The sequence below is a fragment of the Pelophylax lessonae genome, assembly GCF_965119305.1.
Source record: "Pelophylax lessonae genome assembly, chromosome: 4".
NCBI lineage: Eukaryota > Metazoa > Chordata > Amphibia > Anura > Ranidae > Pelophylax > Pelophylax lessonae.
Genome location: NC_138771.1, coordinates 614,424,791 through 614,678,649, shown reverse-complemented (window position 1 = coordinate 614,678,649; position 253,859 = coordinate 614,424,791). Strand labels below are relative to the sequence as shown.

The following is a 253,859-nucleotide window of genomic DNA, read 5'->3' as shown; positions in this document are numbered from 1 at the left end:
CCCCAGCTTAAGCATTCAACAACACCACAGTTTCTTGAATAGCATAAGTGACGCTAATCCCTTCCTGTCCAGCACTGGCATCCCTTAACTGGACCATTATGCTCAGGGGTGGGAAGGCCTGCCTGACCATGTGACCACTGTCCACTTGCTCCTGTTAAATACTGAGCAAGCTGTCTTTGATAGATCAGCTATTGTGCTATGAGCACAGAAACTTCCGTTCTATCCTGACTGGGCAACAGAGCGGCAATCGGTGGTGCGGTGTGTCACTCTGACACACCGCATCTCCGATCCCGGTAAAGAGCCTATGATGTAGGCTCTTTACCATGTGACCAGATGTGTCCAATCACAGCTGGTCACATAGTAAATAGGAAGTGCCGTCGATCGGTTTTCCTCAGTTCGTGCCTGATAGGCACGAGTAGAGGAGAGACGATCGGCGGCTCTCCTGACGGGGGGGGGGGGGATCTGTGCTGGTAATGAGAGCATTGATTACCAGTGCAGACCCTTGGGGGATGCCACTAGAGCCACCAGAGATGCCCACCCATGGCCACCAGGGATGCCCACCCATGCCACCAGGAATGCCAATCAGTGCTCAGGGAGCCTGTCAGTGCCCCCCTCATCAGTGCTGCCCATCGTTGCCATCTATCAGTGCCGTCCACCAGTGCCCATCATTGCCATCTATCAGTCTTGCCCACCAGTGCCCATCATTGCCCATCAGTGCCGCCTATCAGTGCCCATCAGTGCCGCCTAGCAGTGCCCACCAGTGCTGCCTATAAGTGCCCATCAGTGCCACCTATGAGTGCCCATCAATGCTGCATATCAGTGCCCATATCAGTGCCACCTACCAGTGCCCATAAGTGCTGCATATTAGTGCCTCATCATCAGTGCCACCCCATCAGTGCCTCCTCATCAGTGCCAATCAGTGTGGCCTCATCAGTGATCATCAGTGCAGGAAAAATGTATTTATTTACAAAATTTTATAACATAAACAAAAAAACTTTTTTTTTTCCATACTTTTCAGTCTTTTTTTTATTTGTTTAGCAAAAAAGAAAAACGCAGTGGTGATCAAATGCCACCAAAAGAAAGCTCTATTTGTGGGAAAAAAATGACATAAATTTGGTGTAGGTACAGTGTTGCATGACCGCGCAATTGTCATTCAAAATGCAACAGCGCTCAAAAAGCTAAAAATTGGCCTGGGCAGAAAGGGGCTGAAAGTGCCCTGTATTGAAGTGGTTAATCACCAATGGGTTTTTATTTTTTGCTAAACAAACAAAAAAGACCAACAATTTTGAAAAAAAAAAATAATAATAATAGTTTGTTATAAGATTTTGCAAACAGGTAATTTTTCTCCTTCATTGATGTGCACTGAGGATGCTGAACTTATGGGCGCTGATAGGCAGCACTGGTGGGCACTGATGAGGCTGCATTGATGGGCACTGATAGGCAGCACTGATTTACACTGATAAGTCGGCACTGATGGGCACTGATAAGGCGGCACTGATGAGGCTTTACTGATAGCTGGCACTGATGTGCACTGATAGGCACTGGTAGGTGACACTGATAGGAAGCACTGATAGGTGGCACTGATGATGAGGCATTGATGGGCACTGATTGGCAACACTGATGGGAACTGATAGGTAGCACTAGTGGGCATTGATAGGTGGCACTGGTGGGCACTGGTAGGTGGCCCTGGTGGGCACTGCTTAGCAGTGCTGATATGCACTGGTAGGTGGCACTGGCAGGCATTTGTAGGTGGCACTGCTTAACAGCAGAGGGTCTGGAGTGTGCAGGACCGTTTACTCCAAACGGCAATCACCTTTTTTTATTCTCCTCATGATGTCAGCCGTCTCTGTGGGCATCACGTGATCAGCGGTCATTGGCTGACCGCTGATCACGTGGTGAGGGTTCAGGATCGGCCCCTTACTCCGATCTGTGATCAGCCGAGTCTCATGGACTCATGGAGAGCGAGCCGCACTCATGGGAGGACGTATTCCTGGCAATTTAGGCCTTCTGTCTTTCAACTAAAGCGTGGGCGGCAAGAGGATAAGGGTGGTTAGGGTTATGAGGAGAGTTAGGGCTCTTTCACACAGTCCGTCCATTTTTTTCAGCGGGGGATCGATCAGCCGATCCCCCGCTGAGCAGGAGGATGACAGCTCTGTCTCCAAGCTGTGTGCAGAGACACAGCTGTCAGGTCCCCATGCATCTCTATGGGGGAATCGGATGGGAATGGACCGTCTGTCCGTTCTCATCCGATCCCATCCGATCCGATCCGCTGGACGGATGAAAAATAGGGTTTCCATCCATCCAGATTTGACGGATCGGATGTCAGCGGACATGTCTCAGCTGACATCCGATGCCCCATAGGGATGCATGGGGTGACCGTTCAGATCCGCCAAAAAAACGGACAGGCGTATCTGAACGGTCCGCCTGTGTGAACGGGACCTTAGGGTGGGGGTTACAAAAAGATTTGGTGCTATAAGGAGATTTACTGTTAAAGCAGAACTTTACTCAAAAACATCAAAGCAAAAATAAATAGCCCATTAACCACTTCTGGCCCAGAAGATTTTCCCCCTTAATGACCAGGCCATATTTTGCGATTCGCAACTGTGATAATTTAACGGACAGTTGCACGGTCGTGCAGCGATATACCCAAATAAAATTGATGTCCTTTTTTTCCCCACAAATAGAGCTTTTATTTGGTGATATTCGATCACCTCTGTGATTTTTATTTTTTGCGCTATAAACAAAAAAAGAGCGACAATTCTGAAAAAAAAACAATATTTTTCACATTCTGCTTTATAACATTCCCAAAAAAAAAAAAAAAATTAAAAATCAAAATTTTTTAACATTTTAGGCCAATTTGTTTTCTGCTACATATTTTTGGTAAAAAAAAAAAATCACAATAAGCGTATTTTGATTAGTTTGCGCAAAAGTTATTGCGTCTACTAACTACGGGGAAAGACTTTTTTTTTTTTTACTAGCAATGGCGGCGATCTGCGATTTTTACCGTGACTGCGACATTGCGGCGGACAGATCGGACCCCTAACTGACATTTTTGACACTTTTGGGGGGACCAGTGACATTACTACAGTAATCAGTGCTAAAAATATGCACTGTTACTGTAATAATGACACTGGCAGGGAAGGATTAAGATTAACATTATGGGTGATCAAGGGGTTAAATGTGAGCCTAGGGGAGTGATTCTAACTGTGGGGGGGGGGGGGCATGGCTTCTGAAATGACATAGAGACCTGTGATGTGTTTACAACAGCCAATCGTTCTTCTTTCTCTCAGCGGGGAGCGATCGCGGGTGTCAGGCGGGAATCGGCTTCCCCGCTGCCGAATGAAGGCGGGAGCGCGCTGCAGGCGGTGTGCGCTTGCCCCCTGGCTCCCTGCTCGCGACCGACGTAGCCCTATGTCGGTTTGCGCAGGAGAGCCACATTGCCACAGTATATAGGTGGCAGCCAGTCGGGAACCGGTTAAGGCTGGGTTCACACCTAAAACAGACATAGCTCGCAGCAGGGGTCCGGTGCGTCCCTGGTCTCTGTTTCCCATTTTTTATGTCTTTAATAAATTTACACGTTTACTCTTTTACATTCGTGCATACACCTTTATTATTATTTTGATGGTCTTTTGCCTAAAAAGTCCCGAACCCAGGGGAATTTTCTCTTTTTCTGTTTCCCATTTCAGGGATGAATCAGGCCCAAATTTGTGCCTAAATATAGACCTGAAATGGAGCCAAAGATGCACAGGACCTCTGTGCAATCTGCTCCGCAGCCGCCCCGAAGATATGGGAACTGGCTCCATTGAGAGCAAAGTAAAAATCTCCTTTCATGCAAATTGGATGCGGAGAATTCCGCATCCAATTCACATTAGTGTGAACCCAGCCTAAAAGATAAAATAACAAAATTAACCTTTACTGCACATTCAGCTTCAATCCCCTACAGTACTTTTTCTCTGCTGTTAGGTGTCCTTAGTCTGAAGTTCAGCATCATTCAAACACTTTCTCTGAGCCCAGATCTTTGTGGACTGGCAGAAGCCGGAAAGGAGAAGCAGCACAGTGATGAGTGCATATCGCTGTCAGACTGCTCTTTCCTCCTATCAGCATGCTTCTTGTTAGTGTAGCACCCTCCTAGATAGGTGCTAGGTAGCGAGTATATCTTGCTCTGCCTGCTTATCAGGGGAGCAGCAGGAAAAACCTAGTTGCTCTTTCTGCTTATCAGGGAGCAGGATTTCTAGTTAGGCCTGTTGCATGTGTCCACTGTGTGATTCATCTGGGCTGAGGGAGTGCCCCCACTGTATCCAATGGTGAGGCACATTGGACAGCGGAAGAAACACAGCCAGTGACACACAGGCTTTGTTACTGCCCCAGGGATTGGCACAGACTGCTGTCTTGGTGCATTATGGGGCAGGGTATATAAAGCCAGAGACACGTGCTCAGGGTCTTTGGGTGGGAAGCCAAGTCCCAGAAGGAGGGTGACTGCTGTCTCCTCTTCTGAAGCTGAGGAAGGTGGTCACAGGCAGTCGGCCTGGTGAACCAGAAAGTGTGGCTGAACCCAGAGGTCCGGTGGAGGCTGACTGGTGGAGTTTGGAGGCAACGGTGACTCTGGAAAAACAGTGTCCGTGAGTACAGAGGAACTTGCCCAGGGATCTGCCAGGAAGGGGACCACTCCAGAGGCTAGAGTCAGTTGACGGGTGTCAGCACACAGGCAGTGAGAGTAAAGGGGGTGCCAAGTTATTAACCCTGAAGAGAATATTCAAGCAGGAACATTTAAAGCATCTTCACTTCAGTGGCAGGGTGAAGCAGCGGTCTTGCCGCATTCTACAGTTAGCTGTCCTCAAGATTGTGAATAGTTAATAGTTGGAGTATCCCACTCATCCCTTCTCCTATCCCAGTTCTCAATAAAAACACAAAACCCAACATTCCCTGGATTGATTATCGACTGAGCCAAGAACTTTCATTGCTGTTTATCTGCTGTCAGTTGCTAAGGGTAACCCAGGGGAATCCAGAAAGTGTAATTCTCAGCAGTCCTCTAGGGGGCAGTGCTACATTAGCATATGAACTGATTGGCTATTTGTGCTGCTGCTTCCTCTCCTCTCACACAGATTGATAGGACTGCAAGAGGATAAGACTGCATATCAGGTTCAGCTTTATGACTGCATGAAGGGCAGTGCTAGAGCTATAGGGAGGACTGGTGTTAGCATTAAAGAAGGGTCAGTATAAGAGTCACCCTAGGAAAGGACGTGACTGGTGTCACAGATCTCCCAGTACTGACAGCTTGAATTGTTGCCAGTAGATTGCACACAGGTTTCTTTGCACTGGCACAGAAAAAGCCATTCTGCAAAGAAACAAAGTATTTCCTCAACAGAACCACTAACATAACAGTGTTTTGCAATCACTGAATTGCTGTATTGTGGGAGACCAAACATATGTAAGGTAAAACTCTTATGAAACACACACTGCGGGAATTTTTTTTTTTTGACAGTACAAAGCACACAAAGATTAACCAATTAAATAAAACAAAACCAGGAAGCTGGATTAAACCACACATTTGTATTGGAGACTTTAAGAAGGGTGACAGGTTCATTTTAAAAAAAGAGTAAAGTGACAGTTGATGATGATGATAGGTGATAAGTGATCACATGAACCATTGTGCAAGCTATACTGCCGATCTGTATTTAAGATTGTCTCCAGTCTCTTTGTTTGACGCAAAACAATAATCTTTGATGGAAAAAGGAAATAACTATAATCTATTCTTTAAATTGATAGTCACAGAATACGCTTTCATTTTAGAACATCAGCATTGTAATAACAATATAAACAACAGACATAGCCAGGGCTGGCCCAAGACATTGTGCTGCCTGGGTCCGAGAATTAAATGCTGACCCCCCCCCCCCCAAAAAAAAAAATTCACGCCCTCCAACAGGCCCCCACATCCTATAGGACTATGAAAGCTGTCTATAGTTCCACAGTGCCCTGCAGGGCTGTGGGCATGGTAATCAGTGCAGCTGCAAGTGATTTATCAGGTCTGCTCGGTGTTTCAGCTGTTGCTAGTTTTTACTTTTTCCCCTACTATCCAGGAAACTGGTGAACTCTCTGTAACATACAGTCGGTGTGGAGCTATGCAGATGGCAGTATGAATATTTATACAGCCCTGGCCAATCCCAGGGAGGATGGCCCTGAAGACTGATGGCAATCTGTATAAATACTCTGAGATACAGAGCTGCTGGGTCTTTGCCTGCAGAGAGGAAGTCCAGCCTGGAGGACTTACTGCCCTCCAAGGCAGTGCTGCCATGGGCTTGCTGTTGGGTGGGAGACCTGAGGGCCTGGATGCTGAAGCTACAAAGAGCTGACTGAGGGAATGTCTGCTGAAGATCTATTCTGGTGTCGCTTGGAAGGAAGCAACCAGCTGTTCCTGGACATTTTGTGAGTACAGACTGCAGTGAGAGACCAATGGCACGGCGTTTGCCATTCGGCCAATCAGGAAGCGGGAGGACCCGCTCCCTGATTGGCCGGAGGAGAATCCATGTGACAATAGTGAATTTTCATTCGCTATTGTCACAGAATGGGCGGGCTCGGCCTCGGGACGCACTGCTCTGCTGCTCCCTGAACCTGGCCGCCAGCTTAGAGGGATCAGCCGGTTCTGCGAACCGGCTGATCCCACCACTGCCTGTGATTCCTCCGCTGCCAGCCATGCACCTGTCCAGGATCAGGGTGGCAACAGGGGTGGCAGGGACTTTTTCTGGGGTGGCAATTGCCACCCCAGCTAACCCTCTGGCTCCGCCACTGGTCATACTTATGCTTTGTGTAATAGTTTTGCACAGGGCTGCCCCGATCCTTTTCTGAGGTCCTTCACTGGCGCTCCTGGCTTCTCCCCACCACCCAGTGCCAACCATTGAATGCCACTTGCTATGGGGGCACTCATGCTTACTCACTCCTGAGCCTCATTTTGTGTGTCCATAAGACACAGAAGCAAAGTATGCCTTTGCTCAAATCCCAATAGTTTGTACATTTATGTAATCTATCAGATACTAAAGGAGTGTGACCACATGTTAACGCTAGAAACACCCCTTTAGCATCTGATAGATTATATACATGTACAAGCTATTGGGATTTGAGCAGAGGTATTTCTGGTCTCTGTTGCATTTGTGTCTGTTTGCCCCATTTAGGCATTGTGTCCACAAGTAGCATCTGCAGAGCAGAGTAGGACTGGCCAGAAAGGGATTTTGATGAAGCTGTATTGCAATATAAGCATTAACAAATGCTATGGTGCAATGGATGATGGTTCAGCTCAGTCCCAGATAAATAAGAACTCTCATACAATGAAATTGCCCATGCGACTTCTAAAAGAGTTACATTCAAAAAAATTAGATCAACACATTCCAGTGGCAGATGGTGCTAAAAATGTTTGGGGAGGAGCGCGAACAAAGTGAAGAAATTAAAATGGTGAACTTACTTATCAGGCTCCCCGCTGCAGGTCTGTACTCACCAGAGGACGCCTTACGTTCCACAGGACGAGAAGCAGGAAACCGGAAGTGACGCAATGACGAATATTGATTCGCTAAAATCAAAAGTGGGAGGATTTGAGGGCGAGGCGCAAGCTGAAACAAGCCAATTAGAACTCAGCCTCAAATCACATGCTTTTCAACAGTTTATAGACCTTATAGACACCAATTAGTCAGGCGCCCCACACAGTGCACACAGATATAAACAAAATACAGTTTTGTTAATTTTTTTTTTAATAAATGATAATGTGAGGAAAAGGGGGATGAGTTTCAAGGCCCCCCTTTTCCATATGGGAACACTGCAGCCAGAAGTTTCAAGGCTCCCCTCAGGTGAGGGTGTGGTCAAAGCACTTACAGCCCTCCGGCGCCGGCCAGAAGAACAGCAGAGCGGGTGAATACAGTGGCATGCGAGAGAAGAAGTGAAGATAGAAGAGACAAGGCGGAACAGAGTAAAGAGGAGTCCCGCCTCAGGCGGGGACGTGGAGGAAGTCATTCAGGCAACAGGTTAAACAAACAGAGCAGAGAGCAGAATGCCTGAAAGCCGTGGGTTCTATCCCAGGCTCAGGTGAAAGAGCTGACAGGAGAATTGAGGTAGATGAAGAGGCAAATATAGGTAAGGAACAAGAAAGTGTAAGTGCTGAGGAGTGTAGCCAATTAAGTGTGCTGTCTTCATTGTCATCTACTTTACTGCAATTAGTCAACAGCCTGTCTGCAGTAGATCCTTGTAATATTGGTAAACAAAGCAGTGATGAATTTGTTTCAGTGTGTGCGGGTAACACTGGGACAGAGCAGGTGAAAAAAGAAGAGAATTTATTAAGGGATTCACCAGTGTTAATGTCTGTGAAACAAGATAATACAGTTATTGATAAGTGTAAAGAATTTATTCCCTGTATACTCTCAGCGCTTGGTTTCCATGTCAATATGAGGCTTAACCACTTTAATACTGGGCACTTCCCTCCCTTCCTGCCCAGGCCAATTTTCCCCTTTTAGCGCTGTTGCATTTTGAATGACAATTGCGCGGTCATGCAACACTGTACCTACACCAAATTTATGTCATTTTCCCCCCACAAATAGAGCTTTCTTTTGGTGGTATTTGATCACCTGTGCGATTTTTACTTTTTGCTAAACAAATAAAAAAAGACCGAAAAGTTTGAAAAAAAAAAAAAGTTTTTTTGTTTATGTTATACAATTTTGTAAATAAATAAGTTTTTTCCTGCACTGATGAGACTGCACTGACAGGCACTGATGGGGTGGCACTGATGGGGTGGCACTGATGAGGTGGCACTGATAGGTGGCACTGATATGCGGCACTGATAGGCACTGATATGTGGTACTGATAGGTAGCACAGATATGCAGCATTGGTGGGCACTGATAGGCGGCACTGCTGGGCACTGATTGGTGGCATTGATGGACACTGATAGGTGGCACTGACGGGCACTGATAGGTGGCACTGACGGGCACTAATGGGCACTGATAGGCGGCACTGGTGGGCAATAATGGGCACTGGTGGGTGACACTAAAGGATGGCAATGATGGGCACTTGTGGGCAGCACTGATAGGGAGGACACTGGTGGGCATCACTGATGGGGAGGGCAATGGGGGGCTCCCTGAGCCCTGATTGCCATCCCTGGTGGCCATAGTGGGCATCCCTGGGGTCATAGTGGGCATCCCTGGGGTCATAGTGGACATCCCTGGTGGATCTAGTGGCATCCCCCCCCCCGAGGGTCTGCACTGGTAATCAATGATCTGATTACCAGTGCCGACCCCCCCCCTGTCAGGGGAGCCGTCGATCGGCGCTCCTTTACTCGTGCCTGTCAGGCACGAACTAAGGAAAGCCGATCAACGGCTGTTCCTATTTACTATGTGACCAGCCGTGATTGGACACGGCTGATCACATTGTAAAGAGCCTCCGTCAGAGGCTCTTTACCGAGATCAGAGATGCAGGGTGTCAGATTGACACCTCGCATCACCGATCGCCGCTCTGCGCGCCCCCGGGGGGCGCCCAGAGCTGTGTTATCCTGCCGCCGTCATATGACATCCGGTCAGGATAACACAACCACATTCCCGCCGTCATTTTGTTATAGGGCGGGCGGGAAGTGGTTAAAGAAAAGATCTGGCAGGGAGAGTATATAGTGATACTCACTTTGCTTCCAAACCAAAGAGAGTATTATTACAGGATGGAAAATAAAAGTGAAAAAAAAAAAAGAAACCTGTGGCCAGATCTTTTAATAACTGGCTTCAAGCATTTGTAGCATTTTCAAGTATTTTGTGCAAGAAATATCCCGAAATTAGTTTGGGATTATGTCAGCATATTGATATAATACTTGAAGCATATAAAAATTTTGGAAGTCTCTCGTGGTATTTTTACGTCAAAGCATTTAGGCAAAAAATGGCGGCTCATTATAACATTAAATGGGGTAATAAGGATGTGGGACTGTGGCAAAATGTATTTGTCCCTCAGAGACCCCCGCCACATCGGTTAAATAATTTAGCGCAAAATAGTCATACAAGTACATATAGGAAAGGAGTGTGTTTCTCATTTAATGATACGCAACGTAGGTGGCCAAATTCATGTAGGTTTCGCCACGAATGTGCCTTTTGCGCTGGTCCTCGCCCAATAAGTAAGTGTTTTAAAAAATCATCTCAACAACCAGGTAAGGACAAATTTCTTATAAGCCAGCATGTCAGTGAGAATAGTAAACATGGAGCCATGGCTACGTCAGTACCCAGACCAAGTGACGGCTCAACTATTTAGAGAGGGCTTGTTGGTAGGTCTCAAATAGCCAATTTTTGATAGTGTAGGTTGCGAATTGGTAAAGAATTTGAAATCTGTCAAAGAACTACCAGATATTGTTAGAGTTAAATTAGTTAAAGTATTGCAGGACAGAAGGATAGCGGGCCCATTTAATAAGCCTCCTTTTGTAAATTTTCATTTTTAGTTTCAATAGATTTTTATTGATTTTAACAGGAACATAAGCATTCATAAAAGGCAGTTAACAGACACTTCCTTCATGCTAGAGAAGATGTTCAGAACAATTGCAAAAATGCATACAAAAGGTATAACACATAGCCATCAATAGTTGTTCTCACGAAACTCATGTGAAAGGTATTGTAACAGTAGCCTGGAACAACGGCGGACTTCCCCCCCCAGGCACCCCAATGGGAACAAACTGTGACACAGGGGGGGATGTCCACCCTGACGAACATGAAATAGTAAACAACTTGCGGGCTTCAATGAGCATGTTACCAAGACTGCCACTGTAGAGGGAAAGAAACTGGTGAGTGTGGGGGGAGGTAGGGGAGGACACATGAGGAGGGTAGGGTAAACATAAAGCGGTTAAGAAGTTAGGAGGGTAGTGGAGAGGGCAATGGCATTAGATCCACCTCACATGAAAGCAGGTAATCAATACTACATCAAACGATAACTGTACATTTAGGGTGCTGGAGCCAAACATCCCATTTCTTGTGAAATGCCTTAGTGTTCAAGGAAACGCGGGAAAGGATACGTTCCATATCACACTGTTGGTTCAGGGTGTCAATAGTGTCCTCTATCGAGGGGGCTGTGGTGGACTTCCACAGTCTAGTGATGGTGAGTTTGGCTGCTAAAAGAGTGTGAAGTATCACCGGTCTAACGGCTAGCCGAAATTCCTGGATACGGATATGTAAGAGGGCCAAGTCAGGTTCGGGGGACACCTGTTGATTACATAATTCAGATATTAGTGAGAAAATTTTATTCCAGAATGACCTGAGAGATAGGCAGGCCCACATAGTGTGGAAGAGGGTGCCACACTCCCCACATTCCCTCCAACAGGAGGGCAGGTGGGAAGGGTAGATCTTGGAAAGTCTATATGGCGTTAGGTACCAATGGTGGGTCAGTTTAACATGTTGTTCCCAATGCGTGACGCATTTAGTGGCCGAGTAGGTGGACGAGAAGGCCTTCAACCAGTGAGAGGAAGGGAATGTTTTTTGTAGGGTCTGTTCCCATTTAAGCATGGTATGCGTTTTAGAGAAGTGACCTAGTTGGGTAATTGTTTTGTAGAAGAGGGTTATACCCTTGGAGGAGCCAGGAAGATCTTGAAGATATTCGTGGATAGGGGAGGGGAGTGTAATAAAGTGTGGGATGGCTTCGGAGCGTAAGAAGGACCGAATTTGGAGATATGTGTGGAAGGCCTTCGGCGGGAGGTTAAATTTCTTCACTAAGTTCGTGTATGTGGAGAGTGAGGTGCCTTGGTAAAGGTCCTTGATGTATCTTGGTGGGGCGCCCCTAGGCAGCCACAACGTGAGATCAAGGTTGGGAATAAAATAAGAGAGGACTTGCAGCGGGAGCATAATATTCTGGCCGCAGTCTGTAGGTGATATAGTGAGAGGAAGTTCTTTCCATATGTGATACGAACATAGGACAGAAGGATTCGTGGACGGAGGGGGTTTGGCCCCCATACGAGTGGCAAGTAGCGACAGTTGAAGGCTCTTGTGTGGTACTAAGGCCGCTTCCATCTGCGACCAGGATTTATTGGAGGAAGGGGACTACCAGTATTTAAGTTGGTCAAGCACACAGGCTTTGTAGTATGAGTAAAGGTTAGGGACTCCCATCCCCCCTAGGGACCTGTGCCTGGACATAATAGTCAGCGAGCATCTCGAGGGTTTTCGGTCCCATATAAATTTGGTAATTGCACCCTGAAGGGCTGTAAAGAAGGAGCGTGGAAGGGGAATTATTAATGTGCGGAGGAAGTAAAGGAGCTTAGGTAGGATTATCATTTTAAATGTGGCTATTCTACCCATGACGGATAGTTCTTGCGTTTTAAGGGAAGTCAAAGTACGTGGTAAAGATTCCAATAGGGGTTTAAAATTATGGGCAAAAAGTCCGGAGGGGTTCGGGGTGAGTTGAATACCCAGGAAGCCTAAAGAGTCAGCGACCCAGGTGAAGGGGAGATTGTGAGAAAGTGATTGACGAAGGGCAGGAGGTATGTGGAGAGCGAGTATTTGGGATTTGCTAGCATTTAATTTATAATAGGAGACTGCACTAAATTCTTGTAATAGATCATAAACTGCAGGTAGAGAATTGGCTGGATTGGTCAATATGAGCAAAACATCGTCCGCGAACAGACTTATCCTGTGCTCAGAATGAGCGATCTTAGGGCCTGAGATAAGAGGGGAGTCACGGATTCTCTGAGCTAGGGGTTCCATAAGCAATGTAAATATGATGGGTGAAAGGGGGCATCCTTGCCTAGTGCCATTGGTAATGTGTAGGGGTTTGGATTTGATTCCCGAGGTAAGGACTACTGCAGATGGGGCGGAATATAGAGATAAAATGGCAGATTGCATCCACTCCTGAATACCAAACTTGTCTAGGACCTGTTGCAGATAGCCCCAATGTACCCTGTCAAACGCCTTCTCCGCATCCAGGGACAGGAGCAGAGAAGGCGTTTGAGGGGCTCCAAGGTGGGAGATTAGGCCAATAAGACGTCTGGTGGCATCAGGGGCCTGACGACCCGGAACAAATCCCACCTGGTCTGGGTGTATCAGGAGAGGAAGCACCCTTTGTAACCGTAGAGCTAAGATCTTGGCATAAATTTTAATATCAACATTTAGTAGTGATATAGGTCTATAATTCGCAGGCAGGGAAGGGTCCTTATTCGGTTTCGGGATAGTGACTATAACAGCACGCAACATATCAGGAGGGAAGGAAGCAGTGGAGGAAGCAAGAGAGAAGACGTCCTGCAATCGAGGGGCAATTTCTGGAGCAAAGCATTTATAATACTCATTGGAGAAGCCATCTTCCCCGGGGGATTTATTGTTAGGTAGTTTAGAAATAACAGAGCAGATTTCGTGTGGAGTAATGGGTTGTGAGATAGATTGGAGCATCTCCGTAGAGAGAGCAGGCAATTTAGTTTTAGAAAGAAAGTTGGCAATACCTTCAGGAGTAGGTTGAGGTGTAGAGCTGTCAGTGCGGAGGTCATAGAGTTTCTGATAATAAGACGCGAAGGCATCTGCTATGTTTTGGGGGTTGGTCAGGAGATCAGCTGCGGTCGGATAGGTCAAGGATAGAGTTTTCTGCTTTAGTCGCTTAGATTTGACCTTCCGAGCCAGCCAAGCGCCCGCCCTGTTGTTCAGTGCATAGAATTGAGCCTTCATGTACTTAATATGATTTTCATATTTATATAAGAGGAGAGACCGTAGGGTCTGTCTTTCAGAAACAATAAGTTGCGTGAGGCTGGGGGAGGGGTTAGTTTTGTTTTCCTGTTCCTTGAGAGCAATGGACTTCAACAGGTCCTCAACCTGTTTCCTCCTCTGCTTCCGTAAATATGAAGACATTTTGATCAGCACTCCTCGCATGTATGCTTTATATGTGCCCCACAAGGTGAATCTGTTAACATCAGGGCCATCATTCCATTCAAAAAAGTTGTTATGTTCCTGCAATATCGCCTGGCGCAACTTCTCATCCGCCAGCAGCGAAGAGTTCAGTCTCCACACCGGGGGAGGGGAGTTGCGCAGCTTGTCGTCAAACTCCAGAACTATCGGTGCGTGGTCAGACCAAGAAATCGCGCCAATGCGAGCATTGGTCACACTCTGCAAGGATCCCTTCGTTGTGAGAAAGAGGTCTATGCGGGAGTATGAGGAATGAGGAGCAGATAGGAACGTATAGTCTCTTTCAGAACCATTAAAACAACGCCAGACATCATATAAATCGTGAGATTGCAGTAAAGACACTATAGATTGTGTAGGCCTCCTGGATTGTGAGGTGGAGTCCATGGCAGGGTCCAGGACAGTATTGAAATCCCCTCCAATCAAGAGGGTACCTTGCAACATTTTCATCGTTACAGAAAGCAATGGGGTCAAGAACTTCCTTTGACGTGTATTCGGGGCATAGAGGTTAAGTAGGGTAAAGACAGAGTTGTTCAGTCGGCATATCAGCACAATAAACCTTCCTTCAGGGTCGGCTATGGAGTCAATATACTGGAATGTTACTGAGTCTCTGATAGCAATAAAAACACCACACGCCTTTTTCGGAGCGTTGGCCATATAAACATGGGGGAAGTGAGGAAGAGTCACTTTGGGGCACTTGTGGGCAGCAAAATGGGATTCTTGGACAAAAAGAACGTCAGCTTTGTGAAGTTTGGCTTCTCTAATCAGTGCCGATCTCTTATAAGGGCTGTTGAGCCCTTTTGTGTTCAACGAGAGTACTTTCAACGGCATGATGACACAGTGGGATATGTGCAAATGGTGAGGGTCCTACTCTGGGTAGGGCTCACTGCGTGTAGAGCATAGTACCTTACTGGAAAGTCATGTAGATAGGAAGGCATCGGGACGGCTTGCAGCACGATGAATGAGGTGCAGAAGGGACATTCGGATCCAGCAGATGTACATGTCGACAGGGATGATTCGGATTCAGGTAGGTGGTGAGTGGTTCTGGAGAGGCTGTAAGAAAAGGGGGAGACGACAAGACAGACAAAACAAACAACACAAAGATAAGAAAGGCCTGACTAAAAAAGCAGGCTCGATGGGCAGCCAAAAAGGTCACTGCGGTCAAGGGGGGTCTACAAACGCTCAGCAACATGCTGAGCTGTCACAGAGAATTTGTAGAGCGCACCAGTGCAAAAAAGGCCTGGTGTAACGCAATGGAAAAAAGAGCTGCAAAAAGGAAAAATAGAGAAAAAAAAAAAAAAGTAAAGCAGCAAAACCGGCAAACATTGGAGCTCACGGCAGTCCTCCAGAAATTTGAAGAGGAATCTGACTAATGCAGAAAGTAGAGGCTTGTAGAGAGTCATGTCCATTCAGAATGCAGGCGTTCCAACGGGGGAACAGTGGGTAAAGGGGTCTCATCGGGTATAAGCTGCCACTGCTTGAAAAGCTGTATCCCCTTCTCCACACTATAGATAGGATAAGTCTTGCCATTCCAGGTGACCAGCAGCTTCGTGGGGAAACCCCACTTGTAGATCACTTTGTTATTGCGGAGCATCTTAGTGAGGGGCGCCAGCTTCTTACGGTTAAGTGCAGTTTGCTGCGAGATATCCGTGTAAAGGGAGATGCCCATGAATTCTTCAGGAACCGCTGGACTCTGCTTCGCCGCTAACATAACCCGTTCCTTCACATGATAATAGTGAATGCGAGCTAGGGTGTCCCTAGGTGTTGTGTCGGGCAGGAACTTGGGTTTTGGAATACGGTGGGCCCTGTCCACACACAGTTCAATGTCGCTCAGGGCTGGGAGGAGAGCCTTCATCAGGCGTTGCACATAGCGGGTCAGCTCGCTATGGGGAACAGTCTCAGGGATCCCCCTGAACTTAATGTTATTCCGACGTGAGCGATCTTCTAGGTCGGCTAGTTTAGTTTGGATGCGTTGCAGCTCAGTCTCCTGGTCAGTATAAGCATCTACAAGGTCATTGTGTGCATTATAAAGATCCGCCATCTTAGTCTCCAGATGATGAATCCTATGGTCATTGGTGTGCACTTTGCCTTTAATTTCATGAAACATGTCATCAAAGTCAGCATGGAGTGTACTTCTGAAGGATATGAGCATCCGCTTCATGGTCGCTTCGGATATAGGTTGGTCTGAGGCAGGGAACATATCAATGGAGAGGTCCGAGGATCTGTTAGGCCTCTGGGCCTTGTCTGAGGCGCGCTGCGTGAAGGGGGAGATGTCTCCGTTGTTGCGGCGCTGCTTAGATTTAGCAGGGCTGGATGTTGTGGGAGAGGAGGGTGGGGAGCTTTCCTCCAGCGTCCCTATGTCAGGCATATCCTCCAAATGAGGGTCATCCCCGCCGCTATGGCGCTGAGGACCGGGAGCCGCGCCGGGTCCGGCGCCATTTTGTGTACCTGGAGCCGGCGCCGCCGGAAAGAAGTCGGTCAGCCGCTGGGGTGGTTTCGTCGCCTTCCTGCGTTTGGACATTGCTGCCGGGAGATGTAAGGAGCCTCCTGAGCCGTTTGCCGTGACCGTAGTGCAGAGATGTCAGCCGCTGTGAGTTGCTGTATTCTGGTGGATGCCGGAGCTCTCACTTCATGCGGCCATCACGCTCGCCGGCCGGACACGCCCCCCGTAAATTTTCATTTTTATATCCGCAGAAATGTTCATCAAACGATCAGTTTGGTGAGGATTTGTGCTCCGTGAATTACGCATCATTCGAGGATGCAATGAATAAATTACAAAGGATAGGTCAGGGTGCTTTAATGGCAAAGGCAGATATAAAGTCGGCCTTTAGGCTTCTACCAATTCACCCAGAATGTTTCAACTCTCTTGATTTTCAATTCGAAGTTAAGTATTTTTTCAGTAAATGCTTGCTGATATGATGCCCTATTTCTTGCTCCTACTTTGAGAGTTTCTCATCATTTGTCTAATGGGTAGTTATGAGGGAAGCTAAGGCTAGTAATATGTTACACTACTTGGATGATTTTTTATTTTTTGGAGAGCATGGGTCTAAGGACTGTGAGAATTTGCTCTACACATTCTTTTATGTATGCAAGAAGTTTGGCATCCCATTGGCACATAAGACAGTTTTTCTTGCAACATGTATTGAATTCCTAGGTATAACAGTAGATTCTATGGCCATGGAATTTAGGCAACCGCAAGAGAAAGTGTGTAGGATTTGTAGTCTTATTCTAAAAACAATTTGTTCTAAAAAAGTTTCTGTCAAAACACTGCAGCAATTGGTTGATATGCTGGCGTTTGTGACCAGAGTACTTCCTATGGGGCGTATATTCTCTCGTAAATTATATTTAGCGATAGCAAGTTTTAAGAACCCTTTTGCTCATGTGAGAGTGACGTTGGATATGAAAGAGGATCTATTAGTATGGTATAAGTTTTTAAATGAGTTTAATGGTAGGTCTGCTTGGCAGGAAGAATTTGTCCTTGACCAAGATTTTCAGCTATACTCGGACGCTGCAGGATCATTGGGTTTTGGTGTGATTTGGAAAACCCACTGGTGTGCAGACCGGTGGCCTGGAATTTGGAAGAGTAATGGTTTGACTAAAAATATAGTACTATTAGAGCTATTTCCCATAGTTGTAGCTATGAAATATGGGGGTCTCAATTTAGGAACAGAAGTATTTTATGCTCTACAGACAACAAAGGAGTATTATATGCATTGAATTGCTTATCATCTAAATCTAGGCCAGTAATTCCTTTATTAAGGTATTTGGTGTATAAATGTCTGCGTTTGAATTTATGAATAAAAGCTTGTTATGTTAAAGGTGAAAACAATACAATTGCGGATGCATTATCCAGATTTCATATGGATCGTTTTTTCCAGCTATTCCCGGAAGCAGGTGAGAGAGGATCTTCATGCCCTCAGCAACCATGGGAAATAGTATGATCATCAAAAGCATTATTAATTCTTTGGCAACATCTACATGGTCGGGTTACAGGGCAGGGTGGCTGATGTGGCTGTCTTTTTTAAATACGCACAACCAAGGTGTTTTTTCTTTTCGGAACATTTAGCGTTATTATTTTTGAGCGTGCTTATGGAGAAAGGTTATTCCTGCTCGCATATTAATAAGGTATTATCGGGAGTATCCTTTTTCTTAAAGTTGCATGCTTTTCCATCACTATTTAATTTGTTCTCAATACGTTAGGCGATGAAGGGGTATAAGAGAAGAAAATTCCCCATAGATAAGAGGAGACCTATTACCATTCCGATTTTGGGTGAGTTATGTTATAGCTTGAACATGGTTTGTTATTCTTTGTATGGGTCGGATATGTTCAGAGCGGCATTTGCAGTCCATTTTTATGCTGCCCTGAGGTTATCTGAATTAGTACCAAAGAATCCGAAAAGAAAAATGGGTTTAAAATTTCAGGGTGTTTTGACTGCATCGGAGAATATTAAGATATTTTTGAGGCAGTCTAAGACCAAATGAGTAGGGGTACTTGGATTTCGCTGGCAGCGTGCTCCAATAGCATAGTTTGCCCAGTAAAATTTGGTAAATGTTTATCTTAGAATCAGGTCACCAGTAGAAGGTTTTTTTTTGTTTGTGCATGAGAATGGTTTACCTTTAACAATTTATCAATTTCAAGCGGTTCTTTGTAAGGCTTTAAAAGTTTCTAATTTAGATGATGTAGCTATATCCTCGCGTTCTTTCTGTATTGGTGCAGCCACGGAGGCTGCCAGTTTGGGTTTAAATGCAGTTAAGATAAAGAAAATAGGTAGATGGAGATCAGATGTATTTAAATAATATGTGAAACCTAACAATATCTTTTGACTCGTCTAGGTGTGCACCGGATAGTATGGATAATCGGCCACTCTTATATATTCTGGGCGCAAAGAGGAGCATCCGCCAGAAGCTATACGGAGTCACTTGGTTTGAATGATAGACTGTTCTCTATTTATTGGCATGGCATAAGGGGTATGGTTTGGGGCAATCTTTTGGCTGAGCTGGGTGTTATGGCATATAGGCATCCCCATCCGAATGTACTGATAGTGCATCTGGGTGGGAATGAAGTCAGGCATCAAAAAACATTAATTGATGTTCCAAGTGAAGCACTGCTTCGGGACACCTAAGGCGCCATACCCCAGCTCGGTCGTGGTTTTCTCCGAAATCATACCCAGGTTACAGTGGTTAGGGCCTGCCACATTTCGCTCTTTTGAAAAAATTAGGAAGAGGATTAATAGAGTCATGGAAAAAATCATGTCTTTGGGTTATGGGTTCACTTTTAGGCATTTAGAGTTGGAAGGTAATATTGAAGGGCTGTATAGGAGGGATGGAATTCATTTGTCCGATATTGGCTTAGATATATTCAATAGCAATCTCCAGTCTTGCATGGAAAAGGCCGTGGTGTGGGGGTAGACAGGCGGTGTGCTGTATGTACATCGCCTGTCTGTTTGGGGGACAGTTGAATGGAAAGGAAATGTGGTAATTCAGCTCAAGCTGTAATAGCTGAGTTGAAAAATGGTGTGAAGTTAAAGTTATAAGTGATATGGTTTTCGTATGAAGCTGAAGTTTTAATAAAGTGTACGTTGAAACCAATTAATAAAGGCCGCGGCCATACTTTTGCCAATAAATAAGTCTATGTAATATTTGTTAGCTTGACTGGAGATTGTTAGGGAATGAATGCTGCGTGTGTTCCCATATGACTGTCAGTTTTTAACATGTTAAAGTAGCTTTCTTCTTTGGCAGACTAACTTTATCTGAAATATATCTGCCATAGCAGAAATGGACTTGCTCAAAAAGGTATTCGCTGAACTGTTTGACAACTGTCTTTGAGCAAGTCCATTTTTATTATGGCAGATATATTTTTTTCTGCCATGAATCCACTTTTTGCATTATGGCATATCAATGACATGGTCTTTCTACAGATATCCTATAAAATATATTTGTCTCCTGAAGAGGCGAATGTTGCTTCACGAAACATGTTGAGTTTTAGGATTCAAATTGACTATTTCCTCAGGTATATATGATATAACTACATATCATTCCTTGATGTATGCTATGTAATTTTAATATGATCTTATTCATGTAATTGAATAAAAGTTTCTACTTTTTTTTTTTAGAATGTGTTGATTTATTTTTGTTGGGTGTAACTCATGTAAAAGTCCAATGGGAAATTTCAGCGCATGAGATGTATTGCAATATGTGTAAACTAAAAATCCCTGTTTTTTTCCCCCCTATTTATTGCAAAGTTTGCTAGAAAAGGTATATAGCAGTGTGGAGAAGGCTCATCCAGAATTTCTAGCATAAGACACACAAAGCATGACTTAGCCTGCTCCCCGCTCCCTCCTTACTGGCTGTGATTGACAGCAGCGGGAGCCAATGGCTGCTGTATCTAAGCCAATGAGGAGGGAGAAAGCAGAGAGAGCCTTGGCTCTCGTGCACATCGCTGGATCGAGATTGGGCTCAGGTAAGTATAAGGAGGTCTGGGGGGGCAGCATGGAGAAGGTTTTATACCTTAATGCAGACAATACATTAAGGTAAAAAACTTTCTGTCTTTAAAAACATTTTAACTATGGAAAATGGTAGATACCAAAGTTTTTTTTGATTCCCCAGGCATTTACAATTTTAGGATTTGACTTGGTATCTATTTACACGACAAAACCCCATGTTTAAATTTTACCAAATTAGGGATAATATTGTGTTTGTTTGCTTTAAAATTTATTTTAATTGTATTTTTTCCTGAAAAAAATGCATTTGATAAATAACTTACTATAAATAACATTCTCTAAATTGCAGGAAGTGGAGGGAGTGACATCAACGCCCTACCTTTGCAACTTGTCCAATCAGAGAAAACCTTGTATTCCGAGAAAAAGTTAAGCTTTATCTGAATGGTGCATGAAAAACGAGCAACCCTCTTTGTGGTTACTATCCAGCAAGGCAGCCATTCTGCATGGGACCTTGGGTTATTTTGTGGCAGAGCTGCCTTTTTACCATGTGATCAGGAAGACAGCAAAGATTCAGTGTAGTAGTGCCGGCTGCTACAGTGATTCTCCAATACCATGGGGACTGGCCAGGTAAGGAATATGCATTCTTATATTGGTCCAAGCTGGACCAATATAACTTTACAAAAATATCCATACTGGAAATCATCTTTAAATGTAGATAAAGCATCGCAAACATTATATTTCCACAGCATCCTCAGGAACCAGTGATACCTACTAGAAGCAGGTTTCCTCTGCTTAGGGGAGAATGGTTACATGTATATTTACCAAAAAATCCTTGCTTAAGGGCTTGCTTAAGCCAGGTCGGTGGTAAAAGCAGGCAGTTGAGCCACAATTTTAAGGTTGTCCCCGCCCCGAACATTAACCTAAACAAGGGCATGCAGTCATTCAAGGCTGTACGCCAGTGGAAATATAAAATGCCTCAGACTTGGTGGTCAGTGGGGTTAAAATAATTATATATGCTTGTGGGAAGTTGGAGGTGATGGTATTATTTGGAAGAATAACTCCTCCTCCTCCTCCTTCTCCACCTTCCTCCCTCCACCTTCTCCTCCTTCCTCCACCCTCCTCCATTCACCCTCCTCCATCCACCCTCCTCCCTCCACAGGCCTCCTCCTCCACAGGCCTCCTCCTCCACAAGCCTCAATGCCCTTTCTCATGTTAGTGTGTGATCCTTTTTCCAAAGGTAGCCATTACCTTTACCAGCACATATACTGTTCCATGCCCCACACTCTGCCCCCCATGCTTTCTGGATCAACTGGTTAACCATTCCTCACAGGCCACAAGTAATATTGGAGTCGAGTCCAGAATGCTTATAAAATTTTATTTCCTAACTTAAAGGTAGACAACCCCAGGGAATACAGTTTCTGTATAGCACAACAATTGAGTTATTCACTTTAAGGTCATCACAGAGGACAAAGGGGGCACTCTTTACGTCTAGAGGAAATGAGATTTTGTCTCCACAGAAAGGATTCCTAGATGGACTTGTGTCTTTTTTCAACCTGACTAACTATGTAACTATGTAACAATTGCAAGGCATCTAATTGCTACTTGTAAGGGATGCATTATGACCACCACTCTAAAGTAGGTATGCTTCCCACTGACCACCAATGTACAGTAAGTGACATTTTTCTCACTGACTCGGGGAACTGGATTTAGCAAGGTTCCCTTGAGAACTGAAAAACTATTTGAAGGGTTCCTCAAGGGTTAAAAGGTTGAGAAAGGCTGCTGTAGTGAGTATGGCATAATGTGCTGCCACTTTCTGCATTGAACCCACTGCTTGTAGTTCAACTCAGGAGTGCACAGGAAAAGGTTATTATCATAGCTGGCAGATCTAATGTGGTAATGCTGGCTTCAAACATCAGGTACGGGTTCACTGATAAATCTCAGGCATGCATGTTTGTAAAGAAAAAGCAACATGTGTGAACAACCACATAAGCAGCACTCTGTGCCACTTGCGTGACCAGGCTGTCTGGTACTAGGAGAGGAGGAGCAGAAGGGTAGGACAAGGTCTGCGGCACTGGAGTAAGGAAGGTATAGACCGGTCAGAGGGAGGAGCGCAAGAAACTGAATAGGGGGCAGGGAAACCAAGAGAACACTATACTCTGGAGGAAGCAAGAGGAATTCACAGAGTGCTTTAAGACATTGCAGAAGATCTATGCTGATTGCAACAAGTCCTGTACTCTGAGCTTTGATTTATATATATGGAATCTCTAATATTTATTTTGAACATGTACTACCATAAAGCTCACTCACACTTCTTACAATCATGCAATACAATATTAGCACAGGCTGTTTACAAGGACAGTCTCTGTCTGGTTACTACTGGTAAAGTGGTTCTAAAGGCAGAACATTTTATTTATCTTAATGCATTACACATTTCACAGTAAATTTGTATCAAATAGCAACTGTAAAGTACACATTTAGTTCTGTATTATTGAATCATTATACATTTTTCCTGGTGCAGTTCTGCCAGCATCTTGAATACTGTACAATTATTCAAGGCTCTGTCACTTGAATATCAGTACCTATAGAAACTGTCTCTTTACATCATTACTAACCTAAATACAATATACAGGATAAGATATAACACCAAGGACTATGTGTGTAATCTCTCTAAGACTGGGTACCCCAGCCCCAGGCCCTTCCTGAATGCTAGAAGTGACAGTATTTTTGGCTTCATGTATAATACAAGTGTATACAGCCACTTGTAGTGTTAAAAGAAGAAACCCAGGTATGGATATTTTTTACATAGATACATTGATCTAGCTCGGACCAATGGAACTATGTATATGACATACCTGGTCGATGCACCTAGGAACTGGAAATCACTGCAGTAGACATCAATACTGCAGTGATCTCCACTTGCTTCTAGGTCACATAGTTACATAGTTACATAGTTAGTGAGGTGGAAAAAAGACATCAGTCCATCCAGTTCAACCTATGATGTGTGTGTGTGTTTGCTGTTAACCGTAGATTGAATACCCCTGTATATTGTGGTCTCTAAGGTGCCCAACTAGTAGTTTTTTGAAACTATCGATGCTCCCTGCTGATACCACTGCTTGTGGAAGAGAATTCCAAATCCTTACTGCTCGGACACTGAAGAACCCCTTACGTAATTTAAGGTCAAACCGTTTTTCCTCTAGTTTTAGTGAGTGGCCACGCATCTTTTTGTATTCCCTTTTTTTAAAAAGTTTGTTCCTTATGCTAGGGTCGCCAGTACAGTATTTGTACATTGATATCTTTTTCCCCCTCAATCGTCTCTTCTCCAGAGAGAATAAGTTCAATGCTAGTAGTCTTTCCTCATAGCTGATGTCCTCCATTCCCCTAATTATTTTTGTTGCCCTTCTCTGGACTCTCTCCAGTTCCAGCACAACCTTCCTGAGGACCAGTGCCCAGAACTGGACAGCATACTCCAGATGTGACCGGACCAGAGTCTTGTAGAGTGGGAGAATAATCTCTTTATTTCTGGAGTGAATCCCCTTTTTTATACATGCCAGTGTTCTGTTGGCTTTGCTTGCAACGGCTTGGCATTGCATGCCACTGCCAAGCCTGTTTTCCACCAGTACCCCCAGGTCCTTTTCCATCCTAGACTCACCCAGAGGATTCCCCCCCAGTGAGTAGCTTGCTTTCATGTTTCTGACACCCAAGTGCATTACTTTACATTTTTCAACATTAAACCTCATCTGCCATGTAGTTGCCCACCCCATTATTTTGTTCAGGTCCGCTTGTAAGGTTTCCACATCCTGCATAGAAGATATTGGCATGCTGAGTTTAGTATCATCCGCAAATACTGAGATTGTACTAGATATCCCCTCCTCTAGATCATTTATGAATAAATTAAACAGGATTGGTCCTAGGACAGAACCTTGGGGGACCCCACTTTCCACACCCGCCCAATCTGAGTACTCCCCATTTATCACCACCCTCTGGACTCTCCCCTGGAGCCAGTTCTCTATCCAGGTACTCACCCTATGGTCCATACCTACGTTCCTTAGTTTGTACAGTAAGCGTTTGTGGGGCACGGTGTCAAAGGCCTTTGCAAAGATCCTTCTTTTTTTTTTTTTAACACAAAAAGGTGCTTTATTGAAGTAATTAAAACATAACAGAAAATATTTCATCATACATTTGTAAACGTATATAATGCAATACAGGGTACTTATAAGTAATCCGGGGATGTACAATAAAATAGGGTGTGAATATGTAGTATAATGGGTGTCCCCGTAACCCAATAGCCCAATAGAGGCAAGTAATTCAAATCCTAACATCATACAGCGGTATATTAGACAATAGTGTCAGAGGATAAAGATAATTCGAGATTCGATACAGATTATTGGGTATTATATATAATAGTCGTTGAGTTACAATGTGGCTTCAGCTCCCTGACGGAGAGAAGAAAGGATAAGACCCTTCAAGGAGGTGAAGTAAGAACAAGAAAAAGAGAGGAGGAAAGAAGAAGCAGTTACACAAACATGAGGGGGGTATGGGCAAGGTGGGGGGAGGGAAGTAGGGGGTGGGTGTAAAGGATTGTGGGAAGGGGGGTAATGATCTACAAAATCCCAAAATAAGCCTTAAGAACTCAGGTGTAATGGTCAAGTAAATGTTATCCAGTGAGAAACAAGGGAGGAGGATATCCTAAAGGGATTACCTTACGTGGTAGATTTTAGAGCGTGGTATTCTTGTGTGATAGTAAATAGTGTCCAATTAGCCCACATTTTGTGAAATGGTTCATTTATTTCAGATTTCATGGCTACTGCCTTTTCCATTTCATAAAGTTGGTCAAGTTTCATGATCCAGTCTCTAACTACGGGAGCATTAGAGGAATTCCAGTGTAGGGGAATTAAGCTCTTTGCACTGTTCAGCATGTGTCTAACTAATGAGAATTTGTATTTCTTGTATAAGAAAGCATTTATATGGAGCAGAAACGTAGAAGCGTCATGAACCAGTTCAAGCCCTGTTATGTGCTTATTCCAATGAGAAATTGACCTCCAAAAGGGCTTGATCTTAGGACAAGACCACCATATTGCAGAAAGCCACCTTGGTCTGTATTGCACCGCCAGCATCTGTCAGAAGCGCTAGGGTACCATTTTTTAAGGGTCACCGGTGTTCTATACCACTGAGTTCTAACTTTGAACGCGTTCTCTTGTAACTTCGTACTAATTGAACATTTATACGAGAAAACACACGACCTCCTCCATTGAGTCTCAGAAATATTTTTGCCAAGATCCCTTTCCCATTTGCGCTTGTAAGGATCAGGTGAGTTTCCACTTGTGGCATTCAGCCATTTGTAGGTCAAGGAGGTGACTCTACTTTGGGGAATTTGAAGTAAACAGTACCTTTCAAACTCAGTGGGTTCCCTATGTAGGAGGGACCTGTTTTTGCAATTTTGGAGGAAGTCGTGTATTTGCACGTAGTTCCAGTATGTCAGTGGATGTTTGGAAGAACACTTCGCCTTTAGCATCTCAAAGCTCAAAATTTTTCCATTGCGGAAGCAATCGGCGGCATATAGTGGTGTTGGTTTCCCACCAGTAATCCTGATCAGAGACTTATTCTACATCCCTGGCGGAAAGTCTGGATTATTAAATAAGCATGTGAGAGGGCTAGGAAAGGATGAGAGATTGTGTTTTAACATGCCTTTACGAAAGATATCAAGAGTAGGGTTTATCAGAGGGTGAGCTTTAATTTCTTTTGGGTAGGACAGATGATTGAACCATAGTAAATGTTGTGTGTGGAAACATGTCCAATGCTTTTCAATGTTGACCCAGCCTTTGGTCCTGTCATGGCAATGCCAGTCAATAACCCTTGTGAGGTGAGTGGCCATATAGTACTTGTAAAAATTGGGTATACCCATCCCACCATCTTCTCTGTTTCGTTGTAAGTAGCTAAAATTAATTCTTGGGTGCTTATTTGCCCAAATGAATTTTCTTTGGATATTAGTAAGTCTCCGGAAGAAGGAGTTAGGCAAATGGATCGGGAGAGCATGGAACAGATACAATAATCTAGGCAAGACCGCCATCTTAATGATTGCCGCTCTCCCGAACCACGAGAACTTGCCCCTATCCCACCTTCTGAGATCATCAGTCAAATTTTTTAAAAGTGGGGAGAAATTAGCATCAAACAGATCCTTTGGATCAGGTGTGAGTTTTATCCCTGGATATTTCAGTGAATGCCGTTCCCATTTATAGGGACAATTGGCTCTGGTAAGGTCTATCATGTGGGCAGGAAGAGTCAAGTTCATTGCTTCCGATTTGGAGTTGTTGACCTTGAAGTTAGATAAGTATCTGAAATGGTTGAATTGCAAGTTCAGGTTGGGTATGGAAATATGTGGTTGTGCAATAAAAAGGAGTAAGTCGTCTGCATATGCAGCTATTTTGAATTCCTTATGAGATATTTTAATTCCTTGAATAGAGGTATCTAGGTTAATGGATCGAATTAGGGGTTCAAGGGTTAGAATAAAAAGGAGAGGGGACATCCCTGTCTAGTGCCATTCTTCAGTTCTATCGGATCAGAGAAAACCCCATTCACTTTTACCTTGGCCTTAGGGGACGAGTAAAGAGCTCGGATCCAAGCCATCGCATTAGCTCTGAGGCCCACATGTTCACATGTAGCGAAAAGATAGTCCCATGCGACACGGTCGAAGGCCTTCTCCGCGTCCGTAGACAGGAGAAGGCCCTCGAATCCCGCTCTGCGTGCCCCGTGTATCAGGTTAATAGCTTTTATAACATTGTCTCTGGCCTCTCTGCCAGGCATAAAGCCTACCTGGTCAGGGCCAATGATTTTTCCAAGCAGGGGTCTTAATCTGTCCGCCAGAATTTTGGCCAGTAGTTTTAAGTCCGTGTTAAGTAGTGAAATTGGCCTATAGTTGGCGCAAATGGTTTAATCTTTGTCTGGTTTAGGGATCACAGTTATGTGGGCCAGCAAAAACTCATTAGAGGGCGTGTGATTATTCTTGATGGAATTCAGAGCATTATCTAGAAAGGGGGCTAAAATGTCAATATAGATCTTATAGTATTGAGAAGTAAAGCCATTAGGGCCTGGGCTCTTCCCGGGTTTCAGAGATTTTATGGCTATTTTAACTTCATCTATGGAGATCTCCTTTTCTAGGTCATTAAGGCTTTACAGGTCTAATGTAGGCAAACCGCTTCCTACTAGATATTCTTTAATGGCTTGTAATCTGTGTGAGGTGATATTCGCAGGTTTATTTTGGGTAGGGATAAAATAGGGTAGTTTGGCATAAAATTCTCCAAAGGTATTTGCTATTTCTTTAGAATCCTGTAGGAGGTGACCTTGGGTATTTTTAATTCCATATATGTTGTTGGCGTATTGTGTCTCTTTGAGTGCCTTAGCTAGAATTTTCCCTGATTTGTCGCCTTGCTCATAATAGAGAGACTTTTTAAAGAACAGGATACGCTTGGCGTTGATATCTAGTAAATCACGTAGTTCTTTCCTCGCATGAAGAAGTTCTTCTTCAGCTTGTCGTGCTAGGGATTGCTTGTGTTTAGTCTCAAGGTTTTTAATTTTAGCTATCAGTTTAGTCTTGATGTCCTCCCTTTTTTTTTTCCTCTGCGCTCCTATACGAATCAGCTCTCCTCTGCTCACTGCTTTATGGGCTTCCCAAACAGTTAGAGCAGGAATCTCGTCTGAGGTATTTTCTGCAAAGTAATTCTTCAATAGTAATTGAATGTGATTTTGGGTGGGAATATCTAGTAACAGTGATGGATTGAGTCGCCAAGAGCGGTCGCATTTCCGCGCAGAGGAAATCTGTAGATGCAGAGAAACAGGTGCATGATCCCTGACAGAAATAACTCCTATCTCGGACCTCACCACTAGTGTTGAGCGAACACGGACTGTATTATTCGTGTTCGTACCGAATAATTGGATTTTTTGTACCCGAACACGGACACGGACACTTTACTGTATGTTCGGGTAAAAATCCGTGTTCGGTCGTTTTATTTCCGGGTTTTGCATGCTTTGGCGCTCTTTTCATGGCGGGCTTTCAACAGCCAATCAACAATCGTTTAACTGGTGTGCCTTAAGCCATCCCAGCCATGCCTGCAAATGTCTCAGTAGCTGTGATTGGCCGTCTGAAGCATGTGACCAAGTCTTTATAAGTTCGAGGCAGCCGCAGCGGCGTCATTATGCTGCTTAGATTCAGGGACAGAGAGCACACATCAACGTGCTGGCTGCTGATTAGGGAAAGATAGGCAGGAAAAAACCATTTGTGTCCGGATAGAATTGAGGGACAGGTCGGAGTGTTTAGGCAGGGCGAGTTGTAGGCATTTTAGGGATAGAGTCTGCTGAATTATATAGGGTCAGTGTCTTCTACAAACTACAATCGATATTGCTGTGTGGGGGGTGGGGTGAATCTGCACTCAATCCTGATCTACGATCTCTTCTCAATCCTGTTAGGGACAGAGTCTGCTGAATTTTAGGGAAACTGTGTTCTACAAACTACAATCGATATTGCTGTGTGGGGGGTGGGGTGAATCTGCACTCAATCCTGATCTACGATCTCTTCTCAATCCTGTTAGGGACAGAGTCTGCTGAATTTTAGGGAAACTGTGTTCTACAAACTACAATCGATATTGCTGTGTGGGGGGTGGGGTGAATCTGCACTCAATCCTGATCTACGATCTCTTCTCAATCCTGTTAGGGACAGAGTCTGCTGAATTTTAGGGAAACTGTGTTCTACAAACTACAATCGATATTGCTGTGTGGTGTGGGATTGGAGATAGGCAGGTGTCAGTGATCCACATCCATTTTTCTGTGTGTGAGCTGCAGTGAACACAATCTTTTTGGGCTGCAGTGAACACAATCTTTTTGGGCTGCAGTGAACACAATCTTTTTGGGCTGCAGTGAACACAATCTTTTTGGGCTGCAGTGAACACAATCTTTTTGGGCTGCAGTGAACACAATCTTTTTGGGGTGCAGTGAACAAAATCTTTTTGGGGTGCAGTGAACACAATCCTTTTTGGTGTGCAGTGAACACAATCTTTGTGGGGTGCAGTGAACAAAATCCTTTGTGGGGTGCAGTGAACACAATCTTTTTGGGGTGCAGTGAACAAAATCCTTTTTGGGGTGCAGTGAACAACATCCTTTTTGGGGTGCAGTGAACACAATCTTTTTGGGGTGCAGTGAACAAAATCCTTTGTGGGGTGCAGTGAACACAATCTTTTTGGGGTGCAGTGAACACAATCTTTTTGGGGTGGAGTGAACAACATCCTTTTTGGGGTGCAGTGAACAAAATCCTTTTTGGGGTGCAGTGAACAAAATCATTTTTGGGGTGCAGTGAACACAATCTTTTTGGGGTGCAGTGAACACAATCTTTGTGGGGTGCAGTGAACACAATCTTTTTGGGGTGGAGTGAACAACATCCTTTTTGGGGTGCAGTGAACAACATCCTTTTTGGGGTGCAGTGAACACAATCTTTTTGGGGTGCAGTGAACACAATCTTTGTGGGGTACAGTGAACAGAATCTTTGTGGGGTGCAGTGAACAAAATCTTTGGGGGGTACAGTGAACACAATCTTTGTGAGGTGCAGTGAACACAATCTTTGTGGGGTGCAGTGAACACAATCATTGTGGGGTGCAGTGAACTCAATCTTTGTGGGGTACAGTGAACACAATCTCATACTGAAGGTTTGAGGGTGCTGCCTGTTCCATACTCCCCCTACTCCTCATCTAGCCTTTTAGGGGTACAAACAATAGTAATTGGGGCCTAGTGTGGTTGTGTACGTGTGATATACATACACTTTTTTGGGATCATATTTTCTATTCCGCTATTTAATCAAAAACCTTTGGGGATCAGTTAAATTGGGGGATAGTCTGTGTTGGTACGTGTGAGAGAGATCCACCTTTCCAAGTTGTTGGGGTTCATCTCATACTTCTGAAGGTTTGAGGGTGCTGCCTGTTCCATACTCCCCCCTACTCCTAGCCTTTTAGGGGTACAAACAATAGTAATTGGGGCCTAGTGTGGTTGTGTACGTGTGATATACATACACTTTTTTGGGATCATATTTTCTATTCCGCTATTTAATCAAAAACCTCTGGGGATCAGTTAAATTGGGGGATAGTCTGTGTTGGTACGTGTGAGAGAGATCCACCTTTCCAAGTTGTTGGGGTTCATCTCATACTTCTGAAGGTTTGAGGGTGCTGCCTGTTCCATACTCCCCCCTACTCCTAGCCTTTTAGGGGTACAAACAATAGTAATTGGGGCCTAGTGTGGTTGTGTACGTGTGATATACATACACTTTTTTGGGATCATATTTTCTATTCCGCTATTTAATCAAAAACCTCTGGGGATCAGTTAAATTGGGGGATAGTCTGTGTTGGTACGTGTGAGAGAGATCCACCTTTCCAAGTTGTTGGGGTTCATCTCATACTTCTGAAGGTTTGAGGGTGCTGCCTGTTCCATACTCCCCCTACTCCTAGCCTTTTAGGGGTACAAACAATAGTAATTGGGGCCTAGTGTGGTTGTGTACGTGTGATATACATACACTTTTTTGGGATCATATTTTCTATTCCGCTATTTAATCAAAAACCTCTGGGGATCAGTTAAATTGGGGGATAGTCTGTGTTGGTACGTGTGAGAGAGATCCACCTTTCCAAGTTGTTGGGGTTCATCTCATACTTCTGAAGGTTTGAGGGTGCTGCCTGTTCCATACTCCCCCTACTCCTAGCCTTTTAGGGGTACAAACAATAGTAATTGGGGCCTAGTGTGGTTGTGTACGTGTGATATACATACACTTTTTTGGGATCATATTTTCTATTCCGCTATTTAATCAAAAACCTCTGGGGATCAGTTAAATTGGGGGATAGTCTGTGTTGGTACGTGTGAGAGAGATCCACCTTTCCAAGTTGTTGGGGTTCATCTCATACTTCTGAAGGTTTGAGGGTGCTGCCTGTTCCATACTCCCCCTACTCCTAGCCTTTTAGGGGTACAAACAATAGTAATTGGGGCCTAGTGTGGTTGTGTACGTGTGATATACATACACTTTTTTGGGATCATATTTTCTATTCCGCTATTTAATCAAAAACCTTTGGGGATCAGTTAAATTGGGGGATAGTCTGTGTTGGTACGTGTGAGAGAGATCCACCTTTCCAAGTTGTTGGGGTTCATCTCATACTTCTGAAGGTTTGAGGGTGCTGCCTGTTCCATACTCCCCCTACTCCTAGCCTTTTAGGGGTACAAACAATAGTAATTGGGGCCTAGTGTGGTTGTGTACGTGTGATATACATACACTTTTTTGGGATCATATTTTCTATTCCGCTATTTAATCAAAAACCTCTGGGGATCAGTTAAATTGGGGGATAGTCTGTGTTGGTACGTGTGAGAGAGATCCACCTTTCCAAGTTGTTGGGGTTCATCTCATACTTCTGAAGGTTTGAGGGTGCTGCCTGTTCCATACTCCCCCTACTCCTAGCCTTTTAGGGGTACAAACAATAGTAATTGGGGCCTAGTGTGGTTGTGTACGTGTGATATACATACACTTTTTTGGGATCATATTTTCTATTCCGCTATTTAATCAAAAACCTTTGGGGATCAGTTAAATTGGGGGATAGTCTGTGTTGGTACGTGTGAGAGAGATCCACCTTTCCAAGTTGTTGGGGTTCATCTCATACTTCTGAAGGTTTGAGGGTGCTGCCTGTTCCATACTCCCCCTACTCCTAGCCTTTTAGGGGTACAAACAATAGTAATTGGGGCCTAGTGTGGTTGTGTACGTGTGATATACATACACTTTTTTGGGATCATATTTTCTATTCCGCTATTTAATCAAAAACCTTTGGGGATCAGTTAAATTGGGGGATAGTCTGTGTTGGTACGTGTGAGAGAGATCCACCTTTCCAAGTTGTTGGGGTTCATCTCATACTTCTGAAGGTTTGAGGGTGCTGCCTGTTCCATACTCCCCCCTACTCCTAGCCTTTTAGGGGTACAAACAATAGTAATTGGGGCCTAGTGTGGTTGTGTACGTGTGATATACATACACTTTTTTGGGATCATATTTTCTATTCCGCTATTTAATCAAAAACCTCTGGGGATCAGTTAAATTGGGGGATAGTCTGTGTTGGTACGTGTGAGAGAGATCCACCTTTCCAAGTTGTTGGGGTTCATCTCATACTTCTGAAGGTTTGAGGGTGCTGCCTGTTCCATACTCCCCCTACTCCTAGCCTTTTAGGGGTACAAACAATAGTAATTGGGGCCTAGTGTGGTTGTGTACGTGTGATATACATACACTTTTTTGGGATCATATTTTCTATTCCGCTATTTAATCAAAAACCTCTGGGGATCAGTTAAATTGGGGGATAGTCTGTGTTGGTACGTGTGAGAGAGATCCACCTTTCCAAGTTGTTGGGGTTCATCTCATACTTCTGAAGGTTTGAGGGTGCTGCCTGTTCCATACTCCCCCTACTCCTAGCCTTTTAGGGGTACAAACAATAGTAATTGGGGCCTAGTGTGGTTGTGTACGTGTGATATACATACACTTTTTTGGGATCATATTTTCTATTCCGCTATTTAATCAAAAACCTCTGGGGATCAGTTAAATTGGGGGATAGTCTGTGTTGGTACGTGTGAGAGAGATCCACCTTTCCAAGTTGTTGGGGTTCATCTCATACTTCTGAAGGTTTGAGGGTGCTGCCTGTTCCATACTCCCCCTACTCCTAGCCTTTTAGGGGTACAAACAATAGTAATTGGGGCCTAGTGTGGTTGTGTACGTGTGATATACATACACTTTTTTGGGATCATATTTTCTATTCCGCTATTTAATCAAAAACCTCTGGGGATCAGTTAAATTGGGGGATAGTCTGTGTTGGTACGTGTGAGAGAGATCCACCTTTCCAAGTTGTTGGGGTTCATCTCATACTTCTGAAGGTTTGAGGGTGCTGCCTGTTCCATACTCCCCCTACTCCTAGCCTTTTAGGGGTACAAACAATAGTAATTGGGGCCTAGTGTGGTTGTGTACGTGTGATATACATACACTTTTTTGGGATCATATTTTCTATTCCGCTATTTAATCAAAAACCTTTGGGGATCAGTTAAATTGGGGGATAGTCTGTGTTGGTACGTGTGAGAGAGATCCACCTTTCCAAGTTGTTGGGGTTCATCTCATACTTCTGAAGGTTTGAGGGTGCTGCCTGTTCCATACTCCCCCCTACTCCTAGCCTTTTAGGGGTACAAACAATAGTAATTGGGGCCTAGTGTGGTTGTGTACGTGTGATATACATACACTTTTTTGGGATCATATTTTCTATTCCGCTATTTAATCAAAAACCTCTGGGGATCAGTTAAATTGGGGGATAGTCTGTGTTGGTACGTGTGAGAGAGATCCACCTTTCCAAGTTGTTGGGGTTCATCTCATACTTCTGAAGGTTTGAGGGTGCTGCCTGTTCCATACTCCCCCTACTCCTAGCCTTTTAGGGGTACAAACAATAGTAATTGGGGCCTAGTGTGGTTGTGTACGTGTGATATACATACACTTTTTTGGGATCATATTTTCTATTCCGCTATTTAATCAAAAACCTCTGGGGATCAGTTAAATTGGGGGATAGTCTGTGTTGGTACGTGTGAGAGAGATCCACCTTTCCAAGTTGTTGGGGTTCATCTCATACTTCTGAAGGTTTGAGGGTGCTGCCTGTTCCATACTCCCCCTACTCCTAGCCTTTTAGGGGTACAAACAATAGTAATTGGGGCCTAGTGTGGTTGTGTACGTGTGATATACATACACTTTTTTGGGATCATATTTTCTATTCCGCTATTTAATCAAAAACCTTTGGGGATCAGTTAAATTGGGGGATAGTCTGTGTTGGTACGTGTGAGAGAGATCCACCTTTCCAAGTTGTTGGGGTTCATCTCATACTTCTGAAGGTTTGAGGGTGCTGCCTGTTCCATACTCCCCCTACTCCTAGCCTTTTAGGGGTACAAACAATAGTAATTGGGGCCTAGTGTGGTTGTGTACGTGTGATATACATACACTTTTTTGGGATCATATTTTCTATTCCGCTATTTAATCAAAAACCTTTGGGGATCAGTTAAATTGGGGGATAGTCTGTGTTGGTACGTGTGAGAGAGATCCACCTTTCCAAGTTGTTGGGGTTCATCTCATACTTCTGAAGGTTTGAGGGTGCTGCCTGTTCCATACCCCCCCTACTCCTCATCTAGCCTTTTAGGGGTACAAACAATAGTAATTGGGGCCTAGTGTGGTTGTGTACGTGCGAGATACATACACTTTTTTTGATCATATTTCCTATTCCGCTATTCAATAAAAACCTTTGAGGATCAATTGAATTGCGGGATAGTCTGTGTCGGTACGTGTGAGAGAGATCCACCTTTCCAAGTTGTTGGGGTTCATCTCATACTTCTGAAGGTTTGAGGGTGCTGCCTGTTCCATACCCCCCCTACTCCTCATCTAGCCTTTTAGGGGTACAAACAATAGTAATTGGGGCCTAGTGTGGTTGTGTACGTGCGAGATACATACACTTTTTTTGATCATATTTCCTATTCCGCTATTCAATAAAAACCTTTGGGGATCAATTAAATTGCGGGATAGTCTGTGTCGGTACGTGTGAGATCCACCTTTCCAAGTTTTTGGGGTTCATCTCATACTTCTGAAGCTTTGAGGGTGCTGCCTGTTCCATACTCCTCCTCCTCCTCATCCATCCTTTTAGGTGTACAAACAATAGTAATTGGGGCCTAGTGTGCTTCTGTACGTGTGAGATACATACACATTTTTTGATCATATTTCCTATTCCGCTATTCAATAAAAACCTTTGGGGATCAATTAAATTGCGGAATAGTCTGTGTCGGTACGTGTGAGATCCACCTTTCCAAGTTTTTGGGGTTCATCTCATACTTCTGAAGCTTTGAGGGTGCTGCCTGTTCCATACTCCTCCTCATCCATCCTTTTAGGTGTACAAACAATAGTAATTGGGGCCTAGTGTGTTTCTGTACGTGCGAGATACATACACTTTTTTTGATCATATTTCCTATTCCGCTATTCAATAAAAACCTTTGGGGATCAATTAAATTGCGGGATAGTCTGTGTCGGTACGTGTGAGATCCACCTTTCCAAGTTTTTGGGGTTCATCTCATACTTCTGAAGCTTTGAGGGTGCTGCCTGTTCCATACTCCTCCTCCTCCTCATCCATCCTTTTAGGTGTACAAACAATAGTAATTGGGGCCTAGTGTGCTTCTGTACGTGTGAGATACATACACATTTTTTGATCATATTTCCTATTCCGCTATTCAATAAAAACCTTTGGGGATCAATTAAATTGCGGGATAGTCTGTGTCGGTACGTGTGAGATCCACCTTTCCAAGTTTTTGGGGTTCATCTCATACTTCTGAAGCTTTGAGGGTGCTGCCTGTTCCATACTCCTCCTCCTCCTCATCCATCCTTTTAGGTGTACAAACAATAGTAATTGGGGCCTAGTGTGCTTCTGTACGTGTGAGATACATACACATTTTTTGATCATATTTCCTATTCCGCTATTCAATAAAAACCTTTGGGGATCAATTAAATTGCGGAATAGTCTGTGTCGGTACGTGTGAGATCCACCTTTCCAAGTTTTTGGGGTTCATCTCATACTTCTGAAGCTTTGAGGGTGCTGCCTGTTCCATACTCCTCCTCCTCCTCATCCATCCTTTTAGGTGTACAAACAATAGTAATTGGGGCCTAGTGTGTTTCTGTACGTGTGAGATACATACACTTTTTTTGATCATATTTCCTATTCCGCTATTCAATAAAAACCTTTGGGGATCAATTGAATTGCGGGATAGTCTGTGTCGGTACGTGTGAGAGAGATCCACCTTTCCAAGTTGTTGGGGTTCATCTCATACTTCTGAAGGTTTGAGGGTGCTGCCTGTTCCATACCCCCCCTACTCCTCATCTAGCCTTTTAGGGGTACAAACAATAGTAATTGGGGCCTAGTGTGGTTGTGTACGTGCGAGATACATACACTTTTTTTGATCATATTTCCTATTCCGCTATTCAATAAAAACCTTTGAGGATCAATTGAATTGCGGGATAGTCTGTGTCGGTACGTGTGAGAGAGATCCACCTTTCCAAGTTGTTGGGGTTCATCTCATACTTCTGAAGGTTTGAGGGTGCTGCCTGTTCCATACTCCCCCTACTCCTCATCTAGCCTTTTAGGGGTACAAACAATAGTAATTGGGGCCTAGTGTGGTTGTGTACGTGTGATATACATACACTTTTTTTGGATCATATTTTCTATTCCGCTATTCAATAAAAACCTTTCTAGGGCAAGATCTTAAATTACAGAAATATGAGGAGACCGTCAAATAAGGGCCGTGGCCTGGGTCGTGGTGCTGCTGGTAGAGCTCCTGTTGCAAGGAGAGGACATGGTCGATCTGTGCCAGCTACACGCACAAGTGAAACACCTTCCTCAAGTGTGAGTAGGCGACAGAACCTGCATCAGTATTTGGTAGGGCATCAAACGCCCCTAGAAGTGATGAGGCCAGAACAAGTTGAGGCGATAGTAGATTGGTTTGCTGCTGACAGTGCCTCCAGTTCCTTCACATTGTCTCCCACCCAGTCTACTGCAGAAAGGTCAGAGTTGGCACCTGCAGCCAATGTCCAACCGTCTTTCACCTCACCCCCTTGCAAATCAGGCCAGCAGTCTGAGCCCCAAGCCATACAGCAGTCTCTTATTCTTTTTGAGGACTCTGTCAGCAGGGTTTCCCAGGGCCATCCACCTAGCCCTGCCCCAGAAGTGGAAGAGATTGAGTGCAGCGATGCCCAACCACTTATTCCTCAAGATGAGTACATGCAAGGATCATCGCAGCACGTCTCCGATGATGACGAAACGCAGGTGCCAACTGCTGCGGCGTTCAGCATTGTGGAGACCGACAAGGAGGGCAGGGGTGAAGACTGGGTGGAAGATGATGTGGAGGACGATGAGGTCCTCGACCCCACATGGAATGAACGTCATGCAGGTGAACTGAGTAGTTTGGAGGAAGAGGCGGTGGTCGCACAGAGCCACCAGCACAGCAGAAGAGGGAGCAGGGTGCAGAAGCGGAGCGGCCGTGCCCTAGACACTACGCCCGCTACTGCCCAACGCAGCAAGGGAACGAGCGCACCAAAGTCAGCTCAAAGGAGTTCTCTAGCGTGGAAGTTCTTTAGAAAATGTGCTGATGACAGGACACGAGTGGTTTGCACCCTGTGCAATCAGAGCTTGAAGCGAGGCATGAACCTTCTCAACCTGAGCACAACCTGCATGATCAGGCATCTAAGTGCAAAGCACGAGCTGCAGTGGAGTACACACCTTCAAAACCAAGAAACGTCTCTGGCTCATCCTGCTTCCTCTTCTGCTGCAGTCTCGGCCGCTCCAGCCACATCTGTAGTGATACCGGCACCTGCCACCCCGCAAACAGACGATCTGTCAGCAACACCACCACCTGGGTCACCAACAACCATCTCCACAATGTCCCGTGGAAGCGTTCAGCTTTCCATCTCCCAAACACTTGAGAGGAAGAGGAAGTACCCCCCTACCCACCCGCGATCCCTGGCCCTGAATGCCAGCATTTCAAAATTATTGGCCTTTGAAATGCTGTCATTCCGTCTGGTGGAGACGCACAGTTTTAAAAACCTTATGTCGGTGGCTGTCCCACAGTACGTCGTGCCCAGCTGCCACTACTTTTCCAGGCAAGCCATCCCTTCCCTGCACAACCAAGTGGGGGAAAAAATCAGGTGTGCACTGCGCAACGCCATCTGTGCCAAGGTCCACCTAACTACGGATACGTGGACCAGTAAGCACGGTCAGGGGCGTTATATCTCCCTAACGGCACACTGGGTAAATGCAGTGGCGGATGGGCCTGAGGCGGATAGCAATTTGGCGCATGTCCTTCCACCACCGAGGATTGCAGGGCGCTTCAGTTTGCCTCCTGTTCCTAACTCCTCCTACTCCGCTTCCTCATCCTCTACCGCCTCCTCATCCGGACAGCGTAACACCTTCACCACCAACTTCAGCACGGCCAGGGGTAAACGACAGCAGGCAGTTTTACAACTTGCCTGTTTGGGGGACAAACCACACACCGCGCAGGAGTTGTGGAGGAGCATGGAACAGCAGACAAATGAGTGGTTGCTGCCAGCGAGCCTCAAGCCCGGCCTGGTGGTGTGCGATAACGGGAGAAATCTCATAGCAGCTCTGGGCCTAGCCGGTTTGACGCACATCCCTTGCCTGGCGCATGTGCTGAATTTGGTGGTGCAGAGGTTCCTTAAAAACTACCCCGATATGTCAGAGCTGCTGCAGAAAGTGCGGGCCGTTTGTGCGCACTTTCGGCGTTCTCACCCTGCTGCTGCTCGCCTGGCAGCGCTGCAGCGTAACTTCGGCCTTCCCGCTCACCGCCTCATATGTGACGTGCCCACAAGGTGGAACTCCACCTTGCACATGCTGGAAAGACTGTGCGAGCAGCAGCAGGCCATAGTGGAGTTTCAGCTGCAGCACGCACGCGTGAGTCGCTCTGCGGAACAGCACCACTTCACCACCAATAACTGGGCCTCCATGCGAGACCTGTGTGCCTTGTTGCGCTGTTTTGAGTACTCCACCAACATGGCCAGTGGCAATGACGCCGTTCTCAGCTTAACTATCCCACTTCTATGCCTCCTTGAAAAAACAATTCGGGCGATGATGGAAGAGGATGTGGCACAGGATGAGGAGGAGGAGGAGGATGAAGAGGTAACATTTCCAAGGCTTTCAGGGCAGTCATTCGCAAGGGGCTCCGAGGGTGGGTTCCTGCACACGCAAACGCCAGGGACGCAATTGTCCAGCAGGGGCACAGTTCTGGAGGATGAGGAGGATGAGGAGGAGGAGGAGCTGGAGGAGGAGATGGAACCATGTTCACAGCAGGGTGGCACCCAGGCCAGCTCATGGCCATCACTGGTGCGTGGCTGGGGGGATACAGAGGACACGGACCATACACCTCCCACAGAGGACAGCCTTTCGTTGCCTCTGGGCAGCCTGGCACACATGAGCGATTACATGCTGCAGTGTCTCCACAACGACCGCCGAGTTGCCCACATTCTAACTTGTGCTGATTACTGGGTGGCCACGCTGCTGGATCCCCGTTACAAGGACAACGTACCGTCCTTAATTCACTCACTGGAGCGCGATCGCAAGATGCGCGAGTACAAGCGCACGCTGGTAGACGCCATGCTGCTGGCATTCCCATCTGACAGCGGGGCCACAGTGGAAGCACAAGGCAGAGGAGGAGGAGGAGGAGGTCGCCAACGCAACCAGGGCACCGCCAGCACCTCAGAAGGCAGGGTTAGCATGGCCGAAATGTGGAAAAGCTTTGTCAGCACGCCACAACAAACAGCAGCACCAGCAGCTCAGATGGAACGTCTTAGCAGGAGGCAGCATTTTACCAACATGGTGGAGCAGTATGTGTGCACACGCCTACATGTAGTGAATGACGGGTCTGCCCCCTTCAACTTCTGGGTCTCCAAATTGGGCACATGGCCTGAGCTTGCCCTTTACGCCTTGGAGGTGCTGGCGTGCCCTGCAGCCAGTGTATTATCTGAACGGGTATTTAGCACGGCTGGGGGCGTTATAACAGACAAGCGCAGCCGCCTGTCCAGAGACAATGTGGACAGGCTCACGTTCATTAAAATGAACCAGGCATGGATCCCACGGGACTTTTCCGTACCTTATGCAGAATAGCAATGGATACCGACCTTACCCACCCATTGTTCCATTTTTGCTCTTTCTCACTCTTTTGGGGTGTACCCTCATTTAAAATTTGTGAAAAGAAGCAGTGTTGGCTACCTCGTCCTCCTCCTCAGGGCCAGATTAATGTAGGGTCTATTGGAGCTGCAGCTCCAGGCCCCTACCTTTTATATAGGCCCCGGGTTGGCCATATTCACTGTTACCGCTCTTCTGTCACTTGTAAACACAGAAGTCTGGCTTCTATGCTCGCTTCCCCAGGCAGCACCCTCAGAACCTCCCCACACAGCGTGAAGGCCGGACAAGGAGGGACAGTTGGCGATGCATGGATGTGTTTATGGGCTTCAGAGACAGCATCCCATGTTGAATTAGGCATGCATGGCTGCACCCTTCCTCCTCTGGGTGCATGGCAAGGCACGGCCCTAAGGCCCTTCAAAATCCTCAGCACCAAGCCCATGATGCTGTTAATCCGGCCCTGGTCCTCCTCCACCGCCGCTTCCACCTACACCGCCCATAGGTGTGCGCAGCCTATTGCATTAAGGTGTGCACCCCAAAGTTGAAATACACATGCATGTGTTTGCCAGCAGGGAGAGTAATGTATCGGGGCCATGTACCTGTAGGCAAGGAGAAATAGAGCAGAGCAGGTCCCAGGGAGATCTTTCCCATCTCCTCACTGGCAATGCTATGTGCCCTAGGTGATTAGGGTGTGCCCAGGCACACCCAGCACACCCTGTGCGCACGCCTATGTCACCGCCACATCCACCACCACCTCAACCTCCCTCCTACTCCATATGGGCCTCGTCCTTCAGAGATGAAGAAGAACATTGTTTTATTTTTCTGTTTTTTTTTGTTGTTTTAAGTTATTTCCCTATCCACATTTGTTTGCAGAGCACTTGTCATGCTCTTAATTACGTTTTGCTGCCATTTGCAGCACTCTAGCCCTTTCCTTTGGTGTTTTAGAGCCATTTTAGTGCCTTAAAGTTCGGGTCCCCATTGACTTCAATGGGGTTCGGTGTCCGGGAAAAGTTCGGTAAAAGTCCGGGACACGGACCCGGACTTTTTTTTAAAGTTCGGCCGAACCCGTCGAACACGGACATCTAGGTGTCCGCTCAACCCTACTCACCACGTCTGCAAGGTCTCTTTGTGTGATAAAAATCGTGTCTATCCTTGTGTACCTTTTGTGCGGTGCGGAATAGTATGTAAAATCTTTTGTAGAGGGGTGCAATGTCCTCCAAACGTCAATAAGGGTAACAGATTGTAACATAAGTTTGATTTTTTTAAGAAGGTTATATGAAATACTAGATTTACCCGAGGAGGTATCATTCAGGGGGTTTAAGGGGATGTTGAAGTCCCCTCCCAGGATCACACATCCTCGAGCGAAGCCTTTAAGTTCTGCAATCAATTGTGTGCAAAACGTTAAATGCGCTTTGTTTGGGAAGTACACGTTCGCTAGAGTTATCGGTTTGTTGTTTAGTGTACCGGAAACAAATATGTATCTCCCGTTTGGGTCTGCAAGGTGTCTTTCATACACAAAAGGTGTGTCCTTGTGTAAAAGGATTGCTACCCCTTTTGTTTTAGCAATTTCATTTGTGGCATAGTAGGCTGTGGGATAATACCTGTTTGTCATTCGTGGATGTTCTGCTCCTTTAAAGTGTGTTTCCTGGAGGAAAACTATCTGCGGTTTACATTTTTTAAGTTCACATAATATTTTTCTCCTTTTCTCGGGTGTATTAAGGCCATTAACGTTATAAGAAATCAAAAACGGGTTCTTACCTAAGTGTGAGTACACCATGATGATCAATCTGAAGGTCCCCTGAGGTGTGAATCTGAACTCAGAGAGACCTAGTATTGGGGATGAATAAAATTCTGGTTAAAACAAGGGAGGGATGGAAGAAAGGTAGGTCTGGAGAAGGGAAGTGACACACCAGGTAAGAAAGTTAGATAGAAAAGTAGAGATAAAAAGAGAAAAGACTCTAGGTAGTGCGATGTCGATCAGGGCCCACTAAGAGTCCCGTCGAGATCACTAATATGTAGGATAAAATACAACAGTTTAACAATGAATTAATCTCTATGTATCCTGGTGGGGCCGTGGAAGGCAGTTCAAGAGAGTAACCAGTTATTTAAAAAGAAAAAGGAAACGTGAAAATATTCAGTAATCGAACTAAGAACGGTCCGCATCTCCGTAGTGAAAAGCGTAGATTAACATCGGTTGTTCTAACAAAAATAAAAGACAGCAGCATTTATCCAGCATCGACTTTCAGCTTAAAATGCTATAACAAAATAAACTCATAAAACTTTTGAGGTTCTTGGTTTTTAGAGTCCCATTTTGCCAAGACCCAGTAAATGACCACCCCAGAGTTCAGCAGAGGTGGGACTCTACTGTATATGGCGCACAATAAGCATATACTTCCTGCGTCTTTGTAATCAATTCTAGAGTGCAATGATCTAGAGTGTCAGTATTAGATACTAAAACGTAAGGTAGCAACTCGACTCAACATCCCTGTCTAGAGGTCCCAGGTCTAAGAGCCGGGCTCTGTGTTGTAATTTTATTAAATTGTACGTATAGTGGCCCTAAATGACCTCTGTCCTCTAGCTAAGAATTCAACTTTAATTTCAAAGATAAGCATATAATTTACTTTCTTTAGTTGTATACAGGGTATAGCCCGTTCAGCGTTTTCGCAGGGGATGCATCAGTCACATCACCAGATTGTCTGTTATGGATCCTCTTGGTAGATGAAGTCCTGTGAAGAGGTAACAAGCATAGAGTTCAAACAGAGAGATGAAAAACTCCAATAACTTCAGTGTTTGAAAATCTGAATGAGAATTATGAGCTGGTAAGTATCTGCTGCCATCTAGTGGTTAAACCGAGAAGTTAAGCTACCTTGTATAAATGGAAATTCTCGGATATGTAAAGGTGATAAAAAAAATCAGTCAGGTCAGACATGGGCAGTCTGCAGCAATATTTGCCCTAAAACATCAGTGAATAACAGTAAAACATTCTGTGGAGGATATGAGATCCAATAAACGTATTCCACAGTGAAGAAAAAAAAAAGAAAAGCAAAATGTTTCAAGGACGATCTCTGGCTTTAGGATTTTTTGGCGTTTTTGGCGTTTTGGGGGAAGCCCCAAATAGCGAATCTAATTCGCACCTCCTCTGATATTTCCCACGCTTCTTATGTGGAGAGCGGGGTGGTGGAGACTCCTTTCCCTCGTGGGATGTACCATGTGAGTGAGGTAGCAAGAACTCGGCGTACCAATCGGGTAATTCCACTTCACTAAGTCTCAAGTTAGAACAGAAGTCAGGCAGGTCTGCAGGAGTACGGAGCAGATGTTGTCTCCCTCCGTGTGTGACTTGTAAGGCAAAAGGGAATTTCCATTTGTACTGTAAATCCTTTTGTCTGAGAGCCTCCAGCAGTGGTCTAAGTGCCCTCCTATTCTTCAATGTAATAGGAGAAAGATCTTGAAATAGCAGAATGTTTTGCTCATTAAATAAAATATTCTCGTTCTGTCTTGCCTTCATTAAAATTTCTTCCTTTAGTGGGTGGCTTGAAAGACAGCATATTATATCCCTCGGTGGGGCATCATCTGGAGCTTTGGGGCGCAGTGCCCTATGTGCCCTCTCAAAATCAATAGGGGATTCCTCGGGTCTTTCCAGCAAGCTGTTAAATATAGATCTTAGGGCAGGTTTGATATGCTCTCTGTCTACTGATTCGGGGATCCCCCTGATGCGCACATTATTCCTACGACCCCTATTATCAAGATCCTCAATTTGCCTATTCATGGCTATGAGGTGCGAGGAGTAGGATAAGGAAACATCTTCAAACTTTTTAATGGCTCTGTCCCTGTGCCTTCCCGCCTTCTCTACAGCAGACATCTGGTCAGAGAGCCTGGTTATGTCTGCTTTTAGATCGATGATTGCAGCAGCAAACAAGTTTTTTATGTCTGCAGCTATTGCAGTCATACTTTTAAAGTTTAGAGGGGAGTCAGAGATTTCAGGGTCTCCTACCGTGTCCTCGGTATCAGCCACAGAGTCAGTGTCATATTCTCTCTCATCATCCTGGGATGCAGCCCGCGCCATCTTGTGTCCCTGAGAGCCCCTTCTGCTTGATCGCTGAGAAGAGAAGAAATCGGGGATTTGTTTTGCCGCACTGCTGGTTCCTGGTCTGGGGGCTTTAGTGCTGTGTCCAGGCTTTGTAATTCTGCCCACATTTGAGTGCCTCGAGGTCCGAGAAAGCAAAGGAGACCAGATCGTTCTCGGAGCTCCTTGTTCAAGCGGCCATCTCCTGCCCGTGCCGAGCCACGCCCCCAGATCCTTCTATGCCAAGCAAGTGAAGAGTGTGATGAGTGTGATGAGTCCGAAGCAGTATGGGTAGAAATGTACATGGGTGTGCGTAATACAAATATTATTATTGGAGTTTGGTATAGACCTCCCAGCATTAATGAAAAGTTGGAGACTCAGCTCCGGGCACAGATAGAAAGGGCTGCAAGGGCTGGGACAGTGATAATAATGGGGGATTTTAACTACCCAGACATTGACTGGAGTAATGGCACGACTGGAACAGTTAAAGGGCAAAAATGTATAAACCTATTACAAGACAATTTTATGGTACAGCCCCACACTAGAAATTATGCAGAGTTTATTAATAATATTCATACAAAAGAACATCTGGGTAGCAGTGACCATAATATGATTTAATTTAATGTTAGCTGTAAGCAACAAACGCATACATGAAATATAAAAGCATTTAACTTTAAGAGAGCAAATTATCCAAGGATGAGGGATGCTCTCCAGGACTTAGACTGGGAGGGAATATTGGCATCGATGAACACAGAACAGAAATGGGAATTTTTCAAAAAGACTTTATGCAAACTCACTGTAAAATATATTCCCATGGGCAATCATTTTAAAAGGCTAAAACTAAAACCTATGTGGCTCACAGCCAAAGTTAAAAAAGCTATAAATAATAAGAAAAGAGCTTTTAAAAAATATAAAAATGAAGGAACACTATCATTGTTTAACTGTTATAAAAAATATAACAGAATATGTAAAAAGGAAATCAAGGACGCAACAATTCAAAATGAACAACAGGTTGCAAAAGCTAGTAGTACAAATCCCAAAACATTCTTCAAATATATTAATAGTAAAAAGGTCAGGTCTGAGCATGTAGGCCCTTTACAAAATAATCTGGAGTGGGTGACTGGGGACAAAGAGAAGGCAAATTTATTTAATACTTTCTTCAGCTCTGTGTATACAAAGGAGCCTGGGGGAGCTCATGGCCACAATGAGGATGGTATTGACACAGCCCCAAATGATCCACAATGGCTCAAAAGTGATATGGTTCAGAAATATTTAGACAGAATAAAGGTGGATAAAGTGCCTGGACCAGATGGGATCCACCCACGCATCCTAAAAGAATTGACCGCTGTAATTTCAAAGCCTTTGTTTCTAATTTTTTAGGGACTCGTTAGGGCTGGAATAGTACCACTGGATTGGCATAGGGCCAATGGGCCAATGTGGTGCTTATATTTAAAAAGGAATCAAAGTCTTTGCCAAGTAACTACTGACCTGTTAGTTTAACTTCTACTGGAGAGTTTAATAAAAGACCACATAGATAAGTTCTTGCTAGAAAAAAAATATTTTAAGCAACAGACAGCATGGATTCATGAAAGACAGAAGTTGTCAAACAAACCTGATTTCTTTTTATGAGGAGGGAAGTAAAACCTTGGACAGAGGGGTGGCTGTGGACGTGGTATGCTTGAATTTTGCAAAAGTGTTTGACACAGTTCCCCCACACATGGCTAATGTGTAAGGTAAAGTCTATAGGCTTGGAAAGATCAGTTTGTAAATGGATAGAAAATTGGCTAAAAGATAGAATTCAGAGAGTTAATGATTCTTACTCTGAATGGTCTAAGGTTATCAGTGGTGTACTCCAAGGTTCAGTGTTGGGACTCTTAATTTTTAATATCTTTATAAATGATATAGGATCTTGGATTAGAAGTACCATTTCAGTCTTTACAGATGACACCAAGCTTTGTAGTGGAATAACTTCCTTACAGGATGTCTCCAACATACAAGCCGACCTCAATGCACTGTTTCATTGGATAACTATGTGGCAAATTAGGTTTAATGTTGATAAATGTAAAGTTATGCACTTGGGGGCTAAGAATATGCATGCATCATACATACTAGGTGGAGTAGAACTGGGGGAATCCATAGTGGAGAAGGATCTGGGTGTTCTGGTAGATCATAAGCTTAATAATAGCATGCAATGCCAAGCTGCTGTTTCCAAAGCAAGCAAAGTCTTTTCTTGTATTAACAGAGGCATGGACTCCAGAGAGAGAGATAGCATTTTGCCCCTGTACAAATCATTAGTAATACCTCATCTGGAATATGCAGTTCAGTTTTGGGCACCAGTTCTCAAAAAGGATATCGGGGAACTGGAGAAAGTGCAGAGAAGGGCAACCAAACTGATAAGAGGCATGGAGGAGCTCAGCTATGAGGAAAGATTAGAGGAACTGAATTTATTCTCTCTTGAGAAGAGGAGATTAAGGGGGGATATGATCAACATGTACAAATACATAAGGGGTCCATATAGTGAACTTGATGTTGAGTTATTCACTTTAAGGTCAACACAGAGGACAAGGGGGAACTCTTTATATCTAGAGGAAAACAGATTTCGTCTCCAAATACAGAAGGGTTTCTTCACCGTAAGAGCTGTGAAAATGTGGAATAGACTCCCTCCAGAGGTGGTTCTGGCTAGCTCACTAGATTGCTTTAAAAAAGGCCTGGATTCTTTCCTAGGTGTACATAGGATTAATGGGTACTAAAATGTATAGGTAATGTTGATCCAGGGAATATCTGATTGCCATCCCGAGGGATCAGGAAGGAATTTGTTTCCCCTGCTGTAGCAAATTGGTTCATATTGTGCTGGAGTTTTTCGCCTTCCTCTGGATCAACTGCAGGTATAGGATTGTGTATATGGGATTGTATGGTTGGGTTTTCTTTACTGATTTTTGTTTTTTGTTGGTTGAGCTGGATGGACTTGTGTCTTTTTTCAACCTGACTAACTATTTAACTGCCCTGCTTCATTCCGCACATAGGAGGTCAGCTGCTCAGCATGGGAGCCAGTCAAAAAAATGCTTTTTTTTCGGAATAAATAATTGGATGAGGTGGAGAGGTGGGGAGGTGACATCACACTCTTTACCTCTCCCAATCAGAGAACTTTTTTGGGTTTAGTATTTTGGGTTAGGTACATTTTAGGGTGTTTGATTTTATATGCTAGTTCATCAATAAATACTGTACCATGAGATGTTCTCTATTTTGTCATTTGGGGACGGTTTTGGATGGCACACACTGAGTTGTTTTTACTATGAAAAAGAAGGCTTTCTGGTCATAACCCATTCACCCTGATGCATTCTAAAATAAGGTCCTATAATTTGGATAAGAGTGGAAAGTGGGAGCTGATGTTGACTACATACTTCTGAGGTCATGGATCTTATCAAATGCGATTTTTGCTGTTCTAATTCTAGACAGGAACCCCATCTGGTGAGTGCGTTTTTCTGGCATTGGTGGAAGTCACACTGGGTGATTGTCACACTAAAGGAGAGGGATTACTTGAAATACATCACCTAATATTTCTTTGTGAGAGTTTATTTGTTTTATTACGTTGATTATTTGAATATATTCTCACTTCATGTATACACAAGTATAACACTTTATGTGTTCTGAGTTTCTTTTGATATTGTTATTTAGCGCAGCAATTTTTCTTTATCCAGTATGGCTGCTTGAGGATTCCACAGAAAAAAACTTTGTGCCCACAATTTTAAGCAGCAAGGCTACCCAAAAGGCTGGATTTATATCACACCGTGGAAACACATACACTAGAGGGGGCTGGGGGCATAGGAGGGTCAAGAAAATCAGTGGCAGAGTCGGGGGCACTGAAGGGGTGAAGGGGTAGGAAGGGTGCTCCCCTGAACCCTCAACTACTGAGGGCTTATTGAGGGCTCAGGGAGGAACAGCAGGAAGCTGTGGATATTAAATGGGGCTGAAAGGCAGTGCTGGGCATGAGGGGGCAGTACAGGGGGCTGAAGGGTATTTTTGGGGTTGTGTGGGTGTATGGGGGGCTTTGGGGCACTGAAGCAGACTGTGTGCTGTTGAGGAGCTGTGAGGAACCCCATACATGCACACTCAATGATGGGGAAAGTGGAAAAAAAGCTCTCTAATCCCCCATGGGTACCTGTTCTGAGAAGAAGCCTATGCAAGGGTGCCCTGTTGTGCATTGTTTCCCAATGCCTGCCAGAATATTTCCCAACGTGGGGCAGCCCCACGGGTTCTTGGACACTTTGCGTAATCAAAACGTTTTTAGAGACAAAATTCACTTAATTGTGGCTCCACATCCCTGCAAAAATTGTGTACCAGTAGAGAAAGAGAAAAAAAATTGGGACTTTGGAGGTAGCCACTCATAAACCCCAGGAGATAATATCAAGTAAAATCAAAATCAAGTATATAAATACTTGAGTTCATCTCTCCTGGGGTTTATAAGTGGCTACCTCCAAAGTCCTATTTTTTTTTTTTCTCTTTCTCTACTGGTACACGGTTCTTGGACACTTACTGACTATGCTGTTGGTGCCACCCCCAGTCACAATGGAGGACTATGCTATTGTGATCTAGTACCAGATCTGGTCCTGGCTACTTGAGGATTTCTCAATGTATGCAATGGTACTCACCAAATGGCTACTTTATACCTACAGTATATGAGACATACAGTATTTGATACACTTACAATTTATTGAAGTGATGTTTCACTTTCTCATAGCTACAAAGCTGTGTAGCAGGTAGACAGATTGACTTTAGTTCAGTTATTACCATGGTGTTCCTTTTGTTTCATGGCAGCCCTGAAGTGACATTGTTCTCCAGTGCAGCAGAAAATCAGGAAGTATAACTAGAAACAAATTAGTTAGATATAGATTTGCATGGAAAATTTACTATCATTTACATTTTTTATGGAAGTTGAGGGAAGCACAGTGACCCTGGGATCCTTGATATGAATCTTGGCCTGGACACTATCTGCATGGAATTTACATGCTCTCCCTGTATTCCTGTTGGTCTCCTCCTGGCACTGTAATGCTCCAAAGACATGTTTGACCCTAGTATGTATGTAAAAATGATTTATATAGACACTAATATAGAAATAAACTCCTTATCCCTCATAAGATTGTTCCTGATTCTAGGACCCAAAATTACTTAAGGGCCACCATTGGGTTAAGATTATGCTAGACTCCCACGCCCTCCGACTGATATTGTGAAATGGAATAGTACTTCTTGGTTGTGGTTGACTGTCCTTATTGAAAGGCATAAAATGAAAATATATGACAACTTTAATTATATGTATGTTATAGGGTGGCTTGTTGCTAACTGTAAGACATGTCAATCTATGATGTTTAAATACGTACCTGAATTACGAACTTTTTTTCAATAAAAATGCTGCATTGCTCTGTGCTGGCAGAGCTGAGTACCAGCCACACCCACAAGTGTACTAAGAAAAAAAAGAATTGTATTGTAAAGAAGGGGAGGGAGCGTGTCTGACCTGGGCTATCACATTACAGAGAGCACTGGCTCTAACCCTGGTATCCTTTGGACTGCCAAGTCATATTTAGGCTTGGGTTGCCACCTCATCCTTTTAAACCAGGACACACATTAGTTACACAGGTTCCTGTGGCTGACTAAGGTGGTAATTAAATGCACTTAGCACCTTATGTGCATTATTTTAGCCTTAGAACCGGTGTCCTGGTTTAAAGTGATGAGGTGGCAATCCAAATTTAGGCACCCTGCAAAACTGCTGTAAAAATACATTTTACATAGAAATATGAAAATGTCAGTACAGAGTCTATATGACTGCATATCTAATTCTAGGACTTAAATTGATCTTTGGGAAAACCTGCATTACTTACAATATTGACCCCTCCTTTGGAAAATGTTAAGTGCCTGACTGTCATGCTGGTCTCTGATCTCAAGTAGCTTACAATGTAAAGGTCCCTATCCCACATAAGTATACTAATGCCAATTTAGACAGAGCCAATTAACCACTTGCTGCCCCCCCTCCAATGGCTTTTAGTGGTTATAGCAGGATGACGCCTGCAGCCGCAGGTATCTTCCCACAGTTGTTTTTTTTTTTTTTTTTGGCAGGTGGAGAACTTTCAAGTAAAAGCAATCCAAGCAGCTAAATTTATTTTACAAGCGGTGGGAGGGGGGTTTGGGGGCCCATACCACCTACTTGGGCTCTCCCGTCCCACAGGGGAACCCAGTACTGCAGCTAGCAGTTCCACCGAATGACCATAGAGCTGATCAGGGACCAGAAGAAGTATTTTGTTACTTTTGTCAAAAAAATGTATGCACCCCAGTCTCCCTCATACTCACTTATAAAGGCAGCCACACACTATAGTTCAGCATTGATATGTAAACAGTGAGGTATCACTGTAAATATCAGATCAAGAGCAATAATTCTAGCTTCAGACCTCCTGTGTAAATCCAATGTGGTAACCTGTAAAGGCTCTTAAAGTGATGCCTATGGATACTATATTGTACATAGTTTGTCGCCGTTCCATGGGTGTGCGCAATTTAAAGCATGACATGTTTAATTCCATTTACTCGGTGTGACGTCATCTTTTATATTTTACCAAACAATTGGGTATTATACTGTGTTTTTGTATATTATAATTCATTAAAGTGTACTTTTTCCCAACAAATTGTGTTTGAAAACACAGTGTGACCTAAAAAATTACAACACCCACCATTTTATTCTCTGGGGCCTTTGCTTTAAAAATATATAATGTTTGAAATTTTAAGTAATTTTCTCGCAAAGAATTCTGAATTTTATATGTAAATAAAGTGTCAGAAAAAGATTTGTTTGGAACCAAAAAAGTGTCAGAAAAAGGCCCGGTCTTTAAGTAGTTAACCTGCCAGCATGTTATAGGGGCATGAAGGATGAACATGCAAACTCCTTGCAGGTGGTGTCCTTGGGATTTGAACTGAGATTCTCAGTGCTGTAAGGCAGGAGTACTAGCTATTAAGCCTTTTATACTGCCCAAGCGTGAGATCGAATAAAATAAAGTAGAGGTACTGGATAGCTTGGCTATCTTGCAAGATTGGTAGTGGTTCTTCTCAAATGGATCTCAGGCGCTCAGAAAACACAAAGTTGGGGAGTTGTCCCACAGGAATGGGACACACCCTGCTTGAAGAGTTTAGCATGAACAGAAGGGACCAAGCACCAAAAGGTCAATTGAAAAGTCCATATATCCTTTATTCTTGACAGTAAAGTCTCACTCAGTGGGAAGAAAGTATCCCAACGCATTTCAGGAGACAAAAAAAGCCTCCTTCATCAGGCTTGTTGTTTGAGTTCCAATACTTGTTGTTAGAGTTCCAATATGGACTACGGTTTACCCTCCTGGACAGATATCTCAAAAAGGTAAAATGAACAGCTGTGTATAAATGAATGACTATATGGTGGTGTTGCCGGTGTCCACTTTTAAAATGATCATTTGGCACTTGGTCCCTTCTGTTCACGCAGTTGGATCAGCAATGCAACATGTTCCTCTCAATGTGGGTTCTGCTATAATGATTTACAGTGATCATATGACACCAAGAAAAAATCTCCCGAACACAAACTGTGGAACAAAGAACACTGTTTATTGTTGTAGTAAATCAGTCTATTTATACAATGGATATAAAAGAACGTTGGTGAAGTGTGGTTTAATTAGGACAGCCTTGAAACTGCAGCTCCTCCGAAAAGTTGGTAAGTTCTTCACACAGTTGTTCATACTCGGCATCTTGACACTGCCTAGCATCTGGCCACATCTCGATCCAAGTATCCTTGGTCACCATGTAGGAGTACCTGAAGGGAGACATTTGAGGTTAAACTTAAAAAATAACTAAAAGCAAAACTTCTTTTTAAAAATAAATTTGGATTGAGTGGAGAGGGATTAGAACACCTGTTAGTTTTTTTTATTACTTCCTTTGTCCATGTGGATTCACCCCCTCTATTTGTCCTGTTTACCCTCATCAAAAGTAAAAAAAAAATCCCAAACTTTGAGTTGTCGCTAGAACAGTGAGAGAGAGAGAGAGCGAGAGCGACACTGGTTTTGTGACCCTGGTGACAACCAGGAATGTCCTCTTACTTTCCTCTCACTGTTTTATTTATGGGAAGTAAAGAGAAATCTACCCAAATATAGATGGCAAAAAAACCTGATAACCATCCCTTACTATATCCATAATGAATACAAAGTATTCACCTCAGTTCTAATATAAGACTAAGACTTTTTTTGGATACCCAAAGAAATCGTTTTTTGTCTTTCAAAAATGACTAATGAGAATCCATTTTCTAATTCATTGGTCTCCAGACTACTGGGTCCAGACTGCTCGCCTTTATCTGGCCCTTGGGGTACTGTTCCTCCCACTGACACCAATATTGGAGCACTATTCCTCCCACTGACACCAATGATGGGGCACTATTCCTCCCACTGACACCAATGATGGGGTACTATTCCTTCCACTGACACCAGTGATGGAGCACTATTCCTTCCACTGACACCAATGATGGAGCACTATTCCTCCCACTGACACCAATGATGGAGCACTATTCCTCCCACTGACACCAATGATGGAGCACTATTTCTCCCACTGACATCAGGGGCACTATTCTTCTCACTGACATCAATGATGGGGTACTATTCCTCTCACTGACATCAATGATAGGGTACTATTCCTCCCACTGACAATGATGGGGTGCTATTCCTTCCACTATACCAGTGATAGGGGCACTATTCCTTCCACTAATACCAATTATGTGGTGCTATTCCTTCCACTGGTTCCAATGATGGGGCACTATTCCTCCAACTAATGCCAATGATGGGGGCACTATTCCTCCCATTGACACCAATGATGGGGTACTATTTCTCCCAGTAATTAAAATGAGGGGGCACTATTGCTTTTAGTAATGCAAATGATGGGGCACTATTCTTCCCACTGACACCAATGATGGAGCACTATTCCTCTCACTGACATCAATGATGGGGTACTATTCCTCTCACTGATGCCAATGATGGGGGTACTATTCCTCCCACTGACACCAATGATGGGGTACTATTTATCTCAGTAATTAAAATGACGGGGCACTATTCCTTTTAGTAATTCAAATGATGTGGCATTATTCTTCCCACTGACACCAGTGATGAGGCACTATTCCTCCCAGTAATACCAATGATGAGGCACTATTCCTTCCACTAATACCAATGATGGGGCACTTATCCTCCCAGCAATACTAATGATGAGGCACTATTCCTCCCAGTAATACCAATGATGGGGCACTATTCCTTCTACTAACACCAATGATGGGGCACTTTTTTCTCCCACTTATGCCAATGATGGGCTACTATTCCATCCCACTAATACCAATGATGGGGCACTATTCCTCCCACTAATACCAACAATGGGGTACTATTCCTCCCACTAATACCAATGATGGGGCACTATTTCCCCCACTAATACCAACAATGGGGCACTATTCCTCTCAGTAATACCAATGATGGGGCACTATTCCTCCCACTTATACCAACAATGGGGCACTATTCCTCCCACTAATACCAATGATGGGACACTATTCCTCCCAGTAATACCAACAATGGGGCACTATTCCTCCCACTAATATCAATGATGGGACACTATTCCTCCCAGTAATACCAACAATGGGCCACTATTCCTCCCACTAATACTAATGATGGGGCACTATTCCTCCCACTAATACCAACAATGGGGTACTATTCCTCCCACTAATACCAATGATGGGGCACTATTTCTCCCACTAATACCAACAATGGGGCACTATTCCTCCCACTAATACCAATGATGGGGCACTATTCCTCCCACTAATACCAACAGTGGGGCACTATTCCTCCCACTAATACCAATGATGGGACACTATTCCTCCCAGTAATACCAACAATGGGGCACTATTCCTCCCACTAATATCAATGATGGGACACTATTCCTCCCAGTAATACCAACAATGAGGTACTATTAATCCCAGTAATACCAACAATGGGGCACTATTCCTCCCACTGAGACCAACAATGGGGCACTATTCCTTCAAATAATATCAATGATGGGGCACTATTCTTCTAACTTATACCAGTGATGGAACCATATTACTAGACCAAAACTCAACTCACTTACATTTTGAGATTATTCCACATTAATCAAGTCCAGCATTTGTTTCTCTCCTTCACCATTTACCAAGCCCTAATAAAGTGGAACCCATTTAACCCTTCCAAAAAAGGTTGCCATAAGAATAACTTCTAGACATAGTGGGTTTTATTTTAAAACAATAACTGGAAAAATGTCACACACACTCATGCAGGCTTAATGAATCCTCCCTGTATGTTCAGTAATAGATTTACTACGATCATCCGCTCCATCTAGTAGCCAAAATGTGTGTTCTGACCCACTTTTTTGTAATTTTTCTGTTACATTGAACTGCAGCAGGTTATAATTGTTCAGTGGTATGCTGACATCAAGTGGAGGTTGTGGGCTACTACAACTTGTTTACTGTGTGATTCTAGTTTATCCCTCTGTTGCCCCCTCCAGTTTGGTGCTAGTTAGTTCAATCCTATCTAGAACCCCCTCATTTCTTCCATACTCCCCCTGTCATTGTCTTTTTACGCTTCAAAGGATTGTACAAAATATCCTCTGTACTTCAATTAGCTGAAGTAAAATTGTGTTGGATTCAACTTCTGTGTCTTATTGAAGATAAGATGGTGCCAGTTCAGTGGGTGACTGCACTGTCCAGACAGACTGGGTCTAAGGAGGTATGTCAATGCATAAAGTGTCATTTGAAACAGAAGAATGCAGTATAGTTTTTTTTTTTTTTTTTTTTTTAATATCCCAAGGATACAATACAGTATACCATATTTTGGTCACTAGATGGAGCTGACAATCAAAGCAATTAATCTTTTATGGAAAATATGGGGAACATTTGTACAGCCTGCAATGTGTATGATATTCGTTCAAGGAATGTTTTTAAATAAGACCCCATTGTGTCTTTTTCTTTGCCCACAAAAAAAAAAAAAAAGAAAAAAAAAAGAAATTGGCAGGGGTATTAGTCTTCTCCAGCCCTGTTAAAAATTGAATTTTTGTTAACAGGGGTTCTCATCCTTCCAAATCAATCCAATACTATAGAAAGAAGTTTTGGCTTGACATAAACTTTAAAAAAGTTATATATGTGATTTGTTATAGCTTTCATGTCACTTACCCAGAGCCCAGGTTCCACAGATCTTTGGCAACTCCCCACACCACATAATCTTTCCCCACCACCAGATTTAGAGCTTTACGGCACTTTGCATGACTGATAAAATTGCGTTTATCATCTTTTTGAACCACATCAGTTCCTGGTGACAGAAAAATACATACATATGAAAAGTAAAGTCCTGGTCTATGGATACAACCATTTAAAGCATAAGCAAACGTGACCACTAAAATCTCATAAAAGCTTTACCATGTTAGTGTAAATTTCAAAGTATTTTCTACATATTCAAATCTGCAGTTTTCATTAAAATAATTACTGGTCATCCTGCCATGCTCAGGCACTTCCTGGTATGAGGTGACAACACGATATGCCTATCTCCCATTTGTGCTCCTGCGTTGTCTCCCAGTCATATAGGCTTCTGACGAAAACTTCAAGTTGTTCGCAGGCATGATCCACTGTTGTCACCATCAGGAAGTTCTCTCTGAGAATTGCCATGCAGCCATTGCTGGAGCGAGTGCATATGGACAAGAAGTTGCTGCAAATAAGCTGCAAGACCAGCAACACTGAGATGCAAGAGTACCAAAACTACTGTAAAGGTTATTCAGTTAGGCCTCTTTCATATGGGTCTAACTTCTGATTCATGATTCATGGTGAATCACATTGTAAGGAGCCGCTGGTCCATGGTTAGCAGACGGTTGGGAGGGAATATGACGCCTCTTGCAGGCTTGTTTGAAGAGAGATTTTTCACAGAAATCTCTATCTACCTCACTAAAACCTGCATCCATTAGACCTGGCAGTGTGGTCCACAGCCCCCTTCAGGTCCACAGGGGGCAGTGGCAAGCAGTATCGCCAGGTGACTGTGACATTGCCTATTTGCTACGCATTGTTCCAATGGCTATGTGCATGGGACTGTCCAGTACCAATTGCCAGGTAGTTGAGATGATTTAAAAGCGTGCCTCCACCTTCTGTTTTGGCTGCCTGATAGTGCCTAAGTGAAAGAGGCCTTACAGTTTACGTTTGCTTTAATGTTTCTTTAAAACCTGTCCTTGGGTCCACCAATATGATTCAACTATGTGGCTAAAGTAGTCTAAGGCCTGAGACTGCTACTACTATTACTTTATGGACAATATTTATGTACAGGAGTTCTTATTCCATTCATTACCTGGTTTAATGACAAGTGTAATGGTCATAACATAGGTGAAGTAGTTTTCTTCCTCCTTGATTTGGCTGAGTGTTGTCTTGTATACTGTTTAACACAAAAAAAAAAAAGAGTTATTTAAAGTATCCTATATCACATTTTGATACATTTGATATGTTAGTGGGTAAAGTTATACTATTCCTTGTATGTGCCCTTTCATCTTACTGGTCATACTTGCATTCTTATCTGTCCAGGATTCTGGTATTGCAGTTCTTATTGCTGTAGTTCAGCTATTTGTACCAACCTATGGAATTCGCCAGGCTCTGCTGGAAAATACCCAGCTACCACTTTTTTTTAGTACAGTCATCTCTCTTCCTTGACTTGTGCAGTTGGATCGATTTATTGGCAACTGACCTGTATCTTCTAAGTGGGCAGTTGCTAACCCCTGTTGAACCTTCATGATTGGCCAGAAGGTGCACAATGGGTAGACCTTTAATTTTCACCCTATACTCCTCCTGGTCGAAATGTTTATACCCCACAACCAGAATAAACCACTGTTCCCTTACACATACTTAATGACATGCCACTTGCCTAATGCCACTTTTTGGAGAATTTGGAAAAAAACATGGCTGGTCAACTCTAGTTGTCAAATTTGGGTAACCACACTAACAATAAAGGATAATAAAAAGCAGCAGCTTTAAGTGAGACAACACCAAGCACGAAAATAAGTAAAATAAGCTGCGCTAATGAGTACCAATGATGGGTATTGTGCAATACACCAATCACAATAATACTAGAGTGAATATAAATTCACCCAAATAATAATAGATTGCAATAAATAAGCACCACGTGCCAAGTGGGCAACAAAAAATAGTAAATGTGTGCACACCTGATGACCACTAAAATCACATATTTATGTTTGTGATTTTAGTGGTCATCAGGTGTGCACACATTTACTATTTTATGTTGCCCACTTGGCACGTGGTGCTTATTTATTGCAATCTATTATTATTTGTGTGAATTTATATTCACTTTAGTATTATTGTGATTGGTGTATTGCACAATACCCATCATTAGTTCTCATTAGCGCAGCTTATTCAACTCTAGTTTTGACTCCAACTGATGATTTTCATCTGATCATGTATAACTGGGCCCTGTGATCAGCACCAATGTGGCTGTTGACATGTGATCAGGGCAAATCACTCACACTCCTGCTTCACACACATTCTAAAATGTTATCATGCAGAGATTCCTTACAAGACATCAAGAGCATCTAGGAACATTGTTCTTTTAGTTAAAACTTGAATGTATTTATTTTACTCGGACATACACTGGTTCATTGGAAACCAAGTAAACACTCAGGGTTTAGTGGCACACAAAGTCCATGGGTCTGTTAAACAAAGTTTTCACAGAACTTTCAGCAATTAGAAAATTAGTAATTCAGAATAGCATCCAATGCCTCATCCTTGTCAATTCAGTGTAAATAACACTGGCTACCATCAGCGAGGGCTTGAGGATCCAGGGAAACGTATGAACTTTAGTCTCTGTTGTTCAAGCAGACCCTCAAACCTTGCTACTACTACTCTGATAACTTCTACAAAATGTGTAAACAAAGCATGGCCAACCGGGCACAACCCCACTTGTCCATGATATGGAAAGTCTTCATGTTCCTGAGACAAAATCACACAAACCAAAACCAGTAGGTCTGTGAAGGTTCTCATTTATCCAGGTCATGGTATAGTTAGTCACAATCAGTTGGACTTGTTCTGCATTTGTTCAATATTACAGAACAAGTTCAATTGAATGTGACTAACTAGTATTTTGAACCAAAACCAGCAGGCACCTCCTTCTCCTCCTCTAAAAGTCAGCTTCTGACTTGTCCAGAAAATCTCCCAGTGGTGATAAAGGGTGCACATTGACAGGCAGACCCCGCTGGCTCTTCTCAACCTTTTAGACTCCGCTACATTCACTGTTTGTACTCCTATTGGGGAGATTTCCTGTTCTGGTGACTCCTGTGTAAACCTCCCAAGGCACAAAGAAGTACTGTAATTTAATGACAATAGCATTTCACAATTGGTCAATAAAGTTGAGCTGGCCATACACCAGTAGAATGTAATTTGGACTTTCATATATAAAGTCTTATAAAACATTCATTAGAGCATTCTTTCATACGATCAAAGTCAACTAATTTCATTCAAAAACCCTGAAAGGTTATGCTGAGAAGGTTGTACTGTCCTGTTGGGTCCCATATCCTACCGCATAGAAGCCATGGTTACCATACACTTCACTGTTGATGGCCATATAGCCTGAAACAGCTGTATGCAGTTTAGGATAAATGGCTCTGTAATAGATTATATTTGCATTGTATACCCGCAATTGTGGATGTGCATCTAGCTAGACGGATGAAAAGAATAATTGTAATGGTTCCGTCCACTGTCCTGAAATTAATTATTCTCCTTTTTTTGGTATATGGAATGGAAGGAGACATGTGAATACTTTCTATTTTAATAAGGCTTTACTATTCAAAAGCCCTTAAAATTTCATCCAGATCTGCTATTTGAATGGAAACTCAGATTTATTAGGAAGGTTTATTTTGTGCCTAAAACATGCACAATGCAATATGTGTGTTTTTTTTTATTTTTTATTTTTCAATAAAAACCACATTCTCATTTAGAATTTTATTTGTTAAAGAAAAATTTTCCATCCTGATGCTTTAAATTTGCTCATCCCTACAGTCAAAATTGAACGTCAGTTTGACACCACTAACCAATCGAAAAATCCAAAAACAGTTATCAAATATACATTTTTGAGTTATATTTTACTGGTGTGTGGGCAGCCTTAGTGTTTGCATTCAGTTTTAAGTTGCTAAATTAAATAATATAACAGTGAGTTACCATAGTCCACACCGACGTCACACGCCTTACTAAATCGTACATTTGCGTCCACCTCCTCTAACTGTTGCTGCAGGAAGCAATTTTCTGCAAAATAAAAGGTCAGTGATATAGTTTGTTAGTATATTTTTAAGATATATATATATGTATAGAACAATGGACACAGTGGGGGAGGTTTACTAAAACTGGAGCACTCAGAATCTAGTGCAGCTGTGTATGGTAGCCAATCAGCTTCTAACTTTAGCTTGATCAATTAAGCTTTGACAGTAAAACCTAGAGGCTGATTGGTTTCTATGCATAGCTGCACCAGATTTTGCAGCATGTAGTTTTAGCAAATCAACCCCAGTGTTACAGAATTGTATGGATATGATGAAGAAGTATCCTGAATTCATATAGGGTTAATCCATATACAAAAAGAACCAGGCACCTTCACCCTGATAAGAAACGATGAAGAAGTAACATTCATAGAAAAAATACAGATATAGCAGATCAAAGCTGAGCTCCCAAAATATTTTTAACCCCAAAATGCAAAACCCAAATGTCATGCCTTCAGCTTGGAAGTAATTAATGTTAGTGGAACTTGCAATACCAATATTGTCCACAAGATGCCACTGTGGCATAGACTGTTGTTGTACAGCACTTTATGGTATATCTTGCTCTCTATTGCTGGATATTAGTTCCACTCCTCTCTGAGAAAATCTCCATTTTAGACTTACCTCATGGGGGAGCAGACAGTATCCTATGTTGCTGTGGAAGATTCCTGAACTCCTCTTGGAGGCATCGCTGGTATGCTATGAACTGTCAGTTATATACTCAGTGCATATCTTGATTATGTTTGTATACTTAATGTATGCCTTTATCTGTTTATTTACAGTTTCACCTGACTATTCACAATCCTATTTGCATATCCATCTGACTTGTAACCCGTTTCATGTGACCACCATTCTTTCACTGGAATAAAGCCTTAAGTTACAAAAGGACTGGTTATTATAGGATTAAAGGTTTAGCTGTATGTTGAGCTGCACATGCCTAGGGCATACGTGTAGTGAGAACAGAACACCAAACTTAACACAGAGGTAAAGGAACACATTAAATATCCTTATTTAGCTACGTTATGTATTAAAAAAATTAAATTAAACACATTCATTTTTTAAATAAACCTTTATTTTTCAAGCCTGTGGTGCCACCAGTGAGCAAAAACTAATTACAAAAGGTGAACAAAAAAAGTGCATGTGAACAAACCCAAAAAAACACTTTTCCCGAAGAGGAAGGACCCTTTCTTAACCCCATGGGGTGAATGCCTCCTGATGGAGATAAGACACACTCAGGTCCACTTAGGTCCACTTAGCCAAAAGGCCAAGACCCCCTCTCCTCATGATCATCTGAATCTGACCAATGAGTACTAGGTGGGGGGCTCTCCCTAAAAAAAGACCCCAAGGCAGGGAAGGGAGGACCGTAATAATCACCCTCCCCCACCTTTATATTTTAATAATACTTCAGTCTGCTTTAATATAAACCATCTAATACCCTCAGTCTGTCTTTATATCAGTTTCTTATAGTTCCCTGCAAAACAGGATTCAAACTGGGAGAGAAAAGGACGACATTGTAAGTCAATCAAATTTTACTGTATTGCACACCGCACATTGAGTTGGTTGATAAGAGGATGGCACACAGGGATGACCTCATAATGTTGCTGTTCCACCATCCAATTACAACTGGTCGAGGCCTCCAACTAGCTGTATTGTTTTATCCTCAGTAGAAAAAAGTGAGGTCAGGACCCAGTTATGCTGTCTGGCATGGGAGGCTGGATAGGAAATTATAAAATTAGCCAATACATATTTGTTTTTTTTTTTTTAGCAGGTAAGCCAGTTTAAGCCCATGTGGTTTTTGGGAATTTTGCTTTTTGCCAACATTTTTGTTCCTTTTTTAAGTGGGGTAATGACTAGTTTACCTAAAAAAATTATATAAATGAGTACTTAAAGTGTAACTATAGGGCACATTTTGTAAAGAAATACTATCATAGCAGTTAATATTTTTCTGAATCTTCCTTATAATATAGTATGATTTGAAAAGGGTTTAAATACCAGCGCTATGGAGTTTCAGTACTTTTTGGACTAAAAAATGGTGGTGTAAGCTGCCCCCAACCTACCACTGAGGTAGTAGAATGGTAAAAAGTGCAAGTGATGTTGGGACCGGCGCTACCACATAAATATTGTGTCTGTGCAATTCCATACACTGTATAATTCATATAAAACATATAAAAGTGCATATAGTGCTTAAACCAAAGTGCTGCGTGCTGTAAACCTTTTATATATTCGCATGGGCTGTGCTCAGTGTACCATATAAACACATGTATACATATAAAGTGCTGAGTGCTATTGATAACCACGTGTGTGATTGCGTGCTAAACAAAGTTTGGCGCCAGTGGGTGTACCACCAATTGCACCGTTGCTTACCGCACTCTTAGGAAGGTGGCTCAGCACTCCCTGGTCACTAGAAAAGAAAACAAGCCTCCATTGCGTAGTATATCCTTGTTAGGGTAAAACAACGTAGCATCCACTCACATTTAGGGAGTTCACTATCAGCTTGAGGTGTTCGCCGGGTCGCTTCCGCGTTCCACCAGCTCAAACCACCGTTCCCGGAAGTGACGTACTGACGTACGCAAACCACGCCCTACGCATTTCGTCATACGCTCCAGATGACGTCGTATGACGAAACGCGTAGGGCGTGGTTTGCGTACGTCAGGACTATTATTTATTAACATTAGTGGGGATCGTGTATTCAGCAGTGATAATCTATCACTGCTTATTAAAGAGCGTCAGTGATTTTCATAGTACGGTAATCTCGCTTTGTCTCACGAGATTACAGGCGCCCCATTCACTTGTATAGAGATCTCGGTCGTTCGCCGAGGAAACACTTCTCCTCTGATCACCCTGCGAGAACTGAAGTTCTCCGCTTCATAAAAAGGGTGCCAGAGGAGATAATTTTCCCCGGAGAATTGCAGAGAAGCAAACAGAGAAAAAAATTCACCCTTTCATAAACGTACACCAAAATCGGGCTAGGAATGGTCTTTCCCTTCAGCCTAACTCAATAATGAGCACAGGACTCTGTACCTCAACTAACGCCCGTACCCCAAAAACACATGACTGACCAATAATCATCATCCTACAATCTTTACCTTCAGCACAGCGGCACACCTCTCCTTGACAGATCCTGCCCAGAAGTTTGCTGTTCTCATCCACATGGTAGAATTTGGTACAACGGTTTTCTGTTGGGAAATAAAGAAAAAAATATAGGTAGTGCACAGCACATACAGTCAAAAGCCAATAATAAAAAAAAAAAAAAAAATATTTATAAATATATATTTATGAATAAAAAAATTATATATACAGTATGTCACAAAAGTGAGTACACCCCTCACATTTTTGTAAATATTTTATTATATCTTTTCATGTGACGACACTGAAGAAATTACACTTTGCTACAATGTAAAGTAGTGAGTGTACAGCTTGTATAACAGTGTAAACTTTCTGTCCACTCAAAATATCTCAACACGCAGCTATTAACGTCTAAACCGCTAGCAACAAAAGTGAGTACACCCCTAAGTGAAAATGTCCAAATTGGGACCAATAAGCCATTTTCCCTCCCCGGTGTCATGTGACTCATTAGTGTTACAAGAGCTCAGGTGTGAATGGGGAGCAGGTGTGTTAAATTTGGTGTTATCACTCTCACTCTCTCATACTGGTCACTGGAAGTTCAACATGGCACCTCATGGCAAAGAACTCTCTGAGGATCTGGAAAAAAGAATTGTTGCTCTACATAAAGACCTGAAACTGAGCTGCAGCACGGTGGCCAAGACCATAAAGTCGTTTAACAGGACAGTTTCCACTTAGAACAGCCTCGCCATAGTCGACCAAATAAGTTGAGTGCACGTGCTCAGCCTCATATCCAGAGGTTATCTTTGGAAAACAGATGTATGAGTGTTGCCAGCATTGTTGCAGAGGTTGAAGGGGTGAGGGGTCAGCCTGTCAGTGCTCAGACCATACGCCGCATACTGCATCAAATTGGTCTGCATGGCTGTCGTCCCAGAAGAAAGCCTCTTCTAAAGATGATGCACAGGAAAGTCTGCAAACAATTTGCTGAAGACAAGCAGACTAAGGACATGGATTACTGGAACCATGTCCTGTGGTCTGATGAGACCAAAATAAACTTATTTGGTTCAGATGGTGTCAAGTGTGTGTGGCAGCAGCAAAGTGAGAAGTACAAAGACAAGTGTGTCTTGCCTACAGTCAAGCATGGTGGTGGGAGTGTCATGGTCTGGGGATGCATGAGTGCTGGGGAGCTACAGTTCATTGAGGGAACCATGAATGCCAACATGTACTGTGACATACTGAAACAGAGCATGATGCCCTCCCTGGGCCTCAGGGCAGTATTCTAACATGATAACGACCCCAAACACACCTCCAAGACGACCACTGCCTTGCTAAAGAAGCTGAGGGTAATGATGATGGACTGGTCAAGCATGTATTCAGACCTAAACCCTATTGAGCATCTGTGGGGCATCCTCAAATGGAAGGTGGAGGAGCGCAAGGTCTCTAACATCCACCAGCTCCGTGATGTCGTCATGGAGGAGTGGAAGAGGACTCCAGTGGCAACCTGTGAAGCTCTGGTGAACTCCATTTCGCCAAGTGCCGAATTTCGACATTTTCATGTACTCACTTTTTTTGCCAGTAGTTTAGACATTAATGGCTGTGTGTTGAGTTATTTTGAGGGGACAGCAAATTTACACTGTTATACAAGCTTTACACTCACTACTTTTTCTCCAAAAAATCAGAAGCAAGGTACAGCTGTAGCGAGATTTGGTAAAGCTCTTACCTGGTGAGTAATAGTCATACACGGTGACAGATGCAGGTTGGATGAGACCCACTTTGAAGTACTGGTGAAGATTAAACTTCAGACACTCATCCTCAGTGTGAGATATCTAAGTACACAATAAAAGAAAAAGTTCAACGCCTGAAATGTTTTTAACATTACCCATTAGAAAGATTGACCCTAAATTCCTGTCCTGCTTATGTTTTACCAGACAGAAATTGGGGGACAATAACAGAGTTAAGTAAGGCTAGAGCCCCTGTGAGCTTTGTATTTCTTAACAAGAAATACTCATAAGATCTAGGAGATGTAGGTGTGGGTTTACTAAAAGCAAATAAACTGTGCCCCTTTGGAAGTGCAGTTGCACTAATTTTTCCCCGAGCTTAATGCAGTTAATGTAATAAGATAAAAAAAAAAAAACGCGTGTCCTTTAGAACTACTTTAGGATCACACTCATAAAAAATAAAAATACAAAGCGTGTATTTTATATTATATTCCTGTGTTTTATTTATTATATATACTTGGATAAACAATAACATATATATATATATATATTAAAAGACACTAGCTACAGCACATATACAGAAAAATGTGAAATACAATCTTACACACGTCCCCGTATGCAGGTGTCCTAAAATGAACATGGTTCCCTTGCATTACAAGGTATTCAAACTCTCTATTCCATCCATTAGCCATATTATACTGTGTGAAAAGAAAGACCCCCTAAACACATTTTGCACAGTTATGGAATTTTTTGGATTCTCATGTTAAGAGAAAAATTATGTTCTCATTGTCAGAGTAGAGATGAAGAAGAACCACTTCCCACAAGTGCAACGATTACATAGTTACATAGTAGGTGAGGTTGAATAAAGACAATAGTCCATCCAGTTCAACCTGTGTAGGTGTGTGTGGCTGTAATCATCTCACATACCCCTTAATGTCTTGATCCTTGAGATGTGCGTCTAAGAGTCTTTTGAAAGCCACCATACTTCCCGCAGAAACCACCTCTTGTGGTAGAGAATTCCACAATCTTGTAGCCCTAACCGTAAAGAACCCCCCACATTGCCTGAGGTTAAAACGCTTCTCCTCTAATCGCATTGTATGCCCTCGAGTCCTCATGCAATCCCTTCGACTGAACAGCTTTTTTTTCTAAGCTGAGATCCCCATTGAGATATTTATAAATTGATATCATGTCCCCCCTCAGGTGTCTCTTCTCCAGGGAGAATAAATCGAGCGATTGCAGATCCTCTTCATAATTAAGGTCCTCCAATCCCCTAATCAGTTTAGTTGCCCTTCTCTGGACTCTCTCCAGCTCCAACACATCCTTCCTGAGGACTGGCAACCAGAACTGGACAGAATACTCCAGATGTGGTCGGACCAGGGTTTTATAAAGTGGAAGGATTATAGTCTTATCTCTGGAATACATCCCTTTCTTTATGCATGCTAATATTCTGCTGGCTTTGGCAGCTGCCGCTTGACATTGCATGCTGTTGCCTAATCTATCATCAACCAAGACTCCCAGATCTTTCTCCATTTTTGATTCCCCTAAGGGTTCCCCTCCTAACGTGTATTGTGTTTTTATGTTTCCAGTCCCCAAGTGCAAAACCTTACACTTCTCCACGTTAAACCTCTTTTGCCATGTCGTTGCCCACGACAGCAAGCAAACAAAGTTTTAGATTTACTAACATTGCTAAATTGATGCCAAACATCAGAATAAAACCTATAATTGTCACAATGGTCTATTTTAGAGTATATTCTCATAAATAGACTCTTACCCTGTCAATGTAAAGGACAAGAGTGCTCTTGTCAAAGGATCCCTTGTTGATTTCAAAGTTCGAGATGTATCTGTCCACTCCTTTTTTAAGCTGCAAGAAATCAGAAGAATTAGAGTCAATTAATAATCATTTTATTATGACAATCAATAGGTAGAAATATGCAAACTGAAAGGATAAGTTCACCTTTTGAAAAAATAAATAAATAAATGCACTTTTTGTTTGCAGGTAAAGAAAAATGTGCATTTTTTTTTCTTCTAAGGAGCCTGTAGAGCATTGCATCCACAATTAGCAGATCGCGGGTGCAATGCCTGGCTCCTGTAGACTCTCAGGATAGTTGTCTACCTCATATGGCATTTAGGATGCTTACCATATCCTAAGACAATACAAGCAAGTGGATCCTGAGGAAGCAACCTGTACAGTGCATTCGAATCGTAAAGTATTCACAGCACTTCACTTTTTGCACATTTTGCTATGTTACAGCCTTATTCCAAAATGGATTACATTCATTATTGTCCTCAAAAATTCTACAAACAATACCCCAAAATGACTACGTGAAAGAAATGTGTTTGAAATCTTTGCAAATATATGAAAAATAAAAAACAAAAAAAAATTACATGTACAAAATTATTCACAGCCTTTGCTCAATACTTTGTTGAAGCACCTTTGGCACCAATTACAGCCTCCAGTCTTTTTGAGTATGATGCTGCAAGCTTTGCACACCTATGTTTTGGTAGTTTTTCTCTTTTTTTTGCAGGTCCTCTCAAGCTACATTGGGTTGTATGGGGAGCGTTGGTGCACAGCCATTTTTAGATCTCTACAGAGATGTTCAATTGTGTTTAAGTCTGGGCTCTGGCTGGGCTACTTCAAGGACATTGACAGAGTTGTCCCGTAGCCACTTTGTTATCTTGGCTGTGTGCTTAGGGTCGTTGTCCTGTTGGAAGATGAACCTTCGCCCCAGTCTGTGCTCCAGAGCGCTTTGGAGCAGGTTTTCATCAAGGATGTCTCTGCACATTGCTGCATTAATCTTTCCCTCGATCATGAGTAGTCTCCTAGATACTGCCACTGAAAAACATCCCCACAGCATAATGCTGACACCACCATGCTCACTGTAGGGATGGTATTGACCAGGTCAGAGCTGTCTTTAATATTGATTGGACCCTGGGCAAACATTTTAATGAGCCCTCCCGAATCCACTCATCAACTATTTGCGGGCAGTGCAGGCTCGAGGGGAAGCTACCTTTGGCCCCAGAACAATGACTGCTCCAGGGCGACTGCCCCTTTTGCCCTGTGTTAAAGACGGCCCTGGCCCAGGGGATGAGCAGTGCCTGGCTGCCTCCAGACATGATGTTTGCCATTCAGGCCAAAGAGTTCAATCTTTGTTTCATCAGACCAGAGAATTATGTTTCTCATGGTCTGAGAGTCCTTCAGGTGCCTTTTGGCAAACTCCAGGCAGGCTGTTATGTACCTTTTACTGGAGAGTGGCTTCCATCTGGCCACTCTACCATACAGGCCTGTTTATTGGAGTGCTACAGAGATGGTTGTTCTTCTGGAAGGTTCTCCTGAAAGGTTCTCCTCTCTCCACAGAGAAACGCTGTCAGAGTGACCACAGGGTTCTTGGTCACCTCCTTGACTAAGACCCTTCTCCCATGATCACTCAGTTTGGCCAGGGGGCCTGCTCTAGGAAGAGTCCTGGTGGTTCCAAACTTCTTCCATTAACGGATGATGGAAGCCACTGTGCTCATTGGGATCTTCAATGCTGCAGACATTTTTCTGTACCCTTCCCCAGATCTGTGCCTCGATACAATCCTGTCTCGGTGGTCTACGGACTTGGCTTGGTTTGTGCTCTGACATGCACTGTTAACTGTGGGACATTTTATACAGACAGGTGTGTTCCTTTCCAAATCAGGTCAAATCAACTGAATTTACCACTGGTGGAATCCAATCTAGTTGTAGAAACATCTCAACATCTCAAGGATGATCAGTGGAAACAGGATGCACCTGAGCTCAATTTTGAGTGTCATGGCAAAGGCTATGAATACTTATGTAATTTTTTCATTTTTTATTTTTAATAAATTTGCAAAAATTTCAACCAAACTTCTTTCACATTGTCATTATGGGGTATTGTTTGTAGAATTTTGAGGAAAATAATGAATGGAATCCATTTTGGAATAAAGCTGTAACATAACAAAATGTGGAAAAAGTGAATGCACTGTATGTGAAATGTGTCGATCCACTATGACTTATGAATAATGTATTCTATAACTGACTTTGTGATTCCTCAGGATATAGCCTTTTAATTGTCTTGTATTTTAATATACACATACAGTTGTATTCTATTTTATTAAGTATGGGTTTTGTGGCACAAATCCCCAGATTCCGGTTCTACTATGTATGGATTGGAAGTTTTTTCTTATATAAATTATTGTCAATTGGGGGATGGTGCCCTATTTTTGCCTACGGAGGGTTTATACTTTCATATTTACAATACACGTGTATGAGACATCCCTCGGCATAGGATCAAGGGGTGAAGTATAAGGCCTCCCTCATCTGCTTGGCTAATCACTGTCGGGACCACTGTGAGCCCTATTACTGCACCACTTGGTTGTAAAGATCGAGGGCACAGGGGTTCTCCACTTTGATCCATTCTACTCACCTCTAAATTACGGCATAGCAGTAAAAAAACAAGACCATAAACCTTCAGAGTGGTACTGATATTTGTAAAATTGGCTTTTAGGTCTGAGAGCTTACCTTATTCAGGTCATCAGTATCTGCAGCAAAGCCAGTCATCATTGATATTTGCATAATGGACATGCCAGAGTCCTGAGACTTCAGGTATCTGCAAAGAAACAACAATGACTTGAGTGAAAGTATGTACTTTTCTTAATGTTGAACTATAAATAAAATAAAAAATACACATATATACTGTGTTATATATATATATATACATATATATATATATATATATATATATATATATATATATATATATATATATATATATATATATATATATATATATATATATATATATATATACATACATACACATGAGCCCTGCAGTTACCTTAGGGGGACCAGTTAAGAGAGCGGACACTTTAGGTGTGCTGAGATCATTAGATGCTCTGCTATCAATGATGAGGGAATGTGTTTATTTGTATTTCTATTTTCTGTATAAGCCTTCTTTAAGCCTTAATGTTCTACATGATCTGTGGCTTTGCTACAATATAGGTGTTTATAGGTTTTTGAAACTTTGGGTTCTACTGCCCATTATGGTATACTGATATCCATCCATAAGCACTTTCTAGACAAATCCTAAGTGTCCTTCACTTGGTTCAGTTTTTTGGGGAAATTTTTGGTATATATATATATATATATACACACATATATATATGTGTGTATATATATATATATATATATATATATATATATATATATATATATATATACACATATATAGCATATAAATATATATATATATATACATATACTGGTTAAATGGGATGTTATGTTCCTTCTGTGGACCTAACAAATCTTACATGAGCAATACCCAGACTAAGCTCCTGAAGAAGCTATGTACGTATCGCGAAACATGTCGAGGAATGACTGGATTGTTTGCGATATTGTTACGTTCAAATTTCTCTTTTAAAGATTTTTTTAGCATTTACACAATAAAAATGGAATGCTTTTACCAACTGTTTTTGGTTTGCTTCTAATGGCACCTTAAAAACCCTACATTTTTGGAATTCTTTATATATATATATATATATATATATATATATATATATATATATATATTTTTTTTTTTAAATCTTTCCCATAACTTAGATTTATTACCTGTTGATCCTTTGTTCTCCAGTTGTCACCTCCATTCTAGTATGTGAGTGTGCAGTGTTGTACATCCTGGTATGTGGATGTGCCTACGTAGTCCTGTGTCTAAAGGTTCATAGCTGTATATCTGCAGTGTGATATCATCTAAGACTTGGAGATGTCTCTATTGTGCGGCTTGCTGTGCTTCTTGCTGGAGAGAAAGCTGCCCCTTAGGACCTGCAGTGCAAGGATCTCCCTGCTGCTTCTTCATTTACTTTGTGTATATGTGCTCCCCACACCTCTCCTGCTGCTTTTTCAATATTCCCCCCACTAATCACCAGATTAGTCATCAGGGGCAGTTTTGACAAAGCAAGCATAGCCCTGTCTCTGCCATGCCCAAATTAAGCAATCAGATTAAAGAGATGTTAGGACTGATTTTCTTTTATCCTTGTATATCTGTTTAATACGTGACTTACCTGGTGCAAATGGTGAGTGAGACAGTAGAAAGGGTGCCCTCTGGTCCCTTAGCTGTACAGGAAAGATAAAAAATAACCCTTGTTAAAAAATAAATGAACTGAGTTAACGTAAACCTGCCACATCAGGATAACCTGGCTGCTATTGCTGACCTTTTCTTTGGAAAACTGCTAAATGACTGATCCAAGTACACAATGAAGGACTTTTCTTTTTCCAAGTCAATGTTTCAGAAATTGCAGAGTAACACATAGGTAACTAGCATTCCACCAGTTCATGGGCTGCCTAAGGGCAGAAGCTCCTCAGGCTTTGGAACCATTCTGGGGAAGAAAGAACCCAACTTTCCAGGTGATTTAGACTATTTATCACTTTTCCACCCCCTACTGGATACTCCTCTCCAGGGATTGGCACGATAAATATTCAGTCTGGCCATTTGCATCTCCCTCCCTATGCTTTGAAAGCATCTCCCAGAGGCACGGGGGAAGCAATAAAACTCCCATCCTGTCAAACTCTAAACAGACCAGGACAAATGATCCTTGATTACAGAAAGAGACAAAAATGAAATGTAAATACCATCCTAGGAGGGTGCTACATTCATCCTAATGCTATTCTATGCTATGCGATATGGAATATACTATCCAGTTATACTGTACATTTCTGTAAAAGAATTGCAGACTACTAACAATAATTAAGCTGGCCAAAGATGGATCAAATGTCAACAAGTTCAACAGGGACCAGTTGAGATTTGATACATCTATGGGCAGGCTAATTGTACACAAGTCGATCCATCTCCCGATTCTTGACTTTTGTACAGTAGAGAAAGGCTTAGAACTCATGTCAGATATATATTTAAATTTGTGTCCCTCTGGAAAATTTTCTTTCACTTTCTGTCTGTCAGCTGGACAGGAAGTGAGGGTAAATCTCTCTAACGTAGTCTCACATAGAAGTAAAAACCCAAAAGGAGTTCTATTCCTTCCCTACTTTATAAAAAACTAGAGAAGAGATTTTTTTGCTTGACATAAATGTTAATATGATACACAAAGAATGTGAGTTACAGCAACAAATACTACTAGATACATATTAGAATCTTAACTGGTCATTAAAAATTATGTTTTATTGTCCCTTTAAGATAAATACATACCTAAAGGTTCGTCTTGGACCGTCAAAGACAGATCAAAATTCTTACATTGTTTCTCTTTCTCCGTTTCAATAGCGTAATACACAGAAAATGCCTGTTCAGAAAAGGGATATAAATAACAATTATCTCATTGTATGGCATATTATAATGGGGTATTACCTAGTTGCAGACTCTGGGTGTGCCCAAAAAAATGTCATCATTGTACACAGGGCATGTCTAGTACCTCCACTTCTTCTGCTCTGCTGCCGGGATTTCTCCTGCCCCAGACCAGTACAATACGATTCAGCTCTGATTAATCACAGCTGTATTGAAAAGTACATAGAGAAAGGAGTCTGGCAATGTTTATCAACAACATTGCTCAGCCGAGAATGAAACATTGTAACCTTCTGTTTATTCATTTACAGATCAAATATAAACAGGCTTATAGCAGAGATTTGAAAATTGTTCTGGTCCATAAGGGGTGAACAGGTGTGAGAGCCGAAGTGGTTACATACGTAACTAACAAATTAAAGCATGGCTCCAACTAACAATTTTGAACACTTACACCATTCGTTTTTTTCAGTAGGAAAAAAGCCTTAAAAAATAAATTAATGTGGCTACTAATATAACTAAAGGCAAAACATTTTTTTTTTTTTCGTTTTGAATAGCAGAGAGAAATTAGAACCCTTGTCAGGTTTCTATTACTGTCTGTGTCCCCATTAGGGAGATTCTCACTCTCTATTTGTCCTGTTTACCTTTATTTTTGGGTTATCCCCAGAAAGAGGGGAAATCTTCCAATGGGGAATCTTTCAATCTGGTTATCTGGGGATCTCCAAGAGATTCCCTTCATTAGCAAGGATTTCCTCTCACTTCCTGTTTGGCTATGGGACAGGAAGTGAAGGTAAATCTCCCCAATGGGACAACAATGGCAAAAATAAACCTTACAGGGGTTATAACCCTCTTCTACTCTATCCAAAATGGGGAAAAAGTTTTGCCTACAGTTCTGCTTTAAGAATTGGTAGGCTGTAATGTATAACATTTCTGTTTGCTTTGTTTTTACGCCTTTAAGTTTTATCTTTACATGGATTAACTGCATACAGGAAAATATGTTTTGTGATTATGAACCCACTAAATGTTACTCAAGTTATTGACCACTTACCGACAATGACCCTTGTCCTTTTCCTGATGCAGTGACCACAAAGTTTCCACCCATCTGAGTCTGTAACAAGATACATTTCCGTCAATTAGAAGAATGCAGAGAAACATGTCTACAAAGCTTGCTACTTTTAACCAAAACTTGTTATATTCATGCATCTACATTTCTACATTGTGGTGTGCTATATATCTACATCTATATATGTATATATATATATATATATATATATATATATATATATGTATATGTATATATATATATATAAATATATATATATATATATATATATATATATATATATATATATATATATATATATACACACATATATATATATATATATATATATATATATATATATATGTATGTGTATATATATATATATACACATACACACATAGGACCATAGATATTGGGGTACCACCAGTCCACCAGCAGGGTGAATCGGATGTGGGCTGGCATTGGTATGGCAGGGAGGCAATTACTGGAACAGATACCCTGTATGGCTCCTGGCAGCAGCTGAAAGCTGGCTTCTTCTTATCCTCTCTCTCTCTCGTTGGCTCAGCCGCTGCAGAGAGAGCCATGCAAGGGATTGGTTCTAGTAATTGCCCCCCGCCACACCGATCACCCACCCTATGCACCCTATGTTTACCCCTGCTGCCCAGGCACCCCTGTGTCCCCTGCCCCCACAGTGCTTCTGGCTTCCCTCCTTTTCTTCCCACTGGCAGCTACAAGCTCACAATAGGATCCTTCAAGATTGGGAGTGAGGGAAGGGTTAGGTAAATATATCATATTTACCAGCCCCTTCCTTTCCTGAATGAACACAAAGAGTGATCAGTATCTCTTCATTCATAACTGAAGCACTAGCTGTATGGGGCCCCGTGTTAGATTTTCTACACCTGTTAGGTTGTCTGTATGGGGCCCATGGTTTCTAAAAGCAGCCCTGTATACAAATATAGAGTATATAATTCTATGTGGGTTGGGACACCATTCACCATGCAAGGCAAAGCACATCTGATACATGTTAGTGTGTGTTTCGGTAACAGGTGTTGAAAACTTTGGTTAGACCCCAAATCTCCCCACTGGCCTCCCATGCAGCCGGTCTGATCGGCTGTTTTCTTGGCCGTTAAGTAAACAAAGAGGCGGAACCAAAGGTGACAACAATGTCAGTTCCTCTATCTCTGTTCCATGCAGCCATTGCAGCTGGTGGCATTGCTCCTGGGCTTTACGATCAGATGGTAGAGCCTGGGAGAGGTGATGACGGTGTCAGCGGCAGGAAGGGGTTGGGACCCCCACCACCTGCCGAAGTGATCAAGTGGCTATATAGCCACTCAAATAACACCTGCTAGAAAGGGAATTGCTGGCTGAAAGTTTTCATACCGGTATGATGCTTGTAGGTGCAGGCTTGACCTCGTTATAACCACTGCATGGACGTCCTATGGGTGGCAAGTAGTTCATGGACTCTCATAAGGTATTATCTTATATTACCTACCAACGTGGGAGCACTTGGGACTGTTTTCTTATTACTGTATAACAACATTCTATTACTGCTCAGCAATCTTAACTTTCCTTCTCCACTGTGAATACACTGTCAATGTAATTCCTATTACCTGTCTGGGCCAGCACTACCCAATATTCAGCACTCACCTGATCTGAGCGGGCATTTAGAGCATTCCTGTTGTTCAGACGGATTTTTGTGCCTGATGATCTACCAGGAAGTTTGAAGAAGACATCCATTTCCAGTTCTTTGCGTGCTGGAGCATCCTGGTAGTATTGAGCGATGGCCTGGAAAATCATGATTGTACTCTACAATGGAAACATAAAAAGTCATTGCACAAAACAATTAGCAATTCATGGGTCAATGGGCTGCTGGTATCAGTATATTGTGTTGTCTCTAAAATTTCCAGTTTTCCAATTTTTCAATAAACAGCCCAATGTTCCTCAAAAGCCTATAAAAATAAAGAGTATGTAAACCCTAAGAATGAACTTCTCCTGTTTGCTCCCTTTTTGACTGTTCAATAAGTATTGATCCTGACAGTAACCCAATGAGCAACTAATTTGTTCCCTGTAGTATTACCTCAGTCGGTGTCACCAGCCTTGCCCGTTCATCTCTGTACACTGTAGAACGCTAACCCCTTTTTTTTATGGGGGATAAGGGGAGGAGGATATGTTCTGTCATCCTAACATGCTTTCTGTCCTAAACTGAGAATGCTGTTCCCCCATAAATACAGCACAGTGAGCGTTGTCACCCTACAACAGGAAGTATGCTACTGGGAGGATCATTGGGTGAAATTAAGGTAAAAAAGACAGAAAAAGAAATGAATGCAGCCATCATATATAATACCTGCATTATATAAATTTTTTTGTTTTTAAGTTTAGATTCACTTTAAACTTTTTGAGACAGCTATTGGTAAAGGCATAAAAAATGGAGTAAAAAAGAAACCAGAGGTCATGTAGGGTTAGGTTCTCCGAACCCTCTTGTATTGAAATGTATTGTTGCTTTATTGAAAAGTGCTGCGCAAACTCTTGGCACTATAATAATCCTGTATAATAATAATAATGTAAGCCTAGATGCCCTGGTCCAATTTTGCATTGTCAGCATGCATCAGATAATCTGACAATAACTCTATGACCACTAATTAGTCTACTGAACCCATTTTTACATTGTTTTTAATGGAAAAGTTTGGGGTATTAAAACAAACAAACAAACAAACAAACATCTATACTCATCTTTATGCTGCAGCTGTCCCCCATTGGCTCTAAGCCCGAGAACTGAGCAATCACATGACCACTCAGTTCTCTGTCTTTTTGGAGTGGAGAACTGTGACTGTCAGTCACCCCTCTCCACTCTGCTCTTCCAGAGCTCAATGAGCTGAAGAGGTGTCAGGTACAGCTGGGTTTTGGCTCTCTATTTTTTTTTTTTTTAAACACTGCACTTGTCTCTTTTAAAAATTGTGTTTATTTCTGTACTCATGAAAGGTGTACACACAGGGTTGCCTTTTCCCATGGGCACTCCTTCCTGTTCCAACATGACTGCGCACCAGTGCACAAAGCAAGGTTTATAAAGACATGGATGAGGGAGTTTGGGTGGAGGAACTTGCCTACCTGCACATAGTCCTGACCTCAACCCAATAGAACACCTTTGTGTGGAATTAGAGTGGAGAGTGCGAGCCAGGCCTTCTGGTCCAAATCAGTGCCTGACCTTACAAATGCACTTCTGGAAGAATGGTTAAACATTCCCATAGACACACTCCTAAACCTTGTGGACAGCCTTCCCAGAAGAGATGAAGCTGTTCTAGCTGCAAAGGGTGGGCCAACTCAATATTTAACTCTACGGACTAAGACTGGGATGCCATTAAAGTTCATGTGTGCGTAAAGACAGGGGTCCCAATTTTTTTGGTAATATAGTGCAGCTTGATGCCTGGAGCCAGGAGAGATTTGTCTACTAATAAAGCTTGTATAAGCATCATGTCATAGCTTTCACAGTGATCACATGATCAGAAAACACACTGATTGGTTACAGAAGTATGTACTGCATGTATATTCCATACCATGCAGATCCCCGTGGAAGCTGGAAATCACTGTAGTAGGCATCACCACTAACTTTGATTGCCGATAGCATTCTCTTTTTGTGCCTGGAAAACTATGGCCATCATCATACTTAATAAAGGCAGTACGCTTAGTTACATTGCTATGTACCGGTATATATCCGCTGGTATAACTGCTTATGTTGTAAGAATTCTAATATTAGCCAGTCTATCCATGGTGTGAAGATGTATCAACCCCAAGAGTTTTTAGTTTTAGTCGGAAAAATGCAATCTCCTCCAGGTGGACTATATACATCACAAGAATTCTTGTTTTAAACCTGTATCCTTTTAATTTCCCTTTCCAATTCATGTACACCTAATTCAGTTGTTAAGGTCCTCTCTTTTTAGCTTCAACATACAGAAATGAGGCAAACAAAGGCAACATTTTATGAATGCTTCTTTAAAAATGTTAAGCCGGCTATAAATGGTTTGAATCTCACTTAGTTCAGCAGAGACTGGCTAAGGTTAGAACATCGACTTGGGTAAAACCAGCAGGTTGGATTTCCGGCATGCGATCATCATTGTGTTCTCCCGGCAGGGATGGCTCCCCGACCCCCACCCCACCAGGAGAACACAATAACTCTGCAGGAGAAATTCCCCCATCAACACTAACTGTGTTGATGGGGGAATCAAGCGATTTTCTTTCCTGCAACCCCATCCTCTATGGCCTGCCTTAGGCTAGATGGGATTACCACCAGAGGCGCATACCTGTGTTGATCCCCACACTTCCCCATGGAATCTCTGCTCTGTGAGCCATCGGACTACTGGTGCAGCCTTGTCAAACTCTTCCATCCTGACAAGAGCGAGGAGTGCATAGGATGTAGCCTCCAGTGATAGGTGGTGGGAGCCAGGTTCCGCCCAGTGATCGTTATCTAGAAGAGAGATTTTGTGGTAATTAGGCATGAGCAAGAATAAGCTAAAATGCATCTCTATCTTCCTTGTACCTTGACCCCCTGGGCTGTTTTCTGCTCATGGGCTCCCCATTGCTTTATTGGTATCATACATAAGAGTCGGTGGCCATTGGCATCTCTGGTTATGATACACTTCACCTCACCAATTAAAATAAAAAGCATTGTCTAGTTCACATGGACTTTCGTCCTGGTGTTATGGTAACCCTGTAGTCGGCTAGGCACACAAATATTTTTACAGAAAAAAAAGCCAGCGATGGCTTCCAAAATTAGCAAGCGTACCGAGCCTCAATAGTTGCCACCTAAATATGAGCACCCCGATGTAATCAACGCACAGGTATCAATGATGGTTTATTCATAGAAAGCAAGTAGGGGGTAAATTCAGTAGTGCCACACCATCCTCAATGCATACCACAATCTACGTTTTCAGTGAGAACCAATGTAATGGATTAATAATAAGCAAGTACAATTTAACTCTTTCCGGTGATCTTGAAATGTGAACATTTTTACAACCAGTAGAAAACTGGACTGCTATTGGAAATATGCTGATTTCAGTTACTACTATGCATGAAGTGCACCTCATATTGCTGTTTAAAAAAAAAAAAAAAAAAAACATTTGATAACTGTGCATTGATTACACCCGGGTGGTCATACACTATATTACCAAAAGTATTGGGACGCCTGGCTTTACACGTACATAAACTTTAATGGCATTCCAGTCTTAGTTTTAGGATTCAATATTGAGTTGGCCCACCCTTTGTGGCTATAACAGCTTCAACTCATCTGGGAAGGTTGTCCACAAGGTTTAGGAGTGTGTCTATGGGAGTGTTTGACCATTCTTCCAGAAGTGCATTTGTGAGGTCAGGCACTGATCCCAGATGAGAAGGCCTGGCTTACAGTCTCAGCTCTAATTCATCCCAAAGGTGTTCTATCGATTTGAGGTCAGGACTGTGTAGGCCAGTCAAATTCCTCCACCCCAAACTCGCTCATCCATGTCTTTATGAACCTTGCTTTGTGCACTGGTTCTAATCATTTGGTGTGGGGTGGATTATGTTGTGGGGTTGTTTTTCAGGGTTTTTTTCCAGTGAAGGAAACTCTTAAGGCATCAGCATACCAAGACATTTTGGACAATTTCATGTTCCGAACTTTGTGGGAACAGTTTGGGATGGCCCCTTCCTCTTCCAACAAGACTGCACACCAGCAATATCCCTATATATATATAGTAGCGCAAACTTGTCAAGAAGCAAGTGCCAAAAAAATACTGTGCCCACTGCACAAAAGTCCGAAATGCAATAGATGTCACATAGGCAGCAGGAAAAAGTTCAGAAATGACTCAAACAGTCCATAATCCTTCACTCTATCTCCTGGGATGATAATGTACGAAGACGTGTTTCTCAAAAGGATCACCACCACCACCGTGCTCCAAGGGGGGAGGAGAATTGCCCACTCACCAGATGCTGTGGCCCAACCCACTTTCGTGTTTGAGCATTCAGGCTTATAATGATGGTCACTGGTCCAGAGTATCCACAACAGGAATCGCACCAGCGCAGTCAAAAAAAGCTCAGCAGCATATGGGGAGGAGAGAACATAATCCCAATAGCTAACTAACTAAACAGACTGTTTAGTGGAAACGCGTCACAGAGGAGCGCCGCATCATCATCGCAAGTTGCCGAGGACCGCACTGCAGGCGGCCACGGCCTCTCCAATATCGGTATCGGTTTCCTGTGTCCATTAGTTAACATCTAACTTTCCTGGCGTGGAGCCTGGACATCATCTCCCGAAGGGCATCCCTCCCCTATTCGTGACTGTTTTTTTGCGTTTGATGACATACAAGACATGTGAGTGTGTTACCTTATGTTTTATTTTTATTTAATAAAACCCTTTTAAACGGTATCACGCTATTGGGATTATGTTCTCTCCTCCCCATATGCTGCTGAGCTTTTTTTGACTGCGCTGGTGCGATTCCTGTTGTGGATACTCTGGACCAGTGACCATCATTATAAGCCTGAATGCTCAAACACGAAAGTGGGTTGGGCCACAGCATCTGGTGAGTGGGCAATTCTCCTCCCCCCTTGGAGCACGGTGGTGGTGGTGATCCTTTTGAGAAACACGTCTTCGTACATTATCATCCCAGGAGATAGAGTGAAGGATTATGGACTGTTTGAGTCATTTCTGAACTTTTTCCTGCTGCCTATGTGACATCTATTGCATTTCGGACTTTTGTGCAGTGGGCACAGTATTTTTTTGGCACTTGCTTCTTGACAAGTTTGCGCTACTATATATATATAGGGATATTGCTGAGTATCTATCTATTATATATCTTTCTCCATATGTTTTAGTTAAGTAGCTGCATAGCCAATTTATTTATTGGTGAGTGGTCCTCATTTGAAGCGCTTGGGATAGCTTATACCTTTATTTGGTTTTCGTTGGGCATTTAAGCTGTCATATTATATAAAGACTGCACACCAGTTCACAAAGCAAGGTCCATAAAGACATGGATGAGCGAGTTTGGGGTGGAGGAACTTGACTTGTCTGCACAGAGTCCTGACCTCAACTCGATAGAACACCTTTGGGATGAATTAGAGCTGAGACTGTGAGCCAGGCCTTCTCGTGCAACATCAGTGCCTGACCTCACAAATGCGAAATAAAGAATGTGAAAGAAAGATCAAACATTCCTATAGACACACTCCTAAACCTTGTAGACAGCCTTCCCAGAAGAGTTGAAGCTGTTATAGCTGCAAAGGGTGGACCAACTCAATATTGAACCCTACGCACTAAGACTGAGATGCCATTAAAGTTAATTTGCGTGTAAAGGCAGGCTTCCAAATACATTTGGTAATATAGTGCATATACAGTAGGTGGCAACTGTTGAGACACGGCAAGCTTGCTAACTTTGGAAGCCAATGTTGGCTTTTTTTTTTTGTATAAATATTTATGTGTGCCTAGCCGACTACAGGGTCACCGTGACAGCAGGACAAAACTCCACGTCAACTAGACAATGCTGTCTATTTTAATAGGTGAGTCAAGTGGTATTGTTTCTATTATTATTATTTTATTATACTGTTAAGCTTTGTTTAGACCTGCAGTTGGATGCAAAAATGCATGGTTGAGCCGCATTTCTGCAGCCGAGTCCACCAACCGCCCCTCCTTTTGCTGCAATAGGCAGCTGACAGGGGTGTTTACATGGCATGGCTGTGATGCTTCGTGTCCATGGAAAACTTCACCCGACATATAGCGAGCAAGCATGCTGAACACTACACAGTCTAGCAAAGCACCTGTAGGTGGGGTGCAGCATGGTGTGGTAGCAATAACACACACAGTCCAGATGCAATGTAAAGAACTTGAATTGAAGTAATGCATAGACAGTTCACAATAAACCCGGTGGGAACACAGCCCATTCCGGAAACACTCACGAGTTCCACAGTGTGTAGACCCGATTCCAGCCAAACTGACAGCGCCACAGGTTTCAGCCAAACTGACAGCACCTTTTAGGTGGGGCAGAATGCAGCATGAGAAGCTGCAAACCTTACACTTTCCTTACCACTAGTTCTGTCTCTAACAGACGGGGTACCTGTCCCTACTCTACCCACACACAAATTTGTGCAAGCCTGCCAGCCAGTGCCCTAAATAGGCTCTGTCTAACCCAAGATGGCTACTAGAGTCACATTGGGTGACAGCATCCAAACAGATAGCTTCCCCAGTGACCCAGGAAACTATAGAGGAGCCATGTTCCTCCTGACTCCAACTGCAGTGCTGCTGCGGAAGAGCACCATCTGCAGTGGAGAAAGTAGACTGCACCTGACTACATGCCAAAAATGCTGCTCAGTTGCAGCGCGATTGTGGGCAAAAATAGGGTTAAAACAGGTGGTGAGGTGGCGTCACATTGCTTCCTCACCACCTGTCAGTAGCCTCTGGAGAGAAATCTGAACACAAAGTGGGGCTTCAGAAGCAAGAAAGATTTAGATATTGGGGGGCACACCCTAAACACACATTTCTAAGGTTGGTGCTGCTATAAAGACTGATATGCAAATTGAACCATAGAGAGAGTAGTTATAGGAGGGGTCCCTTTATATTGCAGTTTTAGCAGAGGAATCTGCAGCTATCAAACTTCTCCCATGTAAGGAGTGAGTATGCCCTATGGTTCTGAGAAGTGGGATTTGTCTTTTCTATGAATAGTGTAGGACCCACTGAAAATGGTGTACTTTGATGTAGTGGTGGGCTTAAGCACAATATGGCCATATGGTGTGACTAAATCCCCATACAGTCAGGTCCATGAATATTGGGACATCAACACAATTCTAATCTTTTGACTCTATACACCACCACAATCGTTTTGAAATGAAACAAAGATGTTCTTTAACTGCAGACTTTCAGCTTTAATTTGAGGGTATTTACATCCAAATCAGATGAAAGGTGTAGGAATTACAGCAGTTTGTATATGTGCCTCCCACTTTTTAAGGGACCAAAAGTAATGGGACAATTGGCTACTTAGCTGTTCCATGGCCAGTTGTGTGTTATTCCCTGATGATCCCATTTACAAGGAGCAGATAATAGGTCCAGAGTTAATTTCAAGTGCATTTGAAATCCGTTGTTGTCAACTCTCAATATGAGATCCAAAGAGCTGTCACTATCAGTGAAGCAAGCCATCATTAGGCTGAAAAAACAAAACAAACCCATCAGAGAGGTAGCAAAAACCTTAGGTGTGGCAAAATCAACTGTTTGGAACATCCTTAAAAAGAAAGAATGCACCGGTGAGCTCAGCAACACCAAAAGACCCGGAAGACCACGGAAAACAACCGTTTTGGATGACCGAAGAATTCTTTCCCTGGTGAAGAAAACACCCTTCACAACAGTTGGCCAGATCAAGAACACTCTCCAGGAGATAGGTGTATGCGTGTCAAAGTCAACAATTAAGAGAAGACTTCACCAGAGTGAATACAGAGGGTTCACCACAAGATGTAAACCACTGGTGAGTCTCAAAAACAGGAAGGCCAGATTAGAGTTTGCCAAACAACATCTAAAAAAGCCTTCACAGTTCTGGAACAACATCCTATGGAAAGATGAGACCAAGATCAACTTGTACCAGAGTGATGAGAAGAGAGAAGAGTATGCAGAAGGAAAGGAACTGCTCATGATCCAAATCATACCACCTCCTCAGTGAAGCATGGTGGTGGTAGTGTCATGGTGTGGGCATGTATGGCTGCCAATGGAACTGGTTCTCTTGTATCTATTGATGATGTGACTGCTGACAAAAAAGCAGGATGAATTCTAAAGTGTTTCAGGCAATATTATCTGCTCATATTCAGCCAAATGCTTCAGAACTCATTGGACGGCTCTTCACAGTGCAGATGGATAATGACCCAAAGCATACTGCGAAAGCAACCAGAGTTTTTTTAAGGGAAAGTAGTGAAATGTTATGCAATGGCAAAGTCAATCACCTGACCTGAATCTGATTGAGCATGCATTTCACTTGCTGAAGACAAAACTGAACGGAAATGCCCCAAGAACAAGCAGGAACTGAAGACAGTTGCAGTAGAGGCCTGGCAGAGCATCACCAGGGATGAAACCCAGCGTCTGGTGATGTCTATGCGTTCCAGACTTCAGGCTGTAATTGACTGCAAAGGATTTGCAACCAAGTATTAAAAAGTGAAAATTTGATTTACGATTGTTAATCTGTCCCATTACTTTTGGTCCCTTTTTGGGATGCACATATACAAACTGTTGTAATTCCTACACCGTTCACCTGATTTGGATGTAAATACCCTCAAATTAAAGCTGTAATCTGCAGTTAAAGCACATCTTATTTGTTTCATTTCAAATCCATTGTGGTGGTGTATAGAGCCAAAAAGATTAGAATTGTGTTGATGTCCCAATATTTATGGACCTGACTGTATATACTTAATAAGAGCAGGTGTTTTTAAGTAGCCTTGGAAGATTTGAAAGCAACTTTTTTTTGTGTATTTGTGCGCTATTCTCTGTGGTTCAATTTATTACAGCCTTTGTCACCATTTCCTATCTTGGTGATAACTTTGTCACCTGTTCAAGAAATTAGGAGAAATATCATCAATAAAGCCTCAGACAGCAATAAAAAACATACAAGAAGGTATAGGTGTTTATGACTGTATATAGCCCCTGATAGGGGTGCCTAGCCTAATCTGTGATCTTCTCTTGTAAGCATTAATACTTTACTTGTAGATGCAGACATGAGTTTATTGATGTTCACCAGCTTTCCAGCTCTGGCCAGGGCATAAGAAGTGATGGCGATGGAATATGGTTTTCTAATGTTTGGATACTGTTGCAAGATGTAGTCTATAGCTTTGTCAATGCTGGGTCGTAGGTTCTGCAGAACAAAATAATAGATTGAAATTAGGTTTATTAGTGAATGTCTTAGAAAGTAATGCTGTAATATTATTATTGTAAGGTACTGTAGATAATATGATGGGATATACAGTATATTATTTTCTTGTCCATCTAAACTTCTTCAGACCTGTCCATTCTGCTTTCCATCCTTCAATTCAAGAGTTTTCTGGCTTATCCATTCGTCTGTCTACTCATCTAACTTTCTATCTATTTTCTGTTTTACAAGTCCATGCTTCCATCAATCCATCCATTCTACATCCATCTGTCTCTATATTTCAATCTGTCCTTGTAGCAATCTGTTTGCCATAATAGCCATCCGTCATATTGTCATCCATTTTCTTTCTTTTACCTGTCTATCAATCCTTCCACAAATCAGTCCATAAATATACCTATTCATCCATCTTTTCTTCCAAGCAATCTGCAATTATCTATCAGTCCAACTTCCTGCATATCCATTCATTGCCCTGCCCATCTGCCAATGAGTCCAGTTGTCTGTATAGCCATATATTTGCCCATCTGTCTTTCTAACAGTCCAACTGCCTGTATAGCCATCTACACTGCTCCAAAAAAAAAAAAAAAAAAACGAAAGGAACACTTTGAAAACACATCAGATCTCAATGGGGAAAAATATCATGCTGGATATCTATACTGATATGGACTGGGTAATGTGTTAGGAATTAAAGGATGCCACATTGTTTGATGGAAATTAAAATCATCCCCCTAGAGAGGGCTGAATTCAAAGACACCCCAAAAATCTAAGTGAAAAATGATGCAGCAGGCTGAAATGTCATTGCAGCAACTCAAAATGGTACTCAGTAGTTTGTATGGCCCCCACGTGCTTGTATGCATGCCGGACAACGTTGGGGCATGCTCCTAATGAGATGATGAATGGTGTCCTGGGGTATTTCCTCCCAGATCTGGACCAGGGCATCACTGAGCTCCTGAACAGCAGTGTTAATTTAGTTGACTAAAATGTTTTCATCGACTAAACTAAAACTAAAACAATTCAGATGACTAAAATACAACTAAAACTAAAATGGCATTTTAGTCATAATACGAAAATACGAATAAAACTAAAATTACATTTTAGTCAAAAGACTACGACTAAAACTAGATTGAAATTTGACATCAAAATTAACACTACTCTGCTGGCCATTTCTAAATTGACAGCAAAATTACATCCAAAGCCTGTAATAATAGCACAATAAAGTTTAAACATGTATTGCACTACCGCATAAGCATAAGTATGGGGCATCTACTAAGCTGATGAAAGAAAAAAAAAGTAATAAAAAGGTTTTTCTGATATTTTTTCTTAATATTTAATGTTGATAATATATTCAGGTAATATATGCAATGACTAGTGATGAGCCGAACACCCCCCCTGTTCGGTTTGCACCAGAACATCTTGAACAGGGGAAATGTTCTAGCGAACATGCAAACTCTATTAAAGTCTATGGGATACGAACATGAAAAATCAAAAGTCCAAATTTTAAAGGCTTAAATGCAAGTTATTGGCCCAAAAAAAGTGTATGGGGACCTGGATACTGCCCCGGGGGACATGAATCAATGCAAACATTTTTTTTTTTTTCTTTTTTTTAAACAATCGTTTTTACAGGAGCAGTGATTTTAATAATGCTTAAAGTGAAACAATATAAATGAAAAATTCCTTTAAATATCGTGCCTGGGGGGCCCCCTTAATGTGCCTGTAAAGTGGCGCATTTGTGCGATGTATGGAGCCTGCTGCAGCAATACTGACATTTCTAAAGGAAAAATGTCATTTAAACTTGCTCGAGGCTGTAATGTATTGTCGGCTCCCAGGAATACAGATAAAAAAATAAAAGAAAAAATGACGTGGGGTCCCTCCCCCAGTCCATATCAAGCCCGTCAGGATTTTAAGGGGAACTACGTACCAAAATTTGAAAAACAAAAACGGCGTGGGGTTCCCCCTAAAATCCATACCAGACTCTTATCGGAGCACACAGCCTGACTGGCTCTGGCCATAATGTCCCAGAGCTGTTATATTGGTTTTAGGTCAGGCAAGCGTGGGGGGGGCATTTAATTATTTCAATGCCTTCATCCTCCAGGAACTGGCTTCATACTCTCGCCGGGCATTGTCATGTGCCACGAGAAACCCAGGACCCAATACACCAGAGTAGGGTCTGACAAAGGGTCCAAGGATTTCATCCCGATACCTAATAGCAGTCAGGGTGCCATTGCCTAGCTCTAGAGGTCTGTGCGTCCCTCCATGGATATGCCTCCCCAGACCATCACTGACCCACCACCACCAAACTGGTCACGCTGAAGAGGCATTTTAATAAAAAATGCCTGTGTAAATTTTTCTGAATTTATCCTATAGATTGTTTGCGATATGGTCACAGAGTAGCAATCTGACATGTTTCACCAGATGCGGTTTCTTAAGGGGATTCAGTGCTACTTCTATGGTCAATTGACAAATTTTGAAAAATTTACACAGGCATTTTTTTTTAAATATTGTGGTCTGTTCGTGTATTTTAAACTTTTGACCAAAAAAAATGTATATCTTTTAGAAAAATGTTATGATTAGAGTTATTTGGTACCTTGAAAATCCCTAGCTCTCCTACCTATGGAGGCTTCTTTCCCTTTCTTGTATTCTACAATTGAGATGTGGTGCCCTTGAGCAATTCTCCTAGCATACCTCTTTCTTGCATTCATGCTGAATAATGTTACAGGCAGCATAACGTTCTTCACGGCTTCTCAAGACCCTTTCACGTCTGTCACATGTGCTCAGGGTGAACCTGCTCTCATCTGTGAAAAGCACAGGGCACTAGTGGAGGACCTGCCAATTTTGGTGTCAATGGGAAATGCCAATCGAGCTCCACGGTGCCGGGTAGTGAGCACAGGGCCACTAGAGGACGTTGGCCTCTTATGCCAACCTAATTGTTGCCTATCTACTGCACCTGTTGTCAATTTAATTAACACCAAAGCAGCTGAAACTGATTAACATCCCTCTCTGCTACTCAACTGACCAGATCAATATCCCAGGAGTTTATTTGACTTGATGCTACACTCTGATTAGAAAGTGTCCCTTTATTTTTTTGAGCAGTGTATTTGCCCATCCATCAGTCAATTAGTCCAACTGCCTGTATATCTATGTATTTGGCAATCCATCCGCCAATCAGTCCAGCTGCCCGTAAATCCATCCATATCCTCCCAACCCATAATTTCCTCCATCTGCCCAACTGCCCTAACAGTTGGCCTAAAACCAAAATTATTTATTAAATTTGGATTGAGCAGATAAGGGTTAAAACCATGCCAGGTTTTTATTGCTGTCTGTGTCCTCGCCGGGGAGTGAACATAAATAGTGACACTTGTTCGAGTGACAACTGTCTAACAAGGGATGTCCTCAGTGGCGACCTGTCTATCGGGGGCGCAGGGGCGCTGCCCCCCCTATCCATGCGTCCGGCCCCCTAATCTACATGCAGGGCGCCGGACGCATGAATTCCAATGGGGTATTTTTTTTTTTTTGAAGCACGTGATTAGAGCCTGAAGCTCTAATAGGCTTCAAAAAAGGGTGGGCTCGGGGCGCAGAGCACTGCACCCTGAGCCCACCCAGTTGTATGACAATTGTACTGAATGACAATAGCGAATAAATATTCACTATTGCCACACTGATTCTCCTCCCGGCAAATAAGGAAGTGGGTCCTGAGACCCGTGTCCCGATTGGCCGAAAGGAGAAGCCATGCTATTGGCCAAGGAGGAGGATGAGGGAGGAGACGCAGGGGAAGCCCACAGGGGAAAGCCACCACTGCTGCCTGCCCAGGGTGAGTGAGCCAGCGACGGGGGGGGGGTGGTATGGTGTGGTCCGTCTAACACCCCCCCACCCCCTTCCCCGACCCATGGAGCACCAGCCGCCAATGGATGTCCTCTAACTCCAAAGGAAAGTAAAGGAGATTCTCTTCCAAAGAGACATAGACCAAAAAAAATGCTGATGGCCTACTCCATTCAAAACAAACACAAAAAAAGTTTAGATGTCCACATACAGTAGGATATGTATCCCTCATTTCTTGAGCAGCATAATATAACATATACAGTATGTAGATTTACAGTAACAATAAAACTTGAATGGGGTAAGAAACAGGGCAGTCAAGAGATCATTCAACTACTTACATTTACATGTCCATTACAGGTTTCCTCACTGTCCAGCATAGCGATAACGACAAACGCAGTTAGAGTAGAGTCTAGTTCAACAGCTCCGGTTGTAATTGCACCCTATACAAAATAAACATACTTAAATATTGAAAGTAGAGGTTTCCATGGCTAGACCTATCTGTACATAACCCGTTTTAGGACAGGTCAGATGCTTGCTCTGACTGGCTTGGGCTTTTTCAGTAGAACAGGGCCAAGTGTAATATTGGTGTAATGCTGGTGTAACCCGCCATAGCCAATCAGAATTTAGTTTGCTGAAGTCAAATTAGTTGGAAGCACTTTCCACATTCCTATTATTAGGCAAGTCAGAAGGAACTAATATCCCGAAATAACGGGTGACAAAAAAATGTGTTTTGTTTCATTTAGATTAGTTAATCTAGTTATTTTGTTTCATTAACCAGTTCTGGACCAGAAGGAAGGATTTGCCCCCTTAATGACCAGACCATTTTTTGCGATTCGGCACTGCATTACTTTAACGGAAAATTGCGCGGTCGTGCAACGCTGTACCGAAATAAAACTGATGTACTTTTTTTCCCACAAATAGAGCTTTCTTTTGGTGTGATCACCTGTGCGATTTTTATTTTTTGCGCTATAAACAAAAAAAGAGTGACAATTCTGAAAAAAAAAATTCACATTCTGCTATATAACATTCCTAAAAAAATTATTTAAAAATCAAAATTTTTCATCCTTTTAGGCCAATTTGTATTCTGCTACGTATTTTTGGTATAAAAAAAAAAAATCGCAGTAAGAGTATTTTGATTGGTTTGTGCAAAAGTTATCGCGTCTACTAACTATGGGAAAGATTTATGTCATTTTTATTTATATATTTTTTTAGTAGTAATGGCAGCGATCTGCAATTTTTAGGAGTGTGTCTATGGGAATGTTTGACCATTCTCCCAGAAGCGCATTTGTGGGGTCAGGCACTGATGTGGATGAAAAGGCCTGGCTCGCAGTCCAAAGGTGTTCTGTCGGGTTGAGGTCAGGACTCTGTGCAGACCAGTCAAGTTCCTCCACCCCAAACTCACTCATCCATGTCTTTATGGACCTTCCTTTGTGCACTGCTCCAAATCATTTGGTGAGGGGGGGGGGGGATAATGGTGTAGGGCTATTCTTCAGGGGTTGGGCTTTGCCCTTTAGTTCCAGTGAAAAAGCTCTTAAGGCTTCAGCATACCAAGACATTTGGACAATTTCATGCTCCCAACTTTTTGGGAACAGTTTGGGGATGGCCCCTTCCTGTTCCAACATGACTGGGCACCAGTGCAAAAACAAGGTCCATAAAGACATGAATGAGCGAGCTTGGGGTGAAGGAACTTGACTGGCCTGCACAGAGTCCTGACCTCAACCCAATAGAATGGCGTTGGGATGAATTAGAGCGACTTTGGGATGAATTAGAGTGCAGACTGCAAGCCAGGTCTTCTCTCCAACATGAGTGCCTGACCTCACAAATGCACTTCTGGAAGAATGGTCAAACATTCCCATAGACACACTCCTAAACCTTGTAGACAGTCTTCCCAGAAGAGTTGAAGCTGTTATAGCTGCAAAGGGTGGGCCAACTCAATATTGAACCCCCCAGACTTAGACTGGGATGCCATTAAAGTTCATGTGCAGGTAAAGGCAGGCGTCCCAATACTTTTGGTAATATAGTGTAGCACAATGGCAGCAAAGGTGTCCAGTGTGCCCCCGCCCCCCACCAAATAACCAACAGTACAAACACATGGTAACTGCTCCAACCTATATCCGCAAGGAGCACATGAAAGGGCGGTGCATACTAAACAAAAACAAAGATGGGAAATTTGGTTTGTTGCAGACAGGTTGGTAAAATGATCTGGGAATTCTTCTTTGTTTTTGTTGATCAAAAAATAACCTAAACATAATAATAAATTGAAAACGCACTACCATTTCCATATAATCGAGAGAAGCTGCCAGCACCTTATTCATTTATGCAGATTAAATAATTACAGTAGCATTATGGTATACAGAAGATTTTTTTTTTCAATAAAACCATATTTATATTGTACATACCGCCATCTCCTGATGGTATACTGGGAAATTTTCATCAAACATGCCATCTGGTTTCTGCTTCTCCAATAAAAGCCACTTCACGGAGTTGCACAATATATCTCTGTCGATGCTGATTAAGTCTTGAGCTAGGGCAAACACTTTCACAACATAGGCAGTGAGCCTGCAGAAGACAAGTCAACCAGACTAGTAAGCCAGAGAGTGCCAGAGGTGTCATATCGTAAAAGATGAGGTCTCATAAAGTGGACAGAATAAGCACATGTAGAGTCACATTAAACAGAGGAAGAGACCGAATAAGTACAAGTGGAGTTAAACTAAGCAGGAGAGGAGATAAAAAAGCATAACTGCCATTATATTAAGCAGGGGAGGAGATACATAGGTTCAAGTGGAGTCATTAGGCAGGGGAGGACATAGCTAAGGCCAAGGGGAGTTATTAAGCAGGGGAGGAGATAAGTAAGCACAAGTGGAGTCATTAAGCAGGGGAGTAGAGAAAAAAAATCCCAATTGAAGGCATTAAAGTGGAGTTCCACCCTAATTTTATACTTACCTCCATCTTCTCGCTCCGGGTCACCTGAAAAACAAATGGATAATCCCAATTTTTTTTTTTTTTTTACTTACCTTGTAGAGAAAATATACTTACCTTACTTCCTTCTTCCTCCCCTCGGCGGCCGCGGCGATTCGTCACTTCCTGGCTTTTGCAATGATTCCTGGGAGCTGAACGTCATCGCTCCCAGGAATCATTGCGCCTGCACCGGCCCCGACGTCAGTTCCGGCACGCGCGTGTCATTCCCTTCTAAACAGCTTCTGGGCATGCCCAGAAGCTGTGGAGGGATGACGCGCGCGCACCGGAAGTGACGTCGGGGCCGGTGCAGTGCATCGTGGGACCGAAGAAGAAGGAAGAGGACGCCGAAGAGGATCGCGCTGGCTTCAAGCTGCCCACACCTGAGATGGCAGCGCTGGAGAATACTTTTTCAAGGTAAGTATTTCTCCTAAAAGGTAAGTGCAACCCGGGACAGATCAGAGGCTAGCCATTGTGGAATGTACTAGCCCTGACTGTCCCGGGGGTATTTTTTTTTTTAAAAATGTGCACTGGGTGGAACTCCGCTTTAAGCAGGGGAAGAGATTAAAAAAAAAAAAAAAAAGCTCAAGTGAAGTCATTAACCAAGGGAGGAGATAAAAAAAGCCCAAATGAAGTCATTAAGCAGGGAAGGAGATAAAAAAAAGCCCAAGTAAAGGCATTAAGCTGTGGAAGAGATAAAAAAAAAAAAAAAAGCTCAAGTGAAGTCATTAAGCAGGGGAGGAGATAGAATAAAATCCCAAGTGAATGCATTAAGCAGGGGAAGAGATAAAAAAAGCTCAAGTGAAGTCATTAACCAAGGGAGAAGTTAAAAAAAGCCCAAATGAAGTCATTAAGCAGGGGAGGAGATAAAAAGAAAAGCTCAAATGAAGTCATTAACCAAGGGAGAAGATAAAAAAAGCCCAAATGAAGTAATTAAGCAGGGAAGGAGATAAAAAAAGCTCAAGTGAAGTCATTAACCAAGGGAGGAGATAAAAACAAAGCCCAAGTGAAGTCATTAAGCAGGGGAGGAGATAAATACGCACACATGGAGACACAATAAGCTCAGGATGGAATAAGCAGCATCTGGACAGGTTATAATCTCTTTCAAGTTTTTATTGTCATCTAGGACCTTTTCCTTCCCAGAATAGGAATGGAAGGGATATTTTCCCAACAGGATCACAGCCTGCAAAAATTACCTTAAATCTAGAATATTGATATCATTCAAGAATAACATGATAAAGTGACACTAAACTCTGGTAAAAAAAAAAAAAAAAAAGTTATATTTAAGTATGTATTTTTAAAGCAGTATTAAACCCAAAACCAAAAATGTAATATATTACAGCTTACCAATCATTAGATAGGGTGGCCACATTATTTTTCTTCTTTTTTTTCCCCTCTGTTTTCACCTTGTGATCTGGCCAGTAACACACCTCCTGTATTAGAGCACCCCCAATCTAGATGAAGGAGCACAGGGGGCACCTTTGGGCAGCATTGTCAGCCTAAGGGGAGGGGAGTGTTGGATGTACTAGCAGATTTAGATACTCTAACAAATTGAAGCCAAACTCCAACTAATACTTTTTTCCTTTTGGGATAAAGGTTTAACATAAATAAATAAAAGCTGACCATTGTAGCCACCCCTGTTAATGTTAAATGGTTGGGCTCAATCCTCTAACTGCTACATTTGGTAAAGGACTCCTGCGATTGGCCCTTTACCCTGATCTGTGATCCGAAGGACACAGCTGTCACAGGGCGTGCCCGATGCGCACCACAGGAGGCGCACAGCAGCAGGTTCTGGAAGGACATTTATTGATGCCCTCCCAGGACTAGACGACCGTGCTGTAGCCGTCATCCGCTTATAGCACGGTCGGCAATTGGTTAAATATCTATGTGTTGCGGTGACTGTGTAAGGTTTTTGAGTACAGTTTATTCTATTTTCAAGCAATAAATCTAACTCTTTCATGATTTAGTTAAAAAAATAAAATACAAATAGGTGGACTTCAAACTTAAAACCAATGTATAATAATAATACAGAAGTCTCTATTACCATGTGCTTGATGGTGTTTGAATCCAGGCACCATAGGAACCGTCTGCTTTACGGAAAGCCAGCTGACCTGTATAACCTGTTTACCAAAAAGAAATTAATTAATGAACATAATCCAATTAAGCATGACCTCTAGGATAACTTACTGAATCTTTAGACAGAAAACAAAAAAAGATGAGGTCCAGGTTTTAAGCAATGGTCAACGGGAGGAGATCTCATGCCAGACACTCAATATACTGGTGACAGTGTGTGTCTGGGCCAATAACATATTCAGTACATCTCTGCAATACAGGCAAATTTCCCCATGTTTAAAGCGGAGTTCCGGCCTCAAAATCGATTTTGGGCCATCCGCTTGCTGAGGGTCACCTGAAAAAGAAAAGGATGCTCCCGATTTTTTTTATTTTGTTCACTTACCTTGTTTTTGAAGAAAATATACTCACCTTCCTTCCACTTCCTCCCTCTGCCACTTCCTCCCACGCCGTCACTTGCTGCTTGCGATGACTCCTGGGAACTGAACGTCATCGCTCCCAGGAGTCAATGCGCCTGCACCGGCCCCACTCGTCACTTCCAGTGCATGCGCGGCATTCACTGCTAAACAGCTTCTGCGCATGCCCAGAAGCTGTGCAGGGATGGTGCGCCTGCACCACAAGTGACGAGCGGGGCCGGTGCAGGGCATTCTGGGTCTCCAACATCACTGAAGAGGACGCAGAAGAGGACGCGCTGGCTTCAGCTGCCCACACCTGAGATGGCAGCGCTGGAGAAGAAATTTTCAAGGTAAGTATTTCTTCTAAAAGGTAAGTGCGACCTGGGACAGTTCAGAGGCTATCCATTGTGGGATGTACTAGCCCTGACTGTCCCGGGGGTATTCTTAGCTAAAATTCCCCCCCGAGGCCGGAACTCTGCTCTAACCACTTGACCTCCCAAAGGCTTTACTCCCTTCATGACCAGGGCATTTTGTTTTTCTATTCAGCACTGCGCTACTTTAACTGGCAATTGCACGGTCATGCAACACTGTACCCAAACTAAATTTCTATAATTTTTTCACACAAAGCTTTCTTTTGGTAAAATTTTCATCACCACTGTGATTTTTTTTTTTTTATATATCACTAAGTTCCCCTTTTTTTTTACTTTACATTGTGTTGTATGTATTTACATTTTGGAGTTTACTGATTTGTCATTGTTTTAAAGGGATAGTGTTCCTTTTGTGTTCCATATTTCCATTTTTCTGCCTTGTATTCAGACAGAGTGCTGCATCCCAAATTCAAAATTTCTCTTTAACCACTTCTGGACCAGAAGATTTTCCCCCCTTAATGACCAGGCCATTTTTTGCGATTCGGCACTGCGTTAATTTAACTGACATTTTTGCGGTTGTGCGATGCTGTACCCAAATAAAATTGATGTCCTTTTTTCCCACAAATAGAGTTTTCATTTGGTGGTAATTGATCACCTGTGCGATTTTTAATTTGTACGCTATAAACAAAAAAATACAGACAATTCTGCAAAAAAAAAAAACAAAAAAACAATATTTTCCACTTTCTGCTATATATCATTCCCAATAAAAAAAAAAAAAAATTCTGCTACATATTTTTGGTAAAAAAAAATCCCAATAAGTGTATATTGATTGTGCTCATTGCTGACAGAACAGCGGTCTGCCGTGTACAAACAACAGACTGACGTTCTGTCTCCACTGGGAGTAATCGCGGGTGCCCGGCGGCAATTGCGGCCACCGGACCCGCAGATCAGCTTCCCCTGTGACGAATGGGCACGTGCACATGCCCCCACTCGCGGTCCCACAAAGCGATGTACAGGTACATTGTTTCGCGGGACAGAGCCGACCTGCCACAGTATATGTACCACTGGCAGTCGGCAAGTGGTTAAAGGGAATGTAAACCCTCACATTCACCCAGTGAAGTGAACAGCCTCAGATGTTACACAGAGATGAAACAAATCTCCCTACATACATTTTATTTGTATATCTGTTGTCTTCAGCTTTCTACAATCTTAATTGTGTTACACATTTTGTTTCCTCATTCAGCGGTGGGTGTGGAGTCTAGGCATACACTGTGTGAGAGCTGATTGGAGGAAAGGCACCTCCCCCCTCCACATAGACAGAGGAACCAAGAAACTTGCAGAGCTGTGCTGTGAATAGACCAGCTCTCTGCTTATCTGTCTCTAAGTTGCTTCCCCCGACACAAATTTCCAGCTACTTTGATCTCCGGTGTCACAGAAGTTGTCAGAAGTTATCATGCTGATAACAAGAGGAGCGAAGCAGCAGAAAGACACAAAGCAGCAGAAAGACACGGGACTTAGGGCTTTGGAGAGAGATAAGTAAACATTACAGATAGATGTGCCCAGGTCAAATATCATGAATGGGGTTTACCTCCACTTTAAGCACAAATATCTTTTTGTAATTAAAAAAAAAGTATGTGCTTGCTTGCTCAGCCTACCTCTCTTTATGCAGAGTGAGATGAATTATTAATAAAGTGGATATAAAACAAAAATGTATCTTTTAGTTTTGTATGACGGATGAATGGCTTGGAACACCTGCTGAGTTTTATTACTGCCATAGGGACGGGTAATCCCCTTACACCTTTTTTCCCTTTTCCTTTACATTTCCCAACCCATCTCCTTTGAATTCCTTTTTCTTGAATTGGATATAGCCCCTTCATTAAGACAGAATTCCCCCTTCCTTTTCTCCCTCCCTCTTCCTTACTGCCTGCCCCCCTTCCCTCTCATCCCCCTTTTTTCCCTCTATGTGTGTTTTCTTGATTGTGGAACAAAGTCCCTTTTTAAAAAATCATTTTGAGTGTTTTTAACTAGATGAAGGAGCACAAGGGGCACCTTTGGACAGCATTGTCAGCCCGAGGGGAGTGTTGGATGTACTAGCAGATTTAGATACTCTATCAAATTAAAGCCAAACTCCAACTAATACTTTTTTCCTTTTTTGGGATAAAGGTTTAACCAGTGGCGGCCTGTGCATAGGGGGCGCCAGGGCGCCGCCCCCCCCTAAAAAAAGAAAAGAAAAAAAAATTAAAAAAAAAAAAAAAAAAAATTACAAAAAATCGATAAAGTTTTCAAAAAAAAAAAAATTGTGTTCGCCGGCCTATGTGGAGGCTGTGGGGGGGTGGGGTTTACGACCCAGAAGAGGCGCCGATTGGCTGCCTTCTGGGGCGTAACCTGGGCGCAGGGTACAGCGCTAGGAAACCCCCACTTTCGGAATGTCCTGGCTGTGATTGGTCCAGTCTCCAGCCTGGACCAATCATCATCCAGGACATCCGATGCTGACCCGTGACCCCGCTGACGTCGCGTACGTCAGTCACGAGTCAGTGCGGTGGACGGATGGGCACAGCAGAGCGGAGCGGACTCAGAGTCTGCGGAGACTCGGAGAGCAGACCGGACACCGGAATCGGCTTCAGAGAGACGGACGACCCGACCAGGCAGTCACCTCACCAGGCCGCAGCCGCGCAGCGTCTCCAGAGGAGTGGAGGTCATCTGGACTGGAAGAGAAGACTCGATCACCACCGGTAAGTGAGCTGTGGCGCTCTGCAATCATTGGGGGACAAAGCTGTGGCACTCTGCAATCATTGGGGGACAAAGCTGTGGCGCTCTGCAATCATTGGGGGACAATGCTGTGGCACTCTGCAATCATTGGGGGACAAAGCTGTGGCACTCTGCAATAATTGGGGGACAATGCTGTGGCGCTCTGCAATCATTGGGGGACAATGCTGGCACTCTGCAATCATTGGGGGACAATGCTGGCACTCTGCAATCATTGGGGGACAATGCTGTGGCGCTCTGCAATCATTGGGGGACAATGCTGTGGCGCTCTGCAATCATTGGGGGACAATGCTGGCACTCTGCAATAATTGGGGGGACAATGCTGTGGCACTCTGCAATCATTGGGGGACAATGCTGTGGCACTCTGCAATCATTGGGGGACAATGCTGTGGCGCTCTGCAATCATTGGGGTACAATGCTGTGGCGCTCTGCAATAATTGGGGGACAATGCTGGCACTCTGCAATCATTGGGGGACAATGCTGTGGCGCTCTGCAATCATTGGGGGACAATGCTGTGGCGCTCTGCAATCATTGGGGGACAATGCTGTGGCGCTCTGCAATCATTGGGGGACAATGCTGTGGCACTCTGCAATCATTGGGGGACAATGCTGTGGCGCTCTGCAATCATTGGGGAACAATGCTGTGGCGCTCTGCAATCATTGGGGGACAAAGCTGTGGCGCTCTGCAATCATTGGGGTACAATGCTGTGGCGCTCTGCAATAATTGGGGGACAATGCTGTGGCACTCTGCAATCATTGGGGGACAATGCTGTGGCGCTTTGCAATAACTGGGGGACAATGCTGTGGGCACTTTGCAATCATTGGGGGACAATGCTGTGGGCGCTCTGCAATAATTGGGGGACAATGTTGTGGCGCTCTGCAATCATTGGGGGACAATGCTGTGGCGCTCTGCAATCATTGGGGGACAATGCTGTGGCGCTCTGCAATCATTGGGGGACAATGCTGTGGCACTCTGCAATCATTGGGGGACAATGCTGTGGCGCTCTGCAATAATTGGGGGACAATGTTGTGGCGCTCTGCAATAATTGGGGGACAATGCTGTGGCACTCTGCAATAAATGGGGGACAATGCTGTGGCGCTCTGCAATCATTGGGGTACAATGCTGTGGCACTCTGCAATCATTGGGGGACAATGCTGTGGCGCTCTGCAATCATTGGGGGACAATGCTGTGGCACTCTGCAATCATTGGGGGACAATGCTGTGGCACTCTGCAGTGATTGGGGTACAATACTGTGGTGCTCTGCAGTGATTGGGGACAATGCTGTGGCGCTCTGCAGTGATTGGGAACAATGCTGTGGCGCTCTGCATTGAAAGGGGCTCGCACGCTTAACTCTGCATTGATGGGGGCACGGAACAGTTGCATTGAAGGGGGGACGCACGCTGAACTCTGCATTGTGGGGGCACAGAACAGTGTTTATTGCATTGAAGGGGGCACAGCACAGTGTTTATTGCATTGAAGGGGGCACAGCACAGTTGCATTGAAGGGGGCACAGCACAGTTGCATTGAAGGGGGCATGCACGCTGAATTCTGCATTGTGGGGGCACAGCACAGTGTTCATTGCATTGAAGGGGGCACAGCACAGTGTTTATTGCATTGAAGGGGGCACAGCACAGTTGCATTGAAGGGGGCATGCACGCTGAACTCTGCATTGTGGGGGCACAGCACAGTGTTTATTGCATTGTGGGGGCACAGCACAGTGTTCATTGCATTGAAGGGGGCACAGCACAGTGTTTATTGCATTGAAGGGGGCACAGCACAGTGTTCATTGCATTGAAGGGGGCACAGCACAGTGTTTATTGCATTGAAGGGGGCACAGCACAGTGTTTATTGCATTGAAGGGGGCACAGCACAGTGTTTATTGCATTGAAGGGGGCACAGCACAGTGTTTATTGCATTGAAGGGGGCATGCACGCTGAACTCTGCATTGTTGGGGCACAGCACAGTGTTCATTGCATTGAAGGGGGCACAGAACAGTGTTTATTGCATTGAAGGGGGCACAGCACAGTTGCATTGAAGGGGGCACAGCACATTGTTCATTGCATTGAAGGGGGCACAGCACAGTTGCATTGAAGGGGGCACAGCACAGTGTTTATTGCATTGAAGGGGGCACAGCACAGTGTTTATTGCATTGAAGGGGGCACAGCACATTGTTCATTGCATTGAAGGGGGCACAGCACAGTTGCATTGAAGGGGGCATGCACGCTGAACTCTGCATTGTGGGGGCACAGCACAGTGTTTATTGCATTGAAGGGGGGCACAGCACAGTGTTTATTGCATTGAAGGGGGCATAGCACAGTGTTTATTGCATTGTGGGGGCACAGCACAGTGTTCATTGCATTGAAGGGGGCACAGCACAGTGTTTATTGCATTGAAGGGGGCATAGCACAGTGTTTATTGCATTGTGGGGGCACAGCACAGTGTTCATTGCATTGAAGGGGGCACAGCACAGTGTTTATTGCATTGAAGGGGGCACAGCACAGTGTTTATTGCATTGAAGGGGGCACAGCACAGTGTTTATTGCATTGAAGGGGGCACAGCACAGTGTTTATTGCATTGAAGGGGGCACAGCACAGTGTTAATTGCATTGAAGGGGGCACAGAACAGTGTTTATTGCATTGAAGGGGGCACAGCACAGTGTTTATTGCATTGAAGGGGGCATGCACGCTGAACTCTGCATTGTTGGGGCACAGCACAGTGTTCATTGCATTGAAGGGGGCACAGAACAGTGTTTATTGCATTGAAGGGGGCACAGCACAGTTGCATTGAAGGGGGCACAGCACATTGTTCATTGCATTGAAGGGGGCACAGCACAGTTGCATTGAAGGGGGCACAGCACAGTGTTTATTGCATTGAAGGGGGCACAGCACAGTGTTTATTGCATTGAAGGGGGCACAGCACAGTTGCATTGAAGGGGGCATGCACGCTGAACTCTGCATTGTGGGGGCACAGCACAGTGTTTATTGCATTGAAGGGGGGCACAGCACAGTGTTTATTGCATTGAAGGGGGCATAGCACAGTGTTTATTGCATTGTGGGGGCACAGCACAGTGTTCATTGCATTGAAGGGGGCACAGCACAGTGTTTATTGCATTGAAGGGGGCATAGCACAGTGTTTATTGCATTGTGGGGGCACAGCACAGTGTTCATTGCATTGAAGGGGGCACAGCACAGTGTTTATTGCATTGAAGGGGGCACAGCACAGTGTTTATTGCATTGAAGGGGGCACAGCACAGTGTTTATTGCATTGAAGGGGGCACAGCACAGTGTTTATTGCATTGAAGGGGGCACAGCACAGTGTTAAATGCATTGAAGGGGGCACAGAACAGTGTTTATTGCATTGAAGGGGGCACAGCACAGTGTTTATTGCATTGAAGGGGGCATGCATGCTGAACTCTGCATTGTTGGGGCACAGCACAGTGTTCATTGCATTGAAGGGGGCACAGAACAGTGTTTATTGCATTGAAGGGGGCACAGAACAGTGTTTATTGCATTGAAGGGGGCACAGAACAGTGTTTATTGCATTGAAGGGGGCACAGCACAGTGTTTATTGCATTGAAGGGGGCACAGCACAGTGTTTATTGCATTGAAGGGGGCACAGCACAGTGTTTATTGCATTGAAGGGGGCACAGCACATTGTTCATTGCATTGAAGGGGGCACAGCACAGTTGCATTGAAGGGGGCATGCACGCTAACTCTGCATTGTGGGGGCACAGCACAGTGTTCATTGCATTGAAGGGGGCACAGCACAGTGTTTATTGCATTGAAGGGGGCACAGCACAGTGTTTATTGCACTGAAGGGGGCACAGCACAGTGTTTATTGCATTGAAGGGGGCACAGCACATTGTTCATTACATTGAAGGGGGCACAGCACATTGTTCATTGCATTGAAGGGGGCACAGCACAGTTGTATTGAAGGGGGCATGCACGCTGAACTCTGCATTGGGGGGGCACAGCACAGTGTTTATTGCATTGAAGGGGGCACAGCACAGTGTTTATTGCACTGAAGGGGGCACAGCACAGTGTTTATTGCACTGAGGGGGGCACAGCACAGTGTTTATTGCATTGAAGGGGGCACAGCACAGTTGTATTGAAGGGGGCATGCACGCTGAACTCTGCATTGGGGGGGCACAGCACAGTGTTTATTGCATTGAAGGGGGCATAGCACAGTGTTCATTGCATTGAAGGGGGCACAGCACATTGTTCATTGCATTGAAGGGGGCACAGCACAGTTGTATTGAAGGGGGCATGCACGCTGAACTCTGCATTGGGGGGGCACAGCACAGTTTTTATTGCATTGAAGGGGGCACAGCACAGTGTTTATTGCACTGAAGGGGGCACAGCACAGTGTTTATTGCACTGAGGGGGGCACAGCACAGTGTTTATTGCATTGAAGGGGGCACAGCACAGTTGTATTGAAGGGGGCATGCACGCTGAACTCTGCATTGGGGGGGCACAGCACAGTGTTTATTGCATTGAAGGGGGCATAGCACAGTGTTTATTGCATTGAAGGGGGCATAGCACAGTGTTCATTGCATTGAAGGGGGCACAGCACAATGTTCATTGCATTGAAGGGGGCATAGCACAGTTGAACTCTGCATTGAAGGGGGCATGTACGCTGGTCACTGCATTGAAAGGGGGCATATACCATCTCCTGTACCATGACCCGTGACATGCCTATACCATATCTGTGCCATGCCTATACCATCACCTGTACCATCACTTGTGCCATGCCTATACCATCACCTGTACCATCACTTGTGCCATGCCTATACCATCACCTGTGCCATGCCTGTACCATGACTTCAAAGTCACGCAATTTTTTACTGCGTTTTTTGACACGAAGCAATACCTATTACATTTTTCTTTTTGCGCCCCCCCAAAAATTTTGAGCACCAGCCGCCACTGGGTTTAACACAAAAAAATAAATAAATAAAAGCTGACTGTTGTAGACACCCTTGTTAATGTTAAATTTCTAGATTGTAAGCTCTAACGAGCAGGGCTGTCCAATTCCTCCTGTATTGAATTGTATTGTAACTGTATTGTCTTCCCTCACATTGTGAAGCGCTGTGCAAACTGTTGGCGCTATATAAATCCTGTATAATAATAATAATAATAAATGGTTGGACCCTCTAACAGCTACATTTGCAGAATAGCTTTTCCTGTTGAAAAACAACACACTTAGTGCCAGTTCACACTAGTACGACTTGTCAGGCGACTTGGTCAGCCTGACAAGTCGTGTACCGTCGGGAACCATTGTGTGGTACAGGAATGGTTCTAATAGGAGCGACACAAGTCGCTCCGACTTAGAAAAAGGGTCCTGTACTACTTCGGGGTGACCTGGAGCGACTTGCATAGACATTCATTTTATGAAGTCCATGCAAGTCGCGCCGAAGTCGTGGTGCACGCAACTTCACAGGTCGCCCCCGAAGTCATGCTGCTGCAGTGTGAACCGGCACTTACTGGCAGAAGCACCAGGTGAAAATAAAGAAAAAGCCTAATAAAAAGAAAACAAATGCAGCCATCACATCTAAGAATTGGTAAGCTGCAATATAATAAATGTTTGCTTTTGGGTTCATTGCCACTTTAACCCAAAAAGGTCCCTTCTATTGCTCTCAGCCTCCTCAAAATCTCCAAATGTATTTATTTGTATTTATTTATTTTTTTGTTGTAGCTGCAATGGTTTGGCTTCCTGTTAGAGGGTGGCTAGTCAGTACCAGGACAGTTGGGGCCCAGTGTTGTAGTTTGGCCTCCAGCCATGAGGGGGCACTAACTCCCACATGAGCAATTCCTTCATGCTAACACTTATCCTAAGTATTCAGTTTGGCTGACAGCATGCAGTTCCTCCATACTGCCAGTACGGGGACTCTTTTTCCTGATGTAAAAGTTATATTGATACACAGATATGGTGGTCATTATACAAAGATTTTCTGGACAGGCCTGCACATATTTTCTTGAATATTTTATATTTATGGTAATTATGTTTTGGTGTTTCTTATCTGCACATTAGGCAATATTAATTGTATACATTTCTAAAAGATAGATCTTAACTACTTGCAAAGTGATACTTTGCGCGTTGTTTTTTTTTTTTTGCAATAATATTTATTCATTTTTAGACATTCCTTTTACAATACCAACAATAGTTCAATCAAATCTCCAAGTTAAATTTAGAATGGTGGGAGGGCATTTGAAAGAAATAGGTAGAATTTAGTAGTTTGTACCAAATAATTCAATTCTGATTTGTATCTCTGCACGTTTGAATAAATATGCATTTGTTTCTTTAGGAAAGAAGATTCATTATCCACCTTAATGTGTGTTGGTGTAAATGTCCTCCAGCCTTCCACTGCTCTTCGACTAAAGCTCAATCATGTGAAAAATGCATCCAGTGGGAAATGTTCTCATTCTTTAAATAAACTCTGGGCTTGTTGCACTTCTATTTTTCTTGCCGCACCTCTTCTGGTGACAACTGACTAAAGGAGGGGTTTTCTTCAATTTGGCGAGATTGCAGAAGCTTTTATGTCTAGAGCATTATACTCATTCTACTCTATATTCATCTACTGAATTTTAATTATTTTGTATAATAAAATTCATATTTGTATGTAATAGTGTGTTATTAATCTTTTTATAACACTGGTAAGGTATAATTAAAGCCCCAATCTTTTCAGCATTTTGTACAATTACATACAATTATAGCTACCAGTGTTAGTGTGAATAATACAGTATTGAATTTGGCCTTCACTATTTAACCGGTTGCCGACTGCGCACAGCATATTTACTGCGGCAGTCAGCCCCGGCCAGGCAGAGTGACGTAGATCTACGTCGCTAGCCTGTCACCGGGTTTTGAGCCAATAGTGGGCGAGCGCACGCCCGCCTCGGCTCATTCACAGAGGAGTGCGGGCGTGTGACCGGCGGACCCGATGTCCGCCGGTCACACTACGATTGTCGGTAGAGCGGGAGAAAGGCGGACGGCATATGTAAACAAGCCGCCTGTCATTCTCCCCTGTGTAAAAATGGAGATCAGACGGTTCTACTATGTAGAACCGTTGATCTCTGTTTTTACACCAATAGCCATGTCTCACTACAGTTAGAATCACGCCCCTAGGACACACTTACCCCCTCCCTGTCCAATACAGTTAACCCCTTCCCTGCCAGTGTCATTTTTACAGTAACAGTGCATATGTATAGCACTGATTACTGCAGTAATGTCACTGGTACCCCCAAAAGTGTAAAAAATGTCAGTCAAGGGTCCGATCTGTCCACCGCAATGTCGCAGTACCGCAATAAAAAATCGAAGATCGCCTCCATTACTCGTTAAAAAAAACCCACCAAAAATGACAAAAATCTTTCCCTTTGTTAGTAAACGCGATAACTTTTGTGCAAACCAATCAAAATACGCTTTTTATATTATTGTTATTTTTGCAAAATTTACGGTCTTTTTTTGTTTATAGCGCATGATCAAAAAATTGCACAGGTGATCAAATACCACCAAAAGAAAGCTCTGTTTGTGGGAAAAAAAGGACGTGAAATTCCTTTAGGTACAGCGTGCAACGACCGTGCAATTGTCCGTTAAAGTGACGCAGTAAAAAAATCGCAAAAAAAACCCTGGTCAGGAAGGGGGTAAAATCTTCTGGGGCTTAAGTGGTTAATACAAGGCTATAAAATTAACACTTTTGGTCTGTCATTGTCTGTGGGGCAGCTATTCTCAACTTGAGTTCCTCCAGAAGTTGATAGGGGTTCCTTTGATACAGCTGTGGCCTTGCCCTTTTCCAACTATGGGCTCTTTCACACGGGCGTTCCTTTTTTTTTTGCCCGATCAGGTCCTTTTTTTTTTTTGTAACGGACACGGATGACACTTGTGTCATCCGGTCCGTATTTCCGTTTTTCATCCCATCCGTTTGCGGATGAAAAACTGACATAATGCATGTCTATGTAAATACGGATGTCTGCGGATGACACCACTGACATCCGTTTTTGCTTCCGTTCCGTTTTTTGAAAGGAAGAAAAAATAGGGTTCTCCTCCGTTCAAAAAAACTGAACTGAACTGACAAAAAATGGATGTCAGAGGATGATCATCCGATGACATCCGTATTTACATAGAGATACATTATGTCCGTTTTTCATCCGCAAACGGATGGGATGAAAAACGGACATACGGAACGCCTGTGTGAAAGAGCCCTTAGTTGGCTTTCATGTCATCTTTGGGGAATGGCTGCTTGGCAATAGGGTGGCATTAAGCTTACACTTCTCAGGAACCCAAGTAGCACCATGGCAAAAGGCAATGAACCAAAAAGATAGACTTCAGAGGGGTCCAATGTAAACTGTGTGCACCATAGCACATATGGAAATTACAGAGTTTTATTTCTTACCATTACTGATGTGCTGGATGGCCTCAGTTCTGCGATCTATGCCTACGTTTTCCCACTGCCTGGTAGCATCCAGATAATGAGCGGCAATCACAGTGGGAGTCATACTCATCATGTTTTGTTCTCCACAACCCCCAGGTGGCCTGATCAAGTGATTCAGATTGGCTCCATCAATGGCTTTCTCCACCAGCTGACTAATTGCTGTGCCTGAAAATTGCAAAGAGCTGAGTTAAAGCTGTTCCCTGGGAATGTGCTCTTTACACACACACACATACACACACACACTCCTCAAAAAATCACTGTGTTCAAAAAAAAAAAAAAGGTACCCAGGGAAAGAAAGAGAATAAAGGATTAGATGTATCACTTGTGCGCCACTATCAGCACTGAATAAGGTTTGCAGCAAGTGCCAGAACTCCTGTGAGCCATGGGAGCACAATGTAAGATTCTGGTACCTTCGGTACCCTTCCAGCCCATTTCTTCCGCATATAGCTACTGTCCCTTTAACTCTAGTCATCATTAGGCACGCTCTGAGCGGCTATTTCAATCGCCGGCTTTCACTCACAAGGTGTTCGTGCAAACCGCTTGTTACACAGCCTTGTCTGACGCTGCCGAAGCCTCCAGCTATTTCTTGTATCTCGCTACTGATCCTGTATCTCGCTACTGATCCTGTATCTTGCTACCTGATCCTTATCTCATTACCGGACCCCTCATCTCTCTAAACCAACTAGTGATAAGTACCCCACAGGGGATTCCTTCCTATCAACTTACACTATCTACTCTTGCATACTAAAGACTGTTGCTATCTATGCATTACTATTTCTATCATCTGCACTGTCACATAGATTGCTAGCTCTTGAGTCTACTAACATCTATATCCTTGCACTGAGTTAGCAATTCCTGTACACTTCATCTGCTGTCCCCTACCACCTGTTATTGTACATGATTGCTAACCTATCTGCATACTATCTATCACCATCTGCTAACACTCCAGAACATTACTATTGAGTGCCTATCATTGCTATCACTACTCACGCCTGTCCTTTCAGTACATCACCTCTATACTATCGTATACAACCTATCACTCCAGGAACATCTTATCTGAGTGTCTGTATATTTGCATGGTGAGGCAGGCTGGGCCACAATGATGAGTCTGGAGAGTTGGATATGGTAATTCAACACATCTCTACACGACTACTGAGTGGAAATTCTGCAGCTGCAAATCCAGTTCACTAAACAAACGCCGGAGCGTTACACACAAGAACCCTAGGACCTACTGCTAGCCTCATCTGACCCTCACTGGGAGATATCTGCCTCCAACCAGCAAATCAATCCAGTGGCCAATAAATAAACATAAACTGCTTCCTCCAAGCTGTGAGATCAACATGTACCACAGCACTGGCTGTGCATGTAAGTCTTCCACGAGCTAAAGAGCTGAGCTGTGTATGTACAAAAAGGGGCCAATTTATATTGTAGAGTGGATGTTGCCAGAGATGTATAGTAACTAAGTAGAACTACTTCACTACTGTACTTAAGTACCAAAAGGCGGTATCTGTACTTTCCTAGAGTAGAATTTTTTTCTCCTACTTCCACTTTTACTTCACTACATTTTTTCAATGATTTCAATACTTCTACTCCAATATTTTTTTTTGTGCTGCATAGTTACTCGTTACAATTATAAAAATTACCACTGCCAGAACAGTAGATGGCAGGTTTCATGAAGCTCAAAACATGTGTATTATCAGCGCATACGAAAATAAATGCTACTGTATGTATAAATAAAAGCTGCATTTGATATAATAAAAAACAATATGATGTTCAAACTTTTGACTTCTTTCTTTAATAACTACATAACACAGTACTTGTACTTTTACTTTCAGTACTTGAGTAGCGATTTTTTTTTTCAAAACTACTGGTACTTTTACTTTCAGTACTTGAGTAGCAAAATTTAAAAAAAAACTACTTGCAATACTTAAGTACAAAAAATGTTGAATACTTTAGTACTTCTACTCCAGTCACTTTTTGATCGAGCACTTCCACTTCTACTCAAGTCACTTTTTGATCGAGCACTTGTACTTTTACTCAAGTACGGGTTTCGAGTACTTTATACAACTCTGGATGTTGCTATATACTTTGCTGTATTAAGGCCCGTACACACGATACAAAAATCAGAAGTAAAATTTTGTCTGACAAACGATCTGCCGATTTTCTGATCATTAGTATAGTGCTTTCCACAGCCGATTATGAATAATTTTCGGGCGACAAAAACTGGATGTGCAGGCAATAAAATTGTTATTGTTTGTAATTAGTACAGTTTTCGTCCGAAAAAAATCATAAGAGCAAGACTAGGCATGCTCGGAAACTAAGGAATGCATACAAAACGATTCAACACATGACATCACTTCTGGAGTTGAATTCTGTCGTACGGGAATTTTCGTATGAAAGTAACCTCTTCACTTTCCATATGAGACTAGCATGCAACAAAAAACAGGCGACAGATATTTCGATAATCTGATCGTGTGTACGAGGCTTTACTCAGTAGCGGAACTATCAGGGTCGCAGCGGTCGCGCTTGCGACCGGGCCCTGGAGTTCCGCCACCTGAGGGGGGGCCCGCCAGCCCCCGTTCTCTTACCGCGGCCGCGGCGTGAGGGGGCCCGTCTGTCCACCTGACTGTTCTGTCTAGTGGCTCCTCCTGTAACTGTCTGCCCTCCCCGATCGTTGTCCCGCACTGCGCGGGGGGGAGGGGGAGGTGTCTACAGCGGCCGGGATGCTAAGAGGAGGCTGGCTGGGCTAAGTCTTCTGAAAAGCAGTCTGCTGCTGCCTGCACAGTCCTCGGCCCTGCCGATCCTCCAATGAACACAGAAGGCTGTGATAACAATAGAGTGCAGAGGAGTTCTCCCCTCTGCGAAGAGACCACATGCTGCCTGTTAGAAGCGTGCCTGCCTGGCTGGAGTGGAGTTGCTGAGTGAGGGGGAATCGTCTGACTCTGACCAACTGTCTGATAATGTAAGTGAACTAACTTGTCTTGAAGAATGATGATTCCAAACTCCACCCTTGCTAGTTTGCTGCCTCTTAATGATCCCATGGCAGATGGCACAGAACAGATCTCATCCCCATTTACAACACAGGTGGGGGGGGGGGGGGTGTAGGGATGAGATCTGCAGTGGTGGGGGGATGGGATTAGTAAGACAGAGGTAGTGGTGGTCAGGGAGGATGACACCACATCCCACCCCTCCTCCACCCCCCCCCACCATCGCCCCCACTGATCCCTCTTCACCATCGCCCCTTCATCACCGCCATTGATCCCACCCCCCTCACCACAGCCATTGATCCCACTCCAACATCCACCCCCCCTCATCACCGCCACTGATCCAACCCCCCTCATCATCGCCGCCACTAATCTCACCCCCCTTCACCACCATCACCACCTCTGATCACACCCCCCTCCCCACCACTGATCACACCCCCCTCCCCGCCACTGATCACACCACCCTCCCCACCACCGCCGCCACTGATCATACCCCCCTCCCCGCCACCGCTGCCACTGATCACACCCCCCTCCCCACCATTGCCGCCACTGATCCCACCCCCTCACCACCATTGCCGCCATTAATCTCACCCCCCTTCACCACCATCACCACCTCCGTCACACCCCCCTCCCCGCCACCGCCGCCACTGATCACACCCCCTCCCCACCATTGCCGCAACTGATCCCACCCCCTCACCACCATTGCCGCCATTAATCTCACCCCCCTTCACCACCATCACCACCTCCGTCACACCCCCCTCCCCGCCACCGCCGCCACTGATCACACCCCCCTCCCCACCATTGCCGCCACTGATCCCACCCCCTCACCACCATTGTGCCACTAATCTCACCCCCCTTCACCACCATCACCACCTCTGATCACACCCCCCTCCCCACCATTGCCGCCACTGATCCCACCCCCCTCACCACCATTGCCGCCACTGTTTACTCCCCCCTCCCCACCATTGCCGCCACTGATCCCTTGCCTCTCCCCACCATTGCCACCACTGCTCCCACCCTCCTCACCACCATCGCCGTGGTGCACTATTACTGATCCCATTCCCCTCTTCACCAGCCCTGCTGCTGATCACATTCCCCCCTCTCCCCACCAGAACTATCATTGATCCCATTCGTCCTCTCCCAACCAGCACTGTCACTGATCCTATTACCCCTCTCTCCCCACCAGAACTATTACTGATGCCATTCCCCTTCTCCCCACCAGCCCTGCCACTGATCCCATTTCCCAGGTCAGATTTAAAAAAAAATTAAAAATTGTGTCAAAAACATGCTTTTTCGGGGGGGGGGGGGGGGGCCTTCATGATTTCTTGCATCGGGGCCCTGAGAAATCTAGTTACGCCTCTGGCTTTACTCAACACTGCGGCCTGCATTTTACAGTCTATTTAAAATGCAGGCCCTGTTATTAAGCCTGGGGTTCCTCATGGAGTTCTTAACACTGCAGAGAGAACTCTGTCATTGGACGAGAGATGGTCGCGGGACTTTAACAGGCCATGTGACGAGGCTCTCCTCTTGGCTTTTTTTTTAACACATTGCATTCATTTTTCATCTTTCAACTCCTGAAGCTAACAGGAGCAAAATGCATATTTGTAAAGCCTTTTTAAATAGACCCCAAAGGGCAAAACGCCAAGCAACCACAGTTTAGGCAATGTGTCCTCAGACCAATAGAGAATCCAAAAACCCCCCCCTTTCCATAGATGGCTACAGAACAGGCCATGTAATATAATCAGTGTCTACTAATGTATTCATCCTGCAATATTCAGTATTATGAAGCACAATTAGTAAACAAAAGTGGCATTGGTATTTGGTGGGTTGTTAGGTTACAAAATCTAGTAATAACAGTATAAGGACAGCAAGCGGCTACTAACTATAAGCTATCGTTTTTAAAGGGGAAAATAGGATTCTTTAAACAGTGTTTTACATATAGCAGCTTTGATAGGGGCCAAATTGTAATGGCTAGATGACTTGTAACTCTAAAACTGCAGCTCTTGTAGCATGTCCCTGGGCTGCAGTGGTCAGGATCTATCAAAAGTGGTCCAAGGAAGCAAAACTGGCAAATTGGCGACAGGGTCATGGACAGCCAAGGCGCTTTGATGCATGTGGGGAGCGAAGGCTGGCTGATAGAAAGGTGTCAGAACACACAGTGCATTGCAGTCTTTATGAATAGGCTGTGCAGCCGCAGACTGGTCAGGATGCCTATACTGATCAGTGTCCACAGCCAAAAGTGCATGTCATGAGCACGTGGACATCAGAACCAGACCACGGAGCAATGGAAGAAGGTGGCCTGGCCTGATGAATTAACCACTTGCCGACTGCCGCACGACTATTTACGTCGGCAGTCAGCCCCTCACAGGCAGAGCGACGTAGGGATACATCGCTAGCCTGTAAGGGTGTGGGGAGCGAGTGCATGCCACCGGAGGCGCGCTCCCGCTCGGTCACGGACCCCCCCCTGCGCATGTGCCCGGCAGGACCCGATGTCCGCCGGGCACTTGCGATCGTCTGTGCCAGCGGGAAAAGGCAGGCGGCTAGTGTAAAGAATGATGATCAAATGAATGATGATCAAACGGTTCTACTATGTAGGACCGTTGATCACTGTTCTTACACACACAGCCACAGCCAATCACAGTTAGAAGCACGCCCCTAGGACACACTTAACCCCTCCCTCTCCAATACAGTTAACTCCTTTACTGCCAGTGTATTTTTACAGTAACAGTGCATATGTATAGCACTGATTACTGTAGTAATGTCACTGGTATCCCCAAAAGTGTCAAAAATGTCAGTCAAGGATCCGATCTGTCCACCCTAATGTCGCAGTCCCGCAAAAAAAAATCGCAGATCGCCCCCATTACTCGTTAAAAAAAAAATCTTTCCATTTGTTAGTAAACGCAATAACTTTTGCGCAAACCAATCAAAATATGCTTTTTGCGATTTATTTTACCAAACATATGGTAAAAAAAAAAATTGGCCTAAAATGTTAAAAAATTTTGATTTTTACATTTTTTTGGGGGGGAATTTCATATAAAAAAAATGTGAAAAATATTGTTATTTTTGCAAAATTGACGCTCTTTTTTTGTTTATAGCGCATGATCAAAAAATCACACAGGTGATCAAATACCACCAAAAGAAAGCTCCGTTTGTGGGAAAAAATTAGTTTAGGTACAGCGTCGCACGACCGCGCAATTGTCCGTTAAAGTCACGCAGTGCCGAATCGCAAAATAGGCCCTGGTCAGGAAGGGGGTAAAATCTTCCGGGGCTTAAGTGGTTAAGTTTACTTTTACAACATATGGATGGCCAGGTGCGTGTGCGTTGCTTACCTAGGGAAGAGATGGCACCAGGATGTAGGATGAGAAGAACACAAGCCAGCGGGGGCTTAAAGGATCCTCTACTGACAGCTTGCCTTCAGATGTCTAATGAAGTGCATGCCCCGATGGGTCAAGTCTGTTTTGGTGGCACAAGTATGACCTACTCAATATTAGGTAGGGGGTCATTAGGTTATGACCGATTGGTATATATTATTTTTCAGTCTGCCCACACCCTGGGGAAAAAGTTCTGAGGGCATGTCTTTATCATTGACATACTTGCCAACATATATGTACCAGTCCATGGAACAGTATCACTTCCACCCACAGCCCTCACCAAAGACTAACACCTTCCAGACAGGCCGACCCAGATCACATCCAATTTCTGGGGTGCCTTTTCAGGTGCCCTGTCCCTAATTTCAGGGCGGTTAAAAGATTGCACTGTAATATTCTCATTTATTACCATTCTATGAGTAAATACACATGCTTAGTAACTCAAATAAGGGTGATGGTGTGATCTCAGGATGCAGCCTAAGGTACAGCATCATTGGGATAAAGCAATTAGATGTCCCAGCAAATCTGGGACAGTTTGTATCTATGCAATAAGAAACGAGCTGGTAGAAGCTACCTCTGTAAGATTTTAATATTGCTTCTCTAACACTTACCTTGGACAGTTACAATGGTCTCAATTTGTGTATTGGGAACAACATTTTTTGCATCCACTGTTTTGACCAACTCCTCCTGTACTCCAGCTGCAAAATGAAATATTATAAATATGAAATATTAACAGAACAACATAAACCAATTAATTCTTTCACTGCCTGAGCTTTTTTTATTTATTTATTTATTTTATTTATTTTTTTTGCACACATAAAAAAAGCACATTTTAGGCCTGAAAATTGCCTAAAACCTCAAAATATATATATTTTTTCTTCTGAAAGCAGAGACCCCATAGAATAAAATGGTGAAAGTGGCTATTTTTTTATATCCCATGATAATTGTGCTACTGTTTAACAAATCTATATTTTCAAAAGACACGCTCAAATGTATTTTACCACATACAAATACACAACATTGCCCATTTTTAAAAAAATAAAATACAAAAGATGTGGTTCTGTTTAGTAAATAGATACCAAATACAGTATGTCAAGCGTCAAAACTACTGTACCTGAAATTGCCTATAGGGGAAATTTTAAAAGCTTAGTGAAAGATGAAAGATGGCACTAGAATTTTTTTTATTATTCTAAACATATTTACCTTTTTTAACTTAACTTTATTATTGTCCTAAGGGGGCTGATAACCATCCAATGGGGGGGGGGGGGGGGGATTTACTAAAACAGGAGCACTCAGAATCTGGTACAGCAGTGCATAGTAACCAATCAGCTTCTAACTTCAGCTTGTTCAATGAAGTTTTAACAATAAAACCTAGAAATTGATTGGTTACTATGCACAATGCACGGGATTCTGTGTGCACCAGTTGCATAGTGCAGGTGACAGGTTTTCTTTGACCCTCTGATGTCACTTCTTCATTCTGTTAAAGCTGATCAGCTTCTTCCCTGGCCAAAGCAGATGGAGTTCGGCAGCTCTGAACCCATAAGTGCTCAGAGCTGAGCACTTCCAGCCAGGTTTATACTACCTAAGGGAGATCAGTGAATGTATGTTCATTGATTTCCTGACACTCTCTGTCTTGACACTCACCCAGGAGGGGCAGGGCAGCCAGGGATTTGTGGCAGGGGGTTTGATGCAGTGGGGGGAACATTCCTAGAAATCTAGAAGTGGTTAACTCTACTAGATTGTCAACAGCCTGCAGAGAAAAGGAGAACAAACTCCTGGCTATTATAGCTGCCAGCAGTTTGTCTAAATGTCGGTGCTGCCACTAATCTTAATGCATTCTATGCAAAGCCTTCAGCCCCACTTATACTTAGCTGAGCCCCATCTTAATCTAGCATTGTTTCACGAGAGCCTCGGCTGCCTGGGACTCTCCCTCCTTATTGGCTGAGACAGCAGTGGGCGCCATTGGCTGCTGTCAATCAAAGTCAGTAAGCCAATGAGGTTAAAGGGGGGTGGAGCAAACCATGGCTCCGTGTCTTAATGGACCATGGCTCCGTGTCTGAATGGACCATGGCTCCGTGTCTGAATGGACCATGGCTCCGTGTCTGAATGGACACACAGAGCAGCAGCTCGGGTGCCCCCTTAGCAAGCTGCTTGCTGTGGGGACACTCAGGAGGAAAGAGGGGCCAGGAGCGCCGGCGAGGGACCCGAGAAGAGGAGGAGTTGGACTGCTCTGTGCAAAACCAACTGCACAGAGGAGGTAAGTATAACATGTTTGTTATTTTTAAACAAAAAAAACCCAGACTTTAATACCACTTTTAGTCCCGGTTCACACTGAGGCAACCTGTGAGGCGACCTGGTCGCCGTAGGTCGCCTCCCATAGGGAAGCTGCGGACCCATTCTAATAGGAGCGTCAGAAGTCGCTCCGACTTAGAAAAAGGGTCCGGAGCTTCTTTGGGGCGACCAGGAGGCGACCGCCATAGACTTCAATGTTATGAAGTCCGTGGCGGCCGCTCCGAGGTCGCGGCGCGCTGCTCGCACCGTGACCTCAGAGGTCGCGGTGCGAAGTAGCGTCGCTCGTATGTGAACGGGCACTAAGACAATGCCAGCAAAGGAGAAAAAAATCTGCTCACCCTTTGTTTTTACAACAACAATAGTAATAATTGTTTTATGTTAGCACTGAATATTTGTCGACTTACAAATCTAGGCACCCGCTCCCCCCCAAAAAAATGACATGCCAAATGTGGCACGTCAGGGGTCGGGAGCACTTAAAGCGGAAGTTCCACTTCTGGGTGGAAATCCGCTTTAAGATAAAAAGCCTTCTGTGTGCAACAGCCCCCCTCAGCTCCCCTAATACTTAACATAGGTTCCGCTCTGTCACTGATGACGGGCACTGTGGGCACTGATGGTGGGCACTTAGTGTGTTTTATTTACCTTGTGTAATCAGGGCACTGGTGATCAGTGCCCTGATTACATTCCTGTGTGTCCCCGACGGCTGATCGGCTCTGCTCCTTCCTCACACTGCAGTCTCTGTGTGAGGAAGAGCGCTGGCGATGAGAGATGATCTCATATGTTTACATATGAGATCATCTCTCATTGCATGGGCCGATCACTTGGTAAATGGCCGCTGTGATTGGCGATTTACCACGATCTGTGATTGGCTGTGTCCAAGGGACACGGCCGACACAGATTTTCCCCGATGCGCGCTCGCGGGAGCGCGCGGGGAGCCTGTCTCTGGGAGGCCGTTTAAAGACGGCCTCCCGGAAATTAGAGTCCGTGCTGTATCCGTACTTCGGCTATAGCGCGGATGTGAAGAAGTTAATAAGTGCAGAAAAAAACGTGTTGATCCTGGCAGAAATTTAGTGAGCTGATAACTTCCTAGTGCTCTCTGCCTGTGCTGACTGTTATTTAGCACGGTTTTAAATTCCTCCTGTAGACCACAGAACACCGCCCCCCTAATTTATGGAGATGAGTTGAGGGGAAGGTGTCCTGTAGCCTTTACACACTTCCTGGCCTAGGGGGATGACATCATTGTAACCCTAAGAAACCTACATTTCTTGAATTTACGGTTGCATATAGATTGTTCAAGGGTCCATATACAATAAGGCTCCATTTCCACTAGTGCGACTTGTCATGTGACTTTGGACACAAAGTCGCATGACAAGTCACAGCCCATTGATTTCAGTGGCACCCATTCCAATCTATGCGACTTAAAATTGCAGCGACTTTGAAAAGGTGCCTGCACTACTTTGATGCGACTTTTGATGCGACTTTGAGTCAGAGAGTGTAAAGTCAGTTTAAAATTTAACTCAGAGTTGTGTGTTACAGCCATGCATGGTAATGCATGTTATATGCATTACTTGCCTTGTGTTGCCATTCATTTTGAATGGCACTCCAACATACAATGCACTTGGACTGTAGCACACTGCAATTCATGGTAGTCTGTTGCAATACAAAAAAGGCGTCATGTAAAATGTTACCATGTTAGGGTGTGTTGGCAGCCCTTTCATTTTTCACTGCAACCACGAAAACATCAGCCAGGTTTTTGTCTTTTGATGTCCGCTTTTTTCTTTCACTTCCTTTGACTTGAAGTCAAATGATCCAGTGGGGTTGACTTACTAAAGGCAAATAGAATGTGCACTTTGCAAAGTGCAGTTGCTCTAGGGCTTAATAAATGAGGTAAGGCTTCACTTTGCAAAGAATACCCAATCACGTGGAAGGAAAATTTAAAAAACAGCATTTTTGCTTGCACATGATTGGATGATGGAAGCCAGCAGAGCTTCTGCTCACTTACTAAGCTCTGGAGCAACTTCTTTTGTAGAGTGCAACTGCACTTTGCAAAGTGCGCAGTCTTTTTGCCTTTGGTAAATCAACTCCATTAGTTCTCTCTAAAGTGCAAACATGAAAAGACAATGGGCGATTTAATTCTAATAGTATCCAGTATTCAGTAGACATCCTGTACAATAACTGGCAATTAAACACAGAGGTAACATATGTTATTCAAAGAATAAACATTTACAGACCTCTTCCTCTTCCCTCGGGATCTAAAACAACATTTGTTAAGGTCTGCACAACCCGTTTTCCTTCCGGCTGAAACAAAACACAATTATAAAACATGAATCTTTATCTTTCAAAATGTAAAGTGTATTCAAACTCCAATAATGAACTTCTCTTATTTGCTCGTTTTGGTCTGCTAAATATACCATTGAAAGAGTTTTGTTGTGTCTGTTTGTGTAAAAAATACCCCTTGATTTTGCTAGAAATCTTGTGAGCTGATAACTTTCTATGTTCTCTGACTGTGTGCAAGGAGGTGTTACACAGTTACATAGTTTGTGAGGTTGAAAAAAGACATCAGTCCATCCAGTTCAACCTATGATGTGTGTGTGTTTGCTGTTAACCATACATTGTATACCCCTGTATGTTGTGGTCTTTAAGGTGCCCATCTAATAGTCTTTTGAAACTATCAATGCTCCCTGCTGATACCACTGCTTGTGGAAGAGAATTCCACATCCCCACTGCTCTGACAGTAAAGTACCCCTTACGTATTTTTAGCTTAAACCGTTTTTCCTCAAGTTTTAGTGAGTGGCCACGTGTCTTATTGTAGCTCCTTTCTCTGAATAGTTTGTTCCTTATGCTAGGGTCGCCAGTACAGTATTTGTACATGGATATCATATCCCCCCTCAATCGTCTCTTCTCCAGAGAGAATAAGTTCAGTGCTTGTAGTCTTTCCTCATAGCTGATGTCCTCCATTCCCCTTATTATTTTTGTTGCCCTTCTCTGGACTCTCTCCAGTTGCAGCACATCCTTCCTGAGGACCGGTGCCCAGAACTGGACAGCATACTCCAGATGTGGCCGGACCAGAGTCTTATAGAGAGGGAGAATAATCTCTTTATTTCTGGAGTGAATCCCCTTTTTTATACATCCCAGTATTCTGTTGGCTTTGCTTGCAGTGGCTTGGCATTGCATGCCACTGCCAAGCCTGTTGTCTACCAGTACCCCCAGGTCCTTTTCCATCCTAGACTCACCCAGAGGTTTCCCCCCCAGAGAGTAGCTTGCTTTCGCATTACTGATGCCCAGGTGCATTATTTTACATTCTTCAACATTAACCACTTTACCACCAAGTTTAAGGGCTCTTTCACACAGGCGATCCGATCAGATCCGCCTGTCAGTTTTTTAGGCGGATCTGATCGGATCCTCCATGCAGCTCTATGGGGCAGCGGATGTCAGCGAAGACACCTCCACTGACACCCGCTGCCATCCGCATCCGATCCTGTGCTTGAAATCTGGACGGATGGAAACCCTATTTTTCCATCCGTTCAGTAATCGGATCGGATCGGATCTGATGAGAGCGGACAAGCGGTCCGCTCTCATCCGATCCCCAATAGAGGGCAGCGGGGGCTAAGACACCTCCCTCTCCGCTCTGCAAGCGGAGACGGAGCTGTCATCCGCCCGGCTCAGCGGGGATCGCGGATCGATCCCCGCTGAGCAACACGGATCCGCCTACGAAGCGGACCGTGTGAAAGAGCCCTAAATCAATATTTTTTGCTAGAAAACTACTCAAAACCCCCAAACATTATATATATTTTTTTAGCAAAGATTCTGGAGAATAAAATGTCGGTCATTGCAAAATTTTTTGTCACGCTGTATTTGCGCAGCGGTCTTTAAAACGCCATTTTTTTGGAAAAAATTTAAAAAATCACATTTCACTGCATTTAAAAAATACTAAACAGTAAAGTTAGCCCATTTTTTTTTGTATATTGTGAAAGATGATGTCACGTCGAGTAAATAGATACCCAACATGTTACAGTTTAACATGGGATGGCGACAAACTACGGTCAATAGACATCTCAATCTGCGACGCTTTAAATTTATTTAACGGTTACCAGTTTAGAGTTAGAGTGTAGCTCTTTTTTTTGAATTATTGCCCACGCTCTGGCAATCGCGGCGATACCTCACATGTGTGGTTTGAACAGCGATTTCATTCGCGGCTCGACTTGCGTATACGTTTTTGTTTGTGCGCGAGCTAACGGTGATGGGGGCGGCTACATTTTTTTTTCCTATTTATTTTTTCTTTATTTTTAACTTTATTACAGGTTTTTTAAAAAAAAAAAAAAATCTGATCACTTTTATTGCTGTCACAAGCAATGTAAACATCCCTTGTGACACCAATATGTAGTGACAGGTACACTTTATGGAGGGATCGAGGGTCGGTGGGACGGGAGCCCCGAGCAAAGCCTCAGAAGGCGGCGGGAGGGGGGGGACGTCCCCTCCCGCCCCCCCGGGTAAGGATCGAGCGGCTCCCGAGCCGCATCGGTCGTTACCGACGGAAAGCCGACCATCGGCTTCAAACCACGGTACCGGGATGATGCCTCTAGCTAGAGGCATCATCCCGGTATAACCCCGCAAAGTCAGCCGACGTAGGTCTACGTGGCTAGACGTTAAAGCGGAGTTCCACCCAAAAGTGGAACTTCCGCTTTAGGGAGTCCTGACCCCCCGACATGCCACATTTGGCATGTCATTTTTTGGGGGGGGGAGCGGGTACCTAGTTTTGACAGGTACCCGCTCCCACTTCCGCTCGGAGCGCCGCGGCGCCCTGAGCGGAAGTTCTCCTCTCCCCCTCCCTCCCTGCAATCTTCTGGGACACGTCAGAGGTCCCAGAAGATTGCCGGCCAATCACGGCGCGCAGCGCGACTCGCGCAGCGCGACTCACGCATGCGCAGTGGGTACCTGGCTGTGAAGCCGCAAACTGTAACAGCCGGGTGCCCACAGCAGTGATGCCGGCGCCGAGGGAGAGGATCGAGGCTTCCGGCGGCCGCATCGCTGGACCGTTGGACAGGTGAGTAAATGGCTGGAACTCCGCTTTAAGTCGTTAAACCTCATCTGCCATGTAGTTGCCCACCCCATTATTTTGTTCAGATTCTCTTGTAAGGTTTCCACATCCTGCATAGAAGATATTGGCATGCTTAGTTTTAATATCGTCCGCAAATACTGAGATTGTGCTGGATATCCCCTCCTCTAGATCATTTATGAATAAGTTAAACAGGATTGGCCCCAGGACAGAACCTTGGGGGACCCCACTTTCCACACCCGCCCAATCCGAATACTCCCCATTTATCACCACCCTCTGAACTCTCCCCTGGAGCCAGTTCTCTATCCAGGTACTACCTTCCTCAGTTTGAACAGTAAGCGTTTGCGGGGAACGGTGTCAAAGGCCTTTGCAAAGTCTAGATACACCACATCCACAGGCTTACCTTTATCTAGGTGGCAGCTCACTTCATCGTAGAAGGTTAATAGATTGGTTTGGCAACAACGATTTTTCATGAATCCATGCTGATTACTACTAATAATACCATTTTCAGTACTAAAGTCTTGTATGTGGTCCCTTAACATTCCCTCCAAAATCTTGCAGACTACTGATGTTAGGCTGACCGGCCTATAGTTACCCGGGATATATCTCGGCCCTTTTTTAAATATTGGTACCACGTTGGCTTTTTTCCAATCAGCACCATACCCGTCTGTAGACTATCCTTAAAGATCAAGAATAATGGTCTGGCAATCACCTGGCTGAGCTCTTTAAGAACCCTCGGGTGCAAGCCATCCGGTCCCGGTGATTTAATTATGTTAAGTTTCTCTAGTTTAGTTCTAAGTCTATCCTCTGTTAGCCATGGCGGTACTTCCTGAGGTTTATTATTTAGATTAGCCTTACCAGTTGGGTTAGTGTAGCTCCCCGATTATTCTGTGAAGACTGAAGAGAAGAAATTATTTAACACTTCCGCCTTTTCTCTGTCCTCTGTGGCCATATTCCCTTTGTCGTCTTTTATGGGGCCAATGTGTTCTGGCCTCGCATGTGTTCTGGCCTCGCTTTCTTACCGTTTATATACTTAAAGAATTTTTTGGGGTTCTTTTTACTCTCTTCCACTGTATGTCTCTCGTGTTCTATTTTAGCCGCCTTGATTTCTTCTTTACATTTCTTATTACACTCTTTGTAATGCTTGTATGCAGCCAATGACCCCTCAGTCTTGTATTTTTTTAAGGCCTTTTCTTTAGTATTAATATGCATTTTTATGTTGGAGTTTAGCCACCCAGGGTTTAGTTTTGCTCTTTTAAATTTGTTTCCCTTTGGAATGCACTGGCCAATCCCTTTGTTTAGTATGCTCTTGAAGCACTCCCATTTTTCCTCCGTGTTCTTTGTTGCCAGGGTTCTATCCCATTTGATATTTTCTAGCAGAGAGTGCAGTTTGGGGAAATTGGCTCTTTTGAAATTCAGTGTTCTTATATTACCCTTGTGTTTCCTATTACTATGATTAATACTGAAACTAATTGACCTATGGTCACTGTCTCCTAAGTTGCCCCGTATTTCTATATCCTTGATCAGGTCTGTATTGTTGGTAATCAGTAGGTGAAGTACTGCAATGTTTCTTGTCGGTGCGTTCACCATCTGACCCATAAAATTGTCCTGCAGAACATTTAGGAACTGCCGAGCCTTGGCTGAGTGTGCGGTCCCTTCTGCCCAGTCTATATCTGGATAATTAAAGTCCCCCATTATAATGACATTACCCCTCCTTGCTGCCAATCCTATCTGTAAAAGGAGGACCGCCTCCCCTTCCCCATAGTGCCTTCCCTTTTAAGTTCAACCCATAGGGATTCTGCCTCGTCCATAGCTCCATTATTAATATCATCCCTCCTATTTACCTGTACACTGTTCTTAACGTACAGACATACCCCTCCCCTTTTTTACCTTCTCTATCCCTGCGATAAAGGGAATACCCCTGAATGGTCGCCATGGTGTTATGGAGATGAAGAGGAAGGAGGGGTTATGGAGATGAGGAGGGGTTACAGAGAAGCGGAGGGGTTACGGAGATGAGGAGGGGTTATGGAGATGAGGAAGTGTAACGGAGATGAGAATGGATTACAGAGATGAGGTGGGGATATGGAGATGAGGAGGGGTTATAGAGATAAGGTGCGGTTATAGAGATAAGGAGGGGTTACAGAGATGAGGAAGGTGGATGAGAATGGTTTACAGAGATGAGGAGGGGTTACGGATTTAAGGAGGGGTTACAGAGGGGTTACAGAGAAGAGGAGGGATTACAGAGAAGAGAAGGGGTTATGGAGATGAGGAGAGGTTATAGAGGTGAGGAGGGGTTATGGAGATGAGGAGGGGTTACTGAGATGAGGAGGGGTTACTGAGATGAGGAGGGGTTATGGAGATGAGGAGGGGTTACTGAGATGAGGAGGGGTTATGGAGATGAAAAGGGGTTATAGAGATGAGGAGGGGTAAGGAGATGAGGGTGGGTTATGGAGGTAAGGAGGAGTTCTGGATTTGAGAAGGGATTGTGTAGATGAGGAGGGAGAAGTAGATGAAGAAGGGTTATGGAGATCAGGAGGAGGGAAGTGATAAGGAGGAGTTATGAAGATGAGGAGGGGTTATGGGGATGAGGAGAGGGGAGGGGAGAAGAAGAAGGGGGGTCATGGGGATGAGGTGATGGGAGGAGATGAGGAGGGGGAGGGGATAAAGAATGAATGTAGAGATGAGGAGAATGGAAACAATGAGGAGAAGATGAACAGAGGTTATGGAAATGAGGTGATGGGAGGAATGAGGAGGGGTTATGGAGATGAGGAGGGGAAGGAGACCAAGAGGGGGTGGAAATGAGGTTATGGAGATGGGGAGGAGAGAAGAGATGGGATTATGGCAATGATGAGAGAGGAGGGGAGGGATATAAGTAAGGGGGAGTAGATGAGGAGGGGTGGGGGAAGTTAAGCAGGGGGAGGAGATGGGGAGGGGCTATAGAGATGAGGAAGAGGAAGAAGAGGAGGAGGGATAGGGGAAAGATGAGGGAGGTTATAGTGATGGGGAGGGGGGAGGAGATAAGGGGAGTTCTGTGTTCCTTGTAATTTATCAAAAGGTAAATGGGAAGAGCTGACACCACATGCTTTGGAAATCAGAGCTGTGTTATCAAACCAAAGAGGAAGGTAGAATCATACAATATTTCTGACAAATCAGCACAATTTTTTTTATGTAGCTTTATGTAATGGGTAGAGTTTTGAAAAAGAAATATACGTAGATATATGACATAGATAAGGAATAAAGGAATATGTGATGGAATAAGTATCTCCATAAAGTTAGTAAATCCATTAACCACTTGCCGACCAGTCACGTTGACTGTACTGCGGCAAAGTGGCTCGATTCCGTCCAGAGACGTATACCTACGTCTCTGGACTCCTCCCCCTGTAGGCGGCGCTCGCGCGCCGCCGGAGGCGCGCTCCCGCTGTTTTCAGTCACAACGGGAGTCGGGCCAGGGGAGGAGCGGTGGCGATCGCCGCTGCTCTTCCCCGATCGCCGGGGAATCGAGTTTGGAGATCCACCCGCTTGTGTAAACAGAGCGGGCGGATCTCCTAAGTGACAGGCAGGGACAGATAGCATGGTTCAGCATAGCTGAACATGCGATCTGTCCCCGTGTCACTCAGTCACCTCCCCCCACACATGTCAGTAAGCACCAGGCATACATTAACCCCTCCCTCTCCAATAAAATTAACCCCTTCCCTGCCAGTGTCATTTTTACAGTAACAGTGCATATTTATAGCACTGATTACTGTAGAAATGTCACTGGTACCCCCAAAAGTGTCAAAAATGTCAGTCAAGGGTCAGATCTGTCCGCCGCAATGTCGCAGTCCCGCAAAAAAAATCGCAGATAGCCGCCATTACTCGTTAAAAAAAAACCACCAAAAATGACAGAAATCTTTCCCTTAGTTAGTAAACGCAATAACTTTTGCGCTAACCAATCAAAATACACTTATTGTGATTTTTTTTTACCAAACATAGGTAGCAGAAAACAAATTGGCCAAAAATGTAAAAAAATTTAGATTTTTACATTTTTTTTTTGGGGGGGGGGGAATTTCATATAAAAAAATGTTAAAAATATTGTTATTTTTTCAAAATAAACGCTCTTTTTTTGTTTATAGCGCAAAAAGTAAAAATCGCACAGGTGATCAAATACCACCAAAAGAAAGCTCTGTTTGTGGGGAAAAAAAGGATGTAAATTTCGCTTGGGTACGACGTCGCACAACCACGCAATTGTCAGTTAAATTCGCACAGTGCCGAATCGCATAAAGTGGCCTGGACGTAAGACAGCAAAATCCTCCGGTGGTAAAGTGGTTAAGATATATTTGGGATGATAATTTAATAAATGGAAAAAAGGTTATATTTTAGTTTCATGTGGATTAGATGCACAGAGTAGTTAAGCTCATCTCTTCCACAATAGTGTTGAGTTTTTCTTCATTTGCAGCATATTAACAGGATAAAATATGGGGAAATATCCATGTATTGCAGAGATGTATGAAATATATGTGTGTTCCCGTTGAAGAAATGTTCAATCACATAATGTCTCCCCCAAAAGAGAACAACAAGAGAAGGGCGCAACGACCTTGTGCATTACCACTTAAAAGTTTATTAAAATCAAAGAAGGGTAGCGCACAATATACTCACAAACGTAGCATATGGACAAGCATATAGGAAATGGGCACAGCTCGCTTCCAGGACACTTCTCTACTGCTGGATAGCGTGATGGCGTCCTCAAAACCTGATGTGGCTTACACGTTTCGAGGGAGGACCCTCTTCCTCAGAGCCAAAATCACCACAAAAGAGACCCAGACAGTAATAAAAACCTGACAGAGGGTCTAACATAATCTGTTTGTACTTACCACGACCTTCAGCTTCTTCTTCACACCATCTGAGACAGCCTGTCCAGCCGCCTTCACTTCAATGTCGTGATAGCCCAAAGTCAGAGGAACAATGATAAAGGGTATGGCCAGAGACGAGGCAGACTTTACAGTCACAAATTGGCGATATTTACTCTTGGCAGTGGAGAGACTGCAGAATTCTTCATTGTAGGTCCACTCCACACGTACCTAAACCAGACAAATATATGTATAAAAACAAAAAGCACATGAAGTTAAAGCTAAAGTTAAATTTGCTTATATAATATGCCTTCCCAGCTGCCCCCCAACCCGACCCAACCCAACCCAACTCTTCACATTATTGAAAAAAAACAAGGTAATGCCCCTATGTGTTTCTGAGCCCCCACAATTGGAAGGCCTGAAATCCCATAAATGAAAGGGGCTGGCCAGGGACAGTCAGGCTGGGGAGGAAAGAGCTAGATGATGATAGGTGTCGTCTAGCCAGGAAATGAGGCAAGCTCTATCTGATTTGCTGCAGCTTCTAGTGCCCATTGTGAGAAGTTCACAGCGTGCAGTGAAATCATAGTAAGCCATTTTAGTACAGGAGAAAAACCTGTGCAACTGTGCAAGAAGAAAGGAAAGGCTGGCATAGAACTTTAACATGACCTTCAGGAACCACTATGCACATTTTCTTGTTAGTAAGTTTATAAAAATATAGGGGTCTATTTTTAAATAAAACTTTGCTGTGCAAGTGTCTGAAGTACTCACACAGCCATCCCAAATAATTCCCATAATCTGCCTAATATGTGTATTTCATATCATTGTCAGCGCCATCTAGCGCCAATAATGTGGTATTTTCCTGATTGAGATATTTCCGAAAATACCACTTTATGGCCACTAGGTGGAGCTGCCGATCATAGGAAATAAACATATTAGGCAAATTTGGGGATTTTTTGTGGTGGCTGTGCAAATCCTTGAGACGTTCAAACAGCATTTTTTTATTATAAAGAGACCCCTATATGTTTATAAATTTACAAACTTTAAAAGAATGGGCACAGTAGTTCCTAGAAGTCATGTTGAAGCTGATCTCCAGCCCACTCTTGAGTCTTGCACAGTTGTACAGGCTGATGGTGGATGAAACATTTGCTCATTGCATTTTCTTTTAATAAATACGCCCCATAGTGTATGCAAAACCTAACAATGACCCCGTGTGGTCTGTTTAATATACCATAAATTCTCCACCAGAATTGATATCTTCATACCGATCTCACTATGACCATCTATGTATTCCTCTACCACCTTCACCTCTTGGGTCTCTATGGCATTCATTTATTTTGTGGTTACACACTTGGATACTGTTCCCGCTTTCACTATTTCCCAGCTTGCTCCATTCACTTTATATTCACACTTTCACTTGAATTTTTTGGATTGGTTTCCACCTATCCTCACAACCTATTCACTTATGTGATCCTATTTTTGGTTTTTGGTGTTGGTGTTTGATTATATTTTTGGTTGTTACTCACCAATAATCAATCAATTCTTTCTCCTTTTATCACTGTGGTGAATTTCCTCCCTCTCTGCTGCCCTTTACTCTTCACACAACTCATTGCCCCCCCTTTCCTTTTTTATGGATACAGGGTCATCGGACCTTATATTCTGGATCCTTCCCTCTCATCCACCAGTTTTGGCTATACCATCAGCTACCCCCTAGCCGTGTCATCTGGACATTACAGGGGATACATACAAGTGTATAGATATCTTTGGTAAGTTCCCTTTCTCCTTTTTAGGAGCTCTTATATATTTTTTATTCTTTGAGAGAACCTATGGTGATGCTGTATTGATATACTCTCTGCAGCTTTTCCTTCCCTATCCAGCTTTATACAAATACCCATTTATATCAATCAATATTTTTCTATACCATTATTCCCTTGTCTCACCTTAGAATATACCACTTGATATCACCTTGATTGGACCCCTGTTTGGTTGGGACTGCTCCCATGTCCGCCGTGGGGGTATCTACCCTATTTGCGATCCCCAGTCTGTCCACCTGCTTTTAGAATTGGCTCCATACAGGTGGGTTGTAATAATTGTTGGCGCTCACCCCTGTGACCCTCACATTCTCTAACAGTCTGTACTTATGATGTAATGTTTTGATATCTATGCATATTGATTTTGTCTCTTTTATTATTTGTAGTAGCAATTGTCGATATCCCTATATCCACGTTTTTCGCCCCTGAAGAAGCGGTCACCCGCGAAACATGTTGGGTATGGGCTAATATATAGGCACTCACGTCCAATACATCATATATTACCTACCAGTTACATCATCTTTGGTTTAGGCCTGTATTGGGCTGAGTGGCCTAGACCACCCCCTTGTGGATAATATGCTCTCATGAGCTCTTTCATGCTACTTTTTGATTTATTAAGTTGGCTTGAGAAAGCCAACTTACTGAAATCCTATTTAAACTTCTTCTTCTTCTTCTTCTTATTTTTCTGGCCGCAAAATTTTTGGACACTAACTCCTCCTAGACCGTTCAAGCTACATACTCCAAACTCGGGTCAGACCTTCATACTGTTCTGACTCGGTGTGCTATATCTTTTCAGACTGGTTTGAGTTACGGTTTTCTTAAAAATTAATATTAAAAATCATAAAAATGCCCATAGACTTTCATTGACAGGATGTTCAGATGACCCAAGCTCCAAATCCCATTAGACTCAATCAACATGCTAGTAACTTTGATAATCATGCTAGCGACATGGCTAGTCACTTGCTAATTATGCTAGCGACATGCTAGCAACATGATAATCATGCTAGAAACATGCTAGTCACATGCTAATCATGCTAGCAACATGTTAGCCGCATGATAATCATGTTAGAAACATGCTAGAGAAATGCTAGTAACTTGCTAATCATGCTAGCGACATGGCTAGTCACTTGCTAATTATGCTAGTGACATGCTAGATACCTTGCTAATCATGCTAAGTACATGCTAGTCACTTGCTAATCATGCTAGCAACTTTGCTAATCATACTAATGATGGTAGTCACTTGCTTGTAATGCTAGCAATATGTTTTAAACTTCTTAAACTTTTAAATCTTTTTAAACTTTTTAAACTTTTCACATTTTCAAACTTTTCAAACTTTCTAAACTTTCTAAACTTTTCAAACTTTCTGGTCAGGCTTTCTCAAGGCAACTTAAAGTTTGTCTCGACAAACTTTTTTTTCTAGTTGTCAATTGTTTCTGTATTTGTATTCATTATCTGTGTTTGCTAACACGATAATTTTTATTGCACACATTTTTGTTCTAAATAAAATCTGTTTAATTTTACATATTATTGTTGTTATTGGTGTCGATGACGGTATCCCTTTAAAAGTCCTCCTGCCCCCCTCCTCTCCCTCCTTCTATTCTATTTGGGACGTGGATACCTTTATCCCTAGTGATATTTATATTTCCCAATTTGGAGACTGTCCCCTTTTTTTCATACAACGTAATTTATTCAGTTAATAATAAATCAGACAGACCCCTGCACTACATAGTTCATGGCGGATTGGATATGGCACAATAAGATTGTATAGTGTATGGTCAACCTATCTTTAAAATTGCAATAATAAAATCATAATAATAATATTATGTTTTACTACACAGTTTACTAGTTACCAGTGAATTATTTTGCTTGCAAGAAATGTGTACTAGTAAACTGATTCACTTACTTTGAGATCACTGTTGCCATAGTTGTAGAGAATAGCTCTTATCTCAACTTGTTCATTCCTTATCACAGCATATGGAAGTCGGAGATCAATGAAGAAGGACAGCTGGACCTGGATATCATGTGGCTTGGACACGCAGATTCCTGCCAATGAAAACACAGAAAAGCAAACATGAAAAATCGTCATATTATAGAAGTGCATAATAAATGGTATCACACTATGTTGGCTTCCTGTCTCCTATACCCCCCCTACTGAGACATACATTTAAAAATCCTGCATCGGAGATTATTGCTGGAGAGAGCATTTTTAACCCTTTGAAGCCCTAAAAGTGAGACCTAAGTCCAAAATCCCTGGAGAAATAGAGAGGAAGGAGGAAAAGAATGGTATCCCATCCACATATTGTAAAAACACCTGCAGGGTCTGTGTGACCCACATCCTTCTGGTGAGCATATATTTTAACAGCACTATGCCCGCAGGACCGCACGTTGGGATATCCAATATCTGATGCACTACTGAAGAATTGATTATTCACCATGGGAATCACTATATGGACTAATAAGCCCAATTGGGGCACACTTTGCACATTTGAAACCACAAAAAATTGAATTGATTGCTCTTAGTCACTTTAATACACACCAGCACAGATCACTTTATGTCACTATTATCTCACGATTGAATAATAGTTTATGAATATTTTTGACCCAGCACTGCACTCATATGTGTTATTGGTTCTTATTTATATATAATTTTAGTACATTAAGCACAATATAAAGCACTGGCACTATCAGTCATAATTCATTTATATTTATAAAGTTTTATAAATAATATTACTTTGAGCACTGGCACTTTATCACTAAATATCACTTTATATATTCAATTGTGATTATTTATTGTTATTATTTTAATGTGAGCTTATTGACTGTACCTCATCTAAAAATAAGTGTTTTGGTTTACAATACACACCTTATATTTTATCAGCGCCCTACATTTGTTATTATACAGCCGATGTTACCATTGGTACTAGCTAGACAGTTTGTGATGTCGGGGTGACAGCTTTAGAGGATGGAAGCAGTTTTTTGTTTTACATCTTCAATACTATTTTCAAAAATTGCAATAGCGCTTAAACGTCCTTTATATGGGATATAAAAACTTACCTTTGTTTTCAGACAAACTCACAGCCAAAACCTCCCATGTAGTGATTGAATCTTTTAAGAAGAGACTGAGACTCTTGGATGAAATCCTGTTTTAGAAGAAATATTTGTTTAGAACATTTTTTTGTCCCCTTACAATGGGGAAATATAACAGAACAAAGCCTAAAAAGTGGAAAAACCCAACAATACCATTATTAATTTTTCATACTGGCAATGTTATCAGCTTTGTGAACTACAAAACACACTCCCCCCCCCCCCCACACCCCATCAGGTTATGGAGACGAGGTGTTTTGTAGCCCTAACACATTTTCATGATAGAATAAAACCATAGAAGGAGCCTAATGAAGCAAATCAGCTCTTAGAGTTGGTGGCTGCCTTTTTTCTTTTTGTGATCCTGGTTGTAATAAACACCATTTCATATGGCGGCAGCACTTACTCACCCAACTGTATCAACGAGGGGGGGGGGGGAGTTGTCACCCCAGAAGAGGAATGGTATTAAGACTACAGAACATCTTCCTCTCCTTGCTTCTTTATAACAAGTGGGAGGTGGTTCTGTAGTCCACCAAGAGAATTGGGCAGCACTTGTAATGCTGATAGCACAGACTGAGGGCTGCTCTCAGCATATAGAAGAAAAGGGCACATGACACGGTGGGTTGGAAGGGTAGCAAAGGGGTTAAGAATGGGTGAGGACTAATTTAAGAATATGACTTAAGGAGGTTATAACCTAGGGAAACAAACAGTGAGGGGAGCAATCTCGCCCACCTTCCCACCGCCTTGGTATTAGTGTAGTTATGGCTTGGCTATGATTAGAAGTGTAGACCTTTAGTGAATTGAGGTATGGGAAAAGGATTGGGGACTTGTGGGGAATGTTGTAATTTTGTCACATTATTGATGGTGCCAAAAAAGTAAAATTGTTGGAAATTGTTTGCTTTGTGTTGGTGTTTGGATGGTTTCCGTTTTTACTGTGAATAAATCTCACTTAAAGCGTTTACAGTCTGGTCCAAGTTTCCTGAGTGCAGCCATGAAGATCTGGCCATCTCTGGTGCTGCTGATTCCTGACATAACACTGGAGCACAAAGACACAAAAAGGGAGGGCCTAAGTAACCTCCCAGCAGCCAGCATCAGGTGGAAACTGATTGGATGAACATTGTTTTTTTATTGTGTTACTTGCTTTGACTACACACTTTTAATCACATAGTTTTTGAAATATTGTGTTTAGGAAATATATGTTATTTTTATAACTTTTTTGTTTCACATTGGAAAGCGCACCATTACACCCAAACATCTGAGTAATGGGGTATGCTGGTTGCTGGGAGACAACCGCTGGTGGACACACAACCTTCCACCCAGAAAACCACACTGCCACCAGCAGGTGATCAAGGTCCTGACACCCTGAGTGCTTAACAAGGTCTTCAAACCATCCCCCTTAAAGGGACCACAAACCAATAGCATCCTGCACACCACATTGGGTAGCACTATCCAGGACCTGTTCTCAGATACTGTATAGAAAAAGACTTTTAAGGAAATAAGAAAAGTTCATTATTAGGGTTTACTTTAACCTTTTACTTGCTAACATATTAAATGCAAATACAAGTCAATGCTTTACTAATTGCGTAAAACCATTTGATATAACAGCCTTATGAATATATTCCAAGGCCCTACACTCACCCATTAGCATCTGGTGCTTCATTCATTGTCTCTATCTTCCAGAAAAAGCTTTCTACGAATTCTGTCCTGGAGATTATGTCAGCATCATCAATGTAATCAAGGTCCGCATCGCCTGAAAAAAAAAAAGTGATTTTACAACAATTATTTTAAGTTATATATTATAGAAATTAATGATCCTACTGTCTGGTGCAAGGTCTAGAAATATCTAAAGTGAGTCTACTAGGACCAGCATCAACAACATATTGATGTCACTACCCCTGGCACAAAGAGAAGCACCACAACCACAGCATGTAAGCACTTCCATCCACTGCCTACTGCAGCATAAGGGGGACGGTTGGGGAGTATTTTTACTGCAACCCCAACTGCACATCTAAATAAGGTCTTACTCATCTGATAGGCAGCAATTGCTCATTGCTTAAGGAACCCCTAGCAACCCCAGAAGGAACCCTAGCTGAGAAAGGCTCACATATTGTATATCAGCTCATTGTATTTTAACTGATAATAGCAGTGCCGATATTAGGAACACCCACAGAAGCCACCTCTCCCCCTCTGTTGCTTATTTGCACAGGCCTAGAGTGCCTAATGGTAAATCCAGCCTTCAATGAAAAAAAGCCAGGAGGTCCAGTTCAGGCCTTGGCTGTTACAAACAGGACCAGAGATATCTGCTTGTTAAGGTCATAGACAGTGATATAGTCCCAGTGAAGGATTAAATACTGCTTCACTTTATCCAGAATAGTGAAAAAAGTAAATACTGTATATATTAAGTTCAACAACCTAATTTCATAGTATTTTTCCTACATTTTAAATCGTTTATATATGTTTCACTATAATTGAAGCCACAGTAAAAGTCAGTAGACAGCAGAGAGTAAACACGCTGTCCAGTGCAGTTTACCTGACCAGGTCAGACAGGCCCTCTCAAGGAAGCTTTTTATGATCGGCATGGCTATTACTCAGCTATGCCAGCAGAGAGCATCAGAGTAAGAGGGCAGAAAGTTCATTTTTTACCAGCCATTCCCCACCAGGGTTCTATGGAACCTTAGGGTTCCTCTAGAAGTTGCTAGGGTTTTTTTGAGCTGTGGCTTGTTGACTTTCTATCTGATGGTGCCTGCATAGTTCCAAGGCCAACACTACTTGGCAAAACCAACAGCATGACCCAATTATCTTTTTTGCTGTCCATAAGGGTGTCATTTTGAGCATAACTGTAAGGATTGCATTCCTTCTACTGACCCCCAATGTAAGGAGCATTTTCCCCACTGACTACGGATGAATTGGTTTTAGCAGGGAATCACCAAGACCTGAAAATGATTTCAAGGCTTCCTCTGGGTTGGGAAGGTTGAGAAAGGCTGATTTACAGTAAGAAAAAAAAAGGCAAAATCAGTTAAAAATGATAACAGCGATCACTAAAGGCTACAGCACTACACTACAGGCTGGATGAATTTTCATCACATTTTTTTGTAAAAGATTCATTCCTATGATTGTCAGCTCTATCTAGTAGCCACAATGTGGTACAGTTTTCTGAAATATCTCAATGAGAAATTATACCGCATTTTGGCCGTTAGATGGAACTGATGATCATAGGATCTAATTAATAACAGAAAATACAGGGAAAATTGGTCCAGCCTGCACGAATATTCATCCAACAAGTGTTTCATAAATAGATTCTATGGTGATAAAGGGAAATTCTTGTTTATCTGTATAGTGTGACCTTACTTCTTTCAAGTGGGTTTTTTATTTTCTCGGCTTCTCTTATCTTCTCAATGTGCCTGCAGCAGTCCAGGAAAGCAGCAATGCACTTTTCTCCATCTACAATGTTTCTGGAACGCCGCTCGCAGCTGATCTTCATGGGTAAGGTTCTCATGCCATCTTCACAGCACGTCCTCTGAAGACCTTCATAGTCCAATGCTACAAAAATAGACAGGGAAAAAACATTACAGTAAACATTTTAATGTCAAGATCTCCTGTTACTTGACCTGATCTCTGTTCATCTTACATCCAGGTGTCCAACATTTGACTTTTGCCCCTGATCGCCAACCAACCCCCCCTTCATTGACCCTGAAGGACCCCCAAGTAATAAGTTTTGCTTGTTTTCATACTTACGTTTTTCATCTTCTTCTTTGCCTCTTGTCTAGGCCCTCTGATGATGCAGAGAGCAATGCTGTCATGATGACATGCAGCTCTCTGCATCAATACAATATAAATGAAGGACACCTATGGAAGCAGTCCCATGTTAGTCTTCTGGGTTGAATGACACTGGGTATCATTTAACCCAGACAAATAAGAAAACCTTGTGGTGACAAGAAGCTACTATTGGGGGACAGCTCCAGATTAAAGGTAAGTTTTGCATTTTTTTTTTTTTTATATTTGAGGAAAGTGGAAAAATATTGCTGGACCTCTAGGATTATCTCACTGGTATTGCTATCTTAAAGTATGATGTTGATGTAAATGATCTGGTTCCCAGGCAGGCAGCTTCTATACCCCAGAGCAGGAGTTCCCAAACTGTGGGTCGGGACCCACTGGTAGGTCGCAGGCTGCGTTTGAGTGGGTCGCGATGAGCCAGAAATCCCTGAGAGCTGGCCCGCTTAAATTGTGCTGTGTGAGCCCCTGCAAATTACAGAGAGCCAGAGAAGTCAAATTGCGATGGATTCAGGACCCCGCCCACGCAGTTTATGGAGACTGGTCTGAATTTCCCAACGTGTAGGATACTTGCATCAGTGAGTACGTATGTGGGCTGCTATGTAGGCTATGTTCATGGGGTGCAGAGCCAGCTCCTCTGTCCTGCTGGCGGCAGCGGTGGTGGCTAGATTGGTGGCAGGATTCTCTCAGCTATAGCGGGCAGAGACGGCAGCCTCTGTGTCATAGGAGGACCAGGTGGCCCGGCTGTGTCAAAAGTTCATGGCAGCTTCTGTGACCCCAGTAGAGGATCTGAAGGAGAAGAGCCAGGACACCAAGATCAGCATAGAGCTGCTCATCATGGAGACTCTGAGTGAGGTGTGCTGGGCAAACAGGGGCTTCACCTTCACTGTGGACCGCTGGGAGAAGGAGGGTGGGTGCCATATAGCCTGCTGATCACTGTCCTGGGGTGGTTGATTTCTGTCCTCTGCCTGCCTTATACTGTCTATGAGGGTGCTGATTACTTACAACTCCGCTTATATGCCACACATGCCACAGGTTTCTGACCCCTCACTTAGAACATCTGGCAAATGTATTCAATAATAAACTGAAAAGTGGTAAATTTATATTTTTAATTTAACATCCCCCTCCCTTTAAAATATGCATTATTATTATTTGCATTTATATAGCTCCTACAAATTCTGTAGCGCTTTACAATATTCAATTACAAGCAAGTGGGTCTCGAAAAATAACTGTATTCAGAAGTGGGTCTCAGCCCAAAAAAGTTTGGGAAGCCCTGCCCCAGAGGATCTCAACACTCTCCTTGGGTTGTAGTGTAATGCAACAAAAGTTGAAATTGAAGGCCCACACCACTGCTAAGAGGTCCAGATACAACTTTATCCTGAGGTAAGTCAGAGGTACGATCCAAAAACGGTATGTAATGCTTTTTGGAGGTACAAGAGCATCCCATTCATCAGGGCTTGACTGACAACAAACAAGCTGCTGAAAGGCCTATGCTTATAATTCACACTGGAAAAATTACTATTGTATTTTCAGTTCACTTTTGGTTTGTGTACACTGTTGTCAATCAAGCCCTGATGAAGGTGTGCTCTATGACTCCCAAAATGTGTTAACTACCTTTTTTTGATTGTACCCTTTACTTTTTTCAGAATAAAGTTGTATCTGGACTTCTTAGCAGTGATGTGGCGCTTCAATCTCAATTTTTGTTTTTATTTTATTTTATATAACGGCTAAGGAAACATTTTATTATAAAAATACTTCCCCAAATTTGGGGTTAAATTTTACTCAATTTCTAGGAAAAAAAGCTGCATGCACCCCTGAAATACATATACTGTATATACATGTAATACATATTTATACGGTATCTCACAAAAGTCAGTACACCCCTCACATTTGTGTAATTATTTTATTATTTTAATATTTTATTATACCTTTTCATGTGACAACACTGAAGAAATGACACTTTGCTACAATGTAAAGTAGTGAGTGTACACCTTGTATAACAGTGTAAATTTACTGTCCCCTCAAAATAACTCAACACACAGTTATTATTGTCTAAACCGCTGGCAACAAAAGTGAGTACACCCCTAAGGGAAAATATCCAAATTAGCCATTTTCCCTCCCCGGTGTCAATTGACTCATCAGTGTTACAAGGTCTCAGGTGTGAATGGGCAGCAGGTATGTTACATTTTGTGTTATCGCTCTCACTCTCTTATACTGGTCACTGGAAGTTCAACATGGCACCTCATGGCAAAGAACTCTCTGAGGATCTGAAAAAATGAATTGTTGCTATACATAAAGATGGCCTAGGCTATAAGAAGATTGCCAAGGCCCTGAAACTGAGCTGCAGCAAAGTGGCCAAGACCATACAGCAGTTTAACAGGACAAGTTCCACTCAGAACAGGCCTCACCATGGTTGACCAAAGAAGTTGAATGCACATGCTCAGCGTCATATCCAGAGGTTGTCTTTGGGAAATAGACATATGAGTGCTGCCAGTATTGCTGCAGAGAAGGAAGGGGTGGGGGGTCAGCCTGTCAGTGCTCAGACCATACGCCGCACACTGCATCAAATTGGCCTGTATGGCTGTCATTCCAGAAGGAACCCTCTTCTAAAGATGATGCACAAGAAAGCCTGCAAACAGTTTGCTGAAGACAAGCAGACTAAGAACATTGATTACTGGAACCATGTTCTGACCTGTGGTGTGATGAGACCAAGATAATCTTATTTGGTTCAGATGGTGTCAAGCGTGTGTGGCGGCAACCAGGTGAGGAGGAGTACAAAGACAAGTGTGTCTTTACTACAGCAAGCATGGTGGTGGGAGTGTCATGGTCTGGGGCTGTATGAGTGCTGCCGACACTGGGGAGCTACAGCTCATTAAGGGAACCATGAATGCCAAAATGTACTGTGACATACTGAAGCAGAGCATGATCCCCTCCCTTCGGAGACTGGGCCACAGGGCAGTATTCCAACATGATAATGACCCCAAACACACCTCCAAGACGACCACTGCCTTGCTAAATAAGCTGAGGGTAAAAATGATGGACTGGCCAAGCATGCCTCCAGACCTAAACCTTATTGAGCATCTGTGGGTCATCCTCAAATGGAAGGTGGAGGAACGCAAGGTCTCCAACATCCACCAGCTCTGTGATGTCGTCATGGAGGAGCGGAAGAGGACTCCAGTGTAGCTACCTGTGTAGCTACCTGTGTAGCTACCTGTGTAGCTACCTGTGTAGCTCTGGTGAATTCCATGCCCAAGAGGGTTAAGGAAAATAATGGTGGCCACACAAACTATTGACACTTACAGCCCAATTTGGACATTTTCCCTTACGGGTGTACTCACTATTGTTGCCAGCGGTTTAGACATTAATGGCTGTGTGTTGAGTCACTTTGAGGGGACAGCAAATTTACACTGTTATACAAGCTGTACACTCACTACTTTACATTGTAGCAAAGTGTCATTTCTTCAGTGTTGCCACATGAAAGATATAATGAAATATTTACAAAAATGGGAGGGGAGTACTCACTTTTGTGAGACACTGCATATATATATATATATATATATATATAAATATATATACTGTAAGTCGTTGACCTTCAGAAATATTTGTAACTCCAGGTATCCCTGTGAGAAACAATAGCCAGGTCTCTGACCACCAGTAGTAATCTCAAGGACCAGCCCCCAGCCTGCTGATTGTGCAATAGAGAAACTGAAAAACACTAATGAGATCGTTAATGTGATTTTCTGTGCTGTATGCATGTTCACTCTTAGACTGTATTTGTACATTTAAAAAAATAAATAAAAAATTGTGGTTGGGTTGCTCAAAGGGAGAGGGCAAAAAAACATGGTTGACCATCCTGATCCTTTGCCAACAGGCTTTGAGAACTGCTTTTCAGTGGGAATGCAAAAACAGCTCTAAGTAGCTTGATACCTGGAAGGAGGTAACTAAAAGTGCACCTGCCAATGACCTCTAAATGACCTCTAAATGATCTCAGATGTGTCTCGATCCGACCTCGAATGGGCACTGAAAGCATCTGAAACAACCTGTGTTTACCTGTCAGCACATGTCCTAACACAGAACTGAAAGGGTTATCACTACTGCCACACATCCCTTATTGAAGGACCCAATCTTAAGTTTCAATCAGACAAAGGTAGCTGCAAAGCACATAGCCTCGGCTGTGCCATTTTGCTAACTCACAATGCTTTGGTAGTCCTTTATCATGTTTTTAATGGATAATTTGTAAAACAACCATTTTATTCATAGAGCAACAAAAAAACTTAGAACATTAGTTTAAAAATACATAAACCTTTAAAAAAACAATTAAAACAAACCTGACAGAAAAAAAGTTTTACCTTTAGAGTTCTTTGTTTGAATTAATAATGCTGTGTCACGTCGTCTGCGCTTTAATCCTCCTTGGCACAAAGGTTCTGAGGAGGAAAAAAAATTATGTAAAAAGGTTAAATTACACTCCAGAACTCAATCTATATTATGGAAAAAATGTTTCATACTATTTACAACTCTATGAAATTTCACACTAATAAATGGGACCCATGGATTACACACTCAGATATTTTTTTTTCTAATTACTGTACAGGTGACTAACTATTTAAAACCCTTTTATTTGACACTGTGTCTCCGGCCTAACGCTTAGTGTTATGGAAATCTCTTTCTGCTCTGTACCTATATCCAGGAACTATATTCTTGATACCCTTGTTGTTATTTTGATATCAAATTCCCATTTTGAATAGAGTTAACTTGAAATGACTTAAGATTGTTATATCTCTGTTTACTCTATGTGATACCAATATTTGTCATATTATTGTACCAATTCTCTTTGTACCACCATCTTCTGTTTCCTTTCAATAAAAGTTTGTATACAAAATAAAAAAAAAAAATTACACTCCAGAAAAAATATAGACGGACACAGATGTCTCATCCTAGGACTTATTCTTTATCATAGATTTATCACTCTGCAAATCCCTTTGTTGCCAACATCCTTGCTAGCTGTAACTCTCTGTAGCTTTTTTCTCAATAAATGTCCTCATTTTAGTTCAGGAAAGTCATATTCTAAGCAGGAAAAATCCTGGTCATATACAGTAGAAGTCATAAAATTACTCTTGCAATGATCTCTTGTGGTTTGGGGAATTTCTATACTAACACAAAGTATTTTGCTGCACACCATGGTATACTTTGGTGGCATTGTGTAGAATTTGTTAGAATGCCCCACATAGTTTTTGGCTGTATTGGTACTAAAGTAGTTCTAGTTTCTGGCAAGTTTCATAAAAATGGCCAAAATGTGTGCTTACTGAAAACAGAAAGCAGAAGAGAGAACACAAATGTATTTTTAAGTTGCTTTGGAGCCGTAAAGCAGAATTTAAGAAAAATGCCAGGTGTGGCATTTTTTGCATTGGTCCAGCTTGGACCAATGTAACTATGCATATACCATACCTGTAGCATCCCTCTAGAATCTGGAAATCACTGTAATAGACAACACTATTCCAGTGATCGCCACTAGCTTCTGGGTCCTATGCCAAGCGGCTGCCCTGCTGCATTGTGATGTCCTTGCCCCGCTCATTCAAAGCATTTCCTGAATGGTGTAGTAGATATAGGAGTATTTATGGTACATAGTAGATAGAAGAGATGCTGCTCCATGACATACGAGTAAGGATCTGCTTCAGCCTACATTTCTTAACCAACTAACCACTCCCTCTGCCATATTTAATCCCACACCCTTAGTAATTGGGAGTCTGAATGGTGCCATCCCGAATGGCTAACCTCTTGTGTTTACAATGCAGCAGGGCAGTTACTCAGCAAGGAACCCAAATCCTATTGGTGTTCACTGGAGTAGTGGTGTTTACTACAGTGATTTCCAGCTTCTAGAGAGATCCTACAGGAATTGTATATGCATAGTTACATTGGTCCAAGGTGGACCAATATACAGTAGTTATGTAAAATATGCCATCCCTGGAATTCTTTTATCCTCTTATCCTATACAAATGAGGATGGTGCCATCTTAGCCTCTATTTGGATCTGCAGTTGTCATGGTGAAGCACATGTGATCTGCAATCACACCAGCTACATGAGGGCTTGAAAGTTTGGTTGGGAGCTGAAATAAAAACCCTGGCAGTTCTAACAGTTATCACCAATGTATGCACTGAATGTAGCTGTTTTGGGAAACAGTTATGTAGCAGTATTAGTAGGCATTAGGCCTGATGTGGGTCTGCCATTGTTACCGGTGACACTTCCAACACTTTTAAGTTGTGAACCCAGGTGTGAGAATTAAGACAATGACCATTCTGGCATCTTTGGTTTTTTTTTTTTATTGTATTTTGGGGATGCAAGAAGGGAATGAGTGGGATACTTCTCTGGCGCAACTAGGTTTGACTGGGACTTTATACAGAAAAATGCCCGTTGGCGCTGTCTTGACTCCAGCTGAATGCCGACCAGCGCTTCCTGGCGTTTAAAGATACTGCTATGCTGAACTTGTGCTAGAACTTCGACTTTAACTTGTTTGTTAACTCAGAAGATCCAGGACTGTAGAACACTTGTCTCCTGACACTCAATTTAGCTCAAAAGTCACTGAACAGCTCCCTTCAGCCCTTCACTTACTGAGGTAGCTCCTTGTCACTGCTTGTGCCGCTGCAACTCTTAACTCTGTACACTGCACACATTAACTCTTCAGGGCCCAAATGCTGGCGCCCCCTCTACAATTCAGGGTCCTCTGACTAGACACCCCCTCTAACACTTCAGGGTCCTCTGACTAGGCACCCCGTTACAGCTAGCTGACTCCTGGATCCCTGGGACCTTCACTGGAGTGGTCCCATCTACACCAGGCAGACCCCAGCGGCAGTTCACAGTACTCACAACCTTGACAGGCTTTCTTGGAACTGAACCCCTCTTCCTCCTCTGGTCCTCTCTGCAGCTCAGCTCAGCACTCTCTGGATTCTCAGGCAGCCACCCGAGACACCCGATCCTTCTGACAGGAGGAGAAACAGCCATACTCTCCCTCCTGGGACTCTGCTTCCCACCAAAGACACTGCGTCATGCTTCCCCCTCAAACTTATACCCACTCCCAGAATCCTCTGTGGCAGAATCTGCCTTCTGGGGTAGATACAGGCCTGAATGTGTCTCTGATTGGGTTTCCTCCACTGCCCAATGAGAATCCTCTCATGGAGCCAGTGGGGAGACTCCCCTCTCAGCAGACACACCTGGGAGACATGACAGCCCGGCTGAAATTATGACCCTGCTGTTAGGCCCACTATACTTTTACCTAGCACCTACCTGTAGGGTGCTACAGTTAAATTAGTGGTTTTCATTGCACTTTAAAGTATAACTGCACTTTACAGATATTACATTCACTAATTTAACAATTTATTGTGCTGTGTCCTCCAAAGAACGATGGGGATGTCCTATATCCAGCACCATGGCTTGGGTGTGTTTGCATCCATCATCGCCACCACTAGAGGGAGCTGTATGGAGACCAGAGACCTGCTCTATATTGAGCTAAATGAGGAGGATATACTCAAGAGTCAGAAGCCCTCAGATATTGTTACTATGACGAGTAATTCTCCTTAGTTTAGGTAACCTATAATATTGATATTTTGTTTAGAGATGGCTGAGGCTAGCCATCAGAAACTTTAAGAGCCCATTCAGATTAGCGTGACACGACTTTGGGGGGCGACCTGTGAAGTCGCGTGCACCGCTGTGCACCGCGACTTCGGCGCGACTTGCAGACACTTCACATAATGGAAGTCTATGCAAGTCTCTCAGAGGTCGCCCCAAAGTAGTACAGGACCCTTTTTCTAAGTCGGAGTGACTTGTGTCGCTCCTATTAGAACGGGTCCTGTACTACTCAATGGACCGCGACCGAGCACGACTTGTCACGACTAGTCTGAATGGGCTCTTAAGCAGAACTTTACTCTCTCAATCAACACTGAATATTTCTAATCCTTATGCTGCTAGAATTATTAAACATATAGGAAGGTATAATATACAGTAATCCCCCGCTCCATCGCGGTTCAGTTTTTGCGGTCCCGGTAAATCGCGTTTTTTTTTGTAATGTTATTTTACTATATAAATCATTAAAAACAAAATATTTTTGTGTTTTTCATAGCTCTTGCTATGTCTCTTAGTATCTTTTATGTGTTTAAATGAGTTTCTATTGTTTTAAAAGTGTGTTTAAAGACCTTAAAATGCTTTTACACATACAGTGACAGTAAAAAAATCATGCCTACAATGCATTTTAATAGGGTTTTTCTATTTCGCGGAATTTCACTTTTCGCGGCTGGGTCCGGAACGTAACCCCCGCAATGGAGGGGGGGTTTACTGTATTTACTTGTTTTAAATGTTTTTTTTATACATTTCTTCAGTTACTTTCTGGTTTCCATGCATAGGTAAATTATGTCATTCATCCCAGGAGTCTTTAGGAGTGAAGGAGGAGCTTACCCAGCTAAACACATCCTATTACCTGCATGCCTGAGATAAAGGCAGATGGAGTCCAGGAAATAAATGCTACATGAATCATCTGCCATTATTGAAGATGGCCACAACCAGAAATGCTAGGGGGGGGTGGGGTTTCACTGATTTCTTAGCAAAATAAAGCATGGAGACATGGATGGCTGGGGGAGTTTGCTTTGAATAGTAAAAATGAATTGAAAAGTGTTTTTGGTTTAGAGCTCAGAGGCAGTGAAGTTCCACTTTAGGTTAGCTACTAGCTTGTATCAGAGCAAGGGTATGTTGCAGTTTGAAAATAATCAAATAATGCATTATCTTCACCTGATCTCTGAGCGGTGGAACCGTGGAAACTGTTGCCTAATGCCAATCCGGCATCATAAAACACTCCTGCAGCATCAGCACCACCTCCTGCAGTGCAGCCAGTGTCATATTTCTCCACTGAATCCCATACCTAAAACAGAAGAGGCAAAAGTAGTTTTTATAAACATCAGGATGTGCATTATCAAAATCCACATCCTAATCCTTATCAATAAGTCTGTCACTATTGCTCCGATCATTTCATTATCAGTACAGTTTCCATCATCATCATTATCATCAATAGTTTTCTCATTCTGAAAGACATCATTTTTTCCATCATTATCATCACTACTTTTTTATCAACATTGACATACTCTTTACCACCATCTTCATCATCAATATCATTAACATCCGCATCCTCTTTATCATACTCCCTCAACCACCCTTGGTAGGTAAGAGCCTTTTGTAAATTTTTTTTTTTTTTACTGTTTCAAAGATTTTATTGGAGTTAACAAATGTAGTACAACGTTTAACATGCACTGGAGAATTACAGAGAAACAACTAATAACCCATAGGGTACAGAGAGCAAACAGTAAAGTAACAAACAGTCGTAACCTCAGGAAAACCTCAGTAAGTGACAACAAAGGCTATGAACCAATGGGGGATCTCGGGATGGAGAAGGGTAAAAGGAAGCCTTTTGTAAATTTTTATAAGGATCGTATTGCATTGTGAACCTTGCTTACCATCACAAAAAATTGGCAGAACCCCAGCTCTGCCTTTCATTAGGCGGACTTTACTGGCACAACTTGGAGACACATATATCAACATCTAGAAAATACTTCCACAGTACACATGTAGCAAGAACACAATATACAAAATATAAAACCAGTAGAACAGGACATGGAAAAAAGGACTGGAGCAAAGGAACACTAGCTCCAGGTGTAAATACCGGAGTGGTCCTATATCCCCCACTTGATTACCATGAGGTGACCCAGCTCCAGCGATGCAAAGTTGATACAGCCAAAGGGTCAACGCATTTCGCAGACCTTAGCTTTATCAAGACCAAGCTGTAAGTCAGTCTTTATTTAGATTTGTCATTTGAGACCATATGTATGGGGCTATATTCTCAGATCGACCGGGGGAGCTATTAAGATGGATATTAACCAGATGATTTCCTGAGTGACATAATTTACACAGCCACCACCCTGAGTTTTTGTGTTCAAGGAAAAAAGGGGGGGCTAAGCGGGTGTATATGAGATCAAAGATATGCTGCAACCTAGGGATCACCTGTGATTGGGTCAACCTGCCAGAGGCGCTCATCTATGAGCATCACATCCAGAGGAATATAAAGATAGGTATGCAGCCATAAGATGTAGGTCCTGCACTGATACACCCTCTTTCAAGGAAAAATCACCATCCATGCATGTCCTGTTGCGGCTGCACCTTGCTTACCATCATCATCATTACCTTCATCATTGTCACCATTTCGTTACACCCACCATTATTTAATTCTCTATCATAAACCTCACTTTCATCATCACCCTCATCATCACCACCACCATTACACCCTTATCTAGCTTCAACCATTATCGTCATACTCTTCCTCATCACCAGCATCACCATCATTTGCCTCTCCATCATCATCATCAACTTCATCACAACTCTCTTCCCTATCACTACCAACATTATCATCAAACACTCATTATCCTCATCATCTTCATAATCACTTCATCTTTATCACTATCCCTGCCACCATTTCCAATTTGTTCAACGATATCAACACTATCACTTTCAGTGAACTAAAGGCAAAACATTTTTTTTTAGTTTTGAGAAAGTGGAGAGGGATTATTAAACCTGTCTGTGCTCCTGTTAGGGAAAGTTACACTCTATTTATTGTTATCATTAGACCCCGTTCACACTGGGGCGACCTGTCAGGCGACCTGGTCGCCTGACAGGTCGCCGTAGGTCGCCTGCCATAGAGAAGCTGTGGACCCGTTCTAATAGGAGCGACACAAGTCGCTCCGACTTAGAAAAAGGGTCCGGAGCTTCTTTGGGGCAACCCGGAGCGACCTGCATTGACTTCAATAATATGAAGTCCGTGCCGGCCGCTCCGAGGTCGCGGTGCGAGCTGCGCACCGCGACCTGTGAGGTCGCCCCGGCAAGTCGGTCATATGTGAACCGGCTCTTAAAGTGAAATCAGAACACTAATAGAGGGGAAATTTTCCAAACAGGACACCAGTTCTGGTGACTCAGGTGATACCCAGGACTCCCCCATTTTAGGGGTAATTCTTCTTACTTCCTTTTTTGACTATGGGACAGGAAGTGAAGGGAAATCGGGGAGATTTTGCCATCCGTGTCCCATTCTCACATCTGTGAGAATGGGACACAGATGGCAAAAAAAAAAAAAAAAAACTGACGGGGGTTATAATCCTCCATAACTCTATCCCCCTCTATCCATCTACCTTATCACCACTATCATCAATAAGTTGTTCATCAGCATCATATTTAAAATTATCCTTATCAACACCACCGTCAAACTCTTCATCATCCTTACCAGCAGCATCTCTGTCTACATCATTACTATTGCCCCTATCAAACTTCTTCATCATCAACACCCTCATCCTCATCACTGCCCCATCAAACTCTTCATCAGAACCATCAGTCAGTGAGCCATGACTTTTGGCTGACTTTCCCTAGAAAATACACTATCCCAAAAGTCTTTATCATCGTCATTACCTCTATCAACAGAAACCATAATATTTCTTCAACGAGTTTCTCTTCCATATCATCATCATCCCCAATATCATATCATCATCATCATCATCATCATCATCATCATCATCATCCCCAATATCATATCATCATCATCATCATCCCCAATATCATATCATCATCATCATCATCATCCCCAATATCATCCCCTTCTTTTTCCTTCTCTTCTTCATTATTCCTAATAATTGTTCTAAGCATTATTACATCTATCATCAGCCTGCTCATCGCTGATAAATCTCCTTCATAATTGATACCATCTACTCCACAACCATCATGGTCAACTATTATCTTCATCCTTATTGTCAACTCTATTTTTCTCATTTACTTCATCAAAAATAATCTTCCACCCTTATCATCCCTCTTCTATTCTTTCTTCTCACCACTCATTTAAGTATGACTATTATTACTATCTTTAACACTACCATCATCATCATCACAATTATAGGGCACTTTAATTCATTATCACTATCATACCCACCATCATATTTGTATAAAGATCTCAATTATAATATACAAAATCTCTCATTTACATTTTGGTTATCATAACAAATACATTTGCCTACTAACATTAATCAGCTTACCTTGGTCTGGGATATCTTATATTTGCTATTTAACACGAAAACTCCTTTATCCACGGCTACCAGTCCCACACTGGCCTTGTGGTCAGCTTTCAGTCTAAGTTTCATCGAAGATCCTGGATGTTGAACTGCATTGTCTCGATCCCTTTCACCTGACACTGTCAGCTGTGAGACACAAACCACGTTTTATTTGTTATAAGTTTAACAAAAGCACCCTGTTATCACACAATTAATAATATGTTAAAGTAGATATAAACCATAATCATATGACTTGTAGTTTGCTATAGCACTGTGTATCATTAGGAATTGTTATGCTATTTGCACTTTTTTGACACGGTTATTTGCTCAATCAACCTCTTTTAGCCACTTTCTGTCTACATGCTTTTGCTCTGGAGCAGCTTCCTGAAAGTGGCAAAGGTGGATCAACTCTATAATGTGTGATAGCATGGCTGTCTATAGTCTCCGCTAGTGATCGACCGATATCATTTTTTTATTGCCGATACCAATACTGATATTTTGGTCATCACATATCGGTATCGGCCGATATCGGCCGATATTTTCGGACATTTAAAAAATGTTTTTATTTTTTTATTTTTTACAGATACTCTTGTGGAGGGATCTGGGGGTCTAAAAGACCCCCAAACCCCTCCTCTGCACTTAAAAGCATTCAAAAGGCCAAGTTTGGCTTTGAATGCTGTCATATTTTTTACTTTGGAGCTGAGTACCCAGAAGTGTTGTCATGACATCACTTCTGGGTTTTTACCTGGAGACCCAATCAGAGCCGAATGCGGCTTTGAACGGGTCTTCAGCGGCTGTGCAGGCTGGTTGCCCGGGTCTCCCGTCCCACCAAGCCGCGGAAGGAAAGGGGAGGGGGGCGTCCCCTCCCGCTCCTTGTAATGACAGCCCAGCAGCTTCTCAGCCGCATCGGTTGTCATTACAAGACAGCCGACCGTCGGCTATGGACGCCGGGAACCGGGGTGATGCCTCTAGCTGCAGGCTTCACTCCGGTACAGCACTTTCCCGAAATATCGGCAATATCGGTAAGCTCAGGGGCTGATTCCAATATATATCGGGGAAAGTGCAGATCGGCCCTCGATATATATTGGCTTTGTCGATAATCGGTCGATCCCTAGTCTCCACAGGTGACACAAATGGCGCTGTAGTAAAAAGTGAAAACCCATATATGAATATTCAACAAATATTTCCAGACTGAAATAAGGTAAAAAGGTAAGCTGATAGGGAAACATTGGGACCTTCAGTGCTAATGCTTTCATTAATATCATCAAATCAGGTATACATTTTATATATATATATATATATATATATATATATATATATATATATATGTTTTTATTATCTTATAAAAAAGCTGAGGAATATTTTTTTCAGATTTCTAAAATGTTGGTGGATTTTACCAAAATACCTCTGTGTGCTCTGAATTTGGTTTAGTCCCATACGGGCACAGTAGACTTTGCGAGAGGTAGGATTTTATGACAATATTCTTCCAATACAACCTTAAGTTTTATGTTCTAAAAAAAGGTTGAACTTTATAACGAGCAGCTCATGTAGACTCTAAAATGGCGGCTGCATATGACTAAATCTGCCCTATGTGAGCTCAAAGACTGAAATCAATGATTTGATCCCCTAGAATTCTAGATTAGTAAATTCTAGAATTCCTAGAAATTCTGTAAATTGCATATAGAAATGTATTGTAATACAGTAACTGCCCATTATGTTATACATCGATCAGTCATAACATTACCATCAATGACAGGTAAAGTGAATACCAATCACTATCTCGACACAATGGCACCGACAAATTTAAGCAGTTCTTACTGCTGCCACTTTAAAGGATAAGTTCACATTTACAGAACACTGTAAATAAATGACATTGCTGGGTGGACGGAGCCCCACACTGCCATGTTTTTTTTAGATTGTGACAGCGAGCAGGGGAAGAGCTGCCTCTGGCTGTCAAAACGGGGGATCGAGAAGGAGGTTGGGTTCTGGGGTCGGTGCATCTGTAACATGTTACATGTTACACCCTGAATATCGAATAGAATTTATCGCTTTGGCTGCAACAGATTTCAAAACAACTGTTTGCAGATTAGGAAACTGGCGGCAATTAAAACCAAACCTGAGCTGACGTACAAAGAAACACCATTTCTACTGTTTGCTGGGGGATTCTCTGGCTTAAAACTGAATGTTAGAATTCTCCCTATGTCTTGATAGAGCCACCTTTGTGCATGGAAAGGAATTCCCTTAAACTGTTCCCACAAGCTCACAATTGTCTAAAATGACCTTGTATGCTGTAGAATTAACACTGGAAACATCTGAATCTGAAAAGTTCAATAGGTTGATGATCTGCTGAAATCACAGATGGTGGTGCCAAACCAATATGATGTCTAATTGCTTTGTAGGACATTCTTACCGTTCCCATGCAGGTATCTGCTACATCCACCCAGACAGAGTCAGCCACAACCTCACGGCCTGCTCCAGTTGTGACCACATAATAGGCCAATATGCGGAAGGATGGGATGAACTCTGGTGTTATTGGCAGCAGCAAAGTCACAAGGGATTGGCCTTGGGACCTATCTTGTCTTCCAGTTCTCATTATTCTACCTTTGTTTAGTATCTGTAGGATGAAAAAAAAATACATAAGTATGTTTTTATTCAAATTCAAAATCACAAATTGGAAACCAAATTTAAAGTCACAAATTAGTATGCCTTGAACCAATATTTTTAAAGACTAGCAACACATAACATAAAAAAAGAGCCTTTGGAAGAATTTTAGCTTGGACCGCCCTTGGAATATTGAGGCTGGCCTAAATGTTATGCCACCACTGGCCCTTTGACATTTAATTCATAAGTTGAAGAAACTTTTCTTTAAGGAAAGGCAGCAACCTTGCCACTGTCTAGTTTGCCTTTTAGCTAATTCATGCCACTTTCTGTGCCACTTTTGTCAAAGACAAGCTGGCCAAAAGAGCTGACCATAAGAGTTGGCCAGGGGCAGAGAGGTTAATAATGGTATTACTGAAACACTTCTAATTGTGTGCTGGATTTGTGAACACAAAAATTGACATTCATTTACAGACATTGATCAACTGGATCATTCATTGGAATGCCAGATGTACAATGTCACCTCCAAAGTTTTGACATGTATTCCTCTCCTCCTTCATTAAAGTTGTCTTAGCCCTAGTTCACATCAGTGCGATTTGTTATGCAATTTGACAGTTCAAAATCGTATGACAAGTCGCACCACATTAGAACTATTTAACTTGTTGCAACTCAAGTCGCAGCAACTTTGAAAAAGTTTCCTGCATTACTTTGTTTTTGCGATTTTATTGTGACTTGCATTGACTTCTGTTAAATGAGGTCGCAATCTGAAATTAAATGGGTGGCTTTAAAATCACGCTGAAGTAGTGAGATTTCAAAGCAGCACTGGTGTGAACCAGGGCTTATGCACACACACACACACACACACACGTGACTTTCACTCCACTTATTACTGTGCAATATAAAATATATGTAAAAATGAAAGAGAAGCAACAAAAGGGTGGATTTGAAGACGTAATTTGGTGAAAACCCCCAAAAACTGAACTATTCTTTACAGGTGATCCGACCATCTAATCCTCTTGTTCAGAAACATCAATGCAGCAATATGTAATCCTGTATTTTCCTAATTACAAATTCTTTTGGTTAATCCATACGGGAATTTAAAAGAAGACCCTTGTGCAGATAAGCAACTAGCAAGAATGAAAAGCTGTCACCTAAAGATGTCTGTACGTACAGTAAACTTGGGATCCCTGAAACCCAGGGTACCCACTATTCCAATAGTGACTTTAGCTACCAAGGTCACCCATGGGCTCTCTCCTCTACCAGTTGGACTTCACTGTCGGTCGTGAGACTTAACATTTTAGATTTTGAACATTAGTGAGGTGAAAGCTATAGGTGCCTGTGACGGTACTAACCGTCACTGGAAGTGAAAAACAGATTATTAATGGCTTGAATTGCTTCAGATGGGACAGTCATATTTGTCAGCAATATCTCCATATAGAAATATGAAGATTTATTCCCATTGCCATGAAATCTGAAATTCCTAAATAATGTGAATATTACATATTCCTCAATGTCAGACATGTTTTCCCTATTGTTTGTGGATTGGGAGGGAATGTGGATTGCCCTGTATCATTGTTAAATGTTAATGACCTCACATTGTTCTGTCTGTTTGCCTTAAGAGAAACTTATTATGGGATGTATATATGTAGATAGATTGGATGCTAAGGGGGAGGGGGTATTGTCCCACATTGTATATTTTTGTGTACACTGTATGGAAGTGTAAAACCCTGTTTCTTTTGGATTGTGAATGTCACGTCCAGTCCTCAACAAGGTCCACCTGGGCGGTAACCTTGTGGGGGAAGGCTGTATATAAGTCTGTTTCTTGTTCAATAAAGTTGTTCTAGAGTTAGTTCACCCTCAATTTAGAGTCCTGTCTCTTATTGGGGGAATATGCTACAAGGGATTGCTATGGTCTTCCATACTCCCTTGGATAATCACTAAGCTATTGTAAGAGCTTGTGTAGAGCTTGTTCCTGCTGCCCTCTCTTCTGGGGAAAGAGAGGTTCACCCAGGGGAACCTGGAGCCTTGTCGTAGGTAAAGGGTGGGTAGGAGATGGCGAGACCCTAACCAAGCTGCGGCGGTTTGTGGGGTCTGAGTCGGTTATGGTGTCTGGTGGAGTGCTTGGAGCCCTCAGGAAGCACTAGGAGCATCCGTCAATGGAGGTAGCCGGTCGGGGGGGGGGGGGGGGGGGCAATTGATCCGTTACAGTGCCTAATCCTTCCCCACTTCTAAACTTTTTTTGTCACATCCTGTTTCCCCATTGGTAAGATTTCCCCCTACTTTCTGTTGTTTCTGACACCCATCAAATATACAGAAAGTGAAGGAGTGCAGGCAACAAATAAACCCGACTGAGGGTCTACTGCTGTCACAATGTATAACATAGGTATAACTTTACAAAGAGCTCCCTTTATCATTAAAAGTCAATCCTTAGGGTCTATTTCCTTCCTAGTTTCTCCCTCAGAGATCAGACTGTATTTTGTAATTGTGTAACAAGTTGTAAGGTGGAAGACTGCAGCAGGGGCTGATCTGTGTGATCTCCGAGCCGGCATCTCAGTCCGGGAAGTAGATGGTGACCATCAGACATGCACTGAAAAAGAATGGTTGAGGAGCATTTTCAAAGCTCTCCTACCACCCAATTCTGTCACATGCTTCACTGACAGCACTGTACACATAGGGGCAGTTGCGTAATTTCTTGTTGCATGGTAACCCATTCAAGTGAATAGAGCTGCAATGCAACTGCAAGCTAAACGCTAGGCATGTGGTTGAGGCCCGCTATTTCCATTAAAAAACTAATTTCAGCTGTAAGAAAAAACACGGGCAATACAAAAGCAGCAGTATTGCCTTAAAGAGGAAGTAAACCCTCCTCTGACACTTTTACCTATAGGTAAGCCTATATTAAGGCTTACCTATAGGTACTGTAAATATCTCCTAAACATGTACCGTTTAGGAGATATTTACCTTACATGCAGCCAGTGACGTCACTGGTGCATGCGCTCTGAAGGAACGGCTGCTGGTGCCGTTTCTTCAGAGCCCGGTGCCGCGTGCGCGTGAGTGACGTCACCACGGCTACGGCCAATCAGATGGCCGCATGCCGCGATCCCGGAAGACGGGCGACTGGACATGTCGCCCGTCATACAAGTGAGCGGGCGGCACGGTGGGGGCTCGTTCTTAGGTAAGTATTTCATAATGAGCTAGTATGCGATGCTGGGTTTCTCTTTCAGGTTGCAGCAAAAAAAAAAAAAAAGTTCCATGGGTTTACAACCTTTTTAATGCTTGTTAGCCTCTCCTGTACAGGTCTCTGAAAAGTGACAAGTGTAAACAGGCTCCGAATGATGCCTAAGCTAAAATGGCTTTGTCCATTTGTAGAAGATCAAAATAAGGGATATTTTTTTAGAGATACCAACTACTTGGAAGTGTTACAGTTACACATAATTAGCATGCATGTCCATCATATGAAACATTCTGACTCTTTGGATTTTGTCTACATGTGCTTTAAGAAGAAACTTCGTACCTATCATAGTAATTTAAATATTAAACATGACATAGATGATATTTACAGACTCCTTACTATGTAATTGAAATAGGTGATCTGGTTCTGAACTGCTGGGTCATTGTTCCGGATAATGAAGTTGATAGCTGCATTTTCACCAACATTCAGCTCTCCACCACCAATGCTGAGATGCAGAAAATTACCACCACGTGGTCGGTATGCTGTGGCAGTCAGGGAAGAACTTGCTTGTAGGTTAGGCAGCAACATTGGATCATCTGTTCTTACCTTACATTTGAAAAAAACAATCAAGACAAAACTAATAAAAAGAACAAACAAGGATTCCAAGTAAAATAAAAAGCTTAATGTAGCACTGCCCCCTTGACGACTGCTGGATTTTTCAACTTGAGATCCCCCTGGGTTACCATTAGCAACTGCAGCATGCACAATTAAACTCTTTACTCTCCGGCTCAGTCAATGGACAGTCTAGGGCAGTGATGGCGAACATTGGCAGCCCAGATGCTTTGGAACTACATTTCTCATGATGCTCATGCACTCTGCAGTGTAGTTGAGCATCATGTGAAATGTAGTTCCAAAACATCTGGGGTGCCAAAGTTTGCCATCACTGGTCTAGGGGATGCAGTTGTTTTTGTGGTTTTATTTAAATTAGGGATAGGAGAAAGGAAGAGTGGGATAGTCCAACTTGAACAATTCATAATAGGTGAGGACTCCTGTCTGAAAATGCAGCCAGGCTGTTGATTCACCGTGCCCCTTAGATTAATTTAGGATTACTCGTTAAGATGAATTATCTTTAGGATACACATCTAGTACCCTCTTTCACTCCACCTGCTGACACCCGTCCTCTGACTATCCTACACCAGGTTAGGCCCCTAGACACGATCCCCTGTACTCACAATACTGTTTTTCAAGGGGCTCCAGTGTCTCTACCCCATCAGTCAGCTCTCATGGACCTCTGTGTTCAGCTCCTTCCTTCCTGGTCCCCAGGCCGACCACCTGTGACTGCGTGCCACTGCTACAGAGGAGGAGGCAGCCGCCACCCTCCCTCCGGGACTCTGCTCACCAGCCAAAGACCCCGCAGCACATGTGCTCCTGGCTTTTATACCACACCCCACAATGTACCGAGACAATCAGTCTGTGCCAATCACTGGGGCTGTATCAAAGCCTGTGTACCCATTGGTCAGATTTCCTCCACTGTCCAATATGCCTCCCTATTGGACCAGTGTGAAACAAACACTCCCGACAAGATGAATCGCACATTGAGCACTATGAGCAGACCTAACTCACAGATCTGGCTCTCTGTTAGGCAGAAAGCCATATAGATTTGCCTGCTGCTCCTCTGATAGGCAGACAGAGCCAAAAACTATACTGTCTCAGTAGCACCTACCTAGGAGGGTGCTACATACAGATCAAAGGGAAAAACTACTATGGCCAAAACAGATCCCCCCCAGTGGTTGTTAATAATGGTGCACTAAAATGAAAATTCCGGTGCCGAAACCAAAAATTCAGAATGCACTTGGCATTCTAAAACCGAAGCCGACAGTTTTTAATATTTTTTTTTTTTTAAATCTTATAATGTGGCTGGCGTTTTTGCATTGAAGTCAATGGGATGCAATTTTGCATTGCACTAAATAGGGGGTGTTTTTGCATTAAAGTCAATGGGACACGATTTTGCATTGAAGTCAATGGGACACAATTTTACATTGCAGTCAACAGGGGGTGTTTTTGCATTGAAGTCAACGGGACGTAAGTTTGCATTGAAGTCAATGGGATGCGATATTGCAGCATTCCATTATTGGCGCCTTTTTTTTCTATCAGCAGATTTTTGCATTGAAGTCAATGGGACACGATTTTGTATTGAAGTCAATGGGACACGATTTTACATTGCAGTAAATAGCAGCCAATATATTGGTGTATCCCTAGTTGTTCATCTAAGAACTTTTTTATTTCTTTTTTATTTAAGTTGCACCATACATGTTTACATTATTGTGTTCTGAAACTACTAAAAAAGATCCAAAAGAAAACAAAAAATATAAGTGTTACCGTTATTTCAAGCAAGCTTATATCTGCACGGGTATTGATGGTCAGCCGAACAGTTCCATCTTTCAGCGTAATCCCTCTCACTGACCCTGGTTCTGCCACCACAGGGACACGGTGTGCTGGAGACCCATCTGGGTTAGTGACAAACACCTAAAATAGATGACAGATATACTGAAACACAACAGTCTTATTACAGATCCTTTTACACAAACAATCTCTAATATTTACCCAACCATCAGCAATTATACCATGCCATCATCATAAGTTTGTAAACTGTTCCTTTCTATTCTTTGATAGCTATATACAAATAAACTGTAATACGTGACAAAGGCTGCCAGAGCACTAGGGTTTAGCTAAAGACAGTACAGCAGAGGAGCTTGCTTTTCAGCTCCCCTTATCTGATTGAAACATGCAATAATTTGCAGTATATAATAAACTTTCAATATCTTGTCTTACCATTAGATCCATAGGCATTCCAGGTTTGAAAAATTTGGAGGTTTTGGTGAAGAGAACTTTGTATGGGGTGTTGACCATATAGATATCATTAAGTTCAGTTTCTACCATATCACTGCCTGCAAATAAAAACACACAATTGATACTAAAGTCAATTAGCTATATTGGAAATTAAGCTAAATAAATATATGCAAATGGCTTCTTTAAAAGTAAAAAGGGGACTTCAGACCTTGAAGTAAATGCCCAACCCACTCGCTTTGTAATAGATCACATGGCCTTTAACAAACCAGAATACCTACATATGGACAGTAACATTTTGGCATTTACCCAGAAAACCTTTGTTTTTGTAGAGTTTTACCCCTCTCCTCACCCCTCTCCTCACCTCCCTACATAACCTTTTATGTAGCTGCTAGATGAGTGAATGGGAATACCATAGTGTGTTTCTTGAGTAACAGCTCTGAGTTTGCTGGGGCTGGTGACATCAGATCCAAGATAGAGGCACGCAGCAGCCCCATGCCTTTTGGGTGTTTACACAAGAAATACTTTTACAGGTAAATAAAATACAAAAAAATATGTTAAATTCAAAAATGAGAATATTGTTGCTGAAATGAATGGTCTGGCAACAGGGTCTCTTTAAAAATAAATTACTTCAAATATTAAGTAGAGGGGCAATTTACCTACAGCCCACCATATAAAAATGTTTATGCACTTAATGTTTCCCTAGCGATAAAATGCTTTATGGGGCTGGATTGCTGGCCCAGCATCCAACCTACCTTGCATCCTCCCACCTGATTTTGATTCCTCTCTTTTGATGCCATGATACTCCTCCTTAAGCTTTACTAAGTTACTTTTATGCCGCCAGTGCTCTATGCCCCGGCGACACCCCTCCTCCCTCTTCTCTTTCCCTTCCCCCTGCACCTCTCTCTTCCTCCCTCCCTCCCTCTCTCTTTCTCCCTCTTCCCTTTCTTCCCCTGTATGTGCTCTAATGTGTTTACTAAATACGTCCTAGACGTGATGTACCTCAACAGCATGGTTATGCCTTTGCACTCATCACGATTCCTGTCTACGTTTTCAATCTGAATATGTAACCCCAGTTTTTACCACCAGTAACCCCAGTTTTTACCACCATGGTTGTTGACTTCACTTTTGTCGCTCTGTTTTCTCTATAATTTTTTTCTTTTTTATGTATATGAATCTCGGAGTCGCCTCTCTCTACATAATAGCGAGTGGGAGGTCGTATCGCCCCACACAGGCACAGCTTGTTCCCTTTACGGGGTGCCTGGGTGCCGGCTGCGACAACCCCACCTCCTATCATCCTCGTTACTTGCGGCTTGCTTTTGTAACCGCCTGAAAGTACAGTTGGGTTTTGTACAGGGCTTTTTTTCAGGGGGAACGCGGGGGAACGCAAACACTGAATGTATTTAAGTGCAAGGGATGCTGGGGTGTGCTGGATGGTCTATTGATGGGTTATCTATTGTCACTAGTGGGGATATATTTTTGTATATGGGTCTATTGTTGCTGGAGGAGGAACTGTTGTTGCTAGGAGGGATCTTATATTTCTGGGGAGTCAGTTGTTGCTAGGAGGGATCTACTGTTGAGAGAGAGGTCTATTGTTGCTGGGGTGAATCTATTGTTGCTGGGGTGCTATTTTGTTGTGGAGGCATTGTTGTGTGGGTGATCTCTTGTTCTAAACTTCAAAACTGATATTTCAGAATTGGGTAGACACCAGCGAGTTGAAGCTCCCACCTGAGTCAGTGATGACTGTAGCGGATACACTTAGTCTCCATTGAAGCATGTCGTTCTCCTGCTGGAAGTACTTCACTAGGTCCTCTCGTTTCAGAGAAGCAGAGCCTTCACCATCCTGTATCTGGAATTAGACCGGCCAAAGTAAAGTTTTATTCAGACAATTGTAATAAATACCATTTAACAATTGAACTTAAAATAAGCAATTCATGAACAAGATAAGGCATACTTGAGTTATGAAAAGGATTTCTCCTGAATATTGTAACAATTGATCATTCATTGCCTGTGTATTGCATACTCTTGCCCATTTGAGGACCATATATTGTCAGCACTGCAATTTCTTGCCGTAGCAAGACACTGCTGTTTAGAGAGTCATATTACTATAATTTATTCTCCTCTAGGCCTGTCATGACTGAAGCACTCCACTATTATACATATTTTAAGGGATGAACTTTGAGTTTACTCCTAACACAGGCTCAGAATTATTTTACTTGTTCAGACTTTCTTCCAAATGCCAAACATTTTGCTCATTTGGCGGGGGGGGGGGGGGGCAAATATTATATATAATAACCCATTTTCTTTTGCTACTACATATATGACAGCTTCCTCTCAATGGTTATTAAGAGAGCAGTGGGTGCTGGCCCCCACCACATCCTTAGCATCTAGTGATGTCACCCAGCCCCAATCATTTGCAGGCTGTGAATCCTTTCTAAAGCAGCCTTAGTAGAAAAGCGAGACTCTCTGCTCTCTGTAGAGAAGCTGTGATCTTTAGCAGAGACTCTACATGTCCCCGCTGAGACTGAGCCAGAGTTCTAAATTCAGCAGGAGGCATGATCTTTGATGATTGCAGAGCTATGGGCCTAACTCAGTAAAGGGTGTGTTGAATCTCTGCAATGAGACCACTGCTTCTCACAGAGATCAAGAGTCTCAATCTGCAATTGCTTGCGGAAAACAGGAATTTCTGTTTAGACTGTTGCTGCTTTAAAAGGATAATTAACTGTACAGGTAAAATTTGATATGCATTTTATATGCCTAGGGTAACTTTGGGGCACTCTTGCACTGCCTGGGGGCCACATGTGAAGTGTACAGGCTTCCAAATAATGATTGACTCTATGTGGCCATAATCTTAAAAATGCAGGAAGTTTTACATTTGGAAAATACATCAGATGTGCATGTGTGAGAAAATGCTAATACATAATACCATCAGAGTTTATAAGAGTATGTCTGCATAAAGCCATTTACTTGTATGGCAGGCTGTTTGAGGGCCCCAATGCTTTCCAGGTGTGGGAAGCACCAGAAGATTACTCTAGGCGTAAAAATTCCAATAAAATCTCCACTTCATTTTGATGTACATGGAATATATTAAGATGATTTAAACTTAAGGTTCAATTGGACTTTAACAGGATAAGAATCAATACCTCAATCCTTCTTAGGGTATTCGGTAGACTTTTCTTTTCACCCTCTCTTGACACCGAGAACAACACATAGGCCATACCATCCAAAGGCTTCCCGTAGAGATAACTAATAAAAGAAAGAAAAAAAGAGTTATATTTGAGAATAGACCGTTACTGTATGGATATCATTGTCTGATCACTAGAACATACAGATATACAGTAACACATAGCCTGCATTTATACTCACTTTGCGTGGATCTCAACTCTGAACTCTTGATCATTGATGTAGTAAAATTTTTTCTCTGCGATTATTTTCACCTCAAAACTGGGTAGAACTGCAATAACAAATACAGTAAAGAATATATTATATTTAGTGTTGAGCGAACACGGACTGTATTATTTGTGTTCGTACCGAATAATTGGATTTTTGTTACCCGAACACGAACACGGACACTTTACTGTATATTCGGGTAAAAATCCGTGTTCGGTCGTTTTATTTCCGGGTTTTGCATGCTTTGGCGCTCTTTTCATGGCGGGCTTTCAACAGCCAATCAACAATCGTTTAACTGGTGTGCCTTAAGCCATCCCAGCCATGCCTGCAAATGTCTCAGTAGCTGTGATTGGCCGTCTGAAGCATGTGACCAAGTCTTTATAAGTTCCAGGCAGCCGCAGCGGCGTCATTATGCTGCTTAGATCAGGGACAGAGCACACATCAACGTGCTGGCTGCTGATTAGGGAAAGATAGGCAGGAAAAAACCATTTGTGTCCGGATAGAATTGAGGGACAGGTCGGAGTGTTTAGGCAGGGCGAGTTGTAGGCATTTTAGGGATAGAGTCTGCTGAATTATAGGGTCAGTGTGTTCTACAAACTACAATCGATATTGCTGTGTGGGGTGGGGTCTGCACTTAGTTCTCCTGATCTACGATCTCTTCTCAATCCTGTTAGGGACAGAGTCTGCTGAATTTTAGGGAAAGTGTGTTCTACAAACTACAATCGATATTGCTGTGTGGTGTGGGATAGGAGATAGGCAGGTGTCAGTGATCCACATCCATTTTTCTGTGTGTGGGCTGCAGTGAACACAATCTTTTTGGGGTGCAGTGAACACAATCCTTTTGGAGTGCAGTGAACAAAATCTTTGTGGGGTGCAGTGAACAAAACCTTTGTGGGGGTACAGTGAACACAATCTTTGTGGGGTGCAGTGAAGACAATCCTTGTGGGGTGCAGTGAAGACAATCCTTGTGGGGTGCAGTGAACAAAATCTTTGGGGGGTACAGTGAACACAATCTTTGTGGGGTGCAGAGAAGACAATCCTTGTGGGGTGCAGTGAACAAAATCTTTTGGGGGGGTACAGTGAACACAATCTTTGTGGGGTGCAGTGAACAAAACCTTTGTGGGGTGCAGTGAACACAATCTTTGTGGGCTGCAGTGAAGACAATCCTTGTGGGGTGCAGTGAAGACAATCTTTATGGGGTGCAGTGAACAAAATCTTTGGGGGGTACAGTGAACACAATCTTTGTGGGGTGCAGTGAACAAAACCTTTGTGGGGTACAGTGAACACAATCTTTGTGGGGTGCAGTGAACAAAACCTTTGTGGGGTACAGTGAACACAATCTTTGTGGGGTGCAGTGAAGACAATCCTTTTGGAGTGCAGTGAACACAATCTTTGTGGGGTACAGTGAACACAATCTTTGTGGGGTGCAGTGAAAAAAACCTTTGTGGGGTACAGTGAACACAATCTTTGTGGGGTGCAGTGAACACAATCTTTGTGGGGTGCAGTGAACAAAACCTTTGTGGGGTGCAGTGAACACAACCTTTGTGGGGTACAGTGAACACAATCTTTGTGGGGTGCAGTGAACAAAACCTTTGTGGGGTACAGTGAACACAATCTTTGTGGGGTACAGTGAACACAATCTTTGTGGGGTGCAGTGAACAAAACCTTTGTGGGGTACAGTGAACACAATCTTTGTGGGGTGCAGTGAAGACAATCCTTTTGGAGTGCAGTGAACAAAATCTTTGTGGGGTACAGTGAACACAATCTTTGTGGGGTGCAGTGAACAAAATCTTTGTGGGGTACAGTGAACACAATCTTTGTGGGGTGCAGTGAAGACAATCCTTGTGGGGTGCAGTTAAGACAATCCTTGTGGGGTGCAGTGAACAAAATCTTTGGGGGGGTACAGTGAACAAAATCTTTGTGGGGTGCAGTGAACAAAACCTTTGTGTGGTACAGTGAACACAATCTTTGTGGGGTGCAGTGAACAAAACCTTTGTGGGGTACAGTGAACACAATCTTTGTGGGGTGCAGTGAAGACAATCCTTTTGGAGTGCAGTGAACACAATCTTTGTGGGGTACAGTGAACACAATCTTTGTGGGGTGCAGTGAACAAAACCTTTGTGGGGTACAGTGAACACAATCTTTGTGGGGTGCAGTGAACACAATCTTTGTGGGGTGCAGTGAACAAAACCTTTGTGGGGTGCAGTGAACACAACCTTTGTGGGGTACAGTAAACACAATCTTTGTGGGGTGCAGTGAACAAAACCTTTGTGGGCTACAGTGAACACAATCTTTGTGGGGTACAGTGAACACAATCTTTGTGGGGTGCAGTGAACAAAACCTTTGTGGGGTACAGTGAACACAATCTTTGTGGGGTGCAGTGAACACAATCTTTGTGGGGTGCAGTGAACAAAACCTTTGTGGGGTGCAGTGAACACAACCTTTGTGGGGTACAGTGAACACAATCTTTGTGGGGTGCAGTGAACAAAACCTTTGTGGGGTACAGTGAACACAATCTTTGTGGGGTACAGTGAGCACAATCTTTGTGGGGTGCAGTGAACAAAACCTTTGTGGGGTACAGTGAACACAATCTTTGTGGGGTGCAGTGAACAAAACCTTTGTGGGGTACAGTGAACACAATCTTTGTGGGGTGCAGTGAAGACAATCCTTTTGGAGTGCAGTGAACAAAATCTTTGTGGGGTACAGTGAACACAATCTTTGTGGGGTGCAGTGAACAAAATCTTTGTGGGGTACAGTGAACACAATCTTTGTGGGGTGCAGTGAAGACAATCCTTGTGGGGTGCAGTGAAGACAATCCTTGTGGGGTGCAGTGAACAAAATCTTTGGGGGGTACAGTGAACACAATCTTTGTGGGGTGCAGTGAACAAAACCTTTGTGGGGTACAGTGAACACAATCTTTGTGGGGTACAGTGAACAAAACCTTTGTGGGGTACAGTGAACACAATCTTTGTGGGGTGCAGTGAAGACAATCCTTTTGGAGTGCAGTGAACACAATCTTTGTGGGGTACAGTGAACAAAACCTTTGTGGGGTACAGTGAACACAATCTTTGTGGGGTGCAGAGAAGACAATCCTTTTGGGGTGCAGTGAACACAATCTTTGTGGGGTACAGTGAACACAATCTTTGTGGGGTGCAGTGAACAAAACCTTTGTGGGGTACAGTGAACACAATCTTTGTGGGGTGCAGTGAACAAAACCTTTGTGGGGTACAGTGAACACAATCTTTGTGGGGTACAGTGAACACAATCTCATACTTCTGAAGCTTTGAGGGTGCTGCCTGTTCTATACTCCTCCTCCTCCTCCTCATCCATCCTTTTAGGTGTACAAACAATAGTAATTGAGGCCTAGTGTGCTTCTGTACGTGTGAAAAACATACACTTTTTTTGATCATATTTCCTATTCCGTTATTCAATAAAAACCTTTGGGGCTCAATTAAATTGCGGAATAGTCTGTGTCGGTACGTGTGAGATCCACCTTTCCAAGTTTTTGGGGTTCATCTCATACTTCTGAAGCTTTGAGGGTGCTGCCTGTTCTATACTCCTCCTCCTCCTCTTCCTCATCCATCCTTTTCGGTGTACAAACAATAGTAATTGGGGCCTAGTGTGCTTCTGTACGTGTGAAAAACATACACTTTTTTTTGATCATATTTCCTATTCCGCTATTCAATAAAAACCTTTGGGGCTCAATTAAATTGCGGAATAGTCTGTGTCGGTACGTGTGAGATCCACCTTTCCAAGTTTTTGGGGTTCATCTCATACTTCTGAAGCTTTGAGGGTGCTGCCTGTTCTATACTCCTCCTCCTCCTCTTCCTCATCCATCCTTTTAGGTGTACAAACAATAGTAATTGGGGCCTAGTGTGCTTCTGTACGTGTGAAAAACATACACTTTTTTTTTATCATATTTCCTATTCCGCTATTCAATAAAAACCTTTGGGGCTCAATTAAATTGCAGAATAGTCTGTGTCGGTACGTGTGAGATCCACCTTTCCAAGTTTTTGGGGTTCATCTCATACTTCTGAAGCTTTGAGGGTGCTGCCTGTTCTATACTCCTCCTCCTCCTCTTCCTCATCCATCCTTTTAGGTGTACAAACAATAGTAATTGGGGCCTAGTGTGCTTCTGTACGTGTGAAAAACATACACTTTTTTTTTATCATATTTCCTATTCCGCTATTCAATAAAAACCTTTGGGGCTCAATTAAATTGCGGAATAGTCTGTGTCGGTACGTGTGAGATCCACCTTTCCAAGTTTTTGGGGTTCATCTCATACTTCTGAAGCTTTGAGGGTGCTGCCTGTTCTATACTCCTCCTCCTCCTCATCCATCCTTTTAGGTGTACAAACAATAGTAATTGGGGCCTAGTGTGCTTCTGTACGTGTGAAAAACATACACTTTTTTTTTATCATATTTCCTATTCCGCTATTCAATAAAAACCTTTGGGGCTCAATTAAATTGCGGAATAGTCTGTGTCTGTACGTGTGAGATCCACCTTTCCAAGTTTTTGGGGTTCATCTCATACTTCTGAAGCTTTGAGGGTGCTGCCTGTTCTATACTCCTCCTCCTCCTCCTCCTCATCCATCCTTTTAGGTGTACAAACAATAGTAATTAGGGCCTAGTGTGCTTCTGTACGTGTGAAAAACATACACTTTTTTTTGATCATATTTCCTATTCCGCTATTCGATAAAAACCTTTGGGGCTCAATTAAATTGCGGAATAGTCTGTGTCGGTACGTGTGAGATCCACCTTTCCAAGTTTTTGGGTTCCATCTCATACTTCTGAAGCTTTGAGGGTGCTGCCTGTTCTATACTCCTCCTCCTCCTCTTCCTCATCCATCCTTTTAGGTGTACAAACAATAGTAATTGGGGCCTAGTGTGCTTCTGTACGTGTGAAAAACATACACTTTTTTTTGATCATGTTTCCTATTCCGCTATTCAATAAAAACCTTTGGGGCTCAATTAAATTGCGGAATAGTCTGTGTCGGTACGTGTGAGTTCCACCTTTCCAAGTTTTTGGGGTTCATCTCATACTTCTGAAGCTTTGAGGGTGCTGCCTGTTCTATACTCCTCCTCCTCCTCCTCCTCATCCATCCTTTTAGGTGTACAAACAATAGTAATTGGGGCCTAGTGTGCTTCTGTACGTGTGAAAAACATACACTTTTTTTTGATCATATTTCCTATTCCGCTATTCAATAAAAACCTTTGGGGCTCAATTAAATTGCGGAATAGTCTGTGTCTGTACGTGTGAGATCCACCTTTCCAAGTTTTTGGGGTTCATCTCATACTTCTGAAGCTTTGAGGGTGCTGCCTGTTCTATACTCCTCCTCCTCCTCCTCATCCATCCTTTTAGGTGTACAAACAATAGTAATTGGGGCCTAGTGTGCTTCTGTACGTGTGAAAAACATACACTTTTTTTTGATCATATTTCCTATTCCGCTATTCAATAAAAACCTTTGGGGCTCAATTAAATTGCGGAATAGTCTGTGTCGGTACGTGTGAGATCCACCTTTCCAAGTTTTTGGGGTTCATCTCATATTTCTGAAGCTTTGAGGGTGCTGCCTGTTCTATACTCCTACTCCTCCTCTTCCTCATCCATCCTTTTAGGTGTACAAACAATAGTAATTGGGGCCTAGTGTGCTTCTGTACGTGTGAAAAACATACACTTTTTTTTGATCATATTTCCTATTCCGCTATTCAATAAAAACCTTTGGGGCTCAATTTAAATTGCGGAATAGTCTGTGTCGGTACGTGTGAGATCCACCTTTCCAAGTTTTTGGGGTTCATCTCATACTTCTGAAGATTTGAGGGTGCTGCCTGTTCCATACTCCTCTTCCTCATCCTCCCTTTAGGGTAGGAAAAAATTTAATCGGGCCTAGTCTGTGTTTGTACGTGTGAGATACACAGTTTTTTATCCTATTCCGCTATTCAATACACACCCTTTTGGTGTAAAAAACATTAAATTGCGGCATAGTTTGCATATTTGACTGTGAGATACACCCGTGCGATACTGTTGTTCTTTTGTTCCGCTATTCAATAAAGACCTTTCTAGGGCAAGATCTTAAATTTCAGAAATATGAGGAGAGCGTCAAATAGGGGCCGTGGCCTGGGTCGTGGTGGTGCTGCTGCTAGAGCTCCTGTTGCAAGGAGAGGACGTGGTCGATCTGTGCCAGCTACACGCACAAGTGAAACACCTTCCTCAAGTGTGAGTAGGCGACAGAACCTGCATCAGTATTTGGTAGGGCATCATACAACCCTAGAAGTGATGAGGCCAGAACAAGTGGAGGCGATAGTAGATTGGTTTGCTGCTGACAGTGCCTCCAGTTCCTTCACATTGTCTCCCACCCAGTCTACTGCAGAAAGGTCACAGTTGGCACCTGCAGCCGATGTCCAACCGTCTTTCACCTCACCCCCTTGCAAATCAGGCAAGCAGTCTGAGCCCCAAGCCATACAGCAGTCTCTTCTTCTTTTTGATGACTCCAGGGCCGGACTGGCCTAGCGGGATACCGGGAGGTTTCCCGGTGGGCCGCTGGCCCTGGGGCCGCTTTAAGGGCCGCCGCAGCCGCATCGCCGCTTTAAGGGCAGGCGCAGCCGCATCGCCGCTTTAAGGGACGGCGCAGCCGCATCGCCGCTTTAAGGGCCGCCGCAGCGCCGCTTTAATCACTGGGGTCCACTCGTGTGACGTCAGCCGCTGTGAGCCGTCAGGACGCCGATGGTCACGGGGGCGGGCGGCTCAGCGGCGGGAAAATTGACTAGCTGAGTCAGTGGAGGGAGGCTGGCTGAGCGTGCGGGAGAGGCTGCGAGTGCGACCCGACTGGTAACTGTCGCGGGCACGCCGATTATGATCCCTCCCTCTGCACTCATCCCCACAGTCCCTCCTCCCCGATCCTAAGGGTTTTTGGGTGATGCCAGGTGGGAAGGCAACACAGGACTCAGAGCCAAGATATGTCATGTGGGTTTGCCACTGCACCTTCTTTACCCCAACCCCACTCTGCAGTAAAAGACATCTGTGCCCTTCTAACACCCCAGCCCTCCTGAACCCCAGTGCCATCACCTCCAGACCCCCGGCGCCATGCCCCACCTAAACCCCCAGTGCCATACCCATGCCCTCCTGAACCCCAGTGCCATCCCCTCCAGACCCCCGGCACCATGCCCCACCTAAACCCCCAGTGCCATACCCATACCCTCCTGAACCCCAGTGCCATCCCCTCCAGACCCCTGGCGCCATGCCCCACCTGAACCCCCAGTGCCATACCCATGCCCTCCTGAACCCCAGTGCCATCCCCTCCAGACCCCCGGCGCTATGCCCCACCTGAACCCCCAGTGCCATACCCATGCCCTCCTGAACCCCAGTGCCATCCTCTCCAGACCCCCGGCGCCATGCCCCACCTGAACCCCCAGTGCCATGCCCTCCTGAACCCCAGTGCCATCCCCTCCAGACCCCCGGCGCCATGCCCCACCTGAACACCCAGTGCCATGCCCATGCCCTCCTGAACCCCAGTGCCATCCCCTCCAGACCCCCGGCACCATGCCCCACCTGAACCCCCAGTGCCATGCTACTGACCCCCAGCACCATGCCCTCCCTACCCCCAGCGCCATGTTCTCCTGAACACCCAGCGCCATGCCCTCCTGAACCCCCAGCGCCATGCCCTCCTGACCCCCAGCGCCATGCCCTCCTGACCCCCAGCGCCTTGCTCTCCTGAACCCCAGGGCCATGCTCTCCTGAGCTCCCCCTGCCATGCCCTCCTGACCCCCAGCGCCATACCTTCCTGATCCCCAGCCTCATGCCCTCCTGAACCCCAGTGCCATGCCCTCCTGAACCCCAGTGCCATGCCCTCCTGAACTCCCAGCGCCATGCCCTCCTGAACTCCCAGCGCCATGCCCTCCTGAACTCTCAGTGCCATGCCCTCCTGACCCCCCCCAAAGCCATGCCCTCCTGAACACCCAGCACCATGCCCTCCTGAACCCCAGTGCCATCCCCTCCAGACCCCTGGTGCCATGCCCCACCTGAACCCCCAGTGCCATACCTATGCCCTCCTGAACCCCAGTGCCATCCCCTCCAGACCCCCGGCGCCATGCCCCACCTGAACCCCCAGTGCCATACCCATGCCCTCCTGAACCCCAGTGCCATCCTCTCCAGACCCCCGGCGCCATGCCCCACCTGAACCCCCAGTGCCATGCCCTCCTGAACCCCAGTGCCATCCCCTCCAGACCCCCGGCGCCATGCCCCACCTAAACACCCAGTGCCATGCCCATGCCCTCCTGAACCCCAGTGCCATCCCCTCCAGACCCCCGGCACCATGCCCCACCTGAACCCCCAGTGCCATGCTACTGACCCCCAGCACCATGCCCTCCCTACCCCCAGCGCCATGTTCTCCTGAACACCCAGCGCCATGCCCTCCTGAACCCCCAGCGCCATGCCCTCCTGACCCCCAGCGCCATGCCCTCCTGACCCCCAGCGCCATGCCCTCCTGACCCCCAGCGCCATGCCCTCCTGACCCCCAGCGCCTTGCTCTCCTGAACCCCAGGGCCATGCCCTCCTGACCCCCAGCGCCATACCTTCCTGATCCCCAGCCTCATGCCCTCCTGAACCCCAGTGCCATGCCCTCCTGAACTCCCAGCGCCATGCCCTCCTGAACTCCCAGCGCCATGCCCTCCTGAACTCTCAGTGCCATGCCCTCCTGACCCCCCCCAAAGCCATGCCCTCCTGAACACCCAGCACCATGCCCTCCTGAACCCCAGTGCCATCCCCTCCAGACCCCTGGCGCCATGCCCCACCTGAACCCCCAGTGCCATACCTATGCCCTCCTGAACCCCAGTGCCATCCCCTCCAGACCCCCGGCGCCATGCCCCACCTGAACCCCCAGTGCCATGCCCTCCTGAACCCCAGTGCCATCCCCTCCAGACCCCCGGCGCCGTGCCCCACCTGAACACCCAGTGCCATGCCCATGCCCTCCTGAACCCCAGTGCCATCCCCTCCAGACCCCCGGCACCATGCCCCACCTGAACCCCCAGTGCCATGCTACTGACCCCCAGCATCATGCCCTCCCTACCCCCAGCGCCATGTTCTCCTGAACACCCAGCGCCATGCCCTCCTGACCCCCAGCGCCATGCCCTCCTGACCCCCAGCGCCATGCCCTCCTGACCCCCTGCGCCATGCCCTCCTGACCCCCAGCGCCTTGCTCTCCTGAACCCCCCGGTGCCATGCCCTCTTGACACTTCAGCCATCCTGACCCCCCAATACCCTGCCCTCCTGACCCCCCCCCCTGCACGGTGCCCTTCTGATCCCGTAGTACTGTGCCCCCTTACCCCAGCCCTACATACTGATGACCTCTGTACACTGCCCTATATGCTACCTCTGTACACTCCCCTACATACTACTGACCCCTGTACACTGCCCTACATACTACTGACCTCTGTGCCCTGCCCTACATACTACTGACCTCTGTACTCTGCCCTACATACTACTGACCTCTGTACACTGCCCTACATACTACTGACCTCTGTGCACTGCCCTACATACTACTGACTTATGTACACTGCCCTACATACTACTGACCCCTGTACACTGCCCTACATACTACTGACCTCTGTACACTGCCCTACATACTACTGACCTCTGTACACTGCCCTACATACTACTGACCCCTTTACACTGCCCTACATACTACTGACCCCTGTACACTGCTCTACATACTACTGACACTGGCCAGAAATCAGAGCACATAGCCAGGCTTGAAACTAATCAAGAAAATCCGCTTGCAGTACCAGATGTTCTGCCTTCATGATGGACTCCGGCATCTGACTTGTGGGGGCAACCAATTACCCCCCCAGACTAGACAAAAAAAATGTGAATGAAAGTGAATGACGAGATTCTCACTGAAGCTAACTTTTAAGGTAGGCTAAGTTTATATTTTTACAGTGACATTAGTTTTAGTAGTTTTTTCAGGGTTTTCTTTATGCCATCTTTAATTTTTATTATGGATTTGCTAGTTAATTTGAAAAAAAATAAATGATAAAAAGGGGATTCTAAAAAAGGTAGCTCTGCACCCCGGTGATCTTTGATCTCTTCAATGTTGTTCAGGTAGATCTCCATCTTTTATAGGTTGCCTACCCCTGCTTTAGAGACTCAGTGCTACGTTAGACACGATTATCAGCAAAGATATGCACTTTCCCCGATATATCGGAGGTGGCCAATATTGCCGATATTTCGGGAAAGTGCGTTTACCGGAGAGATGCCTGCAACTTGAGGCGTCACCCCGGTACCGGCGTCCATAGCCGACGGTCAGCTTTTTTTAATGACAACCGATGCTGAGAAGCCACTCGGCTGTCGTTACAAGGAGCGGGAGGGGAGCCTTCCACGGCTCGTCCAGGTCTCCTGTCCCACTGGGAGACCTGAGCAACCAGCCTGCACGGCTGTCGAATACCCGATCAAAGCCACATTCGGCTCTGATTGGGTCTCCACGCAAAACCCCGGAAGTGATGTCATGAGTAATATCACTTCCGGGTACTGTCTGGCGCCAGATTAAAAAAAATTACGGCATTCAAAACAGCCAAACTTGGCGTTTTGAATGCATTTAAGTGCAGAGGAGGGGTTCCTCCTCTCCCAGATCCCTCCACAAAAGTACTTTTAAAAAAAAAAAAAAAAACATTTTAAATGTACAAAAAAAACATCCGATACCGATATGCATTGGCTAAAAGATCGGTATTGGCAACGAAAAACCTATATCGGTCGATCACTAGTATGAACGTTTACTGGAAGGGGATACAGAGGGTATATTGGGAATCTTAGTGATGAGCGGTATGTGCTCCATATCTCTTTTATAGATGGGGATGTAATACAATCTATGATCACCTGAAAACAGGGTGAGGTGACGTTAAGCTGTTGGGCTGGTATAATAATGTTATGGGGCTGGTATGAAATTATTTCCAGGGCTGTTTTTTATCCCCAGTCCGGCCCTGGATGACTCTGTCAGCAGGGTTTCCCAGGGCCATCCAGAGCTACGTGTGAGTAGCTCTGCAGGACCCCACCACTTCACCACCAATAACTGGGCCTCCATGCGAGACCTGTGTGCCTTGTTGCGCTGTTTTGAGTACTCCACCAACATGGCCAGTGGCAATGACGCCGTTCTCAGCTTAACTATCCCACTTCTATGCCTCCTTGAAAAAACAATTCGGGCGATGATGGAAGAGGATGTGGCACAGGATGAGGAGGAGGATGAAGAGGTAACATTTCCAAGGCTTTCAGGGCAGTCATTCGCAAGGGGCTCCGAGGGTGGGTTCCTGCACACACAAACGCCAGGGACACAATTGTCCAGCAGGGGCACAGTTCTGGAGGATGAGGAGGATGAGGAGGAGGAGGAGCTGGAGGAGGAGATGGAACCATGTTCACAGCAGGGTGGCACCCAGGCCAGCTCATGGCCATCACTGGTGCGTGGCTGGGGGGATACAGAGGACACGGACGATACACCTCCCACAGAGGACAGCCTTTCGTCGCCTCTGGGCAGCCTGGCACACATGAGCGATTACATGCTGCAGTGTCTCCACAACGACCGCCGAGTTGCCCACATTCTAACTTGTGCTGATTACTGGGTGGCCACGCTGCTGGATCCCCGTTACAAGGACAACGTACCGTCCTTAATTCACTCACTGGAGCGCGATCGCAAGATGCGCGAGTACAAGCGCACGCTGGTAGACGCGATGCTGCTGGCATTCCCATCTGACAGCGGGGCCACAGTGGAAGCACAAGGCAGAGGAGGAGGAGGAGGAGGTCGCCAACTCAACCAGGGCACCGCCAGCACCTCAGAAGGCAGGGTTAGCATGGCCGAAATGTGGAAAAGCTTTGTCAGCACGCCACAACAAACAGCAGCACCAGCAGCTCAGATGGAACGTCTTAGCAGGAGGCAGCATTTTACCAACATGGTGGAGCAGTATGTGTGCACACGCCTACATGTAGTGAATGAGGGGTCTGCCCCCTTCAACTTCTGGGTCTCCAAATTGGGCACATGGCCTGAGCTTGCCCTTTACGCCTTGGAGGTGCTGGCGTGCCCTGCAGCCAGTGTATTATCTGAACGGGTATTTAGCACGGCTGGGGGTGTTATAACAGACAAGCGCAGCCGCCTGTCCAGAGACAATGTGGACAAGCTCACGTTCATTAAAATGAACCAGGCATGGATCCCACGGGACTTTTCCGTACCTTGTGCAGAATAGCAATGGATACCGACCTTACCCAGCCATTGTTCCATTTTTGCTCTTTCTCACTCTTTTGGGGTGTACCCTCATTTAAAATTTGTGAAAAGAAGCAGTGTTGGCTACCTCGTCCTCCTCCTCAGGGCCAGATTAACGTAGGGGCTATTGGAGCTGCAGCTCCATGCAGGCCCCTACCTTTTATATAGGCCCCGGGTTGGCCATATTCACTGTGACCGCTCTTCTGTCACTTGTAAACACAGAAGTCTGGCTTCTATGCTCGCTTCCCCAGGCAGCACCCTCAGAACCTCCCCACACAGCGCGAAGGCCGGACAAGGAGGGACAGTTGCCGATGCATGGATGTGTTTATGGGCTTCAGAGACAGCATCCCATGTTGAATTAGGCATGCATGGCTGCACCCTTCCTCCTCTGGGTGCATGCCAAGGCACGGCCCTTAAGGCCCTTCAAAATCCTCAGCACCAAGACCATGATGCTCTTAATCCGGCCCTGGTCCTCCTCCACCGCCGCTTCCACCTACACCGCCCATAGGTGTGCGCAGCCTATTGCATTAGGGTGTGCACCCCAAAGTTGAAATACACATGCATGTGTTTGCCTACATGTACATGGCCCCGATACATTACTCTCCCTGCTGGCAAAGAGAAATAGAGCAGAGCAGGTGCGAGGGAGATCTTTCCCATCTCCTCACTGGCAAACAGAGCGATAATGCTATGTGCCCTAGGTGATTAGGGTGTGCCCAGGTACACCAGGCACACCCTGTGCGCACGCCTATGACACCGCCACATCCACCACCACCTCAACCTCCCTCCTACTCCATATGGGCCTCGTCCTTCAGAGATGAAGAACATTGTTTTATTTTTCTGTTTTTTTTTTGTTGTTTTAAGTTATTTCCCTATCCACATTTGTTTGCAGAGCACTTGCCATGCTCTTAACTACCTTTTGCTGCCATTTGCAGCACTCTAGCCCTTTCCATTGGTGTTTTAGAGCCATTTTAGTGCCTTAAAGTTCGGGTCCCCATTGACTTCAATGGGGTTCGGTGTCCGGGAAAAGTTCGGTAAAAGTCCGGGACACGGACCCGGACTTTTTTTTAAAGTTCGGCCGAACCCGTCGAACACGGACATCTAGGTGTCCGCTCAACCCTAATTATATTGACCCCCCTGTGCATTCATTCCATTTATAGAAATGGCCCAAGAAGGTAAGTGAGGGTCAACCTCCCAACAGGGGCCCAATGCAACATTATAACTAAACACACTTTTCCCAACTCCATTAATAATGAAAAAAAAAAAAAACGTATAGTCTGAAACTAAACCTTAAGGCAGTTTCACATTGCGCCGCTGCTCTTAGGCAGCATCACAGGTGCAGCGCAGTGTACCCGAGGTTTTGAAGTGGGTTATCTGCGCTTTGCCATAGACTTCTATGGTATCCTGCAGTTTTGGTGCATTTTCTGAAGGCGTACCAAAAGTCCTATATGCAGGCCACAGCAAGGCAGTGTGAAGCTGCCCTCATAAACATAAAAAAAGACATCCTGTACATCTTATTGGTGTACATTTTATATATTTTCAGATTCTGAATTATGTTTTTTTCTGAAAGTTATTTTTTATTTTTCATATTCTTGCTGGGAAATATCATTTATTATCAGAATGAAAACCACATTGGAAATAATCTAAAGGGTAACTTTTTAGAAACCATACACACATATACACCATATTACCAAATATATTAGAACGCCTCTCTTTACACGCACATGAGCTTTAATGGCATCCCAGTCTTAGTCCGTAGGGTTCAATATTGGCCCACCCTTTGCAGCTATAATAGCTTCAACTCTTCTGGGAAGGCTGTCCACAAGGTTTAGGAGTGGGCTTGGCCCCCTTAGTTCCAGTGAAGGGAATTCTTAAGGCGTCAGCATACCAAGACATTTTGGACAATTTCATGCTCCCAACTTTGTGGGAACAGTTTTTGGTTGGCTCCTTCCTGTTCCAACATGACTGCGCACCAGAGCACAAAGCAAGGTTCATAAAGACATGGATGAGCGAGTTTGGGGTGGAGGAAATTAACTGGCCTGCACAGAGTGCTGAGCTCAACCCGATAGAACACCTTAGGAATGAATTAGAGAGGAGACTGCGAGCCAGGCTCTCTTGTCCAACGTCAGTACCTGACCTCACAAATACGCATCTGGAAGAATGGTCAAACATTCCCATAGACACACTCCTAAACCTTGTAGACAGTCTTCCCAGAACAGTTGAAGCTGTTAAAGCTGCAAAGGGTGGGCCAACTCAATATTGAACCCTTCGTACTAAGACTGGGATGCCAATAAAGTTCATGTGCATGCAAAGGCAAGAATCCCAATACTTTTAATACTCATAATACTGAATATTATTATTATGATTTGTGTATTCTTCTGTGGTGATATGTGAAATGTCTTTCAACCTTGTGAGCTGCAACGTAAACGTGGTACACGTGGATAATTATGAACAAAGAGAGAAACGGCGCTCAAACAATGTAATGAATCAATTTGTAAATAAATTAGGATTATGTAATTTACTGAATATAAATGACAAAAAACACCGTGCTGTTTAGTGATAAAAAATGGAGTGACAATAAATTTTATTTTATGATAAAATAATAAAAAAAAAATTATTGTCACTCCATTTTTTATCACTAAACAGCACAGTGTTTTTGTCATTTATATTCAGTAAATGACATAATCCTAATTTATTTACAAATTGATTCACTATATTGTTTGAGCGCCATTTCTCTCTTTGTTCATAATTTTTTTTTAATGTAAAAAACAATTAACCGGTTGCCGACTGCACACAGTATATTTACTGCGGCAGCCAGCCCCGGCCAGGCAGAGTGACGTAGATCTACGTCACTCGCCTGTCACTGCTATTAGAGCCAATAGCGGGCAAGCGCACGCCCGCTGAGGCGCGCGCCCGCTGAGGCTCGTTCAGGGAGGAGTGCGGGCATGTGACCGGCGGACCCCATGTCCGCTGGTCACTCGCCGATCGACGGTACAGCGGGAGAAAGGCAGAGCGGCTTATGTAAACAAGCCGCCTGTCATTCTCCCTGTGTAAAAATGAAGATCAGACGGTTCTACTATGTAGAACCGTTGATCTTTGTTTTTACACCAATAGCATTGTCCCACTACAGTTAGAATCACACCCCTAGGACACACTTAACCCCTCCCTGTCCAATACAGTTAACCCCTTCCCTGCCAGTGTCATTTTTGCAGTAACAGTGCATATATATAGCACTGATTACTGCAGTAATGTCACTGGTACCCCCAAAAGTGTCAAAAATGTCAGTCAAGGGACCGATCTGTCCGCCGCAATGTCGCAGTACCGCAAAAAAAAAATCGCAGATCGCCGCCATTACTCGTTAAAAAAAAACCACCAAAAATGACAAAAATCTTTCCCTTTGTTAGTAAACGCAGTAACTTTTGTGCAAACCAATCAAAATACGCTTTTTGCGATTTTTTTTTACCAAACATATGTAGCATAAAACAATTTGGCTGAAAATGTTGAAAAATATTGTTATTTTTGCAAAAATTACGCTCTTTTTTTGTTTATAGCGCATGATCAAAAAATCGCACAAGTGATCAAATACCACCAACAGAAAGCTCTGTTTGTGGGAAAAAAAGGACGTGAATTTCTTTTAGGTACAGCGTCGCACGACCGCGCAATTGTCCGTTAAAGTCACGCAGTAAAAAATCGCAAAAAACCCCCTGGTCAGGAAGGGGGTAAAATCTTCCGGGGCTTAAGTGGTTAAGAAAGGGCTGATTCACACCGCTAATAATGATTTTAATGTATTTTTAGTGAAAATATTGTCTTGATATATTCGGGGGGGAAGGGGGGGGGGGCTGCCAGGTAGGCTGTACGGGTCCCTGTGATTTCTAACAGCAGCCCTGACAGTGGACACCAAGAGAAATAGAGTAGATAAATCTACATACTGAAAACACAGAGAGCATTGAAAACCTTACAGGGGTTGGAATCCTTCCCTATTCTATCCAAAACAAAAGAAAATAAATAGCTCTACATATACTTTAATACAGCTTAAATCTAGATTGAAACATTAGCTCCCCCTACCAATGGTGGAGAGATCATAACATTATGATGCAATCTGCCATGTTGCTGGTTTGCTACTTTGACTGATAAGCTAAGCACTGACTTCTAAAAAAACATTTTGGGTTTATTTTTTTCATTTTATTTTCATCCTGATCAATAAAAATGAAGACAATTCATAAAACGTATAAAATATATGATCTTACCATATTCTTTCACTTCAAAATTTGTACTGAAGTTATGTATAAGGGTGTCTTCAAACTTTGCAGCCACGGTCCAAACTCCGAAACTGAAAAGAATAAGGGAAAAGCAAAAAATTTAAAAAAAGTTGGTACACTGAAAAGATCCGCTAGCAGGTAGAGGTAGTATACTCTCCACTTTTTAAAAAAAAATCATATAAATTGCAGCACTCTAAATACCATAAAATACTGTACATGTGAATGAAATAAAATAATGTGTGAAATTCAGTAATTTGAATCATCAAAACAGTAATCACATTATGCATGGATGTCAAATTCATCAGACCAGTAAAATATAGTAAATAAATAAATAAATAGTCCAAAATAAGGTTAATCTGAAAAAAATAAAGTGCATCAAGAAAAAATCCTAGTGAGAATCCAAGAGAAAAGACTGTATGTCAAGTTATTGGCGACTCTTAGACATTACTACCTGATCAACATTTCCAGGAAGACAGAGCATGAAAGGCATTGGTATATAAATGTTCACAATGATTAGGATTCAATATTTCAATTTCTATTACTTAGGCCCCATTGGCACTAAGGAAGCATGACAACTCAAGCCAAACCATGCAATTTTTGGAATGTACATGAAACACAAAAATGCTTGCTGTACTTATGATGCCATTTGTTATGGTGCTCCAGAGGAACCAATCCAGCAAGAAGTGTGATCTTGTGCATGCATGTAGTGCTTACTACAGAGGGACCACTGGGAATAACCCAGGTCTTCCTTGCCTATTCAGAGGCAGACAGCCCGGGTACCAACTCCAGAACACACCAACAAAACTCAGACTCTGTCTCTGGGTGTCTTTTAAAAGATTTATTGCAGTACTTGAACACATGCAGGTAGAGGGATGAGGTGGCAATATACTCTAAAGCACATGCAGATATTAGAGAACAGATTTTCAAACAAAGTCCTTTAAGAGAGGCCTTAGGTATTGGCTCTGAGGAAGGGAGCGTGTCTCCCGAAACGCGTCAATGGTCCAACGATGGGGACAACAAACTCCACATGTGGTGGACTAATTCCATGCGATATATGTTCTTCTTGTCTGTGAGTATGTTTTTGGCTTTTTGATAAAAGTTTTTAGGTGTCCAAGGTTAATGCACCAGGTGTTTGCGCCTCCTTTTCTTTCTTTTGTAGGCCTTAGGTAATGCTGGAGGTAGAGAGGACACCCACCTCTGGCATCTAATACTCAAAGAACAGGCACACTTGAGACTCTAATTAAAAGGTCCTACTCACAATGTCCAGGGACAGCTCTCAAACCAGCTGATGTGCAACATTCTTCAGTGAAAGTGGCCCTTTTGCAGACCACCTTCCTAAGGTACTGTCCTCCAACAAGTTTCTTTCATGCCAGGTTCCTCGAGGTCTTCAGCTAAGCACAAGCTGGAGCCTGATAACATCAGCTCTTCAAAAACTCAGGCTGCCTCGCATGGGTAGAAGCCCTAGGAGAAAGAGGGAGCTCTGAGCAGACCCTCCAAAATATTTATCTTCTCCCCAGCCTCTTTTCTGGACCAGCCTCCCAGGGATTGGCTAAGGTCAGATAAATATTGATTACCCAGTGGCTGACCCTCCTAAACTATTTCTGGAAGCTTCTTCCAAAGGCAGGCAGGAGTAATCAACCACCAAACTTAGGGAGACCTTCTGAGATCTACAGTATAGCAGAGCCAAAAACAAAATTGATCCAGCCTAGGGCAGGGGCGCTGCATTCAAAAGTGTGCAAAAGCGTGTGGTACTAAAAGCACAGAAGGTAAACTCAAAAAGGTACATGAGTTTCTTTACCACATTAGTAGCACTCAGGGTAGTCCATTGAAATGAATGGGCTGTCCTACTTGTGAAGCATGGGTTACTAAATCCAGGACCCGGCATTCACTATATCTCCCACAGTACACAGAATGTTGAAATGCATTCATTTTAGTAAATATAAATTGATAAATATCTTTTCTCATCTGCAGTATATAGCAGTCTTGTGAATTCTATTAGTGTCTGGTTAAAGCTTGTAGGAGGAGTTTGTCCTCCGACAATTGTGGGAGCCAATGGCGCCACGGCGATGTCTCAGCCAATCAGGAGGGAGAGTCCCTGATGGCTGAGGAACTTGTGGACATAGCTGGACAGAAATGGACTTCAGGTAAGTGTTAGGAGGTGCTAAGGATGCTGCTACACACAGAAGGCTTTTTATCTTAATGAAAGGAATGCATTAATATAAAAAACCTTCTGACTTTACAACTCCTTTAACCACTTCTGGACCGGAAAGATTTGCCCCCTTAATGACCAGGCCATTTTTTGCGATTACTTTAACGGAAAATTTCACTGTTGTGCGACGCTGTACCGAAAGAAAAATTGATGTCCTTTTTTTTTCCACAAATAGAGCTTTCTTTTGGTGGTATTTGATCACTTGTGCGATTTTTATTTTTTGCGCTATAAACAAAAAAAAGAGCGACAATTCTGAAAAAAAAAAAAAAAAAACAATATTTTTCACATTCTGCTATATAACATTCCCAAAAAAAATTTAAATATCAAAATTTTTAATATTTTTAGGCCAATTTGTATTCTGCTACATATTTTTGGTAAAAAAAATTGCCTTAAGCGTATTTTGATTGGTTTGCGCAAAATTTATCGTGTCTACAGATCACGTCTAAAGATTTATGTAATTTTTATATATTTTTTACTAGTAATGGCGGCCATCTGCAATTTGTAGTGGGATTGCGACATTGCGGCCGACAGATCAGACCCCTAACTGACCTTTTTGGGGGGACCAGTAGCATTACTACAGTAATCAGTGCTAAAAATATGCACTGTTACTGTAATAATGACACTGGCAGGGAAGAGGTTAACCTAGTTGGGGATCAAGGGGTTAAATGTAAGCCTAGGGGAGTGATTCTAACTGTGGGGGGCTGAGCTTTTGAAATGATCATAGAGACCTGTGATCCTATATAGAAGAATCACAGACTCTCTGTGATCATTCCAGAGAGAACAATGGTTCAGCTGTGTTTACAACAGCTGACGGTCCTTCTCTCTCAGTGGGGAGCAATTGCGGGTGGCCAGCGGCAATCGCGGGCGCTGGCCCCATGCATCGGCATCCATGCTGCCGAGTGGGGGGGGGAGCGCGCGCTCGCCACCCCAGCACCAGGAGTGCGACCGACGTATACCTAAGTCGATTCACACAGGAGGGACTGCCTGCCGCAGTATAACTGCGGCGGGCGGTCAGTAACTGGTTAAAGGTGCCACACATAAGACTGCCTAATGCCTAAGACTGGCTAATATTCCATTACGAGCACTGGAATCGCCAGATGATCACTGGCACTGTAAGCGGCCCTGATAGCCATCAGTCGCTATCACAGTCTACGCAAACTCCACATAGAGAATCATAAACCACTCACCACATAGAAGCCTCAAGATAGTTTATTAAGTCATTTGGCACATTAGTGAATCTATTCAATACACAGGAATTCCCTCAACATGTTTCACTCATTTAAGAGTTTAATGATGGAGTCAGGAAAAAGCTCTTGATTGAATGAAACGCGTTGAGGAATTGCTTGTATATTGGATGGATTTACTCTTGTGCCAAATGACTTAATCAACTATCTTGAGGGTTCTATGTGGAGAGAGGTTCCTGTTTCTTTATGGTGAGTTTGTGATAGTAGCCTAATGGGCAGAACATGGAGAGGGAACTACTGTGAACAAGTGGGGGAACGGATCTATGTGTATTGGGAGGCTTAGATCCATCCGTATTTGGACTGCAGACTAGAAAAAGAAGGTCTACTGCCCTTCTAGACAGCTGTGTATATCCCAGGACTGGATGGACAGAAATACAGATCCTTTGGCAGGTAAAAAAGCTCCCTTATATCTGTGTATTTATCGGTTCACGAGGAGCTCAGCTTTAACTTAGCACATTTAGGGTGGCCCATTTATTTGTAATAAATGTAGTTGCCCATGTGTAGCACTACCCGCATAGGAGCTGCAAATGTCAGGGTTCCCCACTGCTGCACAGCCAGCCACATAGCATCTTCAACCTGCATCCAGACACAGAAAACTGTCCTTGAGCTTGTTTTTTTTTTTTTTTTTGTTTTTTTTATTAGGGGATAATTACTCTGATGGGGATGGGAATTATGGGATGCCCAAATTGACAATGAAAAAAACCAGGGACAACTTCCTCCCTATACACAGGTCCTCTTGATCCTCCTGCCCAATAACTTAATCCTTTGTACAGCTACGGTGGGTTCACTCCTTTAACAGTCTTTTGTTATCTTAGTAACAGCCTCTTACAGGCTAGGAACTCTCAGTCCCTTAAAGAAGTAGCACATGTGGAGTTAGCTGCATCCTGCAACACCTTCTGCTTCCCTTTAGACACTGGTCCCAGCTCTACTGTTCACAGAAATGCTAGCCCACATGGCTGCCTATCTTCAAAATCCTCCTAACTCACACACTGGAGATCACCTAGCGCAAGGCGGAAGACTTAAGCACACTGGTGTCTTCAAGAGGGACCTGCTACAACTGGCAGTCTCTCCACTTGTCTGTCCTTGCACCGTGCTGATCAACTCACTCTGACCTTTCTTGCTCCCACTGCCTCTCCGGAAAGCCTCCTCCAATTTGTTCTGTGGTACAATCCTTCTAGACCAACCACCTGAGCCCCCGCCCGAGGTAGAGCCCCTCCCTGGCAGGGGTTCCTCGAGGGCAGAGATGTATAGTAACTAAGTAGAACTACTTCACTACTGTACTTAAGTACCGAAAGGCGGTATCTGTACTTTCCTAGAGTAGAATTTTTTTCTCCTACTTCCACTTTTACTTCACTACATTTTTTTCAATGATTTCAATACTTCTACTCTGATATTTTTTTTTTTTTGTGCTGCATAGTTACTAGTTACAATTATAAAAATGACCACTGCCAGAACTGTAGATGGCAGGTTTCATGAAGCTCAAAACATGTGTATTATCAGCGCATACGAAAATAAATGCTACTGTATGTATAAATAAAAGCTGCATTTGAAATAATAAAAAACAATATGATGTTCAAACTTTTGACTTCTTTCTTTAATAACTACATAACACAGTACTTGTACTTTTACTTTCTGTACTTGAGTAGCAACATTTAAAAAAAAACTACTTGCAATACTTAAGTACAAAAAATGTTGAATACTTTAGTACTTCTACTCAAGTCACTTTTTGATCGAGCACTTCCACTTCTACTCAAGTCACTTTTTGATCGAGCACTTCCACTTCTACTCAAGTCACTTTTTGATCGAGCACTTGTACTTTTACTCAAGTATGGGTTTCGAGTACTTTATACAACTCTGCTCGAGGGCCACTGACAGACTCCCTCAGCACTGAATTACCATCTTCCACCTGACTCCCTGCCAGCATGCCTTATCCAATATTTAAGGAGTCCTTAGTCCCCTGACAGGCCCATTTTCCTGGGGATTGGCCAAGGGTCTCTAAATATACATAGCAGCTCCTCCTCGCTTCCGCCCACTATTTTCTAGAACATTCTGCAACATTCTAGAACCAGGGGGAGGCACCAGACAGCTGCCTGGATGAGTCATCCAGCCCTGAACTTTAGTGAAACCTGACCCAGATTCCATGGTTTAGGCCTAGCCCTGAGCCAAACTATATTTTACCTACACTACCACTACCAGAGGGTGCTACACTTGTGTAATATTAAACTGTTTATTGTATTTGCTATTGCCTTCAGGAGATTTTTGCTAATGGACACATAACATTCTCACCTTGCAAGTTCAGTTATTCTGTAGCTGGAGGAAATTATTCCTTTTGTGGTAGTTTGCCGGATGGTATCTCTCTTAACAATCACATTATCTGGAGTCTGCAAATGGAGAAGAAGATCAATATTGTACAGGAAAATTCAAAAAGACTATATGAATGTATATGGTTCTCATCAAACATGTCAGAAGGATGAGCTGTAAGGCCCGTACACACGTGCAGATTGTCGGCCGAAAAGATTCGGCCGACGACCGATCGGCCGATTTTCGGCTTGTTAGTATGATGCTTCCGACAGCCGGCAGCGCACTTTCGGCCGAACAGAATCTGTCGTGCAAGCATTAAAATTTTTGTATGCCGACACCAGAACGGCCGATTGTTCGCCAGTCAGTACAGAATTCGGCCGACAGACAGCAGATTTGCAAGACTGGGCATGCTCAGAAAAGAAAAAACACAGGGAGAGTTAACCATCATATGACATCACTTCTGCAGTCGGCGGACAAAATTCGTGTGCAGTCTTTTGCACTTTTCAGCGGACACGACAGCCCGGTGACAAAAGACGGCCGATCGGTCGGCCGACGATCGGTACGTGTGTACGGGGCTTTAGTCATTCAATGGATTCCAGAGCATTCAAATCTAGTTATTGATTTACACATGACCTAATTATTAAACTCTTGTCGCCAACATGATACATATGTGAGGCGGTAGCAAAGGGGGTAAGCGTTAACGCCCACACTCCACACATACAGTATGTGTCAATGGATGGCAGAGCTTTCTGTGCTGAGAACATATTCACCGAATGTTCCCAGCATAGAGATTGAGCTGTCAATGACAGCTCTCATTGTGTACTAATGAATGGGAACCGGCAGGACCGGCTTCCTATCATGTGACCATTGTGACAGCAGCAATGGTCTTGTGATTGGTCAATCCTTTCTGCCTCCCGGGTGTACAGACCCTAATAAAGGGACAAAAGGGCTGGCTGGGCAGAGGTTAAACACGCCCATTAGTACTACCTATGGACAAATCTTCCTTTTGGCCTTCCTCTTTTATTATATAAATCATTTTTTTGTAATTTTTTAAATGTATTTACTTTTTTTTTTAAGGAAAAAATAAAAAGTTGAAAATCCCACATTACATAGTTGGTAAGACTAACTAAATACATAGGTCCATCCAGTTCCACCTATATTTGTGTGTGCACACATGTCACTATGGATTCTCATAGATTTGTATAGTTTGGTCACAGAAAAGATCTAAAGTCTAATAGATCCCAGATTTCTCCAGAAAGAGGACTTGTCATGCTTATTGCTATCACAATGGATGTTGTTCAATAAAAATAATAATAAAAAAACAAAACAAAAGGCAGTATAAAAAAAAAAAATTAACCACTTGCCGACCGCCGCACGACTATCTACGTCGGCGGTCAGCCCCTCACAGGCAAACTAACGTAGGGCTACGTTGCTTGCTTGTGAGGGTCTAGGGAGCGAGCGCGCGCCAGCCGGGGCGCGCTCCCGCTCCCGCGTGGTCACGGACCCCCCCCGCGCGTGTGACCAGCGGACCCGATGTCCGCCGGTCACTCGGCGATCGGCGGGGGAGAGGGAGAATGTCAGGCAGCTTGTGTAAACAAACTGCCTGTCATTCTCCTCGCTGCAAAGACACTGATAAAACGGATCTGGTATGTAGATCCGTTGATCAGTGTCCTTACAGCTAGAGCCACAGCCAATCACAGTAGAAACCACGCCCCTAGGGACACACACAGCCCCTCCCTTCCAAATAAAGTTAACCCCTTCACTACCAGTGTATTTTTACAGTAACAGTGCATATGTATAGCACTGATTACTGTAGAAATGTCACTGGTAACCCCAAAAGTGTCAAAAATGTCAGTCAAGGGTCCGATCTGTCCGCCGCAATGTCGCAGTACCGCAAAAAAAATCGCAGATCGCCGCCATTACGCGTTAAAAAAAAAAACAACAAAAATGACAAAAATCTTTCCCTTTGTTAGTAAACGCGATAACTTTTGCGCAAACCAATCAAAATACGCTTTTTGCGATTTTTTTTACCAAACATAGGTAGCATAAAATAAATTGGCCGAAAATTTTTAAAAATTTTGATTTTTACATTTTTTTTTGGGGGAATTTCATATAAAAAAATGTGAAAAATATTGTTATTTTTGCAAAATTGACGCTCTTTTTTTGTTTATAGCGCGTGATCAAAAAATCGCACAGGTGATCAAATACCACCAAAAGAAAGCTCTGTTTGTGGGAAAAAAAGGACGTCAAATTCGTTTAGGTACAGCGTCGCACGACCGCGCAATTGTGCGTTAAATTCACGCAGTGCCGAATCGCAAAATACCCCCTGGTCGGAATGGGGGTAAAATCTTCCGGGGCTTAAGTGGTTAAAGAGCTCCCATCCTCCCATCCAATGAGTACGTTGGTCCAGCATGTATATGTGATCGGCGATCACGTCACACATGTGAGGTATCGCCGTGAATGCCAGAGCGAGAGCAATAATTCTAGCACCAGACCCCCTGTGTAACTCTAAAATGGTAACCTGCAAATGCTGTGGAGATTTTTAAGTATCGTAGTGTGTCACTATTACGCGGGCCCGCGTTATTGTAAAGCATAAAATGTTAGGTATCTATTTACTCAGCGTAACATCACTTTTTTTTATTTTATTTTAACAAACAGTAGGGTATTATATTGTGTTTGTGTGCAATAAAATTCAATAAAGTGTTACTAAACCCAGAAGCCTGCAGTCACTATATCTGGTCTCCCACAGTACACAGAACATGGAAATACTACTAAGCTCAGGAGCTTGCAGTCACTATATCTGGTCTCCCACAGTACACAGAACATGGAAATGCAATTATTTTAGTAAATATAAACTGCTAAATACCTCTTCTCATCAGCAGTATATAGCAGTCTTGTGACTTCTATCAATTTCTGGTAAAGCTTGTTGGAGGAGTTTTCATTCTGTTGTGACTGTCCTATGAGGCTGCAGGACCCCTGACCCTCTGTCTGGACAGTTCTGATTGGCCCTGTGCTGATCACATGTACCCTCCCAAAAAAAAAAAGAGTACTCTCTAGCAATACACACCAAACTGAGAATGTGCTGAGTGCTTCCAAGGGTCTGTACTATCAGCAGATGGTTTTTGGAAGTAAAGAAGGGGAGGATCAAACAGCCTTTTTACAACATGTGGATGATTAACCCCTTAGGCCCCTTCACATGGGCTTTGTGATCAGGTTCGCCTGTCAGTTTTTCAGGAGGACCTGATTGGATAGTCCATGCATCCCTATGGAGCAGCGGATGTCAGCGGAGACATCTCCGCTGACACCTGCTGCTCTCCGATCCAATCCTGTCCATGAAATTCGGACAGATGGAAACCCTATTCCATCCGTCTGGAAAATCGGATCGGATAAGATCGGACGAAAACGGACAGGCAGATCATTTTCATCCGATCTCCCATTGAGGAGAGCAGGGATCTGACAGGTCTGTCTCTGCAAAGTAAGCAGAGATGGAGCCGTTATCCACCTGCTCAGCGGAGATCGGCGGATCGATCCTCAATGAGCAAAACAGAGTCCATCGGGCGCACCACTCGTGTGGAAGGACTTTAGGTTACACAGTGAGTATAACAAGCATGTCTTACTGCATATACAGACTGATTTTACTGTTGTGGGTTTAGTAACACTTTAAAGAGTATTTTTTCTAAAAAATTTGGTTTTGAAAAACTGCTGCCCAAATATCACGTGACATAGAAAATTGTAACAACCAACAATTGTTTTAGGAGCCCCGTTGGGGGGCTTTGGTGATATATTCCCTGATGTCTCACTTTTTAGACCGAGGAAAGGAACTGAGGATAGAGCTTCCCCAGTCCCTTTCTCGGCAGCCTCAGCTGCACTGGACACTGAATGAATGGGAAGTGCTCTGTGCTGAGAGGCTTCCTGTTCATTCATGAACTTCAGTTAAGAATAAACACAGGAGTGATTGGTACAGATCTCTCACTGTGTTCATTCAAAAAAATAAGGGGCCAGGAAATGAAATATTTACTAGTCCCTTCTCCTGTTCTCCATCCTGAAACATCCCCTGCAGCAGCCGGCAGGAATGGAGAGGTGGGAAGCTGGTAGCACTGCAGGGTGAAACAGGGGGCTCCAGGAAGCAGGGGGGGGATCAGCCCCAAACGCGGTGATCAGGGTGTGCCCAGGCATACCTGACATACCCTGTGCGCATGCCTATGGTGGCTGTCCAGTTCTAAAGGTACCTGGCTTGTATAAAGTAAAGGAATAATAAAATATAACTTAAAGAAATGTATATATACAATTATTATATTACACAATTATTACATGCCAGGGAATACATTTTTATAAGATAATATAACAAACGCAGGATTGAATATGGACAAAGAGAAAAGGACCTACCAGGATTTCTATGACTATCGGCGTATTTAGAGGCTTCAGGTCTGGGGTCATGCTGTAGATTCGGTAGAGAACTGAATACAAAGAGAAAAGTACATGTTATAGGTACCACATTAGAATACCATATGGTGTAATTCAGAGACAATAAAAAAATCCCATGGTACAATAATAGACATTACTAATAATAATAGTTTATATTTTGAACTTTATGGACTTGATTATAAGTATACAAAGTTTTATGTGGTTTGAATGACTACTGTTTTAAAGAGCACTTAATACATATGTGTATGTGGTAGTAGTGAATACTGCTCAGGGCACACGTATATAAGTACTCAGGTTTGGATGTAAGTATATCACCATCCCTGCGCTATCAATACCAACATCACTGTGATTGAGCAGTAATTTTGAGTTATTGTTTATACAATAGTTAAATAGTAGTTTAAAGTGTATCTAAAGAAAAAATATATAATATATTACAACTCCTCTGTCCTTAGATGTGGTGGCTGCATTATTTTTTTTTTTTTTTTTATTAATTAATTCATTTTTTAATGTGGTGATCCTGCCAGTGACATGCTTCTTGCCCTAGGGCAGTGATGGCGAACCTTGGCACTCCAGATGTTTTAGAACTACATTTCCCATGATGCTCAACTACACTGCAGAGTGCATGAGCATCATGGGAAATGTAGTTCCAAAACATCTGGGGGTGCCAAGGTTTGCCATCACTGTCCTAGGGTGACAATACTCACTCACTGTACTATGAGAAATGTTCCGAGGACAGTAAGTGTGTTTGGACTACAGAATTCCTCCGCATCTCCTCATCTTTTCAACATGGGGGGGGGGGCAGAGGTTATAGTCCAAAAAGGTGAACTGGCAGAGACGATAACATTGTTTGATATTTCAGCGCAGCATTGTCAACCCAGTACAGGAAGTATTTTGGCAAAATCAACTGGTATTTTTTTGCACTTATCAAATCGATATACTGTAACAAAGGTACTTTCAATGGTATATTTAGGAGACCAAAAGAGAATAACTAAAAAAAACCCAGTTCAATGTTAGGGTTTACATTGGCTTTAAGTAGAGTGGTGCAATTCCACGTAACCCACAAATGAAGAGGATGCCACCTGTGTGACAATCTCTCCTTACTTATGCTAATGTGGGGGATTGCGTTACGCTCCTTAGGGTTAGCAGGAATGACTGTGTAAATATAGAATAATATAGGGGTTTATTTACTAAAGGCAAGCAGGCAGTTCACTTTGCAAGGTAAGTTGCACTTTGCAAGGAAATTTGCTCCAGAGCTCAGTAAACAAGGTGAAGTTTCCCTTTGTAGAGAATTCCCAATCACAGGCAAGGAAGATCAAAGAAAACAACATTTTTGCTTGCACATGATTGGATGAAGGAAGTCAGCAGAGCTTCCCCTCATTTACTAAGCTTTGGAGCAAAGGTCCTTGCAATTACATTTGCAAAGTGCGCGGTCTATTTGCCTTTAGTAAATTAACCCTATGCGTTTATTGGCTGATTTATTTTATTTATTTATTTATTTTTTCTTACATTAGCACACTAGCATAGAGATTGCATTAGAGTTACACATTACTTGGGGTTGTTCTGTAACTCAAATTTCAACAGATTCAACAGAACTAGACTTTAGACACTTGCCTAATAATGTGACATTTGGAAAAGTTATCTATGAGGACATAGAATCAACAAATATATTTGCGAAAGCATGGAGTTTTAGAAAAGCTCAGATGGCTTGGCAAATATTATTTAAAGGTCAGGGCTGCTCTTTGCACTGCAGTTAGAGGTGTCAACAGGTACCATGGTCCCCAGGACAGATGGCCTTTCCGGGTCCCAATAACTCCTTTGCATTCTTTTAGCACTGAAGTTGGAACTCAAGCCATTGCCTATTAGGTTTGGAGAGTTTAAGGAAGAATTATATTGCTGTCTATGTTCCCGTTGAGATTATTGTTTTCTCTACATTCTGTGTAGTAACCAGGACAGTAAGTCAGGAACAATTTCACCATTGGGAACACGGTTCTGAGAAAGATTCTTACCCATCCTGACTTCACACTACCCCCCTCATAACACTAAACCTCGCTGTAACCCCACAACTCTCACATTAATTCTCCCTGTAATCAAATCGCTAGCCCTTCCTGTAACCCCCACACTAATCCTCTCTATTACCCAACCTTTCTCAACCCTTTTAACATGAAGGAAACCCTGAAATAACTTTCTGATCTTAGGGAACCCCTGTTAATGATTACTCTATATACAACTCACGACACAACAGTGCAAACGTCACTGGAAAGGATGCTCCTCTCCATCATATTTGGTCATTTGGAAGAATCCCCCTACTGATAGCTAAAAAAATCTATGCTGTCAGTGGTTACTTATCCAGGAGACAGAAGTTGCTCATTGCTTTAGGAACCCCTAGCAACCTCTGGAGGAACCCTGGTTAAGAAAGGATGCTATAACCCAAATAATAAACTTCCTTATAACCCTAAAACCTCTGTACAATTTCTCCTGCTGTCATTAGAGACAGTTCCACCTACTTTGTCATATGTTGCCACCTGTATAGGAATGGAGGTGAAATCTCCAACATTGACACAGATATCAATAAGAACATTAAAAAAAAATCATTGATGTCCCCCTCAAAACCATTGGGAATCCCCTTCAGGAATACCACTAGTATTTCTTTCTCCTACTCTTGTCATATTTACTTTGTGATCCCGGGGTGTAGATAGGTTTGTCGGTCTGTATGAAGATATATCCGCTTTGATAGGACACCAGAACAACTTTTTCCAAGTTGCAGGGGCCAGAACGCACAATGACGTAGACAAACTGCTTCTTTTCGGGGTCTTTCTCCAGGTTAGTTGATGGAACCTAGGAGGAATTTAAACACAGCTATATGAAGTCAAGAAACATGATAATAAAACTTGATAACACAGATAAGTCTTTGCAAAGACCCATGAGAAGCTCTCCTCCACAGACCAATAAAATAAATCTCAGCGCCGTTCCATGAAGGTGGGAAGAGAGTCTGTGAAAGCTTTAGGTAGCCACTCATTGTCTTCAGAGTGCTTCCTTTCTTCTCTCCTGGCAGCTAAACGGAACAGCGGGGGAGTGGCAGGGAGGTCAGTATATGTACAGTATCTGGTTGGGCAAAGCAACAAATTCACCTAATTGCCCCTGCTGCTCACACTTGCCTTTCATTCACTCCTTGTCTACCCTTTCCCCATTTAGTTTATTGAGTTTATACATTTTTTTTACTCATTTCTTCACATGGTACCAGTGTTAGAAAGCTAAAAAGATAGCACAACAGAAACTGTTTGCTTGCAGAATCTCTCTCTGATTGAATCTCCATATGGATGCTTGTGAACTGGCAGGAAGGGGGGGGGGGGGAGGACTTATTTGACTCAAATGTGTGTCTGTGTGTGTGCTTCTGTCAAGGTTGCCAACCGTCAGTAAATTTACTATTGATCGACCGATATTGTTTTTTTACCACCGATACTGATATTTTGGTCATCGGATATTGGTATTGGCTGATATCTGCCGATATTTTCAGACATTAAAAAAAAAAAGAAAAAAAATGTTTTAATGTCTACACGTAATGTGGTGGAGGGATCTGGGGGTCTTGGGGACCCTGAACTCTTCCTCTGCACTTAAAAGCATTCAAAATGCCAAGTTTGGCTGTTTTGAATGCTGTACATTTTTTTAATTCGGCGCCGCCAGTACCTGGAAGTGATGTCATGTCATGACATTACTTCCGGGCCAAAGAAATGGAGACCCGGTCAGGTAGCGGCGGTGAAGGTAAGATGCCCGGGTCTCCTGGTGGGACAGAAGACCCGGCGAGCCGCGAAAGGTGACGGGAGGGGGGGGACGTCCCCTCCTGCTCCTTGGAATGACAGCCGAGTGGCTTCTCAGCCACATCGGTTGTCATTACAAGACAGCTGACCGTCGGCTATGAACACCGGTACCGGGGTGATGCCTCTAGCTGCAGGCATCACCCCGGTACAAGCACTTTCCCAAAATATCGGCAATATCGGTAAATCAAAAGGCCGATTCCGATATATCAGGCAAAGTGCATGATCTTTTAAAAAAAATAAAATAAATTGCATTTATTATTTTTTACATTACATCCTGTAAAGCATTGCACCCACCATCAACAGATCGGGATGCATTGCCAGGATCCTGCAGACTCTCAGTACATTGAACCTCAAAAAAACCCCCCTAAAATGGGGGGTCGTCTTATACGCCGAGTATAATATCTCCAAGGTACCCTAAGTATAAGTATTACCAGTAGATGTAATCTCAAGACGCTGGCTGTGTGGGAATCCTGTACCGGTATACCGTATGTACCGTAGCTACGGCTACATACAGTATACCGCGCTGAGCCAATCCCAGTGAGCGATGTATTCTATTATTGAATGCAAAGCCTGCTCGGATTGGCAGAGTCAGAGAGGTGGGCTGATGTTATTCCGCCAATCCGAGCAGGCTTTACATTCAATAATAGAATACATCGCTCTCCCTGATTAGCTCAGCGCTGTACACTGTATGTAGCCGAAGCTACGGTACATACGGTATACCGGTACAGGATTCCCATACAGCCAGCGTCTTGAGAGATTACATCTACCGGTAATACTTATACTTATGTTACCTTGGAGATATTATACTCGGCATATAAGACGACCCCCCATTTTTGGGGGATTTTTTTGAGGTTCAAAAGTAGTCTTATACGCCAGAAAATACAGTACATGAAACTGTGAATGAATGAATGACGCGCCCTTGTGGGTGGAGCCCTGCACGGCCGCACTATTTACAAATTGCGACAGCGGGTGCATATGGTATATCCCCTGCCCCTTGTCACAGAGCAGAGAGTGCTTGCAATGGGAAGTGGGAGGATAGGTGTGTGTTACATCTTACACTCTAAATATGAGTGTAACATGCTTCTAAAGTGAGCCTTAAAAAATTGCCTGTTTTCTGTCATTGTCCTTTGTCAAATGAAATATGCCAACCATCACTTAGTTTAGTGCATTTGGATATGGCATATGCAGTTTACTATATAACCAAAAGTATGTGCACACCACAGCATCATATCCGTATGAGTGTGTTGGACAACCCATTTCAAAACCATGGGCATTATTGTGCAGTTGACTCCCTTTTGTGGATGTAACAGCCTCCACATTTCTGGGAGCAAGAGTTTAGAAAGGACCATGGGGGAATTTGTGGACATTTAGCAAAAAAAAAAAAAAAATGCATTTGTGAGGTCAGGTACTAATGATAGACAAGAAGACCTAGCTCTTAATTGGTGGCTCAATTCATTCCCACGGGTGTTCAGTAGGGTTGAGATCAGGACTTCAGACCACTCAAGTTCCTCCACACCAATCTGTTTTTTAAGGAGCTGGCTTTGTACACATGGGTACAGTAATACCGGAACAATAAAAGGCCTTCACCAAACTGTTCCCACAGGGTTGAAAGTGTACATCTGTCTAAAATGTAGTATTAACAATACCCATAACTGGAAACACCAGAAAGCTGTCATTTGGAGGGGTGTCTGTTTAGTATAGTATCATACATATCATATAACTAAGAAAGCACTCACCAATAATTTGGATGTTCCCAGAAAGCCATTAGCACTGTTGACTGAAACCCTACCCTCAGCAATCATGAATTTCTTCTTGGGAAAATCCTGGACCATAATGTTTCCATCCAGTGCAGTGCCATGTCCGTCTACTAAGAAGGTCTCCTCGCTGTCCGCCCGCAACACATTGGAGGTGATCAGAGTACACCTAGTAGAGTAAAAAGAAATGCATGATGTATATCAGCAAGCTTGTTATCTGTACTTAAAGGGCATGCATAGTATTTTTTACTACCTATAAAAACAACTTGATGGAAATAATGTTATCTTTGTGTGTTTGGTGCCAGCACCATTTTTTTAAATTTTCAAGTGAATTTGTTTTTTTTTACAAAAATGCACTTTTGATGGATTCTGTTTTCTAAAAGCAGAGATACTGTGGAATAAAATGGGGGTAGTTTACTTTTTTATGCCACCGGATGTTTGCATTGCAGTTTATCAAATCTATATTTTAATTTTAAAAAATACATTCAAAAATCTTTCCCAATTTTTTGGTAAAATACAATAAAATTAGGTAATGTCAAGTAAATAAATAGCATATATTTGAAGCCTCACATATGCATACGTCAGTGAAATTGGGAAAACTACGGTACCCAAAATTGTCCATAGGTGAAACTTTAAAAGCCTTTAAATTTAGAGTTAATTGTGAATGATGGGCCTACAATTATGGCTTTTACTCCAGCATGCGTTGGAATGCCTATTATGTGTTGTGTAATCATCATTTTTGTTTGTGTGCGCACAAGACACTTGAGTAAAGCCCCGTACACACGTACCGATCGTCAGCCGAACGATCGGCCGTCTTTTGTCCAGGGCTGTCCTGTCTGCTGAAAAGTGCAAAAGACTGCACACGAATTTTGTCGGCCAACAACAGCCGACTGCAGAAGTGATGTCATATGATGGTTAACTTTCCTTGTCTTTTTTCTTTTCTGAGCATGCCCAGTCTTGCAAATCTGCTGTCTGTCGGCCGAAATCTGTACTGACTGGCGAACAATCAGCCGTTCTGTTGTCGGCGTACAAAAATTTTAATGCCTGCAGGACAGATTCTGTTCGGCCGAAAATGCGCTGTCGGCTTTAGTATGTGCAAGGCAGGGGAATTATTAACATTTTTAGATGTTTTTTATTTAACCTTTTTACTTTACTTTTTTAAGCTTTAAAGTAAGGCTGGCCATACAATATACAATTATTCTTGTACAATCTTCCTTTAGATTTACCAAAACCATAAAATGTGAGGTAAAACCTTAACACTTTCCATTTGTATGCAATCAGACCCTTGCACTACATAGCTGAAGGTAAATCCAAAGGAATAGGAAAATTGTATAATGTATGGCCAGCTTAACTTTACTGCTATTACAAAGAGGTGGTCTATTAATACAAAGAGGCTGACAAGCCCCCTACCAGACAGCATAGTGCAAGTGACAAGTCTTTTTGAAGGAGACATCATGGGTCTATTATCACAAAGAATTCCTCAAGAAAAGTTCAAAGCTTTATTCTCGTGGTCACATAGTACACATAAGGCAACAATTTGGAGCCACACAGGGCCCCTTCATCAGGCAACGTTGCCTTATGAGTTCCATGTAACCTTGAGAAAAAAGCTTTGGACCCTTCTTGAGGAAACTTTGGTGTGCTGGTGACATCTCTTCACTTGGATTGTCTACGGTTCCCAGCCTGTGGTCATTGCAGCACCCATTGCTACAGAATAGCCATTTTCAGGGACGTGTGCATCAGGAATATTGCGTATCAGAAAGAGGCTGACAGCCTCTTAGATGATAACATAGTGCAGGCAAAAAGTCCTCTTTAAGGAAACATCAAGGGTCTATTATCACAAACAGGCTGACAGCCCCCTAAGTGATAGCATAGTACAAGAAACAGGTCCTCTTCAAGAAGACATAAGGGGTCTATTAATACAAAGAAGCTGATAAGCCCCCTAGGTGATAGCATAGTACAAGTGACAGGTCCTCTTCAAGGAGACATCAGAGGTCCATTATCACAAAGAGGCTGACAGCCCCCTGGGTGATAGCATAGTAGAGGCAACAGGTCCTCTTCAAGGAGACATCAGAGGTCCATTATCACAAAGAGGCTGACAGCCCCCTGGGTGATAGCATAGTACAGGCAACAGGTCCTCTTCAATGAGACATCAGAGGTCCATTATCACAAAGAGACTGACAGCCCCCTGGGTGATAGCATAGTACAGGCAACAGGTCCTCTTCAAGGAGACATCAGAGGTCCATTATCACAAAGAGGCTGACAGCCCCCTGGGTGATAGCATAGTACAGGCAACAGGTCCTCTTCTAGGAGACATCAGGGGTCTAATAACATAATGATGCTAATAAGCCCCCTAGGTGATAGCATAGTACAGGCAACAGGTCCTCTTCAAGGAGACATCAGGGGTCTAATAATATAATGATGCTGATAAGCCCCCTAGGTGATAGTATAGTACAGGCAACAGGTCCTCTTCAAGGAGAAATCAGGGGTCTAGTAATATAATGATGCAATAAGCCCCCTAGGTGATAGCATAGAGCAGGTTACAGGTCCCGTCAAGGAGACTTTTAGCCCCTTAATGTCACCCCTGCACCATGTGATTAGGTTTAGGAATGATTGGGTGGCATTACAGAAAGCTGGAAGCTTAGCATAAAAATGCAAACAAACTCACGGCTGCTATGGTGGCTGTGAGTTTGTTTGAATGTTGATGATACTGAAGTTTAACCACTTGCCTACTGGGCACTTTCACCCCCTTCCTGTCCAGGCCAATTTTCAGCTTTCAGTACATACCAATTGTGTGGTTTTGAGACAAATAGAGCTTTCTTTTGGTGGTAATTAAATGCCACTGTGTTTTTTATTTTAGCTAAACTATCGAAAAAAGCCTGTAAATTAAAGAAAAAAAACAGAAAAAAAAAATTAAATTTCTGTTATAAAATTTTGTAAATCAGTTATTTTCCTCCTTCACTAATGTGCTCTGATAGGCAATAATGGGCCCCGATAGCTGGCAATGATAGCCACTAACGGGCAGCACTGATTAGAAGCACTGGTGGGCACTGATTAGCAGCACTGATGGGCACTGATTAGCAGCACTGGTGGGCACTGATTAGCAGCACTAGTGGAGACTGATTGGCAGCACTGGTGGGCACTGATTGGCAGCACTGGTGGGCACTGATAAGCAGCACCAGTGGTCACTGATTGGTAGCACTGGTGGACACTGATTAGCAGCACTGGTGGACACTGATTGGCAGCACTGGTGGGCACTGATTAGCAGCACTGGTGGGCACTGATTACCAGCACTTGTGGACACTGATTGGCAGCACAAGTGGGCACTGTTTTGCAGCACTATTGGGGACTGATTGGCAGCACTAATGGGCACTGATTAGCAGCACTGGTGGGCACTGATTGGCAGCACTGGTGGGCACTTTTGGGGCTGCACTGATAATCAGGACACTGATGGTGTAGATGCCCCGTGTGGATTGCCGCTTATCGGCTCTCCTCTCATCATCACTGTCAGCATGAGGAGAGGATTGACAATAATCGCCAAATCCTGTTTACACTGTGCTCAGCTGTGATTGGACACAGCTAGTTAAAAAAAAAAAAAAAAGCTTCAATGATATGAGTTTGTATAATCTTTTTTTTGGCATGTAAAACATCTCCTGTGTATTTTCTTCATCTTCCTATTTAGCTTAGCTAACTTAAATTTAAATTGTGAGTATAAATGAGCTAATCAATAACAATCTTTGTCTTTAATCCTTCTAAATGCTGATGTTGATGAAAAAAAATACAAAATAATAATAATCCTGCACAAACACAAAATCCTGGCAAGATGTCCCTACTATTTAGCACAATTTCCCAATTCCCGTTACATAACTCCCATGTAAAAAGTTACGCCATGTGACCTTGCACAGGGTCTATTGATCGCTTTCCACAGAATCTGCTTTTTTTTGTACATATGTGGGAGTATTGTCCATGGTTAGGTCCAGCGCCAGCTCTTTGCAATGTCTTTCAACATGACTGGCGGACACCCAGAATGATTTACAGTATACAGGGCTGCTGATAGAAATCACAGGGGCCCCGTACAGCCTACCTGACAGGGCCCCCCTCCTCTAAAAACATCAAATTATATTTTTGCTAAAATGCAATGCCTGCAATGCTATGCTTTGCAGCCATGGCAGAAATGATACCCCCGTTGAACAAGACCCATTCAAGGGAATTGCAGCACAGAGGCAATATCTGCACCTCCACAGTGAGCGATCGATACTGATCGCTCACTGTGTTCATTCAGGGTGGTGTGTTCATGCAGGATAATGAGAAGATGAGTGTGCCCTCAGCAGCTGCCTGGAGAGAGAGGATGGAATACGGTAACACTGAATGGGAAAAGGGCACACAGGGGTCCCAAACAGCAGGGAGAAGAGGGTGTAGATATCAGAACTGATCCTCTGGCAGTGCAGCCGGAGAAAGAAAAGAAAAGTAGAATTCGGCAGCACTGCCCAAGATTCACAAGTGTCAGCAAAAAGAGAGTACTGCTGGCCCTCCTCCTTGGCAGGTGCCTGGGCCCCCCTTTTGAACTGATGAGGCCTGGGCCCAGTACAGGAGGGCTGGCTGTACTGCCTAACAAACAAACAAAGAGCTGGGGGGGCACACCCTGAACATGCATTTCTAAAGCTGGTGCAGCTATGAACCAAGCTACATGCATATTTACAGAGAATAGCGCACACATGCAAAATAAATGACTATTAAATATAAAGGCAAAAAAATGGGGATTTGGTCCCCCCATATGGCCGTATCATGCTCAAGCCCACCACTACGTCAAAGTACCCCATTGTCAGTGGGTCCTACACTATCCATAAAAAGAAGGATGAATCCAACTTCTCAACATTGGAGATACTTACTCCTTACTGGGAGAGATGTGCAACTGCACTATAAGGGACTCCTATATCTACTTGCTACCGGACACTGATAGAGTACAAGTGTGTGTGGGGGGTGGGGTGCTCAACCCCAGAAGTCTGATCAGACCAAATACATAACAAACAAACAAAGAGCTGGGGGGGCACACCCTGAACATGTATTTCTAAAGCTGGTGCAGCTATGAACCAAGCGACATGCATATTTACAGAGAATAGCGCACACATGCAAAAGAAATGACTATCAAATATAAAGGCAATCAATAAATAAAAATGGGGATTTAGTCACACCATATGGCCATATTGTGCTCAAGCCCACCACTACGTCAAAGTACCCCATTGTACTGCCTCATCAGCGGCCCTGACAGTATATCTACATGTCAGAAAGTAAGATCTGTGAAAATCGGGTATAAATTAAATATCAAGAAAAGCCGGCACACAAATGCTTCCTTTTGATTCGATTTATTCCAGCATGACAGCAGTGTACAACATGGTAAAATGCTAACGCGTTTCAGCTGTAGCCTTACTCATGCTATGCTATGAGTAAGGCTATGGCCGAAACACGTTAGAATTTTACCATGTTGTACACTGCTGTCATGCTGGAATAAGCATCAAAAGGAAGCATTTGTGTGCCGGCTTTTCTTGTTACTTGGAAGCAATTGCATGCACTGAGTGCAGCCTGAGCACCGACACTCAGTTCCACATTCATTTCACTATGCGGTAGAACTAGGGTGAGTTTACATCTATAAATTAAATATAACATGTAGCACTTCCCCCATAGGAGTCGCTAGTGTCCCGGATCCCCACTACTGCACAGCCAATCACATGGCATTTCCTTCACACACTCCAACGTAGAAAACAGCCCTTGCTTGTTTTTGATGTTTTATTAGGGGTTGATAACTTGGATAGGGTCGGGAATTATGGGACGCCCAACTTGAAAAATGTCCGAAAAAAATGAACAAAAAGGGACACTTCCTCCCTATAAAGTCCACTTTTCCTTCCCCTGCACAAACTTGGTTTTCCAGTACAGCTCCTGTTGCTTACTCTTGGGGAACTAATAGTCCTTAAGTGTCCTCTGCGTGACTGGACTATTATTCGCTATGAGGTGCTGCGCTAATTTAACTGACAAGTGCACAGTCATGCAACGCTGTATACCTTTATTTCCCCCACAAATAGAGCTTTCTTTTGGTGGTATTAAATACCCTCTGGGTTTTTTTATTTTTTATTATATAAATGAAAAAAGACCAACAATTTTGCAAAAAAAACTATATTTTTTACTTCCTACTATTGTTATTATTATTATACAGAATTTATAGAACGCCAACAGTTTGCGCAGCGCTTTACAATGTTAGAGCAGACAGTAAAGTTCCAATACAATTCAACACAGGAGGAATTAGAGGGCCCTGCTCGTTAGAGCTTACAATCTAAGAGGGAGGGTCAAGGTAACGACAGGGGGGGCGTGGCGACCGCCGAGGAACATGGCCGCATAGACCCTGAGCTCCGCTCCACTCGGGATAATATCGACTGACATCGAGCTCCCTGGTCCCGCTTACGGCATCGCTACACGCCGCCAGACATCCCCCACAACCTGCTGGCCCTGGCTATGCGGAGACGCCGCAACGATCCGCCACAGATAAAGAAGCTGTCTACCTTCTTCCCCCCGATGCAGCGTGGAAGCCGCCAAGATGGCGCCGCGGCCGGGCCTCCGCATCCACCTCCGACCTCTCTGCAGCATCCATCCATGGACGGACCGGGTCGGGAGCAGATGCACCAACCATCACAGGCAAGTTTTATGCCATCATCTTCCTCCCCCTCTTCAGAGCCATCCTCCCCCACCTCCAGGAGCCCGGTTAAATCTAGGCCGCGGTTCGATCCTCCCCTCCAAGAGGCCTACTCACTCCCCATGGACACCATGGTGGCCCCCTCGCCCGATCCCTTTCTAAACTTCACTCCATCGGATCAGCCTTTGTCAGTAACCCTCATGCTGGACATGCTGCGGACCCTGCGCTCATCCATCCAACAGGACATGCACTCCTGCATCAGGGAATGCAAGGCAGATATCTCACATCTGGGGGACAGAGTCAATCAAGTGGAAGATCAAATGGGGGAATTCACCTCTTCCTTTAACTCCCTAGTAGACTCTCACTCCTCTCACCATGATGTCATATCTTCAATGCAAGCCAAGATTGCGGACCTAGAAGACAGGTCTCGCAGAAACAACCTCAAAATCCGCAGAGTCCCTGAATCCATCCTGCCACATCAACTTCCGCACTACGCCAAGGACTTATTTCTTGCTGTCCTCCCATCACTCTCATCTGCGGATCTCACGATCGATTGAATCCATAGGGTTCCCAAGCCCTCCTTCCTACCCGCTGAAACCCCCCGTGATGTACTGATGCGCGTACATTTTTTTCAAGTGAAGGAACACCTTCTGGCAGCTTTCCGCAAGCGCACAGATCTGCCCCCCCAAGCCGCCAATTTGCAAGTGCTCCCGGATCTATCCCAATTCACCCTCCAAAGATGCCGCAATTTATCCTCTTTCACAAAGGCCTTGCGAAACCACCAACTTGTGTATCGTTGGAAATACCCGGCCAAACTAGAGATCACACATGATGGCTCCAAACACTTCATCTCCTCCCTGGAAGAAGGCATCCGCCTACTCAAAACCTGGAATATCCTCCCGGAGGAACAGGTTCACCACGGCAAGTCTGCTCCCTCACTCCCTGTCCACATGCGCCAGGACTGGCACACGGTATCCTATAAGAAGGCCTCCAAACAAAATAAAGGAACCAGGAATGCTCTTCTATTCTCCCCTCCGACTTGATTCCTGAGTGTGCTGCGGGTACTGGATGATGTACCCGTTGCCCCTGCTACAGGCAGTGTTAACTGCTCTGGCCTCCCTGAGGCCGCTCTTTTTACCTTTTTTGTGTTTTTTTGTTGTTTGCTACAGCTCCCTCATTCATGGTCACCATGGCTCCTATCTTTCCCTTCCACCATATCCCCTCCTTCAACCTCTCAGTATCACCCGAGTCTCTATTGACTATCTGTTGTCTCTCTGCTCGGCAATGTGGCCTGCACTGCTGCCCTTCCTTCATCGCCATTGGACTTCTGCCCTCTCCATTTCCGGTTGGACCTTCACCCGATGCCCTACTGTTCCACTGGACTCTGGGTTGCCTGACTATGCCCCCCTCCCTCTGGAGTCGGGGTCTACACCTCCTCTTGATGCCTTGCTATGGGGGTAAAGATTGTTTCAGTTAACGCCCGGGGCCTCAACCACCCGGCGAAGAGAAGGTCCCTCTGGCAAGAAGCCCTCCAACTGAATGCAGATGTCCTCACAGCCCAGGAAACGCACTTTAACGTCCATGCTTCCCCGAAATGTTCCCATCCGGCTTTCCCTCATATCTTCCGCGCCTCTGCCGAGGAGAAAAAGCGGGGTGTCCTTATAGCAATCCGGGATTCTGTTTCATTTACCCTCAAAGACTCAGTACTGGATCCCAATGGTCGGTATCTTATTTTAAAATGTGATGTGAATAATATGCCTCTCACTTTGGTATCTGTTTACGCCCCCAATGTGCGTCAAAAGAAATTCCTCCGCACTTTGTTGAAGAAGGTTTCCCTCTCCAAGTATGGTAATCTGGTTGTGTGTGGCGACCTTAATGCCCCTGTTAACCCAGATCTCGACACATCCTCGTCTCACAGTCGGAGACCCCCTGCTCTGGCGGACCTGCTTGAGTCCGAGGATCTGTTCGACGCCTGGCACTGTCTGAATTCTACAGATAGATCTTATACATACTATTCCTCTAGTCATAATTCCTATTCCCACTTAGACTACTTCCTGGTGGACAAGTTTTTACTCCAAAAAGTTTCCCAGTCTTCCATCCATAGTATCGTGTGGTCAGATCATGCCCCAATATCCCTCCTACTGGAGGACGGCATTTCCTCCTCCCCAGCTAAGGTGTGGAGATGTAATGCCTCCCTCTTTCGGAACCCCACCACCCATGCCACGATCTCCCAACAACTTCAACAGTTCTTTGCTCTTAACTCAGATACCAACCCCTTCACTAACTGGTGCTCTCACAAGGCCTTTATCCGAGGCATACTACTTAAACTGAACTCCCAACTTAGGAAATCCTTCCGCTCCAAGCTAGACTCCCTCCTCAAGGATCTTCGAACCTTAGATCTGGAAAATCAATCCTCCCCCTCCCTTACTTTGGCCGACAAAATTGCCACCCTACGCCACTTTCTTAGAGAGCATTTGACTTCACAACATGACCAGCACATGAGTTCGTTGAAACTTAACTACTATGCCAACAACAATAGAGCAGGCAAGCTCCTTGCAACCTGCCTCAAGGCCCGCAAACGCAAAACCAAGATAACATCTCTTACCCACCTGCACACCAATACTCTTCTTACCAATCCTCAGGCCATAGCTGATGCGTTTGCGGACTACTATTCCTCCCTGTACAACCTAGAATCCTGCCCCTCTACCCCACAACCTACAGATCCTAACATAGCGGACTTCCTCTCCAATTTGAACCTTCCCTCCCTGTCCTCTGCCCAACTGGAATCACTTAACCAACTTATCACAGAGGAGGAGATTTCGAAAGTGGTCCGCTCCTTGCCCCTCGGCAAGTCTCTGGGCCCTGACGGTCTCTCCTCGGAGTACTTTAAATCTTTCCTCCCCACTCTGTCCCCCACCTCCTCCTATCCTTCCAAACTGCAATCAATGGCGGCTCCTTCCCCAAGGAAATGCTGTTGGCTCATGTGGTCACCATCCCTAAACCCGGTAAATCCCCTGACACCCCTTCCAATTTCCGCCCTATATCCCTTCTAAATGTGGATGTAAAAATCTACGCCAAGCTTCTAGCCTTCAGACTTCAAACTGTCCTCCCTTCACTGATCGCCTCGGATCAATCAGGCTTTATGTTAGGCCGACAACCATCAGACGCTACCCGTCGGATGTTAAACCTCATCCACCACGCAGGAGCTAGTCGGACGCCTTCTCTTCTTCTGTCTATAGATGCGAAGAAGGCGTTCGACAGGGTCCATTGGGGCTACCTCAAGGCCACTCTGATCAAATTTGGGTTTCAAGGACCGATCCTTTCTTCGATCCTGGCTCTCTACTCCTGCCCTTTGGCCAAGGTGCTCACGAATGGCATGCTCTCGAAGGTCTTCCCTATCACAAATGGTACCCGCCAGGGATGTCCCTTATCGCCATCCATATTTAATTTGGCCATAGAACCGCTAGCCGAAGCAATCCGCTCCCACCCTCATATCACAGGGTTCAAAGTTAATTCGACGATCCCACACCATCAACCTCTTTGCGGACGACATTATCCTTTCCATCACAAACCCCACTATATCCCTCCCTTTCGCCCATGAACTCCTCCAGAGATTTAGTACTGTCTCCTTCTATATGGTGAACTTTACTAAATCCATGATCCTTGACCTTGGAGTCAGTGCCCCTGCCAAATCGCACCTCGTTACCTCACTCCCCTACCTTTGGACTAGTCAGAGCATACCGTACTTAGGAATTTCCCTTGCCCCATCAATAGCCCAAATGTCCTCCTTAAATCTAACTGCCCTGATGTCCCAGCTCAATAAAGACGTGGCTTCCCTAGCCAAACATGAGATTTCTTGGGTAGGCAGAGTAGCCTCCTTTAAAATGCTCCTGTTACCCAAAATTCTTTACCTCTTCCGCACCCTCCCGATCCCCCTTTCAGCCCTTCAAATCAATAAACTATCCACCTGTATGAGACGCTTCCTGTGGCAGGGGAAGAGGGCCAGATGTGCTACAAAGTATCTTACTCTGCACAGGAGAGCAGGGGGTCTAGGCCTACCGGATATCGGTGATTATTACACGGCCTCTGTTCTTGCCCAAGTGCCACATTGGTTTACGGGATAAGGAGACTCTTGTTGGACCTCTCTAGAGGCCGCCTGCTCTTCCACCCCCAATCTTTCCCTGCTGCTCTTGGCAGACTCCTGGATCCCACTAAACCTCTCCAACCTTCCCCCCGACGAAAACTACCATTCTGGCTTGGAGATCTCTCCTCTCCCACTCCCACCAGAACCCCAACACCACGAAGATTAGACTCCCTCTTCAGACTTTAGAGGTTCTGATTCCCCACCTTTCCCTCAGACATTTCACCGAAGCAGACATACTCTGGGTTGATCAATTATACCAAGGCACACACCTCCTCACATTTGATATGCTATCCCCTAAATACGACCTTCCAGCTAAGGCCCGCTTCTCTTACACTCGCATACTGTCCTTCCTACTCAAACACCCACCACCAACCTTACACGTTGACTTCCAAGCATGGAACCACTTTACTAAACCTAACGCACGCACCAGGGGCATATCCCTTTTCTACTCATTGCTCCACCAGAAGTCCCAGCTACGCAAAACTCCCCAGATGCTCACATGGGAAACCGACTTAGCTAAGGAATTCTCCCTCACCCAATGGTCGCGCTCGTTGGCATGCGCGTACTCCTCCTCCCACTGTATTAACCATTGGGAGACATTTCAGAAGCTGTTGACTAGATGGTATAGGACCCCTCAACTACTCGCCAAATTCTACCCCTCCCTATCTCCGCTTTGCTGGAGAGAGTGTGGACAAAAGGGGACCATCCTTCATCTCTTCTGGTCTTGTAAATCGCTCACCAGCTACTGGAAGCAGATATTTACTATACTCTCCCAAATCACTGGCCTAATTGTTTCTCCTGGGCCCGCTCTAGCTCTACTGCTCCTGGGCATAGACACCTTCCCACTAGCTCTACGCACTTTGATCTCACACGTCCTACTGGCTTCTACCTTGGCTATAGCAAGACACTGGCGCACCCCTCCCCCCCCTAATCCTTCTGAAGTGGTCTCTCAGGTCCAACTAAATTATCACTATGAGAGCCTATTGGCCCTGAGGTCCACCTCCTACACAGCCTTTGAATCCAACTGGGACCCGTGGCGGAAGTGGTATGAGGGTTCGACCTTACGGCCGCTTCCCCCTAAGATTTCTCCACAAGATCCTGGCCTCAGTCCCCTCAAGACTTCACTGCCCTCTACTTCCCAAGCAGAGAACTCCTCCTCCTCCCCTATGTCCCCCTCATCCCCCCTTCCCAACCTTCAGACAGTCAAGTTGGGCTAACTCACCCGATTCCGTCCTCAGTGATACTAATGTTGTCTTACCCCTGTTGATAACTCACTAACTCCCTCACTTGATGATGTCCTGTATGCCATGACCATTTTGCACATGTTTGCAGTTCTATTGTTTGTAATTTCTTCTGCATATCCCTCTTTACCAGAATTGCTCCACGGCTGCGTTCGTGAGTTTTGTTTATTCTGCCTTGTTTTTCTTTTTTGTTTGTGTGAAACTCCAATAAAGAATATTTGAACTAAGAGGGAGGGTCAAGTGATATAAAAGGTAATAACTGTGGGGGTTGAGCTGATGAAGAAAATGAAACTAACGTTTTTAGGTGGGGGCCGGGTTTCTCTGAAGAGAAAAGTTTTCAGGGATCGCCTAAAAGTGGATAAAGTTGGAGATGCAGTGCATCTCGAAAGTATTTACGGTCTTTCACTTTTTCCACATTTTTTTATGCTACAGCCTTATTTCTAAATGGAAAGTTCATTATTGTCCTCATAATTCTACAAACAATTCCCACATAATGACAACCTGAAAGACGTTTGTTTAAAATCTTTGCAATCTTTTTTTTTTTTTTTTTATTAAATTGTATTTATTATTAATTTATTATAAATGTATTTTAATTTATTAATTAATTTATTAAAATGTATTTTATTATTCATTTATTATTTATTTATAAATGTATTAAAAATAAAACACACAAAAAAAAATCACGTTCATAAGTATTCACAGCCTTTGCATTGAGACTCAAAATTGAGCTCAGGTACATCCTCTTTCCACTGATCATCCTTGAGATGTTTCTACAACTTTATTGGAGCCCACCTGTGGTAAATTCAGTTGATTGGACATGATTTGGAAAGGCACACACCTGTCTATATAAGGTCCCACAGTTAACAGTGCATGTCAGAGTGCAAACCAAGCCATGAAATCTAAGGGATTGTCTTTAGACTTCTAAGACAGGATTGTATCGAGGCACAGATCTGGGGAAGGGAGAGAAAAAATCCTGCAGCATTGAAGGTCCCAATGAGCACAGTGGCTTCCATAATCCATAAATGGAAGAAGTTTGGAACCACCAGGACTCCTAGAGCAATCGAGGGGGAAGGGCCTTAGTCAGGGAGGTGACCCAGAACCCAATGATCACTCTGACAGGGCTCCAGCATTTCTCTGTGGAGAGAGGAGAACATTTCAGAAGAACAACCATCTCTGCAGCACTTCACCATTCAGGCCTGTATGGTAGAGTGGCCAGACGGAGTAAAAGGCACATGACAGCCTGCCTGGAGTTTGGCACCTGAAGGACTCTCAGACCATGAAAAACAAAATTCTCTGGTCTGATGAATCAAAGATTGAACTCTTTGGCCCTGATGGCAAGCGTCATGTCTGGAGGAAACCAGGCACCGCTTATCACCTGGCCAATGCCATCGCTACAGTGAAGCATGGTGGTGGCAGCATCATGCTGTGGGGATGTTCTTCAGCGACAGGAACTTGGATACTAGTCAGGATCGAGGTAAAGATGAATGCAGCAATGTACAGAGACATCCTTGATAAAAACTTGCTCCAGAGTGCTTTGGACCTCAGACTGGGGCGAAGGTTCATCTTCCAACAGGGCAACGACCCTAAGCACACAGCCAAGATAACAAAGGAGTGGTTAAGGGACAACTCTGTGAATATCTTTGAGTGGCTCAGACTTGAAAAATAGGTGTATCAAGCTTGCAGCATCATACTCAAAAAGACTTGAGGCTGTAATTGCTGCCAAAAGGGGCTTTAACAAAGTATTGAGCAAAGGCTGTGAATACTTATGTACATGGGATTTTTTTTTCTTTTTTTTTAAATAAATTTGGAAATGTTTCAAACAAATTTGTTTCAGGTTGTCATTATGGGGTATTGTTTGTATAATTTTGAGAAAAATAATGATTTCAATCAATTTTGAAATAAGGCTGTAACATAACAAAATGAGGAAAAAGTAAAGCGCTGTGAATACTTTCTGGATGCACTGTAGCTGGACAGATTAGGGTAGGGAATTTCCAGAGAATGGAAGAGGCTCAGGAGAAGTCCTGGAGGGGAGTATGGGAGGAGGTGATGAGGGAGCTAGAGAGCAAGAGGTCTTGGGAGGAATGAAGAGGACGATTTGGTTGGAGTTTAGAGACTAGGTTAGTGATATAGCTGGGGGCAGAGGTGTGAATGGCTTTGCAAGTAATTGTTAGTATTAGCATGGCAGCCATTGAAAGGATTGGCAGAGAGGTTTAGCAGATGCTGAGCAGTTGGTAAGGTGGATGAGTCTGGCAGCAGCATTCATGATGGACTGAAGGGGGATAGCCCATTTAAATGTAAACCAATGAGGCAGGAGTAGCAGTAGTTGAGGCAAGAGATAACCAGGAAGTGAATCAGGAGCTTAGTGGTTTCTTTGGTTAGGAAGGGATGTTTTTTTTCAGATGTTTTTTTTTTTTTTTTATCCGCGGTGGTGCAAATCCGGAAATGAAAAAAACGATAAGTGAACATAAAAAGGTGCATGTGAACACACACACAAAAAAGTGCACTTAAGGGTGTGCTTTGTTCATTTCCCGAAGGGGTAGGACCTTCCCCCTAATCCCCCGGGGCACAAGGCTCCTGACAGGGACAAAAGGTTTCCAATGGTCTGTTCTTCTAGGTTAGCTGAAACCGATCATCGAATACTTGGTTGAGCGGCTCTCCTGAAGAGAAGCGATGCGACACCCAGACAGATATGTCTGATAGTAAATTAGTGATGCTTGAGGTGACTGATGAAGTGAGCAGGGTGAGTGAGGGGTGGAGAGATAGATTTGGGTCAGGGGCGTAACTACAGGGGTTGCAGGGGTTGCAATCGCTACCGGGCCCCATGCTCCAGGGGGCCCGGTAGCAAACCAGTGGGTTAACTTCTAGGATCTCAAAGGTCACACTTGCGACCGGGCCCTGGCATTTCACCACTGTGGGGAGGCCCCAAGATTGCAGGAAGGGGGCCCACTGCAGAACTTGTGAAAGGATCCTGATGCGGGACCATAATAAAAGGCCATGCAATGAGAGTAAAGAGCCCCAGGATTAGTGGGAAGAGCCCCGGGCTTGAAGGGAAGGGCCCCAGCCAGGGGTCTGGGGGGCCCTTCATGGTTTCTTGCATTGGGGCCCTGAAGGTTCTAGTTACGCCTCTGATTTGGGTGTCGTCAGTGTAGAAATGATATTGAAAGCCATGGGAGGCTATCAGCTGACCCAGGGAGGAGGTGTAGATTGAAAATAGGAGATGTCCGAGAACAGAAGGTTGGAGGACCCCGACGGAGAAAGGAAGGAGGAGTGGAGGAAGTAGATTTGCAACTAACACTAAAGGTGCATAGGTAGGATGAGAATCAGCGAAGAGCATAGTCACAGAGACCAAAGGAGTAAAGTTTTTTGCAGGGCTTTTTTTCTCAGAGAGTAGGTGCAGGAACTCCCCTCTTCTGAGTCGCCCCTTGTCTCCGCCCCTACCCACCCCCAAGCACATCCCTTGGTCCCACATCCTAGCCACCTCCCAGTATGGCCCCTTTTAGAGAACACAGAACCAAGTATCATTCTGTGGTGCTAAGTAATTTGTATTGGACGTGTTAATTATATCAAGAAAAGCAGCAAAATAGATCCCCTGCAGCCAGCAACAATAGACCCCCAGAAATCACCCACACAACAATGCCCCCCCCCACAACAAAATACCATCCCAGTAACAATAGATCCACCCCAACGACAATAGGCCTCCAACATTAGATTTTCCAGCAGCCAGCAACAATAGACCGCTTTCTCAACAGTAGATCCCTCCTAGCAACAACTGACTCCCCAGAAATATAAGATCCCTCCCAGCAACAATAGACCCCCATGCAAAAATAGATCCCCACTAACGACAACAGATCTCTCAGCGGCCATCATCAATAGACCGTCCAGCACACCCCAGCACCCCCTACACTTAAATACATTCAGTGTTGGAGGCGCCTGGAACTGCGTTCCCCCGCGTTCCCCCTGAAAAAAAGCCCTGTTTTTTTGAGGAGGAGGGAGTGGTCATCTGTATCAAAAGCAGCCAAAAGGTCCAGAAGTAGGAGTACAGAATAGTGTAAATTGGTTTTTGCTGTAAGTCATTTGTGAGCTTAAAAGAACAGTTTCTGTAGAATGTTGAGGGTGAAATCCAGACTGAAGGGGAATAGAAAGTTATTATTAATGAGGTGGTCACTCAGTTGGTTGTAGACTAGATGTTGAAGGAGTTTAGAGGAAAAGGGGAGCAAGGAGATAGGGCGTAGATTGTTAAGATTGGTAGGGTCCAAGGAAGGCTTTTTAAGTATAGCGGTGACTACTGCATGTTTTAGAGAGTTGGGAAAGATGCCAGAAGAAAGGGAGAGATGGAAGATGTGGGTTAGAGAGTGTAGAATAGAGTCAGAGGGTGACCACAGTATTTGAGAAGGAACAGACCAGGGGGCAAGTGGTTAGGAGGGCATTAGAAATAAGTTTAGCAACCTTGTCCATTATAAAACATATCCCATAAAAAAATAAGAAAAAAAAATCTATTAATAAATTTTGGCCAAAATATATTCTGCTACCTGTCTTTTGTTAAAAAAAATAAAATAAAATAATAATAGTAATAATACATGTATATTGATTGATTTGCAAATGATGGGATATACTGATTTTTTTTTTTTAATACTAGTAATGGCGGCGGTCAGCGACTTATAACGGGAATGTGATAGTGTGGTGGCCAATCTGACACTAACTGACACTGTGAGGGAACTAACTAACTGCCACTGACATCACCAGTGACATTATTACAGTCATCAGCAGTAAGTGCCGGTTCACACTTGTGCGGTTTGCGAGATCGCATGTAATTCGGAGCGCACTGCTCCTTCATTACATGCAGCAAACTCGCACATGAGGCTTTTTTTGAGCTGTATCAAAATCAGTGGTTCACACTTGTGCGATCCGATTCTGTGCGAACTTGCAGATCGCAACTGGGTGTGTCGTTAACTTTTAATTGACACCCCCTGCGTATCGCATATGGCAGTGTGAACTGCCAGATGTGCGGATGCGATGCGGGAACACGCTGCATATTCGCAGCGTTCCCGCATCGCACAAGTGTGAACCGAGCCTAAAGCTACATGGGGCGGTCATTAAATGGTTAAAAAGATACTTTGAGTTATTCTTTCAGTGTTTACTTTAAAGTAAACTTATTCTTTATACAAAATACATTGCTTTGTGAAACTCTCAGCATTGGCAAAGTCTCAGCATTGGCCCGGCCGTCAAAAGTAATCCTCGTAATGTGCATACTACTTGTAAAAATGTCATTTTCTATTTATTTTCTATGATCCTCAGCTCCATCTGGTGGCCAAAATGCTGTATTTTTCAGAAATTCTACAATCTAGGAGAATACTGCATTATGGCCACATAATGGAACTGACAAACACAGGAAATAAATGGAAAATGACTTTTCACACAAATTCGGCACATTACAGGTATTATTTGCCATTATTTAAATGCTGAGACATTCACACAGCCAATTTTTTTTAGAAATAAACCTCAAAGTGTCAGTAAACACAGTAAAGTTGCCATTTATTATAACTACACATGAATGCTACATTTTTCACATGTGTTTTTTATGCAGGTTATGTCTCAATATGCCTAAAATACTTTAGGTGATTAGAGATGAGCTTGGAGTTCACACCAAACTTTTGGCTGTAGGGCGTTTAACCTCTTCCCGCCACTGCCTCCCAGCCCTTTCCATAGACTGAAATGCCAGGAGGTGGAGGCGAGCACTCCGATCATGTGACCCCTGTGATTGGCTGTCACTGTGGTCACATGATTTGAAAGCTCCCAATCGCAAATATGCATCAGGAGGTCTCCATGACAGTTTATAAACTATATAGACACATATAAGCACTGTTCAGCGTTAAAGTCCACCCACCGAAAGGGCGCATATACACTATATTGTCAAAAGTATTGGGATGCCTGCCTTTACACGCACATGAACTCTAATGGCATCTCAGTCTTAGTCCGTAGGGTTCAATATTGAGTTGGCCCACCCTTTGCAGCTATAACAGCTTCAACTCTTCTGGGAAGACTGTCCACAAGGTTTAGGAGTGTGTCTATGGGAATGTTTGACCATTCTTCTAGAAGCGCATTTGTGAGGTCAGGCACTGATGTTGGATGAGAAGGCCTGGCTCGCAGTCTCCGCTCGAATTCATCCATTCAATTCATTTATTTAGAAGTGTGTCTATGCAGCAGCCTCCCCACCACCCTCTAATACTTACCTGAGCCCCATCTCTCACCAGCAATGTCCACGAGTCCCTCGGCCACCCGGAACTCTCCCTCCTGATTGGCTTAGACACAGCCGCGGTGTCATTGGCTCCTGCAGCTGTCAATCAAAGTCAGTTAGCCAATCAGGAGAGAGAGGGGGCGGGAGGCCGAATGGCAGCTCAATGTCTGAATGGACACACGGAGCTGCAAGTCGGCTCAGGTGCCCCCATAGCAAGCTGCTTACTGTGAGGGCACACGATAGGAGGGAGGGGCCAGGAGCAGCATTGAGGGACCCGAGAAGAGGAGGATCTGGGCTGCATTGTGCAAAACTAACTGCATAGAGGAGGTAAGTATAACATTTGTTATTTTTTATTTTCATTTTTTAAATCACTTTAAGGCATCAGCATACAAAGACATTTTGGACAATTTCATGCTTCCACCTTTGTTGGAAAAGTTTGGGGATGGCCCCTTCCTGTTCCAACATGACTGCGCGCCAGTGCTCAACGCAAGGTCCATAAAGACATGGATGAGCAAGTCGGGTGGGGGAACTTGACTGACCTGCACACAGTCCTGACCTCAAACCAAACACCTTTGGGATGAATTTGAGTATAGACTGCGAGCCAGGCCTTCTCATCCAACTTCAGTGCCTGACCTCACAAATGCGCTTCTGGAAGAATAGTCAAACATTCCCATAGACACACTCCTAAACCTTGTGGACAGCCTTCCTAGAAGAGTTGAAGCCGTTCAGGGTGGCCCAACTCAATATTGAACACTACGAACTAAGACTGGGATGCCTTTAAAATTTATGTGTGTTGCAAAGGCAGGCGTCCCAATACTTTTGACAATATAGTGTATGCGCATAGCTGTCAGGAAGAGGTTAACAACTGACTTAAACGATTGTGCAATGCGCTCAAAACTCTCATTAATGCTAGAGGTGCGTTAGTGTGCATTAAAGTCTGCTTTAAAATTCAATGCCTGTGTTAGACCCCGTTCACACTGGTGGTGCGATTTGTCACGTGATTTGTAACTGTCAAAGTCGCACCCCATTGTCAGCAATGGAACCGTTCAATTAGCTGCAACTCATGTCGCAGCAACTTTGAAAAAGGTTCCTGCACTACTTTTTTCTATTTCATTGGGACTTGCATAGACTTCTGTTGTATGAAGTTGCAAGCCACAATGAAATCGCACTGACGAGTGGCTTCAAAATCGCTCTGAAGTAGCATGATTTCACAGCCACATGGGTGGGGTGCTTAAAGAGCCCCTACAGCAGAAATGTCTGTCTCTGAGATCAATAACTGCCTGTGAAGTCCTAACCTTGTCTGATTAAAAGTAGTAATACAAAACCATAATAGTAATAATACAAAACCATAAGAGCCCATTCACACAGGGGCGACACAACTTGCCGGGGCGACCTGTGAATACCATTGAAGTCAATGCAAGTCGCCTCCAGGTCGCCCCAAAGTAGTACAGGACCCTTTTTCTAAGTCGGAGCGACTTGTGTCTCTCCTATTAGAACGGGTCCTGTGCTAATCAATGGCGAGCGACGCACCGCGACTTGTCAGGCGACCAAGTCGCCTGACAAGTCGCGCTAGTGTGAATGGGGACTTATAGTAAGAATAAAAATCAATCAGAGGCATTGCAACATTTAATCCATTTTCTGGTGTTGAAAATGACAAAATATCTGAATTTTATGTTATGGTCATCATATTACATACCTTGAACCATCAAGGATAAGTGCCGGTTCACATTGGTGGGATGCGGGAACCTGCGAATCCACTGCGGGTTCCCGCATCGCACCCGACTAGCAGGCAGTACACTGCCGTATGCGAACTGCTGGGAGTGTCAATACAAAGTTAACGACAACCCCAGATCAGTTAGCATTTTGCAGTGCGAACTGTCAGTTCGGACAGGAATCGGATAGCATAGGTGTGAACACCCATGCGATCCGATTCTGGTGCGGACCAAAAAAAGGGTCCTGTGCGACTTTGGTCCAAATGCGATGTAAATTCTGTCAAACAATCTGTATGGCTGAATTCACATCGCACAGACATCGCATGTGATTTGAATAGCAGTGCGGTGCGAATAACATGCAATGTCTACATTGTTATAGTCTGAACTGGCACTAAGTGCCGGTTCACATTATTGCGGCTGCGGAGATCGCATGTAATTCGGAGCGCACTGCTCCGTCATTACATGCGATCTCATGTGCGGATGTGAATTCAGCCATACACTTTGTATGGCTGAATTCGCACCGTATCCGCACCAAACACGCACAGGACCCTTTTTTTCAGCCGCATCAGGATCGGATCGCACAGTGGTTCACACTTGTGCGATCCGATTCTGTGCGAACTGTCAGGTGGCACTGCGATATGCGATCAAACTGGGGGTGTCATTAACAATTAATTGACACCCCCTGCGTATCGCATATGGAAGTGTGAACTGCCAGATGTGCGGATGCGATGCGGGAACACGCTGCATATTCGCAGCCTTCCCGCATCGCACAAGTGTGAAGCGAGCCTAAAAGCTGAATCCATGCAGGTTTATAAGACAAGCAGACAGTTCTCCAAAATAAACTCAACATGGACAAATAACATTATACAGTCACACAAAGGAAAGTGAAAAAAAAAAACACTGTCCACACAGGATACATTTATATTAGTCTTTTACAACACCATGTGGTCTGTTTATTATATTATATCTATTAGTTCTTAGTGAACCCATAGTAAAATCAATTCATCAATGGGACAGTGGGAAGAATGCCCCTTACATTGGTGGTCAGTGGGAAGAATGCCCCTTACATTGGTGGTCAGTGGGAAGAATACTCCTTACATTGGTGGTCAGTGGTAAGAATGCCCCTTACATTGGTGGTCAGTGGTAAGAATGCCCCTTACATTGGTGGTCAGTGGGAAGAATGTCCATTACATTGGTGGTCAGTGGTAAGAATGCCCCTTACATTGGTGGTCAGTGGTAAGAATGCCCCTTACATTGGTGGTCAGTGGGAAGAATGCCCCTTACATTGGTGGTCAGTGGGAGGAATGCCCCTTACATTGGTAGTCAGTGGGAAGAATGTTCCTTACATTGGTAGTCAGTGGGAAGAATGCTCCTTACATTGGTGGTGAGTGGGAAGAATGATCCCTTACATTGGTAGTCAGTGGGAAGAATGCCCCTTACATTGGTGGTCAGTGGGAAGAATGCCCCTTACATTGGTGGTCAGTGGTAAGAATGCCCCTTACATTGGTGGTCAGTGGGAAGAATGCCCCTTACATTGGTGGTCAGTGGGAGGAATGCCCCTTACATTGGTAGTCAGTGGGAAGAATGATCCCTTACATTGGTAGTCAGTGGGAAGAATGCCCCTTACATTGGTGGTCAGTGGGAAGAATGCCCCTTACATTGGTGGTCAGTGGTAAGAATGCCCCTTACATTGGTGGTCAGTGGGAGGAATGCCCCTTACATTGGTAGTCAGTGGGAAGAATGATCCCTTACATTGGTAGTCAGTGGGAAGAATGCCCCTTACATTGGTGGTCAGTGGGAAGAATCCCCCTTACATTGGTAGTCAGTGGGAAAAATGCCCCTTACATTGGTGGTCAGTGGGAAGAATCCCCCTTACATTGGTAGTCAGTGGGAAGAATGCCCCTTACATTGGTGGTCAGTGGTAAGAATGCCCCTTACATTGGTGGTCAGTGGTAAGAATGCCCCTTACATTGGTGGTCAGTGGGAGGAATGCCCCTTACATTGGTAGTCAGTGGGAAGAATGATCCCTTACATTGGTAGTCAGTGGGAAGAATGCCCCTTACATTGGTAGTCAGTGGGAAGAATGATCCCTTACATTGGTAGTCAGTGGTAAGAATGCCCCTTACATTGGTGGTCAGTGGTAAGAATGCCCCTTACATTGGTGGTCAGTGGGAGGAATGCCCCTTACATTGGTAGTCAGTGGGAAGAATGATCCCTTACATTGGTAGTCAGTGGGAAGAATGCCCCTTACATTGGTAGTCAGTGGGAAGAATGATCCCTTACATTGGTAGTCAGTGGGAAGAATGCCCCTTACATTGGTGGTTAGTGGGAGGATTGCCCCTTACATTGATGGCCAATGCAAAGAATGTCCCTTACATTGTTGGTCAGTAATTAGATTGCCCCTTACATTGATGGCCAATGCAAAGAATGTCCCTTACATTGTTGGTCAGTGGAAAGAATGCCCCTTACATTGGTAGTCGGAGGGAAGAATGCCCCTACATTGGGGGTCAGAGAGTGGGAAGAATCCCCCCTTACATTGGGGGTCAGAGAGTGGGAAGAATCCCCCTTACATTGATGGTCAGTGGGAAGAATGCCCCTTACATTGGTGATCAGTGGAAAGAATTGACCTTACATCGGTGGTCAGTGGAAAGAATGCCCCTTACATTGGTAAGGAGGATAGCACTCCACTGCCTTTTGATTCAGGTATTCAAGCAGGTTAGAATATCTCCCTAGGCAAAAACTATCTCAGTCAACCACTAAGAAGCTAGTTATTGCCCTCTAGCCTCAGAAGTGTCCCAATAACAACAAGCTATTCCCAAAATCTAGTCAATCCATCAAAGGCAATCCTACAGATAAAGCAATGATCTGCCAACATTTTAGGTATGGGATCAGTACATAAACATGCTTTACTACAAAAGCTAAGCCTATCCACAACTTTCATCTACAATTTAGGTCATACTCACGATTGTGCATAGGTGGACCCGGCCAGGAGACCCAGCAATAGGAGACACAAAGCTCTGAACCCCATGATGCCACTGGGGGTATGAGAAGCCTCTGTGAGGAGGGTTTTTTAAAGGGACACTGGAGGAGGGCTGGAGCCCTGTCTAAATAATTCCTTTTAATCAGTAACCGGGAAGACATTTAGAGATTAGGTGACAAAATATGCAAACAAAAGCCTGCTTGACAAATGCAAGAATGTTTATCACATTGCCGGGAAATTACGCTAAGCCAATACACATAAAAGAGAATTGCACAACAATAGAACAGCAGGGGCACTGAACCCAAAGCCTGGAGAACAGTGATGGTATGCAGACAGGAAAAGTATTCTCCTCTCTGTATTGAAGGCTCATTCACATTATGAACCTTTATTAATATAAAGCAATTATACAGCAGTGAAACTGACATTCACTGAAACTAATCTTCCTGTTGCATGTATTTTAATTAACAGTGAATGTTTCACCACCAGTAAATGTTTGGTGAAAGTCACATTACCTGCTTTATAAATAAACCCCTATGAGTCATTTAAAAAAAAATGTATTAGGTATTCATATAGCGTCAACAATTTATGTAGCACTTTAAATACATTACAGTCACATCAGTCCCTGTCCTTAACCACTTAAGCCCCGGAAGATTTTTCCCCCTTCCTGTCCAGGCCCTATTTTGCGATTCGGCACTGCGTGACTTTAACGGACAATTTCGCAGGCGTGCGATGCTGTACCCAAATGAAATTGACGTCCTTTTTTTCCCACAAACAGAGCTTTCTTTTGGTGGTATTTGATCACCTGTGCGATTTTTTGATCATGCGCTATAAACAAAAAAAGAGCGACAATTTTGCAAAAATAACAATATTTTTCAAATTTTTTTTATATGAAATTCCCCCAAAAAAATATAAAAAAAAAATATATGTAAAAATCAACATTTTAGGCCAATTTGTTTTTTGCTACGTATGTTTGGTAAAAAAAATAGCAATAAGCGTATTTTGATTGGTTTGCGCAAAAGTTATTGCGTTTACTAACTAAGGGAAACATTTTTGTCATTTTTATTGTTTTTTTTTTTAACGAGTAATGGCGGCAATCTGCGATTTTTTTTACGGGACTGCGACATTGCGGCAGACAGATCAAGTCGTGCGGCAGTTGGCAAGTGGTTAATCACCTGCTGCCCAGGCCAATTCCGACATTTCTCTCTTTCTCTCATACATGTTAAAATCAGCATATTTTTGCTAGAAAATTACTTGGAGCCCCCAAACACATTTTTAAATTGCATTATTATCAATGCATATAAAAATATTACATTTATGCAATACTACAATACTTTATACCAATACTGTTAACCCTGTTAAACACATGTAGCGTAGCGCTACCTTGGGAGCTGCTGGTTACAGGTTCCCCTGGGTTACCCTTAGCAACAACATGACAGTTCAGCATTCTCAAAGTGCTTTGGCTCAGTCAGGAAGCAGTCTAGGAGTTTTGGTTTTTGTGGTTTTATTGAGAAGTAGGAGAAGGGAATGAGTGGGATACTCCAACTTGAATAAACTATGCACAGTTTGCTGGGATGACTAGATATTGCTGAGTGCGGCAAGGCCGCTGCTTCACCTTGTCACTAAAGGTGAAGAAGTAATTAATGAACTGCTTTAAATAAGCTGTACTGCAGAACACTCTTCAGGGCCGTTCCTGGTACCCCCTTTTTTCCTATTCTTCAGTGTTTTCTACATGGCACCCCTTTTACTGTAACACTCTCTGTGTGAGCTAGCTCCTTGATCCCCTGACTTCACTGGAGGGGTCCCTTCCTGGGCAGACCCTTAGGCAAATCTCCTGGTACTCATGGATACTGTTTTTCCTGAGAGACTCTGCCAGCAGCTCCACTGTCAGCTCTACTGGATCTTCTGCAGCTCAGCTTCACACCTGGTTCACTAGGCCGGCCACTTAAAACCACCTTCCTCACACACTGCAGGAGGAGAGACCGCCGTCAGCGCCTCCTTCTGGGATTCTGCTTCCCGCCAAAGTTGCCCTGTCACATGTCCCCTCCATATATATGGTCAATTCCAGGATGCATTGCAGGAATGCCCTCCCACTGGGACTGCCATAAAACCTGATGTGTTATTGGCTAGGTTTCCTCCACTGTCCAACAAGCTCCCTCATTGAATGCAGTGGGGACACTCCCTCAGACCCAGTGAATCACACCTGGAGACATGCAACAGGCAACCTAACAGATCAGGCTCCCCTGATAAGCAGAAGGAGCAAATAGATGCGTTTTCCTAGCACCTACCTAGGAGGGTGCTACACACAGACATCACCATCTATATATATTTTCAAGTACCATATCCAACATTCTCCAGACCTTTTGTCAATCTAGTTACTTCATTCCATGGTTTCCATATCTTTTCAAATTGACCCACACATCCCCACCTTACGTAAGCTGACCTTTCTCCTTATTATCATGTTATTGATCCCTCTTAACCACTCTGCATGAGTTGGAGGCAAAGGAGACAGCCATTTCTGGGCAATTCATTTTCTGGCTTGGTAGAAGAAACATCTCAATATTGCTAGTTTTTTTAAAGAGAGGGCTACTTGGTATTCCATACAACCCAGTACAATTAATTTGGGTTCTATGAGCAAATCTACTTTAAATACTAAGCTTTTTGTGTCAGCCACCTCCTTCCAGATCAGTGTTTCTCAACTGGGGTTGCATGGCGATCTACCCATCAATCCCAGACAGCTGACGGGTAGATTGAGTCTAAGCCAACATCTAGAGTAGCGTGGGAAGTTGCTGTAATAAGACCTCTCATAGCGTGATTCTTCCCGCTGGCCCCTCCTTTCCTCGTACTATGTTGTGTGCCATGTACGCTGCTATGTGCCCTGTATCATGTTGTGTACCCTGCTGTGTGCCCTGTACCCTATTTGTGCCCTGTACCCTGCTATGTGCCCTGCTGTGCCTTGTACCATGTTGTGTACCCTGTTGTGTGTGCCATGTACCATGCTGTATGCCCTGTACCATATTGTGTACCCTGTACCCTGCTATGTGCCCTGCTGTACTTTGAACCATATTGTGTACCCTGCTCTGTGCCCTGTACCATGCTCTGTGCCCTGCACCGCCTTGTACCATGTTTTGTGCCCTGTACCCTGCTATGTGCCCCTGTTGTGCCTCGCACCATATTGTGTGTCCTGTACCCTGTTATGTGTCCTACTGTGCCCTGCAGCATGAAGTGTGCCCTGTACCATGTTGTGTGCCCTGTACAGTATTGTGTGCCCTGTACCCTGCTATGTGCCCTGGTGTGCCTTGTACCATGTTGTGTACCCTGCTGTGTGCCCTGTACAATGCTGTGTGCCCTGTACCCTGCTATGTGCCCTGCACCATGTTGTTGGCCCTCCTGTGTTCCCTGTATAATGTCGTGCACCCTGTTTCATGCTGTGTGCCCTGTATGATATTGTGTTCCCTGTACCATGTTGTGTGTTTACCCTGCACCATGTTGTGTGCCCTGCACCCTGCTATTTGCCCTGAACCATATTGTGTGCCCTGATTCATACTGTGTGCTAGGTAACCTGCTATCTGCCCTGTACCATGCTGTGTGCCCCATGCCCTGCAGTGTGCCCTGTACCATGCTGTGTGCCTCAGGATATGCCCTGCTATGTGCATCCTGTTATGCTGTTTACTCCATGGTGTGCCCCATGTTCTAATTTGTGCCCCATGTTCTGCTGTGTGTGTCCTATGCCTTGCTGCGTACCCCATGATGTGCCCCATGTTCTGCTATGTGTTCTATTCCCTGCTGTGTGCCCTGTGTTGTGCCCAATATTCTGCTGTGTGCCCCATAATGTGCCCTTCTGTGCTCTGCTGTGTCCCCCCGTAATGTGCGATGGTGTGTCCCCACTGTATTGTATCCTGACCTCCTGTGCTCTGTCCTATTGCCCTTTACACTGCTTATCTGTGCAGAAGAAAAACAGCACAAATTTCACATAAAATAGGTAAGTTATATTATTTATTTCTATTATTTAATGCTATTTCTTAAAATAATTGTTGTTATATCACAGCTCGCCAATCACACCAGTGTCCCGTGAGCTGTAGATCTGAACTCTATTTTAGGGGTTCCCCGAGATCTCAAACCTTTTTCCAGGGGTTCCTTGATGGTAAAAAGGTTGAGAAACACTGATCTATACAGTTTGGGACATCTCCAGAACATGTGAATGAGAATCCCAACAGGGTATCCACACCTAGGGCATGTTGGTTCTGGCCGTCTCCCAAACAAAAATAGTTTCCTTCGTGTGTAATATGTCCTATGTATTATAAAAATATGCGTCAGTTTTTGGGATAAAGATGTTAGCTCTACTGATTTTATAATACAATCCCACTGATCATCCATTAATCTTTCTACGTCTTCTTCCCATTTTAACCTATGTGGAAGGTATAGTTCTTTTTCTAATGCAGCTAAATATATGTTGGTGTACCATTTTGATTTTAACCCTTTGGAAGAGGTTGCACACACCAAGGTTTTTAGGAGAGGGGCTTCACTCAATTCCAGCATTAAACTGTTAATGAATGTCTTATCTGCAAGTACTAAAACCAGAACTCATCCCTTAATTCCTGAAAGGTTTTCATAATCCTGGGGCTATATAACTGTGACAACCTCACCACTCTCTTTTGTTTCCAGATGTTAAAATTCTCCAGCCTCTCCAACTCTGGTAAATTTTTATTGTTACAAATAGGTGTGTATTATGTCAACTTTGAATATCGAATTAGGGAATGTATCGTCTGCCTTTCAATGATAAGTGAATTGTAGGGCAGTCAACATTCATCTTCAAAGATCTTACTTCTAGTGCTTCCATCAATGTGGAGTGTGGTGTATAGGATAGCAATGCCCGTGTACTATAACATACAGTGCCCCTTCCCATGCATGATGTATAAAATTTGAGACATCTGCCATCCTTAAACTTTGTACTCCGACGATGGGGCTTTGGCCCACACTTTTTGACCTGGACATCCTCCTACAGACTATCTTAAGTATGCAGGATATAAGTCGAACCCTTTCCCGGTACAACGAGGGGCGAGGCAGGGATATCTCCTGTCCCTGCTTCTTTTTGCCCTAGCCATCCAACCCTTGGCCCAACTAATTTGCTCTAATCCGGACCTAAAATGCATTGAACTTGGAGATAACCACCATAAGCTCTGTCTGTTCGCAGATAACATCCTGCTCCTCTTATCCTCACCATTGATCTCCTCCCCCAATGCTATTAAGAGCTTAGATCAATTTGTAGGAATCTTGGGCTTAGTGGTGAATCCATAGAAATTGAAAGAACTCAATATATCCTTGTCTCAACTGACATTAACTCAAGTTCAACAGGCACTGCCATTTTCCTGGGGTCACCCCACTACATCCCCTACCTGGGAATCAACCTATCCGCAGACCCCACAGCAATATACTTTACTGACTACCCAACGATGCTGACTTATTTAACAAATTCTATGTCCTCCTGGTCCGTTCTGCCCTTGGCATGGATGGGCCCCATTACTGTCACCAAAATGGCGATATTGCCGAAAATACTTAATTTTTTCCGCGTTTTACAGATCCCGGTCCGGTCTCATCTTTTACAGATCTTGCAGTGATGTGTGCTCAACTACGTTTGGGGCAGTACTAGACCTTGTGTCACAAGAAACATCCCATTCCTCCTTAAATCCAAAGGTGGCCTATGGCTTCCTAATTTCACCAAATACTATCAGGCTGCACATTTGGCTCAATTACCCAAATATCAAGCGAGACAAGAAACACCATTGTGGGTAGCAATAGAGTCGGTGGACTGTGACCACCTTACCGTAGCCAATCTATTATGGCTACACCCAGGCGACCGCAGGTCATTATGCATTCCGTTCACCTGCCACTTCTTAGCCATCTAGGATTGGCTCAAAAGTAGGTTTGGCTTCCATTCCCCCCACAACCCACTTCTGTCATATCCTCGTAATCCAGCCTTTTATCCTGCTTGGACTTCTCCCTCTTCATTCCATACGTGGTACTCTGCCATCCTGATCTGGGCACACAGGTTTACTGCTCCTGATGCATTTAAATAATTCCCGTTCCTCTGTGAATCTTATGACCTCCCAAATATGAAACTTTTCTGAAACCTCTGAATTAATTATTTTATTTACCCTCTGTCTCCGAAGAAATGCATCTCAAACCACTATGACAGGTTTTGAGCGCACATGCAAGAAGGACCCTCATGTCAGTGGTTTAATCTCTGCTTTCTGCATTTAGCTGTTAGACCTACCACCCCACACTTCCCTTCAGTATGCAGCTAAGTAGGAGAGAGATCTGGGTCTTCAGTTGGATGCCAAAGACTGATAAGACATTTGGGATGCTACCAAGTTGACTTCCCAGAATATAGCAGTGCTAGAGACAAACTACAAGGTTCTCATGCATTGGTACTTGGTCCCTGCCCGGATCACTAAATATCTTCCCAAATATCCCCCAATTGCTTTCATGGCTGTCTAGTCACAGGCACTCATCATCACCTCTAGTGGACATGCCCACTGGCCTAAATATTTTGGGCTGCAATTTTCCGTATACTGTCTACACTGTTTAATAGTCCTCTGGACCAAAACCTGCCACGGGCAGCCTTACTCAACAAGAAACTGCTGGAATTGACACACCCACAATTTAAACTTCTCCTGCAGGTGACAACCATGGCAAAGCAAACCATCGCTAAGGCCTGGAGGGCTCCTTATCTTACTTAATACAAAAATGAAAAATAGGATCACCAAAGCCATGATTCATACCTAAGTAGAAGCTGTTTTCCTGGACAAGGTAAAAAAATATGAATGCTGGGAAAACCATGGGTGGATCACTATCTCCTCTCTGACTTTGATGAAACAATACTGTCCTCTTATTCTCTCCTCAAGCATGTTTTTAGAGATCCTTTGCTGAGGACCCCCCCCTTTTTTTCTAATCTTTCTCTTTTCCTTCCTCTACTTTTTGGTCCCCCCTTTCTTCTTCATCCCTGTCTTCCCCCTCCCCCCCTCTTCTTTTTCTCAGTCTTCCCTCTCCTTTTCTTGACTGATTAACCTATTTTACCCACGGTCTCTTCAGTATAGGGGTAGTCTGCCTGAACGACATTACTGGTTGGGATGTCAACCACCTGACAATGGGTGAAACCACTTTTTACCCAAGGTAGCCTACCCAGCTACCTTGCATTGTTATTCCCTATGCCCTTAGTTATTCATACCACTTGTTACCTACTTCTCCTTGAATATTTACTGTGGGTTTAGCTGTCATGAGGGGATGGCTTTCCTGTTTTCCCTCCAGCCCTGCATGATCTAGTTGGACATTTGAGGTTTATCGCATTTCTTTATATGTAAATTAATAGCAGTTATTAAACATTTAATGTCATTGTTTTCAATGCGTTACCTAACACACTGTAATGGGCTACGTCCCAGTTTAACCTGCCTAGCGGTATCCCCGAGACTGACTCGGGGTGGATTTTCCATGCTGTTATCAGTATCCCAGAGTCACGCTCGGGGTGGATGTGCAGAGCGCGCAGCAGTGTCTTACCTTCTCCTGGCGATCCAGCGATGATCTCCCATTGCTATGATCGCCAGCCGAGATCCCCGCCGCTCGTCCGACCTCCGTCGGTGTGATGACTTCCTAGTTCCGTTCCCTGCAGCAGCAATACTGCATGGGAGCGGAACTAGGGAAGGAAATTCAAACATTAAACGTTGCACAAAACACAAACACACACATAACATTTATATTATATTATATATACAGGTCCCTCTCAAAAAATTAGCATATTGTGATAAAGTTCATTATTTTCTGATTCGATTTTTATATATTTTAGATTCATTATACACAACTAAAGTAGTGCACGCCTTTTATTGTTTTAATATTGATGATTTTGGCATACAGCTCATGAAAAAACAAAATTCCTATCTCAAAAAATTAGCATATTTCATCCGACCAATAAAAAAAAAGTGTTTTTAATACAAAAAAAGTCAACCTTCAAATAATTATGTTCAGTTATGCACTCAATACTTGGTCGGGAATCCTTTTGCAGAAATGACTGCTTCAATGCGGCGTGGCATGGAGACAATCAGCCTGTGGCACTGCTGAGGTGTTATGGAGGCCCAGGATGCTTCGATAGCGGCCTTGAGCTTATCCAGAGTGTTGGGTCTTGCGTCTCTCAACTTTCTCTTCACAACATCCCACAGATTCTCTATGGGGTTCAGGTCAGGAGAGTTGGCAGGCCAATTGAGCACAGTAATATCATGGTCAGTAAACCATTTACCAGTGGTTTTGGCACTGTGAGCAGGTGCCAGGTCGTGCTGAAAAATGAATTCTTCATCTCCATAAAGCTTTTCAGCAGATGGAAGCATGAAGTGCTCCAAAATCTCCTGATAGCTAGCTGCATTGACCCTGCCCTTGATAAAACACAGTGGACCAACACCAGCAGCTGACATGGCACCCCAGACCATCACTGACTATGGGTACTTGACACTGGACTTAAGGCATTTTGGCATTTCCCTCTCCCCAGTCTTCCTCCAGACTCTGGCACCTTGATTTCCGAAATGACATGCAAAATTTGCTTTCAATCCGAAAAAAGTACTTTGGACCACTGAGCAACAGTCCAGTGCTGCTTCTCTGTAGCCCAGGTCAGGCGCTTCTGCCGCTGCTTCTGGTTCAAAAGTGGCTTGACCTGGGGAATGCAGGACCTGTAGCCCATTTCCTGCACACGCCTGTACACGGTGGCTCTAGATGTTTCTACTCCAGACTCAGTCCACTGCTTCCCAGATCCCCCAAGGTCTGGAATCGGTCCTTCTCCACAATCTTCCTCAGGGTCCGGTCACCTCTTCTCGTTGTGCAGCGTTTTCTGCCACACTTTTTCCTTCCCACAGACTTCCCACTGAGGTGCCTTGATACAGCACTCTGGGAACAGCCTATTCGTTCAGAAATTTCTTTCTGTGTCTTACCCTCTTGCTTGAGGGTGTCAATGATGGCCTTCTGGACAGCAGTCAGGTCGGCAGTCTTACCCATGATTGCGGTTTTGAGTAATGAACCAGGCTGGGAGTTTTTAAAAGCCTCTGGAATCTTTTGCAGGTTTTTAGAGTTAATTAGTTGATTCAGATGATTAGGTTAATAGCTCGTTTAGAGAACCTTTTCATGATATGCTAATTTTTTGAGATAGGAATTTTGGTTTTTCATGAGCTGTATGCCAAAATCATCAATATTAAAACAATAAAAGGCTTGCACTACTTCAGTTGTGTGTAATGAATGTAAAATATATGAAAGTCTAATGTTTATCAGTACATTACAGAAAATAATGAACTTTATCACAATATGCTAATTTTTTGAGAGGGACCTGTATATATATATATATATATATATATGTATATATGTATATATATATACACACACACACACACACACACACACACATACATATATATACGCATTAATTATAATCTAATCAATAATATAATTTTATTATATAATATAATATATATATATATATATATATATATATATATATATATATATACACAGTGGGTACGGAAAGTATTCAGACCCCCTTAAATTTTTCACTCTTTGTTACTGACTGTTCTTGAATGGCCCAGCCAGAGCCCTGACTTAAACCCAATTGAGCATCTCTGGAGAGACCTAAAAATGGCTGTCCACCAACGTTTACCATCCAACCTGACAGAACTGGAGAGGATCTGCAAGGAGGAATGGCAGAGGATCCCCAAATCCAGGTGTGAAAGACTTGTTGCATCTTAACCCAAAAAGACTCCTGGCTGTATTAGATCAAAAGGGGGCTTCTACTAAATACTGAGCAAAGGGTCTGAATACTTAGGACCATGTGATATTTCAGTTTTTCTTTTTTAATAAATCTGCAACAATGTCAACAATTCTGTGTTTTTCTGTCAGTATGGGGTGCTATGTGTACATTCATGAGGAAGAAGAATGAACTTAAATGATTTTAGCAAATGGCTGCAATATAACAAAGAGTGAAAAATTTAAGGGGGTCTGAATACTTTCCGTACCCACTGTATATATATATATATATATATATATATATATATATATATATATATATATATATATATATATATATATATATATATATATATATATATATATATATATATATATATATATATATATATATATATATATATTATATTATATAATAAAATTATATTAATGATTAGATTATAATTCATGCGTTTGTGTTTCAAATTTATCACATCTGGGATGTCTACTAGAGTCTTGTTTTGGTCAGGTTTAAGTCAGTAATTACTAAGAATTGTAGGCCTATAATACATAACGCCAAATTTCCATGAAAAAAATTGTACCGCTTTTGGTACAGAATTCCTGACATAATCATACCGCCAGGGAGGTTAATTGGTGCACTGTTATGCACGTTGATTTACCCCCACCTTCATTGGGGTTATTCTGCAAGAATTTCTACTTTTTGTATGTTACTCTTTTTCTGCATTAGTAAAATGTTTGAACAGAAAATTTGGGGCATCCACACCATGATTAAGTTACAGCGTCCCACCACTGACAAGGGAAGATGACACCATGTCTTACATTTTTCTTTTAAAGCCTCTAAAAAAGGAGATACATTGTTTGCAATGTGTGATTTGGGGTTTGCTGTTACGCTTATACCTAAATATCTAAAGTTTTCCACCACCCACAAGTGCCTAGCACTATCATGTAGTTACCCTTCTAATGGGTCCAATGGAAGTAAAGTAGATTTCTCCCAGTTCATAGATAGACCAGAAAACGAGCCACATTTATTAATAATGTCCATTACTGTAGTCAATGAACAACTCGTTTCTCAAAAGAATAAAAGTAGAGTTGAGCGGACACCTGGATGTCCGTGTTCGGCGGGTTCGGCTAAACTTGAAAAAAAAGTCCAGGTCCGTGTCCCGGACTTTTTCCGAACTTTACCCGGACACCGAACCCCATTGAAGTCAATGAAGACCCGAACTTTCAGGCACTAAAATGGCTCTAAAACACCAATGGAAAGGGCTAGAGTGCTGCAAATGGCAGCAAAACGTAGTTAAGAGCATGGCGAGTGCTCTGCAAACAAATATGGATAGGGAAATAACTTAAAACAACAAAAAAAAAGCAGAAAAATAAAACAATGTTCTTCATCTGTGAAGGACGAGGCCCATATGGAGTAGGAGGGAGGTTGAGGTGGTGGTGGATGTGGCGGTGTCATAGGCGTGCGCACAGAGTGTGCCGGGTGTGCCTGGGCACACCCTAATCACCTAGGGCACATTAGCATTATCGCTCTGTTTACCAGTGAGGAGATGGGAAAGATCTCCCTCGGACCTGCTCTGCCATAAGAGAAGTGCCACACACTTCTATTTCACTTTGCCAGCAGGGAGAGTAATGTATCGGGGCCATGTACATGTAGGCAAACACATGCATGTGTATTTAAACTTTGGGGTGCACACCCTAATGCAATAGGCTGCGCACACCTATGGGCGGTGTAGGTGGAAGCGGCGGTGGAGGAGGACGAGGTAGCCAACACTGCTTTTTTTTCAGTCATTTTAAATGAGGGTACACCCCAAAAGAGTGAGAAAGAGCAAAAATAGAACAATGGCTGGGTAAGGTCGGTATCCATCTCTATTCTGCACAAGGTACGGAAAAGTACCGTGGGATCCATGCCTGGTTCATTTTAATGAACGTGAGCTTGTCCACATTGTCTCTGGACAGGCGGCTGCGCTTGTCTGTGATAACGCCCCCAGCCGTGCTAAATACACGTTCAGATAATACACTGGCTGCAGGGCACGCCAGCACCTCCAAGGCGTAAAGGGCAAGCTCAGGCCATGTGCCCAACTTGGAGACCCAGAAGTTGAAGGGGGCAGACCCGTCATTCAGTACGTCTAGGCGTGTGCACACATACTGCTTCACCATGTTGGTGAAATGCTGCCTCCTGCTAAGACGTTCCATATGAGCTGCTGGTGCTGCTGTTTGTTGTGGCGTGCTGACAAAGCTTTTCCACATTTCGGCCATGCTAACCCTGCCTTCTGAGGTGCTGGCGGTGCCCTGGTTGCGTTGGCGACCTCTTCCTCCTCCTCCTCCTCTGCCTTGTGCTTCCACTGTGGCCCCACTGTCAGGTGGGAATGCCAGCAGCATCACGTCTACCAGCGTGCGCTTGTACTCGCGCATCTTGCGATCGCGCTCCAGTGAGTGAATTAAGGACGGCACGTTGTCCTTGTAATGGGGATCCAGCAGCGTGGCCACCCAGTAATCAGCACAAGTTAGAATGTGGGCAACTCGGCGGTCGTTGTGGAGACACTGCAGCATGTAATCGCTCATGTGTGCCAGGCTGCCCAGAGGCAACGAAAGGCTGTCCTCTGTGGGAGGTGTATCGTCTGTGTCCTCTGTATCCCCCCAGCCACGCACCAGTGATGGCCATGAGCTGGCCTGGGTGCCACCCTGCTGTGATCATGGTTCCATCTCCTCCTCCATCTCCTCCTCCTCATCCTCCTCATCCTCCAGAACTGTGCCCCTGCTGGACAATTGTGTCCCTGGCGTTTGTGTGTGCAGGAACCCACCCTCGGAGCCCCTTGCGAATGACTGCCCTGAAAGCCTTGGAAATGTTACCTCTTCATCCTCCTCCTCCTCCTCCTCCTCATCCTGTGCCACATCCTCTTCCATCATCGCCCAAATTGTTTTTTCAAGGAGGCATAGAAGTGGGATAGTTAAGCTGACAACGGCGTCATCGGCACTGGCCATGTTGGTGGAGTACTCAAAATAGCGCAACAAGGCACAAAGGTCTCGCATGGAGGCCCAGTTATTGGTGGTGAAGTGGTGCTGTTCCGCAGAGCGACTCACGCGTGCGTGCTGCAGCTGAAACTCCACTATGGCCTGCTGCTGCTCGCACAGTCTTTCCAGCATGTGCAAGGTGGAGTTCCACCTTGTGGGCACGTCACATATGAGGCGGTAAGCGGGAAGGCCGAAGTTACCCTGCAGCGCTGACAGGCGAGCAGCAGCAGGGTGAGAACGCCGAAAGTGCGCACAGACGGCCCGCACTTTCTGCAGCAGCTCTGACATATCGGGGTAATTTTTAAAGAACCTCTGCACCACCAAATTCAGCACATGCGCCAGGCAAGGGATGTGCATCAAACCGGCTAGGCCCAGAGCTGCTATGAGATTTCGCCCGTTATCGCACACCACCAGGCCGGGCTTGAGGCTCGCTGGCAGCAACCACTCATTTGTCTGCTGTTCCATGCTCCTCCACAACTCCTGCGCGGTGTGTGGTTTTTCCCCCAAAACAGGCAAGTTTTAAAACTGCCTGCTGTCGTTTACCCCTGGCCGTGCTGAAGTTGGTAGAAAGAAAGTGGTTGTTGGGCGCTTCTGACCAAAACAAGAGGAGGATGGAGTCCACCGCTGTAAGAGGGGCGCAGGGGATGTCTCCAAATTCTTGATATGAACTGTCCGGGATGGCTGGGTACAAGGCAGCACTGGCAGGAATAACTCCGAAAAATCCGCTGGCAGAAGTGAGAAGAGAAACAGGCGCCACTGTAATGAGCCAAAAGTATTTATTGCACAAAATTACATAGTGACTTACACTGTAGTAAACTCCAGTCCATGTAGCAGCATCCCCAGCCGCACGATCCGGCCGTCCACCGGCCCGGAAGTGACGTCACAGGAAGCTGGTCCGAGGAACTGGTTACACCGGAAGCCGCAGTGGAACGCAGGCTACCGGAAATGACGCAACGCGTTTCAGAGCATGCGCACTCGGCTCCTTCCTTCGCTTGGGCCTTCCATGTACTCATCTTGAGAAATAAGTGGTTGGGCATTGCTGCACTCAATTTCTTCCACTTCTGGGGCAGGGCTAGGTGGATGGCCCTGGGAAACCCTGCTTACAGAGTCCTCAAAAAGAAGAAGACTTGGGGCTCAGACTGCTTGCCTGATTTGCAAGGGGGTGAGGCGAAAGACGGTTGGACATTGGCTGCAGGTGCCAACTCTGATCTTTCTGCAGTAGACTGGGTGGGAGACAATGTGAAGGAACTGGAGGCACTGTCAGCAACCCAATCTACTATCGCCTGTACTTCTTCTGGCCTCATCACTTCTAGAGGCACATGATGCCCTACCAAATACTGCTGCAGGTTCTGTCGCCTACTCACACTTGAGGAAGGTGTTTCACTTGTGCGTGTAGCTGGCACAGATCGACCACGTCCTCTCCTTGCAACAGGAGCTCTACCAGCAGCACCACGACCCAGGCCACGGCTCCTATTTGACGGTCTCCTAAAATTTCTGTAATTTATGATCTTGCCCTAGAAAGGTGTTTATTGAATAGCGGAACAAAACAACGACAGTATCGCACGGGATAGCGGAATAGAAAAAAGGATAAAAAACGGTGTATCTCAAACGTACAAACACAGACTAGGCCCCGATTAAAATTTTTTGTACCCTAAAGGGAGGATGAGGAAGAGGAGTAGGTGGAGTTCGGAACAGGAGGCAAACTGAAGCGCCCTGCAATCCTTGGCGGTGGAAGGAGATGGGCCAAACAAATTTAAAAGGTGTATCTCACACGTACCGATACAGACTATGCCGTAATTTAATTTTTTACACTCCAAAAGGGTGTATATTGAATAGCGGAATAGGAAAAATTTTATAATACGGTGTATCTCACACGTACAAACACAGACTAGGCCCCGATTACAATTTTTTGTACCCTAAAGGCAGGATGAGGAAGAGGAGTAGGAGGAGTTGGGAACAGGAGGCAAACTGAAGCGCCCTGCAATCCTCGGCGGTGGAAGGAGATGCGCCAAACAAATTTAAAAAGGTGTATCTCACATGTACCGATACAGACTATGCCGTAATTTAATTTTTTACACTCAAACATGGTGTATATTGAATAGCGGAATAGGAAAAATTTTACAAAACGGTGGTGTATCTCACACGTACAAACACAAACTAGGCCCCGATTACTATTTTTTGTACCCCCAAAGGCAGGATGAGGAGTAGGAGGAGTTCGGAACAGGCAGGAGGCACACTGAAGCACCCTGCAATCCTCGGCGGTATGAGATGCGCCCCAAAAATTGGAAAGGTGTATCTCACACGTACCGACACAGACTATCCCGCAATTTAATTGTTTTTACCCCAAAGGTGTAGATTGAATAGCGGAATAGAAAATATGATATCAAAAGGTGTATGTATCTCATACGTACCGACACAGACTATCCCGCAATTTAATTGTTTTTACCCCAAAGGTGTAGATTAAATAGCGGAATAGAAAATATTATCAAAAGGTGTATGTATCTCACACGTACAGAACCAGACTAGGCCCCGATTACTATTTTTTGTACCCCCAAAGGCAGGATGAGGAGTAGGAGGAGTTCGGAACAGGCAGGAGGCACACTGAAGCACCCTGAAATCCTCGGCGGTATGAGATGCACCCCAAAAATTGGAAAGGTGTATTTCACACGTACCGATACAGACTATCCCGAAATTTAGTTGTTTTTACCCCAAAGGTGTAGATTGAATAGCGGAATAGAAAATATGATATCAAAAGGTGTATGTATCTCACACGTACCGACACAGACTATCCCGCAATTTAATTGTTATTACCCCAAAGGTGTAGATTAAATAGCGGAATAGAAAATATGATATCAAAAGGTGTATGTATCTCACACGTAGAGACCCAGACTAGGCCCAAATTACTATTTTTTGTACCCCCAAAGGCAGGATGAGGAGTAGGAGGAGTTCAGAACAGGCAGGAGGCACACTGAAGCACCCTGCAATCCTCGGCGGTATGAGATGCGCCCCAAAAATTGGAAAGGTGTATCTCACACGTACCGACACAGACTATCCCGCAATTTAATTGTTTTTACCCTAAAGGTGTAGATTGAATAGCGGAATAGAAAATATGATATCAAAAGGTGTATGTATCTCACACGTAGAGACCCAGACTAGGCCCAAATTACTATTTTTTTGTACCCCCAAAGGCAGGATGAGGAGTAGTAGGAGTTCGGAACAGGCAGGAGGCACACTGAAGCACCCTCAAATCCTCGGCAGTATGAGATGCGCCCCAAAAATTGGAAAGGTGTATCTCACACGTACCGATACAGACTATCCCGCAATTTAATTGTTTTTACCCCAAAGGTGTAGATTAAATAGCGGAATAGAAAATATGATATCAAAAGGTGTATGTATCTCACACGTACAGAACCAGACTAGGCCCCGATTACTATTTTTTGTACCCCCAAAGGCAGGATGAGGAGTAGGAGGAGTTCGGAACAGGCAGGAGGCACACTGAAGCACCCTGCAATCCTCGGCGGTATGAGATGCGCCCCAAAAATTGGAAAGGTGTATCTCACACGTACCGACACAGACTATCCCGCAATTTAATTGTTTTTTTCCAAAGGTGTAGATTGAATAGCGGAATAGAAAATATGATATCAAAAGGTGTATGTATCTCACACGTACCGACACAGACTATCCCGCAATTTAATTGTTTTTACCCCAAAGGTGTAGATTAAATAGCGGAATAGAAAATATGATATCAAAAGGTGTATGTATCTCACACGTACCGACACAGACTATCCCGCAATTTAATTGTTTTTACCCCAAAGGTGTAGATTAAATAGCGGAATAGAAAATATGATATCAAAAGGTGTATGTATCTCACACGTACCGACACAGACTATCCCGCAATTTAATTGTTTTTACTCCAAAGGTGTAGATTGAATAGCGGAATAGAAAATATGATTTCAAAAGGTGTATGTATCTCACACGTACCGACACAGACTATCCCGCAATTTAATTGTTTTTACCCCAAAGGTGTAGATTAAATAGCAGAATAGAAAATATTATCAAAAGGTGTATGTATCTCACACGTACAGAACCAGACTTGGCCCCGATTACTATTTTTGTACCCCCAAAGGCAGGATGAGGAGTAGGAGGAGTTCGGAACAGGCAGGAGGCACACTGAAGCACCCTGCAATCCTCGGCGGTATGAGATGCGCCCCAAAAATTGGAAAGGTGTATCTCACACGTACCGACACAGACTATCCCGCAATTTAATTGTTTTTACCCCAAAGGTGTAGATTGAATAGCGGAATAGAAAATATGATATCAAAAGGTGTATGTATCTCACACGTACCGACACAGACTATCCCGCAATTTAATTGTTTTTACCCCAAAGGTGTAGATCAAATAGCGGAATAGAAAATATTATCAAAAGGTGTATGTATCTCACACGTACAGAACCAGACTAGGCCCCGATTACTATTTTTTGTACCCCCAAAGGCAGGATGAGGAGTAGGAGGAGTTCGGAACAGGCAGGAGGCACACTGAAGCACCCTGCAATCCTTGGCGGTATGAGATGCGCCCCAAAAAATTGGAAAGGTGTATTTCACACGTACCGATACAGACTATCCCGAAATTTAATTATTTTTACCCCAAAGGTGTAGATTGAATAGCGGAATAAAAAATATGATATCAAAAGGTGTATGTATCTCACACGTACCGACACAGACTATCCCGCAATTTAATTGTTTTTACCCTAAAGGTGTAGATTAAATAGCGGAATAGAAAATATGATATCAAAAGGTGTATGTATCTCACACGTACAGAACCAGACTAGGCCCCTATTACTATTTTTTGTACCCCCAAAGGTAGGATGAGGAGTAGGAGGAGTTCGGAACAGGCAGGAGGCACACTGAAGCACCCTGCATTCCTCGGCAGTATGAGATGCGCCCCAAAAATTGGAAAGGTGTATCTCACATGTACCGACACAGACCATCCCGCAATTTAATTATTTTTACTCCAAAGGTGTAGATTGAATAGCGAAATAGAAAATATGATATCAAAAGGTGTATGTATCTCACACGTACCGACACAGACTATCCCGCAATTTAATTGTTTTTACCCCAAAGGTGTAGATTAAATAGCGGAATAGAAAATATGATATCAAAAGGTGTATGTATCTCACACGTAGAGACCCAGACTAGGCCCAAATTACTATTTTTTGTACCCCCAAAGGCAGGACGAGGAGTAGAAGGAGTTCGGAACAGGCAGGAGGCACACTGAAGCACCCTGCAATCCTCGGCGGTATGAGATGCGCCCCAAAAATTGGAAAGGTGTATCTCACACGTACTGACACAGACTATCCCGCAATTTAATTGTTTTTACCCTAAAGGTGTAGATTGAATAGCGGAATAGAAAATATGATATCAAAAGGTATATGTATCTCACACATAGAGACCCAGACTAGGCCCAAATTACTATTTTTTTGTACCCCCAAAGGCAGGATGAGGAGTAGTAGGAGTTCGGAACAGGCAGGAGGCACACTGAAGCACCCTCAAATCCTCGGCAGTATGAGATGCGCCCCAAAAATTGGAAAGGTGTATCTCACACGTACCGATACAGACTATCCCGCAATTTAATTGTTTTTACCCCAAAGGTGTAGATTAAATAGCGGAATAGAAAATATGATATCAAAAGGTGTATGTATCTCACACGTACAGAACCAGACTAGGCCCCGATTACTATTTTTTGTACCCCCAAAGGCAGGATGAGGAGTAGGAGGAGTTCGGAACAGGCAGGAGGCACACTGAAGCACCCTGCAATCCTCGGCGGTATGAGATGCGCCCCAAAAATTGGAAAGGTGTATCTCACACGTACCGACACAGACTATCCCTCAATTTAATTGTTTTTACTCCAAAGGTGTAGATTGAATATCGGAATAGAAAATATGATATCAAAAGGTGTATGTATCTCACACGTACCGACACAGACTATCCCGCAATTTAATTGTTTTTACCCCAAAGGTGTAGATTAAATAGCGGAATAGAAAATATGATATCAAAAGGTGTATGTATCTCACACGTACCGACACAGACTATCCCGCAATTTAATTGTTTTTACCCCAAAGGTGTAGATTAAATAGCGGAATAGAAAATATGATATCAAAAGGTGTATGTATCTCACACGTACAGACCCAGACTAGGCCCAAATTACAATTTTTTTTGTACCCCCAAAGGCAGGATGAGGAGTAGGAGGAGTTCGGAACAGGCAGGAGGCACACTGAAGCACCCTGCAATCCTCGGCGGTATGAGATGCGCCCCAAAAATTGGAAAGGTATATCTCACACGTACCGATACAGACTATCCCGCAATTTAATTGTTTTTACCCCAACAGTGTAGATTGAATAGCGGAATAGAAAATATGATATCAAAAGGTGTATGTATCTCACACGTACAGACCCAGACTAGGCCCAAATTACTATTTTTTTGTACCCCCAAAGGCAGGATGAGGAGTAGGAGGAGTTCGGAACAGGCAGGAGGCACACTGAAGCACCCTGCAATCCTCGGCGGTATGAGATGCGCCCCAAAAATTGGAAAGGTGTATCTCACACGTACCGATACAGACTATCCTGCAATTTAATTGTTTTTACCCCAAGGGTGTAGATTGAATAGCGGAATAGAAAATATGATATAGAATTGGTGATTTTTCAATAGCACATGTGAACAGCAGTGTCTTATATAAGTCAGCTCTGCTGCAGGCTATGGAGGGAAAAAAAAAAGAAAATTCCCCTTTTAAGTTTGTAATTTTTAACTAGATTAGTACAGACTATGCCACAATTAAATTTTTTTAACCCAAGGGTGTATATTGAATAGTGGAAGAGAAAAAAGTGTATAACTTTTGAAATCACTCAATAATAGCCCATGTGAACACAGCAGTGTATTATCACAGTTAGCACGGCAGCACTGAAGGAAAAACGCTGCACACAACTGACTGATAAAAAATACTTTTTTCTCCCTCCTCCTCAGCGGGCAAAAAGATTGTGTTCACACCACCCCACACACAGCAAAATCTATGTGGACCACTGACCCTGCCTATCTCCAGACTCTCCCTAAAAGGATCGATAATATCGGTTACTGCCGGCACTGCAAACCCCCCCCCCCCCCCACACAGCAAAATCGATTGTAGAACACTGACCCTGCCTATCTCCAGCCTCTCCCTAAAAGGATCGATAAGATCGGTCACTGCCGGCACTGCAAACCCCCCCCCCCCACACAGCAAAATCGATTGTAGAAAACTGACCCTGCCTATCTCCAGCCTCTCCCTAAAATGCCCTAATATCTCGCCCTGCCTGCAGCACTCCGACCTGTCCCTCAATTCTTTTCAGACACAATATGATTTTTGCCTGTCTGTCCCTAATCGGCAGCCAGCACGTATGATGTGTGCTCTGTCCCTGTACTACAGCAGAAAGACGCAGCGGCGCTCGGTCTCGAACTTATAAAGACTTGGTCAATCACAGCTACTAATACATTTGTAGGCATGGCTGGGATGGCTTAAGGCACACCAGTTAAACGCTTGTTGATTGGCTGTTGAAAGCCCGCCATTAAAAGCGCGCCAATACATACAAACCCGGAAATAAAATGACCGAACACGGATTTTTACCCGAACATACAGTAAAGTTTTCGGGTCCGTGTTCGGGTAACAAAAATCCAATTATTCGGTACGAACACGAATAATACAGTCCGTGTTCGCTCAACACTAAATAAAAGGATATCATCTGCATTAGGCAAAATTTTTTCCTCGTCTACTCCTCTACAAAAGCCCCTTATTTTTCTTTCTGTCCTGATGGCTATGGCCAGTGGTTCTATGGACAGTGTGAAATGCAGGGGTGACCAAGGGCACCCCTGCCTTGTCCTCAGGCCAAAGAAAAATAACCCGTTATTAATTCTCACCCTTGCTTTAGGGGCATTATAAAGCAATCTCACCAACCTCGTAATTACAGGACCAAATTTAAACTCATACATAGTCTGCCACAGATAATTCCAATTGTCAAGATCTGAAGTTGCAAGCGAGGATGAATTTGCACAGACATACCATCAAGGAACATGAAGAAGATAGTTTCTGCACACCAGTGGGACATAATTTCTCACAACCGGACCACACTATAGAAGACCTCAATGTTTTAGTTAAAGGGAATTTTCGGAACTGTCCAGGAAAGGAAAACTTTTGAATTAAAAATTATACTTCTATTTGACACAAAAAATAACGGCTTTAATTTAGATATGGATTTCCTTACTCATTATTTTACAGTTTTACAACCCCCTCTGTGACTATCACCCACCCCCCCAGTCTATAGCTCTCCCTCTGTCTTATCTCACTAACTATGCTAGTTTTATTACCATTGCCAGGCACCTTTGTTTATATTGTTTGTTTTTCTCTCTTTTTTTTCCTTTGACTGAGTGATTGTTTTTTTTTTTTTTTACCATTCTGCTAAAATGTTTGTGAATCAGTAATGCTTGGACCTTGATGAAGGGGACATACCCCAAAAGCTTGTCCTGAAAAATTGTATGTTAGTGCAAATAAAAAAAAGTATCACGGACAGAACTCAATTGGCAGTGTCAAGATAAAGAATAGCTTTGTCTTGAACCCCTCTCCTCCATTGGTACCTGTAGATTTAAAGAGACTCTTCTAACATTTAGGGCCGGTTCACACTTGTGCGATGCGGGAAGGCTGCGAATTCGCAGCCTGTTCCCGCATCGCATCCGCACAAGAGGCATTTCACACTGCCATATGCGATACGCAGGGGGTGTCAATTAAATGTTAACGACACCCCCAGTTTGATCGCATATCGCAGTGCAATCTGACAGTTCGCACAGGATCGGATCGCACAAGTGTGAACCACTGTGCGATCCAATCCTGATGCGGCTGAAAAAAAGGGTCCTGTGCGTCTTTTGTGCGGGTGCAGTGCGAATTTCAGCCATACAAAGTGTATGGCTGAATTCGCATCCGCACAGGAGATCGCATGTAATGGAGGCGCAGTGCGCTCCGAATTACATGCGATCAGCGCACCCGCAGTAGTGTGAACCGGCACTTAGGGGTGTTGACCTACCAGGGATAAACCTGGATTGATCTGGATGGATCAACATATCTATTATCCTGCTCAATCAATGTGTCCTATACTCTTTCCATCCTCATACCAATGCTGCTTCATAAATATGCTTTTATTTTCAGCTTTTACTGTTCTCATCTGCTGCATCTCAGTCAACCTAGTTAGGTTTCTTTGGTATAGATCTTCTACAGTGGGGTTTGAAAGTTTGGGCACCCTAGGTAAAAAATTTTATTAATGTGCATAAAGAAGCCAAGGAAAGATGGAAAAATCTCCAAAAGGCATCAAATTACAGATTAGACATTCGTATAATATGTAAAAAAAAAGTTAGATTTTATTTCCATCATTTACACTTTCAAAATAATAGAAAACAAAAAAAAATGACGTCTGCAAAAGTTTGGGCACCCTGCAGAGTTAATATCTTGTACTGGCCCCTTTGGCAAGTATCACAGCTTGTAAAAGCTTTTTGTAGCAAGCCAAGAGTCACAATCTCCTGACTTCAATATCATTGAAAATCTATGGATAGACCTTAAAAGAGCAGTGCGTGACAGACAGCCCAGAAATCTCAAAGAACTGGAAGACTTTTGTAAGGAAGAATGGGCAAAGATACCTCAAACAAGAATTGAAAGACTCTTGGCTGGCTACAAAAAGCTTTTAAAAGCTGTGATACTTGCCAAAGGGGGCAGTACAAGATATTAACTCTGCAGGGTGCCCAAACTTTTGCAGACACCATTTTTTGTTTTCTGTAATTTTGAAAGTGTCAATGATGGAAATAAAATGTAACTTTTGTTGACATATTATAAGAATGTCTAATCTGTAATTTGATGCCATTTGGAGATTTTTCCATCTTTCCTTGGCTTCTTTATGCACATTAATACAAATTTTTACCTGGGGTGCCCAAACTTTCGATCCCCACTGTATATACAGCTTTTCAGCCTCAGTCACCCCCTTCATAACTGACAGTTCCCAATCCTTAGTTGATTTAATTTTTGAGACGTGTTGGATTATAAACCCCCTAAGATAGGTCTTAAGTGAATCCCACACTATTCCCATGTTGATGCTCTATTAATCTCTAGAAATTCACCAGTGGCATCCATCATGTGCTCCTCTGTCACTATCAACTGCAGCCAACTAGGGTTTACCTTCCATTCACTTTGTTGTTGATTCCCTCCCACTCCTATTGTCAGCACCAGGGGAGGATGATCCAACAGTCCCCTAGCCATATATCTTACATCCTTTATTAAGAGTAAAATATATTCATTCCCCAATGCTAGATCTATTCAGGAAAGTGTGGAGTAACTACCAGAGTGGCATGAGAAAGTTTGCTCTTCTGGGTGATGTTCCCACAAGAAATCCCTCATCCCTGACTCTTTAAGTACTTTATATAGTGAAGTGTATCCCTCCTGTCCATCTCTTATCCCCAAGGGGAATTTATTCACCTGCATGTTCATCACCATGTTAAAATCTCCTACAGCTATGACTGGAACTCTCGGCTTGTCAGCTATAAACTCTAGGGCATGTCTAATTACCTCCTTTTTAAAAGGGGGGATATACACATTGATCAGTATACATGGTATACAAAGAAAATGGCCTCTGCCCCCACCTATAACTGGCCTTTAAAGCAAAGAACACATGGAAGGGCAACGCACATGAGACAAATACAGATAAAAATTTCCCAGTTTAATTTGCTAACCAGTTTGCTTACCAACCAAATTAACCTAACAGTTTGCGTCAAAACAGGGGTTTAGTTAGCACACATTTGCAAACGCATGTGTAAGCTGCAGGGCCACTCCACGACACCCTGTATTACCTGCAGTCCTAACTCTTGTAAATTTATGAGAGTCTCCACAGTGGAAGCACATGCAAGCTAATGGCTTGATAGGGGGCAGGTAAGCCTGGAGGTAGCCCAACCCTCCTAAAAGTACTTGGGAGCACAATAGACGCCCAGCCAATAGCACAACAGCAAAGGCATCCAGTGTGTCCACTCACCAGTATACATGAACAACAAAGAAAATGGCCTCTGCCCCCACCTATAACTGGCCTTCATAGCAAAGAACACATGGAAGGGCAACGCACATGGGACAAATACAGATAAAAATTTCCCAGTTCAATTTGCTAACCAGTTTGCTTACCAACCAAATTAACCTGTCTAACAGTTTGCGTCAAAACAGGAGTTTAGTTAGCACTTTCATTCAGCATCCAAATTCTTGGACAGGGGCTATCTTAACAGCGACCTTGAGGAAACTATTAGAGAGGTTGGCCAAATGGACAGGGTTGCTATGCTGAAAGGGAAGAAGAGCTCAATGGTGGATACTAAAGATTCTAGAGAATTTAACTTTTCATTCGTCCCTACTTATTCACATCAATATTATGACATCAAAAAAATTATGATGTCATAATTTCCTAGGGCCCGTTCTTCCGGATACTCCGCAGGTCATTTATAGAAGAGTGGCTCCCTTAAGATTACATATAGCACCAAATGTGCTAGATGCCCCTAATAGGGTCTCGTTTTTCAGAAACTTAAGGGATTTTTTCCTTGCTGTAAATGTGCAGTTTGCCTCTTGAAAAAGCTACAAAGACAGAAAATAGAGCATTTTTCATCAGCTATTCACCATAAAAAATATGATATACATACCCTAATCACATGTACCTAACCTAATGTTGTTTATTTTCTTATTTAATTTGTCCCTGCGGTTTACAATATGTAGGCTGCACTACTAGAGCCTTTAATGTAAGAATTAAGCATGTGGCAAATATAGCTGAAAAATACAATGTATCCCGGCATTACCTGGAATGCCATGGGAAAGATCCCACAGGCACCTCATTTATTGCCATTGATCGGTTTACACCGCATTGGAGAGGCAGCCATGTTAAAAGAGAGATCTCAAAGATGGAAACCAGATGGATTTATGAGATCAAATCTTATACTCCCTTTGGCTTGACTATAGATTGGGACGTGAACTGTTTCATTAATAATAGCTAATATCCTTCTTCCCTACAGCCTGTTCCAATTTTTTCACTCCATCAGTCTATACATATTTTTTTCCCACTCGTTCTTTGGGTTATATATATTTTTTTTTATTCCATATGGTCCCTATATTGTGAGTACAAGATAGCACTATTATCATCTAGTGTCTGCTTGTATATTTCTGTACCATCTGGGAAGTATTTTCTTTTATCTTTTATGTTATTTATTATTATTGTCTGCTTTTTTAATGATTTTATACTCTGGGCCCATCCTATCTCTGAATAGCATCGGGATTGTGTCCAGAGGATGAATAAAAATATTTTTTTAATACATTTGTTATTGTAGAGAGATCAATTGATTTTATGTATTGGCCATGAGAACACAGGATTCGTTCTGCTGTGTTGTGAATGATGGTCATATCATCAGCTGTTGACTGCTTCCTGCCTGTGAGTCGCAGCAGATGGATGTTTGTGTTCCAGAGAATTCATTTCCGGCCTACGTCACTTCCTTCTGATTTATTTAGGCGTACCAGCGTCATCTCGTCCATGCCTCTGACGATATCCAATAGGATGAAACATTTAAGGCTGGACTTGATGCTGGTACGCTTCTATACCGCGGCGGCCACAATTTTACTAATGCCTTTTTGCTCTACTCGTTTGTAAGTGTTTAGGTGCTGAATGAAATTGTCCAAAAATGACGGATCACCATCCCATAGGAGGAGGATGTCATCAATCTATCTGCCCCAGAAGACTAATTCAGGCCTTCTGTCAGAGTAGATGACATCCTCCTCCCACTTGGCCATAAAGAGGTTAGCCATATTGGGGGCAAATTTAGCCCCCATGGCTACACCTCTATTCTGGACATAATAAGAATCTCCGAACCAGAAGTAATTATGGGACATGGCAAAGGTAAGTAATTTCAGCACAAGACCCCTTTGAGAAGCTATGAGGCTATCATCTTTTTGTAAAAAAGACTCCACTGCTTCAAAACCATCCTGATGTGAAATGATCGTATACAACGAAGTCACATCAGCAGTAGCCAACAGATATCCCTCTCCCCACTCGATGTTACCCAGGCAATTAATAACATCTGTGGAGTCTTTAAGAAAGGAGGGAGTATGAGTGACCAAGGGCTGTAAAAAGCCATCAATATATTTTCCAATTCTGGAAGTGACAGAATCTATTCCACTAATAAGCGGCCTACCAGGTGGTTTAGCCAAATTTTTATGAAGTTTAGAGAGGTAAAAGATCACAGCACTCTAGGTGCTGCAGGCATCAGATATGCTTTCTCTTTTTTATTCAATAACCCCTCCTCAAACCCTCTATTAATAATGCCAGTAAGCTCTTTTTTATACCTGGCTATGTGATTGTTGGGAAGAGAAACATAAGTGGAAGAGTCTTGAAGGATCCTGTTAATTTCCTTCAAATATGTTGCTTTCTCTAGAATGACAATCCCCCACCCTTGTAAGCAGGGCGGACTATAATATCAGTTCTATTTTTCAAAGATTCTAATCCTTAAAAAAATAAGGCTGTTTCTGCCTTTAACAATTCTCACTTTTTCTATATCCTTCAAAACTAGGTCTCGAAATACTGAGATGGGTGGAGCCACATTCCCAGGAGGATTGAAAAGTGAGGCGTTAGATAAACCCGAGTATCTAATCCTTTTTCGCGGGCGATCACTTACCCTTGGAGGTTTAGACAGAAAATATATTTAATATTAATTTTTCTGATAAATTTCTGCACGTCCATAAATGCACCGAACTTACTTAAAGGTTTTTCTGGTGCAAATTTAAGGCCACAATTAAGAACAGATTTCTCTTTCTCACTGAGTTCACTATTACTCAGATTGAATATACCAGACCCGTTCGGCTGTATCAAGGTATCAGGCAAAGAGTAGAAGGGGCGGGAATTGAGCCTAGAGACAAGCATTCTATGGGGTTTGTTAGAAAACTCATAGAATTCCTGTTTCGCCCAAAGCAAAGATTTAGAAGTGGCAGATGAAGTGAGGGATTTCAGTTGGTCACGCAGGCCAGTAACCAAATGGAGACGAGTCACTGTGGGGGAGGCCAAAAGGCATCATTCAGGAATTTTCAACTTGTCCAGTAAGCCCACTTTCTGAGCAGCCATGTTCTTCTTCTGGCGTGAGCCAAAGGATATACATTGACCCCTGAAAAAAGCCTTGTGGGTCTCCCACAGGGTGGATTCTGCCTCCACAGAACCTACATTCAATTAAAAAAATTCAGACAGGGCCTGTGAGAGGGCATCTTTAGTAATCAGTTGGTTTAACAGGGACTCATTCAATTGCCAATGGCGCTTCCTAGGGAAAGCCCCTGAGAGAGATAAATCCAGAGAGAGTGGAGCGTGATCGGACCAGGTAATTGGACCTAGGCCAGATGACACTACATTAGTCAAAAGAGGTGCAGAGACAAAGAAATAATCGAATATGAAAAACATCTTGTGTGATGAGGAGTAAAAAGAGAATTGTTTACCAGTTTGGTGTTTAATCCTCCAAACATCAAGTAAGCGATGGGTCCGTATCCGTCTCCGGAAGGAGGCAGATAGGGACTGTGTTGGGGGGGATCTGGTGTGGAACAAGGATTTCCTGTCTCTCGAGGGGAAGTAAACCACATTAAAATCACCTCCTATAATAGTGAATGGGTGAGGGGATTTCTCCAAAAGCCCAAAGGCGTCCGAGAGAAACCCTATCTGCCCAGTGTTGGGAACATTGGGAACATGAACATTCATAAGAACAAAGTGGATAGACAAGTATTCACATTCTAAAATTATATAACGCCCTTGTGGATCAAGGCGAGATGACTTAATCCGAAGAGGGCAGGTGCGCCTAATGAGGACTGCCACCCCTTTTTCCGGATGAGTCTGAAGCCACAAATGAATGAGGAAAGTAGCGGAAGGCAAATTTGAAAGAGCCACCAGAGCGGAAGTGAGTCTCCTGGATCAGGATCACGTCGGCTCCGGACGCCTTAAACTGCTTGAGAGCTGTCCAACGTTTCTTAATGGAGTTCAGTCCTTTAACATTGTAGGATAAAAGTTTTAAAGCCATAGGTATGAGAAAACATAAGGCACTTGGATCCTAGAAGAGATAGGGGGCGTCCCCAGGTCAAACAAAAATTGAGGGTGTAAATGGAAAAAAAAAGGTCATACAAGAAAAAACAAGGAAAAAGAAAAGTGTCTTGTAGAGGTCAAAAGCAGAACAAACATAAGGCACCAAAGGCCTAAATGGCAAGGGAAAAAAGTATCAAACAATGAAAAACCAGAGGGGTAAAAAAACCTTGGGAACCCATGGACTGTGCCACGTGGTGCTTGTGGAAACAAGGTTGCACCACCAGACAGGGAGAGAGTAGTCACGGCATCTCTCTCCTACCCAACAGTTAGTGCAAAAGAACAAAACATTAATAAACAATACCACCTCCGGAGTGGGCCGAGGGAGCCGCCACCAGTCCAGCAGCAATCAAAATGGGAATCAGATGGTAAACACGGCGAGAGTGTAGGGCCTAAGGATCTCAGGGAGCAGAGTTGAACAGAGTCAGATGGGGTATTTGCTCAGACGGGAACGCTGTGGTGTGGAATAGGACTTCTTTGAGGGTCTGCAAACAGGGGTCCAGATTCTGGAAGGTGCTGCTGGAGCTCGAGGCGTAGAAGGCGGCGGGAGGACCTAGTCAGTTGGAAGTGGTGGGAGGCCCAAGTTTTTGAGAAAGGCGTCACATTCATGAAGATCCCGTAGGGAGTGTTGCACTCCATCCTTCATAACACTCAGGCAGAAGGGAAAACCCCAGTAGTACGGGACTTCATGAGATTAGAGATGGGTGGTGATGGGGCGTAAGAAGTGCCTTTTTGCCAGTGTGATAGGGGATAAATCACTGAAAATGTGAATCTTGTCCCCTTTATATTCAATGTGAGGTCAGTTACGGGTAGCCAGGGAGAGAGCTTCCTTGCTATCGTAATAGTGAAAGGGAATCACTACGTCTCTGGGCCTGGCCCCCGCAGGGGGTTTGGGGGCCAGTGACCTGTGGGCACGATCCAACTGCCAGTCTATGTCCACAATATCAGGTGCAAGATACTTAAAGAGGCCCAGGAGGTAGGGTTGGATCTTGTTATCAGGCACATTTTCTGATATCCCTCTGATGCGCAGATATTGGTGTCTCTTCCTATTTTCCAGGTCTTCCTGGTCGATTTGTAACTGGAAAACTGACTGTTTCAGAGAAGAGTTTTCCTCTTCATGGGCTTGTACCTATTGGATCATATTATCAAATTCAGTTTCCAGGGTTGACGTACATTCCCCAATCTCGTCAATTTCACCCCTCAATTCCTGGGATAGCTTCCCGGCTTCCTGGGCTATATTGCATGTTAGCTGGAGTAATAAAGTTTGCAGTTTTTCGTCCAGGAGTTATGGAGTTAAAAGGGACTGAGTAGAGAGTCCCCTAATATTGGAGGTGGCTGCCAGTGAAAAGTGAAGGGCCGTAGGAATGGTGTCCCGATCGTGCAGATCTCCCTGAGAAATCGAGGCCAAGGATGCGGGCCTAGTCAGGAAACGCTCCATAGCTGCAGGAGGCTGCGGGACAGATGGAGGCCGTGGGTATGGTTTCTGATAGCCAATTTTCACCAATCAGCTTCTAGGTTTTATTGTCAAAGCTTAACTGAACAAGCTGAAGTTAGAAGCTGATTAAATATTATGCATAGCTGCACCAGATTTTGTCTGCATCAGTTTTAGTAAATCCCCCTCATTGTCTTCTTGCATTTCAAATGACTGGAAAAACATCCTCTGTTCTGGAAATAGCTTAACCTCCCTGGTGGTATGATTATGTCAGGAATTACATACCAAAAGCGGTACAATTGTTTTCATGGAAATTTGGCGTTATGTATTATAGGCCTACAATTCTTAGTAATTACTGACTTAAACCTGACCAAAACAAGAGTCTAGTAGACATCCCAGATGTGATAAATTTGAAACACAAATGCGTGAATTATAATCGAATCAATAATATTATTTTATTATTTAATATATAATATATATATAATAAAATTATATTATTGATTAGATTATAATTCATGCATTATATATTATATATAGATATATGTGTGTGTATATATATATATATATATATAAATACATATACACACACACACATATATATATATATATATATATATATATATATATATATATATATATATACACATATATATATATATATATATATATATACATATATATATATACCGGTATATATATATATATATATATATATATATATATATGCATATATATATATATATATATATATATATATATATATATACATATATATATATACATACATATACATATATATATACATATATACATATATATATATATATATATATATATATATATATATATATAATATAAAATGTGTTTTGTGTTTTGTGCAACGTTTTTTTTTTTTTTTGAATTTCCCTCCCTAGTGATCACACCGACGGTGGACGGTGGAGCGGCGGGACTCTCGGCTGGCGATCTCAGCAATGAGAGATCATCGCTGGATCGCCAGGATAAGGTAAGAGAACACTGCTGCGCTCTCTGCAATCCACCCCGAGCGTGACTCAGGGTTACCGATCCTGCAATGAAAAATCCACCCCGAGTAACGCTCGGGATTACCGCCTAGGTAGTTAAGTAAAATTGGGTTTGCATCAACTTCTGCATCTTATTGAAGAGTTAAGTTGCTTGTGGATGGCGTCAAGTCTGCAGGTGACCACAATGTCCAGATAGACTGAGGTTGATTTACTAAAACTGGAGAGTGCAAAATCTGGATCAGCTCTGTATAGAAACTAATCACCTTCTAGGTTTTTTTTCAAAGCTTAATTGAACAAGCTGAAGGTAGAAGCTGAATGGCTACCATGTACTGTACACCTGAACCGGATTTTGCACTCTCCAGTTTTAGTAAATCAACCCCACTGGGTCCAGGGAACGTATTGCCAATGCATAAAGCAGCATTTGAAACAGAACAACATTCAGTATCAGACATTAAGGCTGGGTTCACACTTAGTGCAGAGCGGCTCACAGCAGGGGTTCGGTGCATGCCTGTTCTCCATTTCAGGGATGAATCAGGCCCAAATTTTTGCCTGAATTTGAACCTGAAACTGAGCCAAAGACGCACAGGACCCCTGTGTAATCCGCTCCGCAACCGCCACAGAGATGTGTGAACCGGCTCCACTGAGAGCCGGGCATACTCTCCTGTCATGAGAATTGGATGCAGGGAAACCTAGGTCACACTAGTGTAAGTAAAAAGCAACACCTAAAAAAGGAGGTACTCCCCGCGCCTAGGAGTTGTGCTTAGTTTTAAAATGATAAAAATATAAATACTGTGATAAACTAGTAGTTTTTAACTATAATTAATTAGCAGCAGCCGTAGTAAAAAAGTGGATATGAAAAAAATAGTCCTGATAGGGGCTATCTACAGCGCTTGCTAAAATGTGCAAATTGTGTAAAATTGTGTATAAAAATTTATATATTCTTAATATTCCTAGGACTAAAATAAATCATTTAAGTTTTGTGCAAATATTGTGCAAACAACAATCATAATACTTCCAAAAATATATATGTAGTTAATGAGAGTTCATCTTTGTGATATAAATATCTAAAATATATAAAGTGCAATAAAGTCCAAAATTCAGTTGTTTCCTATTTTTTCAAGGATAGTGAAAAAGTGCTCAACAATAAAATTCCAATGGTGATATATAAAGTGCAGGTGCTGAATTCCTTCTTCCGAGTGTGATTTAGAAGATGGGTGACTTACCGAATGTCGTGGGTCTCATATACCCTACGATACTGAGACCAATCAAGCATGTCTGTAGGTCCCCTTTAAATGTCTCCTGGCTGTGCTGTTGGTGGTTTCCTCCTCACCGCTCCATAGGACAGCGTATGGTGTTGTTATAAAAGGGAAGATAAAAAGGCTCCAGATAGTGTAATAACATTTTTAAAAGGGGTTTATTCCATAAGAATAGGACAAAGTTTCCAAAAATCAAATAAGCACCGTTTGACAAAGATTGGTAAAGATCGTTTTACAGGTTTCCGCGACTCTATGGTATAAACCTTGCAGAGTGGCGAGCGGAGGTGAATCCGGCTTGCGTTCCAATGCACGTCACGTTGTGCGTTCCACGCTCTGACGCGTTTCGTCACATCCGGTGTAACACTAGTGTAAACCCAGCCTTATAAAACTGAAGGCCTGGTGATGTGACATTCATTAAACTGCTCATTATGAATTACCGGTAGGTGCAAATAGAAGGCCTATAACAGCCACAAATGGAACATGCCAAGTGCTGTCAGCTCAGTTGCCATACACCTTCACACATTGATTATATTTGTAACTCTTCTATGTTTATAGGTGCTACATACTTTCCTGTCTTTGCTCCAAGCTGCCTATCCTCTGAGAAGCTTGGAAGTCTAAATTGTTCAATGATTCTGTTGGCGTCAAGACCCTGATGATTACTGCTAGCTCTAGAGATATTGAAACATTTGACTTTATGTTTACTTTAACACTGCACTGGAATTGCACCTTTTGACTCTGGGGGTATATAAAGGTCTGCCTGGTAAACCCGTCACAAATTTGGGAAATGAAAAATGAGCAGTTGCCTAAAAAATGCATAAGAAGAAATTTCCTGCGAAAAACCACACTGCAAAATGATAACTCCGGAGATATAAGCAGCTAAAATTGTGAACAAAACTTGTCATTATACATAATTGACAAGCATAGGTCCACCCGCTCCTGACTTCTAAATCTTTTTTTGTTTGATGAGGCATTGCATCACAAAGACAAGCAGAGAGGCTGGAGGCTGTAAAACATTTACAAGAAAAGTAGACATTTGAATTTAAGTGAACTCTGCTAATACATTTATTGATGTGGTCAGTTTGGATTGCCCAGGTTGTGACTTTAAGTGCTGTGCTAACAGGGAAAGGTTGGAGGCATGAAGCACGGGATTGTAGGAATGTCTTGGCTGTGGGGGTTGGACTGGACTTTTGGTATAGATTGTGTCTGTAGTTGGTAGTGTCATATGGAACCTGCTTTTTTTTTTTTTAAGAATAAAGTATTATTAATCTTAAAATATAAAGTACAGACATAGAAAAGACTACATCATGTCAATTACAAAAAAAAAAAAAAAACATTCCCGCTGTGAAGAACAGAAAGCAAAATCACTCCACGTTGTAGTCAAACTGTATAAAAAGGAAATAACTTTAATATACATGCCCTGCGTATCTGACCTACAAAATTTATCTGGGACCCGTTGGGGGTGGGCATAGTATATTCTGGTTTCTAGAATCTCATGTTAAGAGCTTTGCAGGGGTCTCCATGTGGGCCTTGGAATGCAGTGAGTTGCCAAGATTGGGGCATTGGGATGTGCTGCTTTCCTAAAAGGAGGAAATCACCATTGTGGCTGGATATATAGAGCCTTCTTTTAAATTTAGGTTGCCCAACACATGAAGAGGCCAATGTGGTCATTGGTCCATTAGCAAAGTGACATATGGTAGATGGTTGAAGAGTTAGGCAGGGCTACCCATGAAGTAAACTGCCCAGGTTAATTTCCTAGTAGATTGCCCCGTAGCCAGGCACACAATCACAGTCACTCTTTGCCTCCAAAAACCAGTCTAGGGTTGTTCTTTTTGTTGTTTTTATTTTTGAAGTAACTGGGATAGGGTTGAGGGAATTGAGTGGGATACTCCAAAAATGGGAACTATGTACAGGTTAAAGACAGTAAACTTATTTCCTGAAAGCTAAAGCATATGTCATTGCAATAGCAAACTGTGGATTTGGCTTTGTAATAGAATCAGATAAAAGCAGGCTTCTTTCTTTAGAGCAACCAGAGCAGAGTCCCTTCACAAAGAACTACTGTAGATAAACTAAGCCATTTAAGACACCTGCAGCAAGCCCTCCAGGATGGACTTTCCCTCTGCAGGCAAAGACCCAGCAGCTCTGTGTCTCAGAGTATTTATACAGACTCCCAGCAGCCTTCAGGGCCATCCTCCTTGAGATTGGACAGGGCTGTATAAATATTAATTCTGCTATTTGCATTGTTTCACACCTATGTTCCAGAGAGTTCTCCAGTAATCACATGGAATCATATTTGTTGGGTGTGTGCCAAGGTCTCACCTTGCCCTCCTGTTGGCAGCCATCTTGGACATGTGCAGACTGCTACCTCTTATAAACTCTGATTGCATCATCACTTGCCTGATGCTGGGTGTCGCACAGGGTTGATGCTGCACACCTGACTATATCAAATACCTGATGGGTTGCAGTCCTTGCCCTGGCATTTATGCTCCAAGGTGCATCACAGCTAGCAGTCTTCTGTTCTCCGTATTCCTCTGTGGATGACCAGGCTTGGCTGACGACTCTCCTGGCTCTCAACCCTGCATCCGCAGATGACCCAGCATCGGTAGACTACCCACTTCTGGACTCGACCCAGGCTTGGATGATTACCCCTTTCTGGACCTGACCCTGGCTTGAAAGGGCGTCCTTTCAAAAGGCGGACACTCGCTTCCAGAGTGCGCACCGCCATTACACAGCTATGAAGTGATACAAGGTAAGACTACAACAGGATGGGAACTCACCACCACGACTTATGTTAGCAATACTTGACTATTTTAAACTACCTCCTTTCCTTATATCAGTTTCTCTCTTTGCTCCTTCCGATATTTGGTATTTGGGAGTCACTTCACCTAGTCCACTCTTGTGAACACCTGGTACCGACCGGTATGAGTGCTCTGTATGCCTTTCATTACATTTGGGGAACATTTTGGTTGAGACGATTGGTACTTATTATCTTTTAATTACCACACTAGCATAATTGGATTGATCCCAACGCAGTACAGAGCACCCATAGACATAAGCTCCAAGGAGCTTTTCTACTGTCCACACACTTTCACAACCTTTGTATGCATTTCTCCTTCTCAAATTCTATGGAGAACTGTGCTCTCTCTTTCCCAGCAACCTGTCTGACAATGAGGGGTTATCTGGGATGAAACTTCGCGTTTTCTTCTTTCACTTTTTCTACCTTATTCTCACACGTCTCGTGGTGGTGGTAGGATCCATACCCACCAATATGATCCTTTGGGGCCTCACCAATTTTTCCATCCTTTTGTTACACACAGGAACTCCCCTCCAGATGGAGATACGCATCTTTTGATCAGACTACTATATTCCCTTTTTAGGGATCCAACTTTGGATACTTGTTCATACTGTATGTATACAATTTTGAATATCCATTGACATCTATTATAGGCCTTGATACAATTTGTGGGTTACACTAACATCTACCAATATCTCACTTACAGACGCCCTGCAGTGTGGGCTGTTCTTTCTGGGATCCTCGTGGGAGTCCTTGGTGGGATGACTGCATCTCCCTCGCTCCATATCTTTAAGTTTGGTCTGCCATTAAACACTTAAACTGTTACAAAAACCGTTTTAAGGCAAGATACAGACCTGGAGAAACTGATATTTGGCAACTCTTTCTGATAACAGGAGCCATAGGTCCTTTCCTGGCTTCGTTTTTATGTTTTGTGGCCCTCTCTTTCACGTCACATTTAGGATGTGTCCTCAAGGTATGTACAAACTTAGACACAAATGCAATATGTGAAATTTTGATAACCCTATATGGGTGCAACAGACATCTTGTATAAAAATGGATGTAAATGTCTCTACATGCAATACTACTCTACTGTGTTTTTTCTAATGACTGCAATATGTTTTACATCTTTAGTCTGAGATTCTTTCCTGTTGGACCACTGAGAAAGGTTACCAACCGAAACGCGTCTGGTCCCTTCCTTTCAAGAAATCCCAGCCATTCTTATCTGTGATGTATCACTTGGCCACTTGTTTTTAATCACTATTTGTTTGTAACCTATGTATACAGTTATTTTCACTTGTTTTTCATTCTCACAATGTAATTCATATTATCTATTGTACAAATAAAATTTGAAGAAATCTACTCTAGCTCTGGTCTTTGCCATTTAAAGTCCCACCCCTAGGGGATCTCTTTGCTATAATTTATACCAAGGGATGCTGGCAATCTCCAGGGTAACCACCCTATCCGAATTCTTCATTCCTTCTTTACCAAGCTTGACCTAAGGGCTGTGTATAACCTCGTTAGGATCAAGGAGGGAAATGAGTAGAAGGCCACGTTTAATACCAGAAACGGTCATTATGAATCTCTGGTTATGCCCTTTGGCTTGTGCAATGCGCCCGCTGTCTTCCAGGAGTTCATCAATGATGTCTTTCATGATATGTTGCAGCAATACGTGGTAGTCTATTTGGACAATATCTTTATTTACTCGGACTCCATTGAATCACACTACCCGAATGTCAGATGGGTGCTACAATTGTTATGTGAGAATGGGCTTTTCTGTAAGCTTGAGAAGTGTGAATTCCACCTGTCTCAGGTTGCCTTCTTGGGCTACATCATTTCTGCTGAAGAGTTCTCCATGGACCCTCAGAAGATTTCGGCTGTTCTACAATGGCCTAGCCCCAGTGGTCTCCATTCCATTCAGAGTTTCCTTGGGTTTGCCAACTACTATCGTAAATTTATCAGGAACTTTTCCTCTTTGGCTAAACCTATCTATGATCTGACCAAGAGTGGCAGCGTTTCCCTCCATTGAACGCTTGCTGCCATCCAAGCTTTCGAGGCCCTCTAGTCTGCTTTCGCTTCGGCTCTTATTCTGTTTCATCCCAATCCTGGTTTTCCTTTTGTCCTAGGGGTGGATGCATCTGAGATGGGAGTAGGCGCCCTCCTGTCTCAGCATCGGACACCTGATGGACCCTTACTTCCTTGTGGGTTCTACTCCAAAAAGCTGTCTCTAGCTGAATGCGATTATGAGATTGGATACAAAGAGGTCTTGGCCATTACCCTGGCACTTGATCGAAGGTTCTGTGGTTCCAGTTCTCATTCTCACTGATCATAAGAATCTGACGTATATCTCTCTGGGGCCAAGAGGCTCACAACCCCCTCAGACGAGATGGGCCTTATTCTTGTCTCATTTTCACTATGTGGTCTCCTATTAGCCCAGCTCCAAGAATGTTAAGGCTGATGCCTTGTCTTGCCAGTATTCTGAGTTGTCCATGGAGGACTCCGTGTCAACACTGCTCATACCTTCAGATCATATCCTGGCTGCCATCTGCACCAACTTAACCTCTCCTTTTGGGGACCAGATCTCGGCTGCTCAACCTGATGCTCCCACAGAGAGTCCTGCTGGCAAATGTTTTGTACCTGAGGGGTTACGCATCAGACTCCTGCACATGTACCACAATTACAAGGCTGCCGGTCATCCTGGTAAGAACCAGATGTCCTGAGCTATTTCCCATCAGTTCTGGTGGCCGTCTCTCCGCACTGAAGTTGCTGGGTATGTGGCTGCTTGTTTGGTCTGTGCCCAAAACAAATCTCTGCGGCACCTTACCTTGGGCCTACTGCATCCCATTCCCAATGGGGAGTGTCCCTGGTCCCACCTGGCCATGGATTTTTTTGTGGAACTTCCCGCATCTCAAGGTTACCCAGTTATCCTCATCGTTGTGTTCTGTTTAAGAGACTGCTTACCACTCAGGAGCTTGCCTCTGTGTTTGCCAGGGAGGTCTTCCATTTAAATGGGTTGCCTAAGGAGATTGTCTCGGACCGTGGGTGCCAGTTTGTCTCTAGGTTCTGGTGTCCCTTTTGCTCCCAGTTGGCCTACCATCCGCAGTCCAATGGTGCCGCTGAGCGTTCCAACTAAGCTCTGGAGCATTTTACCCCGCTGTTATATCTCTGACTATCAGGACAATTGGGTTGATCTGCTACCATGGTCAGAGTTTACCATGAACTCTCCATCAACTTGTCTTCCGAAATGTCTCCATTCATGGCCAATTTAGGGTTCCAACCCACTGTGTTGCCCAAGTTATTCTCGCCACAGGACATCCCAGCTGTGGTGGATCATCTTCGTGCCCTTCGTTCCTCTTGGGTGCAGATTCAAGAGTCTTTACCGGTCTCTGCACAGTGTCAGAAGCTCCAGGAAGACCGGAGATACTGACTTTGCCCACTCAAACTGGCACTCCATTTTGTTGGTCCTTTTTGCATCCTCCATAAGGTGAACTCGGTGGCCTTTGCCCTTGGTATTCCCCCTAGTCTCCAATGTCTTTCACGTGTCACTTTTGAATCCACCGGTTTGCAATCACTATGTTTCCTCACTTCCTCGCTCTCGTCCCATTCCTGTGGGCAATCATGAGGAGTATGAGATTAGCAACATCTTGGATTCTCATCTCTTCCGAGGTCAGGTTAAATACCTGGTGCACTGGAATTGTTATGGTCCTGAGGAGCGCTCCTGGGTTTCCTCCGCTGATGTTCATGCTCCTGCCCTTCTCCGTGCTTTCCATGTTCACTTTCCTCAGAAATTGCAGGGGAGGGTACTGTCAAGGTCTTACCTTGCCTGCCTGTTGGCAGCCATCTTGGACATGTGCAGACTGCTGCCTTATAAACTCTGATTACATTATCACTTGCCTGCTGCTGGGTGTCGCACAGTGAAGATGCTGCACACCTGACTATATCAATCACCTGATGGGTTGCACTCCTTGCCCTTGTGTTTGTGCTCCAAGGTGCGTCACTGCTAGCAGTCTTCTGTTCTCCATGTTCCTCCGTGTATGACCAGGCTTGGCTGACGACTCTCCTGGCTCTCGACCCCGCATCGGCAGACGACCTGGATGACTACCCTCTTCTGGACTAGACCGCAGCTTGTTCCTGATCTCACTCATCACTCTTGCTGTGCGTTTATTAGTGTTTGCTCCAATAAACTGCTTTATTTTACCTGCATCTCCGTGTGGTCTGGTTTTCTGGCACCCTGACAGGGTGACAAAACAAATATATACAATTCTTATCCTAACTAATCCCTATTGTTATCTAAGAATACACACAAGTGTTTATAGTTGCAGGTTATTACTGCTGCCAAAGTTCAACAGTCTTCATCTAGAAGAAAGCAGAGTTAGGCCTTATATGCATTACATCGAATGCCTTCTGAGGCCCCCTGATCATTTTCTGACCAATAAAGTCTCATATCATCTCTTCATTTATATAAGACCATGGAATCAGTAAGCCAAAAAGGGCATCACTTGAAGCTGTAAGTTTTGAATAGCAGAAACTTTACCCAAGGTCTCTGGTTGAGTGAAAAACATATCTAATCTAGATAGAGTTTTGTAGGAGTCAGAATAGCAGGAAAATTCTTTATGATCACGGTGCATCCAGCGCTAAACTTCCACTCACCCATAGCCCTCTGCCCAATCCCGTAAAAAATGGTGGTTGAGATACAGGAGCCGCCCAATCTATCAAGGGTTGGTGACATAAAGTTATCAAAGTCCTCGGCAATAAAGATGACCCCTTTAACTATCTGGAGCAATTTGCTGATGCAATTTAACATTCAGTTAAGATCAAAAGGAGGGGGCATATTAATATTCAACAATGTATAATATGCATCAAGGTATTTTAGGATTACAATAAAATAACAACCATAGGGATCAGTAACCACCTTTTCAATCTGCATCGACAGTGCCCTAGTGATCAGAATTGAGACTCTCCAAGAATACATAGAATAGTTGGCATGGAAGGCATGAGAGATATTGGGAAGTTTTAAGGCCATAACCCACGAGGCGGTAAGGTGCATCTCCCGAAGAAATATTATCTGTGATTTAAAGTGGTTTTAAACCTCAATCATGAAATCTGAACGTACATATCTGTAGTGTTTACTTGTCTATCTCCAAAGTGTAATTTCTCTCTAGTGCTTAGTTCCTCTGTTATCAGCACGAGTCACTTCTAAGAATTTTTCCTGACACATGAGCTCAGCACACAGCTTGTCTATTTGGAACACAGCTCTGCAACTTTCCTTCATTCCTGTGCCATGTGTGGAGGGGGTTGTCTCCCTTTCCTCCAATCAGCTCTTACACAGTTTACAAGAGCTCTAACTGCAGCTCTCCACCCCCTTCTATATGCTACTGACAGATGCAGAAGGGTTTTATCACAATTCTGCATGTTTGAACAGATGTAAGGAAGAGAAGACTGCAGATAAACAAGTAAAGTAAGTAAATTAAAACTTATGTAGGAGAATTAGTTTAAAGTGATTGGAAAAAAACAAAAAAAAAAAAAAAATATGTTATATTTACCTTCTCTGTGCAATTGGTTTTGCACAGTGCAGCCTGGATCCTCCTCTTCCCGGGTCCCACTTCTGCTATCCTTGCACCTCCCCCTGTTGAGTGCCCCCACAGTAAGCAGCTCAGGCCCCACCCCCTCACTCTCCTGATTGGCTGCCTAACTTTGATTAACAGCTGCAGGAGCAAATGGCGCCATGGCTGTGTCTCAGCCAATCAGGAGGGAGAGTCCCGAACGGCCAAGGGACTTGTGGACATCACTGGGGAGAGAGGGGGCTCAGGTAAATATTATTGGGTTCTGGGGGGGGGGGGCTGCTACACACAGAAGGCCTTTTATTTCAATGCATAAAAAAAAACTTCTGACTTTACAACCACTTTAATGTCTGTGTATCATCTGTGGTTATTCACTTCACTAAGTATATGAGAGTGTTTATAACCACTTTAACCCCTTTCATTTGGTCAAATACCAGGGACCTCTTGATTTTGGAATTAAGTCCCCATGACATTCCAAGACAATTTGCTAAGAGACATAATGACCTAAATACACAAAATGACATGGTCATGTGCAGACCAAATATATCAATACAAGGGCTCCTGAAGGCTCTGAAGAAGAAGGAGTATCCTTTGAATCCATGCCTTCTGATTCAGTACTTTGCTGCCTGGCTATTAAAAACATTCAGCTTGAGCCCTGGTTTTGTTCCTGTCCACTGACTGAGTGCTACCTTGATTTTGCCTCTGTGTCTTACCTGGTGGTTCACAGTTGTCTGTGACTCACACCCAACAGATGGACTGCAACATCAGCCCTCATGCTACTTTGTGTCCTCAGTTCTCCTGTCCCCATTACCAGGGGTGTTAATCAAGAAGCTCTGTCTTTAGCTCAATCTCCACAAAGCATGTGATATACCTTCAGATGTCAGTTGTTCATTCATTAACAATTATAAGAAAAAATGTTCTACAAAACTGTGAATTTGCATTTGGTGCATGTTCAGGCGCTGAAGGAGGGGAAAGCTCTGGAGCATAGATCAATACTCATCAGCTAGGAAGTATATTGGTCCAAGAAAGAGGTTGTCATGGAAGAATGGAACAAAGGTGCAAATTTAACAAGAGCCTGATTGTAGAGCACAATTTAGAGTGATACTGGAATATTTACCTTCCAACAGTTGAAGGACTTTCAAAGGTTAAGCTTACTTAAGTGTTTAAAGAATATCAAGAACAAAATTTTGAAGCCTTTGCACTATATTGTCAATAAGCTGTGTTGTGTATTTAGCATTTTAGAGGTAAGAGCAAAAAGGATCTAAAGTTTCACAACATGCTGTTTTTTAGTTATCTGTCCCAAAAAAAGGTTGTCAGTCCCCTATCTAGCTTGCACAGTTGAGGTTTTTTTTCTAGATTTTTGGGGACCTGCATAACACATGCTTTTGGATATCAAATAATATGTGAGGTACTGCTAACCTGTTAGGCTAGGTTCACATTTATGCATTTTTTTGTGTTTTTGCAGAAACGTAGAAATGCAGGGCAATCTTTTTAACTTGTTTTTCCTATGGGTCCCCTTCACATTTATGCAGCTTTCCGCAGAGTGTTTTTTTTTTAAGAGAAGCAGGCACTTTTTTACATGCAGGACAGCAGGTAAAAGAACCCCTGACCTTAATCCACCACAAATGAAAATTTAAGACAACAAATCTCCAATGGTAAGAACAAAAAAGAGCAGAGGGTTGATTGCCCAAAAGGCTAGCAATTAGAATTAAAGCACTGTTTCCTAATTTACCCTAATCATTCCCTATATACATTTTACATTACATAGTTACATAGTAGGTGAGGTTGAATAAAGACAATAGTCCATCCAGTTCAACCTGTGTAGGTGTGTGTGGCAGTAATCATCTCACATAGACCTTAATGTCCTGATCCTTGAGATGTAAGTCTAAGAGTCTTTTGAAAGCCACCATACTTCCCGCAGAAACCACCTCTTGTGGTAGAGAATTCCACAATCTTGTAGCCCTAACAGTAAAGAACCCCCCTCGTTGCCTGAGGTTAAAGCGCTTCTCCTCTAATCACATTGTATGTCCTCGAGTCCTCATGCAATCCCTTCGAATGAACAGCTTTTTTTCTAAGCTGAGATCCCCATTAAGATATTTATAAATTGCTATCATGTCCCCCCTCAGACGTCTCTTCTCCAGGGAGAATAAATCGAGCGAATGCAGACGCTCTTCATAGTTAAGGTCCTCCAATCCCCTAATCAGTTTAGTTGCCCTTCTCTGGACTCTCTCCAGCTCCAACACATCCCTCCTGAGGACTGGCGACCAGAACTGGACAGAATATTCCAGATGCGGTCGGACCAGAGTTTTATAAAGTGGAAGGATTATAGTCTTTTCTCTGGAATACATCCCTTTCTTTATGCATGCTAATAATCTGCTGGCCTTGGCAGCTGCTGCTTGACATTGCATGCTGTTGCCTAACCTATCATCAACCAAGACTCCCAGATCCTTCTCCATTTTTGATTCCCCCAAGGGTTCCCCTCCTAACGTGTATTGTGTTTTTATGTTTTTAGTCCCCAAGTGCAAAACCTTACACTTCTCCACATTAAACCTCATTTGCCATGTCGTTGCCCACTCCGTTATTTTGTCCAGGTCATTCTGTAGGATATCTGCTTCATGCTGTGCAGTTATTGCCCTGGCCAATTTTGTGTCATCTGCAAAAACTGATAACGAACTACTGATCCCGTCCTCAATGTTGTTTATGAATAAATTGAACAAGGTTGGTCCCAGGACTGAGCCCTGGGGCACCCCGCTTACTTCCTCAGACCAGTCTGAGTATGCACTGTTTATTACCACCCTTTGGACACGGCCTTTTAGCCAGTTCCGTATCCAGGAGCAAACCCTGCTCTCGATACCTGCAGACCTTATTTTATATGCAGTCAGTAATCCCTATTTTTTCCGTATATCAGCTTCTAGTACACTAACACAGACATAATGCCTGCCCTATAGCCTCCCTTTTATAGTGATGGAACTTGCTCATTCAAAAGGCTCTTTGTTGGCTCTTCCAAGCCTGCTGGCCATATTTCAAAAGCCATGCAGTGTGTATTATGATTATTAAAAAAAAAAAACAAGGCAAATATGCACAAACATTTACCAGGACCGCAACTCCTAATTAT

The 253,859-nt window shown here is 43.6% G+C and overlaps 1 protein-coding gene across 1 annotated transcript; it reads right to left on the bottom strand.

Annotated features, from left to right (window-relative positions):
- Positions 1-51,701: 51,701 nt before the first annotated feature.
- Positions 51,702-210,852, bottom strand: LOC309553572 (venom factor-like). The gene is made up of 41 exons (XM_082254844.1): positions 210,711-210,852; positions 187,719-187,905; positions 184,840-185,002; positions 182,129-182,199; positions 177,728-177,822; positions 171,977-172,059; positions 155,475-155,562; positions 155,252-155,354; positions 153,837-153,957; positions 152,094-152,209; positions 151,641-151,787; positions 149,661-149,867; positions 145,905-146,108; positions 143,480-143,641; positions 140,151-140,280; positions 135,728-135,802; positions 130,956-131,147; positions 129,246-129,357; positions 127,581-127,666; positions 126,430-126,569; positions 122,743-122,949; positions 115,068-115,134; positions 111,159-111,245; positions 104,157-104,360; positions 92,219-92,294; positions 89,619-89,778; positions 87,558-87,659; positions 83,241-83,391; positions 76,852-77,015; positions 74,204-74,362; positions 72,560-72,619; positions 71,425-71,515; positions 70,289-70,340; positions 68,754-68,841; positions 66,006-66,095; positions 64,237-64,342; positions 62,540-62,629; positions 59,365-59,448; positions 56,495-56,578; positions 55,339-55,474; positions 51,702-51,927 (listed from the first exon to the last, which is right to left on the bottom strand). The coding sequence occupies exons 1-41, from the start codon at positions 210,773-210,775 to the stop codon at positions 51,786-51,788; spliced, it is 4,947 nt and encodes a 1,648-aa protein (XP_082110970.1). The 5' UTR covers positions 210,776-210,852; the 3' UTR covers positions 51,702-51,785.
- Between the last annotated feature and the right edge of the window lie 43,007 nt (positions 210,853-253,859).

Excerpts from the sequence above, each read along its gene's own strand:
- LOC309553572 (XM_082254844.1), bottom strand. The coding sequence starts at position 210,775 with ATGGGGTTCAGAGCTTTGTGTCTCCTATTGCTGGGTCTCCTGGCCGGG. Across the intron at positions 155,355-155,474 it reads AGAGTTGAGATCCACGCAAA|TTATCTCTACGGGAAGCCTT; the intron begins GTGAGTATAAAT and ends TTCTTTTATTAG. Across the intron at positions 140,281-143,479 it reads ATAAGATATCCCAGACCAAG|GTATGGGATTCAGTGGAGAA; the intron begins GTAAGCTGATTA and ends CTTCTGTTTTAG.